The following is a 288,358-nucleotide window of genomic DNA, read 5'->3' on the forward strand; positions in this document are numbered from 1 at the left end:
TGCACTAACCACTAGGCTACTCCTCCACTCTGTTAAAGCTAGATCAGGTACGAGAAGATAAAGCTGGAAGAAAGAAAAGCTCCAGAGACAAGACAGATGAAAAAAAAAAAAAAAGCAAGAAAGCTGGAGGGAAAAAAAAGATAGCTTGGAAAAATCACAGAAACATGCACAATTATTCTTCAATTAACAAAACAAACAAAAGACTGAGTTCAGAACACACACAAACCAGAAAAGCAGTAATACCTACCTGATTGGTTCCTACAGGGACCGGAAAGAAAGACAAGTTTAAGAACTAAGAATTTTATAGTGGGAGGCGGGGCTGGAGGTTGGGAGGCGGGGATAGCGCTGGGCAGACTTATACGGTCTGTGCCAGAGCCGGTGGTGGGAGGTGGGGCTAGTGCTGGGCAGACTTATACAGTCTATGCCAGAGCCGGTGGTTGGGAGGCTGGGATAGTGCTGGGCAGACTTATACGGTCTGTGCCCTGAAGAGCACAGGTACAAATCAAAGTAGGGTATACACAAAAGTAGCACACATTAGTTGTCTTGTTGGGCAGACTGGATGGACCGTGCAGGTCTTTTTCTGCCGTCATCTACTATGTTACTATGTAACTAAGAATTTTAACTCTCAGATATACAAAGAAAGTTATAAGAATGGAAATTGATACTTAAATATCTGTGTTAGCTTTTCCTTCAAGGAAAGTTGAGTAGCAGATATGTAGTTGCTGATGTTAAGAAAGAGAATAGAAGTTGCTTTGGTGTAAACTGGATCCAGTACTAGATTTGCTAAGCCATCTTAAATTTCATTTTCACACTTGTGAACACTCTTACCCCCCTGTGCTAGTGGCTTTGAATGGGCTGTGTCGGCATTGCTGCACAGCTTAGTAAACAGGAGGGGTTAATGTTTTAACCTGTTCTCAAACTGTTCTAATTGTTTCTGGTTTTCACTGAGTTATCTGCATCATAGTTCTTCAAATTAAGCATTAAATACAAGTCTGCAATAAAAACATCATTTGCACTATTTAATCAGTGTCTTTACTATTGCATACACTATTCAAACCCAAATTGAGAATCTTGTATATCAGTATTGCCATACTGGGATAGACCAAAGGTCCATCAAGCCCAGTATCCTGTTTCCAACAGTGGCCAGTCCAGGTCACAAGTACCTGGCAAGATCCCAAAAATGTACATTTTATTCTGCTTATCCTAGAAATAAGCAGTGGATTTTCCCCAAGTCCATTTTAATAATGGTCTATGGACTTTTCCTTTAGGAAGCCATCAAAACCTTTTTTTAATACCCCGCTAAGGTAACTGCTTTTACATTCTCTGGCAATGAATTCCAGAGTTTAATTACATGTTGAGTGAAGAAAAATGTTCTCCGATTCGTTTTAAATGTACTACTTTGTAGCTTCATTGCGTGGCCCCTAGTCCTAGTATTTTTGGAAAACGTAAACAAGCGATTCATGTCTACCCATTCTTTTATAGACCTCTATCATATCTCCCCTCAGCCATCTTTTCACCAAGCTGAAAAGCCCTAGCTGCTTTAGCCTTTCCTCATAGGGAAGTCGTCCCATCCCCTTTAGTATTTTCATTGCCGTTCTCTGTACCTTTTCTAATTCCACTACAACTTTTTTGAGATGCGGTGACCAGAATTGAATACAATATTTGAGGTCCGGTCACACCATGGAGTGATACAAAAGCATTATAACGTCCTCATTTTTGTTTTGGAACATCTGTTGATTCTCCATATTATATATCTTTATCCCCAGGTTTTCTAGGAAGAACTGGTGTGTTCTCTGCTTGATCCCTCTGTTTACTGAAGCATCACCTGAGGTATGGGGGTGGGGGTGGTGGAGGAGGTTTGAACCAGTGAGTTTGAAGATGAGCCAGATCAGAATGAGGGTTCTAGGGGAAATTTCTAGGGACTGAAATCTGGTATTTTGGGTAAGCAGTAGGGGGTGCTCTCAGTGATAAGAAGGAGTGTGGGTTAGACAAAGATGCACCTAAACACTTTCACTGGCATTTCAAATTCATGGTTAAAACAATTCCCCCCCCCCCCCCCCCCCCCTATTCTTCACAAGCAAGGAATCAGTTTCCACATGGGGAAGTGTGGTAGCCGTGTTAGTCCACTCTTAAGGTTATCAATAGAAATCAAACAAAATAAAACATGGAAAAGAAAATAAGATGATACCTTTTTTATTGGACATAACTTAATACATTTCTTGATTAGCTTTCGAAGGTTGCCCTTCTTCCTCAGATCGGAAATAAGCAAATGTGCTAGCTGACAGTGTATATAAGTGAAAACATTCAAGCATTACTATGACAGGGTGGGAGGATGGGGGTATATATCATTCAGTGTAAAAAATGTAACAAAGGATGCTATATTGGAGATTCAATTTACATAGATATCATATGAACAATACTGGTGCCAGTAGGGTTCCCACACCTGTTGGTCAACATTTTACAGGACCAGGACACTGTACCAGTGACTTCATAGTGAGAATCCTAAAAGGTAACTTTAAAACCATACAAGAATGTAAGACCTTTGAAGTCAGAATGATTGAATATTTTAACATCCAACAGAAAGGACTTATCAAGGATCTGGGGTTCCTAGCCCATTATAAACCATAAAGCTGTATGTCTCTGTTGATCACCCCACCCCTCACCTATCCAAACCCATCCTGTTAGAATATCAATGATATGCTTTGATGTCCCCATGCATACCTCCTACCCACCCCCATCCTCCCACCCTGTCAGACTGTCATAGTAATGCTTGAATGTTTTCACTTATATACACTGTCAGCTAGCACATTTGCTTATTTCCGATCTGACGAAGAAGGGCAACCTTCGAAAGCTAATCAAGAAATGTATTAAGTTGTGTCCAATAAAAAAGGTATCATCTTATTTTCTTTTCCATGTTTTATTTTGTTTGATTTCTATTGATAACCACACGGGGAAGGAAAACACAGACTTCATCTGCAAATAGGCAAGCATCATTGATGCTCCAGAAAAACTGGAATTAGCTGGTGATGCTTGCTGTGATATTGGGCAGTGTGTCCAGGCATCAATAGTGATCTGAGCTTAGAGTGTTAGATCATGAGCAAGGGAGGGCTTCAAAACAGAGGCGAGATACATAATGTATACTACATAGGGAGGACAGTTAAATCTCTGCTCACAAGTGCCATCTTGTGGACAAAATTGATTTTTCAGCTATTTGCCTTTGCAACATATTTTGAATTTGTTGCTTATCATGTTTGAATTTTGGGGTTAGTATATAAACACAGTCCCACTTTTTGTGAGCTTTCTGAGCACTGCAGGAGATGTCCCTGGGAGCCCAAAATACAATCTGTTCATCTGTCAATATCCTGCGGCAACTAGATTAGTAAGTCTTCAATGCCTAAATTTGTACACCATGTTTAGGTTTTATTCTTCCCAATCCAATTGAATGTTAAAAAATGAAATGAAGGGGTTGAAATAATGTCTATACGACTTGGGTTAAAATAAGTCTCCAAACGTGAAATGGAACAGGACCAAATTTGGTATGGTTGGTTGGTATGGGGGGGACTCGGGAGGGGGTTTGAACCAATGAGTTTAGAATGAGGGTTCTAGGGAAATGAAGTACCCCCCTCCCCCCCAAAAAAAAACAAAAAACCTCAAAACCAAACAAAACTGGTCCAATGCATGGAAAGGAAGTTCCATGAGCTGCAGGAAAGAAATATTTTTACTTCTTTCTGTGGAGGAGGTTTGCCGTCTGGTGTGACAGCAAGGCCCTAGATCCTCGCTCTTGTCCTACACAGACCCTGCTTGAATACCTTCTGCACTTGTCTGAGTCTGGTCTCAAGACCAACTCTGTAAGGGTTCACCTTAGTGCAATCAGTGCATACCATTACCGTGTGGAAGGTAAGCCGATCTCAGGACAGCCTTTAGTTGTTCGCTTCATGAGAGGTTTGCTTTTGTCAAAGCCCCCTGTCAAGCCTCCTGCAGTGTCATGGGATCTCAATGTCGTTCTCACCCAGCTGATGAAGCCTCCTTTTGAGCCACTGAATTCCTGCCCTCTGAAGTACTTGACCTGGAAGATCATTTTCTTGGTGGCAGTTACTTCAGCTCGTAGAGTCAGTGAGCTTCAGGCCCTGGTAGCCCAGGCCCCTTACACCAAATTTCATCATAACAGAGTAGTCCTCCGCACTCACCCTAAGTTCTTGCCAAAGGTTGTGTCGGAGTTCCATCTGAACCAGTCAATTGTCTTGCCAACATTCTTTCCCCGTCCTCATTCCTGCCCTGCTGAACGTCAGCTGCACACATTGGACTGCAAGAGAGCATTGGCCTTCTACCTGGAGCGGACACAGCCCAACAGACAGTCCGCCCAATTGTTTGTTTCTTTTGATCCCAACAGGAGGGGAGTGGCTGTGGGAAAACGCACCATATCCAATTGGCTAGCAGATTGCATTTCCTTCACTTACGCCCAGGCTGGGCTGGCTCTTGAGGGTCATGTCACGGCTCATAATGTTAGAGCCATGGCAGCGTCGGTAGCCCACTTGAAGTCAGCCACTATTGAAGAGATTTGCAAAGCTGCGACGTGGTCATCTGTCCACACATTCACATCTCATTACTGCCTGCAGCAGGATACACCAAATGTCACTTGGCGTGTGTCCAAAATTATTTTTTGGACGCGCGTATTGGACATATGCCAAAAATGAAATTACTGCAAGAGCCATGCGGTAGCCATGCAGTAACTCCATTTTGGTAGGATGCATTTTACATTTAAACCACAAGGTGTCATTGTAAGAGAGAAGGGAGGCACAATTGGAAAGAAGCAAGTGCCTTGCATGCTATTTATTTATTTATTTTTATTAGGATTTATTTACCACCTTTTTGAAGGAATTCACTCAAGGCGCTGTACTGTAAGATGTTCTTAGTGTATCAATGTTTTTACTGCCATGCATATTGGACACATGCCAAGTGGCATTTTGGTACGTGTAGGTCATTACCGTCCAGTTACCGCGTAAGAGTTTACCGCTAGGTCAATGGCCGGCGGTAAGGTCTCAAACCGAAAATGGACGCACAGCAATTTTCATTTTGCCGCACGTCCATTTTCGGCAAAAATTTAAAAAGGCCTTTTTTACAGGTGCACTGAAAAATGATTCTGCGCGCGCCCAAAACCTACCGCAGGCCATTTTCAGCGCACCTTAGTAAAAGGATCAGCTGATGGTTAGATACATTGTTGAACTTGGTTTAATTTCACTTTCTTTCTAAGACAATAGAAGGCTTGAGTTCCACTACATTCAGACTGTCCAGCTCTTTTCTCCTCCAGATAAGTCACACAAAAACATCCTGCCTCAGAATAGAAAAAGGAGAAAAGGAACCAAAATCAGAGGTGGATGTGGTGTCTTACTACTTCACTATTGCTGAAATCTAAGCTGCAAGCCACATTGAACTCAAGCTTGTTTTGGGGATGTGGGATATAAATGTCATAAATAAATGAATTAAGGAATGTGAGAGTTCAGTTTCCAGATGTGTGGTTTTGTCTTTAGTGTAGCCTTGACTTGTGTATCATGAAATTTTGCCAGTAATGCCGCTACTCTGATTCCTAATAATGTCGTGGTCGATATTCTGTGTGGTTCAGGAGTGGCCCCTGCCTGCTTAAGCCACATGGAGTGGGACCAGCCACTGATATTCGGAGGCCTTTAACTGAGCAGTTCCACCGAGTATTGTTTCTACCTGCCCAGGTAGAATTTGGGCAGTGCCAGGGTGGTCTGACAGCAGTTGTGAGGAGCCGACACTTACGTGATCACTGGCCACATCTATTTGTACAGTGGTGTTAAAAAGTCCTGCATCACCTGTGCGATAATGATAACTCATCTCTGACCAGCTTTCTGCCCAAATCTAAGGTGGAAAATATTGCATATCATATGCCATTTTATCCAGAATTCAAGTTTGCATCAGTTGTATGTGTTTTTCTGATATTTTTCGGTGCCTGTCGTGGTTTTTATCCCACCCGTTGGTGTTCCATTAGGAGATTCTAAATTTGATGCATTTTCGGATCAAAATGAACCAATGGCGTTGAGAGTTTTCTGACCAATGAATATGCTTTAGATTTTAGCCACGGAGAAGGGCCAGTATGGATCAGGAAGCTGGGTGATCTGTAATCTCACATTTCAATCCTGCTTGTTTTGTCTGTGCCGTTGATCTACTTACATTCAAACAGACTGTGAGCACTTCTGGCAAGCAGGAGATGCAGGCGCTCTTTTATTAAGCAGCGTTTGGTACCAACATATGCCTCCTATTACTACTGTTTATCATTTCTATAGCGCTACTAGACGTACGCAGCGCTGTACACTTGAACATGAAGAGACAGTTCCTGCTCGACAGAGCTTACAATCTAATTAGGACAAACAGGACAAACAAGGGATAAGGACAAAGAGTAGCAAGGTTCTGGAATCCCAAAGAGTAGCAAGATTCTGGAATCCCAAAGAGTAGCAAAGATTCCAGAATCCCAAAGACTACTACTACTACTACTTATCATTTCTGTAGCACTACTAGACGTACACAGCGCTGTACACTTGAACATGAAGAGACAGTCCCTGCTCGACAGAGCTTACAATCTAATTAGGAGAGACAAACAGGACAAATAAGGGATAAGGACAAAGAGTAGCAAGATTCCGGAATCCCAAAGAGTAGCAAGATTCCGGAATCCCAAAGAGTAGCAACATTCTGTGCTGAATCCCAGAGAGTAGCAACATTCCGGAATCCCAAAGACTCCTATTACTACTTATCATTTCTGTAGCACTACTAGACGTACACAGCGCTGTACACTTGAACATAAAGAGACAGTCCCTGCTCGACAGAGCTTACAATCTAATTAGGACAGACAAACAAGAGATAAGGGAATATTTGCATATCCTCTTCTAAACTATAAACACATCATTCGTACATAGTAGGGGCAGAAATCTAGGAGAGATGGTATCAGCCCCGATTCGGGTGAAGCCTGGGGAAACAGGTCACTACAGATGTGGGAAATGTTTATGCTGTCATTATGTAAAAGAGGGCCATAAGATACCTATACCCCCATAGCAATCGATGGTTTTATTTAAAATCCAGGACAGACTGCAGTTCTAAAGGTGTGGTGTACTGTATTTGGTGTCCGTGCGGCTTGACGTATATAGGCCAAACGACACGCAAAATTAAGGTGCGAATAGGTGAACATGATTTCCCAGAGTTCCTACAGGATGGATTCAGCTGTTTTGGACAGAACCAGCAGTAGGTTCAAAGAGATATGCTCAAGGAATTATACAGCATCCATTTCTCCTATCACATTACATCCCTCAATGCTTTTATCCACCTCAGCCACACATGCAACAAATCAAGCTGAATTTTAAAGGATTATACATGTCACACAGAAATACCAAATTCATACCCGACACTAGACCTACAGAATTCGTTGCCAGAGAATGTGGTAAAGGCGGTTAGCTTAGTGGGGTTTTAAAAAAAGGTCTGGACAGCTTCCTAAAGGAAAAGTCCATAGACGATTATTAAATTTACTTGGGGAAAATCCACTGCTTATTTCTGGGATAAGCAGCATAAAATGTACTGAACTTTTTCGGGATCTTGCCAGGTATTTCTGACCTGGATTGGCCAGTGTTGGAAACAGGATGCTGGGCTTGATGGACCTTTGGTCTGTCCCAGTGTGCCAATACTTATGTAAGACATGATGACAGGATTGGTTTCTAGAAGCAGGTTGTCCCGAAGTGTGTTTAGGGTACTTGGCACATTGAGCACTTTTACGAGTGAAATGAACACTATGCGAATTGAGTCTTTGCTGAATAAGTTAACAGCTTTGTCAAAAGATGCTAATCAGTATTTTCACATAGGAAGGTATATGCTAAGACAACTTGCCACATTTTCCGAGATTGAAGTTGATGCGACTTCCACTATTCTTAGAGAAACTGGCAAGGAGTACCGATTTCTATATGAATACACCAGAGCAGGTCTTCTCAACCCAGTTCCCAGGGCACACCAAGTCCCATTAGGTTTTCAGACTATCTGCTATGAATATGCATGAGATAGATTGGGATGCACTTCCTCCTTAGCATGCCAATCTATCTCATGCATCTTTATTGTGGATATCCAGAAAACTCGATGGGACTTGGTGTGCCCCGAGGACTGGGTTGAGAAACATGATGCCACATAAGGGCCAAATGGCCCATCTAGTCTGCCTATCCTCAGTCAGCCCCTAACTCTTCCTTTTCCTAAGGATCCCACGTGCCTGTCCCATGTTTTCTTAAATTCTGACACAGTCCTCATCTCCACGACCGCCACCGAGAGGCCATTCCATGCACCCACCTTTCTGTGAAAGAAGGCCTGCACTAGAGGGCTGACAGATATTTGAATGCACTGTCTTTGACACAATTGAAGAGTGGCCTAGTGGTTAGAGCACCGGTCTTGCAATCCAGAGGTGGCCGGTTCAAATCCCACTGCTGCTCCTTGTGATCTTGGGCAAGTCACTTAATCCTCCATTGCCTCAGGTACAAACTTAGATTGTGAGCCCTCCTGGGACAGAGAAATATCCAGAGTACCTGAATGTAACTCACCTTGAGCTACTACTGAAAAAAGTGTGAGCAAAAATCTAAATAAATAAATACTTATTACTCTTCAAATTCTTAAAGTTATGACATTTTCTCCTTCTAATTACAATAATCTGTGGTATGCACAAATTGTGTCACGCACACAGTATCACACTTCTGTTTTTTTAGTGGGACCTAAGACTGCAGAAGAATTTCACTGTTATCCACTTCTTAATCATGAATGTACAATAGAGGGAGCTCTAACTTATCCAATTACTCCTCAAGAACTAATCATATGTAATTCCTCTTTGTACAAATTCAAACACATCACACTTAAGTCACCACGTATGGATTTCACATGGCACGATTCACTTTTGCTGACACCCATAATGTATCTGTTACTAATGAACATGTAATTTCCCATCACCTGTGAGAGTGCTTATTTCCTGGGATAAAACCGCTGTAGATTGGTAATCTCAATGTTTGTTGCATATTAATGGAACTTTTGAGAATAAAGGAGACAGAAATTATATTACTCAGCCTGGACTGTTACACTTAGTCCAGAAGTCCCAGATGTTCAAGTTTTGCTGACAGAATTTACATCTAATATGACAGACGTAGTCAACAGGGCCTGAAAGACTCACTTTCTGGATCACAATTCAATGCTACACTATTTTGAGAAATGTTTTGCATAAGGTAGAAGATCATATGAAAGGGGCAGTAGCCTTGAGTTGGTGGGAATTGCTTTTTGCATATTTTCCCCATCAACTAGGGCAGTGGTTCCCAAACACCCCAGCCAGTCAGGTTGTCAGGATATCCACAATGAATATTCATGAGATGTGGAGGCAGTGTATGCAAATCTCTCTAATGAATGTTCATTGTGAATATCCTGACAACCTGACTGGCTGGGGTGTCTCCAGGACCAGGTTTGGGAATCACTGAGCTAGGGGATATCCGCATTTCATGAGTCATCCAGTTATCTTGTTATGTATCCTACAATTAGTAGTGTTAGTATCATTATACTGTGATTGTGATCAGATATCTCTCAATGATATTAAACAGACAAATAGCACAAATACAGAGACAGGTTGATGCAGCCAAGTACTTGTACCCTATGAGCCATACGCTCAAATATTGCATAATATGATACCCCGATCACATCCAAAGTTTCTTCCTAAGGTGATGTCTTTATTTTATTTAAATCAATGCCTAATAATTTCATTGATCAGTTTCGATCGCTGAGCCATATACTCAAATACTGCATAATTTCTTCGAAAGGTGGTGTCTTTATTTTATTTAAATCAATCCCTAATAATTTCATTGATGAGTTTCAAGCGCTGGTACACTATGAGCCATATATGATACTCCGACCACATCCAAAGTTTCTTCCTAAGGTGGTGTCTTTATTTTATTTAAATCAATGCCTAATAATTTCATTGATCAGTTTTTCAAGCGCTGAGCCATATACTCAAATATTGCATAATTTCTTCCTAAGGTGGTGTCTTCCATTTAAATCGATGCCTAATAATTTCATTGATCAGTTTCGATCGCTGAGCCATATACTCGAATATTGCATCATTTCTTCCTAAGGTGGTGTCTTTCATTTAAATCAAAGCCTAATAATTTCATTGATCAGTTTCGATCGCTGAGCCATATACTCAAATATTGCATCATTTCTTCCTAAGGTGGTGTCTTTCATTTAAATCAAAGCCTAATAATGTCATTGATCAGTTTCGATCGCTGAGCCATATACTCGAATATTGCATAATTTCTTCCTAAGGTGGTGTCTTCCATTTAAATCAATGCCTAATAATTTCATTGATCAGTTTCGATCGCTGAGCCATATACTCGAATACTGCATAATTTCTTCCTAAGGTGGTGTCTTCCATTTAAATCGATGCCTAATAATTTCATTGATGAGTTTCAAGCGCTGAGCCATATACTCAAATATTGCATAATTTCTTCCTAAGGTGGTGTCTTCCATTTAAATCGATGCCTAATAATTTCATTGATGAATTTCAAGCGCTGGTACACTATGAGCCATATATGATTCTCCAACCACATCCAAAGTTTCTTCCTAAGGTGGTGTCTTTATTTTATTTAAATCAATGCCTAATAATTTCATTGATCAGTTTCAAGCGCTGGTACACTATGAGCCATATATGATTCTCCAACCACATCCAAAGTTTCTTCCTAAGGTGGTGTCTTTATTTAGATCAATCCCTAATAATTTCATTGATCAGTTTCGATCGCTGAGCCATATACTCAAATACTGCATAATTTCTTCCTAAGGTGGTGTCTTCCATTTAAATCAATGCCTAATAATTTCATTGATCAGTTTCGATCGCTGAGCCATATACTCAAATATTGCATAATTTCTTCCTAAGGTGGTGTCTTCCATTTAAATCAATGCCTAATAATTTCATTGATCAGTTTCGATCGCTGAGCCATATACTCGAATACTGCATAATTTCTTCCTAAGGTGGTGTCTTCCATTTAAATCGATGCCTAATAATTTCATTGATGAATTTCAAGCGCTGGTACACTATGAGCCATATATGATTCTCCAACCACATCCAAAGTTTCTTCCTAAGGTGGTGTCTTTATTTTATTTAAATCAATGCCTAATAATTTCATTGATCAGTTTCAAGCGCTGGTACACTATGAGCCATATATGATTCTCCAACCACATCCAAAGTTTCTTCCTAAGGTGGTGTCTTTATTTTATTTAAATCAATCCCTAATAATTTCATTGATGAGTTTCAAGCGCTGGTACACTATGAGCCATATATGATTCTCCAACCACATCCAAAGTTTCTTCCTAAGGTGGTGTCTTTATTTTATTTAAATCAATGCCTAATAATTTCATTGATCAGTTTCAAGCGCTGGTACACTATGAGCCATATATGATTCTCCAACCACATCCAAAGTTTCTTCCTAAGGTGGTGTCTTTATTTAGATCAATCCCTAATAATTTCATTGATCAGTTTCGATCGCTGAGCCATATACTCAAATACTGCATAATTTCTTCCTAAGGTGGTGTCTTCCATTTAAATCAATGCCTAATAATTTCATTGATCAGTTTCGATCGCTGAGCCATATACTCAAATATTGCATAATTTCTTCCTAAGGTGGTGTCTTCCATTTAAATCAATGCCTAATAATTTCATTGATCAGTTTCGATCGCTGAGCCATATACTCGAATACTGCATAATTTCTTCCTAAGGTGGTGTCTTCCATTTAAATCGATGCCTAATAATTTCATTGATGAATTTCAAGCGCTGGTACACTATGAGCCATATATGATTCTCCAACCACATCCAAAGTTTCTTCCTAAGGTGGTGTCTTTATTTTATTTAAATCAATGCCTAATAATTTCATTGATCAGTTTCAAGCGCTGGTACACTATGAGCCATATATGATTCTCCAACCACATCCAAAGTTTCTTCCTAAGGTGGTGTCTTTATTTAGATCAATCCCTAAAAATTTCATTGATGAGTTTCAAGCGCTGAGCCATATACTCAAATACTGCATAATTTCTTCCTAAGGTGGTGTCTTCCATTTAAATCAATCCCTAATAATTTCATTGATGAGTTTTTCAAGCGCTGAGCCATACGCTCAAATATTGCATAATGATACCCCGACTACTTCCAAAGTTTCTTCCTAAGGTGGTGTCTTTATTTTATTTAAATCAATGCCTAATAATTTCATTGATGAGTTTCAAGCTCTGAGCCATATACTCAAATACTGCATAATTTCTTTCCAAGGTGGTGTCTTCCATTTAAATCAATGCCTAATAATTTCATTGATCAGTTTCGATCGCTGAGCCATATACTCAAATACTGCATAATTTCTTTCCAAGGTGGTGTCTTCCATTTAAATCAATCCCTAATAATTTCATTGATGAGTTTTTCAAGCGCTGAGCCATACGCTCAAATATTGCATAATGATACCCCGACTACATCCAAAGTTTCTTCCTAAGGTGGTGTCTTCCATTTAAATCAATGCCTAATAATTTCATTGATCAGTTTCGATCGCTGAGCCATATACTCAAATACTGCATAATTTCTTCCCAAAGTGGTGTCTTCCATTTAAATCAATGCCTAATAATTTCATTGATCAGTTTCGATCGCTGAGCCATATATTCAAATATTGCATAATTTCTTCCTAAGGTGGTGTCTTCCATTTAAATCAATCCCTAATAATTTCATTGATGAGTTTCAAGCGCTGGTACACTATGAGCCATATATGATACTCCGACCACATCCAAAGTTTCTTCCTAAGGTGGTGTCTTTATTTTATTTAAATCAATGCCTAATAATTTCATTGATCAGTTTCAAGCGCTGGTACACTATGAGCCATATATGATTCTCCAACCACATCCAAAGTTTCTTCCTAAGGTGGTGTCTTTATTTAGATCAATCCCTAATAATTTCATTGATCAGTTTCGATCGCTGAGCCATATACTCAAATACTGCATAATTTCTTCCTAAGGTGGTGTCTTCCATTTAAATCAATGCCTAATAATTTCATTGATCAGTTTCGATCGCTGAGCCATATACTCAAATATTGCATAATTTCTTCCTAAGGTGGTGTCTTCCATTTAAATCAATGCCTAATAATTTCATTGATCAGTTTCGATCGCTGAGCCATATACTCGAATACTGCATAATTTCTTCCTAAGGTGGTGTCTTCCATTTAAATCGATGCCTAATAATTTCATTGATGAATTTCAAGCGCTGGTACACTATGAGCCATATATGATTCTCCAACCACATCCAAAGTTTCTTCCTAAGGTGGTGTCTTTATTTTATTTAAATCAATGCCTAATAATTTCATTGATCAGTTTCAAGCGCTGGTACACTATGAGCCATATATGATTCTCCAACCACATCCAAAGTTTCTTCCTAAGGTGGTGTCTTTATTTAGATCAATCCCTAAAAATTTCATTGATGAGTTTCAAGCGCTGAGCCATATACTCAAATACTGCATAATTTCTTCCTAAGGTGGTGTCTTCCATTTAAATCAATCCCTAATAATTTCATTGATGAGTTTTTCAAGCGCTGAGCCATACGCTCAAATATTGCATAATGATACCCCGACTACATCCAAAGTTTCTTCCTAAGGTGGTGTCTTTATTTTATTTAAATCAATGCCTAATAATTTCATTGATGAGTTTCAAGCTCTGAGCCATATACTCAAATACTGCATAATTTCTTTCCAAGGTGGTGTCTTCCATTTAAATCAATGCCTAATAATTTCATTGATCAGTTTCGATCGCTGAGCCATATACTCAAATACTGCATAATTTCTTTCCAAGGTGGTGTCTTCCATTTAAATCAATCCCTAATAATTTCATTGATGAGTTTTTCAAGCGCTGAGCCATACGCTCAAATATTGCATAATGATACCCCGACTACATCCAAAGTTTCTTCCTAAGGTGGTGTCTTCCATTTAAATCAATGCCTAATAATTTCATTGATCAGTTTCGATCGCTGAGCCATATACTCAAATACTGCATAATTTCTTCCCAAAGTGGTGTCTTCCATTTAAATCAATGCCTAATAATTTCATTGATCAGTTTCGATCGCTGAGCCATATATTCAAATATTGCATCATTTCTTCCTAAGGTGGTGTCTTCCATTTAAATCAATGCCTAATAATTTCATTGATCAGTTTCGATCGCTGAGCCATATATTCAAATATTGCATAATTTCTTCCTAAGGTGGTGTCTTCCATTTAAATCAATCCCTAATAATTTCATTGATGAGTTTCAAGCGCTGGTACACTATGAGCCATATATGATACTCCAACCACATCCAAAGTTTCTTCCTAAGGTGGTGTCTTTATTTTATTTAAATCAATGCCTAATAATTTCATTGATCAGTTTCGATCGCTGAGCCATATATTCAAATACTGCATCATTTCTTCCTAAGGTGGTGGCTCCCATTTCCTTTCAGTCCATGCATAATAGTTGCAGTATTCTGTCCACCTGCTCAGACTGATGCAAACCAACCTCGATCGCACAGCAACAAGCCCGGACCCCAAATCTCACTTCTTTCTTTCTTTCTCTGTCACAGAACAGACTTGGCCGCTCGTGTCTTTTTCTGCTCTGAAAAATGCAGCTTCTTCTTCACAAAAGGTTATCAATAGAAATCAAACAAAAAAAGCGCATCTTCTTCATCAAGGACATTTGCGTCCTTGACTCCTCCTCGCATCCTTTACTACGGAACAACACTAACTGCATCAATGATGCTTCTTCGCCTATTGGACTCCACTTTCCAGCCCCGCGGCCGCCGGCCGCGCTCTCTTATGACGCAACTTCCCGTTTCCGGCGAGGAGGCGGGACTGTAGAGGGAGAAGGAAGGTTGTTGTGTCGTGTGTGTAGTCAAAGAGGCTTAATAAAGCTTTTTTTGTGTGTGTCGTAGGGGACGGTCAAAGGGCACCGGACGAGGGACGCTGTATTGTCAATGGGCCACATCAGGTATGACTTTGATCGGGGGAGGGGAGGCCGGTTCCCTGATCCCCGCATGCGCGTGACTTGGTAGCCCTTTGCGCGTGCTGTTCGAATCTGCGCGCGTAGACGGCTGAAAAGGAAATGTTTGTAGGCCAGGGAGCCAGAATACCTAGAGCTAAAGAATCTCATATATTTTTCTCATCACTGTTGTAGTAAAGTCAAACTAAAAGTCTTATCAAGCCCAATATCCCGTTCCCCCAACAGTCAGCTCACCCAAGGCGTAGCAGCGTAAACAATAGTAAAATAACCAAGAATAAACTAAATACAACAAATGAAGTCAACTTGAAAACAGTAAATTGAAACCTAATAATAGAACTACTACTTAACATTTCTAGAGCGCTACTAGGGTTACGCAGCGCTGTACCGTTTAACAAAGAAGGACAGTCCCTGCTCAAAGGCGCTTACAATCTAAAGGATGAAATGTCAAGTTGGGGCAATCTAGATTTCCTGAATAGAGGTATAATGGTTAGGTGCCGAAGGCGACATTGAAGAGGTGGGTTTTGAGCAAGGATTTGAAGATGGGCAGGGAGGGGACTTGGCGAATGGGCTTAGGGAGGTTATTCCAAGCATGGGGTGAGGCGAGGCAGAAAGGGCGGAGCCTGGAGTTGGCGGTGGTGAAGGGTACTGAGAGGAGGGATTTGTCTTGAGAGCGGAGGTTACGTAGGGGGAGATGAGGGTAGAGAGGTAAGGAGGGGCTGCAGATCGAATGCAACTACCATGAAACAGTATAAAAAATATAGACATTTAACAGCACTGGAATTCATATACCAGAGATATAATACAATGTTAGCATAATACTAATGATAACCTAATAAGCATTAGAACATTCAAGTAACAATGATGCTAACCGTACAGCTGAGGGATCAAAGATGCATGGTACAGAGTCAATTGGGATAATTTGATGGTTAGCTAAACTTAACGTTACAGGCACGATCTTAAAGGTGACTAGATTCCATGCTATTTATGCCCAGGGATAAACACTGACTTCCGTCGTTTACCCAGTATTTAAACTTTGCAGTGTATTTACTAAATAATTACACACACATTTTGTAGCATGTACAATGGCAACATTATTCTACAAAAGTACATGTGTTAAAAAAAAAAAAAAGAGCAGCATCGTTTGCTAGGGTTCCACAACTGGATAAATGAGTTAATGTTCTTTTCCCCTTCTCCTTAGTCTGACAGTCTTTCCATGCAGAGTGGGTGGTATATTTGATTTCACCGTAACAATGAATGAACATGTCATAACAAAACTCTGTAAGCCACATTGAGCATGCAAATAGGTGGGAAAATGTGGGATACAAATGCAATAAATAATAATAACAACAAGATGGAGGGTTCAGATCGTATCCACTGTGTTAAAATGCACCATTTAGCAATTAAACATGTCTGCCTCACAAATAAGCAGGATTTAGCTTTGTCCAACTCTCATCTTTCAGATCCAGTAAGTATAACTTTGTACTCGGGAGAGGTGCCCACATGTCTCCATAAAGTATCCCAAAAAGTTGCAATACAGGGGCACTTCCACCAACAATGAAAATGTCCCCTTCATGTTCCCACATATATGACAGTTATGCAACCTTCCCTTCCAAACCCGAATCCATCTAGGGGGCATATAGTCTGTATAACATTACTACTACTAATAATAATTTCTGTAGCGCTACTAGACGTAGGCAGCACTGTACATATTATATGTAGGTACTTTGTCCCCAAGAGACTTACAATGTAAGCTTTTTGTACTTGGGGCAGTGGAGGGTTAAGTGACTTGCCCAAGGTCACACAAAGCTGCAGTGGGAATTGAACCTAGGTTGCCAGGATCAAAGCCCACTGCAGTAGCACAAGCTTTCTGCCAAATCCACTCCACCTTGCGTCTTCTCCAGAAAGTCCCTCAATGTATAGTCTTTAGCCAGGTCTGGAGCCCATTTTTGGATTGTATTTTGAAAGGCCACTTTCTGAAAATTTTTCCTGTCTTCCTTATAATATTTTTCTATAAGACCTTTGAGCTGTCCCTCCTGTGGCCAAAGTTGTAATGAAACCCTTTTGAATGAATGACCAATCTGGAGATTCTGCCGCTATGGTCACGTGCCGGTTGGCTAAGACTGCATCGAGCATACACTAGAGAGTTGCACGGGGACAGAAATCTAACCCGGACGTCCCTGCAAGAATTTAATGGTACCTAAAAAAAAAAAAAAAAAATTCCGGTTGGCTCTCTTGGTCTCTGGGTTCGAGTCACAGCACAGCAGGCAAGGAAGAAATGGAAGTTGGAACACTTATGTAAGGTTGGTCTCTGATTCACTGGCACTGTGTGCTGAGAGGTTACCAAATGCATGCATCATGCCTGTGTCAGAGCAGAGAAGGTAAATGGAAGGCTTTCTACATCTGCACTGTTAAAGGAGGAGGTGGTACTCAAAGAACTTGGTTGGTGAAAGGCTGGCACAGGTGCATTTTGCACTACCAGGAGAACCCCCGCAGGAACTGCTTCCGTCCCCACAGGAAACCCACAGAGCTGCTTCCATACCTGCGGGACCCTGCAGATTCCGTGGGATTCCTGCAAACCCCATTCTCGTGCAGGTCTCTAGCATACACCAGCTCCCTAGGTGGTTGCGATTACTACTACTACTACTTACATTTCTAAAGCGCTACTAGGGTTACGCAGCCCTGTACAATTTAACATGGAAGGACAGTCCCTGCTCAAGGAGCTTACAATCTAAAAGACAGGTGTACAATCTAAAGACAAGTGTACAATCTAAAAGACAGGTGTAGAGTCAATCTGATAGGGCATACTATATTTCTCGAAAGGTTAGGTATCGAACGCAGCATTGAAGAGGTGAGTTTTAAGCAGAGATTTGAAGATGGGTAGGGAGGGGGCTTGGCGTAGGGGTTGAGGAAGATTGTTCCAGGCATAGGGTGAGGCGAGGCAGAATGAGCGGAGCCTGGAGTTGGCAGTGGTGGAGAAGGGAACTGAAAGGAGGGATTTGTCCTGTGAGCGGAGGTTACGGGCGGGAACATAGAGGGAGATGAGGGTAGAGAGGTAGTGAGGAGCCGCAGACCGGGTGCATTTGTAGGTAAGGAGGAGAAGCTTGAATTGTATGCGGTATCTGATCGGTATCTGAGTGAAGTGACTTGAGGAGAGGGGTGATATGAGTACATCGGTTCTGGCGGAATATAAGACGTGCGGCAGCGTTCTGAATGGACTGAAGGGGGGGATAGGTGGCTAAGAGGCGTATTTTCAAAGCACTTAGCCTTACAAAGTTCCATAGGTTACTATGGAACTTTGTAAGGCTAAGTGCTTTGAAAATGAGCTCCTAAGTGGGAGGCCGATGAGGAGTAAGTTGCAGTAGTCCAGGCGAGAGGTAATGAGAGCGTGGACGAGAGTTCGGGTGGTGTGCTCAGAGAGGAAAGGGCGAATTTTGCTGATGTTGAGGAGGAAGAAGCGACAGGTCTTGGCAGTCTGTTGGATATGCGCAGAGAAGGAGAGGGAGGAGTCGAAGATGACTCCGAGGTTGCGGGCAGATGGGACGGGGAGGATGAGGGTGTTATCAGCTGAGATAAGGCTGAAAGGTACCTTAGTGTGCTGCCACGTCCCAGTTTAAATTGCTTTGTCCTGGTGTGGAGCTGAGGGAGACTTGGAACAAGTGCTGTTGGCAAGAACTGCTCAGAGGTTTCTTTCAGCCTGGATAAAAGGAGCCGTGGAATCCTATGTGTACCCCCCCCCCCCAGTTCCACCCAGCTCACTGTCTCTAAAAATAGGTTCCCAGTTGCTTGCCTTCGTCACGCAGAGAGCTGTGGTGTCAGCATATGCAAAACTTACTCGGAGGAAAGTGATATTTGCAACTGTATTTTCTAGCATGAGTTTGAAGGCAGATGACTTGCTGCACGTACTAAAAGAGGTCTGACGTGTTTCCAGGTACAGTCCCTGCTGCTCATCGGATCTGCATGCCTGCTTCCTATTGTATAGGAAGGAGTCTATTGCACAGAAACCCTTATAGCAGCTGAAGTTGTTAAGCCTAAATTTCCATTTTTCTGGGAGGGCAAGGAGAATGAGACCTTTTTAGTATTTCATATGGCTGGAACCATTAACCATAGTGCATGCTTTTCAGCTTGGAAAAGAGACGGGTGAGGGGAGATATGATTGAGGTCTACAAAATCCCGAGTGGTTTAGAACAAGTAGAAGTGAATCGATTTTATTTATTTTTTTAATTCATTCCAAAAGTACAAAGACTAGGGGACACCCAATGAACTTACATGGAAATACTTTTAAATTAAATAGGAGGAAATATTTTTTTCACTCAACGAATAGTTAAGCTGTGGAACTCTTTGCCGGAGGATGTAGTAACAGCGGTTAGCGTATCTGGGTTTAAAAGAGGTTTGGACAAGTTCCTGGAGGAAAAGTCCATAGTCTGCTATTGAGACTGACCTAGGGAAGCTACTGCTTGCCCTGAGATTGGTAGCATGGAATACTGCCATTGTGGGCCATTGAATATATGGCACCTAAAAAAGTTGCACGGAACTAAGCATATTCTATAATACTAGCCGTTAAGCCCGTTAAAACGGGCAAGTTTTTTGTTTTCCTATGTCCTCCCCCCATGTCCAGCAGCCCTCCTCTCTCCCCTGGCCTCCCCCCCCCTCGTCCACCAACCCTCCTCTCTCCCCTGCCCTCCCCCCATGTCCAGCAACCCTCCTCTTTCCTATGGCCTCCCCCCCCCGTCCACCAACCCTCCTCTCTCCCCTGCCCTCCCCCCATGTCCAGCAACCCTCCTCTTTCCTATGGCCTCCCCCCCCTCGTCCACCAACTCTGCTCTCTCCCTTGCCCTCCCCCCATGTCCAGCAACCCTGCTCTCTCCCCTGCCCTCTTCTCTCCCCTGGCCTCCCCCCCCCCCCCCGTCCACCAACCCTCCTCTCTCCCCTGCCCTCCCCCCATGTCCAGCAACCCTCCTCTTTCCTATGGCCTCCCCCCCCCGTCCACCAACCCTGCTCTCTCCCCTGCCCTCCCCCCATGTCCAGCAACCCTCCTCTTTCCTATGGCCTCCCCCCGTCCACCAACCCTGCTCTCTCCCTTGCCCTCCCCCCATGTCCAGCAACCCTGCTCTCTCCCCTGCCCTCCCCCCATGTCCAGCAACCCTCCTCTTTCCCTTCGCTTCCCCTGCCCTCCCCCCATGTCCACATACCCTCCTCGCCGCCGCTCCCACCCCCCTCCGTGCCGGGCCCCCTGCACTGACATGACAGCGCCTGTCACCTATGTGTGTAAGCGCTGCAGGCAGCAGAAGATCGATCTTCTGCTGCCTGCAGCGCTTTCACACAGAGGTGAGAGGCGCTGTCATGTTAGTACAGGGGGCCCGGCACAGGGGGGCGGGAGCAGCGGCGGCAACGTCAGGGAGGGGGGCCTTCAATTGTTCCTCCTTCCCCCTCTGATTCCCACGCCCTGTCCTTCTCTCCACGTACGTTCTGGCTGTGTTGTGTACTCTCCGCCTCTCTCCCCGCCTCTGACTCCTCCTCCTTTCTGGTTCTGGAGCTAGTGGAGGCGGGGCTTGGAATTTTGCCGTCTCAACATTCGGGCTCTACTGCGCCTTTTTGGGTGAGTCGGTCACGTCTCATTTATATAGATTGATTTAGGCGCGGTATATAGAATACGCTTAGTTGATACCGTAGCATCTAAATCTACGTGCATGCATTTACGCCAATAAATACCTGATGTAAATACGTTCACGTAGATTGTCACGTTGACCCATGTTCTGTAATTTCACGTAGAAAGTTTGGAACGCCCGTGAAAATTCCATAAATACACCCCCATAAACATGCTCCTTTTAAGCTAGGTGCGTTTATTTTGACCTGTGTGCTTTGCAATTTAGGCGCAGTTCTTTATAGAATACGCTTTACAATTTCTGTGCATAAATTGTAATTATTGCCGGTTAGTGCTTGCTATTGCTTGTTAAGTGCTGTTAAAAATGCTGATTATCTTGTTCCGCCAATTAAGTTACACGCGTATCTCTGTTTGTGGGGGGGGGGGGGGGGGGGGAGAGGCTAGGGGCTAATCTTGGAAAGTGGATTTTCTCTTTTCTGTAGCTTTCCTTCAAAATTTGGCCTGCTATTTCAGCTCTTTGATTTTGGCTGACCAGCACTGAAAATCAACAGTAGCTTCATAACGTTCCTCCCCTAACGTAATCTTGCTCCCATATATGCCCAGAACTTGCCCAGCTGACTTCAACCACCTAGTGAAATTTTAAGAGGCAGTCTAGCCAGTTGGTAAATAATTTTCACTGCTGCCTTTAGCTCCTAGCCACTGCTCAATTGCCCTCCCCTTGTCCCTTCCTTCCTTCTCACCCATTACTTCCCTCACCCGTAACTGTCTTGTCTGTCTGTATTATTTAGATTGTAAGCTCTTTTGAGCAGGGACTGTCTCTTTATGTCAGGTGTTCGGCGCTGCGTGCGTCTGGTAGCGCTATACGCTAATAATTATCAGAATTTTTTTTTTAATTTTGATATCGTATATTGACATGTTAGTGAATACCATGTTTAAAAAAACAAAAACAAAAAAACAGTTTTGCTGCATGCCTGATCTCCCTCCGGTTTCCAGAAGAGCTCTCCATAACCCAGTAAACCTTACCCCACCCCAGGTGAATAAAGGACCGGTGGTGGTCTAATAATCCTGTTCCTCCAGAAAATAAACAACCTGCTTGTACTCTCCCTCCCCCCCCCCCCCCCCCCCCCCAATTCAAAGAGCTGAGTTGAGGCTGGGACATAGAGACCCAATGTTCCCCTAGGTCCCCTCCCCTGCCCACCCCATCCGACTGCAAAGAAAGAATCTGAGGGCCAAGAACGATCTCCACTGCTGCTTCCTCACTTGTTCTGCTGATAACACCAGCTGACCCCTACACATGTAGTCAGAAGAGAGCATCACAGTAACACACAGTAAATGACGGCAGATAAAGACCCATGTGCTCCATCCAGTCTACTCAACAAAGACTAAGCTGCACCCGCCACTCTGTGCAGGTTATAGTCATACATGCTTAAACACCAGTTGGCAATCTGCCGTCATGCCAGCCATATATAGGTAATTAAATATGATGCAGTCTTGGGACAATATTTTATAGCCAAAAGTATTGATAACAGTATTGTTAATCTCAACATTAACATGTTCCCCCAGGAAGGCCGAACGTGTTTGATACTATTGGTCTCCCACGCCTTGAGACAGCTATTTACAGCGAAACTATGGCCAAAGTCAGTGTGATGGACCGACCACTTACACGTTGTTTACCACACTTGAAGTTTAAGTAATTTCTCACTCTTCTTTGTAGATCCATCCCGTCAGTTCTGTGAAGTTAGCATTTTATACCTAAAGAAACAAGGGGGTTTTTGGTGCCAGTGATGATAAACAGCATAAAGATGTCATCAGTATACCTCCACCATTTCAATATGACATCATGAAACGGGGACTGAGAAATCCATTCTTGTTCAAAGTTAGACATGTAACGATTAGCAATTGACGGTGCCAATGTTGCCCCCATCGCAACTCCACTAGTTTGTAAGTAAAATTTATCATTAAACATGAAATAATTTTCCTTCATAGCAATTCTTGCAAGGGTCAAAAGGAACTCGGTAGATATCTGATGTGGTTTCTCTCTCCCTTCAAGATTCTGTTGTATGGTGTACATAGCGTCTATCCAGCACTGGCCATAGTTCCCTAATCCACACCTGTGTTTTGTCATTTGCAGGACACAAACCGTAGAAGGCCGTCAGGCATGGGCCTTAGTTCCATAATCTACACCTGTCTTTTGCCATTTGCGGGATACAGACTATAGAAGTCTGGCACTGACTTTAGTTCCCAACTATTGTTGCCCAATATAACACCTCGAAACAAAAAGAAACAGGAGACAGCCCACTGCAGAATAGGAGCAAATGACACAACAGCAGCAGCGATCCAGGGAAAGAAGAGTGGGCAAGAGTTCATCCAAACAAGATTTTATTGGAAACAAGACCCGACCTTGCCAAGTTTCAGACGGATCTTCATCAGGGGTCACATAGGTTTCCAAACCAAATCAATGAGGCTTAAAGCAGGTGCTTCAATTCCTAGCTTCACCTGGGGATTTTTTGGGCATTTGCAGTGAAGAACTATTCACGCAGAAATCAAAGCACCTGCTTTAAGCTTCATTGATTTAGTTTGGAAACCTGTACGACCCCTGATGAAGGTCTGTCCGCAACTTGGCCAGGTCCAATATAATACCTCAACAGCCATAGTTTGATTCCATCCTCTTCCTATTTAAGCATCCCCTGTATTTATCCCACACATTTTTGAATTCCTTCACCGTATTTTGACTCTACTACCTCTAGCGTTCCAGGTATCCACTACCCTCTCAAGTTAGCTGGCGCCATTCTTGTTTACAGGGACTGCAGATCTGTTATGCTCAAGACTTCCTTTGCCATCCTGTAGGGTAAATCGAATGGGAGAGTTCCCGAGAGAAGAAAGGTGGAGGATATCAGGGCTTCAAGCCCCTTTCCTGCCATTTGGCAAAGGGGTACGGGAGGGCATCGTAGCATGGAACTCCTTTTTCAGATGGCAGGCTAAATTAGGTCCTTAATTCATTAAGAAGGGAATTGAGACACTGCTGGTTCTTTATGCTTACTAGAGGAGGGGGGGGGACCTTGGACTGTTGGCTTTTGGTGCAGTTAACGTTTTGGGGTTCTTACATATCTTAGCTTTATGATGAGTTAGTTTTAGGTGCCTTTCACTAAAGTGTTGGGGAGGGTCCGTCCGTCCATTTGTGCACATAGATACATTTGCACGTGCTTTATGTTTACTCATGATGAGAGTTGTGGTTTTGTCTCGAATAAGAACCAAACCTTCTCGAATGCCAGCAAAGACTGTTTGCAAAATTACTACACTTATTAGAGTTCCCCCACAAGATAAGGTTCCATACAATTCCTGGCTGCTTTGCACACATTTCCATTTTAAAATGTTGTCCTCTTTAGAAGGAGCAGATCATCAGCAAAACAATGGATGCATTAAGCAGACTGCTCCTACATATGAGAGGAATTGATGGGGTATTTTCTTTCAATCCATAGGAAGCCCATTTATAAAGGGAAGCCCATGGACATTACTTCGATGGCCATTATACCTCTTCTGCTTGGCAGCCTGGGGCTCTTTGGCCTCTACCGGTTGCTGCAGAGATTGCGAACAAGAGCTTATCTTCAGGATGCAGTGGTGGTGATAACGGGAGCTACCTCTGGATTGGGAAAAGGTGGGTGATGAGATACAGGGGCCTATTCTATCAAGGGTGCTAAAAGCACCAAAAATCTATAAGAGCCCAGATTCCGCTATAGAATAGAGTCTGTCGGCGTTTGAGCACCGACATTTAGGTGTCGTTGCTTAAGCCATGTAAAAAGCAGATGTAAAAGTTAGCACCTAAGCTAAGTGTACGAGCCACCCAGTTATGCACTAAAGCCCTTAGCGGTTAAGTGCAGTTATGTACATTTAGTCCCGTTTTGGTGCTTAGCTCCCATCCGAGTGCCAATTCAGTGCGTAACGTGGCATACTATATAGAATTAGGAAGACAGTGTCTGCTCTTGGGGGGATTCTGTGCAATGTCTTCATTGAGCAGTTGCACAGAGTTCCCCTGGGTGTAAATGGACACTGATGGATGTACAGAGAGCTCATTGCAAGCACTGAAGGAGGATAGGGGTGAAGAAGTTATGGGAGAAGAGAGCCACTAGTTTGTGAAAGAAAACATCTGAGCAGTACAATGAGGGATGGGGGGGACGGGACATATAAGGAGCTCGAAATACCAAAGCAGGACTTTTCAGCGTTGCCATTTTGGTGCAGAACTTAAGGCCGCTGGAATTTTGGACACAGTGCTGGCAATAGTCCTCTACTTCTTTTCCCTCCCCTTTCCCCCACTGACCTCCAGTATTCATCAGGAGCAGGGCTGAGCCTCCTCGCTGCGGCTGGGGGTCCTTGGGCAGAAGGGAGATGTGGGCTGTCCCAGGTGGTGCCTGTGAGGGAGGACAACAGGCTTTCTGAAGAACTGCCCTTCCTCACAGGCACCACCTGGGACAGCCCACATCTCCTTTCTGCCCAAGACCCCCAGTTGTGGCAAGCAGGCACAGCCATGCGACTGATGAATACTGGAGGGCAGTGCTCACGTGCTCTCAAATATTCTCCTTGCAGGAAAATTGTAACCCCCCTCCCGAGTTCTCATTGCAGAGAGAGAGAGAGGAGAGAGCACTGTGCTAGGCAGGACTCTTTGCTTGCTTCAAACAGGAGGGTTACAGGGAAGCAAATCATCAGAGCCCTTGGGGATAATGCAGTAAATTGAACCCGGACTCCAGTGAGACACCCACTGCAGGGACTGATGTTCAAACAAAAAGGTTCAGCTTCTTCAGTGGGCGTGACTTCACTTAAACCAACCAAAGGGAGCCAAAGAAATGTCTTAAGTGCCTCAGGTTTCCTAGTGAATAGTTTTAGGTGCTTCTCTGGGTGATGCCTCTTGTATGTGATCTCCTGTAATGCTATCTGTTTTGTCCTCCTTGCTGTCCTGTGATCGCCTTCTGGCAAGTACCAGATGGGCGTGTTCTCCTTTGGATCATTGCCTGGAAAGTACTGCTTCACGCTGGCTGAACGACCCAAGATGAATCTTCAGTTCCCTGTCTCCTCAACTGGCGACAAGAAGCCATTCATGTATTAATCATCTCTCTCTGACAGTAATAAAGCAAAGAACTTAGACATATAGCACAGCATAAAAATCCACAGTAAAGCAACAGTGGTAAAACACAAAATCAGAATAAAGCAGTACTAAACAAATGAGCCTTTCATTTCTTTCTAAATAAGAAACCTTTACTTTTGGAGTCCTAGATCTTAGGACAGTGACTCCAAAGCAAAGGGTGGAGTCGAGGCTAACAAGTTGCATAAGTACATAAGTGTTGCCATACTGGGACAGACCAAAGGTCCATCAAGCCCAGCATTCCGTTTCCAACAGTGGCCAATCCAGGTCACAAACACCTGGCAAGATCCCCCAAAAAGTACAAAACATTTTATGCTGCTTATCCCAGAAATATTTTCCCCAAGTCAAATGTAATAATGGTCTATGGACTTTTCCTCTAGGAAGCCGTGCAAACCTTTTATAAACTCTGCCAAGCTAACCACCTTTACCACATTTTCAGGCAATGAATTCCAGAGTTGAATTACACGTTGAGCGAAGAAAGCTTTTCTCTGATTCATTTTAATTCTTTTGATTCATTTGCTGTTGAAGGTAAAAAAGATGGAGGAGTTGCAGCTTAATAGACATCTGTGTCCTCCGCCCTTGTCCTCTGTATTAGACGATTAATCATTTACTAACTTTTAGAGCATTTATCATGAAATGAGCAGTTAAAATGTGTGGTTGAATTGGCCGCCTTCAAATTAAATAGAAAAAGTGCAAAAATAGGAGGAAAATACCTTAGAACATTTGCAAACTCAAACCAACCTTAATAGTGTCTAAGCAGACCACTTTCAATCATTGGCCATCTTAAGTAGAGAGGTGTGGTAGCCGTGTTAGCTATGCCAAAACATTTCACAAGACCCCACAGTCATTCACAAGGGAAAAATATTCAACATAAAGGACTATTTTACATGCTCATCTTCCAATGTGGTATATATCATTCAGTGTAAAAAATGTAATGAAGGATGCTATATATTGGAGAAACAGGCCAGATGCTTAAGACAAGATTCAATCTGCACAGACATCACATGAAAATAGCCGGTGCCAGTCAAGCCCCCACCCCTGAGGGCCAACACTTTACAAGACCAGAACACTGCACCAGTGATTTCACAGTAAGAATACTGAAAGGTAATTTTAAAACAATACAGGAACGTAAGACCTTTGAAATAAGAATGATTGAATATTTTGACACCCAACAAACAGGACTTAATAAGGATCTGGGTTTTCTAACCCATTATAAACCATAAAGTTGTTTTTCTCTGTTTATTACCCTCCTCTCACCTACCAACACCCATCCTGTTAGAATATCAATGAAATGCTTTGATGTCCCCATGCATACCCCCACCCTCCCACTCTGACTGTCAAAGTAATGCTTTGATGTTTCCCTTATATATACTATCTGCTACCACATTTGCTTATTTCCGATCTGAGGAAGAAGGGCGACCTTCGAAAGCTAATCAAGAAATGTATTAAGTTATGTCCAATAAAAAAGGTATCATTTTCTTTTCCATGTTTTATTTTGTTTGATCTCTATTGATAATCATTGGCCAAAAACCTCTTAAAATTGCACACACAAAAACGTTTTGGTTATTTTCATCAAAATAAATCCTTTTGTTGAAATAGCAATTCTTGTGTTCAATAAGCACCACTTATCTTCATAAATCCACTTCATCAAGGGAATGTCCCGTGGCATATGGCCGTTACCAGCGGACGAGTGAAAATGGTCTTCTTAGACACTATTAAACTTGGTTTGAGTTTGCAGACGATCCGCGGTCTTTTCCTCCTTTTTTTTTTTTTTTTTGCTCTTTTTATATTTGTTTCATCCACATAATTTTTGTAGTGTCACTTTTGTGAGTGGTCATGGATCCCCTGATTTTTTTTTTTCTTTTTCTTTAAACTGTTATGTTTTGATACCCGATGACTTTCAGTCCCTTCTTAAGCAATGGTCCTGAGCAGATTTGATTGTTTTAGCCCCCTATATTTGGACCTGCCAGCCAATCAACTTCGTGCTTTGCAGCTTATCCAAAATGCTACTGCATGAGTGTTCTTTGCACTGGCTGCCTGTAGTCTGGCTGGAAACATTCAACATTTGTTGGTTAATTTTCAAGGTGTTAATGGAATTCTCTTCAAAGGATTGTTGGGTTGATATCAACCCAAACGTCGTTGAATCTGATGACGGCTCCACTGGGACGTAAGCTTTCTAGACAAAACTTTCAATCGCTATCTATGCTGATGATATCACAGTGTTTATTCCTCTTGAGGGTGAGCTTTTGAGTATAGTTGCTTTCATCAAACAGGGTTTAGATATATTAGAGGAATGGGCTGCAACATTCAAATTAAAACTGAACAAAGAGAAAATTAAGTTTTTAGTATTCAGCGCTCCTTTTAATCCCATTAATGATAAAGATCTAGATGCTGAAGGAATGATTTTTCCTCCAGTTCAAAATGACAATTTTTGATAATCATCTTACTTTTGAATTTCAGTTTCAGGTGTTAGTGGGTGGAGTCCTTAAGGTACTTTGGAAGCTGAGGTGTATATCCCTGGATTCTATATAGCAGGATTTAAGTTGCATGCGTTAATCCAATCGTATTCTGGATTTGCACGCCAACTTGGTTAACAAGCCAGTCGGTGCTGATAATTGCCACTTAAGCAATTGACACTAATTGGCATTAATTAGAATTTACGTGCACAACAAAGTATATAACGTGATGCACATAAATTCTAAATCGCATAGTTGAAAAGGGGACATGGAATGAGTGTTCTTAAATCTATGCATGTTATTATAGAATACACCCGGGCCATGCCTAATTTTGGGTGTCCGCCTTTACACCAAGTTTTACTTGGCATAACTGCCCGCGACTAAATTTAGTCGAGCGGATGGGCGCTTGGCGTATTCTATAAACTATGCCTAGGTGTATTTTTGTTTCGGCGTTAATTTTGTAGGCGTGATACATAGAATCTAGTCCAAAAGGAGTCATTTTTCATTAGACATTTTTAGATTGATGGTAATGTCCCATGTGGAGTATTGTAATATAGTCTATATGGGCTGTAGAGAGAAGATAATCAAGAGAATTCTGACTTTACTGACTACAAAAACTCATCTGATTTTCAAAGTGCCAAAATTTGAGTGCGCTATCCATTGTTGGTACAGTTACATTGGTTACCAGTGAACGCGTGCGTTGTTTAAACTTTGTTCCTTGATCTTTTTAATTTTGCATGGGTTAGCTCCTCATTATTATTATTATTACTAGTAAAAAAGGCCCGTTTCCGAAACCAATGAAACGGGCGCTAGCATGTGGCTTTTTTTGTGTGTATGTGTGTGTATGTGTCACAGAGTTATTTTGTGTGTGAGTGTATGAGGGTGCGGTGTGTGTGCAGGTTGTTGATGTGTGTCTTTTTTTGTTTTGTTTTTTGCTTGGGGGTTGTGGGATGTGCTGTGCCGGTCTATTTTTGCACATACCCACACAGCAGGAATATTCTTCTCTCGTTCCAGCGGTGGTTCTGTGCTCTCCGTGCTGCACAGACAATGAGCCATTCTGCTGGGGAATGCTCCTCCCTTATTGTCACGTAGTTTCCTCTAACTGGTCCATCTTACGTTGCCTAGTGTTGCCTGGGAACGGTGTTGTGATGGTCCTTTGTGTTTCAGAATGTTCATGGTGTTTTTTCTGATTGGTCCGTCATGCGAGGGCGGGGCAGAGAGACATGGTCAGTGTTGTGGCTTCACCACCATGAATCCATGAACCCTTCAGGGAGTGACTGAATGACTTCAGAACGTTGTCTTCAGAACGTTGAGGGTGAGTTTTATTATAGTAGATTACATTTGTATCCCACATTCTACCTTTTTGCAGGCTCAATGTGGCTTACAATTCATCGTGGATACTGGAAATAGAAAAGAATGTACATTTGGTTTTACAGCAAGTTTTGGGTACATGATGGTGAAATACATAATATTGGGAATAGAAAAGAGTATACATTTGTTTTAGCAGAAGTTATGGTTACATGATGGTAAAATACATGATAGTGTTAGAGCCAAAGGCATTAGGTACAAGAAGGTGTGAAAGCAAAAGACATTAAAGAACATTCCTGGATGTCTTGAAGAAAGTAGAGTTACGCATGTTGTTCTTTATGATATATTTTGTCAAAGAGATAAGTTTTCAGGAGTTTGCGGAAAGTGGTCACTTAGTAGACCGATTTCAGGTTACGTGGCAGCGAGTTCCGGAGCTGTGTGCTTGTATAGGAAAAGGTTGATGCATGCATCGATCTGTATTTCAAGCCTTTGCATTTAGGAGGATGAAGATTGAGGAATGTGCGGGAGGATTTTTTTGCATTTCTGGGTGGTAGTTCTATTAGATCCGACATGTAGGCTGGGGCGTCCCCATGGATGATTTTATGGACCAAGGTACAGAGTTTGAACGTGATGCGTTCTTTAAGTGGGAGCCAGTGTAGTTTTTCGCGGAGGGGTGTTGCACTTTCGTATTTTGGTTTGCCGAATATAAGTCTGGCTGCCGTGTTCTGGGCTGTCTGGAGTTTTTTGAGTATTTGTTCTTTACAACCGGCGTAGAGTGAATTACATTAGTCCAGATGACTATGGTTTATTTTGTTTATTGGGATTTATTAATTGCCTTTATGAAGAGATTCACTTGAGGCGGTGTACAGTAGGTACAGTTTAACATCAAACTTGCAATTTTGTTAACAGCATAACAATAGTAAAATGAAGAAGTAAAGACATAGAATGAAAGAGGAAAACCTTGAAAGCAGCAAATTGAGATCTAGTAATAGGACTGTCATGAAACGGGATAAAAAATATACACATTTAGCAGCACTGAAATTCAAACAGAGATATAGTACAATTTAAGCATGCTAGTGATGGAATATCTAATAAGCACACAATTAGAACATTCAAATAACATTGCAATGATACTAATGCTTTTCTATAATACAGGGGCCAAATGCAGATATATAGATGGGGACAAGATATGTGGTACAGAGTCAGTTGGGATAAATAGACGGGTGGCTAAACTAACTTTTATGGGATCTTGCCAGATATTTGTGACCTGGATTGGCCACTGTTGGAAACGACTCTGGGCTTGATGGACCTTTTGGTCTGTCCCAGTGTGGCAATACTTATGTACAGTTAATCAAGATATAAGGAACTGGTCTAAGTTACAGTGTGTGTAGCAAGCTAGTCCAGGTGCAGAATGAGTGTATAGTCAGTCACCCTACATATTAAAGGCTTAGCAGAAGAGCCAGGCTTTTACCTTTGTCCTGCAGCCCTTTGCAGGGGAGAGGGAAGATGTTTCCTCTCCTTTCCAGGTCAAGCTCACTCTTTCTTTACTTCTTAGAACACTCTAGGGGGTCACTATACTTATTTCATGGAATGATCTATTGCCGCAGCTCTTATTTTAGCAAATGGATCATACCACAGTTCCTACATGTAACTACAAAATGTCCTTTCTACAGGAGAGACCTTCAGGGGAATTCTGTCGCCCAGCAAATTCTAGAAAGGCCATTCTGCATTGGTATACTAGCTTACTGTGTATTTTGTGCGCCTGCCAAACGTTCGCTTCCAGCTAATGGCAAGTAGGCGTGGAAATGCGGGTAGTCCCGAAGCACTCTGTCTGATTTGTCCTGCCCCCGCTGACTGAACTTCCTGTTTGGTGGGATGAATCGGAAAGAGCGCTCGGGGCAGGAAGCAAGCAGCCTAGGAGGATCGCAGCACTGCCGTGGCTCTACAGCAGCTACTTTTGAAGGTACACAGTGAGGGCGGAGGGGACTGACACGCTGAACCTGCGGCTGACGGAGAGAGGAGAGGGAGCAATTTTGGATCCGGAAGATGGAAGCGAGGGAGAGAGAGGTGCTGTTGACAGGATTGGGGGGGGGGGGGGGGGGGCTAAATTGTCGGCCTCCTAGATAGATGAACCTGTTTTTTAAGTGATATTTTTATTATTTTTATTTTTTGTTAAAATGTCTCTACTTATAGTTTGAGTATATACAGTACTTCCTCACCCCAAAAAAGCATGGGGAAAGGGGTGAACCGGTACAAAGTGGCAGTTACCCCCACTTTTTTTGTTTAGGGTTGTAAGTAACCTGCATGGAGTTCCAGTTAGTACCTTGCTGGGCAGACTGGATTGGCCATATCTCATTTGTAGAAGGTTTTAAAAATGTATATTGACTTTGAAGTAGGCCTGCTTATACTTTTGAAAAGAACTCTCGTTACTTTTAAGTACATGGTTTTCCTCCCTTTTGTTCCTGTTGTATTATCTCGTTCTGTTCACTGCTGCCCTGATTGCTCTTTCTGTGTAATTACCGCAGATAAGATTTGGTGTTCTGTACCCTGTATCCTTTTGATACAAACCAGCCATTGGAACCTGAAAAGCCTCACCCCCGTTGTGTATCAAAAGGCAAGAGCTTTGTATGACTTCATCATGGAGTGTAGACTCCATTAAATAGACAATTCAGGGACTTTGCCAGGAAAATCTTGCTTCCTGATCCATGAGCTCAGGTGTGCTTGAGACCAAACTTGCATCTTGCTGGTCAGCACCACGGGTGGCTTATTCAACTAGTTCTGTGTTATCGACTGAGGGGACAGAAGCTGCTTAGCGTCTAAGCCAAGTGGCCGAAGCATATAGTTTCTTGTGATTTTGAAAGGAAAACAAAACAGTGTAGACTGTTTTAGGTGCAATTGAGCCCCCTGAAAATCAAGGCGAGCAAAACTGCTCCATGCTCCCAAGTGTTTCTTTTTTTACTTTATCTTCTGAGAGTAGAAAGGGTATCCCAGGCTATTTTTCCCTCATGAAATTAAATCACCTTCCCATTTTGGCTTCACTCTGCAATATTCTTAGACAATGTCAACGCTGAGCTCTTGGCTTACTGTTATTGCTTGCAGCGATCTCTATATGGGTCTTCCTTACCCTTTTGACATCATGCTGAAATAGGATTTTTAACTTTCAGGGGCAGCGTTCAGACCCCTCCCTTATGTGCTCTTTCTGTCTCTCATGGAAGCTGCACTTTTACCTGTGGACCTGCAAACCCATTTTTCAATTCCCTGCTGCGTTTCTTTTAGAAAATCTGCCAGAGGTATAAAACACACGTTAAAATGAAGTTACTCAGTGGGAGGGAATTTTGGATAAGGGAGGAGTTAAAATAGTGTACCACTTCAGGGTTATTGATGATAGGAATATTAAACGGCTGTAGGTCTGCAGGTATTTGTGGGTCATATACAGCCTGCTGGCTGGTCCTGATGTGGAATCAACAGCAAGATAGTTGACTGTAAGAATGGTTTCAATTAAGGGTGACTACAAGAAACTAGAGCAAATCTCGGTGAATTGGGTTGTCATGGGTCAAATTGATATTCACCTAAAGGTATTAAAAATCCAACATGCGGTTGAAGCCATATTATTAGCACTTGGTAACCGCCATTAATTATGTACAAGGCAGAGATGCGATGTTCTAGGGAAGAGTTATGAGAAACAAGGCCCTTAGTCTTTGCCTCTTGTATTACGGTGTTATTGATCTTGCTGTCGAATTGTGCTTATAGTATGGGAATACCAACATTCAGGTTCGTTTATAACTGGGGGGAGGGAGGGTAAGGGGGAAAGGAGGGGGGTTCTCTTTGTAAAATGTTATCAACGTTGTTTGAATTGTCTTTTCCTTTTATCTGGATTAATAAAAAAATCTGACCTTCCTTGCCTTTTCAAAATCTGAGGCATGCCAGCATTTTCTTTTTCTGTATAAGTGAGCATGACTTGAGGGTGATCAAGGAGCATCTCCGGGAGAGTCAGAATATGAACCCTGACTTCCCTGATTCACAGCCCATTGCTCTAACCAGTAGGTTATGCTTTGTCTCGTGTTATCTTTTATCCACATTTTAAAAAAAAGATTTCTCTGAGTAAGCACTTGTTTCAACTACATTAAAAGAAAAAGAGTCTTCACGTGTATTGATGTTTTTGGTATAGTTAATCTCACAGTTTACATGAGCACATCGGAGAAACAAAATGCAGTGCAAAATCCAGAATATGACTCAGAAAAACGTGGTTGTCTCAGAAAGAGAATCAGAAAAAAAAAAAAACACCACCTCCATGAAGATACCATGCAAAAAGTGGTCACAAACCGATAAGCCAAACAAGCCATGAGAAATTAGAAATGTATTCAAAGCTCTTCGTGTGGAAAATGAATTTGTATCCCCGAGAGATCATTTCGGGAGGAAGATAGACCAACAGTTTTCAGTATTGTTTTTTTGCTGCTAAAATTTTTCTTTCCAGTTACTTCTACACTGTCCATTACCGTGTCTCTAGTCTCCACGTATCTTAGGACCATTGAGGATTGGATGTGATAACAGGCTGACCATCAGTGGGAAGAGATCTGAGGTGATTGTACTTGGGAAACTTAGTTTAAATAACTGCCTGATAAATTCAGGTAGATAACCATTCGATTAAGATTGCAGTCCAAGTACATTGTTTAGAAGTTATCCTAGATTTCTCCCTATCATTGAGGGCACACAATAAAGGGAAATGGGACTTGATATACCGCCTTTCTGAGGTTTTTGCAACTACATTCAAAGCGGTTTACATATATTCAGGTACTTATTTTGTACCAGGGGCAATGGAAGGTTAAGTGACTTGCCCAGAGTCACGAGGTGCTGCAGTGAGAATCGAACTCAGTTCCCCAGGATCAAAAGTTCCCCAGGATAAAAAGGCTATGCTCAGCATTTAACTTAAGTTGCCCATTTTGTGGAGCGTCAAATTGAAGATTATAACTTGAATTTACCAAGCCTTGGCTGATAATGCATCACAGTGCTTTAATTCTGTTTTAAAAATGTATAAGCCAACACAACCCATGAGGTCTGAGGATGGCAAGACTGCTTCGTATTCCGTTGATATAGACAAATTTATTTGGACGAATCTAAGAAGCAAATTTTTTTCTGTGGCTGGTCCTGTTGTGTGTTACAAGCTGATGACTTGCTATACTGCGTTTAGAAAGAAGTTGAAAGTATTTTTTTTAGCCAGGCATTGGATTAACGGGAAATAGCAGCTAGGAACCATGGCACAATCTTTTGTTGTCTGTCTAGATGTGTTTTAGTGGTCTGTTATTGTTGGATAGATTGTGATATTATGTACGTGCTTTGCAATCGGTTTAAAACTGTGGATGGGCGGAACAGAAGATGGATTCCACCATTTGTGTTTGAATTTTTACACCTGGAAGGGGAATGACAGGGCAGCAGACAAACCCCTGGTCAATGATAGCTCTGGAAAATGGTCTGACTTCTTTCTTTATGGAGTTCTTCCTGCCAGGGCTAGGTGTGGGCATCAGAGAGCAAAAGATTTAGGGGAAGTGAGAGAGCAAATGTTTATTTCTCCTTCTACAGTGCTCTCCTATTTTGGGGAGTGGTGCAGTGCAAAAATGTGTTTTCAGCAATACAAAACCTTTTTTTTTTTTTTTGTGATGGCAGGAAGGGGGCTGGAGTTCAGCAATACCTGCAGAAAGGAAATTCCAGGCTAAGAGAGCAAAAGGGACAGTATTAAGCACCAACCCAGTTCACTGACAGCGGAACGTCACTCCTGCAAACAATGTTGCTGCCTTTTCACCAACTATTACCGTGTTTCCCCGAAAATAAGACAGTGTCTTATATTAATTTTTGCTCCCAAAGATGTGCTAGGTCTTATTTTCAGGGGATGTCTTATTCGGGAGTAGTAGGGGGACTGTGGCGGTCGGGAACAGTATTGAAGTGGGGGGCGGTATCCTGCAGGAGTAGGCCGCGGCTCGCCTATCTGCCCACAGTGACCGCAGGACTCGAGCGGAGCAGAGTTGCCCTGGCCAGGCTGGGAATGGAGGAGGGGTATGGACTAGGGAAGGTAATGGAATGTGGGGCCGGGCTGCTCTGGCTGGGGGTCTCGGGAGGTTGTGAGAGGGCTTAGGGCGCAGGATCATCCCTACCGTATTACAAACGTAAAAAAAAAATTCTGTGGTAGCTCCTTTCCCCGTTGGTGGCGTTTTATGCACTCCTCCTGTACATTCGCAACACTTTCCATCCTTCTAGTCTGACTTAGCCCTTGGGCGATGGAGCAGCGCCGAAAGGGCTCGGTTACTCATTTTCTTTTCTTATTTCTGCAAGGGGGATGTTTCTTTTCTTTCCGGGCTCACTTACCGATAGTTGATCTTCACAAAAGCGTGAAGGAGGATGGTAGGAGTCCACTGGACGATAGATTTCCCACCTCAGTCTTGTTTCTTGCATTTCTTTTATGTTATTTCGTCTTTGGGTTGCAGCGAAAAAAATGAAGGTTTCTGTGTCCATGTCCCATCGGGACCAAACAAAAACTTTGCTAGGTCTTACTTTCGGGGGAGGCCTTATATTTAGCAATTCAGCAAAACCTCTACTAGGTCTTATTTTCAGGGGATGTCTTATTTTCGGGGAAACAGGGTAATATCGATTGTGATTCTTAAGAGGCTGTTTAAACATTCTGTAATTGTTCTACATATTTAATTCCAGCTGGAAAGAAACAAGTCTTTGCTGAGAATTGTTTTTGGAACGAGTTAACTGCGCTCTCCTCTCTTTATATTACTGTTTCAGTACCAACTTCATGTCCTTATGTACCAAGTTAAAATGTCATTTTCAGCGTTCTCTCGGGACTAGCAGCAATTAAAAAAAGTTGCATCTAAAGGGGATACATAATAAGAATTAGAGTATTTCCTGCATTGTCATACCATTTTTCTCTGTTTTCAGAATGCGCCAAGGTTTTTCATGCGGCTGGTTCCCGGCTGGTACTGTGTGGCCGGGACAAAGAGAGACTGCAGGATGTGGTGAGGGAGCTCGCCAGCATGGCTAAGAAAACCAATAAGGTAGGCCGGTGTTAAATGCCTTACTGCTAAAGGAGCAGGGCTTTTTTTGAGGGGGTACTTGGGGGTCCTGAGTACCGGCACCTTTTCCATTATCTGCTAAAATTGACCCATGGTCCCCAGGTTTTAATGAAAGAACTCAGGCTCTACACACCAGTTCTGCCTTGTCATAGATTCTGGGGGTCTTTTATGTAGGCGTGCAGGCATTTTTAGCGCACGTTAAATATAAGCGTGTGCTAAATGCTAAAGACACCCATAGGAATACATTGGCGTCTTTAGCGTTTAGCACGCACCTGTTTTTAACACGCACTATTATGCCTACGTAATAGACCCCCTCTGTGACTAGTTGCAGGGGGCCTGGCTATTGTGGGGTGGGTCCCTCAGTGATCACTCCTGAAGGGTGGCCTGGCGTTTGAGTAGCACCACCTTTTTCACTAGAAAAAAATGCACTGTAAAGGAGTGAATGGGATTAGCTGCTGCAAAGGGAGAATTGGGTCCCCTGCTTAAGTGCGTGGTGGAAAGGAATTAGCATCAGGACCATGTGGCTCATTTGCACACTGGGGGAACTGGCCACGCTCCAGCAGGGCTAAGAGTGTTTGGCACAGTTCAATTGAGTCCCTCTCAACCATGGCCTTTGCATGGCATTGTGTGGCTCTCTACTTTCTGTACGTATCTCTAACACGATGTAATACATTTAGTTAGGCCCTTCTCGTCCCTCTTCACTTGCTCACCTTTTTAATTAAATGACTAAATCTGGATACTATGGCTTGAGAAAGGGCCTTAGGGTGGGGTTGTTGGTGTTTGGGATCAGCCTCGGCCCGGAAGAATAACATTCCACTCATTAGAATGGGCCAGCAGTTGAAGTAGACGTAGCAGGACCTCGAAGGAGCTGGAAGAAAAAAGAAATAGCCTAAGATTTGCTGCAGCTGAAAGGAATATTCCTTCCCATGCTACAGATTTGATCAGTAAACGCCAGCTGTCCGTGTGCACTGTTCAGAGTTCGCTGATGAAGGGGTAATTCATAGCAGAGCTTGACATGGAAATCTTTTTACTGGTGCTAATTTTCCTTGAAAGTTCTCTTTCTCTCTTAGTTGGCCTCAAAAGGGAAACCTGTCGACACATCTGCTTATACAGGGGCTTCCAGTATCTTATACTGTATCTTTTTTGATAGAGCAGTACTGCTTACTTAACGTGAAGATTACAAGAGACTACAAACCAAATATGGGAAGCATTAGTCACTGGTTTGCTCAGGAGCAGAGTTATGACCACTAGTCTCCTTAGAGGCAGTGAACTCTGCTCTTATCCGGAAACCACCTCTGAGACTTCATTGACCTGCAATGCAGGAGTCTGTTGCTATTTGAGCTAGCCAATACTGCCCTCTCCTCAAGTATCTGTGCAGCAGACATGCTAGTCATATAGTCCAGCGCTGAGCATGACTTTTCCTGCTGCATCCACAGGATTTGGGAGAACAGGCATGAGGTCTGCAGTATCCAAGTGAAGACAGATACTATGTACAGAGTGTGGAAGCCCTTGGCGGGAATCGGTGCCAGAGCTGAGGACTGTTTATTATTTATAAGATCTGCTCAGGGGGATCCTAATCATTGCTAATGTTTCTTGTCCACAGTGAAACACTTAATCGGGAACTAGTGCAGACTGTTAATAGGAAGCGTGCTTGCACAGTAAATGACTCTAAAGGACTATAAATGTATTATGTAATTAGTTTATGATGTGATTTTATCAAATGCTGGATTATTATTATTCTGGCTTAGTATATGGATACTGCCACTTCATCTTTTCTCTGGTCCTGTAGCTTTAAGCAAAGGCAGGTCACACAAACACACCTTTACACTACTGGTCTCTCCCGGTCTGATTACAGACTCACAAACCCCATACTGTGACATTTGACCTCTCGGACACTGAAGCTGTGGCAAGTGCTGTAGGAGAAATCCTAAAGTGCGTCGGGCACGTGGACATCCTGATCAACAATGCAGGGATTAGTTACCGAGGCACAATATTGGACACTGAAGTGGATGTGGACAGAATGGTGATGGAAACCAACTACTTTGGACCTGTAGCTTTAACTAAAGGTACATAACTTTTTTTTTCCTTTTGTGTGCGTAAGTACCAGGATCAGGGCATCCCTTTTGCAGGCGTAGTCAGCACTGCATTCTAGTGATGGAGGCAAACACTAGGAAGTACCTCTGCTGCTTTTCTATTGGCTTCTGGTACAGTTGTCCCTAGAACCTCCTGGCTGAGAAATGGCTGATGGCTTCCTCCAGAGAGTGCTTGACTCTCCGGCATCCTTCAAGACATCTGCTCATCACTATATGGGTGTACTTCCATCCTTCCATATCTGGAACCAAGGTCATTGATTCCTTGTTGCAATGGAAACAGAGAATGTGACAGCAGATAGACCATGAGGTCTATGTCTTTCCTCAGTCCCATCTCAGCTTTATTGTCCCTTCCCCTCCCTTAGGGATCCTCTGTACTTGTCCCAAATTTTCTTGAATTCTAATACTGCTTTTGTCTCCTCCACCTCCACTGGAAGACTTTTCCATGCATCCATCACCCTTTCTGTGACAAGCATGTAGAAAACCCAAGGTTACTTCCAAACCCTAGGGATGAGTGTTAACCTCCAAGCGAATGATTTTTTTTTTTTACTTCCTAAAATTAAACATAAACAGGAAAACTGGGGGTTTCTTATTTTGAATTCCAAAAGCATAAGAACACTTCAGAATTGTTGGATAGAGGGAGATAGAAATTTTTTGAATAAATAAAAATAAAAAATGTGGGTATATTGAAATTTTGTAGTGTCTGCAAAGTTCCACTGAACTCTTACTTATTTTTCTCTAACTACATTTCTTGTCAGTTTTTCCTTCATTAAAATGACCTTTCCTATGCATCACTGGAGCACATCCTTTCTCTCTTTGCTATTTGAGTGTATATGATTATGGTACAGCTGAAGTGTCATGCATTCCTTTTCGGTGACTGCACAGCTATGTGTAGTGGTATACATGATCTGAACATCTCTTGTTTATCTCTCGTTAGCTCTTCTGCCTTCCATGATCAAGAAGCGAAGTGGCCACATAGTTGTCGTCAGCAGCGTGCAAGGCAGAATAAGCATTCCTTTCAGATCAGCATGTAAGTCTCTGCTGCATGATCAAGGCACCCTCCTGTCTGTTCTAGTCTCTGAAGCACTCAGTACAAGACTGCCAGATTGAGTAACACGCAGCTTCCTTTTCGTCTGCTAAAGACCATTCCCAACGAGCAGGTAGTATGCACTCCAACCAGCAGAGGGAGACAGAGACACTGAGGAGTGCGTGCACCTGCTCAGTATTTCTCAGTCTCCCAGGAAAGACAGGTGAATCCATGTAACCCTGCTCTGCTTTAGTGGGTGCGCCAGTGTTGGCCCTTTGTTAGATTTTTGGTCTGGGCCTCCTTTGCAGGGTCCTAGGGAGTTTTGGCTCTTGCTTCTCCTTTTGTTTAAAAAAAAGAACCAACGCTTAAACTTTGAGAAGAGCAATTATATAGTTCTTCAGGAGAGGGCAGCTGCTTCTGGTCTCGGTCTCGGTCTTCAGGCCCCTGCACCTTGGGGCTGTATACTCTAGTCTCCAGGTCCCTCCCCCCCCATACTCCCCTACCCTTCTTGTGTGCAGTATGCCTCTGCCTTCTCCCCCACTTGCTTGGGAGAAGTTCCTTAAGGCAGTACCGTGGGGGGGAACAGAGCACCGATTTAAAAAAAAAAAAGGCAGCATCGTGCAGATAGCTGTGGTTGCAGCAGCAGGTTTTTTTAGCGGTGGGAGGCTGGTAGCTGGACACCACGAGAGTGGCTCACTGCATGGTGACACAGTTGGAGAAGGTGTGCCGCTGTGTGGTTTGTTTCGCGTGCCACATGGTCTCGATGCACAGCAGCCTCTGCCGTGTGTGCGAGGATGCGGAGCCACAGCACGACACGGAGCCAGAATCGGGGTTGCCACTGGCACAGGGTACAGCAAATGCACCCTGCCAGAGTAAGGAGGTTGTTTCTGGGGAGCTTGCTCCTCCAGCCTGTGGTGTGCTTGATGCGGCTTTGGTGGGAGAGGTTTTTTTACTCCAAATGCTCCGTACTTGACCATGATGCCTCCGTGATCTCTCCTCATTTTCACCTGAATTTGTCATTTTGTTACATCAGGCTTATTGCCTGAAACGGGGGTTCCTGCTGGATGCTTCGGAGGGGGGACCGCCGGTGCCCCCGGCAGAGAAGGGCCCGGTGGGAGCTTCGTTAGGGGGCCTTGGGGCCAAGAAACCTGATATGCTCATGGTGGAGGGCCTCGAGGAAGTTCTTTCCCTCGGGTGGGAGCCTCAGTTTGGGGTGGACAGTGGGGAGCCCTAGGATGCAGGGCCCCTGGATGAGCCTTCTCAGGTTCCTCTGGGGGAAGACCCTTTGGTGGTGCGCATTTTTAGGCAAAAAGAGTTACCAACCTCGTTGCTGGAAGTCCTCCAGGCTCTGAAGCTGTCGGTGATGAGAAAAGGGGACCCACAGTTAAAGGGGGTCCGCTGGCAGCCCCAGACCTTTCCCTATCATGAGGATTTGAAGGAGCTGGTGGAGGCGGAGTGGCAAGCCCCAGGTTCTCCTTTACAAATTGGTCGGGCTATGGCTTGCCTTTATCAGCTCCCCCTGGCAGATCTGGAGTCCTTTCGGGTTGCTAAGGTGGAGGCGTTGGTAACGGCGATTACCAAGAGGACGGTGATCCCTGTTGAGGATGGGGCGGTCCTTAAGGATCTTCAGGACAGTCGGTTGGAGGTTCTGCTGAAGCGCTGCTTTGAAGTTTCCGCCTTGGCCTTACAGGTGGCCATTTGTAGTGGTTATGCAGCTCAGGTCTGTTTTCGGTGGGCTGAGCATCTCCTGGATGTGCTGGCTTTATCTTCCTCACAGTCTGCTTCTGATGTTGTTATTTTGGAGATGGGCACTGCCTTTCTCTCAGATGCCCTGTATGACTTGGTCCCCTTGCGAGCCGTCCGTCAGACCTTGGAAAGACTTTTGGTTCTGCGAGCGGTAGTTCCTGTTCCTCCGGCCAAGAGGGGTTCTCCGAGGACAAGCAGGCTGCTTGTTCTCACTGATGGGGTGACGTCCACGGCAGCCCCCTCCAATCGGAATCTTCACTAGCAAAGGCCTTTGCTAGTCCTCGCGCGCCCACGCGCACCGCGCATGCGCGGCCGTCTTCCCGCCCGAACTGGCTCGTGTTCGTCAGTCTTCTTTTGTCCACGCTCGGTACGGTCGTGTTGCGCCGTTCGTGCCCCGGAAAGTCGACCTTGCGCGTCCTTTTCGACGTGTTTTTCTTCGGAAAATTCTTCAACTGTTCGGGAAGTGTTCCGGAAGCCTCTTCGGCTTTTTTTTCCCCTTCCTGTATTTTCAGATTTTGCCCCGGTAAGTTTTCTTTCGTCGTCGGGGTAGGCCTCACTTAGGCCTCGGTCGAAATTTTCTCTCTAAATTTTTCTGGTGCCAATTTTCGTCATTTCGACTTTTGATCTCGCCGGCGTGATTTTTCCGCCCATGACATCGAAGCCTTCCAGCGGCTTCAAGAAGTGCACCCAGTGCGCCCAGGTAATCTCGCTCACTGACAGGCACTCGTCGTGTCTTCAGTGTCTGGGGGCCGAGCACCGCCCTCAGGCCTGTAGTCTGTGTTCCCTTTTACAAAAGCGGACTCAGGTAGCGAGATTGGCCCAGTGGAACGTTTTGTTCTCGGGCTCTTCGTCAGCATCGGCACCGGGGGTATCGAGTGCATCGACGTCGTCAGCGTCCAGAACTTCTTCCTCGGCCGCCAGTGCATCGTGTGCATCGAGGCATCGGACCTCTGCATCGGCGCTGAGGCATCGGGCGACTGTATCGACGTCGGTGGTACCGGGACCTCGTCTGCTGATGTCGTCGGACGGTGGTGCTTCGTCTGGAGTGCAGGTGAGGGCTGTCCACTCCCCTGCTGGTGGCGGTGAGCCTTCGGGTGGGTCTCCCCCCACCCTGAGGGCTCCTGTGGTACAGCCCCCTCCGAGACCGACCCCCTTCGGTCTCGGCCCCGAGGAAGAGACGGCTGGATTCTACGTCCTCCTCGTCGGTGCCGGGAAGCTCCGGTGACGTGCTTCGGAAAAAGTCGAAGAAGCATCGACACCGGTCCCCTTCCCGTGTCGGCACCGAGAGCTCTGGGTCGCCGAGGGAGTCGGCACCCAGCAGACATCGGCACCGAGAGGACCGCTCACCCTCTGTTCAAGCGGTGTCGATGCGCTCCACTCTGGACAGCCCGGAACAGCCTCCACGCCCGGAACAGGTTCTGACGTCGACGCCTGCATCGACCTCCATGCCTTTCTCTGCAGCCGCTCTAAACGAGAGCCTCCGGGCCGTTCTCCCAGAGATTCTGGGAGAGCTGTTGCGCCCTACCCCTCCGGTACCGGCGGTGCTTGCGCCACCGGTACTGTCGAGCGCGGCGCCGGCTGGTCCATCGCCCGAGGTGAGGTCCCCGGCGTCGGTGCCGCGTGCGGTACCGACTGCCGTCGCCTCCCAGGAAGGCTCCCCGACTATGTCGGCGGAGGGAGCTTCGCCGATGCGGGCGAGGGAGTCTACCTCTCGACGCCCCCATCGTGGACATGGCTCCACGGAGTCGAGTCGGGCACGGTTGCAGACACAGGTCCGTGAACTTGTGTCTGACACCGAGGGTGAGGCCTCGTGGGAAGACGAAGGAGACATCAGATATTTCTCTGATGAGGAGTCTGAGGGTCTGCCTTCCGATCCCACTCCCTCTCCTGAAAGACAACTCTCCCCTCCTGAGAGTCTGTCTTTCGCTTCCTTTGTCCGGGAGATGTCTACGGCCATCCCCTTCCCGGTGGTTGTGGAGGACGAGCCCAGGGCTGAAATGTTTGAGCTCCTGGACTATCCTTCTCCACCTAAGGAAGCGTCCACTGTACCCATGCACCATGTCCTCAAAAAGACATTGCTGGCGAACTGGACCAAGCCTTTAACTAATCCCCACATTCCCAAGAAGATCGAGTCCCAGTACCGGATCCATGGGGACCCAGAGCTGATGCGCACTCAGTTGCCTCATGACTCTGGAGTTGTGGATTTGGCCCTAAAGAAGGCTAAGAGTTCTAGAGAACATGCTTCGGCGCCCCCGGGCAAGGACTCTAGAACCTTAGACTCCTTTGGGAGGAAGGCCTACCATTCCTCTATGCTCGTGGCCAAAATTCAGTCTTACCAGCTCTACACGAGCATACACATGCGGAACAATGTGCGGCAGTTGGCGGGCTTGGTTGATGCTCTCCCCCCTGAGCAAGCCAAGCCTTTTCAGGAGGTGGTCAGGCAGCTGAAGGCGTGCAGAAAATTCCTGGCCAGAGGGGTGTATGACACCTTTGATGTTGCGTCCAGGGCCGCTGCTCAAGGTGTGGTGATGCGCAGGCTCTCATGGCTGCGTGCCTCCGACCTGGAGAATAGACTCCAGCAGCGGATTGCGGACTCGCCTTGCCGTGCGGATAACATTTTTGGAGAGAAGGTCGAACAGGTGGTAGAGCAGCTCCACCAGCGGGACACCGCATTCGACAAGTTCTCCCGCCGGCAGCCTTCAGCATCTACCTCTACAGGTAGAAGATTTTTCGGGGGAAGGAAGACTGTTCCCTACTCTTCTGGCAAGCGTAGGTACAATCCTCCTTCTCGACAGCCTGCGGCCCAGGCTAAGCCCCAGCGCGCTCGCTCTCGTCAGCAGCGTGCGCCTCAGCAAGGCCCCTCGGCTCCCCAGCAAAAGCAAGGGGCGAGCTTTTGACTGGCTCCAGCAGAGCATAGCCGACATCCCAGTGTCCGTGCCGGGCGACCTGCCAGTCGGAGGGAGGTTGAAAGCTTTTCACCAAAGGTGGCCTCTCATAACCTCCGATCAGTGGGTTCTTCAATTAGTCCGGCAAGGATACACCCTCAATTTGGCTTCAAAACCTCCAAATTGTCCACCGGGAGCTCAGTCTTACAGCTTCCAGCACAAGCAGGTACTTGCAGAGGAACTCTCCGCCCTTCTCAGCGCCAATGCGGTCGAGCCCGTGCCATCCGGGCAGGAAGGGCTGGGATTCTATTCCAGGTACTTTCTTGTGGAAAAGAAAACAGGGGGGATGTGTCCCATCCTAGACCTAAGGGCCCTGAACAAATATCTCGTAAAAGAAAAGTTCAGGATGCTTTCCCTGGGCACCCTTCTTCCCATGATTCAGGAAAAAGATTGGCTATGCTCTCTGGACTTGAAGGACGCCTACACGCATATCCCGATACTGCCAGCTCACAGACAGTATCTGCGATTTCAGCTGGGCACACGTCACTTCCAGTACTGTGTGCTACCCTTTGGGCTCGCCTCTGCGCCCAGGGTGTTCACAAAGTGCTTGGCTGTGGTAGCAGCGGCACTTCGCAGGCTGGGGGTACACGTGTTCCCATATCTCGACGATTGGCTGGTGAAGAATACATCCGAGGCAGGAGCCCTGCAGTCCATGCAGATGACTATCCGCCTCCTGGAGCTACTGGGGTTTGTGATAAATTATCCAAAGTCCCACCTTCTCCCAGTGCAGAAACTCGAATTCATCGGAGCTCTGCTGGATTCTCGGACGGCTCACGCCTATCTCCCAGAGACGAGAGCCAACAACTTGTTGTCCCTCGTCTCGCGGGTGCGAGCGTCCCAGCAGATCACAGCTCGGCAGATGTTGAGATTGCTGGGCCACATGGCCTCCACAGTTCATGTGACTCCCATGGCCCGCCTTCACATGAGATCTGCTCAATGGACCCTAGCCTCCCAGTGGTATCAGGCTGCTGGGGGTCTAGAAGACGTGATCCACCTGTCCACGAGTTTTCTCAAATCCCTGTATTGGTGGACAATTTGGTCCAATTTGACTGTGGGACGTCCTTTCCAAATTCCTCAGCCACAAAAAGTGCTGACCACGGATGCGTCTCTCCTGGGATGGGGAGCTCATGTCGATGGGCTTCACACCCAAGGAAGCTGGTCCCTCCAGGAACGCGATCTACAGATCAATCTTCTGGAGTTACGAGCGATCTGGAATGCTCTGAAGGCTTTCAGAGATCGGCTGTCCCACCAAATTATCCAAATTCAGACAGACAACCAGGTTGCCATGTACTATGTCAACAAGCAGGGGGGCACCGGATCTCGCCCCCTGTGTCAGGAAGCCGTCAGCATGTGGCTCTGGGCTCGCCGTTACGGCATGGTGCTCCAAGCCACATATCTGGCAGGCGTAAACAACAGTCTGGCCGACAGGTTGAGCAGGATTATGCAACCTCACGAGTGGTCGCTCAATTCCCGTGTAGTGCGACAGATCTTCCAGGTGTGGGGCACCCCCTTGGTGGATCTCTTCGCATCTCGAGCCAACCACAGAGTCCCTCAGTTCTGTTCCAGGCTTCAGGCCCACGGCAGACTGGCATCGGATGCCTTCCTCCTGGACTGGGGGGAGGGTCTGCTGTATGCTTATCCTCCCATACCTCTGGTGGGGAAGACTTTGTTGAAACTCAAGCAAGACCGAGGCACCATGATTCTGATTGCTCCTTTTTGGCCGCGTCAGATCTGGTTCCCTCTTCTTCTGGAGTTGTCCTCCGAAGAACCGTGGAGATTGGAGTGTTTTCCGACCCTCATCACACAGGACGAAGAGGCGCTTCTGCATCCCAACCTCCGGTCTCTGGCTCTCACGGCCTGTATGTTGAGAGCGTAGACTTTGCCTCTTTGGGTCTGTCAGAGGGTGTCTCCCGCATCTTGCTTGCTTCCAGGAAAGATTCCACTAAGAGGAGTTACTTCTTTCTGTGGAGGAGGTTTGTCGTCTGGTGTGACAGCAAGGCCCTAGATCCTCGCTCTTGTCCTACACAGACCCTGCTTGAATACCTTCTGCACTTGTCTGAGTCTGGTCTTAAGACCAACTCTGTAAGGGTTCACCTTAGTGCAATCAGTGCATACCATTACCGTGTGGAAGGTAAGCCGATCTCAGGACAGCCTTTAGTTGTTCGCTTCATGAGAGGTTTGCTTTTGTCAAAGCCTCCTACAGTGTCATGGGATCTCAATGTCGTTCTCACCCAGCTGATGAAACCTCCTTTTGAGCCACTGAATTCCTGCCATCTGAAGTACTTGACCTGGAAGGTCATTTTCTTGGTGGCAGTTACTTCAGCTCGTAGAGTCAGTGAGCTTCAGGCCCTGGTAGCCCAGGCCCCTTACACCAAATTTCATCATAACAGAGTAGTCCTCCGCACTCACCCTAAGTTTCTGCCAAAGGTTGTGTCGGAGTTCCATCTGAACCAGTCAATTGTCTTGCCAACATTCTTTCCCCGTCCTCATTCCTGCCCTGCTGAACGTCAGCTGCACACATTGGACTGCAAGAGAGCATTGGCCTTCTATCTGGAGTGGACACAGCCCAACAGACAGTCCGCCCAATTGTTTGTTTCTTTTGATCCCAATAGGAGGGGAGTGGCTGTGGGGAAACGCACCATATCCAATTGGCTAGCAGATTGCATTTCCTTCACTTACGCCCAGGCTGGGCTGGCTCTTGAGGGTCATGTCACGGCTCATAATGTTAGAGCCATGGCTGCGTCGGTAGCCCACTTGAAGTCAGCCACCATTGAAGAGATTTGCAAAGCTGCGACGTGGTCATCTGTCCACACATTCACATCTCATTACTGCCTGCAGCAGGATACCTGACGCGACAGTCGGTTCGGGCAGTCAGTTCTTCAGAACCTGTTTGGGCTTTAGGATCCAACTCCACCCCCCAAGGGCCCTGTTTGTTCTGTTCCAGGCTGCACTCTCAGTTAGTTGGTAAATTTTTTAGGTCAATCTCAGTTATGTCCTCGCCGTTGCGAGGCCCAATTGACCATGGTTGTTGTTTTGAGTGAGCCTGGGGGCTAGGGATACCCCATCAGTGAGAACAAGCAGCCTGCTTGTCCTCGGAGAAAGCGAATGCTACATACCTGTAGAAGGTATTCTCCGAGGACAGCAGGCTGATTGTTCTCACAAACCCGCCCGCCTCCCCTTTGGAGTTGTGTCTTCCCTTGTATTTGTCTTGCTACATACTGGACTGACGAACACGAGCCGGTTCGGGCGGGAAGACGGCCGCGCATGCCCCCCTGCTTGTTGACATAGTACATGGCAACCTGGTTGTCTGTCTGAATTTGGATAATTTGGTGGGACAGCCGATCTCTGAAAGCCTTCAGAGCGTTCCAGATCGCTCGTAACTCCAGAAGATTGATCTGTAGATCGCGTTCCTGGAGGGACCAGCTTCCTTGGGTGTGAAGCCCATCGACATGAGCTCCCCATCCCAGGAGAGACGCATCCGTGGTCAGCACTTTTTGTGGCTGAGGAATTTGGACTAGCAAAGGCCTTTGCTAGTGAAGATTCCGATTGGAGGGGGCTGCCGTGGACGTCACCCCATCAGTGAGAACAATCAGCCTGCTGTCCTCGGAGAATACCTTCTACAGGTATGTAGCATTCGCTTTCTGGGAGGTATTTCATTTACTTTGTTGTTCCCAAAAAGAAGGATTTCTGGTGTCCAATTCTGGATCTGAAGCTGGTGAATCGGACTTTGCGGGTATCCCCTTTTCGCATGGAGACCCTCCAGTTAGTTATTGTGGCGGTACAGCCGGGGGAGTTTCTAACGTCCTTGGATCTGTCTGAGGCACACCTTCATATTCCCATTCTCTGGGATCATCAGAAGTTTCTTCTTTTTGTGGTCTTGGAAGAACACTATCAGTTTTGGGCAATGCCATTCAGCCTGGCTACGGTGCCGTGGACCTTTTCCAAGTTAATGATAGTAGTGGCAGCCCAGCTACAGCAGGAGGGTATCCTAGTGCACCTCTACCTGGACGACTGGTTAGTCCAGGTGAAGTTGGTGGAGGAGAGCCGGAGAGCTACAGATCTGGTCGTTCATCTTTTCCAGCATTGAGGTTGGGTGGTCAATGTGCCCAAGAGTTCTCTTTCCCCCAAACAGTCCTTGGAGTACATGGTGATACGCTTCGACACCTGTGATGGCATGGTGCATCTTCTGGCAGCGGGATCCTGAAGGTTCAGTCCCAGATTCATCAGCTACTTGTGGCCAGGACTCTATCCATGTGGGAGATTTTTCAGGTTCTTGGCTCCATGGCAGCAACCATCGAAGTGGTGTGATGGGTGAGGGCTCACATGCCTCTCTATTCTGCCCTCTTGGCGTGCTGGTCTCAGGTGGAGGTGCTCTCTTTCAAGGTTTGGCTCCATCAGCCAGTGCACCTCAGCCTTCAGTGGTGGCTGAACCAGCATCATCTCACCTTCAGTGGTGGCTAAACCAGCATCATCTGAGTCAGGGCATGTCTCTGGACCCTCCAGCCTAGATTCTGGTGACAGCGGATGCCAGCCTGGCTGGGTGGGGCACCCATTGTTAGGGGCAAGTGTCCCAGGGAAGTTGGTTGGTGGAGGGGTCCCATTGGTCCATCAACCGGCTGGAGACTCGAGTAATCTGTCTCGCTTTCTTGGCATTTCAGCCGTTGCACTTCCGGGGTGTTCGCGTGCTCTCCAACAATGTGATGGTGGTTGCATACATCAATTCCCCGGGGGGGGGGGGGGGGGGGGTACCAAGAGTTCTTTTTTGGCACAGGATGCAGCACTGATCATGGTCTGGGCAGAGCAGAACATTCAGTTACTTTTGGCAGCACATGTACTGGGTTCCACCAATCTGGAGGCAGACTCTCTCCGTTGTCATTGTCTGGATCCAGTGGAGTAGAGCCTAGCCCCCTTCACATTCTAGCTCATCGTTGATGGCTGGGGTCCTTCGATTATGGATCTCATGGCCACGGCAGAGAATGCCAAGGCCCTAAGTTTTTTCAGTCACAGAAAGGAAACGCTGTCAAAGGGTCTCGATGGGTTGGCTCAGCCCTGGCCTTGTCAAGAACTGTTGTTTGTATTTCCTCCGTGGCCGCTTATTGGTCATGTTCAGCGCATTCAGGTTCACAACGGTCTCATGATTCTGGTGGCACTCGACTGGCCACGCCGGCTGTGGTATGCAGATCTCATGAGGTTGCAAGTAGGTGATTCACTTCGCCTTCCCTTGGAGAATGGTCTGTTGAGTCAGGGTCCCATCCTAATGCCCGACGTGGCTTGGTTGTTGCTTATGGCTTTGCTGTTGTGCGATTTCAATTGTTGAAGAGTTATTCTGCCAGAGTGGTTCATACTCTTGAGTTCCAGGAAAAGGTCCACTTCTTTGGCCTATGTGCGAATCTGGTGTATTTTTGAGGCCTGGTGTGAGGAGAGAGGTGCTTTGGTGGGTCACTTGTTGAACTTTCTTCAATGTGGATTGGAAAAGGGTTTGTCTCTGTCTTCCCTTCAGGTGCAGCTGGCAGCGCACACTTGTTTTTGGGGACCGCTTCAGGGGAAATTGTTGACCATTCATCCGGATGTCTCCCGGTTTTTCCATGGGGTTAAAAGGTTGAGACCTTCTATGCGCACCCAGTAGTCCTTCCTTGGCACCACCCTTAAAGTTCTCACTCTAATGTGGCTGTCACGTCGGTGCACCGTATTTCGGAGTTGCAAGCTTTGTCATGGCATGAGCCATTTCTCATCTTCTCTAAGGAAAACGTATCGTTGAGGCCAGCCCCTTCCTTTCTACCTAAGGTGATGTCCCCATTGCATGTCAATCGGTCTCTTTACCATCTTTTCCAAGGGATGTTTCCTTCTCAGTTGCATAGGCTTGATATTTGTAGAGCTCTAAGTGTTATGTGTGCTGGACGGCGGAGTTTTGGAAGTCGGACCAGCTTTTAGTTTTGTTTGGGGGTCCGTGGAAGGGAGAGGCGGCATCTAAGGCCTCCATCACTCACTGGATTAAAGAGATGATTTCCTATGCATATCTACTGTCTGGAAAGGAAGTGCCTGCTGTGCTGCAAGCACAATCCCCACGCACCCAGGCTTCTTTCTGGCCGGAACATTCTCTGATTCCTCCTCTGGGCGGCGACCTGGTCTCTCTGCATTCATTTGTCAGGCACTATCTGTTGGATGTTCAGTCCGGGCAGGATGCTTCATTTGGAGCTTCTGTGTTACTCTAGGGATTTTCCCAGCCTTGGTGAGTGCTGCTTTGGCACTTCCCGCTCATCGGGAATGGTCTGGAGCAGACAATAAGGAAGGAGAAGTTAGATCTTACCTGCTAATTTGCTTTCCTTGAGTCTCTCCAGACCATTCCTGAACCCCGCCTGACAGTGGGTGGGTGGCTGGGGTGCCTATTGTTTTTTGGAGCTACAAACAGCATCTGTTCATGTATTGGTAACTGGCATGGTGCTCTCTTCCTTCTGGGATTTCTTCCGGGAACTTGGTTTATAGGTGTAAGTTTGTAGTTAGGTGTATTGCCTTCTAGTTTGAAAGTTACTGCTTGGCTATTTGAAATACTGAGCAGGTCAGGGTTGTACAGTCCCTTATACAGGTGCACTATTCATTAGTTCTCAGTCTCCCTCTGCTGGTAAGAATGCATATTACCCGCTCGTCGGGAATGGTCTGGAGAGACTCAAGGAAAGCAAATTAGCAGGTAAGATCTAATTTCTCCATTCCTTATATACACTGTATACATTTGGGGAGGCGATTTTTACACTGCCCCATGTTAGTGCCAGATCCATTGGGTACTTTCATGGGTGGATTTCGCACTATTTCTCAGTGTGAAAATCGTGTGCATGTATTGGCTTTTGAACATTTTGAGCCTGCTTTTTTGCAGGAAGAATGTGTGTATAAATTTGGAAATGCAGTCTATTTGTTTTTTATTCAGGTAAAGGTGGGCAGTTTTCAGATCTTACCCAGACTGGCTTTGAAAATTGTTCTAAGCTCTCAAATGTCAAAAGGCTGCAAAGAAGATGGCCTGCTGTCTGTAACATAGTGCTCTAAAAATCCAAAATGAGGCAGCTCAACTTTATATGAAGAAGGCTTCTTTATAACTTGTATACCTGAATCAATCCTTGGGAAAATCTAAGTTACAAAGCTTTCCCGATTAGAGGTCACCCGATTATCATCAGGGTTTTCTTCGGTTGAGCACCTGGCTGACCTTTTGACCAGCCGGTTCAGAGTTAGTAGGTTGAACCAGTTTTGTTTTCATTAAAAAATGTGTGGTTCCCTTCTTATTTATTTATTTATTACATTTGTACCCCGCGCTTTCCCACACAATGCAGGCTCAATGCGGCTTACATAGTAATTTGAAATACAAAAGTCATATAATAGAAATTTCAAAACATTATAAGTTGATCTTGATAATGTACGCTGAGAATAAGAGAAGGTAGACGGATAGGATAGTATAAATTTGGGAGAAATGGGGTAAGGAGGGATAAAAAGGGGAGATGGAGAAGAGAAGGATGGGATGAGTAGAGGGGGAATGGGGGAGGAGAGGTAAGTAGAACCAATGATGGGGTCGTTATCTAAATCAGAACAGAATTGGGAGTGGAGGTTGGTGAGATTATGTTGGGACATTAGGGTAGGATTGCTTAAAGAGATGAGCTTTCAGCATTTTTCTAAAGGGCAAGAAGTCGTTAATTAATCGGATTGGTCTGGGTAAAGCATTCCATAACTGGCTGCCCAAAAAGGAAACACTGGATGCGTAGTAGGTCTTGTATTTAATTCCTCTACAATTGGGAAGGTGTAGGTTGAGATAAGTTCGTGAAGAAATAGATCTATTTCTGGAAGGGAGGTCGATCAAATCGCTCATGTAGCCGGGGGAATTCTCCGTGTATGATCTTATGGGTCATTGTGGTACGGGCGGTTAGCTTGACGGAGTTTAAAAAGGGGTTAGATAGATTCCTAAAGGACAAGTCCATAGACCGCTATTAAATGGACTGGAAAAATTCCTCATTTTTAGGTATAACTTGTCTGGAATGTTTTTACGTTTGGGGAGCGTGCCAGGTGCCCTTGACCTGGATTGGCCACTGTCGGTGACAGGATGCTGGGCTAGATGGACCTTTGGTCTTTCCCAGTATGGCACTACTTATGTACTTATCTTGAAATTTATGCTGTTATAGTGCAGTAATTTTACATTCTAAGGTAAACATGAACTGCACTATCAGATTTTACAGATGTTTTTATTCCAGTTGGTGTAGACTGAAGCTCAGCCAAAACACTGAGATGAAGACCTTGTATCATAAGAATCCCCCATGCAACATTTAATTGCAAAGCTCATGAGTGTGTGCAGCGTGAAAGTAAAAAAGCTTGAAGGGAAGCACCTGAACTGTAACTTAGAGAGATAAAGGGAAGGGTTTTTGGGGTCCTGTTCTCTCCAGATAGATTTTTCTTTCATAAGAAATGACAAAAGAGGTCGGGGATGCAGAATACCATTATTTATCTCTGGACGTTCTGCTGTGCGCTAATTTCTGATGTGTTTGTTTTGCAGATGCAGCATCTAAGCATGCCACCCAGGCATTTTTCGACTGTTTGCGAGCCGAGGTACAGCAGTATGAGATCGAGGTGACTGTAGTTTGTCCTGGATACATACAGACTAATCTCTCTCTTAATGCTGTTACCGCGAATGGATCTCGATATGGAGGTGAGGCACGCACCCTTCTGTTTTGGAAACATTTATATCTTTCAGTAGAATAGGTGGCAGTGATTGACCACTGATCCCTGCACTGATTGAGGAAAGACAGGCAGAGATGTGGTTTGTAACTAAGCAAGGAATCCCAGGGCCTGGACTGAAAACTCCCAAGAGGTGGCCAGACAGGTCTAATATGAAATATCTGCCAAGGACGGATAGCAAATGCAAACTACCGTATTTTTCGGACTATAAGACGCACTTTTTTCCCCCAAAATTTGGGAGGAAAATGGGGGGTGCGTCTTATAGTCCGAAGGTAGCGTTTTTTTTTACCTCCGTTCCGTACTTACAGGATTCCGTGTTCCCTGGTGGTCTAGTGACGTCGGGGCAGGAAAGAGCCCCCTCTTTCCTGCCCATCGCGCTGCTCTCCGTGCTTCTCAATGCTTTCCGACGGTCTCGGCGAGATTCAAAATGGCCGCCGAGATTCTCGACGTCACTAGACCACCAGGGAACACGGAATCCTGTAAGTACGGGACGGAGGTCCAAAACCCGGACAAGACGCACCGGAGCACCTAGGTTTTAGAGGAGGGAAAGAGGAAAATTTTTTTTTTCCTATTTCCCTCCTCTAAAACCTAGGTGCGTCTTATGGTCCGGTGCGTCTTATAGTCCGAAAAATACGGTACTTTCTGCTGCTATCGAAGAATTATTATGGATGGCTGGTTCAGAGCACAACTGAACTTATCCAACTTGCTAGAAATTGTTGGGTGCGTTGTCTGGTTGAGGGATAATTTGTTTTGCTCCAGTTAAGGTTTCATGAGAGGCAGTGGAATAACTTTTGGCTTGAGAGGCCAGATAAAGTCATCTCCAGCCCTGCCCCCAAGCTCTCTAATTGCCGATGCTGTGTTGGGCAAAATACTGGTGGGGCCATGGCCCCTCTGGCCTACTGCATTCTGCTGCTGATGAGTATCACGAAAGTATTTTGATTTAGGTCCCTGATGGCGAACCTATGACACGCGTGTCAGCACTGACACGCGTAGCCATTTTCGATGACAAGCGGCAGCACCGCAGTGTGGTCCGCCCTCCCTCTTCGCTCCCGGAAACTAACCTTAAAGCCTCCTTTCACGTCGCAGCAAGCAGCAGCAGGGCAGGCCACTCCTTCCTTCCGTGTCCTGACCTCGCCTGACGTAACGTCCGCGAGGGCGGAGCACAGAAGGAAGGAGGAGAGGTCTGCCCTGCTGCTGCTTGCTGCAACGTGAAAGGAGGCTTTAAGGTTAGTTCCGGGCCCGGTAGCGGGTGGAGGGGGGGCCCGGCGACCTCAGGTGGGCAGCGATCTCGGGTAGGGGGGGCCCGGGGGCGGTCCTAGTAGCAGTGATTTTTCTTGAAGTGACACACCACCCGAGTTATGCTTGGTTTTTTGGTGAATTTTGACACACCAAGCTCAAAAGGTTGCCCATCACTGATTTAGGTGGTTAAAAAAAAGGTAGCAGTGACGTACATTTTTGGAGTAATTTTAAGAGAATAAAGCATCTAGACCAATGTTTTATGCAGGCAAGTAGATACTTATAAATTGTCCCAGTATAAATCTTATACATGTAGTAATTCATTAATAAAAAGCACCAAAATTAATGCAATATATGCGTGGGCAGAGTGGGGAGGGGGAAGTCCAGCACCTATGCATGTACTTACGAAAATGCACAGATATTCACTGATTCCTGTTGGCACATGCAATGCACTGACTTGTACCTGCCTCGGAGCAGGTGTAACTTTGTGTAGACACTTCTGGGTCATCTGTTTTATAACACACAGGCACAGCATCACAGCCTCTGTGCCTTGATCCTCTGTTCTAAAATTACCTCCTCATTTATGGGGCCAGGTAGAGGCACCATGCTGTTCTTCCTGACCTGTTGGAGTCTTACCTTGTGACTGCTCTAAATTCCCTAGTAGTTAAATTATTCCTCTCCCTTGATTATACCTTTAGCCCTCTGGACTCCGGTACATCTCTATATATAAAAGGCACCACCAACGTTCTAAATGAAGCCTCCAGCTGGAAGTGTGAAGGGGGAGAGATATCCGGTTTCCCCATGAGTGTCTGCCCCGCCCTCGCTCTCTCTGTAACAAAAAGTGAAGGAAAACACAGCAAAGCACGAAATCAAATCACTCTCTCTGTAACATTGAAGGACTCAGAGGGGGGAGGGGAGAGAGGGCAGAAGCCCTCACTATCTCTGTAACACAAACATAGCAGGAAACTTAACACTGAAGGACTCGACTCCGAGGGGGGAGGGGACAGACAGCACAGGGGAAGGGAGAGAGGGTAGAGGGCAGGGACACACACACTCCCACATGCACACAGAAGAAAACCTTGCTAGCCCCCATTTCATTTGCATCAGAAACGGGGCTTTTTTACTAGTCTATTAATATTGTCACCCTCATTCTTTATTCTAGACCAGGCCTTCTCAACCCAGTCCTCAGGACACACTTAGCTACTCAGGTTTTGAGGATACCCACGTGAATATGCATGAGAAAGATCTGCATACAGTGGAGACGGTGCATGAAAATCTTTTTCATTGTGGATATTTGAAAACCTGACTGGGTGGGTCCCGAGGACTGGATTGAGAACCCCTGGTCTAGATTATGATCCGCGGAATTGTCAGCTATTGGCGGTTTCATAGGTCTGCTAAAGGCACACTTTGTCATAGTGGAACAGTTCATGAGGGATTCATGTTCCTAAACGGCAGTTTCACCATCTTTCTCCATTTGTCTAGTTATGGACAAGAACACAGCAGAAGGAAGGACCCCTGAAGATGTGGCCAAGGTTGTTCTTAAAGCAGTTGGTGAAAAGAAAAAGGAGGTGCTGATTGCTGGGTTAATGCCCACACTGGCTGTATACTTGCGGACACTAATACCTAAACTTTTCTTCACCCTTATGGCAGCCAGAGCTAAAAAGGAAAGAAAAATTAAGGACTCCTAAACCGTGTTCTAAATTTTCCAGTTCTTCACCCAGAATGTGTGCCGTCACCTGCAGGGAGAAGTTGTGTTTCAGGAACATGAGAAATTTATTTCCCTGCCTTGCCCCCTCCCCCCTCCAATCAGCCTGATTTTTGACGCAGTGAACCCTGCTTGTGAGCCAACACCCCAAGTACAGGTGTAGTTCCGGATCACAGTCATTCTGCCCCGCTCGAAGTCCTGAGGTCATGTGCAACCTTTGTACCACAGAAGCAAAGATGAACATTGAACCAAGAGACACGCAAAAGGATCAGCATAGCATTGCTGCTTTACCACCATTCCAAATAATTGTTAAAGTCTTTTTAAATTCCTGCTTTATCAGTCCTAAGAATGACCATTTAGCTTGAAATTGGTTTAGAAAGCCAGGGTGAAAAAAATTAGAGCAAAAACCGGTTAATGTTTTTGAGGGAGGAGTAGAAGGGCTGGACATGGGAGCCTTCGATATGATGTGCATAGCTTGTGAGATGAGAGTTAAAAAGAACATATAAATCTTGTCTGTTGCTCAGTGGTGTAACGGGGGGCTGCCACTTGGGGCGGGGCGGGTCACCGTTGCACCCCCCCCCCCCCCCCGGGTGCAGCACGATGACATCCCCCCCCCCCTCGGTGCATCGACACCCCCCTCTCCCCCACCCTACCTTTAAAAAGAATATGGGAATCCTAGGCGCAGCGCCTCGCGCCTGCCCTGCACGTAAAAGAAATGTGGACCATCGGGCCTTCTCTCGCTCTGTCTGTCCCGCCCTTGCGGAAATAGGAAGTTGCGTCAGCGGAGGGCGGGACAGATAGAGCGAGGGAAGGCCCGACGGTCCACATTTCTTTTACGTGCAGGGCAGGCGCTGCGCCTCGCCTGGGATTCCGATATTCTTTTTAAAGGTAGGGTGCGGGAGCTGGTCGGGGGGGGGGGTGTCGATGTGCCGAGGGGGGGGTGGCTGGGGGGCTGGCAGGGAGCATCCCCCCCCCCCCCCGAGCTGACACCCGGGGCGGATCTCCCCTCCTGCCCCTCCCTTGCTAGGCCACTGCTATCGCTGCACCACATGATTAAATGATGTGAATATTTTGGAAAGTGTAACGACTAGTTCTTATTTCCAACGTCAGCCATAACTGTTTGATAAAGATGTATTTAACCATATGTTGACTGTGTCTGGTGGCTCAGGTGTAGAAACTTCTCAAAGTTGTTGCCTCTTTCCGTGCATTTGCTTTGTCCTTTGCGCTTGATTTTCTTGTCAGGAGCTGTGAAGATTGCAACGAAAGAACACCAAAACAGGACATAGACTCATATTTGGGCTGCCCCGGTTTGATAATCGTGTAAAATCTCCTGGATTAGTCATGTATTGGTCACAGATCTACCATTAAGCCTCCTTTTATCCTGTTTCTCGTAAGCATTTGGTCCACCCCTCTCTTCCTTCCCACTTTCATCCTCTTATCAGCTCTACCCAAGCTGAAACACCATGTTACAAACTGTTCTTTTTCTCGAATACATTGTTTACAATCCTTTCTCTCCATACCTCTGACCATCCATGTCCAGAAAAGCAAATGGTTTGCTTGTACCCTGCTTAGCTTTTACAGAGAATGTGGGATAGAAATCCATTAAATATCAGTACAACCCTCAGCCCAGTCACACCTCCATATCACTTCAGCTGTTAAGACTACAGCTGTTTTTCAAAAGTACTCCATCGCATCCTATCAGACCAGTCCAGACCAATGGGTTCTGTCCCTCTAACAGCAGATGGAGACTCACCCTTTAAGGGTATTATGCAGCATAGAATGTTCAGTATTTCCTCAGTCTTCCAAGCGGATGGATGGTGTGCTAACAGCCCTGCTCCCGACCCAGTTTCTAACTAGTTTCAGTTGAGCTTTAACTACCCTTTTGGGGTTTTGTGCTCCTGTGCCAGTTTTATGCTGAGTCTCAGTTGACTTCGGGGTGCCTATTTGGCTTATCTCCTGAATCAATGTCTCAGCGGGGCTTGTTCTTCTGACCCAGTTTAATGCCTGGGATTCAGTTGAAGTTGGAGTGCCTTCTTTGGCATAGAATCCTATTTTAAAAAGGCAGCTGTTATATGAAGCCGAGGTAGCCGAGATCCCCTTGCCCTCGACAACTGGACCACCACCTCTCCTGTGGAAGTCAGTCTGCATTGGGTGAGACTGTCCTGATTTATTTCAGTGCTCTGGGGGTTGTGCCTCTCTTCCTTAATAAGCTCTCACTGGTATCGGGCTTGACTTTTTCCTCACATCAGGGATCACTGACAGAAACCTTTGTTATTCTGGTTTCTATAAGCAGTGACTATTTCTTTGACTCTTATGTAGCAGATTAGCTACTCCTGTTTGTGCGACATTAACTTTCTCTCCATATTCCAGATGGTTACAATTTTTCCCACCAAAATTCTTTGTTTGTCAGCTGGTGTGTTTGTTTTTTTTTTCAAGTGTTTTGTGGCTGTTTGATTCACAGTAAGCAAATCCTGACACTTTATTAGCCCTTCTCAAATAAAAAAAAAAAAAATTACCCCTTAGTAGGACATGTGCTCCTCAGGTTCATTGCTCTATGCTACAATCTGATTTAATTTTGTAATTTCTGGCGCAGTCATCTCAATGGTTACAGTAGCTGCCTGAAAAGTAGATACAGATTCTACTACGTTTCTCTCTGTTTAATTTGAATATCAGTTAGGCTAAGACTGTTCTTACATGCAGCAATCATTAATTGCAGTTATCATTCATGAAAGGATCAGTACAGACTAGAGAGTTGCACAGGGACAGAAATCTAACCCGTTCCCACCTGTCCTCGCAAGTAATCTTCTCCATCCCCACCTGTAACCTTCAGAAGTACTCTTTGTATTTTCATTAACACACAAAAAAAAAATTAAAAAAAAATGTGCCAAAAACAGGCATGAGATGATTAACTATTAGAGAATGACACGGGGACAAAATTTGGCCCCGTCCCCGCTCGGTCCCCATGGACTCTGTCCTCATCTACAGAAGCCTTGAACACATGATTTTTTATTAAAGTATAAAAAAGAACAATATGCTGTGCAACTGTTGTGTATAAATTACAAATAGAAAACAATAATAACAATGTGCAGCTATAATAACCCTCCTTCCCACCACCACCACCTTCTACCCTTCCAACTGTGGGCTCTGTCCCCGTCCCCATGTCATTCTCTACTAGCTATGCCAACTTAATAAATATGGTTTTTACACAGTCACCCTAATTTAATAAGCAAAATCAATTATCACAGCCTTATCAATTAACATAACCATCCTGCTAGCGCTAACAGGTACCGTTGTTATCACTCCCCTATTCCCTACGTATTAACCCGAGAACCCCCAAATCCAAAAATACATTAATTCAATAATTTCAGTCACCCCAGGATCACACACATGGGAAGCCAGCTACCAGTACCACCACTACCCACTGCTTCCCCAATCCCTATCTCCCTCCCCTCTGCATTGCAACGCTTGCAAACAAGATCAGAGACTAAGACAAGCAAAAAGAACAGTACCTATAAAATTTCCGGTTGGCTTTCTGGAACGGTTCGAGGAGGCGAGCTAGCACTAGCAGGCAAGGACTTTGGAATCGGCTGCTGCCAGTGCATACGCTGCATGTGGAAGACTCTTGAGTCTAGAAGATTCGCTCACATGTGGATGTGACGGTCGCCCACTTCTGTGACTGATGAAAGACTGAGCCTGCAGGAAGATTAGTTACAAAAGCAGGATCTGAAAACAGTTTTTTTTTTATTCCACTAACTCTGTCTATTGCCAAATCTCTTTACGAGTTGGAAGATGAAATGTCTGTCACGGGCCAGGTTCGCACAGAGCTGGACTTATAACGGAGGCATGTGCAGATGTTTTGATTAGTGCTGTGGCCAGTGGAGGTGGCTGATTCTCGGTGGTGGGCGGGCTTTGCTGGTGTGCAGAAACTCTCTGGCTAAATATGATTCGCTGGCATTGCTGCTCAATTTCCTACTGTGAGCCTGACAGGCTGATTAAAGCGAGGAGGAGGAGGCACGTGAACTTCGAAGAACTTGTTAGGCGAGAGTGAGGCTGGCACTTCCCTGCGAACCCCGCAGGAACTACTTCCGCCCCCCCCCCCCCACACTATTCCCGCAAATCCCGTTCCAGTGCAGGTCTCTAGTACAGACTGCCGCTGCAATTATTATGACGGAAATAGATGATATGGGAAAATCTCAGTAGTTACAGCCAATGCACTGCAACATAGAAAATGTATCTCCAAAATGAAAAAAAAACACTAATCTAGATGCAAAGTTATTCAAATATTCTTAACGTCACCTATTCCGAATAAACATTTTTATAGGCTTTCTAGGAGGAATGAAGCAAGGATACCAGGCAAACCTTTGACCTTAAGATCTGCCCACATTTCGTACTGGCAAACGCACACGCTGGTTCTTTCAGCTAGTTTCAGCTGCACCTTCTTTTTTGCCATCCCACTTGGGCAAGCACCTCGTTTACTTAATAATGAACTTTCATTTCTAGGCTTCCTGGGCTCTGCAATTAACTGAATAATGTTTTGTCCAGTGTATGTGAAAAGGAACATTACATTTAGGAACTTTCAACTTTCTTTCCGAGTTAGCATTCTGGTTATATTTTGCATATCTTAATGGTCAGACACTAGAGAAGGTGAACTCCACTTCAACTGGAGGCGCAGTAAAACGCACTGCGGCCATTATTCAGCCTTATTCTAAAGCCACCGAGAGCTGCAGGCTGAATTAAGCCTAGACATTCAGCGCCAATATCGAACATCCAGGTTAGTGCAGCTACCTAGAAGTTAGCAGAAAAAAAAAAGAGCAGACCCACGTGCTGAAATACAAGAACAAAATGTATTCAGTGCAAATGTATAAAAACAACCGATTACTTTCCTCTGACTCTCCAACATGGCCATGTTTTGACCTCTCAAGGGCTGCATCAGCAGGAATAATGTCGTGTTTTCCCTGTCTGGTGGATACAGTGTAGTATACAAAGTGAGAATCACTTACAGCAGGCTGTCTCTTTCCAAACAGCTACAGCCCGGTCCCCAGATTGCTTTCATATGCACATTCAATTTCTTGTTTTTATACATTTGCACTGAATAACTTTTGTTCTTATATTTCATCACGTGGGTTTGCTCTTTTTCCTACTGTTCTGGATCTTGTGGACCACTTGCTTGTGCATTTTGGGGTTTTTTTTTTGCTACCTGGAAGTTATCCACGCACCAGCCGGTATTCAAAGCGGTGCCCAGGAAACTTGGCAGATAAGTTTAGACAGCCTGGCTCTGCCCAGACACTGCCATGGTGATCAGAAGCAATATTGTGCAGTATTGCCTGCTTAAGGGCTGTTGCATATCCCCTTTCAGTTTGATCAGTGTGGTTCAACAGAGCGAAATCCTCCCCTGTCCAGATCAACCCTTTTGAATAGCAGGCTCATACAATATTTGAAGACTTAATACATTTTACACCTTTGTGGAAAGGCGATTCAAGATGGTTGCACTCTGCCACTCTCACCTTATCTCCCCCTTGACAATTTTATTCATTTTGAATTAAATATGGTGAAGAAGAAACTTTTTTATTTTGTTCACACACATCAGACTTTCTCTTACCTGGTGAAAAGCGCCCCAGTCTGACGGTACTGCAGCCCAAGTGTTCAAAAGCACGAATCTGAAAATAATTAGCTCCAAGTGACCGATATCATTGTCACCCACTCCAGCTAGTGGTAGGTTGAGAACATTTTTAATGGCAGATACAATAGAACAAAACTCAGTTGAATACAGAGGAGAGTTTGGTGTTATTGATAAGCCCATGTGGCAGTGTCGCTACTGAGTGGGGGCAGGTACGGTCTCAGCCTGGCAGAGGGGTTTCCTTTCTATGGGTAGTTTTTCTCTCTCTTCCTCAAGAGGCTATGAGGTTAACTGAATCCCCCCTTGTATCTTTTGATTAGAAATAGGAGTAATTCAACACTTGGCATTAATTCTCTTGAACATTTGAGTAGCAAACTACCAGAGAAAAAGGAGGTTCGACTGGAAATTCATGTAAATTCGTCTTTGCTAGAATTCCCTGAATGTTTTCAAGGTAACAATGGTAATAAGCAACTCCTGGCTTTGAATTTGCTTAAAAGCTGCAGTCTGATTTAATGAAAGCCTTTTTGCAGGCTTTTCCAATATTGGAATCGGCAGCCACTGGAAAAAAAACACAGATCAAGAAAGGAAACCAGATGCTGCCAGGAAGATGGTAGGTGAAATGTCTTCCTTAGAATAAAGAGTGGCTTCTGTTAAATATATTGTGAAGGCTGAATTTTAAATTTCATGTAAAATTAATAAGCAAAGTGACGATAGTCATAGTGGGTCAGACCAATAGTCCATCTAGCCCAGTATCCTGCTTCCAGCAGTGGCCAATCCAGGTCACGAGTACCTGGCAGAAACCCAATTAGTAGCACCATTCCATGCCCCCAATTCCAGAGCAAGATGAGGAGTGGCCTAGTGGTTAGGGTGGTGGACTCTGGTCCTGAGGAACTGAGTTCGATTCCTGGCACAGGCAACTCCTTGTGACTCTGGGCAACTCACTTAACCCTCCATTGCCCCAGGTACAAATAAGTACCTGTATATAATATGTAAGCCGCATTGAGCCTGCCATGAGTGGGAAAGCATGGGGTACAAATGTAACAATAAATAAATAAAATAACAGACTATGGACTTTTCCTCCAGATATGTTAACCACTGTTACCACATCCTCCACTAACTAGTAACATAGTAGATGATGGCAGAAAAAGACCTGCACGGTCCATCTAGTCTGCCCACGATAAACTCATATGTGTATACCTTACCTTGATTTGTACCTGTCTTTTTCAGGGCACAGACCGTATAAGTCTGTCCAGCAGTATTTCCCGCCTCCCAACCACCAGTCCCGCCTCCCAAAGCTAAACTATTCTTTGAGTGAAAAAATATTTCCATGCAATTTCATTGAATGTGCCCTGGTCTTTATACTTTTTGAATGAGTGAAAAAATTGATTTACCTCCACCGGTTCCATACCGCTCAAAATTTTGTAAACGAATCATATCCTCCGTCAGCCGTCTCTTTTCCAAGCTAAAGAGCCCTAACCTCTTTAGCCTTTCCTCATATGGGAGCAGCTCCAGCCTCTTATCATTTTTGATTGCTCTTCTTTGAGCCTTTTCTAATTCCGCTATATCTTTTTTTTAAGATATGGCAACCAGAATTGAACACAATACTCAAGGTGAGGTTGCACCAGGGCACGATACAGAGGCACTATAATATTCTTGGGCTTATTTTGGATCCCTCACCTAATTATTCCTAGCATCCGGTTTGCTTTTTTTGGCTACTGCCGCACACTGGGCAGAATATTTCAAGAGGAAAATTAGGAATCCATAATATTTCAGAGCTATATGAAGGGGGCCCAGGACAATCCAGTCTGCATTACCATCTTTAGTATCAGTGTATTTATTTAATGGTTGAACTGCCACCAGATAAGTCTAATTTAAGAAAAAAAATGGCCAAAGGGCAAAATAACTACAAGATTACTAAATCAGATTTGGCATCTTTTTACCAGAAAATATGAAGTTTACATAAGACTAAAAGAGTAGCCATACTGGGTCAGACCAATGGTCCATCTAGCCCAGTATCCTGTTTCCAACAGTGGCCAAGCCAGATCAAAAGTACCTGGCAGAAACCCAAATCATGGTAGTATTCCATATCCCCAATCCCAGCGCAAGCAGCAGCTCAATAGCAGACTATGGACTTTTCCTCCAGGAACTTGTACAAACCTTTTTTAAACCCAGATACACTAACCACTGTTACTACATCCTCCAGCAAAGAGTTCCAGAGCTTAACTATTCATTGAATGAAAAAATATTTCTCCTGTTTTCAAGTTTGCTATTTTGTTGTTTATGTCCTTTTAGAGTTTGACCTGGATTGGATATTGAAATCATTTCCCTAATCCTGATGAAAAAAAAAATAATTGTTCAAATGTATTTTATTGCATAAGAGACTCAATCACAGTTTTTGGCTTTAAAACCAAAAATTATACATCTTTGGGAGCTCTATCATGATAATTACCACTGTAAATGAAGGTTATATACTGTAATCACAAAAAAAAAAAGTTACCTAATTTTGTGTCTGCTCATTTACAAGAATCAGAAAAATAAGGTTCCAAAGGTCTTTGGAATATACCGCCATTGTTTGCAAATTTGTTGCGGCTATCTTGAAAAGCTAACTGGCAAGGGGGGTACTCCAGGACCAGCCTGGGAAACACTGGTATAGAGATTGTGCCTGTTTAATCTCGCTGTCTATAAAACACTGCTAGAGGTAAGCAACTTTGCATTTGCTTGTCAACAGAAAAAGCAGATAGGCTCCCAAGGTCCAGGCTGCTTAACTTCATAGATAAGTTGTCCGTTATTAAAGAGGAGCCTTCTCAAATGACGACACAAGGCTTACCCAGATCAGACAGGTTCATCAGTACTGTTCAGTGCTTCTGCTGGAGGGCTGGTATAATTAATAGCATGAAGGGAAAGCATAGAGAAGGAATGACTAGCAGTCTTGCAAATGCTGTTCTGCAATGCAGATTTCAAAAGAGCTACAATAATAGCAGTAGCTTATATTTGATGACGTTGACTGCTGGCTAGCGTGATAACAAAATTGGATATGGGAGTCTAGCCAATTAGCTCAGGTTCTCTTAGCTGCTGGAATGCAGTCTGTTGGATCAAAGGGGATGAACAGCTCAGTACATTTTCTGATCAGTCTGTTAACAGCCTCTCCTTGAAAGTAGAGCAAAATTTCAAGTTTTGCGAGCTTATCTAGATAACAACATTATCTTTAGAACAGCAAGTCAAGGCAGTACTTCATAAAAATTTTTAAGCTTCAGCACCTCACTATTTGCTGAGAAACCTTTTTCTATTTTAGTCCGTGCACTCGTCCTGTCCCATTTAGACTGCTGTAATGGATTACATTGTTCTATTTCTGTTCAGTTGATTTATGCTTCAACACATTGCTGCTAAAATGATTTTTCACCTTAAAAAATTTGATAGGGCAATGCTCTAATGAATTTACATTGGTCACCTTTACAGGTGTACATCATTTTTTAAGTTAGCTTGTTTGATATTCAAACTATTTGATGGCACTTTTCCAGAATATTTAATAGGTTTGCTCTCATTCTCATTTCACCCTCATATTTTGCAAGGTCAGCTTTCCCCGAGATACAGTATAAGAAAGATTGGAGATATCCTTTAGTTATCAGGCAGTTCAGATTTGGTGTGCTCTTCCACCTGTATTGAAAAAAAAAAAAAAACTTACCTTATTTGAACTTTCAAAAGGAGCTAGAGATATATTTATTTAGGAAACACTGGTTAGGATACATCTGACTTTTTTTCTGTTGTACTGTAGTATTTTATAATCCACTTTGAACCTTGTTTGGGAGTTGGTGGAATGTAAATACCCTATGTATATCATAAGGTAATAAGTAGAGGACTTCTTCCATGGATGCTTGGGTTAGATTAAGGTAAGATAGAGACAGCACTTTTTTCCATTCTCACAAGGGGTGCAATTACCTTTCACGGGAACTTAGAATCAGTATTGTGATAAACACAGGACTGCCTTAGCCTGAGGAGGCCGCTGTCCCAGGGAAAAATCTGGAAAATGCCCTGATCTGGTCACTAGAGGGAGCCAAAAGGGGTATGTCCAAGTAATGACCTGAAGGGACAGCTAGGGGGTGCTCATGGTATAGGACCTGCTCTTCCCTGAAGGGGCCATAAGGGGGAGCTCTCAGAGTAGGTGAGGGAAGGTGGAGAGAGTTCTGGGCTGGGACCTTTCTGGAACCAGGGGGAGGGGCCTAATGAGGTGGGGAGATTAGCCACCCTATAAAAAGCACCCTCAAAGAAGAGAGGAGGAGAGGGGCACCTGGAAAGCCTGAAGCCTGCTGGAGGAGATCCCTCTAAAAACCAAGAAGGTACTTACCTGGAAGTAATGGAACTGTGTATTATTGGAATTTGAATGATATGCTGGAAAGAAGTTGCTCCCCCACAAGACTGGAGCAGGGTGCTAATAAAGTGGATTTGCATCTGGTGTATCCAATTTGCATATTTGTGAAAGCTGAGAAACCAGGGTTCTATTCCCAAGGAAGTGTCAAGGGGCACCTCAGGTGTACCAGAAAGGTGATCTGTTCCCTGAGGATACATCCAAGAAGGATTCTAAGAAGGGATGATAAATGAGGAACAGTCACCCTGAGTGAAAGAGGAGCACCAAACATTGAGACTAGGATTACGGGCTTCCATAAAGGAGACTTGTCTCTAAGCCTTTTTCAGAAGCAGAGCTCTAGCTGAGAGCTTCTGATGCTGGACAGGAGCCACAAGAGGACTCTCAGCACATGAGAGTACCCCTGGGAGATTACAATATGTAATAAAACTATTATGACATAACCAAGGTTTACACATGACTAAGGCTTGGAGTTCACTAATTCTGCCAGCTGAAGTAACTTCTGCTAGAGAGAATGCTGCCCCAGTTAAGATTCTTGACAGATCAGGATTCATAGGTTTAAGTTGCTGTTTCACAACAGAGGTAAAGGGCCCAAGGGTCAGAAGGCTTCTGTATTAGTGGCTTGAGATAATGGCCTTTTATGAACCTTCAAATAATTGGACACCAACTATGAGAACATGGTAGACTGAAAGTGCAGAGACATGTACACTGCTAGAGGACAGCTGTAACTCTAGACAATAGAGATGATGAAGTAAGGTGTTCAGAGAAGACCTAAAGAGGTCCTGACCATTACTGAAACATTAGTCTGAAACACTAAAAGACATGCAGGCCTGCTGTAAGGCTGTCGGGAGCGGACTGACCTTTGGAATTGGGCAGTGCCCAAGGGCCCACAGCAGTAGGGGGGGTCCATCTAATTTAATCACTTTTGATAGGTGGTTAGGGGCCCATGACTCAGAACATTGCCAGTCTGCCCCTGGGACCTGTCATGGCAAGCAGATGTGTTTTGAATTGGAGATGGTGGACTCAATGAGACAACGAAGCAGTGGTGACTTTAGGTAAAAAGACGAAATGATCCTACACATCTCCTGCAGCCCACAACCAGTGGTTGAGTAGGCAGACTTGATGAAAAAAACCTCTTTCTGAAAAGCTGTGATCTAGAAGTATCGGGATGTGAGTGTAAGCATCTTTTAATTCCAGAGAGCATAGCCAATCATTTTCCTGGATCATGGGAATAAGAGTGCCAAGGGAAACCATCCTGAACTTTTCTTCGATCAGGAATTTGTTCAGGGCACTCAGGTCTAGAATAGGACGCATCCCCCATTTTCTCCGGCACAAGGAAGTACCTGTAATAGAATCCCTTCCCCTGGTGGAATGGGTTTGACCACATGGGCCTTAAGAAGGGCGGAGAGTTCCTCTGCAAGTACCTGCTTGTGCTGAGAGTTGAAGTGAGACACTCTCAGTGGGCAATTTGGTGGACTTTGACACCACTGCACGGCGTAACAGACGGACTATTTGAAGATCCCATTGGTCTGAGGTTACAAGGGGCCACCTTTCTTAGACAAAAATTCAGCCTCCCCTCAAGCAGTAGGTTGTCCGGGACGGTTACTGTTACTACAGCCATGTTCTGCTGGAGCCAGTCAAAAGCTTGCCCCCTGCTTTAAATGGGGAGCTGGCTGGGCCTTGGGTGCACGCTGTTGACGAGAACCAACACACTGGGACTGAGCCTGCTGAGGCTGGCAAGAAGGAGCATACCTACATCTGAGTATTATGGACCTCTCTTCCACTTGCCCAAAAACCTCCTAGATGAGGAAGAAGGTGTAGAAGACGTCTGGCAGGAGTGTGTCAGTGTGTTTCTTGATGAAATCAGCGACCTTCTCTACCTCATTTCTAAAAAGGACATCTCTCCAGCACATGGCATCTGCCAACCTCTGCTGAACTGCAGGGTCCAAGTCAGAGAGATGCAGCCATGAGAGTCTGCACATCGCTGTACTCTGGGCAGAGATCCTGGATGCCACATCAAAGGTGTCTTAGGTACCCCTGCCCAAGAACTTTCTACACACCTTCTGTTGCTTGATCAACTGGTGAAGAGATTCTGCCAATTCAGACATACTATGCACCAAGTTCCTAGGCTTGTGTGGAGCTGGTAAGATTGATTTTGGGAGATGGACATAGAGGCCCGATGTATCTTCTGCCCAAAATAATCCAGGGTTCTAGCTTCTCCACCAAGGGGCGCTGAAGCATAGGCACTAGAATTCCTGGCTGGGCTCATCCTCCGTCTCTACATGGATCACAATGGCAGCTACCACTTCCCTGACAAAAGATGGAAAGAAAAGGCGCTCGGGTGGAGATTTTCTTCTTTCCTCGGGAAGGGGGGTGGGGGGGGTCAGATGGGATATCATAGGACTCCAAGAAGTACCATGGATCTTCATCAGACTTTCATGAATGCTGCTGATCGATGTCAGCTAAGAACTCCCCATGGGAGGTTCGAGAATGAGCCTCCAGACACCTATGCACTGTTGTAAAAGCCTCACCAAGTGCTCATGGAGCCTGACCCAGATATGCTCAACGAGAGAGGCCATCAGGAAAGGCTAGGCCTACCGGGGTCAAAACAGGTGCTGGGTCCTGGCTGCATTGAGACCTGTGCATCAGTACCTTTTGTATGGAGGGGGAGTGGTCTTCCCGGTGCTGACGCTTCTCAGGGTCCAAGGGTTCCCTTGGTGCCCCATGTGTCAAGGGGGATCCATGTTGATGCTTGTTGGCCTTCGCCTGATGCTGATCTTCAACAGTTCTCAGTGTCGATGAGGAAGACCCTGAAATCCTCACATTGCCTCAGGGTCGGGTCCGATGCTAACTGGTCCCAGGGGCCCTGCACAGCAGTTGGCATTGAGGTAGGTGGAAACCCACTCAATGCACATCCACTCCCAGTGTCAGAGAAAGGCCTAACAGCCATATGGACCAATGCAACTCTTGACACCGATGCAGACATCAAGGATTCGGACTGGGCTCCAAAACATTTATCATGCTGAACCTCGCTGGCCAGCTGGGCTCTTTTCTTCATATGAAGACACAGAACACAGCTAAAAGGGGTATGTTCAGGCCCCAAACACTGAAGACACCAGGAATGAGTGTCCTTGCCAGAGATGGCCCTACTGCACCGGGTAAAGCGCTTAAAGCCACTGGGAGCCTTCCATGACATGGAAGGGAAAACAGGTGTAGCCAAATCAAATAGCTCAACGGTGTCAGAAAAAAAGAGGCAAAGCACCCCAAAAAAACTAGAGGAATGAGTCCCAACTGGAGCGGAAACCTAAGAGGGCCTAAATAGTACAAAAAAAAAAGAAAACTTAAAAGTGGGGGAAAGAAGAATATCTAAACCAGTAAGCGACCAAAAAAAGATAAAACACTGGAGAAAAGTCTCCTTAGGAAGACACTATATGCTCGGAAAAAAACACTCCCACACCAGACGGTATTAGAAGCCGCGAAAAGCACGTCCTCTCCTCACAATGGATGAGAAGAGACTGATGGTCCTGCGCTCTTGCAGTGGGTGGGAAGGCACTCGCGCATGTGTGGCGAGGATGCTGTGTGCTCTTAAAGTGATTATCAGCTTTCTCTGCATCAGGTAACGTGGATGACATCACCCACATGTGAGAATATGGCCCCGCTTGTCGTCTGTGAAAATGCAAAGTCTTGGGAGGAATTGGTTAGTCCCTGCACAGGAGTAACACCTATGAATTGTGAGATCTGAGCTACAGCTTAGTCTTGATTTTTGAGAAGGAAGATCTTTACATTAGCATTTGACAAAGTCAGAGAACATTTTTTGCAGAATCAAAATGTGATTATCCCAAAAATAAGGGCATCTGATAAAGCCATTGTGACTAAAATTTGAGTTAATATGAGTGACGCCACCTCTGCAAATGCATGTTATGCTGGGGAGGACATTTTAAAGGTCTGTACAACGATAGGTGGGCAAGGTGAGCAAGAAATATTGTCAGTGTAAAAAAAACCAAGCTGTGGGTAGTGCAGCACAGTCCAAATATTTAGTGAAATTGGATCTAAGCTGGAGAACTGATGCAGCAAGTGTGCCAAAGATGGTTGCCTAACGTCAGTGCTGTGCTTCTGCCATGGCTTTTTAGAAGCCCCAGACGAAAGCCTGCCGTTACTTGCACTTACAGGGTGCCTTCGATGCCCACTGATGGCTCTTTCCTGCCACTTTAACGTGCAGGTTAGACAGTGCATTATGCTCAGTCCATATGTCCATGCCTTAAATTGAGGCATCTCAGCAAAGACTCATACCCAAGTACAGGACTATTGGTGTCACTTTATGAATGGACTTTTAAAATCACTGCATAGGAAACTAGAGCCAATGTTGAGAGAAAGAGCTACTGGAATGCAGAGGCAGCCAACCTCTGTGCAGCAGACTACAGGATTGCTCCTTGTTCTGTGCTAGCAAGAGTCTTGTCTCAGCCTCATACTGATTACAAAGACAACATCAGGCCACCTTTTCGGGCTCAAATCCATTCTTCTAGTGTGTTGCAAGTAGCTTGGTTATGCTCAAAGCCCAGATCAGACATTTGGAATGGGTCTCAAAGTTCTAGATTTTTCTGCTACATTGCAGATCTAGGTGAAATCCCAACCTGATCAAAATGCTTTAAATTAAAGAAAGATTCTCTTATAGACAATACCGAACAGCAGAACATGTAAACACGCATTCAAACAAATGCTTTGATTTCACAACTGTTCAGAGTGGAAAACACAAACCCAAAAAGGACTGCGGAGACCAGCACATATGGGAAGGTTCACATTTGCTACAAATTTTACACTAGTTATGAATTCTGGGACAGCTGTTCTATCTTAATACTGTTTGATGACATCAGCCACTTATGTGCCTGATTAAATCCTACTTCTTGACACAAAACTCTGTAAGAGTACAGAGAGAGAAAAAAAAAAACGAGCAAACTTCTAGTCAGTTGCAAAGTTCAAATTAGGGGTTCCCAAAGGAAAAGATCCAGGAGCAGCTGCAAGTGGGCTCCCTGCACTGCAGGGGCTGCTTGGACAGAATGTAAACCACTGCCTCCCCTATTGAAAACAGCAGCCGCAGAAGCCTCAGTATAGGACCTTTGAAACAACAGTCAAACAAGGTGTAGGTGACATTCATTTTATTAGACTAACGTAGTACTTTTACGCCTAACTGCTAGAGCTACATATTTGTCATCAGGTCAGCGCAGACTGAGCAGAGAGTGGTGCCAGAATTTGTTAAACAGAGATAAAGGACAATCCTACAAATTAAAAGATATGCATAAATTACAACATTCCTATAAGTCAAAATTCACTTTGTCTATACTGTAACCAATGCTCCAAAAGAACAAGTCACAGTGGGGAGGTGCTGGTGTTGTTTTCAAAAAGGTTACAAGAAGATGGGGCAAGAAATGGCAAACTTTAAAGCTACAGAAAGACAAGGGATGTAAAAGGTCAATGATTTCCTCAGTGAGCACCAATCAACTAGACAGAATTAATAGCAACTTCTAGCTTATCGCCCCACTGCAATTCCAAGGTATGGACACGATTTAAGCCCCCAGGACCTGCACTTGTCCCAAACTAGTATACAATGTGGCTCTTAAATGACATGGATCCTACAATGGATTCACAGAACTCCTGTCCCCCGTCGTCATTTGTTCCCCCCCCCCCCCCCCCCCCCACTACCTTCTAGGTCTTGCCATCCTTCAAGTTCATCTATCCAAAGCAATGTGTTATCCTATTTTATAATTTATGTAACACATCTTGAACCTTAAGAGGAGGAAAAAGCAGGATATAAATGCCATGTTAAATTAAAATATGCTGGGGATTGCAGTGAGGAGGGGACTGGAAATGCTATTTGGCTGGTAAACATAGTAGATGACGGTACATAAAGACCCAAACAGTCCATCCAGTCTGAACAGGAGGTAGCTCCAACAGCATAACGGACGCAAGATAAGCAGCCTGTTCAGCCACTGAACAGATCTGACTAACTGAATATCTACACAGACCTTTTTGTATTTTAGATCCAGACTGGGCCCAATGTCCTCTCTTTCTTGTAGATTGGTAGAGTATATACCCAGGCTGGTAAAATCTGAATGATCTGCAATGGATTTCTTCCAGGCTGGGAAGCACTGCTGCAGCCTCCCTTGTACCTGTCCAACAGGCTGCAGGGATGAAGAATTAATATTGTCTCTCTCAATGTACCCCCAGCAACACCTTACTGCCTTTCACTTCTGGGTTCTATTGCTAATCTCCACTCCTCACGGACACCCTAAGGTACGTCTACACGTCATGTGACGGCAAATGACCCCAAATTTTATCTGCTCTTCCTAGTTCTCTCCTGTTGCACTACTGCAGACCTCTCAGCTGCAAGTAGCACCTTTCCACTTCATCATCCAAATCTTCAAAGCATCAAGCTGGCAGATCTAAAGGACGAACCACTTGGACTAGGATCAGCAGCACATGACTCCTGTGCTCCAAACACCAATGTCACGGCAGCAGCTTTAGACACAGAGTAAAGTAGCAAGTACTGGCATGATCACACCCAGGCTGCAGGGGGGCATCACCAGTACAGGCCACAGAGAAAGGAGTCCCTGGCTTGGCTGGAAGCACAGGGAAAGAGAAACTGGGGTGGGGAAGCAGCTTTAAGATTGACTTCTGATGGTGAGGGGGCAAATACCAGCATGACTGACTGCTGCGGGGTGAACGGCATTTGAGAAAGAATGAAGCCTGGGGATGAGGGGAGAGGAGACATCAATTCAAAATATTTTGCAGAACACACACAAAATGGCTCCTTGATTTTGAAAGGTTGCAGACCCCTGAACTAGGATTTACCTCTGAGATACTTGCCCGCTTCACCACTGCCGAGCCTTATGCATCATGTATCAAGCTGTGCGGCTGCACTGCTCCTAGTCGGCTGGCATTGGCACATGCGCTTGGGAGTCAGGTTTGGAAGCTCTCCTGGGTACTCTGTAGAAACACCTTCCACACACAGCATACAAACGCTGCTTCAGAAGCCTGACACCTGATCCCGTAACTATCACCGAGGGATTTCTTCTCACTGGTGACTTCAGCATGTGAAACAAAAGGTGCATCTCAGAAGCCCCCACTCCAGCATATTAAGTCTCAGGCAGCTCCTGTAATGTTATGTTGTGTGGACTTCACTCCCTTGGCAAAAAAAGGCTGCCCTTGTTAAGGTAAAATTAAGTACAGTCAGGCCCAAGGGGAAGACACACAGAGGGCCCCAGTCATATATATAATGTACAAACATTTCCTCTTTTCTCTAGAAAAGGTTGTTTCTCATAAATTTAGAAAACAAAGAACTTTATTCATAAAAGGATTCATGTGTTGAATGAGTCTATTTCAGTGCTCCGAGAGGAGGAGGAGGAGCCTAATGGCCAGTGCAGTAGCTGAGAACCTGGGAAACCAGGTTCGATTCCCACTGCAGCTCCTTGTCACTCTGGGAAAAGTCACTTAACCCTTCATTGCCCCAGGTACAAAATAAGTACCGGTATATAATATATAAATCGCTTTAATTTCCCTTTAATTTGCAGTTGGAAAAACCTGGTTCCTGGATAACATCCACACAGCCCCACAGAGATCTGCCTGTTACAATAATGGCAACAAGGCACCCTTCCTTCAGAACAAAGCACAATGGTGGCCTACCTGGGGCTTGGGGCAGTACTGTTCCCAGGTCATAAAGTTATAGCAGCACAGATTTTCCTCTCACTCCACAAAAGGTCTCCAGGCAGCACGCCACTGCAGTTCTCCCTACCCCCCCCTTCAGAGACCTGAAAAACAGTAAGCTGAAAAGATCACTGCAGGAGGAAGCAACAGGATAGGACCTGTTGTGATAAACATCCTATTTAGAGCTCACCAGCAGACAGATCTGTGGACACCACTGCTCAGTGTTTAAACAGCCGAATTAGCAAATTGCAGAAAACTTGGCCAGCCGTTCCAAGAAACACATTCAGAGACACTGAAACAGTGAGGAAATACACAAAGACTTAAAAGTTGGACACAGTCAACTTGAACTGGGAAAAAACTTAACCCAGAACATAATTTCTTTTTTTTTCTGCTCCAGGTGTGCATCAAGTCCAGTGATCTTATTCACAGTGGAGGAGTGGCCTAGTGGTTAGGGTGGTGGACTTTGGTCCTGGGGAACTGAGGAACTGAGTTCGATTCCCACTTCAGGCACAGGCAGCTCCTTGTGACTCTGGGCAAGTCACTTAACCCTCCATTGCCCCATGTAAGCCGCATTGAGCCTGCCATGAGTGGGAAAGCGCAGGGTACAAATGTAACAAAAATAAAATAGATACTATTGGAGATTCTACATGGAATGCTGCTACTATTGGAGATTCTACATGGAATGCTGCTACTATTGGAGATTCTACATGGAATGTTGCTACTTTTGGAGATTCTACATGGAATGTTGCTACTATTGGACATTCTACATGGAATGTTACTACTATTGGAGATTCTACATGGAATGTTGCTATTCCACTAGCAACATTCCATGTAGAAGGCTGCGCAGGCTTCTGTTTCTGTGAGTCTGACGTCCTGCACATACGTGCAGGACGTCAGACTCACAGAAACAGAAGCCTGCGTGGCCACATTGGTGATCTGCAAGGGCAGACTTCTACATGGAATGTTGCTAGTGGAATAGCAACATTCCATGTAGAATCTCAAATAGTAGCAACAGTGGAGGAGTGGCCTAGTGGTTAGGGTGGTGGACTTTGGTCCTGGGGAACTGAGTTCGATTCCCACTTCAGGCACAGGCAGCTCCTTGTGACTCTGGGCAAGTCACTTAACCCTCCATTGCCCCATGTAAGCCGCATTGAGCCTGCCATGAGTGGGAAAGCGCAGGGTACAAATGTAACAAAAATAAAATAGATACTATTGGAGATTCTACATGGAATGTTGCTACTATTGAGATTCTACATGGAATGTTGCTACTGTTGGAGATTCTACATGGAATGTTGCTAGTGGAATAGCAACATTCCATGTAGAATCTCAAATAGTAGCAACAGTGGAGGAGTGGCCTAGTGGTTAAGGTGGTGGACTTTGGTCCTGGGGAACTGAGGAACTGAGTTCGATTCCCACTTCAGGCACAGGCAGCTCCTTGTGACTCTGGGCAAGTCACTTAACCCTCCATTGCCCCATGTAAGCCGCATTGAGCCTGCCATGAGTGGGAAAGCGCAGGGTACAAATGTAACAAAAATAAAATAGATACTATTGGAGATTCTACATGGAATGCTGCTACTTTTGGAGATTCTACATGGAATGCTGCTATTCCACTAGCAACATTCCATGTAGAAGGCTGCGCAGGCTTCTGTTTCTGTGAGTCTGACGTCCTGCACATACGTGTAGGACGTCAGACTCACAGAAGCGGAAGCCTGCGCGGCCACATTGGTGATCTGCAAGGGCCGACTTCTACATGGAATGTTGCTAGTGGAATAGCAACATTCCATGTAGAATCTCAAATAGTAGCAACAGTGGAGGAGTGCCTAGTGGTTAGGGTGGTGGACTTTGCTCCTGGGGAACTAAGTTCGATTCCCACTTCAGGCACAGGCAGCTCCTTGTGACTCTGGGCAAGTCACTTAACCCTCCATTGCCCCATGTAAGCCGCATTGAGCCTGCCATGAGTGGGAAAGCGCAGGGTACAAATGTAACAAAAATAAAATAGATACTATTGGAGATTCTACATGGAATGCTGCTACTATTGGAGATTCTACATGGAATGCTGCTACTATTGGAGATTCTACATGGAATGTTGCTACTTTTGGAGATTCTACATGGAATGTTGCTATTCCACTAGCAACATTCCATGTATAAGGCTGCGCAGGCTTCTGTTTCTGTGAGTCTGACGTCCTGCACATCTGACGTCCTGCACGTACATGTAGGACGTCAGACTCACAGAAGCAGAAGCCTGCGCGGCCACATTGGTGATCTGCAAGGGCCGACTTCTAGTGGAATAGCAACATTCCATGTAGAATCTCAAATAGTAGCAACAGTGGAGGAGTGGCCTAGTGGTTAGGGTGGTGGACTTTGACCCTGGGGAACTGAGGAACTGAGTTCCATTCCTACTTCAGGCACAGGCAGCTCCTTGTGACTCTGGGCAAGTCACTTAACCCTCCATTGCCCCACGTAAGCCGCATTGAGCCTGCCATGAGTGGGAAAGCGCAGGGTACAAATGTAACAAAAATAAATAAAAACAGTAACAGGCTGTTCTAGTACTACTAAGTGAAGCCAGCACAAAGGCATGCAATGGACGATGTTTCTTACACACTGTTTGAACACTACGTTGTGATGAGAAGCAAAATAAAGACAATATTGTATCACAACAAAATGGGGGACTAGTAAAATATATTTACTGACATGTACTCGAATCAGATAACATTTACACTCCTTTTCCAAATGTATGAAACAGCACAATCAGTAATACTAAATCAAGTTCACGAAGGCTGTGCCATCTCTCCCACAATCTGGGATCATTTCTGGGCTCCAAACAGAAGAAATGAATCACGCAGGGTGCCTTGGATATACTAGAATCCCTTGCTTCATGCATAAGGCACGCTACATGGCCCAATATTTGCTCCAGATCAGACCCAAGGTGGAGGGGGGTCCCCCCAAAAAAGGGAAGAAACTGAGGAGCAGAAGCCATTGCTAAGCTCTTCATGAATCCTTCAGAGCTCCACTAAACTGGTGCTGGGCTAATGGGGCACAACCATGTGAACTTGCCACGGATGGCTCTATTCTGTCACAAGAGATCTAAACTGCCCAACCCCCCAGCCCTTACAACTTCAGCCATGTGACCCCCATATGATGGTTTGGATATTGTTTTCAAGCCTCACCAAGAAGAGAGAATTTACAAGTCAACAACTGGGTCTTTTCATCTCAGGTTCTCTACAGAGTACGTTAAAAAAAAAATATATATGCAAGGATGTTTGGAAATTTCCTCATTTTTAATGGTCATGATGACTTCTGGCTGGTTTTGTATAGTACAATGAATAATATAACGTTTTTAAAAAAAGTTTCAAAACACCATTTATCTTGTGCCAACATTCCATTTTGCAATAAAACTTCCACCATCTAATACAGGTCTCCGGTCACTGCAGAGCCAACCTCAAGTGTATGAAGAACTGAAAAAAACTCAGTGCAGCAGTAAGGTAAATTTTTTTTAAAATACCCAATATATATCTTAACCAAACTCTGCGTTCTCCACTGCTTTTCAAAGGAACAAAGTGTTACTGCTGCAAATCATCATACACGCGTCCTTTGCCTCCTACTGAAATCATACAGCGTAAAGTTCGTAAATCTTCTTGGCACAGTACGCCAGGGCAGCGAGCGCTAGTGTGTTATGGAGTCTCTTTCTGTGAACGTCATCCTTTCTCACCAGCACCACGGGTGTTGAAGAAGTAAGCGTGTGTAGAGGCAGCCGGGAAAGTTTATGGGCATCGTACTCCACTTGGTACTTACAGCAGGGATCAAACTGCCAGGATATACCATAGAGAGCAGAGCAGGCCACGCTTAGCATGCCAGCGGGCAAGGATACATAGTGAGAATACTCTGATGGAAGTGCCAGCGGGGTGAAGAGACAGGCAGTGCCAGATAGGACAGCGGTCTTATGCAGGCAGTTCCCTACAGTGATCCAGCGGGCCGTCTCATCACCAATGCGCGTGGGCTCGATAATTATGTATTTATACTGAGCTTCCAAAGCCTGCTCCAGCTCATATTCAAACTGGTCCTGTGCATTCTCACCGTTGTAGATCTCATGCACAATGTAACACTCGGTGGAGGACAAGGCCACCCTACAAAATGAAGAGAGAGAGTCAATTGTGTAGAAGATAAAACTGCAACTTACTCCTATTACACTTTGATAGCAGCTGACCTTCAACGTGTGAAAAGCCAAGGTTATAAGGTTTTATTACTGCCTTAGCCTAGCAAATGCATCACCTGTGAACACAAAAGGAAGACATTTTCATGTGCAGCACTGAACTGGAGCACCCACTTAGAACCTAAAGTGTCTGAAGTAGCCAAATACAAAGCATCACAGAAATCAGACAACATACACCAATATAGTAGCAGCAGTTGGCGTCCTCCAATCTCAGATCGAGGGTCCAGGACATCAGAACGATCGCTTTTGGTATCAGCAACCCAGAATCTTACAATCAAAGCAAGAAGGCCCCCCCATCCCCAAACAAATAGGTGGTGCTCCCAAGCTTCCTTTTCCTTTCTAATGCGAGCGTGTCGCTCTTGTACTTGCTGAATACAAGTTCCTGTGCTGAAACTGTGCATTACATGGCCAGACTGACTCATCCTATAAAATGTATTTATTTGTTGCATTTGCATCCCACATTTTCCCACCTATTTGCAGGCTCAATGTGACTTACATAGCACCGTGCTGGCGATCAGCTCTTGGAAAAAAACACACTGTCACTCTATGCTTCACATTTCTCTGCAACGACTGACCTTTGCATGCAGCAGAGATTTTCATCATGAAAACATTTCCATAGGCATAAATTACAGCAAAGCCAATTAAACCTGCAGTAGTGGCTTATGCTAATCAAATCTTTACTATTTCCCTTCCTTCTGCTCTTAAATTCCTTTATGTAATACTATTCACCTATTACCATCAGCACATACTTGCTCTGAATCATCCTCGGCCTCCTCAGTGGTTTACCTGCATTTCTATTACTGGAAAAGGCCAAACAAGAGAATTTTCAAAACATTTTACAGACTCGGCGTGTCCTCTGCATTAACATTATTCATCAGAGTGAAGAGAGAAAATTCTAAACTGTCAACCAAATTTTCTATAAATGTTTTTGCTCCTTTTCTGTTAACTAAAGGAAGGCCAGCTGGGTGGCTAGTGCTACTATGCTGAATTCCAAGCTTGCTGGGAGATAGAGAAATACTGAAGGCAGTTGGGGCTAGCCGTCCAAGAGGCACTATGGTTTTTCAGCGTTCTCTATCTCCACCTGCTGGTAGGCGGATACAACCCATCAGTTAACAGATTCATCTGCTGCTGACGACAAGGAATCCAAGCTTGGATCTTTTCCTCCTTGGACTGTAGCACTCAGTAAGGGGGGAGGGAGAGGGGGAACTACTACTACTTAACATTTCTAGAGCGCTACTAGGGTTACGCAGCGCTGTACAAATTAACAAGGAAGAACGGTCCCTGCTCAAAGGAGCTTACAATCTAAAGGACGAAATGTCAAGTTGGGGCAGTCTAGATTGCAGTGACACCCAGTGGCCACCTTGAGAGCTCACAATTGCAGTCTTCATTAGGAATGCTGATGTACCGTTCCTAGCTGAGGACTGGTACTACATGACTGTATTAAAGATGGGGGAGTGTATAAAATAAGCAAAGAAATCCCTAGGAAAGTTCAGGGCACTAAAATTCAGTCCCAATTTCAAGCAAACTGCAGAACCCCTCCTCTCAAAAAAGGTAATGGCTCAGATCAACAACTTCTTTGGAAAATGTGGTGGGGGGTGGAGGAGTGAGGGGGGGGGGGGCAGCAGCCTAAGCCTGCCTAGGCCAACTCTAATTCTACCAATCACTGCTGCTCAACAGATGCCTGTCTGCGCCTTACTCCATCCTATCATAAGTAAAGAGGTGTGAATGAAATGCTTTGCTGTCCCCATGCATACCCCCACCCTCCCACTCTGTCAGACTGTCAAAGTAATACTTTGATGTTTCTCTCATATATACTATCTGCTACCTCATTTGCTTATTTCCGATCTGACGAAGGGCAACCTTCGAAAGCTAATCAAGAAATGTATTAAGTTATGTCCAATAAAAAAGGTATCATCTTATTTTCTTTTCCATGTTTTATTTTGTTTGATTTCTATTGATATGCATTCTATCATAAAGCATATTAGAAGCCCATTTACAAAATGTTTTCTATGGTAATTTGCGACTGAAGAAAGGATGAGGAGACTAAAGGATAGAGCAGCGAGCTGAGAACCAGGGAACTTTGAGTTCAAATCTCACTGATACCCCTTATGACCTCAGGCACGTCACTTAACCTTCCCCCTCTCCCCATTGTCTCAGGTACAGACTAGACTGTAAGCTCTCTGGAGACAGGGGAATAATCTACTGTACCTGAACAGCACTTTGAGCTACTTCTGAAAAAGGGGCGAGATAAATCCAAATCTCCTTTACCCTCTGAAGAAAGTGATCCCTTTTTTTAGAATCATAGCTGTCAGTTTGGGATTAGCAGCTGTAATCTGACACTGGCCAGTTTCAAGCTCTCAAAACTGGAGCAATTATCTCTAGGGGACAAGGGAGAGCCTGCCTCCCCCCTCCAAAAAAAGTCATAACACCAAATACAAAACTGATACTGCATTACTATGGCACAAGATACAAGCCATTAATCAACTGGCAATCCTGCACTCTCACACAACTTCAGAATTTTAGACTGGCCTCAACGATTAAAAAACAAACTGGACATACAAGAAAAACTCCTCCAAGCACACAAGCTCCTTTATAAGAATCTGTGTATTTCAAGACAGTGAATTCCATGAGCTGAACAAAGAATGGGCCTCATAGAAATAGATTATACCTGTACATCGGTTCACTTAACAGCATCCTCAGACACAAATACGCAAAAAGGTGCTGAACTTAAAAGTAAACACCCAGAATCCATCTTCATCATTAAACCTGGGCAAGCAGTTCAATGAGTAGAAGGTATGCTGAAAATCCACCAGCAAGCACAGGGAAAGAAGCTTTAGTGTCATTTTCTTTTCTTGTGCCAGCACGAATTACCTGCAACTTTTTGGGTGTTTGCTTTTATTGAAAGAGATGGGTGGACAAATTGAAAAGAAGAAGAAAAAAAAAACCAAACGGCAGAGAACATGGTGAAGGCGGTTAGCTTGACAGAGTTTAAAAAGGGGTTAGACGGTTTCCTAAAGACACAAGTCCATAAACCGCTACTAAATGGACTTGGGAAAAATCCACAATTCCAGAAATAACATATATAGAATGTTTGTACGTTTGGGAAGCTCGCCAGGTGCCCTTGGCCTGGATTGGCCGCTGTCGTGGACAGGATGCTGGGCTCGATGGACCCTTGGTCTTTTCCCAGTGTGGCATTACTTATGTACTTGTTTACTCTTTCCAAAAATACTAGGACTAGGGGGCATGCGATGAAACTACAGTGTAGCAAATTTAAAACAAATCAGAGAAAATTTTTCTTCACCCAACGAATAATTAAACTCTGGAATTCGTTGCTGGAGAACGTGGTGAAGGCGGTTAGCCTGGCAGAGTTTAAAAAGGGGTTGGACGTTTCCTAAAGGCCAAGTCCATAAACTGCTACTAAATGGACTTGGGAAAAATCCACAATTCCAGGAATAACATGTATAGAATGTTTGTACGTTTGGGAAGCTTGCCAGGTGCCCTTGGCCTGGATTGGCCGCTGTCATGGACAGGATGCTGGGCTCGATGGACCCTTGGTCTTTTCCCAGTGTGGCATTACTTATGTACTTGTTTACTCTTTCCAAAAATACTAGGACTAGGGGGCATGCGATGAAACTACAGTGTAGCAAATTTAAAACAAATCAGAGAAAATTTTTCTTCACCCAACGCATAATTAAACTCTGGAATTCGTTGCTGGAGAACGTGGTGAAGGCGGTTAGCCTGGCAGAGTTTAAAAAGGGGTTGGACGTTTCCTAAAGGCCAAGTCCATAAACCGCTACTAAATGGACTTGGGAAAAATCCACAATTCCAGGAATAACATGTATAGAATGTTTGTACGTTTGGGAAGCTTGCCAGGTGCCCTTGGCCTGGATTGGCCGCTGTCATGGACAGGATGCTGGGCTCGATGGACCCTTGGTCTTTTCCCAGTGTGGCATTACTTATGTACTAGGAATAAGGATCTCAGGTTGTTGCATTGCCAAATAAGGATTACGGTGGAGACATGTGACTTTAAATTTCTGTAGTCAAGTGCTTTACCCATCATTTCAAATACCATACTAATAATAATTATTCCAGACATGCACATATAACATTTCTAAGTTCTAACATTTTTACACATGCAAATATGTGATTGTGTATGTATGTTTAAAGGCCGCGCGTGAAACCTGAAGTAGGTCAAGGAATAGGGAATCAATCCATACACCTGCGTCATCTTTTCTGAGTTGCTTTTTGGGTTCAGAGGAGCCTCTGTAAGGACAGGGTGCTCCTCAGGGGCGACACAGAGCTCATTGTAGAAGGTGTAGTGACCAGTCTGCTCCCCTGTGTTTGTGCACAAATTGTGTGTGTAAATTAATTGTATATGATGCTGTTCCAGAACTGGGCACAAATTTTGTTTTTACACTGCATTAGGAACTCATGTGCTTGGTGCAGTGCGTAACTAACACAGATTAGAGCAGTGGTCTTCATTCATTCTGAAGCTGGGGCCACGTTGGATTTTTTTTCTATGAGCTGAAGGAGAGCTGCCAAAAACCCTCCCGTGCGGGGCCACGACACTGATGACCAGTGTGTGTCACCTTCAAAGTTCATTAGGGGGTATCCTCGAGGTTATGAGAATTTCCAAATGCATTCTCTTTTGTCTCCTGAGAAATGTCCTTAAAGCATGTGGCTCTTCCCCCATCCACTTTCACCTGTCCTAAGCCTGGGTAGAGGTTGAGTAACAGGGGGGAAAACCCCAATAAGATAGTGGGAGCTACCCCTGGCTTGAAGGACATCAGCCTCTGCATGGAGCAGAAATTCACAAGAACAGTAAGTACAAAGTGGATGGACTTAGGTAATGCTAACTGGCATTTTATAATTCACTCCACCTTGGGTGACATGCTAATAACACAAAGTCTGCAGACACATGTTTTTCAAAATCCCTGTAAGATTCCTCTTCGGCCTGGTTAAATCTGTGTTCCTTTACTGAAGAGTGGAGGAGTGGCCTAGTGGTTAGAGTGGTGGACTTTGGTCCTGAGGAACTGAGTTCGATTCCCACTTCAGGCACAGGCAGCTCCTTGTGACTCTGGGCAAGTCACTTAACCCTCCATTGCCCCATGGAAGCCGCATTGAGCCTGCCATGAGTGGGAAAGCGCGGGGTACAAATGTAACAACAACAACAAAAAAACCAAAGCGACTGCCAACGTCCACTGAAGAAATGGTCTTAAAATATAACCCAAGTTACATACGTAAGCAGATTTTAGCTGGAGTCTGTTGGGATTTCACAATACAGCAAAGAAACCTGGAAAAATCCGGCCAATCCTAGCTGTGAAAACTGTCATTTCCTTGCTACCAAAGTTTGGCTGCACCAATGTGCCAAGTCAAACAAACTTCCTCCTGCTATAAAGCCTATTAAACCATTTTATTGAACCCTGGATTTAGGCACAAGGTTAAAGCTGCACCAAATCCTCATAGCCTTCCTCTGTACAGATCTGCCGCATGGTCTTGCCTAAGGGCAACCTTAAATTCAGCCCTAATTTTGTTGGGACATAAAGTAAAAATACCCCCCCACACACACACAAGCACTTCAATGTAGATCAAAATTCCTGCCACAATTCTGTATGTCATTTCTATTAAAATGAGGCAAAAATAAAATACAGCTCTTCTTACCCTATGAATGACAGTTCTGCCAAGCAAAAAGCACATAGCAAAAAACCTACAAATATCTATAAAACGTCAAAGGTATTTACAAAACTGTTTACATTTACTGCTCAAGATAATTCTGAGTCAGCTTGAAGAAATCTCGTTGAAAACCACAAAATCAGAACATGAAACTGGACAAAAATACAAAATTCATCCGGTCTGGCTAGTTTCACTCCTGGTGCTCTGGATACACAGAACTTATCAGAAGTTGTTTGGAATTCTGTTACTGGCTTTGCCTCCACCATCTTCCCTGCATTCAATGCAACCATCACACTTTCTGTGAAGAAATTATTTTCTGATGTTGCTCCCGTACACCTCTACTATTTTTACCAATTTTTATGCCGAAATTGGGTGGCGGAGCAGGTGGGGGAAGAGAGGCTGGTGGTTGGGAGGCAGGGATAGTGCTGGGCAGACTTATACGGTCTGTGCCAGAGCCGGTGGTGGGAGGCAGGGATAGTGCTGGGCAGACTTATACGGTCTGTGCCAGAGCCGGTGGTGGGAGGCAGGGATAGTGCTGGGCAGACTTATACGGTCTGTGCCAGAGCTGGTGGTGGGAGGCGGGACTGGTGGTTGGGAGGAGGGGATAGTGCTGGGCAGACTTATACGGTCTGTGCCAGAGCCGGTGGTGGGAGGCAGGGATAGTGCTGGGCAGACTTATACGGTCTGTGCCAGAGCCGGTGGTGGGAGGCAGGGATAGTGCTGGGCAGACTTATACGGTCTGTGCCAGAGCTGGTGGTGGGAGGCGGGACTGGTGGTTGGGAGGAGGGGATAGTGCTGGGCAGACTTATACGGTCTGTGCCAGAGCCAGTGATGGGAGGCGGGACTGGTGGTTGGGAGGCGGGGAGTACTGCTGGGCAGACTTATACGGTCTGTGCCCTGAAAAAGGCAGGTACAAATCAAGGTAAGGTATACACATATGAGTTTATCTTGTTGGGCAGACTGGGTGGACCATGCAGGTCTTTTTCTGCCGTCATCTACTATGTTACTAGGGTTCTTAGATCTTTACAGGATCAGAGATTCTGGTTATCAGCGAATTAAACTGAGACAACTTAAATCTGAGCACCCAATATTTTATTTAATAATTTATATCAAGAATATTATGATATATGAGCAGTTTCTCCATGCGTTGATATATAGAACCATTTTAATATTCAATACCCCAATTAATGTAGTATTTTGAGAGGACCATAGATTACCTTCTTTAAAAAACGCTGTGTGGAAATCGACCTAATCCAAAGCCTTTTTTGTATCTACATAGTAGATGACGGCAGAAAAAGACCTGCATGGTCCATCCAGTCTGCCCAACAAGGTAACTCATAACCAGCTCCATGACAGCAGTATGCAGGTCCCTGGAGCAGTTTTAGTGGGTGCAGTGCACTTCAGGCAGTATCTGGCACCTTTTCAACGGAATTATCTTCTAAATTATCTTTGCACAGAAGAGAATTTTAAGAAGTTTAAAATGTTGTTGAAGACTGTAAGGAGGCCTTTCATGTTGAACTAGATGGTGACAGCAATTATACACCAGCTTCTTTCAGAACACAGTTTGGAATGGATTTAAATGAATCGTGTTTTTAGGTCTTTCTATGAAAATAAAGGAGTTCCTTTTATTAGGTTTTTAATTTATTTGGTATTATGCTTGTTTTTCTTTTTATCTGTATTGTAAACCGCTTTGATATATATAAGTTAAGCGGTATATTACATTTTTAAACAAGCATTGGAGCCTTATTCCGTAACAGCTTGTTCTACAGCGTTTCCTAAACCTGTTCTGGAAGACAGTACTTGGGAACCACTGTTGTAGAACAGGCTTGTCCAGGTTCAGTCCTCGAGGGCTGCTAACAGGCCAGATTTTCAGGATATCTCTAATGCATGAGAAAGGTCTGCTTGCCCACTACATCCACTGTATAGGCATATTCCTTAGGGATTTATACTTTTAAATCCCCAGCATCGCTGGCTCTGTCCGCTGCCCTCTCACACAATGTTGTTACCTTGAGGGCAATCAATCACATCAAGCAGGGAAAGACATGACCCAAGAACTGGACTGCTATAATTTACAGAAACAATACATTTGTTGTGATGAATAACCCTGGTAGAAATGCAAGGCCAGAATTTGGTCTTGAATGAAACTTTATTTCAAGTAACGGGGCCTCCACAAACGGCATATAAATTAACACAATAGCATAAGGCAAAATAATGACCTTTTGCATATGCTAGTGGCAGAGTCAAGTCAAGAGGCCAAACGTCTAAGGCCTGTATAGGACAAAAAGATGATAATGTACAGACGTAAAGCCCCCAGGGTCAAAATATGCCCTGGGGCAACCCAAACAGGGGTTGGAAAACTACCAAGAAATCTTAGGAGCCTGGATTTTCTAAGATGGCGTTTTTCTTTTTTCTCTTTGTATTTTCAGGGGGGGGGTGTTGGGGGGGGGGGGGGGTTGCCTTTCTTTTTATTCCTCCTTCCAAATACTTTTCTCAGTTTCTCTCCCTTCTCAGCTTCTTCCCACACTCTCCGTTTCTGCCTCCAGTAACAGCATTTCTGACTTTCTTGGCTTCACTGGTAGCAGCCACCATAAAGCTCTCTCCCCAGTAGCAGCTGCCCCAACCCAGGCCACAGTAGCCACTGCAACTCCCTTTCACTGGCTCAGACACCATCAGCATTTATTCTCTCAGGTGCCAGTTCCAAATTTCCAGTAACCAAACTCTCTGATCTGTAAGAATATAAACAAATGAGAAAAGCAAGCAATTTACAAGGCCTTCATTTCTTTGAAGGTGTGAATAACCATGTGGATAAAGATGAGCTGGTTGATGTAGTAAAGCTAGATTTTCAGAAAGCTTGTGACAAAATTCCTTGTGAGATACTCCTGAGAAAATTTTTAAAAAGTCATTGGATAGGAGACAGTGCCCTTCAGTGGATTAGGAATTGGTTATTGGACAGAAAAGAGAGGGTAGGGTTAAATGGCCATTTCTCTCAATGGAGGAGGGTGAATAGTGGATGTGTACTGGGACCGGTTGTACTTCACATTCATAAATGAGATGGAAATCGGAACGACAAGGGAGGTGATTACATCTGCAGATGACACAAAACTATTCAAAGCTGTCAAAACATATGCGGACTGTGAACAATTGCAGAGAAGACCTTAGGAAACTGGAAGTCTGGGCATCCAAATGGCAGATGAAATTTAATGTGGATAAACGCAAAGTGATGCACATGGGTAAGAATGTGGTACTTGTCACCTGGCTGGATCCAGTTCAAGAGCAGATGGTGCCCTGCCTAGTCTGGAAAGGGAGGGGGAGGCATGGTCTCTCTAATTACACAACTTGCTACTTCTCTAAGAATGACATGGCACACGGTCCCTTCAGAGTCTTCCTCCCTTGTAGTGCTGGATTTTTACCCTGCTTCTGTGGATGTGAGGCTGCAGCATGATGTGACTGAAGGTTTATCTTGTCTAGCTCCTTCTGTTCTTGGGTGCAGCTTTGAAGTGGCAAGGCCTCCCAGACATTTTAAACAAGCGGCAGCAGACAGGAAAAAGTGGGGATCTTGCCTGTCCCGAAGAAGCCACTGGACCACCAGGGTGCCTTGAGGTACGTGCGGGCAAGGAAAGCAAGGCTCGGCTTGCCATATGGTTCCGTGGGAACCCCACCAGACCTGGGTCCATCCCCATGGACGTGGAGGGGATCTTTGCTTTCCCTGTTCCCGTGCAGCTATCTAGTCTAGACACTGGAACCACTGTGCAGGAGTCGTGCATCTGCAGACCTGCCAGTGGTGGGGGCTGTTTCACTAGTGAGGGACAGGGAAGCTGCCTGTACCTAGTGACTGAAAACACCGGCAGCAATGCAGCTGCAAGGGTCCTATATAGCTTACAGGGAACAACGACTGGGACCCAAACCCAGACTCTCTCATTCAGCAGTTGAGAACACAGTCATCATTGTGTCCCCAGGGACCAGAAGCTCCATCTTGGGGATCAATATAGGACCTTCCACCACTGAGCCGACCCCCAGTTTGCTTTTTTACTTTTAGCAACTGTCCAAAAAGGCCTGAAAACAGATGGTAAGTGTAGTTCTAAATGGGAAATCATTTTTCCTTCTGTTCACGATCACCTGCCAAATGCTAAAAAACACACAGCTTCTCACAAATTAGAGCAATGCTAACATTCATTAGTTATCTGCCAACAAATCACGGGAAATAACTTTAAACCCATGTGTCACTTGTGCCAGTTCATTGCTCTATGTATGTTTATATTTCCTGAACTACAAGTCTGCAGAGGTAGGATCAGCAGAACCTGGGCACGGAAAAGGACGATAATCGCCAGGAAAATTAATCCAGTTTCCTTTCCTGGAGGCCACTGGCATATTGGCCCAGGTCCAAAAAAAATGCCAATGTCCTTTCTGGGCAAGGAATATGTTCAAACAGTGCCACGATGTTCCTATGATCCAAATTTAGGAAAAGACAATTATTTAATGGATAATGGATGCCACTGCCTGTAATACATGACAAGCCCTGAAAACCACGGAGTATGTACAGTGCAAATACCAAGAGCAAATAGATAACCCAACAAACTTGTGTCCCTGCCTGTAACTTGCCCTGAGATTGGATTTGCAAAATGCAAGCGATTACATCTAAAATTCAAACCCACAATAAACCCAGTGTTATTGTTTTCTGCTGCCTTTTGTTCAGGGGAAATCTTTGTGGGCAAAAGCATTTTCTTTTATCAGATTCAAGATGTTTTAAAGGGGAACATCGGATAATTGAGGTGGAAATTTGCTGTGTCCCCAAAGCCCAATTTTCAGGATTTCCACAAATAATATGTATGAGATCTATTTGCGTGCAATGGAAACAGTGAATGCAAATAGTAACACAGTAACATAGTAGATGACGGCAGAAAAAGACCTGCACGGTCCATCCAGTCTGCCCAACAAGACAAACTCATATGTGCTACTTTTTGTGTATACCTTACCTTGATTTGATTTGTATCTGTCATTTTCAGGGCACAGACCATATAACTCTGCCCAGCACTATCCCTGCCTCCCAACCACCAGCCCCACTTCCCACCATCGGCTCTGGCACAGACCGTAAAAGTCTGCCCAGCACTATCCCTGCCTCCCAACCACCAGCCCCGCCTCCCAACACCGGCTATGCCACCCAAATAGATCTCATGCATATTCATTGTGGAAATCCTGAGAACCAGGCTGGGTTGTGGACCTCAAGGACTAGACTATACTACTGTTCTATACCAATGAAGGTCATTTACAAACACCTCTCCGGCACTATGTAAGCCACATTGAGCCTACAAATAGGTGGGAAAATATGGGATACAAATGTAACAAATAAATAAAAATACGTACATAAAAAAAGGGGGGGGGGGATTGAGAGATGGGTCAGAAAATCTATGGATAGGAATTTTCTTAGTAAACTTAATTTCATAAGTACATAAGTAATGCCATACTGGGAAAAAACCAAGGGTCCATCGAGCCCAGCATCCTGTCCATGACAGCGGCCAATCCAGGCCAAGGGCACCTGGCAAGCTTCCCAAACGTACAAACATTCTATACATGTTATTTCTCATTTTGCACAATAAGCAATCCAAGCTTTAACCATACTCCTCCATCAACCTGTACTCAAATGTTAATGCTACCATCTTGGCGTGTAAAAACACAAAGTAACAGTAGACTAGGTCTATGGAGCCACCATCCAAGACGTTCTAGGCGTCATCATGGACAGTATGTTGAAATCAATCTGCTCAGTGTGTACAGTGGTGGCCAGAAAAGCAGAGAGAAGTTAGGAATTATTCACTCCTACCCTAGCTGACATAATATTTAACCATCTCTCTGATCTCATGTGCAAGTTTCTTTAGTCACCTTACTTTCTAACGCTTCTTACTCTCTTACCTATCTATATGTTCCATCAATGCTTATACCTTACACTGTCAATTAAAATGTTCTATTACCTATTGTGTTGACGTTGTAAGTAGTATACTATGTATTATTTGAATATTTTTACTGCTGTAATTGCCTACTGCTCATGTTTGATCTATTCTTACTGTACACCTCCTTGAATGAATTCCTTCAGAAAGGCAGTAAACAAATCCTAATAAATAAAACAAAGAATATTATAATTTCTCCATATCGCTCCATGGTGTAACCTTATCTAGAGTATTGTGTGCACGTTTGGTCGCCACATCTCAAAAAATAAAATAAAAAAGTGGAATTAGAACAGGTTCCCAGAAGGGTGACCAAAATGATTAAGAGGACAGAACTCCAAAGGCTAAAGAGGTCAGGCCACTTCAGCTTGGAGAAGAGATGGTTAAGTGAGGATACTACACAGGTCTACAAAATCCCGAGTGGAGAAGGTAAGCCTGAATCATTCATTTCTTCTTCAAAAAGAGGACAGGCTAGGGGACACACCATAAAGTTACATGGTAATACTTTTCAAACAGGAGAAAAATATTTTTTCACTCAATGGTTAAGCTATGGGACTTCATCAGAGAATATAGTAAAAGTAATTAGCACACCTGGGTTTAAAAAAAAAAAAAAAGATTTGGACACATTCCTGGAGAAAAAGCCCATAATCTGCTAAGCCACTACTTATCTCTGGGATCGGTAGCATGGAATGTTGCTACTTTCTGGGATTCTGCCAGGTACTTGTGACCTGGATTGGCCACTGTTACAAGAAGGATACTGGGCTAGATGGACCCTTTGGTCCATCCTAATATTTAGTTATTTATTGCATTTGTACCCCACATTTTCCCACCTATTTGCATGCTCAATGTGGCTTACAGAGTGTTGTTATGACAAAAGTCATGACAGGAGGATACAATCGATGGTAAGCTGAAGATGGATGAGGAATTGGAGAATATGGTGTTAGATAGGATAGTTTAGGAGGTGAATTTGTGTCTTTAAGGGTTCTTTTTGTAGGCTCTATTGAAGAGATGTGTCTTCAGAGATTTGCGAAAGTTACTTAGATTATCCATGGTTTTTAGGGCTGGGGGTAACCCGTTCCATATCTGTGTACTTCTGTAGAAGGTAGAGGCGTATGCCTGCTTATATTTTAGTCTTTTACAACTGGGGAAATTCAGGTTGAGGAATTTGCGGGCTGATCTCTTGGCGTTTCTGGGCGGTAGGTCCACAAGGTTAAACATGTACAGTGGGGCATCTGCGTGAATGATCTTGTGTACGATCGTGCAGATCTTGAATTCGATACGTTCCTTGAGTGGAAGCCAGGGAAGTTTCTCTCTTAAGGGTTTCGCACTTTTGTATTTGGTCTTTCCAAATACGAGTCTGGCTATTCCTATGAGCCTACACACTTCATTCTCATTACAATACTCCAGGCTCTGCAGATCTTTGGTCACCCATTTACTCCTTTGCAAAGCATCCTCTGTGCTTATCTCATACTATCAAGATTGTCTTTTTTTGGTTTTTGCCTCCAAACCACTGTATCCATCACCCTCTCTCAAGGGATATTTCCTAATGCTATGTCCAAGTCTACCCCCTTTAAACTTCATTCTCTAAACTTCCTTTCTACTGAAAAAATATATATATTTTTGTTGTTGTTGCTATCAGTGTTTTTATACATTTGAATATTTCCATTGTATGCCCCCAAAATCTGAAGCACAAATATATATGTATTTTGGTCACTATTAAAAAAAGAGCAAATGTTTAATTCCTTTTTTAAATTTTAGTGCTGTTTTTCACACAGCTGTACAAAATGAAATGGTTAGTTTGTGCTTTCTTTTAACTTTTGCATCTTATCTGGCCCTGGCCAAAACTCATCTAAATCCTGTCCCTCAAGACTATCCTCTAACCTTTTTACTCCTTAATCGCAGTTTGATCCTTTCCTATCGCTCATTATTCTTTAATTCTGTTTTCTCCCTGCATAGGTCCCAAACCAGTGCTTCCCAAGCTTTTTTTTCCCCAATATGAACCCATGTTAACATTTAAAAACATACATGACTCGAGATCGGTGGTTCTGCAACGTTCAAGTAAGACACACCAAACACTAAAATTCACAGCTGAACAAAGCACACCTACATATTTCATTGCTTAACTAAGTTTAGAATGAATGTGCCTATTCCATATCAAAACGCTGTACACATCCAGTCCCAGATTTCTCACTTGTGATACTACAAAACAAACATAGAAACATGATGGCAGATAAGAGCCAAATGGCCCATCCTCCATAACCACCTCCTTTTCCTAAGGGATCCCACGTGTTTGTCCCACACTTTCTTAAATTGTGACACAGTCCTAGTCTCCACGACCTCTACTGGGAGGCCATTCCACGCTTCCACCACCCTTTCTGTGAATGAATACTTTCGTAGATTCCTCCTAAGCCTATTTCCTCTTAACTTCATCATATGCCCCCTTATTCCAGAATTTTCCTTCATTTGAAAAAGGTTCACTTCCTGTACATTAATGCCCCTGAGATATTTAAACGTCTCCATATCTACTCTCTCCGTCCTCTCTTCCAGCGTATACATGTTGAGGTTCCTGAGCCAATCCCTATATGTTTTATGTCCAAGACCAATTACCAATTTTGTAGAAGCCCTCTGGTCCGACTCTATCCTGTTTATATCTTTCTGTAGGTGTGGTCTCCAGAATTGCACACAGTACGCTAAATGGGGCACTATCACCTCTTCGTTCCTGTTTGTCATTCCTCTCCTTATGCATCCAAGCATCCTTCTGGCTATGACCATTACTTTTTCTACTTGTTTGGAAGCTTTAAGGTCATCAGACACAATCACCCCCAAGTCCCTCTCTTCCTTCGTACACACCTCAGTAACAGCAACACAAAATCCCTTCACTGCCAGATACTGTGATGCAACACAAAAACCTGCAAATATGACACTCAGAATCTATGGACAACAGGCCTGCAACATTTTTAATTGGGGTTGGAGGCAGCAATTAGTATTGGGGGTAGCGAGGAAGCAGAAATAGAGACCAGTTACTGGGATTTCAAGAACCTGACTCTTAAGATTGCTGGTCTTCCCAGCTTACAGGCACTGATGGCTGTAAAGGAAAACAAGGGCTTACTGTCCTCCCACCTCTTGGGAACACACTGAAGAAAATAAAAGACCTTCAGTCTGATTCCTTCCCCCACTTATCCAGCACAGGTCCCCTTTGTCAATCTGCATGATTTCCAGGAAGTCTACATAGATGGGGGACAGAGCCTATGAACATACCGACTGCCACTACAACACATATGTCACAATGGAAGTACAGAACGAAGGGGAGCAGCTCTCCTATGACCCCATTTTGGAAACCACAGCCCGAAAGCGCATGGACAAGTCTCGCTGTGCTATCTGAGAAGCTGAGTTTATCAGCTCAAAGAGATTTCTTCTAGATTCCACTATGGAAAACACCAACCATTCGCTGCAAGTCCACATATTCCCAAAACACAGTAGCCGGAACGTAAGAACAATGCCAAGCGGAATTCTATATCTGTCTCCTGTATAAGGCAGGACGGATCAAGATAGGCTGGAATGCACTTTGATGGCAACTCCAGTAGTTGAGACGTAAGGATAGTACTGGGCAGATTTATACAGTCTATGCCCTGAAAACGGCAGAGAGATCAGAAGCAAATATACGGATTTTATACCATATTCATTGTTGATTTAATCATGAACTGATAATGAGCGAGATTGTTGGGCAGACTGGATGGACGATTTAGGGCTTTATCTGCTGTCATCTACTATGTTACTATGTACGGTACATGTATAAGCTGGAAGAGAGGTGAGAGGGGATATGATGATAGAGACGTTTAAATACCTCAGTGGCATCAATGTACAGGAGGTGAGACTTTTTCAAATGAAGGAAAACTCTGGAATGAGGTGGCATATGGTGAAGTTAAGAGGAAATAGACTTAGGAAGAATCTAAGCAAATATTCTTTCACTGAAAGGGTGGCGGATGCGTGGAGTGGTCTCCCGGTGGAGATTGTGAAGACGAGGACTGTCAGAATTTAAGAAAGCGTGGGACAGGCATATGGGATCCTTTAGGAAAGGAAGAGTTAGTGGTTACTGAGGATGGACAAACTAAATGGGCCATTTTGCCCTTATCTGCCATCATGTTTCTAAGGGTCATGGACTTGATATATCGCCTTTCTGTGGTTATAATCAAGGCGGTTTACATATTATATACAGAGTCACAAGGAGCTGCAGTGGGAATTGAATCCAATTCTTAGGCCACTGCGCTAACCATTAGGCTACTCCTCCACTCCACTATACTATGTTATTTAAAATGGTACTTGTGTTCCACTTTTCTACATGAAGTTTGATGCAAATTACAATTAAGGATCAATAAATATTGTGCCTTACTTCAATTAAACTATGCATGACAAAATAAGCACATTTTTCAAAAGATGTCTGAATATTTAATCTCAAACATGCAAATTAATCATTCTCAGTAGTGATTTGAGAATCTAAGTTTCAACCTTTTGTCTCATGGTACACCATCAGTTTTTTAGGATATACATTTTTGTATTATTTAACAAAAGAATATTAAGATGTAGGTTAAAATTATTTCTTTTGTAGAAAATCTATTCTTCAATTAAGAGCCACATTATAATCTACAGCTCAGCTCTGAAATTGAAAATTCAGCAAATAAATGTTGGGAAAATGTAGATGCTCCGATGCAACTTCCTGTGAGCGGGATATGGCCGAGGAAAGGCCCCGCTGACCGGAAAGGCAGCTTGTAGCGCTGCTTCGGCCGTGACCCACTACAGCCTTTGGAAGACCTGGCGAGCAGGTGAGAACCTGGAGGGAAAGAGATGCTGGAACCTGATCCAACCGTAGGGAGAGAGATACTAAAGTGCTGTTCAAACTACGCTTTCCCCCAAAACACTTGCTGACCATCCGTAGCACAGTGAATGGGGGAAAAAAATCTATATAAAGAAACTAGCTCCCTAGTACTTTGGGTCCAGAGGGGGAAAAAAAAGGGGTCTAGAAGCTAGATAGGGCAAACAAAAAAGTGAAACTAAAAATACAACTATTTTTATTTTTCTGCTCGTCCTCCCCCGGCACTCTCCTAACTCTGCGCCCTATCAATAATACCTACCTCACCAGAGATAGGGGCAGTTTCCTCTCTCCCAGTCACTGTCTCTTTCACCACCATCTCTTCCTCCGAGTGCTAGAGCCTAACTTTAAGGGCGTCCAGGACTTTTCCAGCCTTGATCATGGCATGCGTCTTCATAAAATTAGTCAGGTTTACTTTAATCGATAATGTCAGCCAATAATCAGTCATTCAGAATTTCATTATCAATCCATTTTTAGTATTATTGTAAAATTGGAGGGAAGGCTTTTCCCTCATTTTCTTTATCACTGATTTTTGAAGTGAATGTAATTTAAAAAAAAACAAAAACAAACCAATGTTGCTGCTCAACTTGGTGACCATGCGAATACTAAAAATTACTACGTTGCCAGTTTCAGCATTAAGTTGGATCAGAAGATACTCTATCCCAAAATGGGAAAACTATTTGTGTACCTGGTGAAGTGATGGAGACGAAAACAGTATCTGAATTCAAGAGAGTGATAGGGAGAGTAGACGACATGGACGGGCCATATGGTCTTTATCTGCCTACGTTTTTCTCGGTTTCTAAGCTACAAGCTGTGTATGGGCAGCAGCAAATTTCAAGATCCCCTTATACCGGTAGTTTGCAATCTAGTCCTCCGTTTTTCAGGATATGCACAATGAATGTGCATGAGATACAAGTGAGCAGTGCAGGCAAATCTCTCTCATGCATATTCATTGTGGATATCCTGAAAAACCAAATGAGTGTCTCAAGGACTGGGTTGAGAATCTCTGCATTAGGCAAATGCTGAGTCTTAAATTGTACAGACGACCAGAGACCACTCAGAGCTCAAGAATGACACGGGGACCCGTGGTAACCGCAGGAATGGGGACAAACTTTGACCCTATGTCATTGTCTACTTTCAAGGCTGTTGACAAATTGGACAGTCATTTGGGGGGAAAAAAACAAGCAAAAGTGCTGGCCAAAATTTGCACTGGGAGCCCTGGGCATTCCTGCTACCAGCACATCTTCTGAGAAGACATTTGCTATTGCAGGAAACACTGTGGAAGACAGGAGAGCTAGACTGAATCCTGAGATTGTTGACGACGACTTATTCATCCACAGATTATTTAAAAAAATCATAATAGGGCTTCATAGGGCATATTTCTCCCCCGCTAGGCATACAGAACAGGTTGTATTTTGTACCTCTGGACACTTCAACAGGGTGGATTAGGGTTCCTTGGGGTGGCAGAAGTCAGCTGTTGTTGGGGTTGGAAGGGTAGAGGGCGTTGGTGGTGGTGGGTTATTATATTTGCTCATCGTTATTATTGCTTTCTATTTGTGATTTATAAGCAACGGTTGCACAGAAGATTGTTCCTTTTTATACTTTAATAAAAAGATTTAAATATAAAATCATAAGTGTTTGAAGTTTCTGTAGATAGGGACAGAGCCTGCGGGGATGGAGACAAACTTTGTCCCCATGCTATTCTCTACACAGAGCTGCAAGCACCAGACAGACTAATCTCTCTATATAAAAGGCAACCCCAACGTTCTGAAGCCTCCACGGAAGTTGAGGCGCCCGAGATATCCGGTGTGCACTGGAGTGTCTGCACCGCCCTCGCGTCAAAACGTCATGTCGAGGGCGGAGCTATGACACTCGATGAGGGCCGAAACGGAAACGCCACAGCGAACAAGGCAAGTAGCTCAGAGGGACGGAGGGAGGGGGCCCCTTGCTAGCGCCCGTTTCATTCCGCTCAGAAACGGGCATTTTTTCCTAGTATTTACTAAGGCACAAGCATCGAGGACAAGAGTCCATATCAGATGCAAGTGAACTGCCCTCCAAAAGCCTCTGACTCGGTAGGAGGCCGATGAAGAAAACTGTGCATTAGAGCTTATATGCTTATAGGCGACTACACCGCTTCTAATGCAAATGTAACAAGAAAGTTCTGCTGCAGTAAAGTTAATCATAAGCAAATTCGAAGCAAATAGAACTTGTGCGCTATTCAGAGTAGGCATACTGGATGCATCTCATCTCTCCCTACATTCCTCCCCGTAATCTCCGCTCGCTGGACAAATCTCTCTTGTCGTCCCCCTTCTCCTCCACTGCTAATTCCAGGCTTCGTTCCTTTTCCCTCGCGGCACCTTATGCCTGGAATGGACTTCCTGAGCCTGTACGTCTAGCTCCATCTCTACCTGTTTTCAAATCTATGATGAAAACCCACCTTTTCACCACTGCTTTTGGCTCCTAACCACTACTCAATTCCCCTATCCTTGTTCCTTCTCACCCAGTACTTTCCTCACCCTTGTCTTGTCTGTCTGTATTTTTAGATTGTAAGCTCTATCGAGCAGGGACTGTCTCTCTGTGTCAGGTGTTCAGCGCTGCGTGCATTTGGTAGCGCTATACAAATGTTAATAATAATCTATATATATAAAACTCACCCTCAACGTTCTGAAGACAGTGACGTTAGTGAAGCCAAGCCCTGACTTCCTTCAAAAAGGTTCGAAGGTTCGTGGTGGTGAAGCCACCAAAATCGCTCCGGGCCCCGCCCTCGAGGGCAGAGCAATGGCAGAACAACCAAGGGGTTGGCAGGGAGGCGGGGGGGTGGGAAATCGCTACGGGCCCCGCCCTCGTGTCAAACGTCATGACGTTGAGGGCGGAGCAATGCCAAAACAACGAAGGTTTTGGCGGGGGGGGGGGGGGTGTTGCCGACGAAAACCTTGCTAGCGCCCATTTCATTTGCTCAGAAACGGGCCTCTTTTACTAGTAAATAATAATGCACAAAAACTTCTGCACCAAGAGCAGCTAGTACAGTGCACATATCCAAGCAAAACATCAGCACACTTCTGCACGTGTGCAGAAATGTTATTCTGTGGATAAGTTCAACGTCCACAATTTCTTTGCATAATATTTTTTGTGAAGCCGTTATCTACACATAGAGCATCATTCCAGTACATGTGAAAATAGGTTTTGCACCTGTGCACTGAATCTAATCCTCCTGTTCTGTCTTAAAAAGTTGTGGGTAGTTATGCTCTCAACAAAAAGAAGAAACTGGCGTTAAATCCTCACGGACCCTACTGCAGAAGCATGAACTAACCCTTCTATACTTCTTCGGACCTGGTGTTCAAGTTTTAGCGCAACTCGCCTTAAAGTGTTCTACATACTTTTCTGCAAACAGATTATAGACTCATTAATCATTTTAATATGCGCTATATCGTATAATGTTATCGTCTGTGTGAAATACTTTGCAGTTAGGGGCCAATGCAGAAAGCTAGCACAGCATGCTACAGACATGCAAATTATTGTTTGAGTTAAAAATCGAAGAAGAAATCCACAGCTCAGTGCAAAAATGATTAATGATTGGGCTCAGGCACTAACCAGAAAGGCAACATTTAATATAATAAAACGCACCGTGAACAAGCCATCTGACGTCACTCCCAGGCCGTAGGGTTCGTGGCGTTCGTGGTGTGAAGCCACCCAGCCGTCTCTGCCCCGCCCTCGCGTCAAACGTCATGACGTCGAGGGCGGAAACAAAAACAAACAAATCCGGCAGCACAGCGTCAGGGAAGGAGGCGGCGCTCCCGACGTCTCCAGCCTTCCCTTCGCTGTGTTCCGCCTTCTTCTGACGTCATCCTTGACGTCAAAAGAAGGCGGAACACAGCGAAGGAAAGGCTGGAGACGTCGGGAGCGCCGCCTCCTTCCCTGACGCTGCGCTGCCGGAACTGCCACGGAGGTAAATTTAAAAAGAAGAAGAAAAAAAAAATAGAAATAGGGGAGAGAAGAGAATGGGCAGTAAAGTTGAACAATGGGAGCGGGAGGGCAGGGGAGAAACGACAGCATGGATGCGAAGGGGGGGAGCATGGATGCGAAGGGGGGGGAGAAGAGGGCGGGCCAGGCTGGGATATGGGAGAGAGAGGAGCATGGATGCGAGGGGGGGTCATGGAAGGGAGAGAGGGGACTTGCTGGAAAAGGATGAATGGAGGCGGCAGGGGACAGAGGAGAATGGATGGCCATGGATTGGGAGGGCAGGGCTCAGGGAGAGAGGGGAATTGCTGGAAAGGGATGAATGGAGGGGGCAGGGGACAGAGGAGCATGGATGGGCATGGATTGGGAGGGCAGGGCTCAGGGAGAGAGAGGAATTGCTGGATAGGGATGAATGGAGGGGACAGATAGGCATGGATGGATATGGATTGCAGGGCTCAGGGAGAGAGGGGAATTGCTGGATAGGGATGAATGGAGGGGATGGATGGATATGGATTGCAGGGCAGGGCTCAGGGAGAGAGGGGAATTGCTGGATAGGGATGAATGGAGGGGACAGGTGACAGATGGGCATGGATTGGGAGGGCAGGGCTCACACTCTCTCATATACAATGTCTTTCTGACTCTCACTCTCACACACTCTGTCTCACACTGTATCACATTCACACTCTATGTGCCACACAGTCACTCACACACTCGCTTGGTCTCATACACTCACTCTCACAGAGAATCTGTGTCTCACACACACTCTCTCTCTCTCGCCCACACACACACACTCTCTCTCTCACACTGTGTCTAACATACACACTTGCACACACTCACATTCTCACACACACACTCTCTCACAAACACTCACACCCAGACTCACTCTCTCTCTCTCTCTCACACACACACACACTCACACTTTCACTCTGACTCTCAGTCACTCTCACATACACTCTCCCAAACATACACACTCCGAGGAAAACCTTGCTAGCGCCCGTTTCATTTGTGTCAGAAACGGGCCTTTTTTACTAGTTTTATATAAGGTTTGTAGTGCCCCTCTACCAGATTTAAATACATCCCAGTGTCTACTGCATCCCCCCCCCCCCCCCCCCAAATGTGCAAAAACTCCACCCTTTCTTGGTATCTACTGCACCCCTCCATCCTGATCCCAACTGTATGAAAACTCCACTAGACTACCCAGGAAAAAGTTTTGAAACGTGGGTAGGAGGGGTCACTAGACTAGCAGAGAAAGGTTTTTAACTGTGGGTGAGGGAGGTATCTGGGACAAGGTGTTTGGGTTGGGGGAAGAAAGAGGGGTGCGGTAGACAACTCTTCTATGCTGCCCTGGAGCTGGCAAAAACTTTACCTGCATTAGCCATATAGCCAGAATTTTTACATTCTTTTTAATGCAGTGTGCAACCAGGGTTTCTGCATGAGTTAACACCTGTGCAGAAACCCTGTCTGCATTGCTAAATCCATGGTTTAAACAAAAAAAAAAAAACAATGTTAAACCTGAGGTAACCACGTGGAAAGTTTTCTGCATTGGCTTTTTAGTCCGTAAGTGTCTGCACCTTTGTGTCATTTTAGCTATCTCACTAGAACTGTAGAGAAACAAGCACATTTTATTCAGACACTAGTGGAACCATGCCCGAAACGGGCCCTAGGAAGACTGTCATGTAAACTTTTTTTTTTTTCTCTCTCCCCTGCCCTCCCCTCCATGTCCAGCAATTCTTCCTTCCCCTCCCCTCCATGTCCAGCAATTCTCTCCTCTACTGTCCTCCCATCCCATCTATATCCATCAATTCTCCTCTGCCTTGCCCTACCCTCCCCTCGATGTCCCGCGATTGTCTCCTCCCCTCAATTTGTACCTGAAAGTTCTCTGGCTGGCTGGTGCTGGCTTCCGTTAGTAACATCCCTCCTGACGTCAGCTCGCCTCCAGCGTTCCCTTCCCTCTCACTGTTCCGCCCTCTGACGTCATTATGTCTTGATGCGAGGGCAGGACAGTGAGGGGGAATGGAACGCTGGAGGCTGGCTGACGTCAGGAGATGTTACAAACCCAGGCAGCCAGACATGGAACATTGGAGGTGCAAATTATTATATAGGATGTCAAAATCCGAACTGAAAGAGAACCTGCAGCAAAACTATCATGACTATAGCTAACAGTCCACAACTGTTTCCAGAAAGTTGCACTTTATGAGCTGTCTCTCATTCTCTGCCCTTGTGGCTGTTGCTTCAATGGTGGAAGCTTGACACCCTAATAGACATATGTTCAAAACTCCGGCGCTGTTCTGCCGTAAAACAGTGCAGAAGTACAACTCCCTAATGCTCAACGCTAATGAGATGCAAATACAGGCACGCTCAGGCCCCAATTCTCAAAAATAAATGTAAGCGCTAGCGGCCATTAGCAATGGACTAGCTCCCGCATTTACCTACGCAGAATGTTCAGAGGCCCGGAGCGTGGGAACAAACAAGCATGCTGAACAGCGCAAGTATCATGCGAATGTAATCAAGCTCATGTAAATTAGATTATTTTGTACCCCTCTTCAATGCTCAGAAAAGAGCGCCCAAAACAAAGCTGCCTTACAGCTGCAAAAAATAGCGCCAGGTCAGAGCAGGCGTTAGGATATTGGAAGAAAGGATTTCTCATGATACTTTCTTCAAAATCTGCTGGTTTTGACTGCTTTTGGAGGTAGAAGACGTCCGTGCAAGCCCTTAAGCACTGGTTGTGAGAGTCACAGCAGACCTAAAAGTAAAAGCACACATTGGTGTCTGTTCCCTGCATTCAAATATAAGCCCCCAAGCTACAATAAATAAATAAAACCCCGAAAAATGCTTATAATTAGGCTGCGGAAACAGACATCAATGTGCACTTCACGACTGGGTTTTGCCAAGTGCATGCGCACAGGAGCTGAGCTTCCTGTGGAAGTTCTCTGCGCATGTGCCAAGCACAATTCTCCTACCGAACTCCTTAATGCTCAATGTATCTCATTACAGTTGAGCATTGGGGACTTGTTCTGCACTGTTCCGGTGGTTTTTTTACGACACTGTCCGAACAGTGCCCAAGGTTTGAGCATCTACTTACCACAGCATTGAGCATTAGGGAGTTCGGCAGGAGGATCGTGTTTGGCTGCTGTATGCATGTGCCTGGCAAAAGCCGAATGTGAAGTGCACACTGACATCTGTTTTCTGTGGCCTAAATATAAGTGACATTAGTTGGGGGTTTTTTCTAGCTCGGGGGCTTATATCTGAATGCAGGGAACGGACACTAATGAATGCTTTCACTTTTGGGTCTGCTGTGATTCACGCATACTCACTTCTCAAGACCAGTGCTTAAGGGCTTCCTTCTGCCTCCAAAAGAAATCAAAACTGGCAGATTTTAAAAAGAAATCCTCTCTTCCAAGCTGGCGTTATTTTTTTGCAGCAGTAAGGCAGCTTTGTTTTGGGTGCTCTTTTGTAAGCATTGGAGAGGAATACAAAATGACCTCATTTACATGAGTTTGATTACATTAGCATAATACTTGCACTGTTTGTCAGCATGCTTATTCCTTCCTACACTCCGGGGGCCGGGCCACTGAGCACTCTGTGTAGGTAGGGTTACAATATGGCTCCAGAAAAAAAAGGAGGACACGCTGATCCAGTCCGGGTTTTGCTTCCATTGAAAGCAATGGGAGTAAAACCCAGACTGGCTCAATCTGTCCTCCTTTTTCTGGAGCCATATAGTAACCCTATGTGTGGGTAAATGCGGGTGCAAGTCCAGCGCTCATGGCCTCTAGCACCTGTGTTTACTTTTGAGCATTGGGGCCTAAGGTTTTCAACACTTCAGCAATTACCTAAAGCAGGGGTAGGCAACTCCGGTCCTCGAGAGCCGGCAGGCAGGTCAGGTTTTCAGGATATCCACAATGAATATGCAGGACACAGATTTGCAAGCACTGCCTCCATGGTATGCAAATCCAATCTCCTGCATATTCATTGTGGATATCCTGAAAACCTGACCTGCCTGCCGGCTCTCGAGGACCGGAGTTGCCTACCCCTGACCTAAACCAAACAAATACAGTTAGAACATACATTTACAGTCATACAAACTGGCTCCTTGATACACACACTAAATCTTCTAAAACATTAAGCAGCCATGGGAGCCGACTCTGTGGGTGCTTGAGCACCCCCAATATTGAGAACATTCCTTATATGTGTCCAGGGAGGGGTTATTTCCACTGGGCTGAGCACCCCCCCCCCCCCAACAAACCATAAAATAGGAAACCACTCCATGGAGCCCTGGGGGGTCCTGGGGAACTTTGAGGGGGGGGGGTCCCATTCTGCTTACGCTGCAATCACGAGTCTCGCCACCACGCCCCTGCCCACGTCCTCTACAGGGTCACCTAGTCCTTCCAGGACCAGCCCCCATCCCCCACTTTCTTTGCTCCTAATCCCCCCCCCGGGGGGAACGAGCCCGGCTTCCTCCTATCCTAGTGGGGGAGGGGCGCTCGGAACCGGGTCTCCCAGCGGCGTCCGGATCCAGGCCGAGCTTCCGCTGCTGCAAATGGACCTTTCTCCGAGTCCAAGGGAACTGCAACTGGGAGCCACACTCGCCCCCCTCCCCCAGGACGTCCCACCCCCACCCGCAGGCCCCGAACAGCGGGCAACTAGGCCGCACACTAACCGCTCTCTGCGGGCCGGGCCAACGCGTCTCCTTCCCCAGGCGGCCATCTTGGAGCCTCCACTCGCTGCTGCCTTTCTCCACGGAGGCGAGCTCCTGAGCGGGGGCTGACGGGAAACGGAGTGCGCCCAGAGAGGCCGGGCGCCGGCTAGACTAGGGAGCGTCCTCCGCGCGCACTACCAATCCCGTCGGCCGCGAGCAGCGTCACGGGAAATGGCGTGCGCCGACAGAGGCCGGGAAGCAGAACGTCGCGCACGAGCATCACGGGAAGGGTAGTTTCAAGACGTGCTCGGCTTTCTTCAACGTTGCAAAATAAACATACATCGTAGATGACGGCAGAAAAAGACCTGCACGGTCCATAATACAAATTGCTCCGCAGTGGGGGTTCTCAGCATTCAATGACGCCCACGGAGCTCGCTCTTATTATTATTATTATTAACATTTGTATAGCGCTACGCAGGGCTGAACACTTGACACAGAGAGACAGTCCCTGCTCTGTAGAGCTTACAATCTAAAAAAATGCTCCTTTTTTTAAATCTTTTTCCTGAGAGCTAAAGTATCGAGGGGCTAAAACTTTTTCTTCATAATGCAGATGTAACCTCGTAGATGACAGCAGATAAAGAACAAAAGTGATGTCATTATTTAGTTCTTTTCTGTCTATTCTTTCGCTAAAAGTAAAGAAGATTAATACATCGGTGCAAGAGAGGGTTAGGATTCCTCAACTGTTACCTTGTGTTTTTGTTTGCTCGGTCAATACCCAGGCTGGCATCTGGTGCTTTGAATCTTCATTAGCATCTACCTGGAGATTTTCCACCTATTTTAATTGCTCTTACCTAGAGGCTAAAGCAGGGTTTTCTTGCATTACAGTTCTGCGCTGAAGTACAGCATACACAAGTGTAATGCACTCGTTTTGCTTTCAAATGGTATAAGCAAATAGCATGCACATAGGCAAAAAAATGTGCATGAAGATGAGCGAACACAACAGATGCATACACACAGTGGTCTGCTCTAGTGGCTACACAAAATACATTGTCAAATTGCATGCACGTTTATCTGCATGTATCCTGGAATACTATTCTGAAAAAAAAAATTTTAGTAGTTATGTGCCTAATGCCAATCCTGATATATAAGTACTGAACAGCCCCCCCCCCCAAAAAAAAAACAAGAACCCTTTTTATCTATATCTACAGAAGTATCGATTATGTGAATACAACTGGCCATAGGCTCCAGGCTCCCCCCACCCCCCTTTCCCAGCAAGTTGGTACTTACATATCAGTTTTTCTTTGGAATTCCATTCTATGAAAAAAAAATACCAATTTACTTATACGCAGAATAACATTCCAGCAAGTATGTGGATGTAGGTGCATGCAATCTAATGAGTGCTGATAGGCATTTATCAACTATCCAATACTTTACTCTTTCTTAAGCACACCTTCCCTCAGCTTTTTTTTTTAAACCCACGGCAGTCAGAAAAAATAGTAATGGGTTCTGCTGCCAAAAAAATCCTTACTATGGCTACCCTAGAACAAGATAACCTTTTCCCTCTCTTCAGACCACATGTTAAAGCCCTGTGAGGTGATAAGGTATGATAGATACTTTAGCAAAGAAAGATCCTGTATGTCAGGGATATGCCAGTAGGCACAATATTTGAAGGCAGAGTTCATTTTAGTTTGAGCAAACAGGCTCTTGAAGAAGTCTTTTGTCCCACTGCAGATATGAAATCATAGTTCTGATTACTTAAGTGAAACCGATGGGACAATCAGAATTTAAATGTCATGCATGTAACTGAGGAAAAACAGGGCTACCTCAGCCTGTTCTACTGAACCTTGGCTGCAACTCCAGCCAACGATATCTTTTTATTGCACTGAGGAAGTGAATATAATCTATTAAATTAGATCACAGTGCAAAAAAAAAAAAAAAGGACTGTATTGCCTATTTGTTCATTCTTATTTCTACATACCCTAGTAGAGCTACCAAGTTACCTATTCCAGGAGGGGAACGTGTTGGCTGGCCCTAGTTTTAAACTTATTACTGCTACTACTTACTCTTTAGGGGGGTACTAGAATTATGCAGCGCTGTATACTACTAAGTATGAGACAGGCCCTGCCCACTGGAGCTTACAATTTATTCAAGACAGACAAACATGAAAAACAGAAGGGCTCTGTGGCGCAATGGATAGCGCATTGGACTTCTAGGTAAATGAAGAGATTCAAAGGTTGTGGGTTCGAATCCCACCAGAGTCGTTTTTGGCATTGGATGAACACACAGGATCTGTAACTAGAAAACGAATAGTATATAAAAAAAAATAAAACTTAGAGGTTTGCATGTCAAGTGGTGCCTAGAGAGCAGTCCTGGGCTGGCTTGTACATTCTGTTGTAGGATGGGCTGGAGAGAGGTTCAACAAACACTAGTAGTTTAGCGCATGACAGCATCCCACAACTTGCTTACTCTTTCCAAACATACTAGCACAAGGGGGCACACAAAGAAGTTACAAAGTAGTAAATCAGAGCAAATATTTCTTCACGCAAGGGCTCTGTGGCGCAATGGATAGCGCATTGGACTTCTAGGCAATTGAAGAGATTCAAAGGTTGTGGGTTCGAATCCCACCAGAGTCGTTTTTGGCATTGGATGAACACAGACGATCTGTAATTAGACAACGAATAGTATAAACAAAACAAAACTTAGGGCTAGATGCACTAAACCTTAACGACCCTCTAACAACCCTTTAGAGGTTTGCATGTCAAGTGGTCCTTAGAGAGCAGTCCTGGGCTGGCTTGTACAGTCTGAGTCCCACATATATTCTGTTGTAGGATGGGCTGGAGAGAGGTTCAACAAACACTAGTAGTTTAGAGCATGACGGTATCCCACAACTTGCTTACGCTTTCCAAAAATACTAGGACAAGGGAGCACACAAAGAAGTTACTAAGTAGTAAACCAGAGCAAACATTCCTTCACTCAAGGGCTCTGTGGCGCAATGGATAGCGAATTGGACTTCTAGGTAATTGAAGAGATTCAAAGGTTGTGGGTTCGAGTCCCACCAGAGTCGTTTTTGGCATTGGATGAACACACAGGATCTGTAACTAGAAAACGAATAGTATAAAAAAAAAAAATAAAACTTAGAGGTTTGCATGTCAAGTGGTGCCTAGAGAGCAGTCCTGGGCTGGCTTGTACATTCTGTTGTAGGATGGGCTGGAGAGAGGTTCAACAAACACTAGTAGTTTAGAGCATGACAGCATCCCACAACTTGCTTACTCTTTCCAAAAATACTAGGACAAGGGAGCACACAAAGAAGTTACTAAGTAGTAAATTTTAAATGAATCAGAGCAAATATTTCTTCACTCAACAAGTAATTACTCTAGAATTCATTGCCAGAAAATGTGGGTAAAAGTGTTAAAAAAAAGTTTGGATAATTTCCTAAAACAAAAGTCCATAAGCCATTATTAAGATGGAATTGGGAAAATCCACTGCATATTCTAGGATAAGCTGTTCTGGAATCCTGCCAGGTACTTTTGACCTGGATTGGCTACCATTGGAAACAGGATACTGGGCTTGATGGATCTTCAGTCTGTCCCAGTATGACAATGCTTAAGGGAAAAGTAGAAAGAAAATAAATACAATTGTGGACTTGTATCCCAAAGCAATATAGTACACTAGGAAAAAAGGCTCGTTTCTGACACAAATGAAATGGGCGCTAGCAAGGTTTTCCTCGGAGTGTGTGTGTTTTACAGAGTGAGTGTGTGATAGAGTGAGTGTGTGTGAGTGTGAGTGTGTGTGTGTGTGTGACAGAGAGAGACTGTGTGATAGAGTGAGTGAGTGAGTGAGTGTGAGAGAGAGAGAGTGTGTGTGTGTGTGTGTCAGGGCCCCCCCCCCTCCATCACTCCCAGTTCAGGGTCCACCTGCCCCCCCCCTTCCTCCCAGTCACAGGGTCATTGCCCCCCTCTTTCCCCCCCCCCCCTCCAGCCACCCTGCAATGTTTAAGTGCAAAATTAGGGAGCTGGGTGGTTTAATAAAACACACCTGCAACGCTGTGAAGCTGACTCCGGGGCTTCGTCAGATTCGTCAGTCTGTCACTATCTCTCTCGAACCCGCCCTTGCGCCTCTGATAGGTCCGCTGCCCTCGATGTCATAACGTGATCACGTCGAGGGCGGCGGGCTTATCAGAGGCGCGAGGGCGAGGCCGAGAGAGATGGTGACAGACTGACGAATCTGAAGAACCTAACAAACCCTTCACTTCAGTGAAGCCACGAAGTCAGCTTCAGAACGTTGGAGGTGCTTTTTATTATAATAGAGATGAGTCTATCCATTGAAATCAGTGCTGAAGGTCCCATAATGCACCAGGACCAGCCAAACACTCTCCTTCCTGGAATGGGTAACTTGGCAGCTCTGTCCTAGTGAAGATACATGGCAGCCATAGCTTGGAAGCAAGCCTAGCCAGTCAGGATTACCACAATGAATATGCAGGAGATAAATTTGCACATAGCGGAGCCCCTCTGTATGCAAATCGCTCTCATGCATATTCACTTTTGTAATCCTAAAAAAGCAATGGGGCTACATCCAACTCCAGAAGAGAAAGTTGAGTAGTACCTGAATAGAAAAATCTACTTCTTAAAACAGAGGGGCAGTGAGGGCCACAACATGTTTAATCACATTTGGGAATCCTTTAAAGAAAACATTTCCTCAGGTTTCTACATTCATAATTTTAGATAAAAAAATATTCTCTTTGTAACTTTTTTTTTTTCCAGTCCAGTGCATTTTAACAGGGCTTTGTGACCTGAACTTCTACTGTGTGCCAATAATACTTTTCACATTCTGCCTCTAAGGGTGATGTGGCGCAAGCTGAAACAGGCTCAAGTTTGCCCCATTGCATTTAGGGATTTGTAGTTTCCTCTTCAAGGCACTAGGAGCTCACAGAAGCAAAGACCAGACCAGAGGGTTCCTCCACTGCATGCGATCACTGAAGATTAGTTCACTGAGCAGAACAGCATCAACTTGTTACACTAATTGTAATAGTTCAGCTGAAAGGCAGAAACCAAAACACAGAAGGAGGGAGTACGCATTGGCAGGCTTCTGTTTTACAAAATCCCCGAACACCTACAGCCCAGAGTATTTTCATTCATGATGCACAAATGGTATTTGGGCCGTCTCAAATGATAGTATACATGATTTCAGGAGGCCATGCTGAATACTTCTAGGCTTTTAAGCCACATTGATCCTACAGGACCTTAAATTGTTTGGTCTAGTGAAAACATCATTCTACAACACACAATGTCTCCAGGGCTGCCGCAGCTGAGCATTGGAAAACACAAACATCCCTCTTCTCAACATCTCATGTGTAACAAGCTAGTTCAGCTGCTGTTCAGTCTTCATAAAGATGCTTCAACTGCACACTTTCACAAAGAAGCAAATATTTCAAAGAAAAAACAATTCAAAAATATATAATGTATGCACCTTAATCGCAAGACCACTTGTAATTCTGTTACCCGGAAACGGCAACCGCCCTTACGGCAAATGTAAGCCACATTGAGCCTGCAAATTGGTGGGAAAATGTGGGATACAAATGCTACAAATAAAAAAATATATATATATAATTTACCTAAACTTCTGACCTTGTGTCCCTCTTGAGCAGAAAACAGCCTTCATTTCCAACTGGAAGGACACCCAATCAGCCAGGCTTTTTAGGATTTCCACAGTGAATGTTTAGAAGGAATGGATCCACTGAATCTTAGTGGAGATTGGGTGGCAACGCTGGTAATTGGGAAGCAAAACCGGTGCTGAGCAGACTTCAACAGTCTACACCCTGATTGTGACTGAACAGATAGAGATGGGCTTCAGTTTAAATTTTAAGGGGCTTCGACGTTAGCTTCAGAACTTTTAGTACAGGAACAGTGCTGGGCAGACTTCTAAGGTCTGTTCCCTGAGAAAGGCAGGGACAAATCAAACTCAGGTATACATATAAAGTATCACATACCATGTAAAATGAGTTTATCTCGTTGGACAGACTGGATGGACCGTTCACATCTTTATTTGCTGTCATTTACTATGTTACTATATGTTACTCTTTGGGGTTCTACATGGAACGTTGCTACTAATTGGGATTCCAGAATCTTCAGAACTTTTAGTACAAGAACAGTGCTGGGCAGACTTCTACGGTCTGTGCCCCGAGAAAGGCAAGGACAAATCAAACTCGGGTATATATATATATATAAAGTATCACATACCATGTAAAATGAGTTTATCTTGTTGGGTAGACTGGATGGACCGTACAGGTCTTTATCTGCCGTCATTTACTATGTTATTCTCTGGGGTTCTACATGGAATGTTGCTACTAATTGGGATTCCAGAATCTTAGGATTCCAGAATCTTCAGAACTTTTAATACAAGAACAGTGCTGGGCAGACTTCTACGGTCTGTGCCCTGAGAATGACAAGGACAAATCAAACTCGGGTATAAAGTATCACATACCATGTAAAATGAGTTTATCTTGTTGGGCAGACTGGATGGACCGTTCAGGTCTTTATCTGCCATCATTTACTATGTGCAGTGGACATCCAGAAAATCTGACTGGTTAGGTGGGGCCACAAAGCAATGGGAAACAAAAGTCTCTCACTTCCTCCCCCTAGAGTTCCGATCTAGGAATTTTAAAGGGCAACTGGTCACCTTTATCTCACAAGCACAATCATTACTGGCAAAAAAAAAAAAGAGGCAGGTTAACAAATCACAAATTTATTATACTGTACATCATGCAATGGGTCCATAAGTTCAACAATGACGTTGGGGGGGGGGGGGGGGGAGGGAGAGAATATTAGGTACATATCATAGCTAAAATGGAACTTATAACAGGTCCTGAGTAGGAAAGGCACATATTAACCACTTTAACTCTTTCATCAGTACCAAAAACATACAGAGGGGAGACACAACAGAGGTGGAACGACTAGAAAATCTACAACTTCAAGTTACTGGATTTGGAAGAAAGTTGAAGGTAATACCAGACTGAAGCCAGCACGGGTGACTCAATGACGCTGCAGCCACTCCACACTGGCTCAATTCTGGTGGTACGTAACATTAGGGAGATTCTTGGTGTATCTTTAGAAAACATGATGTTATCCTGTAAGGTTGACGGAGGACGGACAGTGCAGTTAAGAGTTCCAATGCGCTCGTGTTGCAGCCAGGTCTGGAGCACAGGGACACTATTCACCACCACCGAATCTTATTGCAGCGGAGGGAAGGTATTTTGAGAACACTTATGAGCATCCATGATCGCACTGCATGATACTGAAACTTAAATGTAAACAGCACCTCACGACCGAAGCGAGGAAACTTGTCTTGTACAACAACTGTTTAAGGCAGGGGTCAACCAGCTTATGCCTGTCTGAAAGGTTGTGCTTACCCTTGGCACGCTAACATCCAAGTGTTTCGGAGCATTTGAAAACGGGTAAATCTTCTGCCAAGTGAGAAGCTCTAGGTCCACTAGAGAGGCTCAAGCAGGACTGACCTCTTTACAGTCTAGGAAAAGGGTCAAACTGGGCTCTACTGTAAGGCCCTGGGGAGTTCTGCACTTCCACGAGATACTGTAACAACTGATCCAGACCTGTCTAATGTTAACATTGGTTTCCAAGGTGGACCTAAAAAAGACAGAGGAGAGATGGCGATCTAATACAAGTACTAGACTATGAACAGTGATGAAAGGGGGCTACCAGTAAGCAAAATGCAAAAAATTCAACTTTCCTGACACAGGTTCACCAGCCATGCAGACAGATCTTAAATGCAATAAATTTAAACTCCACGTGCACTAGCATGCCAGGTCAACGGAAATCCAAAAAGACAGTGCTTGTGCTGGAATTTCCTCTAACAAGGCTGACTTTTACCTCTGTCTTCCCTTTCTTTGAAGCCACTAATACCCCGCTTTGCACTATCCAAAGATCTGTCCCTCTGTCTGGCAGAGTTGCTCACAACAGGTCCGATTTTCAAGGCGAGTACAATATGCAACTTAACCTGGTCCCACACCGATAGTCACTGCAGAGATTCTGGAAAGCAAAAGACTCGGATACATTTGGGGGCCCACTGTGGATTGAAGCCAAGGTGAAACATTAGCTTCATTTATGCTGCAACGGTTTTTAAAAAATGCTGAGCAGTCATCTGTTTTTGCATAACGCACACAAAGGGATTAGCCTGGAACACAGAAGCAACCTGGCGTGCCTCGCTGGTGCCAGTCTCCAGGGGCTGCCTAGAGCAGCGAGGTGCCAGCTACATGGATCATTCACTACCACACCACAGAAGCTGCCTTTGGATACGCTTAGCCATTTCTTTCGTAACATTATCATTTACGGTCAGTCTGTCTGTGCTCCCAGGCTGGGTTTTTACATTTAAGTTCATTTTTCTGGTACGTTAGACCTCAGCTACGAAGGTATTAAGACAACGGGGATGGAACAGAGGAGATGCTTTCCTCATGCTTAAAGCAGCAGGCAAAACATCAGACCATCCTGTGTTCAGATCCAATTAAAGTTCTTTGTCACCTCACCCCCCCCCCCCCCACTGCTGCAGATACAAACTTGAATTGTAAGCCCTCTCGCAAAAAGAGAACACCTCCTGTAACTGAACATAACTTGCTTTAGGAAGGGCAAGAAATTCAAAATAATTTCCAATTCATCTATTACAGGTAAACAGATAGCAGCAAGGGGGGGGGGGCCTTCATTTTCCATGCATGTAATCCACAGCACTGATGAAACGCTGTGGCTTTCGTCCATGCAGTGGCATGCACCATTCATGCAGCTTTAAAAGAAAAAAAAAAAAAAGAAAGTCTTCAGGCAGGGCCCATGGCTACACCCTTAATGAATGGGGCAACAACTAGCCAAAAGGGCTTTCATGTAGATCACTAAAGTAAAGAGGTGTGTTAGTCCACTCTTAAAGGTAATCGATAGAAATTTTCTTTTCCATGTTTTAATTTTGGTTGATTTCTATTGATTACCGTGTAGATCACTGAAGTGGCAGCTGCATCAAGATCTCCAGTTTGCCTGACGGTAACTTAATTTCAAGGAATTAGCAAACTCTATTAAAATTTACACATCTCCGCCTCCTCCTTTGCCACTCTCACTCTGTGAATCATGGTGCAGCTGCGTTGACTCATCACAGGTCCATGAATGTATGCATAAACAGACAGAATACATAATATAATCCCCCCCCCTCAAAAAAAAAAAAAAAACACGATAAAAAAAAAATTTAGATGTGAATATTATTTCTGAGAAAAAAAGAAAGATAAAAGATAAGAAATCAACAAATCTGAATAGTAGGAGATATAGGAATAAGACAGAGAGAGGCTCCAGGATCAAGAACCAAGCAGGGTAGACTGCACTGTGGTTGTAGGGTTCTGTTTTGTAGCACCTGAAATTAACCAGCCACCCACTCCCGTGCTCAGTCCCCACTAACACTTCCCCTCCCGTGTAGTTACAGCTGCAGCGCGAAGTAACCCAGGGCCCTGGGAAAAGCACCTGCAACACCTGAATAAAGGCACAGCCGTCGGCCTCCTAAGGAAAATACTAGGTCAGAGATGACAACAGTCCAGCACCACATCCCCCCCGACTCATCGTACGAGAGGTAGGGAGAATATAACAGTCAGGCAGGTTAAAAACAAATCTACCTACACATTAATAGGAAACAGAACTTATAAAAGAGATTTTAAGTCAGTGAAGTTACTCGAGTGTTCCACAAACACACATCAGTATAAAACAGGCAAGGAGGAATTCTGCTTACAAATGCATTGGGGGGAGAAAGAACTGTAGGAAAAGGACTTGACTCACTGTAAAGAAACAAGAGGGGGCAGCGATGGGATACTGCTAATTGTTGCTTTTGCTTAGAAAGTCCACATCCAAAGGATGAGTGGGGAGGTGGCTTGAACCCCAAAGAGGCAAATGTTACCCCCCTCAAAGACGACAGTTCAGAGGTGGGATCGAAGTGCAGTAATAGTCAAAAGCAACCTGCTACTAAAAAGAGACCATAAAGGACGGCAAAGCGTCATCCGGAGGTCAGACTTTAAAAAGCAACTTTGCTGAGGAACAGGAGCAGAAGGCGCTAGCAGTGCTCAGAATTCACCTGCATTGAAACTGTGTCTGTCTCTGCTTTGCACATGGATGGACACAGTTTTGTGGAGTTTTTTTTTTCCTTCCTTTTAACAGCTTACACCAATATCACAAGGTGTTCATCCTACCAAACTGATTAAAAAAAAATAAACCACTTATAAAATGTATTAGTCGTTTCGAGGTTGAAGGTTAGCATGAGACCTTGATTTGAACTTACATCCAACCCTGAAAGGATGTTACTGTTATTGGTTTTATACAATTTGGGCACATCATTTCCCGTCTTTCTCTCAACAAGGAGCATCGCTGTGCTACACGGCCCAGTTCCGATTCAGCTTGACACGTTCAGACATTCGTCCTCTCTGGATATTTCCCAGTAGCCGGCATCTTCCACGCACCTAAAACAAAAAGGTGGACAGCCAACGGCTTCCTGCATCGAAGGGTGGGATCACGTTTCTCCAATATGCTTGCTGAATCTCTCAATTACATTTTCCCCTTAAGTTAGCAAGTCAAAATTTCTGTGGTGATGATAGAGGACTGTCTTGCTGAAATTTCCATCCTGTTAGTAGCAGGAAGCTTGGAGGGTGGGGACACACTGAATGACCTAGTTGAGGGCATCCCTGTCCCACAAGGAGATCTGAAGAAGTAGTGAGGCATTTCTCAAGCAGGAGTGAATCCTAGAAAGGAGAGTATCTACTCCATGAGTCCTGATGCAGGCTCTGCTACTGCTAATCACAGAGGGGCTACTGCGGTCCTGCCATCTCAGGGAGCCGGCAGAGAGCTGCACAGAAACCTAGACAAGCACAGTGTCCTAAATGAAGGCAGCAAGAGCACATAGAATTAAAAAATAAGTTTGACGCTTTCTTCCTGAGACCACACAGCAGCAAAGGCGTCACCAGTTCTGGGCTGGGTGCTGCTTGCTGGTGTCAGAGAGTTTGGCACTGAAGGGTCCAGTCACTAAGGTTGTAAGCGTTCCAGGTACCGGGGCAGGGGATTCTCCTTCACGTACTTCTGAATGTACCAGCACGTCAGGTGGGCTTTCAGATCCTCCTCGACCACAAAATCCATCGCTGCCTGAAAATGTAAAAAAAATTACGTGTTAAAGACTGATCTTGGGATAAAATATACCAGGCTGACACAAAGGATCAAAGGGTTCTTTTCCAGCAGTCTTACAGCATCAAAATATCACATGGGAAGAACACCCCAGTACACTCACCGTCATCTCTGAATTAAAATGCATTGACAAACAGCTGGTACCAGTTTTGCCTGCAGCACATCTGCCTTCAACCAACCTCAACTAGCCCTTCAGACTGCTGGCAATTAAATGAACAAAAAGGACCACATTTTCAATAAGCCCCTAACTCAGGGGCTCCCAAAGCTGATCCTGGAAGCACCCCAGCCAGTCAGGTTTTCAGGATACCCACCATGAATATCCATGAGACAGATTTGCATGCAGTGGAGGCAGAATATGCAAATCATGGGATTCTGGAATCTTGCTATTCTTCGGGGTTCTACATGGAATGTTGCTACTCTTTGAGATTGTTAATGGAATCTTGTTAATGGGACTTGATATACTGCCTTTCTGTGGTTTCTGCAACTACATTCAAAGTGGTTTACATAGTATATACAGGTACTTATTTGTACCTGGAGCAATGGAGGGTTAAGTGACTTGCTGATCTTCTCCGGCGCGGCCGCGTTGCTGATCTGCAAGGGCAGGCTTCTGTTTCTGTGAGTCCTGACATCCTGCTGCACGTGCCTGCCCTTGCAGATCAGCAACGTGGCCGCGCTGGAGAGGAGGACCGGCTGCCGGGGGTTGGGGACCCCCGCCAGCAAAGGTACCCGACGGCGGTGGCGGGTCGGCGGCGGCAGGAAGAGGGGGTCGAAAAGGGAAGGGAAATGGGACTTAATATACCGCCTTTCTGAGGTTTTTGCAACTACATTCAAAGTGGTTTACATATATTCAAGTACTTATTTTGTACCTGGGCAATGGAAGGTTAAGTGACTTGCCCAGAGTCACAAGGAGCTGCAGTGGGAATTGAACCCAGTTCCCCAGGATCAAAGTCCACTGCACTAACCACTAGGCTACTCCTCCACTCATTCCACCAATAAGAGCCAACCTCATCAGTGATGTCACAATGGCTTGATTGCCCAATACTTGGCTCACTTCTGATATTGTGATGTCATAAGGGAAAGGGGGAAAGGGAAATGGGACTTGATATACCGCCTTTCTGAGGTTTTTGCAACTACATTCAAAGCAGTTTACATATATTCAGGTACTTATTTTGTACCAGGGGCAATGGAGGGTTAAGTGACTTGCCCAGAGTCACAAGGAGCTGCAGTGGGAATCAAACTCAGTTCCCCAGGATCAAAGTCCACTGCACTAACCACTAGGCTACTCCTCCACTCTTGCTGCATTCAGCCAAATCACATGCTTTCTATGGGCACATCCTGACTCAGTTTTTGAAAATGTACTACTCAGACACTAGGGCAACTCTGCGCCGGGAATTTAACCCTCATCCCTGTGACCCTGGGCCAATATTCTATATTTCTTTGTCTCCTGGACACTAATGAAAACAAGTCTGTCTTAATCTGACTCTGAGACCCCGGGCGAGGGTTAAGGGGTGGCCTGGGAATAATTCAGCCAGACAAGGTGTATAAATGTGAAAATAAATGCTTTATTCAACTGAGCCTCACAGGACATGCACATAAGATGCACCAGTTTCTCTGGCTTAGTAACGGTCCTGAGTAGGCCTTTGGCTACCAGGCCAAGCAGTCTGTGTGGCTGGTGGGGCTGCCCAGCCCCAAAACACAGTCTGTCAGTTCTCCAGTCTTCTGAGACTCAAATCTGGCCCCAGCCAGACCTCGGCAAGGCTTAACAAGGCGCAAACGTTAGCCCACCTCAGCCACGTTCCAGCAGCTAAGCATATTCTGTAAAGGCGTATACTTGGGCTTCAGGACTTCCTTCCCTGGGCCTGTCTTTTAAACTTCCAGGTATTGACTCCGCCCCTTCCTGCTCACTTCCTCTCAGGGCGGGATCAGTGCTCTTAAGGTGGTCCAGGCTAGAGAGGGACTTTTCTTAAGGGTGAGGGGCAGTGTTCTATAAACCCCGACTTTTCTCAGCCAAATTCAATTCATTTCAAAACCCCTCTTCCACCCCACGTTCCATCAAATATAACCCAGCACTGTATCGCAGTATTCCTATTAAAAAAACGAAACAAGAGTGGAAAACCTCCCACGCTGCTATTCTACTCCACGGAAGAGGCAGATACACATTTCCTTTCTTTCTCTGACAAACACATCAAAACGTAAGGAATCTGGTCACCTCTCACGCAAGGCATTCTTTCAAGATTCCGTTCTCAATCCATATATCCCCAGATTCTATAAACGGCAACTAAAGTTACGCAAAGCAAATCAGCATGCGTAGCCGATTTGCACGCGTGCAACTTAATCGCTTAACAAGCTAATCAGCGCTGATACTGACCACTATCAAGCAATTATCGGCACTAATTAGAAGTCATGCGCGCAGATTTCTAAGTGTATTCTGTAATGTGGTGTGCACAAATTCTAATACGTGGATCTCAAAAGGGGGTGCGGCCATGGGAGTGTATATGCCTTCCTATGCTTGGCCTGTTACTAAGGGCTAGGCCTAAGGCCTGTACTGTCAGTTTGGTTCTCACATGTTAGCCTACTAACTCAGGACAGAAATACACAGGAGGTTCATGAGTGTTCCTAAAAATTACATGCACTGTTATGGAACATGCCCGATCTGTGCCTAAATTAGGTGTGGCATTTACACCATGGCTGCACCTAAACTTTAGTCGCGGGGATGGCCGCTATGCGTAATTTGTTTTCCTTACAAAATTTTTTGGCGCCTTATATAGAATTCACCCCATAGCGTATGATTAGTGCTGGAACAGGGAGCAAGGCAGGTATTTGCAATAGGCAGGCAACCAAAGATAGACCTGGATCTACTAGTGAAGAGCTCCAGCTTCCTGCCTCAGCCCACCAAGGAAAAACCGGGACTAGAACTCAACTGGAACTGAAATGTGTTAGTAGTAGTAGTAATGGGATTGTGAGGCTGTATTTATAACTACCTCGGGGCAGGGGGGGGCGGATTTCCTTCATTTTATATTCTCTCCCAGTTTACTTGAATCCAGTCTTTAGAGGCAGTCCTTGGCTGGGGGGCATGCACTAATATAACATAGTAACATAACAGATGACAGCAGAGAAAGACCTGCACGGTCCCATCCAGTCTGCCCAACAAGATAAACTCATATGTGCTACTTTTTGTGTATACCTTACCTTGATTTGTATCTGCCATTTTCAGGGCACAGACCGTGTAAGTCTGCCCAGCACTAGCCCCGCCTCCCCCCACCCGCTCTGTCTCCGAATCTCGGCTAAGCTTCTGAGGATCCATTCCTTCCGAACAGGATTCCTTTATGTTTATCCCACGCATGTTTGAATTCTGTTACCGTTTTCATCTCCACCACCTCCCGCGGGAGGGCATTCCAAGTATCCCCCACTCCATGAAAAAATACCATCACCTTAACTGAAGCACAGCAACCATAGTAACATAGTAGATGACGGCAGAGAAAGACCTGTAAGGTCCATCCAGTCTGCCCACAAGATAAACTCATATGTGCTACTTTTTGTGTATACCTGACCTTGATTTGTATCTGCCATTTTCAGGGCACAGACTGTAGAAGTCTGCCCAGCACTAGCCCCGCCTCCCAACCACCAGCCCCGCCTCCCCCCACCGGCTCTGCCACCCAATCTCGGCTAAGCTCCTTAGGATCCATTCCTTCTGAACAGGATTCCTTTATGTTTATCCCATGCATTTTTGAATTCCGTTACCGTTTTCATCTCCACCACCTCCCGCAGGAGGGCATTCCAAGTATCTACCACTCTCTCCGTGAAAAAATACTTCCTGACATTTTTCTTGAGTCTGCCCCCCTTTAATCTCATTTCATGTCCTCTAGTTCTACCACCTTCCCATCTACGGAAAAGGTTCGTTTGTGGATTAATACCTTTCAAATATTTGAACGTCTGTATCATATCACCCCTGTTTCTCCTTTCTTCCAGAGTATACATGTTCAGGTCAGCAAGTCTCTCCTCATACGTCTTGTTAAGCAAATCCCATACCATTTTTGTAGCTTTTCTTTGCACCGCTTCAATTCTTTTTACATCCTTAGCAAGATATGGCCTCCAAAACTGAACACAATAATCCAGGTGGGGCCTCACCAACATCTTATACAGGGGCATTAAAACCTCTTTTCTTCTGCTGGTCACACCTCTCTCTATACAGCCTAGCAACCTTCTAGCTAAGGCCACTGCCTTGTCACACTGTTTCGTCGCCTTCAGATCCTCAGATACTATCACCCCAAGATCTCTCTTCCCGTCCGTACATATCAGACTCTCACCGCCTAACACATACGTCTCCCGTGGATTTCTACTCCCTAAGTGCATCACTTTGCATTTCTTCGCATTGAATTTTAATTGCCAAATCTTAGACCATTCTTCTAGCTTCTGCAGATCCTTTTTCATGTTTTCTACTCCCTCCCGGGTGTCCACTCTGATACTAAGTTAGTATCATCCGCAAAAAGGCAAACGTTACCTTCTAACCCTTCGGCAATGTCACTCACAAATATATTGAACAGAATCGGCCCCAGCAGCGATCCCTGAGGCACTCCACTACTCACCTTTCCCTCATCCGAGTGAATTCCATTAACCACCACCCTCTGGCGTCTGTCCGTCAACCAGTTCCTAATCCAGTTCACCACGTCAGGTCCTATCTTCAGCCTGTCAAGTTTATTCAAGAGCCTCCTGTGGGGAACCGTGTCAAAAGCTTTGCTGAAATCTAAGTATATTACATCTATAGCACGTCCATGATTCAATTCTCCGGTCACCCAGTCAAAGAATTCAATGAGATTTGTTTGGCACAATTTACCTGGAATGGAATGGAAAAAGTGGTGATAGGGAAGAAGCTGGAAACTACAGGCCGGTAAGCCTCACTTCGGTTATTGGAAAAGTAATGGAAGCGATGCTGAAGGAAAGGAGAATGAATTTCCTGGAAGCAAATAAGTTGCAAGATCAGAGACAACATGCTTTTGCTTCCAGGAAATTCATTCTCCTTTCCTTCAGCATCGCTTCCATTACTTTTCCAATAACCGAAGTGAGGCTTACCGGCCTGTAGTTTCCAGCTTCTTCCCTATCACCACTTTTTCCATGTTTTATTTTGTTTGATTTCTATTGATAACCGTGAAGAAGGACCACATCCGCCATTCTCCAATCCCACGGAACCTCTCCAGTCTCCAAGGATTTAGTAAACAAATCTTTAAGAGGGCCCGCCAGAACCTCTCTGAGCTCCCTCAATATCCTGGGGTGGATCCCGTCCGGTCCCACGGCTTTGGCCACCTTTAGATTTTCAAGTTGTTCATACACATGTGACCGTATTCCCATAGGAAGGAAGTTCCATCTAGTACTGTCTCCTCAACATCCCCAGCCTTGATCAGCCCAGACAGCAGACTCTTGGCCAAAGAATCTAATTCAGAACCAGAAACCTGTGAATTTTTGGCACCTGGGGTCCCCCTTTGCCTTCGACCTGGGCCCCCCCCCCCATTGCTCTTAGAGGAGACAGATATAAATGCAAACGCTGAGATTAGTACTCAGAAATATTAAGAAGCTACAGCAGGAGAGATTTTGAGCTCTGACTGGGACACAGGTGATATTAACAGCAGTACCCTAGAGTAGCATTCAGGGCTGGATATGTCAACCTGCTTAAGCAAACTATGTATCTACCAAAATGCACCTAAATACCGGTTTCTCAGGCATTATCATTATCCTTTGCTGTAATTCTGAATCATGGATATTATGAAGTCCAAATTTTCTCTCAGAAGAGTTGTTCCCTGACAAAATTTCAGGGGGGGCGGGGCGCGAGGTTGAAGGTCTATACTTCAGGTTCTCAGATGCAATAAACTCACACTGAATCGGAGGGTGTTTCTTCCTTCCACACTATTTCATGGACTGTCTTGCTCTTTCTAGATTTTACTGAATAATGTTGGTTTGTTTGTTGCTTTATTAAATGAACAAGCAAGTAACAAAAGTTAAATGAAAATCCTATATGAAAAGAGAGCTCCATTATCTTCTGTTCTGAGCCAGGAGGGAAGGAAATGGATTCGCTCCCTCTTTCTCTGGCAGGTCAATAGCGGATTGCTGTGGGCTTTGCAAATGTTGCATGAAGTCTTTCTTTATTAAGAGAGGTGGTAACACCCTCCACCCCCTTGGACGCATTGCATTATACACACACAGTACCCTTATTCTGAACAGCAGTGTTAAAAGCATCAGCTGGGCCTGAACAAAGAAAAGCCTTCTCACATTCCTGTCCACTGCCGTACCACAGTACTTGGTCCCTGCAGCAGGCAGCCCCTTGCACACCCATAAACAGGATCAGCCCTCTCAATGAATCTTTCAAGGCTTTATTTATTTAGTTATTGCATTTGTACCCCACATTAGCCCACCTTTTTGCAGGCTCAATGTGGCTTACAGAGTGAGGTTATGTTAAAATCAATACATGTTTTAAATACAGTTGATCATAGGCTAATGTAAAAGGTTATGATAAAATCGATATGTGATTTAAATACAGTTGATCCTAAGCTGATGTAAAAGAGGTAGTAGATGGGCGGATGTTGGGTAGGTTGTGTGCGAGTATTTTAGGTGTGTTCAGGTGATTTGGGGAATGAATTGTATCATTGAGGGTGACTTTTGTAGGCTCTATTAAAGAGGTGCGTTTTCAGAGCTTTGCGGAAGCTGGTTAGGTTGTTCATGGTTTTCAGGGTTTTGGGTAGCGCATTCCAGAACTGTGTGCTTTTGTATGCAAAGGTCGTAGCATAAGCCTGTTTGTATTTCACTCCTTTGCAGCTGGGGAAATTCAGATTAAGGAATTTGCGGGCTGATCTTTTCAGAGTTTGACTGGAATCCAGCCTGTCTATCTGGGAAATGTCCAGTTCTGCCTCTCCATACCCCTCCATTACGGCTACCACTGGCTGCCTCCCCTCTCCTCTTAAGAGTAGTTACACCAGGTTTGATGGCTCCCGGGAACGGGCATTAGGGAAAGGCCCCCAAATCAGCAAAAAAAAAAAAAAAAACGTCTTCTCTACTCCAGGAGCAGGGCAGCATTCAGATCTAGGATGCTCCTGGGCCAGCATCTTCAAACACGCTCGACCCAGAATGATGAACGGTTCCTCACTTTTGTTAAACAAACCAGTTATAAGAGCAGAACAAAACAGGAGAGAATTCTTGGAATATAAACCAAGAGTTCTCAACTTAGGTGGTTCGTTTGAGTTAAAATTTCCTTGCAGGTGTCTTGTGTCTCTTGAAATGATTCATTGTGTTTTCTTTAATCCCCCAAAATTGCTAGAATATATTACCTCTAAAGAAAGGGCAAAGGTTCCCTTGGAAGCATCAACTAGTTAACTACGCTATATAATGGGTTGTGAGTTTTAGGCCCGGATGCATCAACCAAACGTAAAAAAATCTAAAACGTAAAAGTCCCTAACGAATTTGAAAAAATGAAGAATGCACCAAAAAAAAAGGCGCACATGTTTGGTGCGGTATTGTAAAGTACAATGCATTAAACTGGTGTAATCCCCGTCGGTAATCGTCCCCTAAAGCATGTGCAGAGCAGCCAAGCCTTATGCTGGCTGCTCTGCGCATGCCACAAATGTCAAAACAACAACAACAAAAAAACCCACAAACACGTTGCAGGAGCGTCCTGTATGGACGGCCTTGCCCCCCCCCCCCCCCCCCCCACCGCCCGAGGTCTCTGCTGCTCTCCGCTTCCCCCTGCATGAAAAAAATCAAAATTTTAGCAGCCCTGACCCCCCTCCCTTCCTCCTCTTTCTCCCACAGCTCCACCTCCCGCCATCCTCTGCCCCGTGCCCCGCCCCCGCTGCCCCCCCTGAGGTAATCGTCACCGCTCTCCCCCTCCACTGGGCCCCCCTCCGCCTTACCGGGCCTGCGCAGCGCCTCTCACCTCTGTGTGAAGGCGCTGCATGGGCAAGAAGAACATCTGATCGCCGCTGAGTCTTCAGGACGTCTCTCCTTTCCTGACCTGGGCCCGCCCTCGTCTGACGTAAGTAACCTACGTAGAGGGGCATAATCGAACGGGGGCGCCCAAGTTTTCCTGAGGGAGTTCTCGCAGGACGTCCCCACAAAGGAGTGGGGAAACCCGTATTATCGAAACAAGATGGGCGGCCATCTTTCGTTTCGATAATACGGTCAGGGACGCCCAAATCTCCACATTAGAGATGGTCGTCCCCAATTTTCGGCAATAATGGAACCCGAGGACGCCCATCTCAGAAACGACCAAATCCAAGCCATTTGGTCGTGGGAGGAGCCAGCATTCATAGTGCACTGGTCCCCCTGACATGCCAGGACACCAACCGGGCACCCTAGGGGGCAATGCAGTGGACTTCAGAAAAAGCTCCCAGGTACATCTGCTGAGCCCCCCAAATCCCCCTTTAGGGATGAAGGGGGGCACCTAGATGTGGGTACAGTGGGTTTCTGGTGGGTTTTGGAGGGCTCACATTTACCACCACTGCAGTACCCTCTAAAAGTGCTCCAGGGACCTGCATACTGCTGTCATGGAGCTGGGTATGATATTTGAGGCTGGCATAGAGGCTGCAAAAAATATTTTAACATTTATTTTTGGGTGGGAGGGGGTTAGTGACCACTGGGGTAGTAGGTGGAGGTCATCTGGTCATTTAGGGCACATTTTTGAGGCTTGGTCATATAAAAAAAGGACCAAGTAAAGTCGGTCAAGTGTTCGTCAGGGACACCCTTCTTTTTTCCATTATCGGCCAAGGATGCCCATGTGTTAAGCACGCCCCAGTCCTGCCTTCACTATACTTCCGACACGCCCCTGTGAGTTGAGTGCGCCCAAAATCGACTTTCGATTATGCCAATTTGGGCAACCCTGGGAGAAGGACCCCCATCTCCCGATTTGTGTCGAAAGATGGGCGCCCTTCTCTTTCGAAAATGAGCCCAAAAGCCTCTCTGTTCTGTTCGTCCCCGGGAATGCCTCAAGAAGTGTGCACATCAAATACCTGCATTATTCCTAGGATTGGAAAGAGGAACACGGCATGCAGGGTTTTGTTCATCAAAACCCAAGAGCATCGGTTGATGACCGAAAAATTGCCCGCACAGAAAGCAGGCGTTTGGCAAACCCCATGGGTGAAAGCACTCACAGAGTTTCCACCAACCTGAGCACCCTACTACTACTACTACTACTATTTAGCATTTCTATAGCGCTACAAGGCGTACGCAGCGCTGCACAAACATAGAAGAAAGACAGTCCCTGCTCAAAGAGCTTACAATCTAATAGACAAAAAATAAATAAAGTAAGCAAATCAAATCAATTAATGTGAACGGGAAGGAAGAGAGGAGGGTAGGTGGAGGCGAGTCGTTACGAGTCAAAAGCAATGTTAAAGAGGTGGGCTTTCAGTCTAGATTTAAAGGTGGCCAAGGATGGGTCAAGACGTAGGGGGCTCAGGAAGTTTATTCCAGGCGTAGGGTGCAGCGTGACAGAAGGCGCGAAGTCTGGAGTTGGCAGTAGTGGAGAAGGGAACAGATAAGAAGGATTTATCCATGGAGCGGAGTGCACGAGAAGGGGTGTAGGGAAGGACGAGTGTGGAGAGATACTGGGGAGCAGCATAGTGTGTAAATTTATAGGTTAGTAGAAGAAGTTTGAACAGGATGCGAAAATGGATAGGGAGCCAGTGAAGGGTCTTGAGGAGAGGGGTAGTATGATTAAAGCGACCCTGGCGGAAGATGAGACGGGCAGCAGAGTTTCGAACCGACTGGAGAGGGGAGAGGTGACTAAGTGGGAGGCCAGCAAGAAGCAGATTGCAGTAGTCTAAACGAGAGGTGACAAGGGTGTGGATGAGGGTTTTGGTAGAGTGCTCGGAAAGAAAGGGGCGGATTTTACGGATGTTGTAAAGAAAGAAACGACAGGTCTTGGCGATCTGCTGGATATGAGCAGAGAAGGAGAGAGAAGAGTCAAAGATGACCCCAAGGTTTCGAGCTGAGGAGACAGGGAGAATGAGAGAGCCATCAACAGAAATAGAAAACGGGGGGAGCAGGGAGGTGGGTTTGCCCTTTTACAGGAACCGGAGTCAGTTACCGAATTGTGCACCCATTCAGCCCAAGAGCGGCAGCACGTCCACCACAGCTAGAAATCAGCAAGCGCAGACTGGCTTGGCTCATCCTGGCTCCATTAAAGGCCATTTCATTTGAGGCTCTTGTGATATCCACTCTCCAGATAGCAAATTACCCAGTTCCAGACTGGAGAATGTTGGCCAATCCTGGTTTGGAACTCTACATTCCGAAGAAGTGTTGAATTTGCAGTTGCTGGCCCTGCAAGTCCCATAATGCACCAGAAGGTGGTCGGAGATCCAGGACTGTCCCAAAATCTCCAGCCTGAAACTGGGTAACAGTGGCGTAGCCAAGGGCGGGCCTGGGTGGGCCAGGCCCACCCACTTTGGACTCAGGCCCACCCAGTAGCAGCACACCTAAGCCGATTCCCTAGCCCCACCAGCTGAAAACTCCCAACTACTGTCCTTCCTGCAGACCTTGTAAACAGCAGATGGCATGCAGGTGAGACAAGGAGAGACCAAATCACCTGTGGCACAGGGAGGGGTTCTTCTGCCCACCCATCTTGAGTCCAAGCCCACCCAAAGTCGGGTGTCTGGCTACGCTCCTGCTGAGTAACTTGGCATCTCTGCTGTGGGTCTCTTGCAGAGTGCAAACCTCCTGTATCAAGGAACATCTTTATTAAGGACATTCCAGGTACCTTAACATCTTCTGTACACAGTGCTGTCTCATGGCCAGATGTATATTTAAGGCTTCCGATTTTCAGTTCTAACTGAAAAACCCTGATAAAATATCTCCAAAGGGGAATTGGGGGTTCTTGGTTACAACCAAAAATAATCACCTGTTTCCACATGCTCTGATGACATCACTCAGCAGCTGCTGTCACAGCCGGATAATGTCATCAGGCACTGTAGCAGAGTCTCATCATTGGTGACAGCTTGTGCTCTTATTCCTGCCACTCTCTGCTGCCAGCACTCGAAAGGCTTTGAAATACAGGACAGTCATATCCTCCTGTTCAGTGGCATAGCTACAGGGGGCCTTGGGGGCCCAGGCCCCTCCCCATTCCAGCCTCAGGCCCCCAACCCCGATGGCTAGTCAGGTGCCTGTGCTCCTGGCTGCCCTCCTGCTCCCTGCACCGCTGTACTTCAATTTTCCGGGCCGCCAGCAGCATCACTTAGGTAACCACGCTGCCTTCGGTGACCCAGAAGCTTTCCCTCTGCTACAACTTTCTGTCCCACATAAGCAGGATGCTGCAACAGAGGTGGCCTCTGGGGCCACCGAAGTCAATGTGTTTATCTCACTGATGCTGCCGGTGGCCCAGAAAATTGAAGGAGGACACTGGGGCAGGGAGCCAGAACAGAAGATGTCAAAAACTTGAAGCCAATTTGATTTACCAGGGTCACATCTTTATCACTATACTAGAATCTGGGACTATGTAAATAGGAGAGCTAAAAGGGAACTGACCATAGAGGATACTGCCTTAGAGATGGTTTTGGGAGGAGGATGTCAAAAAGGGTGTATATCTCGATTATATAGAACGTTAGGATCATATTATAATCCACTAGTATATTACAACCAAAGGTGGGAAAAAGCTTTAAAGATAAACTATGATACCAAAAAGTGGGATAAGGCACTGAGGTATATGCTAAGAGTCTCCATCTCTAGTTCCCTAGTAGAAAGTGGATATAAAATGTTGTATCAATGGTATCTAAAGAGAATCCACAAAAAGTGGAGAACTCGATAGATCCCACGAGGCGTGAAATGAAAAATAAAAAAGGTGGGAATATAAGCCAGGCTATCCAAAGAATGGAACCAAATTATCTTTAAAAAACCAAAATTTAATAATTTCCAAACAGATAATAATATAATAATCACACATTAAAAATGAGTCATTTTTAATGTGTGATTATTATAGACGTACACTTGTGTTATGACTGAATGTTTACACAGTGAGTGAATTTATTGGTTTATGTTTGACATGATGAATCATCAATAAAAATCGTTAACAATTAAAGTAATGGGAGGGGGAAGGGGGAGGGTCTGTTCATATATGTCACAAAGCTTATCAATGAGGTAAAAGTCAGCTCTTGTTTAGACTGCTTTTAAGGTTTTCGATCCATTGTATACTGAACTTGTGGGAAGCACTTTTTTTTTTGTTACATCACCAATAACACTTGTTGAAACGTAATTAGAGGGGGAGGGGTGGGTGGGGGGAGGGAGGGAGGGGGAGGGGGGATAAAATGGAAAATTTGTAAAGTGACCGGAGTTATGGCATTGATAATTTGTAATGGTCTCTTTTCAAAGCATACTCTGTATCAGCTCTGTTACTATTAATAAAAAGATTTCAACATAATGTGTGATTATTATATTATTACTAGTAAGGAAGGCCCGTTTCAAATCGCAATGAAACGGGCGCTAGCAAGGCTCCCCTCCGTCTCTTTGTGTCTCCGTGTGTCGCCGGCCCCCCTGAAGCCTCCGTGCGAATGTGTGACCCTGGCCCTTTTGGCACGTCCCCCATGTGCTCCGCCCTCGATGTCATCGCGTTTTGACGCAAGGGTGGAGCAGAGGTACAGTGCAGTACAACGTTGGAGCTGAGAATGTGCTCCGCCCTCAACGTCATAACATTTGACGCGAGGGCGGGGCCCACAGACTGTGATTTTCTGTGGCTTCAGAGCTTCAAACTTACGAACCTGGCTTCAGTGATGTCAGTGCAAATCAGGGGCATATCTGAACTGCGGCGGTAGGGGGGGCCAGGGCCAGAGAGGGGGGGCACATTATAGCCCCCCCCCCCCGCCGCCATTGCCGATCCCCCTCCCCCCAGCCGCTGCCATTGCTAACCCTCCCCCTCCGTTGCTCGCCTACCTTCGCTGGCGGGGGACCCCAACCCCCGCCAGTCGAGGTCCGCGTCCTCCTGCCGCTGCCGGCTGCCTTTGGTCCTTTCATTTTTTCACTGAAGCTGGCACCGACGAAAAAGTTTCTTTTGAATCTGACGTCGCTGCACGTTGCACGTTGTACGTGCAGGACGTCAGACTCAGAAACAATTTCTGAGTCCGACGTCCTGCACGTACAACGTGCAGCAACGTCAGACTCAAAAGAAACTTTCGTCGGCGCCAGCTTCAATGGAAGAATTAAAGGACCAAAGGCAGCCGGCAGCGGCAGGAGGACGCGGACCTCGGCTGGCGGGGGTTGGGGTCCCCCGCCAGCGAAGGTAGGCGAGCAACGGAGGGGGAGGGTTGGTAGCGGTAGGGGGGTCCAGGGCGAAATCTGCGGGGGCCCAGGCCCCTGAGGCCCCACGCAGATACGCCCCTGGTGCAAATAGAACGTTGAGGGTGAGTTTTATATATATAGATCTGTTTAGAAATTATTACATTTTGGTTTTTTAAAGATAATTTGGTTCCATTCTTTGGATAGCCTGGTTTATATTCCCATCTTTTTTATTTTTCGTATCAATGGTATCTGACTCCTCGTAAAATAGCAAAAATGTATAGGAAAGGCAACGGGTTGGTGCTGGAGGGGGTGCAGGGAAATAGGTGATACCGTGTTTCCCCGAAAATAGGACATCCTCCGAAAGTAAGACCTAGTAGAGGTCTTGCTGCAATTTGAAAATATAAGGCCTCCCCCGAAAATAAGACCTAGCAGGGGAGGCCTTATTTTTCGGGGAAACATCGGGGTCACCCCCCCACCCGAGATCGCCGGCTCCCCCCTCGATCTGCGGCTCCCCCCGCCCTCAGTCGCTCCCGGAACTAACCTCTTAACCGCTTCCTTTCACCTTCGCACTCGCCGCAAGCAGCAGGGCTGGCCACTCCTTCCTTCCGCGTCCCGCCCTCGCCTGACGTTACGTTACGTCAGGCGAGGGCGGGACACGGAAAGAAGGAGTGGCCTGCCCTGCTGCTTGCGGCGAGTGCGAAGATGAATGGTGAAAGGAAGCATTTAAGAGGTTAGTTCCGGGAGCGACTGAGGGCAGGGGGAGCCGCCGATCGAGGGGGGGAGCTGCCGATCGAGAGGGGGAGCCGGCGATCTCGGGTGGGGGGGTGACCCCGATGTTTCCCCGAAAAATAAGGCCTCCCCTGAAAATAAGACCTAGCAGGTCTTGGGGAGCAAAATTTAATATAAGACAGTGTCTTATTTTCGGGGAAACACGGTACGACCCATATATGGTGGACATGCCCCAAGGCGCAGGGGTATTGGTTGGAGCTAATTCAGACGCTAGAAAAAAATCATAGGGAAACCATATGACTTTAAGGCTGAGACGTGCCTATTGCATTTTCAACCGGCAGCCATTCCATCGACAACACATCGACTGGCCTCGGTGTGGCTGGTCGCAGGGAAGATTGCATTGGCCTCGGCGTGGAAACAACCCACGATGCCGCCAGTGATAAAGGCGGCACATAAGATGGATTATCTCTATCAAATGTCTAAAATAACTGTAATAAAGGCAGGATGGATTACACAATTGTATAAACAATGGGACAAGTATACAACATGGATTTGGATGCACCCAAACCTATAGTAACTCCTTAATATGGTACTAGGATAAAGCAGCACCATGTAGACATAACGGTCATTATCAATATTATGTGTTGGGGGGGGGGGGGGGTAGAGGATTGAACATTCAGGAAAATGGTTCAATTGTTGTTATTAGCATAATGTTCTATGTATGTTAAAAAAGTAATAAAAATATTTTAAAAAAACAAACAAACTTGAAGCCAATTAGGCTGGTCTCCCTTTCCCTCTTCTCCAAGCAGCTGTCTGTCAACCCCGTTCACACAAAACAAAGCAAGCAAACCTATGAGCTGCTCTATCCACGCTGTCATCCTTTATTGTCGGTAACATTTTTATTTGATCTCGCTTCTATTTTCAAACGTGCCGGCTTTGCAGCATGCAGATGTACACAGGGGAAGTATTGAGTAACTAGCCGTTGAGCCCGTAAAAACGGGCTAGTAAAGGAAGGAGGGGGGTTGAAATGCCCCCCCCCCCCCCGGATAGGTCGCCGCTGTCACCCCTCCCCCCCGGAGTCCCCTCCGCCCCCCCCCCCCTCCACCCGGGCCGGGTACGTGGCTTCACTATTCAAACCGCCGGAACGCAGCACACGGCTCATCTTGAGCTGCCTGCCGTCGGCCTTCCTTCTTCTCTGCGTGTGTTCCGCCCTCGTGTGACGTAATGTCAGCGAGGGCGGGACACAGGCAGGTGGCGGTAGCGGCAACCCTGAGGGGGGGAGCGGTGGCGACGGCGGTTCCCTCACTCGCAGGTGCGCAGGTTCCCTCTCTGTCACGCCCCCGTCATCACGTATTGACGCAGGGGCGGGACAGAGAGAGTCTCTACTGCGCATTTGCGAGTGAGTACGCCTCTTGCCATTTATATGTTTGATTAGTTCTAAATTGTAAATTCATTGTGTCATTTGGAGGGACTGGTTATAGGGCCACCAAAACAGACATCATGTTACGAGCATTAGGTGATTAACAATCAGACTTACTATTCATAAGTACAATGTGTGTTTTGGGTCCTTAAAATGGAATCCACCTGGAACTTAAAAGTGCTATTTACATTTTTTATTTTCATGACAAATACACTGATAATCCCCTATTTTTGTTAGCCTACGAAAGCACCCGGTTGTCTCAGAATAAAACCCCTAAAATTCCAAACTGAAAAACAAACAAAACGAAACAAAACAAACCAGGCAGAATCAGAATCCCCGTTATGTTGTATTACAGATGGTATCTGACCGTGTGATCCCACTGGTCTTCTTACCACACTGTCCGTACTAATTCAGTTTCCTTTGCTTTTGTATTGCATTCATTCCTAAAATTTCCTGCCTCTGTTTCTTTGAGAGTGATTGGGAGGGAGGGGGGAAACAGCGGAAGCCAGAGGCTTTAAGCCCTCTCCTCCCTCTGCCTGAACTAATGTCAATTATGAGTATACATTAGGGAACTGTATTTTTTGAGTTTAGATGTTAAATGTAAGATGTCCAAGTTATATTGGAGATTATATATGTGAATTTTGTAATCCGCAGAGAACGAAGGATTGTGCGGAATATATATTTCTTTAAAATTTAATAATTCCCTCTTTCCTTCCTTCCCGCTTCAGGGAAGACCCATGACTTGGCCCCCTCCCAGGGCCATAACGAGCTGTGTGCAGGGGGTGCTAACATTGTGCCCTGTCCATTGCCTTCCCTGCTTGGCTGCAATGCAGTGGGCAGGGCAGAAATGCTAGGCCCAGTATCAGGGCTGCCGAGAGACTAGGCCGGGCCTGGGGCAAGGCCGCCCCGCCTCCGCCCCCCCCCCCCCCCCCCGCCGCTGCAGTCCCTGGTCTCACCTGTCTGCCTCCACGGCTCCGGGCCCCCTTCATTCAAAGCAGCAGTCGCAGATCGCGTCTCTTCTGGCCTTCCCTCCCTGTGTCCCGCCCTTGTCTGATGTAACTTCTGGTTTCCATGACGGCGGAACACAGGGAGGGAAGGCCAGAAGAGAGGCGATCTGCGACTGCCGCTTTGAATGCAGGGGGCCTGGAGCCGAGGAGGCAGGCAGGTGAGACCAGGGACTACAGCGCCGGCGGCCTGACCCTGGCACCGGGTCCAGGGAATTTTGCCCCCCCCCCCCCCCCCCCCCCCCCCGCGGCCCTGGCCAGTATTGTACAGGGTGCATTTCCGGCTTTGGGTGGTTCTGCCCCTCTACCAGTCTTCCTCATCTCCTGCTGCAAGAAGACAGCCAAGTCACATCTTATGTCCGTTTAGGGAAGCCATGAATGGAGGGTGGAGACAGACCAGCGTTCACCTCAGCAGCACCGCTATGGGGGCCATGGGGCCCCCAAAATTGGCTCCAGAGCTCCCAACCCCCGCCAACTAAGGTGTTTGTCCCATGCTGGTCTTACGTTGCCTGGCGCCCTGTCCTATTTTCAGCGCCGTGCACACTCGTTTTAATGAAACTTTTCATTAAAACGAGTGTGCACAGCGCTGAAAAGAGGACAGGGCACCAGGCAATATGAGACCAGTGCGGGACAAATGCTTTAGCTGGCGGGGGTTGGGAACCCCCACCAGCCAAGGTACCTTCCAGCGGCAGGAGGGGGGAGCAGCGGCAGCAGGGAGGCAGAAGCGTCGGAGGGGGCAGCGGGAAAGAGGGCCAAAATGTGCCCCCCCCCACCTTAGCCTCTGGCTCCCCTCCCGTTGAGGTCTGGCTACACCCCTGGTTCACCTACCTTGGCCAGATGTTTGGCTATCCCTCTCCCTCTGTAGGCATCCGGGACCTCAGTGTGCTGAAGATCCACAGTCTTTTTCCCAACATATTCGTACAGCAAGACGGCTCTGTCGTGGCAACCTGCGAGAAACAGGCAAGAGAGGCCATGTGAGAAAAAGTCACTTTACCTACTGTCTTAAGTTAACAATTACTTGCAGCCAAAAGACTGAACTTTAATCATCTTCCTGATAATATTCAGATTTAGGTGAAGATTGCGATATGAGACGCACGGAATCCCATTTTACACAGAACGTAAAGACTGCAGTAGAGATGGGCTCCGTTCTGCTGGTCTTTAAGAAAGGAATATACCAACGCAGGACCTTTTTGAAAATACCTGCAGGAGCGCATGCATTTGCTGCATTTTACAAATATGCATGTGGGAAAATTCAGTGAAAAAAATTCTGCCATTTACACATGTAAATTGTGAGTTCACATTTTATACACGTTTCTCAGGTATTTTACAAACCTATAGGTGTGAATGTTGTTAACCAGAAAATAAAGATTGCAACCTTTGTATTTAATGTGAAGGGGAATTAAAACAGGGGGTTAAGGAGGGGGACCTTTCTTAGTCCTTCCTGTAGGAGAACAGGCAGAAATCAGCTAGTGAGAAGCTCAACATCCTCTACATGGAAATATCAGGGTCTAGACGCACATTCCCTTTACGAAATGATGGAACACATAGATAGATTTCTAACCCACTACAGCCATGCTCAAATCATGCCCAACATAGTAACATAGTAGATGACAGCAGAAAAAGACCTGCATGGTCCATCCAGTCTGCCCAAGACAAACTCATATGTGTATACCTTACCTTGAATTGAATTTGTACCTGTCCTTTTCAGGGCACAGACCATATAAGTCTGCCCAGCAGTATTTCCCGCCTCCCAACCACCAGTCCCGCCTCCCATCACCGGCTCTGGTACAGACCGTACAAGTCTGCCCTCCCCTATCCTCGCCTCCCAACCACCACCCCCTCTTCCCCCCAACTGCTCCGCCACCCAATTTCAGCTAAGCTTCTGAGGATCCATTCCTTCTGCACAGGATTCCTCTATGCATATCCCACGCATGTTTGAACTCCGTTACCGTTTTCATCTCCACCACCTCCCGCGGGTGGGCATTCCAAGCGTCCACCACCCTCTCCGTGAAAAAATACTTCCTGACATCTTTCCTGAGTCTGCCCCCCTTCAATCTCATTTCATGTCCTCTCGTTCTACCGCCTTCCCATCTCCGGAAAAGATTCGTTTGCGGATTAATACCTTTCAAATATTTGAACGTCTGTATCATATCACCCCTGTTCCTCCTTTCCTCCAGGGTGTACATGTTCAGGTCAGCAAGCCTCTCTTCATACGTCTTGGAACGTAAATCCCATACCATCCTCGTAGCTTTTCTTTGCACCGCTTCCATTTTTTTAACATCCTTCGCAAGATACGGCCTCCAAAACTGATCACAATACTCCAGGTGGGGCCTCACCAACGTCTTATACAGGGGCATTAAAACCTCCTTTCTTCTGCTGGTCACTCCTCTCTCTATACAGCCTAGCAATCTTCTAGCTACTGCCACCGCCTTGTCGCACTGTTTCGTCGCCTTCAAGTCCTCAGATACTATCACCCCAAGATCCCTCTCCCCGTCCGTGCCTATCAGACTCTCCCCGCCTAACACATACGTCTCCCTTGGATTTCTACTCCCTAAGTGCATCACTTTGCATTTCTTCGCATTGAATTTTAATTGCCAAACGTTAGACACTCCCTCTTGTGATTTCTACGTTATTATGGACATCCAGGTGTAAACTGAGCACCTTCTAAAATCACAATTACACGTGGATGTCTATTCAACATGGAAATTGCAGTGATCTATTTATTTATTACATATGTACCCTGCACTTTCCCACACACAGCAGGTTCAATGCGGCTTACATAGTAAATAGAATTACAAAGTCTTGAAAGGAGAATAATACAAACTGTTATAAACATAATAATAGCAAGGTTTTAAGAATATATGAATTGGAATGGGAAGGTAAACAAAGAAGGACTAGGCAAAAGGAAAGGTGATTGGGAGGGGGTATGGTGGAGGAAAGATGGAGAAGGAAAGACGAGAGGATGAGTATAAGGAGATTGGGAGACAGGTCAGAGGTAAGAGCGGTGTCAGAGTTAGTGTCAATGTCAGAGCAGGAGTTGTGTAGATGGGCTGATAGATTAAGTCGGCTCCTTAGGGTAAGCTTGCCTGAAGAGATCTACTTGTTCACAACTGCTTTCAGTCTGAATGACGAGACCTGATTATTACGTCGTCCTCTTACAATGGACATCTTATGAATTAAAAACTTGACCGTGCATTTGACTCTCCTGAAGTATTAAGGGTCAATGCATGAGAGTCTAGAACCTTGGGGGTAATGATTGACTTTGCTCCAGGTATGAAACTCCAATGTCAGAAACCGTTTTGAACAGCTGTGGACTGTACAGATTTTGCAACTCTAGCTATCTACTTGTGATCTTACAATAAGCCATGCTCTGGTTTCAGTTCGGCTGGATTACTGCGATTCACTTAATGCCGGTTTGCAGAAGAACCGAGCGAGCAGATGACAGTCCGTTCAGAAACCTACAGGTAACATATTCCATTTCAGTGCTTGTCTGTCTTCCAGCTAGTACAAGGACCGATTTTAAAATTCCTTGATCTACTTTTCACTACAATTTGTTTCGTGGCAGAAAGTTACTGGAAACACTTTGGTATGTCTCAGCTAGACGTTTATGTTCTTTTCAGGATGCCTTGTTTTGTATTAGCAGTCACTGTATCTAAGGTTTGGACAAGGTCCTGGAGGAAAAGTCCATAATCAGACTGACTCGGGGAAAGCCACTGCTGTCCCTGGGATTGGTAGCATGGAATCTTTGCCACTCTTTGGGGTTCCGGAATCTTTGCCACTCTTTGGGATTCCGGAATCTTTGCCACTCTTTGGGGTTCCGGAATCTTTGCCACTCTTTGGGGTTCCGGAATCTTTGCCACTCTTTGGGGTTCCGTCAGGTACTTGTGACCTGGATTGGCCACTGCCAGAAACAGAATACTAGGCTAGATGAACCATTGGTCTGACCCAATATGGCAGACTGGAAGGCCCGTACAGATTTTTATCTGCTATCATCTACTATGTTACTATATTTTGACCACAATGCAGGGACTTTGAGACGTTCTTCCCGTAGCCCTTCCCCAAGATGACAGTTCCAGCAGTGAGTCATAACACACACTTTCTTCTAACCACATTAGAAAGACGTGTTTCCCTGAGGAGGTAAATCACATTGTGTAATTAAATTTTCAAATCTATACCTGTAGACTTTCCCCAATTTGTCAGAAGCCCATAGAAACAACAGAGACAATGTACATGGGTGTTTCTGTACCCCTATGCTTGTAAATGAATTCTCAAGAAGAAACCAATTGGGTGTTTTCTGTGTGAAAGTTCCTTAAATTGGTGGTCCTTGCCACTAGGTAAAAACCATCTCCAATATGACCTATTTATGGTCAACGAACACGAGTGGAGAACACCACTTTAATCTGGGTTTCTGTGCTTTGACCGGAGTAACCAGTCCGTTAGTTTGGGACCCAACCAAGAGCAACCTTACCCGGAATGTCAGCTTAAGGCTGTAGCTTTACTACAGTTTCTGCATATACATGAAAATAAAGTTCAAAGATTTTTCCGTAGACACAGAATGGGGATGTCCGTACTGAACATGGCGCAAATGTTTCGCTGCAGGGCACTCACCAGCAATGTTTACCTAGTCCATAAGATGGGAGCATCTCTATTTATTTACTTATAATATATTTCTCTCTCACAATTTCCAATTAGTGTTGTTTCAATGTGGCTTACATGGAACTAGGAAAACACAGTAAGATGGGGGATCTGAATTACATAGAATCAAAGTGGCTGGAAGAGGGACAGGGGGAGAAGTGAGGCAAGAGGGGAAGGGCGGCAGGGTGGGGAGGTGGATCTATTAGCAGAAGATAATGCGAGGTCCTGACCAGGCACAATTCTCCCGCACTTGTTTGACAGGTCTGGGCTGTCAAAAGCCCAAACCTGTCAAACAGCCTGCCCCGAGGCCCGAACAACGAGGCCCCCCCCCAAACCCCCAGGAAACGTTGTGGCCGCCGCCAGCCAAACCCTCTCCCACCCTCCCACCCACCGACAGGGTGGGGGGGGGGCTGGAGGATCAGTGGGTCTCCAGCCCCCCAAAACCCCCAGAAATCGTTGATTGGCCGCCTCCGGCCAAAGGATCTTTTCCAACTGTGATCCATTGACGTTGTCCTTAGATTCCCTGGTGGTCCGTGGTGTGCTGTGGTGTCGTGCCGGCCCCCTCCCGGCCCCCCTACCTTTTCTTGGAGGAGGGACGCAGCCTGCCTGCCTCCCTCCTCTTCCTTTTATTTTTCTTGTGTAGTTTTTTTTTGTACCTGTCCAGAATTCGATGCAGAGATTATACAGCAGCTCTCAGAGACCTGTTCTGTGCACTTGGGAAGATAACTGTAATTTCATGGCGAAAGATACTTGTGTATCCAACCCCTAGGCTCACCCTCAGCCCTAATGCATCGGGGACCTGCTGCACAACACACCATCTTTGGGTTCTGTACAACTGCTAAAGGGTCCCTGAGCTCAGAACATACACCAGAAAGTTCCTCCCAAGTCTGACAACTAAACCTTATAAGTACATAAGCATTGCCATACTGGGACAGACTGAAGGTCCGTCAAGCCCAGCATCCTGTTTCCGCCAATCCAGGTCTCAAGTACCTGGCAAGATCCCAAAAAAGTACAAAACATTTTATGCTGCTTATCCCAGAAATAAGCAGTGGAGTTTCCCCAAGTCCATTTTAATAATGGTCTATGGACTTTTCCTTAATACCTTATAACCACTTTCCCTGCAGCACACAAATAAGCATAACTGTGTCCAGAATTTAGTCATTCCTGAAAATGACTGGTGAGCACAGCTCTGCTGCCAAAACTTTTCCTTCACTTCCTCCAGGTTTCAAATCTGCCTAGACAGGAAACGTCCAATTTCCCTGTCCATTTCCACGTTCTAGACTCTTGAAGGCTATGTTTATATTGGGCGTTACCTCTACCCTTTCCAAGACAGGTAGGGTCAGAACTGGAACGTTCAGTCATCACAACACATACCCAGTGTCCGCAGATAAGAAAAACAGGTCTGCAGAATTAAAGGATTAAGCTGTGCACGGCAGGTATTGCCAAGAAAGGAAAACACCGTACAATGAGCTGCAGCTCCTCTTCTGTCATCATCATACACGGACAAGACAGCCTATAATGCAAATAAGAGGACTTCACGCACCACACTGTCCTTCCGATGCTATAAGAAGTCCACAAAAACTGTGCGCGCAAATTTAGCAAGTCCCCAATTTGTGCATCCAATTTAATAGAATAACGAGCCGATTAGTGTCAATAATTGGCTTTTTAATTAACAATTATTGGAATTAATCAGATTTAATTAGGGCTTAACCAGTGTAAAGTTAGGTGCGGGATCTGTGCCTAAAGTTTACACACGGCCCAAAAAAGGGGGCACTGCAAACGAATTGCATAGATAAACATCTCACTACCTGGTACTTGCTAAATAATACAATTCCACTATCTACATGATAGTGTGTTTATGTAGATTGTTGTAAGCCACATTGGGCCTACCCATGGGTGGGAAATTGTGGGATATAAATGCTGTAAATAAATAAATAGCAAGTGAATCTCTCAAATACGTTTTTAAGTGGGAGGAAAAGACTTCAGATGCTCGGCATTCACATATAACACTCTTAATGTGCTGCACAGAGTTCACTTTTGAACATTTATATTTTCAGATGCGACCTTCTGGCAAGCTTCTTCATAAGTCAAAAAACTTCTCTGCACATAAAGCTTTTTTACAGAATTTTTAAAAAAGATTTTATATGATATATATTAAATATCCCTTAGCAAATTCTCTTGATCTACTTGGCTTGATCTACTGGGTACGCGTAAAAACTTCCTGAGATCCTTTTTGTGCAGTCCTCACTTTCTTATCCATTGCTTTTGTTGCAGGTGAGGGTTTTCCGCCTCCTTTTTGTTTTCCAGATGCAAAGTGATACACAGAGAAAAAAAAAAAAAAAATCCAAATCCTAGTTACCTGATGCTAGGGTCCACCTTGGGAGTCAGCACCCAAGAAAAAGATCTAGGTGTCATTGTAGATACGCTGAAATCTTCTTCTCAGTGTGTGGTGGCAGGCCAAAAAAAGCAAAACAGGATGCTAGGAACTATTAGGAGAGGGATGCTAAATAAGACCAAGAATACTATAATGACTTTGTACAGTGGCGATCCTAGCCGGCACGACACCCAGGGCGGATCGCCGATGTACCCCCCCCACCCCCGGGTGCACGCCGCTGGGGGGGGGGGGGTGCCACGGCGCGCGCCTGTCAGCTGAGTTTGCTGACTTCACTAACTTCGCTGCAGCTCCCTCTGCCCTGGCCGGAACAGGAAGTAACCTGTTCTGGGGCAGAGGGAGCTGCAGCGAAGTCAGCGAAGTCAGCTGACAGGCGCGCGCCGCGGCACCCCCCCCAGCGGCGTGCACCCGGGGCGGACCGCCCCCACCTCCTTGGTACGCCACTGCCTTTGTATCACTCCATGGTTCAACCTCACCTTGAGTACTTGTTCAATTCTGGTCACCACATCTCAAAAAAGATATAGCAGAATTAGAAAAGGTTCAAAAAAGAGCGACCAAAACAATAAAGGGGATGGAACGCCTCTCGTATGAGGAAAGGTTAAAGAGGTTAGGGCTCTTCAGCTTGGAAAAGAGACAGATGAGGGGAGATATGATCGAGGTCTACAAAATCCGGAGTGGTGCAGAACGAGTAGAAGTGAATCGATTTTTTACTCTTTCAAAAAGTGCAAAGACTAAGGGCCACTCACTGAAGTTAACGTGGAAATACTTTTAAAACAAATAGGAGGAAATATTTTTTCAGTCAATGAATAGTTAAGCTCTGGAGCTCATTGCGGGAGGATGTGGTAATAGCGGTTAGCGTACCTGGGTTTTAAAAAGACTTGGACAAGTTCCTGGAGGAAAAGTCTGTAGTCTCCTAATGAGATAGGCATGAGGAAGCCACTGCTTCCCTTGGGATTGGTAGCATGGAATGTTGATACTATTTGGGTTTCTGCCAGGTACTTGTGACCTAGATTGGCCACTGTTGGAAGCAGGATACCGGGCTAGATGGCCAATTGCTCTGACAAAGCATGGCCATTCTTATGTTATCCATGTGCAGGGGTACATCTAATCTTCTCTGTATCATCTGCCGTCATTTACTGTGTTATTATGTTACTTATCATTCCAATGTTAGTACAGTATAATATATGTGCTGCCAAAGCAAGCATAGACCCTTACAGCAGGAACCGAGTCATCATTCTCCTAACAAAAAAACTTGAACGGCTTCACAGCAGCTGTAAATTAAAGGATTTTCAGTTTCAAAAACTTGTATAAAACATGGAAAAGAAAATAAGATGATACCTTTTTTATTGGACATAACTTAATACATTTCTTGATTAGCTTTCGAAGGTTGCCCTTCTTCCTCAGATCGGAAATAAGCAAATGTGCTAGCTGACAGTGTATATAAGTGAAAACATTCAAGCATTACTATGACAGTCTGACAGGGTGGGAGGATGGGGGTGGGTCGGAGGTATGCATGGGGACATCAAAGCATATCATTGATATTCTAACAGGATGGGTGTGGATAGGTGAGGGGAGAAGGGCAACCTTCGAAAGCTAATCAAGAAATGTATTAAGTTACGTCCAATAAAAAAGGTATCATCTTATTTTCTTTTCCATGTTTTATTTTGTTTGATTTCTATAGATTCTACATGGAATGTTGCTATTCCACTAGCAACATTCCATGTAGAACTCGGCCCTTGCGGATCACCAATGTGGCCGCGCAGGCTTCTGCTTCTGTGAGTCTGACGTCCTGCACGTACAGAAACAGAAGCCTGCGCAGCCTTCTACATGGAATGTTGCTAGTGGAATAGCAACATTCCATGTAGAATGTCCAATAGTAGCAACATTCCATGTAGAATCTCCAATAGTAGCAACATTCCATGTAGAATCTCCAATGGTATCTATTTTACTGTCATAGTAATGCTTGAATGTTTTCACTTATATACACTGTCAGCTAGCACATTTGCTTATTTCCGATCTGAGGAAGAAGGGCAACCTTCGAAAGCTAATCAAGAAATGTATTAAGTTATGTCCAATAAAAAAGGTATCATCTTATTTTCTTTTCCGTGTTTTATTTTGTTTGATTTCTATTGATAACCTTAAGAGTGGACTAACACGGCTACCACACACACTCCTCTACTTAAAAACTTGCATAAAAGCAGCAATAGGTTTAAACAGAGACACACAGATCTGAGACAGGAAACAGAAAATAAGACTCTGGCTTCGCTCTACCAGTCTCACAATCAGCTTGTAAAACTGAGGGGGGGTTTTCTGCCTCTACAACAGCATTGTAAAACCTTGAAAAACTTCGCAGCTCAGCTCGTTCTGCACACGTGAGCGAGCAAAGGTTTGAAACCAGATCCTGGAGGAACCCCAAAACCGGGTAAACTTTGCTAAGAGTTCACCTATAAGGAAGTGACCTCCGAAATCCCGGTTCTAAATGAAAAGCTTCCAATAAAACAGGTGCTTATTATCTAGCAACAACCCCATAAAAGTCAAGAAGGCAGGACCGATCTCTTGATTTTGGGACCCCCCTCGCCCTGCTGAATAACCCTGAACCTCCCCAGAGGGGCAGAGCGAGGATCGGGCTCAGCAGCCCCGGAGGGCGCCCCCTTCCGCCCCAGCTTGCCTGCCCGACAAAGGCGCGAGGTGGAGGGGGGGAGCGCGGGGGGGGGGACACCCACCGTTCAGCCTGACCGTGAACTGCCGGCGCTTGCGATCGTGCTCCACGCGGATCGGGCAGGGCTGCTCCAGGGCACCGAGGGGGGCGGAGTGCGCCATGTCCAGCTCCTTAGCGCGCGCTCATGCCCGCGAGCCCGTCTCCGGTCCGCTCCGCGGCCACTGATGCTGAGTCTCGCGGCGGCAGCAACAACAACAAGGCGGGGGAGAACCCAGGAAATCAGCTGTGAGGTCACGTGGAGGCCGCCGGCCAATCGCCGCGCGGCCTCTTTTTTTCCCTTCGCTACACTGGCGTTCGATTCTTAAAGAGACAGCGCGGCACTACTAGGGCCTAGCGCTATCCCGGCTCTGCTTGCGCTTCTGCTGCATTGGTTCTTTTATTAGTATCATCACTAATCGTGTTTCTGCTTCGTGCAACCTTACATTTTTGGCCAAACTGACAAGGGGAGTTAAATCTAAATCACGTGTTATCCTCATTAATGGGGAGGGGGGGTCGCCCCCCACTAGACTGACACACGCTTTCAAGGATTTTGTGCACAACAGGTCTCGCCCCTCCCCCTTCCTTCCAAGTTATCACGGCAGAGGATCGGGCCTCTTGCACTTAGCGCAGCAACGGATGAGAAAGCAAAAGAGGGGCAGCCAGCCCTGAATCGCTGCCTGGCTTGGCCCTGAAAACTTTAGCCTGCTAATAAGGCCATTGACATAATGCCCCCCCCCCCCCCCCATTTGAAAGACTTTTGGTTGCAAAAAAAAAGTCAAGCGACCCTTCCTCCCTCTGATTGCAGCAGACCTCATATTGGAAGTGAAATGCTTTCCACTGAAAGTTAAACTGAATCCTCACGTAGTAAAACTAATAATCCGCTCAGTAGTACTGTGTAGGTCAGTGATTCCCAGAAAAGAAATGTGTTTTTATCCACACCTGTTTCAAAGTAAGAAAAAGGTGCCCTAACTGACCAGCTGAGTACTGGAGGGATTAAAGCATAACCCTCATTAATCCCCCAGTGGTCACTGATCCACTCCCCCCCCCCCCCCCCAAAGATGTGACAAAAACAGCAGATACCGGGATCTATGACAGCTCCAGAAAGCAGCAAGAATGTGGATGGAGTTCAATGTTGACAAGTGCAAAGTGATGCATGTGGGGAAGAGAAACCCGAATTACAGCTATGTCATGCAAGGTTCTGCGTTAGAAGTCACAGACCTAGAAAGGGATCTGGCAGTCATCGTGGATAAGACATTAAAAACTTCTGCTCAGTGTGCTGCGGCAGCTAAGAACGCGCACAGAATGTTGAGTATTATTAGGAAAGGGATGGAAAACAAACGAGGATGTTATAATGCCGTTGTATCGCTCCATGGTGCGACCGCACCTCGAGTATTGTGTCCAATTCTGGTCGCCGCATCTCAAAAAAGATATAAAGGAATTAGAGAAGGTGCAGAGAAGGGCGACGAAAATGATAAAGGAAATGGAATGACTTCCCTATGAGGAAAGTCTGAGAAGGTTAGGGCTCTTCAGCTTGGAGAAAAGGCGGCTGAGGGGTGATATGATAGAAGTCTACAAGATAATGAGCGGAGTAGAACGGACAGATGTGAAGCGTTTGTTTATACTTTCAAACAACAACAAAAGCAGGGGACACAAGATGAAGCTGGAATACGGTAGATTTAAAACAAATAGGAGAAAGTTTTTCTTTACTCAGCGCGTAGTTAGACTCTGGAACTCGTTACCGGAGAATGTAGTGACAGCAGCTGGCCTTACGGAATTTAAAGGGGGTTTGAAAAGTCCATTGAACATTATTAAAAAAATGTTGTTTTTTTTTGGGGGGGGGGGGTTGCCGGGTTCTTGAAGCCTGGATTGGCCGCTGTTGAAGACAGGATGCTGGGCTTGATGGACCTTTGGTCTTTTCCCAGTATGGTGGCACTTATGTACTTATGAGTAGCCTAGTGCAGCAGCGTAGCAAGGGCGGGGCGGTGGGGGCGGTCCACCCCAGGTGCACGCTGTTGGAGGGTGCAGAGAGCAGCCGTGCGCTTGTCGGCTCCGCTGGTTCCCTGCTCCCTCTGCCCCGGAACAGGTTACTTCCTGTTCTGGGGCAGAGGGAGCCAGTGGAGCCGACAGACGCTGCTCTCTGCACCCTACAGCAGCCAAGAATGCACCTGGGGGAGGGGGGCTTGATGCACCGGGGGGGTGTCGTGCTGCACCCTGGGGAGGATGGACGCCGCTGCACCGGGGGGGGGGGGGTGCGCAGCGGCGATCCACCCCAGGTGGCAGCCGACCTAGGATCGCCACTGGCCTAGTGGTTAGTGCAGTAGAAAGTGAACAATGGGACCCAGGTTCAAATCCCACTTTAACTCTTTAATTTCAGTACAAATATGTGAGCCCTTCTGTAACATAGCAATACCTCCTGTACCTAAATATATAAGTGACCTGCAAACCTGAGGACTATTGTAATGGTGGACCTTTAGGTACAGTAGGGTTTCTCAGTTCCTGGAGGGTTCACCATACAATATGAGGGGGTTTAGGTGGGATTTGTACCTGGAAGTCCACTGCACTAAACACCAGACTGCCCCTGTGCACTGCTGGGGTGTCTGTGTGGCTAATTTACTAGGAATGTTGATAGATAGTTCCCATCCACTGAAGTGGTGAATTGAAGCAAAGTTTATTAAAAAACATACTGACTGGACACACAACGTTGTGTTTCGGCCAGATGGCCTACATCAGGAGTACAATTCACGATCCAGCTACGCCTCACAACAAAGGTCTTTTTGAAGACCATTGCATAAGTAATGCCACACTGGGAAAAGACCAAAGGTCCATTGAGCCCAGCATCCTGTCCACGACAGCGGCCAATCCAGGCCAAGGGCACCTGGTGAGCTTCCCAAATGCACAGGCTCGGGAAGTCTATTCCAAGCGTGAGGTGCAGCAAGACAAAAGGAACGGAGTCTAGAATTAGCAGACGGATAAGAGAGATTTAGCTACAGAATGGCGTACCCGAGGGGGGGCATAGGGAGAGACGAGAGTGGAGAGGTACTGGGGAGCGGCAGAGCGAATGCACTTATAGGTCAATAAGAGAAGCTTGAACTGAATACAGAAACGGAGAGGGAGCCAGTGAAGTGACTTAAGGAGGGGGCTGATGCGACTTAGGAATACCAACCTCCTTTAACTTTCCCTTGTTAATTCTGACTAAAGGCGATTTTCTCTATTTTTCTAATACTAGCTCACAGATTAACCCTTGCCTTACTCATAGATACTGGGGCCTAAATTCACATTTACAAGTCAAAACACACATAGCAATGAAAAGTTTTGTATCTCCTGAACTGCCAACCACACAGCTCAGTTTTAAGAAAACTGGGAGTCCGTGGGAAGGCACTCAAGAAATTCAATGTATCATTGCTACAATTATTATAACAATGGAAACTTTTGTTGTGAATAACTGGTGTTCCTGTTCCTGAAAAGACAGGCCAATAGTTCATTTACTGGTAACTTAACACCATCTGTGGATAGTTCTTCATTGGTTTCAGGAAAAGTAGAGACGTCTCTCACCCACCCAGCTCTCCCCCTTTCTCACCTAACCTCAGTGGCGTACTAAGTGGGGGGCGGTGGGTGCTGCCCGCCCCGGGTGTACGCCGCTGGGAAGGTGCCGCGCGCCGGTCAGCTTCGTTGTTTCCATGCTCCCTCTGCCCCGGAACAGATTACTTCCTGTTCCGGGGCAGAAGGAGCATGGAAACAACGAAGCTGACCGGCGCGCGGCACCCCCCCCCCAGTGGCGCGCACCCGGTGGGAGGTTCTTTCGCCGGGGTGGGGGGTGACGAGGGGGTTCGCGCTGCACCGGGGGGGCGGGGCGCATCGGCAACCGCCCCGGGTGTCAGCGCCCCTAGGAACGCCACTGCCTAACCTACCCCACCTTCTTCCTGTGAGACTGTCATTGGAATACTTTTGTGTTTCACTTATATATTCTGATATTTGTCACCATTTGCTCATTTCTGATCTGAAGAAGAAGGTTTACCTTTGAAAGGTAATAAAAAAAATGTATTTAGTCCAATAAAAAAAGGTATCATCTTATTTTCTTTTCTGTGTTTTGTTTTATTTCTATTTATCACTAGGAAAAGAAGACAAACTCTCAACTAGAAATAGTGTGACAATAATGCGTCCTGCTCTCAGTGGTCTCAAACTTAAAATAGCTTGATATTTCTTAGTAGCCCATTTTCTACCATTCTGTATAACCCTGTGGAAACACTTAAATCTGAGCTTAGTGAATTTTTGCAGATGTTGCAGATGTTAATGTGCCCCGAGACAGATGGACAGATTGAATCAGTGCTGTAGTGCAGTGGTTCCCAAACCTGGTTCTCGAGGCACCCCAGCCAGTCAGGTACATAAGAACATAAGAGTAGCCATACTGGGTCCATCTAGCCCAGTATCCTGTTTTCCAAACAGTGGCCAAGCCAGGTCACAAGTACCTGGCAGAAACCCAAATCGTGGCAACATTCCACATAGAACCCCAAAGAATAGATAGATTCTGGAATCCTAAAGTATCAAGATTCAATGCAGAATCCTAAAGAGTAGCAACATTCCATGTAGAACCCCAAAGAATAGCACAATTCTGGAATCCTAAAGAGTGACAAGATTCCATGCAGAATCTCACAGCAGCAACATTCCATACTACAAATCCCAGGGCAAGCAGTTGCTTCCCATGTCTGTCTCTGTAGCAGACTATGGACTTTTCCTCCTGGAATTTGTCCAAACCTTTTTTAAGCCTAGATACACTAACCGCTGTTACCACATCCTCTGGCAAAGAGTTCCAGAGCTTAACTATTCGTTGAGTGACAAAATATTTCCTCCTATTTGTTTTAAAAGTATTTCCATGTATCTTTCTCGAGTGTCTCCTAGTCTTTGTACTTTTGGAACGAGTAAAAAAATCAATTTACTTCTACTCATTCTACACCACTCAGGATTTTGTAGACCTCAATCATATCTCCCTTCATCCGTCTCTTTTCCAAGCTGAAGAGCCCTAACCTCTTTAGCGTTTCCTCATACGAGAGGAGTTCCATCCCCCTTATCATTTTGGTCGCTCTTCTTTGAACCTTTTCTGATTCCGCTATATCTTTTTTGAAATACGGTGACCAGAACTGAATGCAATACTCATGATGCGGACGCACTATGGAGTGATATAAAAATATTATAGTATTTTCAGTCTTATTCACCATCCCTTTCCTAATAATTCCTAGCATTGTTTGCTTTTTTGGCCACTTCTGCACACTGAGAAGAAGATTTCAGCATATTCTCTATGACGACACCCAAATCTTTTTCATGAGCGCCAACTCCCAAGGTGGATCCTAGCATCATGTCACTATGAATTCTGAAATGCGTTGCCACGCAACCTAAAAGCGATCTATGAACTGACCAACTTTCGCACACTACTGAAGACCCATCTCTTTGACAAGATATACCACAAAGATCAACACGTGTAAAACTCCACACATATATCCAGAAATGTTTAATAATACCTTCTGTTATATTACTATCATGTATTCTATTACCATGTAACCCAAAATCCTTCTGTAAGACCAAATGTCTATTCTCTTCTTATTTCCACTATCCACGATGTATTGTAAGCCACATTGAGCCTGCAAAGAGGTGGGAAAATGTGGGGTACAAATGCAATAAATAATAATAATTTGGATTATGCAGTGAAGTGCAACTGCTCTCTTAAAGAAATTTTACTGATTCCCTGTGGAATGTAGAATTAATTTGCCTAATTTGTTTTCACGGAGAGAGTGGTAGATACTTGGAATGCCCTCCCGCGGGAGGTGGTGGAGATGAAAACGGTAGCGGAATTCAAGCATGCGTGGGATAAACATAAAGGAATCCTGTGCAGAAGGAATGGATCCTCAGAAGCTTAGCCGAGATTGGAAGGCGGGGCTGGTGTTTGGGTGGTGGGGCTAGTTCTGGGCAAGACTTCTATGGTCTGTGTCCTGAAAATGGCAGATACAAATCAAGGTAAGGTATACACAGGAAGTAGCACATATGAGTTTATCTTGTTGGGCAGACTAGATGGACCGTGCAGGTCGTTTTCTGCCATCATCTACTATGTTACTATGAATATTCATTGTGGATATCCTGAAATCCTGACTGGCTGGGGTGTTTCACCCTTGGAGACAGGAGTCAGGATTGGGCCGTGATCAGAATAGGATCATATAAGCTTCAGAACTCTGTCCTTGTCATCAAAGGACACTGCTAAGCCTTCTTAATTCATTGCAATGCTAATGTCCACCCTCCCCCCCCTCCCCCCCCCCCCCAACCCTACAGAGGTTTGCCTACAGCGGTGCTTATGGCTGGCTGACAGAAAAACAAGTAGTTTTATTAGGCAAATAAAATAATAGCTTGTGAATGGTCTCCTGCCAGCAGAGTTCATGCTTACGTTTTATGATAAAGTGTTCTGGAATGCCAAACATGAACATTAATATGCAAATGGTATTTTAATGAAAGTCAGCCCATCAAAGATAATGCCTGCTTTGGTACACGCCTGCACAAACACACATACCAGGATCATGATGCAGGACAATATGCAGTCGGAGGCTGAGCCTGCACAAGCTGGCCTGGTTCCAATACATGCTTCCAAAAGCATGTTTCAGTAATAGCAGACTTTTACTGGCTCAAAGCCAGAGGACACCTGACATTATTGCAGAGTCTACATCATGCCCTAAACTAAACACGCCTTTCCTTTTCAACCGGCAATCACTGGGGCAAATCTAATTAGAAAAGGGTAGGGAGTGAGAGGACCCTGAGGTCACTCCCACACTCTGGAATCTGCTTTGGTCACTTCATGGCGGTACTGCACACGCATTACATTACAGCGAATCTCTGAATGGCCAGCCATAGCCTTCTCCTCTGTCACAGATTCAGCAGGACACATTCCAGCCTAGGGTGAGGGAACTACAAAATAAGGGACTTGTACGCTTTTCAACAGGCTTTGATTTAGACATAACAGAGGGTACCGACATTTTGAAGGTACCTGCTTTCACTTGATTTACAGCTGTGTGTTGGTGCTCCACTCCATAGCTGCTGACGGGGGTGGGGGGGGGGGGGGGGGGCAAGGGGGGAATTCCCTGGGTCTTGGCCTCCAGGGTGGGGGGGCAGCGCAAGGGTGTCTCTCTCTCTCTCTCCTGCTCTTGATGGGACCCGGGTGATCACGTCATGACACGAGCAGGAGAGAGAAAACTCCGGCACCGGGCCCCCCCCCCTTACATTGCTTACCCCTGAGGCTGCTTTCCTCAGGTCGCACATGTTCAGTCTCGAAACTGGGCATGCGCGACCTGAGGAAAGCAGCCTCAGGGGCAGGCAATGCTGGGCAGTGGAAGGAGCCATGGCGCCTGGCAGGGCCAGCCAAGGTACTTCAGGTGGGCAGGCGGGCGGTGGCAACAGCAATGACGATTTTGCCCCGGGCCTGGCTCAGTCTCTCGGCGGCCCTTTTCCGGAGATGGGAAGGCGGTAGAACTAGAGGACATGAAATGAGATTGAAGGGGGGCAGACTCAAGAAAAATGTCAGGAAGTATTTTTTTTCACGGAGAGAGTGGTGGATACTTGGAATGCCCTCCCGCGGGAGGTGGTGGAGATGAAAACGGTAACTGAATTCAAACATGCGTGGGATAAACATAAAGGAATCCTGCTCGGAAGGAAGGGATCCCCAGAAGCTTTGCCGAGATTGGGAGGCGGAGCCGGTGGTGGGAGGCGGGGCTGGTGGTTGGGAGGCGGGGCTAGTGCTGGGCAGACTTATACGGTCTGTGCCCTGACAATGGCAGATACAAATCAAGGCAAGGTATAGACAAAAAGTAGCACACGTGAAATTATCTTGTTGGGCAGACTGGATGGACCGTGCAGGTCTTTTTCTGCCGTCATCTACTATGTTACTATGTATGTAATGGGGTTTTTCACCCATCCAAAATGTCCAATACTGGCTCTGTATGAGTATAAAAAAAGGATCACAGTAAAACTCCAATAGGGCTATCTCTAGGCACCTTCCGTGAAAAAATTAACTTATGCTTCCAAGTTTCCAAGTTTATTTAAATGTACTAATCTGCCAGCTGCATGTACCATCTAGGTGGCTTACAGTGTCATCAAAGACACAGTAGAATGTAACCCTCATCCCCCGTAATTCCACATCACTCATACATCTGCTCACAGGAATATGTACACCATATATCTCTGTGTCTTAACACTGCCCTTTAAGCTTCCCATTGTCTCTTTCCAACGTTTCAATGTTGATGTCCCATTGTCATATTCTTAATGATACTTCGATGGTTTCACAAAACTTGTACAATGTAACCTATAACCATGTTATAACAAATGTATTTCCATTATTCATATCTTATTGTAAGCCACACTGAGCCCGCAAAGAGGTGGGAAAATGTGGGATACAAATGCAATAAATAAATAAATTAATAAATAAATAATATATATATATATAAAACAAACAATCAGAAAGTGAGGGAAAGGGAGAGGAAATCCATATATTTAAGAAAAAGAAAGGAAGGAACAAACAAATGATAGGGATGTTTCGGTGGTGACTTCTCTGGCCCAATGACCTCACCGCTATTCCTTGTAGGTGACATAATTAGATAGTTCCTTCCTTGTACTGTGCAGCCAGCCAAAAATAGACTCAGCTCCACAGTGTACTTTTTCTAGCGAAAAAGGTGCCGGTACTCAAATGCCGGGCCAGCCTTCAGGGGTGGGGTGATCACTGAGGGACCCACCCCACAATAGCCAGACCCCCTGCAACCAGTCACAGAATCTATGACAAGGCATAATTGGTGTGTAGGGCCTGAGCTCTTTCATTAAAACTTGGGGAACGTGGGTCAATTTTAGCAGACAATGGAAAAGGTGCCGGTAGTCAGTACCCCTGAGTACCCCCTCAAAAAAAGCCCTGCAAATATTGCATAATAAGATACTCTGACCACATCCAAAGTTTCTTCCTAAGGTGGTGTCTTCCATTTAAATCAATCCCTAATAATTTAATTGATGAGTTTCAAGCGCTGGTACACTATGAGCCACATACTCAAATATTCAGTGCGTGTTTTCTATCAAAAAAGGTGCCGGTACTCAAATGCCAGACCACCCTTCAGGGGTGGGGTGATCACTGAGGGACCCACCCCATAATAGCCAGACCCCCTGCAACCAGTCACAGAATCTATGACAAGGCAGAATTGGTGTGTAGAGCCTGAGCTCTTTCATTAAAACTTGGGGACCATGGGTCAATTTTAGAAGACAATGGAAAAGGTGCCGATACTCAGTACCCCCAAGTACCCCCTCAAAAAAAGCCCTGGAGCTCCAAGAGCGTCAGTAGAACAGGTGGTAGCTACATTGTGAAGGTTGACCACAGTTAGTAGGAATGTCCTTCAACTCTTTTTTTATAAGCCCTTTATCACCATAGTCAGAGATGCCAATTTACCCAGTTCCAGGCTAGAGACTTGTTGGTCATTCCTGGGTTTGAACTTATCTCTCAAAGCAGTGTGGGATTTGTAGTGCCTGATCCTGCCCATTGAAATCAGTGCTGCCAGTCCCATAATGCAACAGGACGGGGTGGTCAGAAATCCAGGGTTGTCCCAAAATCTCCAGCCTGGAGCTCAGTAACTTGGCATCTCTGCAGTTTAAAGGGTTGATTTAATTAGCAGCAGAAAGGCAAGATGGGGGAAGATAATTGTTTTTTTTCTGGGTAACTGAATTTTCCAAAAACAATAGGGAAACTGGTGGGCACTTTCCAGACCAGGGGTGGGCAACCACAGTCTTCACTGAATCCAGACTGCCCCAATTTGACTGCCCCTATCGGACCGACCGTTCACTTGTCTATTAGATTGTAAGCTCTTTGAGCAGGGACTGTCCCTCTATGTTAAATTGTACAGCGCTGCGTAACCCTAGTAGCGCTCTAGAAATGTTAAGTAGTAGTAGTAGTATTACATATAGCAGTGATTTAACCAGAGCTGAGATTGTGATGTCATAATGCCTCATTCCACCAATGCCTAAGAGCCAACCTCATCAGTGATGTCACAATGGCTCGACTGTCCTATACTTGGCCCACTTCCCCCCTTAGTGTGAAGAGTTTCAGTCTCTGGTATCCAGAGCTGAGATTGTGATGTCATAATGCCTCATTCCACCAATGCCTAAGAGCCAGCCTCATCAGTGATGTCACAATGGCTTGATTGTCCTATATTTGTCTCACTCTTATCTATTAGATTGTAAGCTCTTTGAGCAGGGACTGTCTCTCTTTGTTAAATTGTACAGCGCTGCGTAACCCTAGTAGCGCTCTAGAAATGTTAAGTAGTAGTAGTAGTAGTCTTCGAGGGCCACAACTCAGTTGAGTTTTTCAAGATTCCCACAATGAAGATTCATGAGATCTATTTGCATACGATGGAAGTAGTACATGCAAATCAATCTCTTTGCATAGTTGCGGCAGTCCTGAAAAACCTGACTGGGTTGTGGACCTCGAGGTGCGTGGTTGCCCATCCCCTGTTCTAGACTGAGCGATTTGTTAAGGAAGAAACTTTGGAGATTTATAATTTGCAGATGCCAATTGCGTCTATCAACCAGTCCTGAAGCAATGTATAGTAATAAATCCAGAACATAAACATAATCTCCAGACAACTATCCCACAACATCAAATAAATGCAACGAAAATAAAGTTAAAATATAATCATTCACCTATTCCACTTCCCCAATAAACCCACAATAATTTCTAGTATAACCCAACAACTGTTTTCTTTCTAGTTATTTATTTATTTATTTCAGAATTGAAACCCAACCATACCCTGAGTCTCCCCGAACACGCTGGGAGAGAAAGCTGTCCAGCCCAGAGCATCGCTAGTCGCTGCCCTGCTAACCCAGTGGACTGGACGAGGCAGAGCCGCTGCTGGTCGCCGAGCGATGTAGTCCTGTTGACCAGAGGCTTCGTTGGGTGCACCAGCGGATGGGACATGGATTTCACACACCCTACAACCACCGAATCCCGCAGGAATTCCACCCTCATGACTAGCATCAAGTGGTGAGGCGAGCCCGGTGCCATCGACAAGTGCACGGAGGATAAGCACCGGAGGCACCAATGTCTTTAGCCCTACTGAAACTGCTGCCGGCAAAGATTCCCCGTTCACGACCGTCACCGTGACCACCAGCGAGTGTGTGGCAGACGAACCTTGAGAGCTGTGCCATGCAGGCAATTGAAGTGCCGACCTCCTCCACCCACCACCATCGCATTTAGGACAGAATAAAGCCTGTACACACACACACACACACACACACACACACACCATAAACAAACAAACAAACAACAAGAAACAGACCAAGCATTGCACTAATCCCCACCCACATGTACATTACAAAAATTCTAATAGGGTTATCAACCTTAATGCTACTAACATCTGCGGTTGTCCTAACTCAAGGCGAAAACAGCAACATACCAATACTATGCAACCTGCATCACCCAGCAGGAAAAGCCAACCTCTTCCCAGGCAAAACCCATTCAGCAGGATGGGGCATTCCAAAAAACGAAAACCACTCAACAGACACCCAAACACAACAAATGACCAGAAAGGAAACCACAAACACAGAGACCCAAGCAAACACCAATTAACAAAAATAACCACAGTCTCGCTACCAGAAGATAATTACCTACCAATACTAGTGGGTTACATCAATGCCAGATCAGTAGTAAACAAAACAGAAACAATAAAAGACTGGATAAAAGATGAAAACCTTGGCTTGGCCTTCCTAAATGAAAGTTGGCTCCATGACAAAGAAGACAAAGACCTCATTATTCTGGACCTATGTCCACCAGGCTACAAAATCTTACACTGAACCAGAAATGGGAAAACAGGTGGAATAATAGCACTGATCCATCCTTTCTAACAGTAGAAGCCATAACGGAATCTATTACACCGCAATTGGAAATCGCCTCAATTAAAATCAAGGACCAAACTCTACTTAATCAATTATGCTGCATTCTATTCTATAGACCCCCAGGAAATTGGAAAACAAAAACTTCAGTAGAGGAGTAGCCTAGTGGTTAGTGCAGTGGACTTTGATCCTGGGGAACTGGGTTCAATTCCCACTGCAGCTCCTTGTGACTCTGGGCAAGTCACTTAACCCTCCATTGCCCCAGGTACAAATAAGTACCTGTATATACCAAGTAAACTGCTTTGAATGTAGGTGCAAAAACCACAGAAAGGTGGTATATCAAGTCCCATTTCTCTTTCATGGATTTCATATCAAACATATGTGTAGCCAACCCCAACACCATATTAAAAGGAGACATTAATCATCACTTAAATGAGCAGAAAACAGAAAGCACCAAAGAATGTGACAAATTCCTCAAAGGATGGGACTTCCAGTGACCACTAATGATCACTACCCATGTCAAAGGCCATGCCATAGACATGCTAGCTTATAAATTCACACAGGAAAACAACTTCAAAATACAGAAACCCCATGGTCTGACCACTTCAAGCTAAACCTAACCCTTTACTGAAAAGAACACAAGTCTCCACCAACACAAACTTGGACATCATACAGAACCCAAGGAAAGATCAATACAACCAAAATTTGGACATCTTTATATAAAGATCAATGGTCATCAACGACTAACATGGAATAATTCCTAGCGGAATGGAACAAAAGAAGCAATAGAGTACTGGATGTAAGAGCCCCAGTGGCATACCAAGGGGTGGGGGGTGGGGGGGCGGTCCGCCCTGGGTGCATGCCACGGGGGGGGGGGGGGGGGGGGGGGGGGGTGCCGTGGTGCACGCCTGTTGCCTGCCCCTGTCTCCGAGTTCGCAATTCGCATGTGTTCACTGCTCCCTCTGAGTCTGCCCCAGAACAGGTTGTGAACACATGCGAATTGCGAACTCAGAGACAGGGTAACAGGGGCGCGCCATGGCACCCCCCCTAGCGGCGTGCACCCGGGGGGGGGTGTCATTTCGCTGGGGGGGGAAGAAGTGTCATTTCATCGGGGGGGGGGGGGGTTGCGCTGCACCCGGGGGGGCGCATCGGCAATCCGCCCCGGGTGTCAGCCAGCGTCGGAACACCACTGAACAGCCCCAATGAAAACAAAAACTGGATAGAGGCGCAAAGCAGCCCCACAGTATGACAAAAACTGAAAGTGGCAAAAACCCATTGCAGAAGACTAGAAAGAGCATGGATGAAAACTAAAAATGAACTAAACCAAACCACATGGATGGATACGTGAAATAGGTACAAGACCCAAATGAGAAACGCCAAAAAGAAATAACATAAAAAACACATAAGCTCAGACTATACTGACATGAAGAAACTTTATAAAATTATAAATAACCCAACAAACACCAAGCCTTTGATGACCACGAACGAGGACCCCCATCAGCAATCGAACTTGCCAGATTCTTCAAAGAGAAGATCCTTAAACTAAGGAACAGTATAATACAAGATGACACAAACCCCCAAACCCTCATACATGAACTTGACTACCCACCAGAAGAAGAGGAGTGGCCTAGTGGTTAGGGTGGTGGACTTTGGTCCTGGGGAACTGAGGAATTGAGTTCGATTCCCACCTCAGGCACAGGCAGCTCCTTGTGACTCTGGGCAAGTCACTTAACCCTCCATTGCCCCATGTAAGCCGCATTGAGCCTGCCATGAGCGGGAAAGCGCAGGGTACAAATGTAACAAAAATAAAATAGATACTATTGGAGATTCTACATGGAATGTTGCTACTGTTGGAGATTCTACATGGACTGTTGCTATTCCACTAGCAACATTCCATGTAGAAGGCTGCGCAGGCTTCTGTTTCTGTGAGTCTGACGTCCTGCAGGACGTCAGACTCACAGAAGCGGAAGCCTGCGCGGCCACATTGGTGATCTGCAAGGGCTGACTTCTACATGGAATGTTGCTAGTGGAATAGCAACATTCCATGTAGAATCTCAAATAGTAGCAACAGTGGAGGAGTGGCCTAGTGGTTAGGGTTAGGGTGGTGGACTTTGGTCCTGAGGAACTGAGTTCGATGATTCCCACTTCAGGCACAGGCAGCTCCTCGTGACTCTGGGCAAGTCACTTAAACCTCCATTGCACCATTGCCCCATGTAAGCCACATTGAGCCTGCCATGAGTGGGAAAGCGCAGGGTACAAATGTAACAAAACAAACAAAAAAAAAGAAGCACCAGCCCACAGTGGATCACCTTCACACAACCACAACTAACATAGTAACATAGTAGATGACGGCAGAAAAAGACCTGCACGGTCCATCCAGTCTGCCCAACAAGATAAACTCATATGTGTTAATTTTTGTGTATACCTTACCTTGATTTGTATCTGTCATTTTCAGGGCACAGACCGTATAACTCTGCCCAGCACTATCCCTGCCTCCCAACCACCAGCCCCGCCTCCCACCACCGGCTATGCCACCCAAATAGATCTCATGCATATTCATTGTGGAAATCCTGAGAACCAGGCTGGGTTGTGGACCTCAAGGACTAGACTATACTACTGTTCTATACCAATGAAGTAATTTACAAACACCTCTCCAGCACTATGTAAGCCACATTGAGCCTACAAATAGGTGGGAAAATATGGGATACAAATGTAACAAATAAATAAATAAATAAATAAATTGAGACAGTAGCATAAGTACATAAGTGTTGCCATACTGGGAAAGACCAAAGGTCCATCGAGCCCAGCATCCTGTTGCCAACAGTGGCCAATCCAGGTCACAAATACCCAGCAAGATCCCAAAAAAGTACAAGACATTTTATACTGCTTATCCCAGAAATAGTGGATTTTCCCCAAGTCCATTTAATAACAGTCTATGGACTTTTCCTTTAGGAAGCCGTCCAAACCTTTCTCCTCTGCCTACTGCATGTTAGATACATGTCTTAACCACATACTAAAAGTCACCCCTGAATGATTCATTGACCAACTTACATCCCATCCAGGGCCGTGCCAACACGGTAAGCGAGGCAAGCATGGCAGGGGGGCGCTTCCCTCTGGGGGGCGCCGCCGCACCATGCTCACCTCGCTCGCCCTCCCGCTCCCATTGTTCAACTGCCCGCCCTCTTCTCCCCCCTCCCCAACATCCCTTTTCTTTTTCCTTTTTAAATTTACCTTCGTGGCGGTTCCGGCAGCGCAGTGTCAGTGAAGGAGGCGGCGCTTCCAATGTCTCTAGCCTTCCCTTCGCTGTGTTCTGCCTTCTTCTGATGTCATTTCCTTGACGTCAGAAGAAGGCGGAACACAGCGAAGGGAAGGCTAGAGATGTCGGGAGCGCAGCGCCGCCTCCTTCACTGATGCTGCACTGCCAGAACCGCCACGGAGGTAAATTTAAAAAGAAAAAAAAAGAAAAGGGATGTTGGGGGGGAGAGAAGAGGGCGGGCAGTTGAACAATGGGAGCGGGAGGGCAGGGGAGAGACGAGAGCATGGATGCGAAGGGGGAGGGGAGAAGAGGCCAGGCCAGGCCAGGCCAACTGGGACATGATGGGACATGGGAGCGAGAGGGGAGAGAGGAGCATGGATGCGAGGGGGGGTCATGGAAGGAAGAGAGGGGAATTGCTGGATAGGGATTAATGGAGGGTGACAGAGGAGCATGGATGGGAGGGGCAGGGCTCAGGGAGAGAGGGGAATTGCTGGAAAAGGATGAATGGAGGGGGCAGGGGACAGAGGAGCATGGATGGGCATGGATTGGGAGGGCAGGGCTCAGGGAGAGAGGGGAATTGCTGGATAGGGATGAATGGAGGGGGCAGGGGACAGAGGAGCATGGATGGGAGGGCAGGGCTCAGGGAGAGAGGAGAAATTGCTGGACATAGAGGGGAGGGAAGAGAGATGAAGGAGATGAAATGAGGGAAAAGGAAGAGAGGAGAAAAACTGCACATGGATGAAGAAAATAGGCAGAAGCTGAGGACCAGAAATGAAGAAGAAAGGAGGAAAGGAAAGAAATAAATGGAAAGGAAGCCCTGGAAACGGAGTTAAGAGGACAGATAGCAGCAGAATCAGATACTGGGCCAGCATGATCAGAAAAAGAAAGTCACCAGACAACAAAGGTAGAAAAAAATCATTTTATTTTCATTTTAGTGTTTGGAATATGTCCACTTTGAGAATTTACATCTGCTATCTTATTTTGCAATGTATAGCAATTTGTTTCTAAGAATATTGCTGACAATTCCTGTCAGTGTGGCAAGTGGTGAGCGATCATTTTCACGGGGGGGGGGGGGGGGCGCCGCTGCCACTAACTGATAGTCTGCAGGGGGGGGCACCAACTGATAGTCTGCAGGGGGGGGGGGCGCCAACTGATAGTCTGCAGGGGGGCGCCAGAGACCCTAGGCACGGCCCTGATCCCATCTGAACTACATGTTCCAGGAAGGCCGATACCCACAGAAAAAAAGGCAGCATGCTACTCACACCAATCCCTACAAGAAAAACATCAATAATACCTCGAACTACAGGTCAGTAGCATCCATACCTCTAATGACCAAAATAATGAAAGGCATAGTGGCCAACCAGCTAACTGATTACATCAACAAATTCTCCATATTCCACAAATCTCAATCAGGCTTTAGACCTCAGCACAGCACCGAAACAGTACTGATCACACTACTGACCAATTACAAAAAGGAAAATACCTATGGAAAAAAAAACATTCTTCTACTACAATTTGACATGCCAAGTGCATTTGACATGGTCGACCACAATATCCTCAAAAGAATACGCGACCAAATATGCATAGGAGGAAAAGTGCTTAAATGGCTCCTAGGATTCCTAACTACCAGATCCTATCGAAGATAAATTCCTCTCTCTCTCTCTCTCTCTCTCTCTCCCCCCCCCAGTGGCGTAGCCAGACAGCCAGTTTTGGGTGGGCCTGAGCCCAAAGTGGGTGGGCACAAAATTTTCTCTGCTCCGCCCTACCTCCACCTCAAAATATAAATACTTTAGCTAATGAGGATCCTCAAGCTCAGTCAGCTGAAGACTTTCTCTGAAGGTGGCCAGAACTCTCTTTTACCAAGCTTGGCAGGCAGCAGCAATGACCCTAAGCCACTGATGCCAGCACCCCACACCTGCTTAGCTGTCGATGGCTCAAGGATGCTGTTGCCAGAGCTTGGTAGAAGGGAGTTCTGGCCGCCTTTGGAGGAGGTCCTTAGCTGGGGATGCCTGGGAATCCTCACCAGCTATACAGCAAGGGTTAGGACTGTTGTAAGACCTACTTGGCCCAGGCTCCCCTCCCCGATTCCCTCTCCTCTTTGCCTCCCTTCCAATTTTCCACCTGCCATTACTATCACACCAACAGACCCTCACCAAACACAGAACAAGGGATCACAAATTAGAAATAAAAATATTTAGACAAAAATTGAAAAGGAACCCCAAGAAGTTAAACATAGCATTACTGCAACACTGGAGACACAAAACATGCATTTCCTTTTCTACAGAACACAATACAAAGACATTTCCTATGCACATTTCCAAAAGCTAACATATTCCATTTAAAACATTTGAAATAAAATGCTTTGTTTCTACCTTTGTTGTCTGGACATTTTATTTTTCCATCTTGCTGGTTCCAATTTCTCTTTTCTGCTTTCCTCTCTGCCCTCTGCTAATTCTTCTTCAAGCGGCTGTAGTCCATTTGTCTTTTCTCCTCTATCCTGTCTGTTCCCTCAATATTCCTGCCTCTGACATGTTGGTCATTCCTTTGTAGCTCTTTTCTGCCTCTCTCTCACCCTTCTTTGTCTCCTTTTTACTTTTCAACTACCTATCAAATTTCCATCTTCTTCTTTCACCCACTAGCTCTCCCATTCCCCATCTTACTCCTCCCCATCCCTACTTTCTCTTTTATCTTTAATCTACTCCCCATTACCATATTTCTACCCTCTGTAATCACTATCTCTCATTCATTTCCTTGCCACCCCCTCCTCCCCCTCTTGCCCTTTCCCACAGGGTTCCACCATTCCCATCATCTTCTCCCTCCACCCTTCTAACCAGCATCTGATCCCCTCCCCACCCCACCATGGTAGCCTTATATTTTCCTGCCCCTTCTCTCTTCATTCCTGTTAAATAGTAATAGTAGTAGCCCTCTCCCCCATGGCCCAGCATTTCCCCCCTCACCACCTACTGTGTACCTCTCATCCACCCCCATGTCTATCTCCCCCTCTCATTCCCACTGTCCAACATCTCTCTCCCCTTCCCATACAGCATATCTACCTTCCTCCCCTCTACCAGCATGTCTAACATTTCTCCCTTCCCTCCACCCCTATGCCCACCATTTTGCCCTCCTCTCCACCCCTATGTTTAACATTTCTCCCCCTCTCACCACCTATCCCCTCTCTATGCAGCATGTCTACCTCTCCTCCACCTCATATGCAGCCAAGACTTCTCCCTTCCTGACCCCTCCACCCCTTTACTGGATCTCTCCCTTCTTCCCCATGCAGCTTCTCCCCACCCACCATGCCTCATCATTCCATCTTCCCTCCTCCCTGTGCAGCATCTTTCCTTCCATCTTCTTCCCTCCCTCCCCCCCCCCGTGCAGCTGCTGTCCCCGTCTTCCCTCCCCCATTCCAACATCTTTTCCCCATCATACCTTGCCCCGTTGCGTGCCACAACTTTCATCCCCATCTTCCCTCACCCTCACCCTCGCAGGCCCGCCCAGCAGCGATTTCGATCGCAGGCAGCTCCTTTGACTCGCACACGCTGCCTGCCGGCTGCCGCTCAAATCTCCTTGCAGCTACTAGCAGCGCTAACCCAGAAGCTCAGAGGAGAGGCTTCCGGGTTAGCGCTGCTAGTAGCTGTAAGGAGATTTGAGCGGCAGCCCAGCCGGCAGGCAGCGTGTGCGAGCCGAAGGAGCTGCCTGCGATCGAAATCGCTGCTGGGCGGGCCTGCGAGGGTGAGGGTGAGGGAAGATGGGGATGAAAGTTGCGGCACACCATGGGGGAATGGTATCGCTGTGCTGCTGGGCGGGCCTGACCCCAAATTGGGTGGGCCCAGGCCCACCCGGGCCCACCCGTGGCTACGCCCCTGCTCCCCCCCACCATGGAAAGCTGAATGCAGGGTCCCCCTTCGCCGCTCTTACAAATACTGTTCAACTTAATGATGGCTCCCTTTGCCCGAATCCTATCCAAACAAGGATTCAACCCCCTCATATACACCGACAATGTGTCAATCCACATACCTTTTAAAAAGAACCTGCACGAAATCATGACCAGGATTACAGACGGAATAAATATAACGGAATCCTGGGCATCAATGCTCAAGCGTAAACTGAACAAAGACAAAATACAATGCCTGATAATCACATCACCTCACAATACCGACCACTTCCCAAACATCTCCGCCATGGGTACATCCCTCCCAATATCTGACAATCTAAATATCCTAGGAGTCACCATAGACCGTAATTTGACCTTTGACAAACAAATCTCAAATGCTACGAAGAAAATGTTCCAAACCATGTTGAAACTGAAACGCATTAAAAACTTCTTCCCTAGAGATGTATTTCACACACTAGTTCAATCCATGGTCCTCACCCATGCTGACTACTGCAAACGAATTTACGTCGGATGCAAGGAACAAGCACTAAGGAGACTACAAACAGTAGCAGCAAGACTTATCTACGGGAAAAAACTGATTTGAAAGTGCTAGACCACTACTCAAAAACCTACACTGGCTACTAATTAAAGCATGAATATCCTTCAAGATATAGTACTGGTGTAGGCAAGATATCCTAGCATGCACTGGGCAGGGCGCCGCCATTTTCAAGATGGCGCTGGAAAAGGAGGGAGTGTACTATTCCCTCCTCTACCGTTAAGGTACCAGGGACGGGCCGCTTGACCTCGAGCCACTGTGTTGCTGGCTTGTGTCAGGGTGATTGGAGGTCCGCTGGACCTCCAGCCCCCGTGTTGTGTTGATGGCTTGGGGTGGGGATGTGGGGGTTCGGGGGGCACTAGGCCACCAGGGTCTTGTAATTGCAGGGGCTCTGGGGGTCCCGGACCTGTCAAACAAGTGCAGGAGGATGTGCTCAGGCACAATCCTCCCGCACTTTACCTTATGATCAGAAATAATAGCGTGCATAGGGGTGGTAAAGCTCCGTACTGTTCCAGTGCTATTTTGATCATCTGCCTGGTAGGGCCTAGATTTTGTAAATAGTGTCAGGCAGTAGTAATATGTTGTGTGCTAAGGTAGCACACATTTCAACATGCCTAAGTTTGGGCATGAATAAACTCCTATACGCACATCCAAAACTGCCTCTACTATGTCAACCTGCCAAAACACTACCATGTTTTTTCACTATCATGGTACCCAAGATCCTTTAGCTACTACTAAATGTATATTTTCTTATATAATTCTTAGATACTTCTTAATATGTTTGTTTGTTGAAACACTATCATGTTTTATCATTATCATGCTACCCCAAATCCTTCAGTTATCAGTAAATGTATACTTTTTCATGTATTTCTGTTACTCATGATGTATTGTAAGCCACATTGAGCCTGCAAAGAGGTGGGAAAATGTGGGATACAAATGCAACAAATAAATAAAGAAATAAATGCCTGCCAAAGGCTGGTGCCCAAATGACGGCAGTTAGGTGTACAAATGCAGGTATTCTATAACATCACGCCCAATTTCTGGGAACACCGTGACCTGCCTATGCCGCTCCCATGACCACGCCCTCTTTGGAGTTGAGTGTTATCAAATGTACATACACGTGTAGGGCAGGTCTGCGTATAATGCCTAATTACTTCCTATTACGTGATTGTTTATGCCAGTAATTGATCATTAATGCCCAATCAGCTAATTAGTTTGCACCTGTGACCCATGCCCAAAACTTGGCTCTCAACTTTGGACAACCTATACAGAGTCCAGGGGTATATTTACTGATGTGGAATTGTTTTCTTCAGACCTGTGATGGTGATTTGTAGTGGGATTTTGTTGTGTTTAACCCTATCACTGGTGTCTGTCTCTCCCCACATCGATGATATAAGTATTCACATCATTTTTGATCAGGTTGGGTTTTGTTTTTCCCTTTCTCTATTTCCTGAATTGTGAGGAGTATCAGGGAGTTAACCCCCACCTCCCCCATGAACCTTTGAAAGCTCCTCGCGCTCCTAACTACAATAAAGGCCAGATGTTCCCACTGTGGGGCCAGATGTGCTCAGCAATTTTCCCACAGACACAGACCGGGATCAAGCCTCGCCTCCGCCACATCTGGCCTTTTCTGTGTACGGGCAGTGAGCCCCGCCCCCGCCAGTCTAGGGACTCCACCCATGCTTGACGTCAGGCAGCCCGAGCCCCGCCCATGCAGGACGTCATCACGGGTGCTTTCCCCGGCAGAGAGAGGAAGCGTGCGCTGCGCTTCAGTCTTGCAGGCGCGAGGAGGGTTCCTGCGGTGCAGCGCGATCAGTAGCCCGGGAAAGCCTGCAGTGGAACTACCGTAGCCCCCCCAGGGTGTGAGCTTGCAGCTGCTGCAACATGTCACTTCCCAAAGGTAAGCGAAGAGACAGTGGCGTTGCCTTGCAATAAATTCCCGTGTGATCTCCGTGCATCCTTTCCCCTCCTGCTGCAAACTTGTTTTGCTCCTTGGGGTTCAAGTTAATGATATATTTTCATGCTGGGGGGGGACATTTTTCTTGATGTGTTTGAATGGTTTGCTGCAATCATCAGATCAGACTTTGCCTAACTGGACGTTTTGCTCGTGACCAGCCTAAGAGTGTCGAGGTAGCAGAAGTCGGTTCTTTGCATCTAATCACATAATCTGTTTAGAAAGAAAGCAACATTTTGAGATCAGCAAACCCAATCGACGCTCATCGTTGTGCATGGGCAAAATAATTAGTTCTGCCTGCACATTAGCAAAAAAAAAAGATCTGCCCGGACGGGAGCAGGAAGCTGGTGCAGAATTTCTTGCAAGACTTGTTCTGTTCCTGGAAACCGGTGGCCGACCGCTTCGTGATTTCCTCTCGAGCTGCTTGATTCATTCGCAGTTGGACCGAAGCGACTGCTTGAGGGCGGGGGGAGGGGCGAGGGCTGACTTCCCTGTGAACTTTCCAGGGCTGCTGCTGCTGCTTCCGTGTGGCGGGGCGGTTTCTCAGTCTAATTAAACTGGGATAGCCGTGCAGACCGCCGGGCTGTTGCAATGCATTGCTTCAGTCTCTGCACGATAGGCAAATTTGGGCCAGGAATGTACCGCCTGCCTTATGGATTGCATACCTTCACTATTCTAACGAATATATTCCGAGACACTGTTGCCACTGTGTTCATTATGTTCTTTTCACATGTCCTTTATAAGGCTTTTCATAATGTAAGTAGTTATGACCATCACAATTTATAATACTCTAACCTACATTTCCTTGTTTTACTGTATTCTCTACCATGTAAGATACTATATTTTACTATGTAAGCCGCAGTGGACCTGCTATATGTGGGAAAGAGTGGGGTACAAATGAAATAAATAAATCTCAATCACTGCCAGCATGCTTTGCACTTTTCTTGGAGGAGGGGAGTGATTTGTTGTTCTTGTCAGTTCTAAAGACCAGACAACTCTGGATCTGGTCCAGCAGAACCTTGCTGGCCTCCCACTTAGTCACCTCTCCAGTCGGTTCAAAACTCTGCTGCCCGTCTCGTCTTCCGCCAGGGTCGCTTTACTCATACTACCCCTCTCCTCAAGACCCTTCACTGGCTCCCTATCCGTTTTCGCATCCTGTTCAAACTTCTTCTACTAACCTATAAATGTACTCACTCTGCTGCCCCCCAGTATCTCTCCACACTCGTCCTTCCCTACACCCCAGTGGCGTGGCCCTCCCAACAGTAGTATACGTTTAGCGGTAGCTGGTGGGGATCCCAGTCTCTGCCAGCTGAAGACTTCCACCTGATGGTAATGAAAATGCTGCTCTCCACGATACTGGCACCTACGCATGCTCAGTTTTCAGCGCATGTCTGCTGTAGACTGCCAATGTGGAGATAAGTATTTTTCCACCAGCTGAGATATTTATTTGGTGTGGTGGAGAACACTTGGTGCCCACCCACTTCTTGCCTAGGCCCACCCCAAATCTGCTGTCTGGCTACGCCCCTGCTACACCCCTTCCCGTGCACTCCACTCCATGGATAAATCCTTCTTATCTGTTCCCTTCTCCACTACTGCCAACTTCAGACTTCGCGCCTTCTGTCTCGCTGCACCCTACGCCTGGAATAAACTTCCTGAGCCCCTACGTCTTGCCCCGTCCTTGGCCACCTTTAAATCTAGACTGAAAGCCCACCTCTTTAACATTGCTTTTGACTCGTAACCACTCGCCTCCACCTACCCTCCTCTCCTCCTTCCTGTTCACATTAATTGATTTGATTACTTTATTTTGTTGTCTATTAGATTGTAAGCTCTTTGAGCAGGGACTGTCTTTCTTCTATGTTTGTGCAGCGCTGCGTACGCCTTGTAGCGCTATAGAAATGCTAAATAGTAGTAGTAGTAGCAGAACCTAGGTGTTGTCAAGGCCAAATGTAAGATTTGGCCTCTGTAAGCAAGACAGACCAGACAGCAGATCCCAGGGAGAGGGAGGGGGAAGGGAGCAGTAGAAAAAGGCCATGGTGGTACATAGGCCAAAAAAGAGCCAACTCACACTCTGTGATACAGCGTGACAGAGGGGTGGACTCGGGGAAGGAGACTTGGTTGCACCTACTGTTTTGAAAGGCACACCTTCTTAATTTGGGATGCCTGAAGTGATACATGATACATTCATCTATAGTTGGAGTGGCATAAGCAGAAGAGAAACTGGAATGGCTTAGGATAACCTTTTTAAAGCCTTCAGATTATAGACTGAAGACCAAATCTGTGTCACTTGAGAAGAGGGGTGATTTGATCAGGGTAGTTAACACTAACAATGGGTTAGTTAGAAGATCTAACACTGGGGTGATTTGATCAGGGTAGTTAACACGAACAATGGGTTAGTTAGAAGATCTAACACTGGGGTGATTTTGATCAGGGTAGTTAACGCTAACAATGGGTTAGTTAGAAGATCTAACACTGGGGTGATTTTGATCAGGGTAGTTAACGCTAACAATGGGTTAGTTAGAAGATCTAACACTGGGGTGATTTGATCAGGGTAGTTAACGCTAACAATGGGTTAGTTAGAAGATCTAACACTGGGGTGATTTGATCAGGGTAGTTAACGCTAACAATGGGTTAGTTAGAAGATCTAACACTGGGGTGATTTGATCAGGGTAGTTAACGCTAACAATGGTTAGTTAGAAGATCTAACACTGGGGTGATTTGATCAGGGTAGTTAACGCTAACAATGGGTTAGTTAGAAGATCTAACACTGGGGTGATTTGATCAGGGTAGTTAACGCTAACAATGGGTTAGTTAGAAGATCTAACACTGGGGTGATTTGATCAGGGTAGTTAACGCTAACAATGGGTTAGTTAGAAGATCTAACACTGGGGTGATTTGATCAGGGTAGTTAACGCTAACAATGGGTTAGTTAGAAGATCTAACACTGGGTGATTTGATCAGGGTAGTTAACGCTAACAATGGGTTAGTTAGAAGATCTAACACTGGGGTGATTTGATCAGGGTAGTTAACGCTAACAATGGGTTAGTTAGAAGATCTAACACTGGGGTGATTTGATCAGGGTAGTTAACGCTAACAATGGGTTAGTTAGAAGATCTAACACTGGGGTGATTTGATCAGGGTAGTTAACGCTAACAATGGGTTAGTTAGAAGATCTAACACTGGGGTGATTTGATCAGGGTAGTTAACACGAACAATGGGTTAGTTAGAAGATCTAACACTGGGGTGATTTGATCAGGGTAGTTAACACGAACAATGGGTTAGTTAGAAGATCTAACACTGGGGTGATTTGATCAGGGTAGTTAACACGAACAATGGGTTAGTTAGAAGATCTAACACTGGGGTGATTTGATCAGGGTAGTTAACACGAACAATGGGTTAGTTAGAAGATCTAACACTGGGGTGATTGATCAGGGTAGTTAACGCTAACAATGGGTTAGTTAGAAGATCTAACACTGGGGTGATTTGATCAGGGTAGTTAACGCTAACAATGGTTAGTTAGAAGATCTAACACTGGGGTGATTTTGATCAGGGTAGTTAACGCTAACAATGGGTTAGTTAGAAGATCTAACACTGGGGTGATTTGATCAGGGTAGTTAACACGAACAATGGGTTAGTTAGAAGATCTAACACTGGGGTGATTTTGATCAGGGTAGTTAACGCTAACAATGGGTTAGTTAGAAGATCTAACACTGGGGTGATTTTGATCAGGGTAGTTAACGCTAACAATGGGTTAGTTAGAAGATCTAACACTGGGACGATTTGATCAGGGTAGTTAACGCTAACAATGGGTTAGTTAGAAGATCTAACACTGGGGTGATTTGATCAGGGTAGTTAACACTAACAATGGGTTAGTTAGAAGATCTAACACTGGGGTGATTTGATCAGGGTAGTTAACACTAACAATGGGTTAGTTAGAAGATCTAACACTGGGACACTTTGATCAGGGTAATTAATAGGTGATATGCTTGTCTTTTTTCCAGCTCCACCTGCTGAGCAGATTGAAACCCACGCTGGCAGGTTCTGATTTTAGGATTGCAGTTCAGAGTTTAGCACTCAGTGAGTTGAATTATTGCAATACATTGTACCTGGAGGGTTTCCGCTGCTCGCTGCAAAGCTTTGCAAGTCGTTCAGAATTCTGCAGTGCGTTTTGATTACTTCTACCTCTAGGTACATGCACATAAGTCCAATATTGAAGCGGCTTTGCTGGCTGCCAATTCCTAGTAGGATTTAATTAAAAGTGTTGGCTCTCATGTACTAGGCTATTAATGATACAGCTCCCTGGTATTTTTCACAGATTTTGAAGGTAGAGCAACCGGTGCACACATTGCGTTCAGTGGACATGAAATAACATAGTAACATAGTAGACGACGGCAGAAAAAGACCTGCATGGTCCATCCAGTCTGCCCAACAAGATAAACTCATATGTGCTACTTATTGTGTATACCTTACCTTGATTTGTATCTGTCATTTTCAGGGCACAGACCGTGTAAGTCTGCCCAGCACTATCCCCGCCTCCCACCACCGGTTCTGGCACAGACCGTATAAGTCTGCCCAGCACTATCACCGCCTCCCAACCACCAGCCCCGCCTCCCACCACCGGCTCTGGCACAGACCGTATAAGTCTGCCCAGCACTATCCCCGCCTCCCAACCACCAGCCCCGCCTCCCACCACCGGTTCTGGCACAGCCCGTATAAGTCTGCCCAGCACTATCACCGCCTCCCAACCACCAGTCCCGCCTCCCACCACCGGCTCTGGCACAGACCGTATAAGTCTGCCCAGCCACCATCCCCGCCTCCCGCCACCGGCTCTGCCACCCAATCTCGGCTAAGCTCCTTAGGATCCATTCCTTCTGAACAGGATTCCTTTTTGTTTATCCCACGCGTGCTTGAATTCTGTTACCGTTTTCATTTCCACCACCTCCCGTGGGAGGGCAGTCCAAGCATCCACTACTCTCTCCGTGAAAAAATACTTCCTGACATTAGTCCTGAGTTTTCCCCCCTTCAATCTCATTTCATGTCCTCTCGTTCTACCTCCTTCGCATCTCCGGAAAAGGTTCGTTTGCGGATTAATACTTGTTCAAATATTTGAATGTCTGTATCAGTTGTGAATCTGGGGAAAAGTGCATTGTGCAGAGACAAGGGCAGGGACCCCGTTTGTGGAATAGCTTGCCAGGGTATTTGCTTCTGGCCAATTTAAGAGGCTGTTTGTCTCTGTTAGCTTATCCTCTGGCGTGATGGGAGTACAGGTATAGTGTGGGACTGTTTAATTTTTCTTTCATGTTGAATTTTACTGTTGTAGATGTGTAAAGTTTTTATGCATGTTTTATTGTGATCTGCCTGGTATTTAGGCGGAATATAAATTAATAAATTAAAAAAACAAACAAACCCAGTGGGACACTTCGATCAGGGTATTTATTTATTTGAAATCTATTTTATTGACGATCATAATAATACAGCCAATACGAAGGCACATATACATTATCATCATAAACCCATAACAATCTTTAACTAGTTCCATAACGTCAATACCTTTTAATTTCCTCCCCCCCCCTCTCCGAGTATTAACAATTCCCTTCCTCTTGGCCCATTGAAAGTGACACTCATATATAGTTAACACGTATACATCAACACTTCAATATGAGGCTTGCCTCACCCATACAAATTGCCACCTTACACAAATCGTTTAACTTGGAGCGCTCTTCCCCCCTCCCCCCCTCCCATTCCTTATAGGCCTCCCCCACAGAATGATCTTATACCCCTTCCCCCCCTTCCCCAATCCCCAGACTACAACGTGAGAGTATTCGATCAGGGTATTTAATACTAACTGTGGGGCGACATGTTTGAATGGTGCCAGGCTCTCAGGAGGAGGAGGAGGAGGTGTAGCATCTTCATATAATTTACTTTCAGAACTTATAGCAAGGGCTGGTCCAACTCTTAGGCAAGATGAGGCAGTCACCTAGGGCTGCAGCTTCTGGGGGCAGAAAAGAGCAGGAGCAGTCCAAGCAAAACAGTAGATCCTGACAAGCACTCGACTCAAAGAACCATCAGCACATTCTTTAATCTGCATTTTCATAGGATGTTTGTGTGATGATCATGAATAATTATCAAAATCTTAGGGGGGGGGCCTGATGAAGTGGGGGCATTGAAAAAAAATTATTTGAAGCAGTTTTAGAGCAGCATCTCCAATCGCAGTACAGAGGTGCAGAGTGATAAGTACATAAGTATTGCCATACTGGGAAGACCAAAGATCCATCAAGCCCAGCATTCTGTTTCCAACAGTGGCCAATCCAGGTCACAGATACCTGGCAGAAACCCAAATAGTGGCAACATTCCATGTAGAACCTCAAAGAGTAGCAAGATTCTAGAATTCTAAAGAATAACAAGATTCCATGCAGAATTTCAAAGTGTAGCAACATTCCATGTAGAACCCCAAAGAGTAGCAAGATTCCATTTAGAATCCCAAGTACATAAGTGTTGCTATACTGGGACAGACCGAAGGTCCATCAAGCCCAGCATCCTGTTTCCAACAGTGGCCAGGCCAGGTCACAAATACCTGGCAGAAACCCAAAGAGTAGCAACATTCCAGATCCTCAAAGAGAACCAAGATTCCATGCAGAAACCCAAATAGTAGCAACATTCCATGTAGAACCCCAAAGAGTAAAGATTCTAGAATTCTAAAGAATAACAAGATTCCATGCAGAATTTCAAAGTGTAGCAACATTCCATTTAGAACCCCAAAGAGTAGCAAGATTCCATTCAGAATCCCAAGTACATAAGTGTTGCCATACTGGGACAGACCAAAGGTCCATCAAGCCCAGCATCCTGTTTCCAGCAGTGGCCAATCCATGTCACAAATACCTGGCAAGATCCCAAAAAAGTTCAATACATTTTATGCTGCTTGTCGGGTGGGCATTGATTTCGGAGATCTGATCAAGATTCTACAAGTGAAGCGCGAGGGATACATCAATTGTTAGATTGAAAGCAACACAGTAACCCGCAGCTCCTAAAGAAGATTGAGATAAGTTACATACATACTTGTCTTATTTACATTGTTCCGATTGACTACAGCAGCGTAAAAAGTTTTTTTTAAAATAAGACTCAGAACCCTATGAGTGCACATATAAAAATTATAAAAAAAGTGATATGATCACAATGAGATATTAAGGCACATATATTTAGAACTGAACACAAGGAATTTCACAGCAAGCAAATTTTGTGCACCATAGGTGGTTGGGGGCAGTCAATGATTATACATTGTCACAATTACATTGGCTCAATTAAAGCCAGACACATACAAGTGTCTATGTGACTGTATGAGACGTCCCATACATACATACATAAGTACATAAGTACATAAGTAATGCCACACTGGGAAAAGACCAAGGGTCCATCGAGCCCAGCATCCTGTCCACGACAGCGGCCAATCCAGGCCAAGGGCACCTGGCAAGCTTCCCAAACGTACAAACATTCCACACATGTTATTCCTGGAATCTTGGATCTTTCCAAGTCCGTTTAGTAGCGGTTTATGGACTTGTCCTTTAGGAAACCGTCCAACCCCTTTTTAAACTCTGCTAAGCTAACCGCCTTCACCACTTTCTCCGGCAACGAATTCCAGAGTTTAATTACACGTTGGGTGAAGAAAAATTTTCTCCGATTTGTTTTAAATTTACTACACTGTAGTTTCATCGCATGCCCCCTAGTCCTAGTATTTTTGGAAAGTGTGAACAGAAGCTTCACATCCACCTGTTCCACTCCACTCATTATTTTATATACCTCTATCATGTCTCCCCTCAGCCGTCTCTTCTCCAAGCTGAATAGCCCTAGCCTCCTTAGTCTTTCTTCATAGGGAAGTCGTCCCATCCCCGCTATCATTTTAGTCGCCCTTCGCTGCACCTTTTCCAATTCTACTATATCTTTCTTGAGATGCGGCGACCAGAATTGAACACAATACTCAAGGTGCGGTCGCACCATGGAGCGATACAACGGCATTATAACATCCTCACACCTGTTTTCCATACCTTTCCTAATAATACCCAACATTCTATTCGCTTTCTTAGCCGCAGCAGCACACTGAGCAGAAGGTTTCAGTGTGTTATCGACGACGACACCCAGATCCCTTTCTTGGTCCGTAACTCCTAACATGGAACCTTGCATGACGTAGCTATAATTCGGGTTCTTTTTTCCCACATGCATCACCTTGCACTTGCTCACATTAAACATCATCTGCCATTTAGCCGCCCAGTCTCGTAAGGTCCTCTTGTAATTTTTCACAATCCTGTCGTGATTTAACGACTTTGAATAACTTTGTGTCATCAGCAAATTTAATTACCTCGCTAGTTACTCCCATCTCTAAATCATTTATAAATATATTAAAAAGCAGCGGTCCTAGCACGGACCCCTGAGGAACCCCACTAACTACCCTTCTCCATTGTGAATACTGCCCATTTAACCCCACTCTCTGTTTCCTATCCTTCAACCAGTTTTTAATCCACAATAGGACATCTCTGTTGTATATCTCTGTTGTGTCAATCTGCTCTCCTTTTTCTAATTTGTGTATGCTACAATAATACTGAGGTAGAGCTTAGCCATTTTCTCTCTTTTTTTGTATATCCCAGAAATAAGCAGTGGATTTTCCCCCATCAAACCTTGTCCCAGGCCCGGCTCTCGGCGGCCCTGCCTACTGCACGTGGCTGTAACCCACCTTCAGCTGCAACTGAAAGAGGCATGAGTTATATCCAAAAATCCCCCTTCCTTTTGTTGCTTTTCTGATACATCCGCCTCCAGTTACTGCTAGACTCTTGTCCAGCTAATCTGTCTTTCTGGAAAGGCACATGGGTGTGTGTCACAGACATGGAATTAATGAGGTCTCCGCTTTGCTACCTAGTCCTATTTCAGGAGGTTCTACGCATGTTTGTGTGTTGCAATAGATTGAGTTCATATGAATGGATAAATCATGAGGAGGGGGGTGTGTGTAATGTATTTATTGCCTATTTTCTTGAGCCTAGAGCAGGTGAAGTTTAGTTTTCTCTAAGTGCTGCTGAGCAGGGTAGGGGAGTCGCTGGCTGCTGCTGACTCACTGTCAGAACAGACATGCAGGCTTGTTGCAACCGACTTCCTGGAAGGCCATGAGCTGGCCTGGCCTCTTAAAAGGGCAACACAGGCAGAGTCGGAAACTCATCTGCTCACAGTCCTGATGCAACGTGCCCAGTAGCTGTATTTTTTATTGATCTCTTCCCAAGAGTGACTGGCCCTCTCTTTATCCTGAATGCAGAGGATCCAGGTTCTTTGACAGGTCTGCATTTCCTTGCAAGAAGGAAAGAACTTGAAAAAAAAACCTCGCTGCACTCTCTTCTTTAGAAACATTTAGCATTTCTTGTACAACTTCCCTTCAGAATGAGACTAGCCAGCTTTATTTAATTCGCCTTCATTAGCAGGTTCAGTGGTCAGCTACTTAAAACCACCAGAAATGAAGTAGGAAGTAATTTTGAAGAGCGAAATGTGTTTTTTTTTTTGGTTTGTCCCTCAAGGGCAGCCAATAGTCAAGATTTTCACGATGCATGCAGTGGATTTGCATGCATACAAATCTCTCATGCATATTCATTAGGGGTACAAGAAGGCAGATGATCTGCAAAATCCAACGTGGAAGCAAACAAAAGAGCAGATCACTGGGTGGTATTAATAAGACTTTATTGGAGAAATAATCGCCCGACACAGACTGTGTTTCGCCCACAAGGGCTGCATCAGGGGCTCTAAAATAACAAACAGTAATAAAATAAATGAATCAACAACATATATAACACCACTCATAATATATAGAGAAAAATAAATAAAGAACTTAAGAAAGAAAGTTAAGAAAAAAATAATTAAAAAAAAAAGAAAGAAGTACAACATGTGCAATAACAAAATCTCAAATAAATACATCTAAATATTCACTACAAAAATACATAAATAAAAAATACAAATTATATAACCAAAGGAAGACTACTCAATATTAAAACAATAATCCTCCTAGTAAAATGATCACATATTCAAATTGTATATCCATAAATATAAAAGACAGCATAATGACCATATACAAGCGATCATATACTACAGCGTAGCGCAATAAAAGATATTGGACATTCTTCTAAACTAGTATAGAAGACAGTAACGTTATGTATATATAATATTGAGTAGTCTTCCTTTGGTTATTTAATTAATTTATTGTGTTTATTTTATTTATTTATTTAATTTAATGTGTTCACTGATCGCCGTGAAGACATGCCTGCATCAGGCTTCTATTAGCAAAATCAAATATTTTGCACACAAAATTTATACCAGTATCTGGAATATTGCATGTGTGTATGCAATGCACACACGCATGTCTGAAAACATTCCATGCGTATATTGGTATGGTATTCTAATTTCTGCAATTGAACGCTTTTATCCATGACTTCGCAGCCAGGGCACCTTCCCCTTTCCCCTGCCTCTAGGAACACAATCACATCAGCTCCTCATTCCCCCCCCCCCATTGACTCATATCCTACAGTAAAAAGGTTGGCTCGTTAGTGGTCCCACAGCCATGAAATGATTGGACAATCGGTGTTACAATGGACCGCAACTTAACACTAGAGAGCCAAGTGACATTCACAACAAAGAAAACGTTCCACTCAATGTGGAAACTCAGACGCGTGAAACAATTCTTCCCGAGGGGAACATTTCGCAACCTGATACAATCAATGGTACTAAGCCATGTAGACTACTGCAATGGAATTTATGCGGGATGCAAAGAAGAAACCTTAAAGAAAGTTCAGACCGCTCAAAACACGGCAGCTAGGCTTATCTTCGGAAAAACACGATTTGAAAGTGCAAAACCTCTTCGCGAAAAGCTACACTGGCTCCCAATCAAAGAGCGCATTGCTTTCAAAATCTGCACTCTGGTTCACAAAATTATCTACGGTGAAGCCCCGGGATGCACGACAGACTTAATCGACTTACCAACTAGAAACACATCAGAATCAACACGAACGTACCTAAATCTGCACTACCCAAGCTGCAAAAGACTCAAATACAAATCAACTTACGCGTCCAGCCTCTCCTACATAAGCACACAACTGTGGAACGTATTACCAGAAGCCTTGAAAACTACGTACGACTACCTAAACTTCCGGAAAACACTAAAAACCAACCTGTTTAAAAGGCATACCCTACCGATCCAACATAAATGCCTGATCTCTGCAACACAACCAAACTAAAGAACGTAATGGACATAACACAACTCTTCCGCTGTACGATTCCCTAGTGTGGCTGTGGCCACATGAACTTTATCTTACCACAACATCACTTTGTATTTGTTCACACCGGAGCCTGCAAAGGCCTCTCCGGTACTATGGAAACCACATTGACCCTACAAATAGGTGGGAAAATGTGGGATATAAATGTAGATTAGATTGTTCTGTGCACATGTAAATATCCTATATAATAATTCTCACCTCCAACGTTCTGTGCCTGGGACCGTGGATCCCTGGAGGTGGTCTGCTAGGCAGACATGCACTGACGTCATGACAGCTGATTCCAAGGCAAGGGGAGGAGTAGGGAATCGCGCAGCGCGGTTCCCTACTCCTCCCCCTGCCTCGGAATCATCTGTCACCCCCCGCCGCCGTTGTGGACTATCTGTGCTGACGGGGGACGTCAGACGCACGCAGAGGAACTTCCAGAGAAGATGATTGAGGGAGCAACGCGAAGGGCACAACAGCACTTCGGCTGTCGGGGGTTTGGGTCCCCCGTCAGCACAGGTAGTCCACAACGGTGGCGGGGGGGGGGGGTTCGCCAGCACGGGGGGGGGGGGGGTCGTCAGGGTCGCGGAAGGGGGGCGAGGGGGTCGTAGCGCGGGGGGGGAGAAATTGCCTGCCTAGGGCCCGTTTCCTTGTCTTCAGAAACGGGCCATTTTTACTAGTTATTAATATGTTCCAGATGCACACGTGGGTATAACGTGTACATACAACTATAGAATTATATTGCTAACGCATGCTCATGTACGCATGTTTCCCTAGCAATCGGCATGCGCTCCTGGGCTTTGTGTATCTTATTTGCATAAGATGTGATTACAGCATTTGGCATGTATGATTTTTTTTTTGTACTTGTGCTTGAGGGAACTGTGCACTGAACTTAATACCTGGCTTAAGATTTGCTCCCAAGCAGTTTGGGGGACCGATAGCCCTGAGCTAGTTTTTGTTTTTCATTTGAGTCAGCAGTTTTTCTGCTCTTTTGGGTAACTGGGTTCCTGAGCTTTCGTTCAAAACTACATCTAGGCTTCCAAGCTCCAAGTTTATTTAAAATCTGATATACCGCATAATTAGCAAACTAGGCGGTTTACGACAATAAAAGACACACAAAGAGCAAAAGTACGCAAATCGTATTAAATACGAAAAGAAGAAAACAAAAAGGACAAAAACAAAAGGAAAAAGCATTAGCAAACAGCAACAATAATGACAAAAAAAAAGCGTCTGCAGATTCCAGGGAGCCAACTCTACCGGAATGCACAATATTATTAGTTTTTTTTTTTTTTTTTGTTACATTTGTACCCCGCGCTTTCCCACTCATGACAGGCTCAATGCGGCTTACATGTAACAAAAATAAAATAGATACTATTGGAGATTCTACGTGGAATGTTGCTACTATTGGAGATTCTACATGGAATGTTGCTATTCCACTAGCAACATTCCATGTAGAATCTCCAATAGTAGCAACATTCCATGTAGAATCTCCAGTAGTATCTATTTTATTTTTGTTACATTTGTACCCTGCGCTTTCCCACTCATGGCAGGCTCAATGCGGCTTACATGGGGCAATGGAGGGTTAAGTGACTTGCCTGTGCCTGAAGTGGGAATCTAACTCAGTTCCTCAGGAGCAAAGTCCACCACCCTAACCACTAGGCCACTCCTCCACTGTTACTACTATTTGAGGTTCTACATGGAATGTTGCTATTCCACTAGCAACATTCCATGTAGAAGTCGGCCCTTGCAGATCACCAATGTGGCTGTGCAGGCTTCTGCTTCTGTGAGTCTGACGTCCTGCACGTCAGACTCACAGAAACAGAAGCCTGCGCAGCCTTCTAAATGGAATGTTGCTAGTGGAATAGCAACATTCCATGTAGAATCTCCAATAGTAGCAACATTCCATGTAGAATCTCCAATAGTATCTATTTTATTTTTGTTACATTTGTACCCTGCACTTTCCCACTCATGGCAGGCTCAATGCGGCTTACATGGGGCAATGGAGGGTTAAGTGACTTGGCCAGAGTCACAAGGAGCTGCCTGTGCCTGAAGTGGGAATCGAACTCAGTTCCTCAGTTCCCCAGGACCAAAGTCCACCACCCTAACCACTAGGCCACTCCTCCACATATTGATATATCCATCAATATATACAATTATTCTATAATTATTAAGCCACTATAGTATATTTCAATATTGTTGTACTCTGTAAGCCACATTGAACTTGAAACTGTTTTTAGGATAATGTGAGGAGGAAAGGCTAAAGCGGCTATTCAGCTTGGAGAAGAGATGGCTGAGGGTGTAGATATGATAGAGGTTTATATAATACTGAGTGGAGTGGGACAGGTAGTCGCTTGTTTACTCTTTCCAAAAATACTAGGACTAGGGAGCACGCAAAGAAGCTACTAAGTAGTACACTTTAAAACGAATTGGAGAAAATGCTTCTCCACTCGAGTAATTAAACTCTGGAATTTGAATGTGGTAAAAGCAGTTAGCTTAGCAGGGTCTAAAAAAGGTTTGGCTCATTTCCTAAAAGAAAAGTCCTTAATCCGCTGCTTGTTTCTAGGATAGGCAGCATAAAATATGTTTTACTGTTCTGGGATTTTGCCAGGTACTTGTGACCTGGATTGGCCGCTTTTGGAAACAGGATACTGGGCTTGATGGACCTTTGGTCTGTCTCAGTATGGCAGTACTTATGTTCTTAAATGTCATAATAATATCATCCCGGTTTTTAGTTTCTTATTCTTAGCAGAATGTTGTAAAGAAATTAAAGGCAGGGGCTCAGAACTGTCAGATATTCAAACACACGTGGTGAAGGGTTGGAAAGAATTCCTTGAGCCACGTGCTGCACGCTTCTCTGCTTGTCGAATGTTTCTATAATTGTTCTTTATATATATACTAGTAAAAGAAGCCCGTTTTCAGAGCAAATGAAACGGGCGCTAGCAAGGTTTTCGTCGCCAACACCCCCCTCCATCCCTGGGCAACCCCTTCATTGTTCTGGCATTGCTCCGCCCCCAACGTCATGACGTTTGACGCGAGGGCGGGGCCCGGAGCGATTTCCCACCCCCCCGCCTCCCTGCCTGCCAACCCCTTCGTTGTTCTGCTATTGCTCCGCCCTCGAGGGCGGGGCCCGGAGCGATTTCCCACCCCCCCGCCTCCCTGCCAACCCCTTCGTTGTTCTGCCATTGCTCCGCCCTCGAGGGCGGGGCCCGGACCACCACGAACCTTCGAACCTTTTTGAAGGAAGTCAGAGCTTGGCTTCACTGACGTCAGTGTCCTCAGAACATTGAGGGTGAGTTTTATTATAGTAGATAGGTGAAACTCTCTTACTATAATGCATTTTGAATTGTGTTTCTCTTTTCACCCTGTCAACTGAGCTCAGCCACTACAGTGACAGGCCACAGCTGGGGGCCACGGACTGCAGCTCTCTCTAGAACTATGCTAATGTGGCTCTTGACTCTGGCCACTAGGTGTCGCTACTAGCCTGAGATTCCCTCAACCCTCCGCTAGGGAATCGGACCTAGGTCTCCCGTAAGGCAGCGTGATGGGGTGAGCCCTGCTACGGGCTAAACTGTGCTGCGGAATAAGTCATCCGTGCAGGGTAGCAGCAGGTAGATTAACTCGCTACTAGATAGATTGCTTTGAGGAGAACGAGACCCAGGACTTAGTCCCTGAGAGTAAGCAGAAGGTTTTTAGCTGCAATTATAAGACGGTGGGCACGTTTAGTTTTTCGATTGATTTGTCTTGCTGACATTTAATAACCTGTGGTATTACGGTTATTATAACCTACAAATGCACTCAATCTGCAGCCCCTCACTACCTCTCTACCCTTATCTCCCCGTACGCTCCTACCCGAAACCTCCGCTCACAGGACAGATCCCTCCTCTCTGTTCCCTTCTCCACCATCGCCAACTCCAGGCTTTGCCCTTTCTGCCTTGCCTCTCCCTATGCTAGGAACAAACTTCCTGAGCCCATACGCCAAGCCCCCTCCCTGCCCATCTTTAAATCCTTGCTCAAAGCCCATCTCTTCAATGTCACCTTTGCCACCTAACCATTTCACCTCTATCCAGGAAATCTAGACTGCCCCAATTTGACAGACTGCACATGTTGTCCTTTAGATTGTAAGCTCTTTGAGCAGGGACTGTCTCTCTTTGTTAAATTGTACAGCGCTGCGTAACCCTAGTAGCGCTCTAGAAATGTTAAGTAGTAGTAGTAGTATTACATATAGCAGTGATTTAACCAGAGCTGAGATTGTGATGTCATAATGCCTCATTCCACCAATGCCTAAGAGCCAACCTCATCAGTGATGTCACAATGGCTTGATTGTCCTATATTTGTCTCACTCTTATCTATTAGATTGTAAGCTCTTTGAGCAGGGACTGTCTCTCTTTGTTAAATTGTACAGCGCTGCGTAACCCTAGTAGCACTCTAGAAATGTTAAGTAGTAGTAGTAGCATTACATATAGCAGTGATTTAACCAGAGCTGAGATTGTGATGTCATAATGCCTCATTCCACCAATGCCTAAGAGCCAACCTCATCAGTGATGTCACAATGGCTTGATTGTCCTATATTTGTCTCACTCTTATCTATTAGATTGTAAGCTCTTTGAGCAGGGACTGTCCTTCTTTGTTAAACTGTACAGCGCTGCGTAGCCCTAGTAGCGATTTAGAAATGTTAAGTAGTATTACGGGAGGGAGTAAGAGGCTGAAAAACCTGCCGTGAGCGATATGGAGAGAGTTTCTTGCTTAAATCTTTCCATGTGGTCCCTTTCTGTCTCCTGTTAATTCCCTAGTCCCCTGTAAGCTGTTATCACTGCTTTTGCCATGGAGTTGGTAAAGGGTGGGGTGAGGTGGAGATGGAAAATGTGGGAAAGCCCTGGCTTACTGAGGAGGCAGGTGCCAGAGTCCCTCGGGCTGCTCGCACAGTGGTAGTTAGGAAACACAGAGCTGTTTACCTTTCCTGGGTGTGGGCTTGTGATCCGGTGCCAGCGGCATTGCTCAGTTACGAGCCAGAGCCGGAAGCTGGCGTGGGAGCTGTTAGGGAGGCACCTCTGGAGGCTCCTTGCGTCGGACATACCTACGTACAACAGCTTCTTGCGCCCAAAATCCTGAGGCAGCTGGGACAGTTGCCTTCTTCCTAAGTGATAAGATTTACATGAGACCTTGTTCTGTAACTGATACAGACAGAGGGGTGTTTCTACTGCAGTTTTTTTTCCCCTCGGAAGTTCATGCAAAATGAAGTCGGGGGTTTTTGAATAAACTTCCACTCTTGCAGAACACTGCACGAAGACTCGTTTTTGGAAAGAAAAGGTTTGACATTTGTCCATTAGCTTCCAAGCAAAGCGTGTGATATTTAAACTGGCTTTTTTACGCATGGAGCGAATAACAGCTCGCAGTCTCCCTCAAATGGGGAAGCAGCAGTTTCAACACAGATGGCCCCCATTTTGGGAGTCCCTGACTCCGGCAGCAAAAAGTCAAATAATGAACTTATGAACATGGTAGAGACTAATATTGCTCTCAGGTCTAACAGGGAGGGGAAGGGGAGGGCGAAGGCATTTGGTTTGGGGTTAAGTAACATAAAAAGTAGTATGGAAGTTTAGGAATCCCGCAGTGAGAGTGGAAGGGATGTATAAGGTATTGGGGGGGGGGGGGAATTAGAAAATGTGAATTACTGTTACAGATACAGACTTTGTATTACGCAGAAGAAATGTAATATAGCTGTGGATGGTTGTCTGATCACTAATAAAAATTATTGAAATATAAACTGGCTTTTTTTTGTGTGTTCAAAATTTTTGAATGATTTTGCTCCAGAAAGTTTATGGGGTCCGTTTACCAAGGTGCACCGAAAAATGGCCTGCACTGGTGTAGACGCGTGTATTGGACGCGCGCAGGTTCATTTTTCAGAGCACCTGCCAAGAAGGCCTTTTTTGGGGGCAGGGGGGGGGGACCAAAAATGGTCGTGTGGCAAAATGAAAATTGGCGCGCGTCCATTTTGGCCCTGAGACCTTACCACCACCCATTGACCTAGCGGTAAGGTCTACGTGTGTACAATGCTGATTATCGCCCAGTTAGCACTGCGGGACGCGGATAAAAAAATGAAACTGCCCGGGCCACGCGGTAGTTCAAAATTGATGTGCGTAGACGCCTACACATCTCAGTAAAAGAGTCCCTGTGTCGGTGGCATTTTCTGTGTCCAGAGAAGCTTCCAGGTCTCGAGCTGATTTTTCCATCTTTTAAGGCAATTCATAACAAAATAGATGTTGGATTCGTCGTTTTATTTGTAAAGCAACTGAAACAGATAAGATGATTTGTCTCGTTATTATGCTTTTCGGAAATGTCTTTAAGACTCGGTTTGTTCCAGATGTTTTTGACTAAATGCAATTAGCTCTGTTTGGACCCAGTGGGTGAGAAAGCTGACTAACCTAGTAGTTACTTGTTTACCATCAGCGACAGGTGTGTGTATGGGGCAGGGGCTTAACCAGACCTCACGGTGGGAGGGGGCCAGAGCCCGAGGTTGGGGACACATTTTGAGTGCCGCCTCACCTCCTCACCCCACCCCCCCACTGCTTCGCCTCGCCTCTACTACTACTACTATTTAGCATTTCTATAGCGCTACAAGGCATACGCAGCGCCTCCTTGCAGCTTCCCCTCACAAACAAATACCTTTGCTGGTGGGAGTCCCCAATCCCCGCCAGCCGAAGCCTTTTTCAGCACCGGTCTCCGGTGCAGCCACGTTCGCTGCCTGCCCCCTGCTCTCTTTTTTTTTTGTTTTTGTTTTTTTTGTTACATTTGTACCCCGCGCTTTCCCACTCATGGCAGGCTCAATGCGGCTTACATGGGGCAATGGAGGGTAAGTGACTTACCCAGAGACTTGCCTGTGCCTGAAGTGGGAATCGAACTCAGTTCCTCAGTACCAAAGTCCACCACCCTAACCACTAGGCCACTCCTCCACTGTTGCTACTATTTGAGATTCTACATGGAATGTTGCTATTCCATGTAGAAGTCGGCCCTTGCAGGTCACCAATGTGGCCGCGCAGGCTTCTGCTTCTGTGAGTCTGACGTGCAGGACGTCAGACTCACAGAAACAGAAGCCTGCGCAGCCTTCTACATGGAATGTTGCTAGTGGAATAGCAACATTTCATGTAGAATCTCCAATAGTAGCAACATTCCATGTAGAATCTCCAATAGTATCTATTTTATTTTTGTTACATTTGTACCCCGCGCTTTCCCACTCATGGCAGGCTCAATGCAGCTTACATGGGGCAATGGAGGGTTAAGTGACTTGCCCAGAGTCACAAGAAGCTGCCTGTGCCTGAAGTGGGAATGGAACTCAGTTCCTCAGTTCCCCAGGACCAAAGCCCACCACCCTAACCACTAGGCCACTTTCTTCTTGCTCCTCCTGTGCACGCTGACGCAGGGGGTGGGCAGCGAACGTGGCTGCGCCGGAGACCTGTGCTGAAGGCTTCGACTGGCGGGGATTTGGGACCCTCGCCAGCCAAACCAGGGGCCCGGATGAATTTTGCAGGGGCCCAGGCCCTGTGGCCCCCCATAGCTACGCCCCTGGTGTGGGGGGAGGTGGGGGTGACCTTTTTCCACTGGTTCTTTCTAGCATGTTGCATGAGATGCCAAGTTACCCAGTTCCAGGCTGGAGATTGGGGGACAGTCCTGGTTTTGAACTTAAATCCCAAAGCAGTGTGGGACTTGTAGTGCCTGTTCTTGCCTATGGAAATCAGTGCTGTAAGTCTCGCAGTGCACCAGGACGGGGTGGTCAGAAATCCAGAACTGTCCCAAAATTTCCAGCCTGGAACTGGGTAACTTGGCATCTCTGATGTCATAGGGAGGGTGCCACCGAGAAGTAGGACAAGGCGGGATTTTTTTTTTTGGAACGGATTCAGCTGCCCAATGTATAAAACTATATGAAGAAGTGGTTTGACCCGGTAAAAAATGGGGGGAAGGAGGTTGGTCGCCCCATTCCCTTTGATCTCAGCCATTGAGTTACACAAGCTGGGGGGAGGGGGTCTGTGTGCAAAGACTGTTGGGCCTCATTCATAAGTCAGGAGGGGCCAAAAAGCGAGACCAGGTGCAAAAAAAATGTTACTCGTTGGTGGGAATAATCCTGACTTAAGCCAAGTAGTTGAGTGAGTAGTAACATGGTAATTGATGGCAGATAAAGACCTGAACAGTCCATCCAGTCTGCCCAACATGATAAATTAATTTTACAAGGTATGTGATACTTTATATGTATAACTGAGTTTGATTTGTCCTTGCCATTCTCAGGGCACAGACCGTAGAAGTCTGCCCAGCACTCTTGTACTAAAAGTTCTGAAGATTCTGGAATCCTAAAGAGTTACAAGATTCCGGAATCCCAATTAGTAGCAACATTCCATGTAGAACCCCAAAGAGTAACAAAGTAAATGATGGCAGATAAAGACCTGTACGGTCCATCTAGTGTGTTCAACAAGATAAACTCATTTTACATGGTATGTGATACTTTATATGTATAACTGAGTTTGATTTGCCCTTGCCTTTCTCAGGGCACAGACTGTAGAAGTCTCTTGTACTAAAAGTTCTAAAGATTCTGGAATCCTAAAGAGTTACAAGATTCTGGAATCCCAATTAGTAGCAACATTCCATGTAGAACCCCAAAGAGTAATGTGAGTAACATAGTAAATGACAGCAGATAAAGACCTGTACGGTCCATCCAGTGTGTTCAACAAGATAAACTCATTTTACATGGTATGTGATACTTTGTACCCGAGTTTGATTTGTCCTTGCCATTCTCAGGGCACAGACCGTAGAAGTCTGCCCAGCACCAGTTTTGCTTCCCAATTACTGGCGTCGCCACCTAATCTCCGCTAAGATTCCGTGGATCCATTCCTCCTAAACAGGATTCCTTTGTGTTTATCCCACGCATGTTTGAATTCCATTACGGTTTTCATCTCCACCACTTCCCGAGGGAGGGCATTCCTTGTATCCACCACCCTCTCCGTGAAAAAATACTTCCTGACATTACCCCCCCCCCCCCCTTCAACCTCAATTCATGTCCTCTGGTTCTACTTCCTTCCCGTCTCCGGAAAAGGTTCATTTGCGGATTAATTTCAAATATTTGAACGTCTGTATCATGTCACCCCTGTTTCTCCTTTCCTCCAAGGTATACATGTTCAGGTGAGTTGACTTTTAATACAGGGTTATACTGTGCAACCTCAGGGTGAAATCTATGAGACGGGAATTACACTAAAAAGAGGGGAGATGGGGTGACCCTAAATCTTCCTGTGCAGACTGGATGGGTTCCGACGGTCTCTATCCGTCATGATTTACTCGGTTACTGTATGTGTTAGACTGTGCCTGCCCTGTTTTCTTGGACCAACCTGTCCGCTCTGCTGCGGACCTGCAGTCTTCTGTCCTGCGTACTTTGTACAGCTTGCTTTGTATCTCCTGTCTCTTGCATGTTGTAGCACTGAAGTATTCTTGGGTCAGTGCAGAAAGCCGCATGTTAGATCCGCTGACCCCATGGCTTCTAACAAGAACTTTCCGCAAAAAAATTGCTTCTGGGAATCGGTATTCAGTAAGCATGCAAATTATTGCTGTGTTAAATTGTGGCTTGCAGCTCATTGCAAAATGTCCCCCTTTCTTGTCAGTGTGTGTGAGCTGTGATTGGGAGCATTTTTATTGCATGCACAGAAATGCCCTCTAAGGTGCCCCATTGCTCTCCTGAGACGTCCGGGGGACCAGTCTACTAAAAATACTGGCTCCTCCTACATCCCAATGGCATGAATCTCTATGGATTTTTTGTTTCCGAAAATGGACCAAAAAAACCCCAAAACGTCCAAAGCACAAAACCTTGTTCGAAACAGTATTTACAAAAAAAAAAAAAAAAATTGACATTTTTCTTTTTCGAAAGTGAACTTCTTTCCTATTTGGATTTTGGACGTTTTGCGCAGAACGTCCAAAGTTGCACTTACACGTCATATCAAAAATACCCTTCTTTATTTCTCTACACCCATTAAAAAAAAATAAAAGCAATTTTTCTCTTGCACTTGATCTTTCCAAAGAGAGGACGGGGAGGTGGGGCTAAATGGCATGAGAGATTGCACATCAACCCAGGGAAACGAGGGGATGACGAATGCTATCGCCACCCCCAAAGATTCAGACCGTCACCTTTCAGCGTGGTCTCTGGGATGCTTTGGACTGCCACTGACTGTCCACTCATTCCACGTCCAGGCCCTGTTGCTTCCTTTTCTTTTTCTTGGAGGTGAACGACCTCGTTGTGGCAGGAAATGGAATTGAGAACGATACAGAGCCGCTGAGGTCTCTTCCTCCTGCTAAGAGCCTTTGGCAGGACTCGTGTGAGTTCAGCTTCTGTTCAACCAGGGTGGGGAGCTCTCTGCTTTTCCAGGAAGCTGTATAAATAGAAGGTGGAAATGATTAGACCACATTTTGTGCCAGTTTTGTTTTACATATGCTTTGCTTTGAGGACATGTAAAGTGTTGCGTCCAAAACTGGTGTACACACTGAGCAGGGGAAGAGGAGTTGGGGTGGGGGATGGGGCAATACTCCTAGAAGGTCTGACCTCCTATGTGCCACTTAAAAAAAAATCATTAAAAAGCGTGTTTTGAGAGGAAACATGGTACAATGGAGATTGCTGAGTGTTTAGATAAATAATGATCAGACTTAAGCCATTTACGTTTACAAGTTGGGGAAATGAACGTTAGAGAAATGTCTTCTCATTTGTTATCTTGTCTTATGCTTCATGTTTGAAGTGTAATATTGTTGTGCTTTGGGAACTTAAAGATTGGGGTTTAAAGGAGGAATTGTAGGTTAGTGTTTAGGCAAAATAAAAATCTCCATAGTTTTTTCCACTTAGTTTTAAAAATTTGTACCACAGCATTAACAGATAGAATCTAGCAGGCACTGCAGGGTACAAATTATATCGTAGTAATAAGGTGGATCAAATTGGTGGAGGGGTAGCATTGTATTTTAATGAGAGTCTTGAATCAAATAGATTGAAAATTCTGCAGGAAACAAAACACTTCTTGGAATCACTGTGGATTGAAATTCCATGTGTAAAGGGGAAAAGGATAGTAGTTGGAAAGGCGTGGCTCCGGCGTGGAATGGGCAGTTTGTGGGGGGCGTTTCTAAAATCTATGCATGTGCTTATAGAATACGCCCGGTCTGCACATAATTTAGATGTCTGCATTAACACCAAGTTTTACTTTGCGTAACTGCCCACGACTAAATTTGGTCACACAGATGGGCGCTCAGCGCGTTCTGTAAACTGCACAGAAATGTAGGCTTATTCTATAAAGTACACCTAAATTTAGGCGTCCATTATAGAACACACCTGGGCGTATTTCATTTTGGCGTAATATATAGAATCTAGTCCTAAATGTGCAAAAGAACAGTGCGACTCTAACCTCGCACGGTTAATCAGCGTGAGTGTGTAGCGTCGGTAGCAGAACAGGGTGGGCCACCGGGGCTGTAGGTTGACCAGATTTTCAGCCGCACAGTGATGCCAACAAGAGAGCTGTTGGGGCAGGATGGGTTGGTTAGCCTTCCTCTCCACTGCCTCTGGCACAGGGCCGCCGAGAGACAAGGCCGGGCCCGGGGCAAGGCCGCCCCGCCTCTGCTCCCCCTGCCTCTGCAGTCCGCGGTCTCACCTGCCTGCCTCCACGGCTCCGGTCCCCCTGCATTCAAAGCGGCAGTCGCCGATCGCCTCTCTTCTGGCCTTCCTTCCCTGTGTCCCGCCCTCGTCTGATGTAACTTCCGGTTTCCGCGAGGGCAGGACACAGGGAGGGAAGGTCCGAAGGGAGGCGATCTGTGACTGCCGCTTCAAATGCAGGGGGCCCGGAGCCGAGGAGGCAGGCAGGTGAGACCGTGGACTGCAGCGCCAGCGGCCTGACCCCGGCGCCAGGCCCCCCTTGGAGGCCTGGGCCCGGGGAATTTTGCCCCCCCGCCCCCCCTCTCGGTGGCCCTGCTCTGGTACATCGCACATCTTTCAGGTCTAGTTACGCTGCAGTTTCTATGATTGAATACTTGAAATGATTAGATGCTGTTAGACATCTATAAGGAAAATTAACTATCTGTATGGCGAGGGCTGAAGCCTCTTAGTATAAAGAGATTTTTTTTCCTTCTGTCTTGCACAGATATAGAAACCTGGGAAACCCAGATTTCTTCCAGATAAAGGTAAAACTTTATGCGAAAAATTCTGCCCTCGTGCCCTTTGTGTTTGAACAGGATAAGAAATACTGCTTGATGCAGTAACTCATGCATATCCCGTCAACGCTGTAGCGCATCAGTAAGACGACCCCTTAGTTGCGGTGTTGGTCCTGGCAAGGATGTGTATAGTGAGGCTTGTCTCATCCAGTGCAGTCAGTCCTGAGCAGCTGCAGTAAAATCATCCAAGCAGGGGTGGAGCCATTTTGCTTCGGCCTTGATTTGCCTGTGCTGGATCCAGGAGCGTAGCCAGGCACCCAATTTTGGGTGGGCCTGGGTCTTTTCCCCACAAGTGATTTGGTCTTTCCCTCTTTCACCTGCATACCATATGGTCTGTCACCCTGCCCCCCCCCCCCTCCTAGGGTCTCTGGCGTCCCCCCTGCAGACGATGAGTTGGCGCGTGCGTGCCCCCCCTCCGGCACCCGTGCGCCCCCGCCCCCCCAGCATCTCCTTTCTCTCTTCTCCCACCCTGCCCCTGTCCAGTGATTCTCCTTCGCCCGAATCGCCCCCATCCCCCGCCGCCCTTGCTGCTTTAAATCTTTAATTTACCTCCGTTCCAGCAGCCGCGTCATTTGAAAGCCCTGCCCCGTCTCTAGCTTTCCCTCCCTTCGTGAGTTCATTCTGCAGTCCCGCCCTCGAGGAAATGACGTCAGAAGGCGGGACTGCGGAACGAACTCATGAAGGGAGGGAAGGCTAGAGACGGGGCAGGGCTTTCAAATGATGCGGCTGCTGGAATGGAGGTAAATTAAAGATTTAAAGCACCAAGGGTGGCGCGGTATGGTGGCGCAGCACCGCCTTAGAAGGCAGGCGCCCCCTGCAGCGCTTATCCCGCTTACTGGGTTTGACCGGCCCCCCCCCCCCCCCCCCAGCATACCTTTTAAATAGCAGATTTTCACAGGTAGCGAGCAGCGACTAATACACACTGCTCATGTTGGCCCCACACCCTTCCCTCTGATGCAACTTCCTGTTTCCGCATAGGCGGGAATACATCGGAGGAAAGGCTGCGGGGCCGGTGTGAACAGTATGTATCAGTCGCTGCTCACGGCAGGCGATGATCTGCTATTTCCAAGGTACGCAGGAGAGACAGTCGTTGGGAGTTTTTGGCTGGTGGGGCTTCTTGGGGAACCCTGCCAGCCACATCATGGGTGGGCCTGGGCCCACCCGGGCCCACCCTTGGTTATGCCACTGGCTGGATTTTACTTGGAGCACTTTTTATAACCTTCCAGCCAGGTGGTTGATGCTGTTGAGTAACTTGGTAGTCACGATCAGTAGCGTAGCCGATTTAGGGCAGGACTGAGATCAGAACGGCTGGGCCAAAACTTTCACGACCGCTGCTGCCCTGCCCAAAGCAAAACCCAAATTTAACGCCCTCCTCCTTCCCATCCTCCCAAAGTAAATGAAACACCTGTGCTGGCAGGAATCCCCAAGCCCCGCCAGCCGAAGACCTCCTTCCCAACAAACACGCTTACATACTTCTTGGGCGGCCGCCCGAACCTCTGCTGCCACACACTGGCCTCTGCCTCAGTTTCGCACATGTGTGAAAACTGAGCATGCGCATGGTGGAGGGGCCTGCGTCTGGCAGCAGCGGCTCGGGGATAATGCTGGTGGCCGCCCGAGAAGTAAGCTCATTTGGTGGGAAGGAGGTCTCTTGGGCTATGGGTGGGCCTCGGCCCACCCATGGCTATGCCGCTGTTCAATAGACATGACCCAGCCAGCGGAGGAGTCTTTTCTTCTAGTAGTCAAATGGCAAGGGGCTGAGATTCATTTGCAAGCGCATGTCATCTGGACCATGGCAGCTTGTGCAAGTTTGCACCTAGCAGTGTCCATGTTTCTGAGTACTACTGCTACTACTATTTAGCATTTCTATAGCGCTACAAGGCGTACGCAGCGCTGCACAAACTTAGAAGAAAGACAGTCCCTGCTCAAAGAGCTTACAATCTAATAGACAAAAAATAGATAAAGTAAGCAAATCAAATCAATTAATGTGAACGGGAAGGAAGAGAGGAGGGTAGGTGGAGGCGAGTGGTTACAAGTGGTTACGAGTCAAAAGCAATGTTAAAGAGGTGGGCTTTCAGTCTAGATTTAAAGGTGGCCAAGGATGGGGCAGGACGTAGGGGCTCAGGAAGTTTATTCCAGGCGTAGGGTGCAGCGAGACAAAAGGCGCAAAGTCTACTACTATTGGAGATTCTAGATGGAATGTTGCTACTATTTGAGATTCTACATGGAATGTTGCTACTACTACTACTATTTAGCATTTCTATAGCGCTACAAGGCGTACGCAGCGCTGCACAAACATAGAAGAAAGACAGTCCCTGCTCAAAGAGCTTACAGTCTAATAGACAAAAAATAAAGTAATCAAATCAATTAATGTGTACAGGAAGGAGGAGAGGAGGGTAGGTGGAGGCGACTGGTTATGAGTCAAAAGCAATGTTAAAGAGGTGGGCTTTCAGTCTAGATTTAAAGGTGGCCAAGGATGGGGCAAGACGTAGGGGCTCAGGAAGTTTATTCCAGGCGTAGGGTGCAGCGAGACAGAAGGTGACCCTCGGGGAGGAATGCTGGCTTCGGCCTAACCCCTCAGGCACACACAATGACCGACGTGACCTGTAGCAGTAAAATATTTCATCTTGGTCTTCAGAGTAACACTGCTGCTCATTTCTTAGGTGCCATTTTAGATTAGAAAAGGCTGCTTGGCTTGGGTGCTACCAGTTCTGGCTGCAACTTTTAGACCCTGAGCCAGCCTCCTGGTGTCTCTAGCGTCTGGGGTAGTGGCCACCTGGAAACGTGGTGTCTGTGGTCAGAGGCTGCCAGCTACACTGGTTGGCATGTGGCCAAGAAAATGGTTGGTGTCTGCTGAGCAGCGTAAAACTTATTGGCATGTATCCACATGGAGGCTCGTAGAAGAAGCAGTTGCTGCAGTGATGATATTTAGTCAAGATCGGGAGGCGGGGCTGGTGGATAGGGCTGGGCAGACTTATACGGTCTGTGCCAGAGCCGGTGGTTGGGAGGCGGGGCTGGTGGTTGGGAGGCGGAGATAGTGCTGGGCAGGCTTATATGGTCTGTGCCAGAGCCGGTGGTTGGGAGGCGGGACTGGTGGTTGGGAGGCGGGGATAGTGCTGGGCAGGCTTATACGGTCTGTGCCAGAGCCGGTGGTGGGAGGCGGGACTGGTGGTTGGGAGGCGGGGATAGAGCTGGGCAGACTTATACGGTCTGTGCCAGAGCCGGTGGTGGGAGGCGGACTGGTGGTTGGGAGGCGGGGCTAGTGCTGGGCAGACTTCTACGGTCTGTGCCCTGAAAATGGCAGATACAAATCAACGTAAGGTATACACAAAAAGTAGCACATATGAGTTATCTTGTTGGGCAGACTGGATGGACTGTGCAGGTCTTTTTCTGCCGTCATCTACTATGTTACTATCTAAATAAATAATATGGATTGTGGTGTGTGTGCTAAACCTGATCATTGACTGGGCCTCTCCTATTATCTCCTTCTTCCCGGGGAGAATCTGCTGCCTCAGAATGTGGAAGACCTGAGCTGGGCATTGAACCCAGAGCCCTCCATATTCTAGTGAGCAGCTGCCCCACTTCTCAGCTTATTTTATTTTCATGGATAATAAATCTCTAGATGCCTTTTACCCTCTAGTCAGCCCTTGGTACTTTGCATTGGTCCAGCTGCCCTGGCTTTCAGCTGGGGGAAGGAAGAGGCTCCTTTTTTTAGGCTGTGCCATAAATCAGTATTGGAGAAAATGGAATAGCAGAGATCACGTCAGCCCAGAGAAACAACCCTGGGCACCCCCCCCCCCCCCTTTAAAGTTGCTCAAGGACATTGCTTTTCAGGCCATATTTGCAGAATCCCGGTTGTGTGCAAGCTTATTGTGAAGTGTAATCTGTTTGGGGTGAGAGTCCAATCTGGCCACGTAATCGTAGTTCCCTGGTTACCTCACTGCAACATTTATAAGCCTCACATTCTCTCTGCATTAGATAATTCTAACCAGAAGAGAGAGCACTGTGTAAGCACCTATTTTCATTACATAGCAGCATTAACATCAGTTGGCTTATGCACGAAATCCCTTCAGGTGCTTCCAGACCAGTGACTGAGGTTTCTTTCTAACCCTTGAGAACTTGGCTTAGCTAAAGTAGTTTTTGATAACACGAAATTTCCTAGTATTTTCTGCCTGGATTCTTGCTGTCTAGCATTAATGGCTTTTCCAGCACAGTGCTGGTATGATTCATGTCTGTGCTCCTTCTGGAATTCTTCCCTGCTCATTGGAGGTCCAGCAGTGTTGGCAGATATATTTTATCATTTATTTTTATACATTGGTTAAAATGTATCATAATGTGCAATCAATAATTGCAAAAAAGTATGATGATTTTCTACTGCCTCTAGCTTGTTTCTGTAGGACTCTTTTTTTTTTTTTTTTTTTTTTTTTCTTGGTTGCAGCATAGTAAAATTGAGGAATTTAATGTAGTTTTGTAACTGAGGTCATTGGACTGGCCCACTGTGTTCCGCTTTGCAGGAGGATTCTAAAACCCAGGGTAAGTAGAGGATTGCCCTGAGCTGGTGCAACGGTAGTGAGTTCCCTAGGCCAATCTTTCAGCCCCCTCCCCCTCAGATTTTGATTACTGAACTCCATGATTGGTGAACATTTTCTGTAAGTGCATGTTACATCAGTGGTTCTCAACCCAGTCCTCAGGGCACACCCAGCCAGTTGGGTTTTCAGGATATCTACAATGAATATGCATCAGAGAGATTTGCATGCATAATCTGTCTCATGCATATTTATTGTAGATATCCTAAGTAGAGAGGTATGGTAGCAGTGTTAGTCCACTCTTAAAGGTTATCAATAGAAATCAATCAAAATAAAACATGGAAAAGAAAATAAGATGATACCTTTTTTATTGGACATAACTTAATAGATTTCTTGATTAGCTTTCGAAGGTTGCCCTTCTTCGTCAGATCGGAAATAAGCAAATGTGCTAGCTGACAGTGTATATAAGTGAAAACATTCAAGCATTACTATGACAGTAGAATAGATACCATTGGAGATTCTACATGGAATGTTGCTACTATTGGAGATTCTACATGGAATGTTGCTATTCCACTAGCAACATTCCATGTAGAAGGCTGCGCAGGCTTCTGTTTCTGTGAGTCTGACGTCCTGCACGTATGTGCAGGACGTCAGACTCACAGAAGCAGAAGCCTGCGCGGCCACATTGGTGATCTACAAGGGCCGACTTCTACATGGAATGTTGCTAGTGGAATAGCAACATTCCATGTAGAATCTATAGAAATCAAACAAAATAAAACATGGAAAAGAAAATAAGATGATACCTTTTTTATTGGACATAACTTAATAAAAAAGGTATCATCTTATTTTCTTTTCCATGTTTTATTTTGTTTGATTTCTATTGATAACCTTGTAGATATCCTGAAACTCAACTGGCTGGTTAAAGCATGTTCTGGGCTGTGGGATTTTTTTTTTTGTTTGAGTTTAAGTGGCTGTCAGCCCCTATTGTTTTCCTTTCTGCAGCTACTCTTTACTCCCCAACCCCTTCCCTAGGTGGCTACCTAGTCCACCCGCTTTGCAACTGGTGGTGGTGGGGGGGGGGGGGTGTGCACATCCAGGGCACTTGCTCTGGGTCTGCAGACCTGTTGGTGCAGGCATTGGGGCTTGCTTCTGATTTTCTGCCCCGGGCCGCAGCATATGTTGCAGCAGGGGCCCCCAACTCCAGTTTTGCGTACAGCTTAATTCCAGGCTTTTAGTTTCACCACCAGGGCCGAGGGGCGGGGCAGTGCGAGACTCCTCCTCCGGGGCTGGCCCCTCCCCGCTTTCATGTATGATGACGTTACGGGGAACTCGGGCCAGCGGCTGGTGCGTGGGGGTAAGGGGCGCGCGCTGCTCAGCCGGAGGGGGAGGGGAATAAAACCGGTGGACGGTCGGGCACCGCAATGTTTACCGACGGACGGACCGTCATGCATTCTCTTTAACGCAAGCTCCGCCAGCGGTCTACTCCTGCCTGATCCGTGCAACTTCCCCTTCGAGGCGTGCCGCTTCTGGGAAACCATGGACAAGAAGCAAGGTAGATGTTGCAATGTTAAAAGTATGCGTGCTTACCTTAGGCGCAGATTGCACAAAAAAAAAATATTTAAAAGGAGTCGAAATTCTGTTTCTCTTAGGCGCCGATTAGTCTGTAAACTTTGGCGAAGCTGGTAAAGTGCAAAGTGTTGTCAGTGATTTTTTTTTTTTTTTGCAGTCGCAGACCATGCACCTCCCTTTTTTTTGTAATCATCTTTTGTTTTTTTTTTGCATTTAATGAATTTTGCATGAATAGTAGTAAATTTGTGTCGTGCAGAAGGCGAGGGGTGGAAGTTTGCAGCAGTTTTTCTTTTGCGCATGCGTGTCATTAATTTCCAAGTTAAATGACATTTGGAAGGCTTATAGGTTGTAGGCAATAGCTTTACGATTTTCTTCACAGATTTTGCCAACAACGAAAAAAAAAAGGGGGGGGGGTGTTTGCAAGGAAAAAAAAAAAAGAGTACTGTGTGCACCCGAGTGTGCAGAATGAATTTGTGTAAAGCCTTGTGCCTCTAGCTGGCTCTGCTGAGTAAAGAAAGACACTTAACACCATCAGGTCAGCTGAGTTAGAGGGAAAGGAATGTTTTCATGCTGTACTATGAAACGGGCTTCCTGTGAAATTTAGCTTTTTTTTTTAATGCTGGCTGGGGCACCCTTTCTTACAGCTGTGTTGGATTTTAAGGAGATCCTCTGCTTCTGCTTGTAACTCTAAAATTAAGACTCCTAGTTGGCGGATTTTCTTTTTGCTATGGAAACCCTTGGGCAGGTGGGTTGGAAACAGTTTTCAGAGGGTGCTCTGGATTTATTTATAGACGTATCGGCCAAAGGGCAAAGACAAAAGACTAAGACTAGTGCAGGAGTAGCCAAATGGTTAGTGCAGCGGACCTTGCGCCTGGCGACTTGGGTTCATATAGTAACATAGTAAATGACAGCAGATACATCCAGTCTGCCCCCCAAAATAAACTCATTTTACATGGTATGTGATACTTTATATATATATATCACTAGCCGTTAAGCCCGGAACAACGGGCTAGTTTTTTGTTTTCCTATGGCCTCCCCCCGTCCACCAACCCTGCTCTCTCCCCTGCCCTCCCCCCATGTCCAGCAACCCTCCTCCCCCCTCCCATCTGCTCCATCCACCCGTGTCCATCAACTGTTCTCTCCCCTACCCTCCATCCTCGGGCTCCCATCCACCGCGATTGTGACCTTCTATGCTCTGCCGCCCCCGCCACCGCCATTTTGGCGTTGCCCCCCCTCTTTCCACCGTCCTCGTGTCGTCAGTTCTCCATCGCTGTGTCTGTTTCCCCTCAGTTCCGCCCCCTCCTTCCCTCCCTGCTCCCTCCTCCCTCCTCCTCTGATTTCCACGCCCATGTCCAAGCTCTCCTCCCTATTGGGCTGTACTGCTGGTGAAGGCGGGGCTTGGACTTCTACACACTCATTGTTCCGACTCTACTGCGCATTTGCAGATGAGTCGGTCACTTGCTGTTTATATGTTTGAGATATATATATCTGAGTTTGATTTGTACTTGCCTTTCTCGGGGCATGGACCGTAGAAGTCTGCCCAGCGGGTTCGATTCCCACTGCCGCTCCTTGTGACCTTGGGCAAGTCACTTAACCCTTCATTGCCCCAGGTACAAAAACAGAGGTCGTGAGCCCTCTAGGGACAGAGAAAGTACCAGCATATAATGTGTACAGTACTGCGTAGCGCTATGGAAATGAGTCAGGTACCAAAGACAATTCTGTATAATGTCTGAAATAGATTTTGTCCTTTTGTTCATTACTATTGTGAGGGATATCTTATTTCTAAGCAGTATAATCTCAGCAAAACTGGAATTTTGTCGGTATGTTTCACTGCAGTGATAGCAATTGTTGGAGGGCTCTTCGCTATGGTTGGCTCGACTATTCGCTAAGACTAGGCAGTTGCCTAAGGTGGCAGCCTTGCTAACTCAAGGAAGCAAAAGCAAAATTCTTTTTCCTGTAGGGAGAAAGATTATATGCATACATACAAAGCAAAGCTTAATATTAAAAATGTCAAATTGTGAATTTTTACAGGGTGGCTGTGGGAGGGGGTGGTATCAGGATGATCATAATAGTTTAATTATCAAAATCTCAGGGTTGGGGTGTAAGGCTTGAAGTTTCATCTAGGGTTTCTATACACTAGCCCAGGGTTTGTCTCCTATGCATTTGGAAATCTACTTAGGTAGGAGTCTGGAGCAGAAATCACCAGGGTGGTGATTGCACAAAAAGACAATAAGCCAGTATAGCTAGGATCCTGAATCCTGTGCCATGGCAAAAAAAAAAAAAAAAGTGAGTGAACTGTAGTAGTGTTGTCGTCAGTGGGGACCCAAGCCCTGCCGCTAGGAAAAAAAGCTGCTTTCAAAATATTTGCAGCCTATGATGAGACCCATGCAGCAGAGAGCTGCCTCAACTATCATGCAGATGAATGGGATTGCAGCCCTGCAGTCAGAGCAAAACAAGTGTCCTGACTGTCACACAAGCTGGAAGAACCACTAGAGTTTATTTTCACCTGCAAGGAGCGTGGGCAGTTTTCAATTGCTCCATTAACACAGGCTGCCTCAACTCAGGTTATCCACAGTGAATATGCGTGAGATTGGCATGCACTTCCTTCTTGGTATGCAAATCTATCTCATGTGTACTCATTGTGGATATCCTGAAAATCTGATGCAACTTGGTGTGCCCGAGGACAGGGTTGAGAAGCCCTGCATTAACATATGTACATAAGCCATTATTAAAATGGACTTGGGAAAATCCACTGCTTATTTCTGGGATAAGCAGCATAAAATGTATTGTTGTGTTTTGGGGTATTGCCATGTACTTGTGACCTGGATTGGCCACTGTTGGAAACAGGATACTGGGTTTGATGGACTTTTGGTCTGTCCCAGTATGACAATGCTTATGTGTTTGGGATTCTGAATGGAATCTTGCTACTCTTTGGGGTTCTACATGGAATGTTACTACACTTTGAAATTCTGCATGGAATCTTGTTGTTCTTTACAATTCTAGAATCTTGCTACGTTTTGGGGTTCTACATGGAATGTTGCTACTGTTTGGGTTTCTGCCAGGTCCTTGTGACCTGATTGGCCACTGTTGGAAACAGGATACTGGGATTGATGGACCTTCGGTCTGTCCCACTATGGCAATACTTATGTACTTATATACATTTGTTAATGCATGATATGTAACGTTCTCACATATAGCTAAATTAGTGGTTTTTAATATGAAAACCGAGGAGGAGGATCCAAGATGGCAGTGTAATATGAAGGCTGTGAGGACGCTCTTGTTTTTAGGTATAATTTTCTTCAGGATTATTTGCCGCTTATTGGGAAGAGCATGCCGAAGGGGAAGCCTAGGGGACCCTCTCCTCCCTAAGCTAGATGCCCCAGTATCTCGGCAGACACCGATGTCAGCCTTCTTGGTTTCAACCCCTAGTATCGTGCGCTTCCGGAGCGAGGAAGAGCTCCGGACTAGAGAGCGACTTGTCGCTTAGCCCGACAGGACCTTCTACTCCTCCACTCCCTGCAGCCAGACGAGGCATCGGTACCGAGGAAGTTAGCTGGTGAAACCTCGAAGGTGAGGCGTGCCATGATTGAGGGTGTGACTGCGGGGATTTTAGTGGAAGGAAGCCAGCGGTCTTCTAGTACGGCGAACGACGAGGCAAAGATGGCGGCTTCCTTGGCGGATTATATGCAAGAAGAAGTTATATTATGTGCTTCGGCGATTAAGCCGTTGGTAAGACCGGCAGAAATATCACTGCAAGCGATTTGGACGGCCCTGGAAACCTTACATAAGGTCTGTTCTTCTTTTGTATCTGTTTCTCTAAATGAGTCCAAGCAAGTAAGAGACGTTAAGGAATCTATGGAGACTATATTGACGAAACAAACTGAACGGGAAACGGATTTAAATAAAATTCAAGAAAATCAAGCGCAATTCTCAGGAGAGAGACTACTTATACATCGTAAAGTTGAAAATATTGAGAATAAAAGAAGGAATTTGAATCTCAGACTGTTAAATTTTCCTTAAACACAATTTATATCGCCGAGAGAAATGTTTCATAGATTTTTAAAAGCAAATCTTAAATATACTGAACAATCTCTCCCACCTCTTCAAAATTTATATTATTTACCTATTGCTCAGGATAAACAAAAGAAGCGAGAAGATCCGATTCAATTAGAAACTTCGGTAGAAACTATAAATATTTCATCTTTTTTTAGAGCAATTTAATGAAGAAATAAAAACGAGCAACATTACTTGTTTCGTTTGTTCTACAAGATAAGGAAGCTGTACTGAGGTTACATTTTCAACAGACTCAAATGGAATTTTGGGGGTGGAAAAAATATTTCGATTCTTTTTCCTGATATTTCAAAATGGACCCAGCAAAGGAGAGAGAAATTTCTAGCGATGAAACAAGAAGCAATAGAGTCATTTCGTGTCAAGTGGACCAATTTTAAAGGTCGTCCCCACCTCACCATCTCAGATTTTGATGAAATTTGGTACATAGTTTCTTTATGATAAAAAACTAAGCTGTGCAAAACTTTAGTTCAAAAGACTAAAAATTGGAGGTTCTAGGGGACCTCAAGTAAAGGTTTGCAAAATGTCGCCTGAGCAAAAATGACATTTTGGGCCAACTTCCAGAAGCTGTAAAACTGGACGTTTTAGTAGTACAAGGGGGATATTTGGAGAACCTGCACTACTTTTAGGGCTTAATGAACTGGCAAAACCCCATGTTCCTAGTCCTCTTACTGTTTGAATGATTTAGGCTCAAACTTTGCCAAAAAAAACGGCAAAAATCAATTTACAGCGATGTTGAGGCTGCTGTAGTTTCTAAACTAGTTGGCCTTTCAGGTTGATTTTTGGTAGGTGTACTAAATGCACGGCTGTAATGAGGCATTCCAATTTGCAGCACTTTCCTTCAAGTGGTTGAAAAATTATAAGTGTTCAAAGTTGGTATAAAAAGCATTTTTGCCCATTTTGGGCTATCTTTGATGCCTGTTTTCAGTTACGATTTCCTTGTAAATGTTTATTACTGTTTAAAGACAAGAAGTATGTATTCTACGGTTCTCTTCAGTCGCTGGGTTTTTTTTGGATCTTCAGGGTGATATAGGGGAAGAGCCAAACGTTTTAGAAGGACATTAGAATAAAGGGGTAGACCTACTATTACTTTTCTTATGAACTTAATTACCAACTTCCTTTGGATATGTATAAGATCTAGGATCCTCTATTATGTGGACTAATATCCTGGTATACCTAGTTTAGAAGGTTTTTTTTCCCTTTAAGCTTTTTCATTTATATTGTATGTTTTTTTTGTTTTGTTTTTTTGTTACATTTGTACCCCGCACTTTCCCACTCATGGCAGGCTCAATGCGGCTTACATGGGGCAATAGAGGGTTAAGTGACTTGGCCAGATTCACAAGGAGCTGCCTGTGCCTGAAGTGGGAATCAAACTCAGTTCCTCAGTTCCCCAGGACTAAAGTCCACCACCCTAACCACTAGGGACCTCCTCCACTATTGCTACTATTTGAGATTCTACATGGAATGTTGCTATTCCACTTGCAACATTCCATGTAGAAGTCGGCCCTTGCAGATCACCAATGTGGCCGCGCAGGCTTCTGCTTCTGTGAGTCTGACGTCCTGCCGAAGGGTTAGAGGATCCTTTTTCATGTTTTCCACTCCCTCCCGGGCGTCCGCTCTGTTACAGATCTTAGTATCATCCGCAAAAAGGCAAACTTTACCCTCTAACCCTTCGGCAATGTCACTCACAAACATATTGAACGGATAGATGAAGGGGGAGGGGTGGGGTCCTGCCCTTGATCCGACTTTAATTTCCTTATCTTTTTTTGGATCTCTTTTTATTTATTTAAAACATTTCATACCTTTTTTTTTCCATTTCCACAAAAAGTGTCTAAAACCCCCCCCCCCCCCAGTATAAAATCCTTATGTAACAAATTTGAAGTCCAAACTAAAACCCATAAAAAGCTGAAACTTGCAGCCTCCCTCCATTAACCTTAAGAGTGAAAGCAGCATCCGTCAGCAAATGATCCCCTCCCCCCTTCCTAGCTGCAATTTTATTTAAAAACTGTTTCCCAATTTTCTCCGAAATATTACTGTAATCCTGCTAGAGGCATAGTTTTGGAGCGGGGGGAAGAGCAGTTCTAATGTTGAACTGAAGGACCCCCCCCCGCCCCCCCGGTAAGCAGGTGAACAAATCCCACTCTAGCCTTAGCTTCTCTGGGAATAAATAACCACTGTAAAACGCCGGGTTTGTTTCACCCTTGTCAACAGGAAACTGTGCTCACTTTGGGAGAGATGTAGAAAGCGTTTTTCCCATAGATGTAACATGAGAAAAATCCCCTTCAGTTTATCTGGCCTTGCGGCAGTCGCTCCTTCTCATCCTTTTCACATCAGAAAGACTGAAAACAGATTGCGTTCTGTGAGAACTAGTGACCATTAACTCCCACGCTCATCGGGGATCTGGGTTGAGTAGACGTCTGGTCTGCAGAGCATGGGCCGGTCCTGATTATGTCCAGATGAGGCTTTGCTACGCTTTCTCTGGGTCCACCTGAGATTTAGGGGTCTAGTCATAAAATCCTCTCTTGGTGTACTTTGATATTTCTTTCTTTCTTTTTTTTTAATTCAGCAAGCTTTATTGAGCAAAAACAGAACAATACAAAGGACCCCAGTGCTTTTGAATGGGATTAAAAACTCCAGACTGAGACCCAGTCTTATAATGACCTGGGAATGAGATTAGCATATTTGCCTGTTTCCATGAAGCTTTAGTTCATTTCGTTTTGTTCAGTTATGTAATTGGGGTTGGGCTGTCCACCAGGTGGGACTTGGTGTCTGTCCTCCAGCGTGGCACAATTTGGCGTTTGCATCAATGCTGCAATCATGGCTTCTATAAAAGATCCGTCATGGCCAATGCAGGACCTTGAGCATCCATCTATGCTTAAGGCCTGCTAGGTCCCGCCCACACTGAAACAGGAAGGTTGGGAGGGGGCATACAGACCTTGAGCTCAAGGTCCTGTGCCCGCTATAATGAATCTCCTATAGATACCATGACTGTGGTACTGCCACTGAACACCTTGTGGAGGGAAGTAGGTAAAAGGAGAGTTGCTGGGTACTGGCGGGGCAGGGCAGAAGGAGGGAGCTTGGGAAGAAAAGAAGTCTCGACACCACACCACGGGGAGGGGAGGTGGAGGGGGCAGTGCTGAACTAGGGAAGGGGAGATGCTGGACGTGAGGTGTGGAATGAGGGCCTTGAGCTGCCCCTTTAATGGGTGGGGGCGTCACACAGCTATAAGCTCATTTATCATGTCAACCATCACAAGTCAATGTCCAACGTTCTGTGACCAGAAAACTATGATGCAATATCATACATAGATTCATACATGTAGGGAGTGATTTAATGTGGTTAGGATGTCCAAGTATTTTATAGGCCCCTGTGTATATTTACATGAGCTTGGGAGTAACGCCTCTATTCTATAAAATACGCATGTGCTTCGTGGCTCTTCCTGAGCTCCACCCAGACTCCTCCCCTGAACACGTTCACATTCTGGCCATGAATGTTTTCCAGTTCAACTTTTAAACGCTTATAACTTTCCTTTTCTGTGGATAAAATGGGTTTATAAGATTACACCCTTTTATTTTACGCATGACGTCGCTTGCTGCCGAACAGTAGCGCTGTTTCTTGTTCTCGGTCTGAATAAGGCTTTCTATATGATGCCTCCTTGTCCCCTAGTGAGTGTCGAATGTTGAAATAGTTCTGTCGGGGCAAAATTGGAGCGGAGCTCTTACGGCGCTTCATGTTTCCAGTTGGACGCTGAGGCTCAGTCCTTGGAACCCACTGGTCAGTCTGGTCTTCAGGATGTGTGTGATATAAACATATGAAATATTAAATACTAAGTAAGGTCTTAACTGCTTATTAGCTGAGTAAAAACCACACTGCTTTTTTTTTTGTTTGTTTGTTTAAGAAGCATCTTGGTTTTTAGCCCTTTTAGGGGGTTTTCTGCCATGTTTAGATACTTGGGGAGGGGGCGTGGATTATTTTTTGGGAAACCTTGGAGACAGCGGGGGAGTCTTGAGTGGCAGACGCATTCCCATATTATGTGGACTGCAGTGGTGTCCAGGCTGAGTCCCAAATCCTGTGCCTAAGTGGAGGTGGGCTTCAGAAGGAACCCCCTCCCTGGACCTTAATACCTCTTGGCAGGCCTAGGGGCAACTTCTTCGATCTGTAGAGCTCTTGGCGGGGAACAGCTCCCAGCTCCTCTTCCCGGTATTGTTCTTTCTATCTGATGTTTTTACCAATTAATATTTTATTTCTAGTATGAATTACACTATTTGTATATGACTGAGGCACAGCGGGTTAGAAATAAATTTTATTATTCTGGTCATTGTGAATATTCTGTCCCAAAGAATATTCGAAATCACTGCTAGAAGTCAGTCTGACAAATAAAACGTCACTAGGGATGAAGTCGCTCATCCCTTCAGAAGCAGGTTGGGGGGGTGGTGAGGGTTGGAGGTCAGGGTATTAGAGGCGTGTTCAGTGGAAGGATGTCCAAGGGAGAGAAGTGGTGGTTGAAAGGGGTCCATTTGGCTCGCAGGCCTGGCATTAAGAATAGTGGTTTAAACCATCTGATCAGTGGTGTCCGAGATGATGTAGTGTTGACCTCTTGTTTCCACTGCCTGCCGTCTGGCCCCGTGCCTGTGGTTGAATTTGTCCTTGATAAATTTTTCTTGGCATGTCTGTGTTTTTTAGGAGCAGAGACGTACTTTTCTGTGCTGTCTGGCTGAGAGGCCCCGTGCATTAATGGAGCTTTTCTGAATTAGAGTTAATCAATAGAAATAAAACATGGAAAAGAAAAGAAGATGATACCTTTTTTTATTGGACATAACAATACATTTCTTGATTAGCTTTCGAAGGTTGCCCTTCTTCGTCAGATCGGAAATAAGCAAATGTTGGTAGATGACAGTATATAAAAGTGAAACATCAAAGCATTTCAGTGACAGTCTAACAGGATGGGGGTGGAAAGGTGAGAGAGAGGGAGATATGCATGGAGACAGGAGGGTGACAAACAAAGCAGTACATTTCTTTGGTTTATAATGGGCTAGAAAACCCAGATCTTTGTTTAAGTCCTGTCTGATGGGTGTCAAAATATTTAATCATTCTGACTTCAAAGGCCTTACGTTCCTGTATTGTTTTAAAGTTACCTTTCAGGAATCTTACTATGAAATCACTGGTACAGTGTTCTGGTTTTGTAAAATGTTGCTCTATTGCTTAGTTATTCCTGATTAATTAACTTAACTGTATGGTACTTGCAAATTAATTAATTAATTTCACTTCGTCGATAAGCAAGTACAGTGATACCTCGGTTTTCGTTGATAATCCGTCCGAGAACAATCAATGAAAACCGAAACAGACGAAAATCGAGGCAATTATTTCCATATGAATCAATGTAAATCCAATTAATTCGTTCTAGACACTCCAAAATACATACCAAAAACACATTTTATAGAGAATAAATATAGTCCCATGATGGAGCTAAAGGGAAAGGGTTAACTTGTTAGCAAGGGAAACACTTAACAGGGAAAATGAGATTTGAGCATATGTGATTTTATCTTGCGTGTGTTGCGTTAGACGCGCGGTGTGATGCTCACACAATGAGAAACAATGCCACAATGAGCAGGAGACTGCGTGGGTCGCCCTTTGTTTTCACAAAATTAGCAGCGAAGTCATGTGGGCACACCAACGAAATCCAAGGCAACCGATGAAATCCGAGACAAAAAGTTCACTGAAAAAATCAACGAAAACCGACGATAACCGAAGTCAACGAAAACCAAGGTTTCACAGTATAGTTTACTCTTGAAATGCCTTATATTTTAGATTATTGGAGGAAAAACCTTCAGATGCTGAGCATCTGAAGTCTTTTCCTCCAATAATCTAAAATATAAGGAGTTTCGAGAGGAAACTATACTTGCTTATCGACGAAGTGGAATGAGTTATTCCTGAACATTACCGCCTCCTACAGGGCTGTTCCCTACTCTGGATCTCAGAAAATTTGGAGGGGAGAGTGGGGAGGGATAGGCAGGTGAGCAGAAGTATCCAAAATGTGTGACATTTATAGGAATGGGAATGTATATTTGAACAAAGACAGAGCCAAGACCTAGGTACATGGGGAGTAGAAGATCACCTGGTACTGCTGCTGTGAAAGGTGAAGGGTCATGGACTTGATATACCAAAGTGTTTACGTATTTCATGCAGGCATTTTCTCTGTCCCTACTGGGCTCACAATCTGTTTTTATACCTGGGGTAATGGAGGGTTAATTGACTTGCCCAAGGTCACAGGGAGTTGCCCTGGGAATTGAGCCCAGTTGCCCAGGATCTCAGCTCACTGCACTAACCATTAGGCTATTCCTTCACCTAGGGTTACCATATGTCCGGATTTACCCGGACATGTCCTCTTTTTGAGGGCATGTCCGGGCAACTGGGCAGGTTTTGCCAATCTGCCCGTTTGTCCGGATTTCTGGACAAATGGGCAGGCTGGTGGGCAGGCCGAACGGGCAGATTGCTAGCTTCCCCTCCCTTTACTACTGCCCTGGTGGTCTAGTGACCCCTTCCGCCTTCGGGGCATGCATCCTTCCTGTTCCTGATCCTTGGCGCCGATTCAAAATGGCCGCCGAGAGTTGAAGTGACCTCGCGAGACTTCAACTGTTGGTGGCCATTTTGAATCGGCGCCGAGGTTCAGCAACAGGAAGGATGCATGCCCCGAAGGCGGAAGGGGTCACTAGACCACCAGGGCAGTAGTAAGGGGAGGGGGGGCGACGGGGTATGTGACAGGGGGAAGGGGAAAATGACGGGGCGGAGTGAGGGTGTGTCGGGGTGGGGCGGGTGTGAAAGGGGGCGGTGTGTGTGGTGGTGGCGGGGCATGTGTCCTTTTTGGGGGACAAAATATGGTAACCCTACCTTCACCCCAACGGTTCATTTAATCACTCTGGGCAGAGGCTTTAGACCCGCTGCGCTACAGAACTCACCATGAGCCAGCTCAAAACTCTGCACCGTCTGCCTAATCTTCATGTTTTTATTTCTTGCAGGGAAAAAGAAAAAGAAAGTAATAAGAATAGAGGTTCCCATGAAACCTCCAGTCTCCGACCCAGCGTAAGTTATTACACGGGTAGTTTTCTCATTCGTGGTTTAAAGCTGTTTAAATCTTTTTGGTTTGAGAGGCCTTGTTGGCTGCCATCTTGTGCTGCTTGGACAGGAAGGTTTGTCCCTTCCTCTTACCCAAGAGAGGGAAATTGTGATCCCATGTGGTGGCGCTTTCCCCGTCTGCCACTACCGCTATCCCAGAGCTGCCATGGGAAGCATCCGCTGCACCCCCGGCCCAGAGGGCTAAAAGCTTCCATCGGCCGTAGTGTGCTCGCCTCTGCTATAAACGCACAGAATACAGCCTAACTCTCTTCTTCCTTCACAGACCTCCGAGGAACCTGGACTCGAGAGCCTTTATCACAATAGGAGAGAAGGTAAGCTGAGGAACTGTACTTCAATGCGTTTTCCAGGCCCGTTCTCCCTCAACGGTTTGGTTCCCAGGACACCATCTTGTATCCCTGTGCCAGCTTTCTTCTAGGCCTCAGTTTAAAAAAAAAAAAAAAAAAACCAGTTGAAAACCTGGTTGTTTTGTAAGGCGTTTTCTTGAGGGGAGGGTTCTCAGGTTTTGCAGGATATTGGGTAACTATTTGATTGCTGTGTTTTATGTGTTATTTTATGAGCGTTTTATTGTACTTTGCTTACTTGTTTGGATAGGCAGATTATAAATGTATTAAGTAAATCGGAAAGAGTGCGCACGACCAGCTCTGTTAATGTGAAATTTCTCTTTCAGCGTTTCTGCACCTTCCTCGGGGTGGGGGTGGGGGGGTCAATGCTGATATGAACTGTTGATTTCACATACGCAAAATGTTAAAAGAAGCAAACGTATTCGCAGTCCCAAGTATGAAATGTTACCTCAAATCAAGAATTCATATCGACATCGATCCATGAGGCAGTTGTAACGATGCCGAAACATGGCCCGTGTCGGGTCTGTTGCAGGGGCGTAGCCAGACACCCAAGTTTGGGTGGGCCTGGACCCAAGGTGGGTGGGCAGCACTCCGCCTTGTCCTACAAGTAATTTGGTTTCTCCCCCTCTCGCCTGCATGCCGTATGGTCTTTCAAACATCCCCTCTCCCCCGTATTCCTTTTAAATAGCAGATTTTCACCGGCAGCAAACAGTTGTTGGGAGTTTTGGGCTGGTGGGGCTTGGGGTCCCTGCCAGCCACATTATAGGTGTGCTGCTACTGGGTGGGCCTGAACCTAAAGTGGGTGGGCCTGGGCCCACCCCAGCCCACCCTTGGCTACGCCACTGGTCTGTTGACCAATGAACTCTTGGTCGTTCCAGTCTTGAAAACTCCTTTGTGCTTCTTTCTTGTTGCTGCTATTTCTGTACTTCTCACTCTCTCTTTTGTGGCCAAATTTCTCTCTCGCACATTCACTGTGGATATCCTGGAAATACGACAGGCTGTGGCCATCCCTAGGACAGGTTTGGGAAGGCTTGAACTGTGGGTACAGCGGAAGAGTGGCTTTGTCCTGCTGTTTAGGGAGTGAACCATATAGGGGGTCAGCTGCTGTGTATGAAAGAAGAGCGGGATTTGGGGGTGATTTGTGTCTGATGACCTTACGGTCTCCAAACAGGTAGAAGAAGCGACGGTCAGAGCCTGAAGGATGCTTGGGTGCATAAGGAGAGGAAAAAAGAGGTGATAGTGCTCTTGTATAAGTCTCTGTTGAGGCCCCATTTCGAGTACTGTGCAATTCTGGAGACTGCACCTACGGAAAGGTATAAACAGGATGGCGTCTGTCCAGAGGGCGGTCGCGGTCATAAAACATATAGGGACAGGCTTAGGAACCTCAACATATATACGCTGGAAGCAGGGGCGTAGCCAAACCTCACGGTGGGAGGGGGCCAGAGCCCGAGGTTGGGGGCACATTTTGAGTGCCACACCCCCCTCCCACCTTGCCTCCTCGCCCACCCCCCACCGCCTCGCCTCCTTGCCGTTTCCCCTCCCAAACAAATTCCTTTGCTTGCAGGGGTCCCCAACCCCCGCCAGCCGAAGCCTTCTTCAGCGCCGGTCTCCTGCGCAGCTGCGTTCGCTGCCCTGCTCTTCTTTCCTCTTGCTCCTCCTGTGCATGCTCCGCATCAGCGTGCACAGGAGGAGCAAGAGGAAAGAAGAGCAGGGCAGCGAACGCGGCTGCGCCAGAGACCGGTGCTGAAGAAGGCTTCGGCTGGGGGGGGGGGGGTTAGGGACCCCCAGCCAGCCAAACCAGGGGCCCGGTCGAAAATTTGCGGGGCCATAGCCCCCCGTAGCTACACCCCTGGCTGGAAGACAGGACGGAGAGAGGAGATATGATAGAGACGTTTAAATATCTCAGGGGCATTAATGTACAGGAAGTGAACCTTTTTCAAACGAGGGGAATCTTATGAAAAGGGTGGTGGATGTGTGGAAGGGCTTCCTGGCGGGGGTCATGGAGATGAGGCGTGTGTCAGGATTTAAGAAACCGTGGGATGCCTTAGGAAAGGAAGAGTTAGTGGTTACCGAGGATGGGTAGACTGGATGGGCCATTTGGCTCTTATCTGCCGTCGTATTTCTGTGTTTCTATGTAGAGTTTATTTCCTCTTCTTGCATTCATGTTTCCAGCCTTCCTGATGCCGCCTTCCAAGCTCTTAACTCTTAAGGATTTGAACTGGCTGTTTTAGACTGAGTGTAAACGCAACTGTTTTTTTTTTTTTTGTGCCCCCCCTCCCCCCTTGGGAAAAGTACTGTCCTGCTTCTTCCATAGATGATTGAAGTGTGGCGAAGAGCGGATGGCGTTGATTTGAGTAATGGTTTCCTCAGTTTTATTTATTATGGGATTGCCTAGTGACCTGATGAAAAACAGACTAGAAATGGCTTGCCAAGTCCGTCCTCTGGCTTCGAAATCTTCTGGCAGCAGTGCAAAGGAATGTGTGCAGCAGGCCTAAGTATAGCTCCTGTCCTGTCTGGGATCTGGCACTGCATTCGGCCATTTACCGTCTAATCAAGGCAGGCTGACTTGAAGGTATCGTGAACAGGCCCGGCCCCTCTCCGGTCATGTGTTGCTTGGGGATAGGATGGTACTTGACTCGCACGCAGTCAATAGTTAACCTCAATGCTTGAATCCAGCAGACGGTGAAGGAGAGGGAAGTTCTCCTGCATTTCACATAAGGGAACTCTCACGCACCAGAAAGAGCACAGTAACGTGACGGCCGTGAAGATGGCGAGACTTGTCCTGTGTGCCAAGTTCTCTAAAGATCGGGGAGCCTGGTTTGTGGCCATCTGATGCTGTCACTGCATAATCTATAACTGAGCTCATAACCGTCGCACAGAACAGGTGCCGGGCTGTGATTCAGCCCCCACTGCGGGATCAGCAGCTCTGCAGTCTATAGTTCACATTGCTGATAGGATGAGGCGACATCCCAGGTATAAGGGAAAAAATAGGAGGTGTGTAATGGGAGGATGAGGGCTGCCGCAGATTTTTAGAACTGGATTTTATCTTCTCTGACCACCTCTTCCTATATTCTCAGCCTTTCCTTTCCGAGGCAGGATTGCATTTAAAGCAGGAGTAAAAAAAAAGTGTCCTAATTTGTGTTTTCTTGAATGTACTTGTAAAAAATCAAAACAGTAATGCAGTAATCTAATGATTACCAATGCATCTGCTGTTAAATGCATGGCAAGATCAGAATAAAATTATGTGCTGAGCCTTCTTGTTTTACAAATGGTAGCAAAATTTTAAAAACCTTACTGTCATTTTTAAATGCAAAAGAATGAGACGAGAGTGCTGTGGTCCAGGTAGGGACACCCGAGCCAGCCCTACTTACCTCTTCCCCCTTTGAATTCAAAAGTGTTTAAAAATAAATGGTCAAACACCCCCCTCCCCCCAATTGCAAAATTAAGATGATGGGGTCCAGCATTCCGTCAGCACCCTAACTCATCCTAAGGTCTAATTCTTGGAAGAGGGGACTGGAGCAGTCCCCTTTCCCTCCTACTGCAGCCCCCATCTAGTTAAGTTTCCTAATCCATAACGGTATTTTGTGATAGCAAAGACTGGACGACACGGGACGAAACGCAATTTTCTTGTCTGTCTTGCTTCTTTGCACATGTGATGCAAGGAGAGAGCGAACGTAAGAATAGCCATATTGGGTCAGACCAATGGTCCATCTATCCCAGTGTCCTGCTTCCAGCAGTGGCCAATCCAGGTCGCAAGTACCTGGCAGAATCCCAAAGAGTGGCAAAGACTCGGGAATCCCGAAGAGTGGCAAAGACTCCATGCTTCTGATCCCAGGGAGAGGTAGTGGCTTTTCCCAGGTCTACTTTAACGGTATATGGATTCTTCCTCCAGGACAGGCCCAGTATGTCATGTTTTCCAGAGCTTAACTACAGTAATACCTCGTTTTTTTGTTGACTTTGTTTTCGGTTTTCATCGATTTCCCCCCCCCCCCCCCCCGCGAAAAATTGTCTCGGATTTCGTCTGCGTGCCCACGTGACCTCGCTGCTAATTTTGCGAAAACAAAGGGCGACCCACGCGTTCTCCTGCTCATTGATTCATATGGAAATAATTGCCTCGGTTTTCGTCGGTTTCAGATTTCGCCGATTGTTTTCGGACGGATTATTGACGAAAACCGAGGCATCGCTGTATTTTTTTGAGCGAAAAAAAAAATATTTTCTCCTATTTTCTTTCAAATGTGATACTACGTAACTTCATGGAGCGTCCCCTCATCTTTGTATTTTTTGAAAGAGTAAATGATAGTCATGCTTACCTGTTCCACTGTACTCTGGATTTTGTAGATTAGGCTCTGTTCCCCTCCAGATAGTCCTTGATGCCAGCTAAGCTCTTGGGGTCAGGCACTCGAACCAGGGCTTACAAAAAGTAGTGTCTTTCTGAGCTGGGCGTGGGCCCAGGCCTGGACTAAAGCTTGGCACTGATTTAGCTAGTTAGCCAATTAAATTACACTCATTGTTATAGAATACACTTTGATTTCCACATGGAAATTAAGGCATGATATATAGAATTTGGAGGAATGTATATATTTATTACATTTGTACCCCGTGTTTTCCCACTCAAAGCAGGTTCAATGCGGCTTACATAGTAACAGGGATTACAGAGTATTGATGAAGAAATATACCGTATTTTTCGGACTATAAGACGCACCGGACCATAAGACGCACCTTTTTCCCTCCTCTAAAACCTAGGTGCTCCGGTGCGTCTTGTCCGAATCCCTCCCCCCGAGTTCGGGATCGCCCTCCCCCCGGCCCTGTCACCACTTCTCCCTACTCACGTCACGCGATCTTCCCTGGTGGTCTAGTGACGTCGGGGCAGGAAAGAGCCCCCTCTTTCCTGCCCAGCGCGCTGCTCTCCGTCCTTCTGTATGCTGCCTGACGGTCTCGGCGAGATTCAAAATGGCCGCCAAGAATTGTGAGTAGGGAGAAGTGGTGACAGGGCCGGGGGGAGGGCGGGCGGGCGATCCCGAACTCGGAGGGAGGGAAATCTCTACCTTCGGACTATAAGACGCACCCCCCATTTTCCTCCCAAATTTGGGGGGAAAAAAAGTGCGTCTTATAGTCCGAAAAATACGGCAAGTTAAGTATATCAGAATAATAAAAGAAATAATTAGGTAGAGATGGGTAAGAGTGAAGGCAGTAGAAGAGGTATGATCAAGGGTAAGTGAGCATCAGAGGAGGGGTAGAGGAGGCGGAGGGTGATGGGACAAGGGATAAGCATAGGGAAATTTGGTGGGAGAAGTAGTCTAGGTCAATGTCGTTTTCTCCTGGATATGTGATGGGTAGACGGGTTCTTTGGGTAGGCTTGCTTGAACAGATGGGTTTTTAGTGATTTCCGGAAGGGTTTCCCCGAAAATAAGACACTGCCTTATATTTATTTTTCCTCCCCAAAACGCACTAGGTCTTATTTTCGGGGGGATGTCTTATTTTCTGGGAAACATCGGTCGCCCCCACCCGAGGTCGCCGGGCCCCCCCTCCGTCGCTCCCGGCACTAACCTGAAGCTCCTTTCACCTTCGCAAGTTCAGATTCGGATTCAAAGCAATAGCGCAGCAGGGCAGACCTCTCCTTCCTTCCGTGTCCCGCCCTCGCCTGACGTAACGTAACGTCAGGTGAGGGCGGGACACGGAAGGAAGGAGAGGTCTGCCCTGCTGCGCTGCTGCTTCGAATCCGAACTTGCGAAGGTGAAAGGAGCTTCAAGTTAGTTCCGGGAGCGACGGAGGGGGGGCCGGCGACCTCGGGTGGGGGGGGGGGGCGACCTCGGGTGGCTCTCGGCGGCCCTGCTTAAAAAAAAAGTTTGGTAGGTCTTACTTTTGGGGGGATGTCTTATATTTTAAATTTGCAGGAAAACCCCGGAAGGTCTTATTTTCGGGGAAACACGGTAGTCACTGATTGATCGGATAGTTTGAATAGTGATCCTAATTTCATTGTAGCATAGTGATTATTGTCCGCATTGTTTAGGAATAGTACACAACTTTTTGTTATCACATTTCTTCAGCAGATTCCGTGCCTCCTTCAGAATGCGCGTCTCGCCCCTGGCGCTCTCTAGTTACCTGTGTCCTCTGCTTTTCTCTTTTTAAATAATTTTATTTATGCATTTTCAATATTACCTTCATGTTTATACAAAAGCAAGAATATCGAAATACATTGAGTAACAAAATTATTCTTTTCCGTAAGGTTAGAGAAAAAAAAGAATTAATATATTGACCACAATGTGGCCTCTGCTCTTCTTCACTAACTTTTCTGTTACTCTGGAACAGTTTTTACGTTGTCTTACTTTCTTCTCTTTTGTTGCTCCGTCTCCTCTCCAGAACTTTGAAGTGGAGGCAGATGACCTCGTGACCATTTCGGAGCTGGGCCGCGGAGCCTACGGGGTGGTGGAGAAAGTGCGGCATGCCCAGAGCGGGACCATCATGGCGGTGAAGGTAATTGACAAGGGAAACAATGTGGCTCGTTGTGGAGCTCTGACCGGACGTGATTTCTGGTCAGAGGAACCTGGAAGCTCTTCACACCAGGGGGCAGAGAACACTTGACAGAATGATGAGGCTTTGATGATTGATTGAAGGTGGAATTTCATCTTCATAAAACAATCTGATCCCATTTCAGTGTGTTTTTTTTTTTTCAAAGATGTAATAAACTTTGCATACATAAGAAATGCCAAAGAAAGACAATGTTCAAATATTTTATATCACATTAGTTGTTCGTCTAATCATGAATTGATAATGAGTGTGACTGTTGGGCAGACTGGATGGACCATTCAGGTCTTTATCTGCCGTCATTTACTATGTTATTAGCATTATAAACAGAAAACTCCAGCCTCCCCCCCACCATCCCTTCCTCTCCCCACGAATACAGTGGCACGTATAGAGCATATCTCACTATCAGCCTTAGTAAACAAGGGTGCTACCTCTCATGAAGAGGGGGTTCCAGATCTCGTTTTCCGTTGTTCATAAAGTTTCCAAGTGTCATAAAATCGTCCTTCGAGACAGAGGAGGTTGGGTAGCTTGTTTCCACGCTTGTGCCCATTTCAGTGATTTTTTTTTTTTTTCATGTTGCTGCTTTTCTTGTCTGGGCTTTGTGTCAGGACCGCACATGGATACGTAAGTGGGGGATGAGGTGAAGAACAGTTAAGAGATGACATTACAAGATGATTCAGCATGTCCAGCTGTGAACAAAAATCAGCCTTTCATACAAACCCCTGACCTGGCCACTAGGTCAGGGGTTTGTATGATCGAGCAAAATATTTTCTAATTGTGTGAATACCGCCAGACTTCCACTGGCTTCCCTCCCCTCCCCCACCTTTCTAGGATCTGCGGCAGAAGCGGGCAGAGTGCCAAGACTTGCGTAAGTTAATACGGACACTGTTATTCCAGACCACTGCATCAATGGAAATGACGCTGGGTTAACCTTACAGTCCTTAACTTCAGCATCTAGGAAATGTGCCGGAGCATCTTAGCACTTCCGTTAAGCCGTGCTCTGATATTGCACCAGGATGTAGCTGCTTAAGCAGAGCTGCTGCCAGCGATGGAGAGAGAGCACCCTCGTTGCTTTTTCAATCTTTAGGAGCAATTTTACTCTTCAAAAAGCTTTGACTTTGTATACGTTTTTGGTGGGATTGTAGTGAAGTTCCCAGCAGTAAGCTTTTAAACGCTCTGGAGAACATTTTTCTTCACCCAACGCATAATTAAACTCTGGAATTCGTTGCCGGAGAACGTGGTGAAGGAGGTTAGCTTGGCAGAGTTTAAAAAGGGGTTAGACGGTTTCCTAAAGGACAATTCCATAAACCGCTACTAAATGGACTTGGGGAAAAATCCACAATTCCAGGAATAACATGTATAGAATGTTTGTATGTTTGGGAAGCTTGCCAGGTGCCCTTGGCCTGGATTGGCCGCTGTCGTGGACAGGATGCTGGGCTCGATGGACCCTTGGTCTTTTCCCAGTGTGGCATTACTTATGTACTTATGTCCTCTACTTGGCTCACTTTTATTACATAGTGATTTAACCTATTGTGATGTCATAGTGGCTCATTCCACCAATAAGAGCCAACCTCATTAGTGATGTCACAATGGCTTGATTGTATAGAATGTTTGTATGTTTGGGAAGCTTGCCAGGTTCCCTTGGCCTGGATTGGCCGCTGTCGTGGACAGGATGATGCTGGGCTCGATGGACCCTTGGTCTTTTCCCAGTGTGGCATTACTTATGTACTTATGTCCTCTACTTGGCTCACTTTTATTACATAGAGCAGTGATTTAACCTATTGTGATGTCATAGTGGCTCATTCCACCAATAAGAGCCAACCTCATTAGTGATGTCACAATGGCTTGATTGTATAGAATGTTTGTACGTTTGGGAAGCTTGCCAGGTGCCCTTGGCCTGGATTGGCCGCTGTCGTGGACAGGATGCTGGGCTCGATGGACCCTTGGTCTTTTCCCAGTGTGGCATTACTTATGTACTTATGTCCTCTACTTGGCTCACTTTTATTACATAGAGCAGTGATTTAACCTATTGTGATGTCATAGTGGCTCATTCCACCAATAAGAGCCAACCTCATTAGTGATGTCACAATGGCTTGATTGTATAGAATGTTTGTACGTTTGGGAAGCTCGCCAGGTGCCCTTGGCCTGGATTGGCCGCTGTCGTGGACAGGATGCTGGGCTCGATGGACCCTTGGTCTTTTCCCAGTGTGGCATTACTTATGTACTTATGTCCTCTACTTGGCTCACTTTTATTACATAGAGCAGTGATTTAACCTATTGTGATGTCATAGTGGCTCATTCCACCAATAAGAGCCAACCTCATTAGTGATGTCACAATGGCTTGATTGTATAGAATGTTTGTACGTTTGGGAAGCTTGCCAGGTGCCCTTGGCCTGGATTGGCCGCTGTCGTGGACAGGATGCTGGGCTCGATGGACCCTTGGTCTTTTCCCAGTGTGGCATTACTTATGTACTTATGTCCTCTACTTGGCTCACTTTTATTACATAGAGCAGTGATTTAACCTATTGTGATGTCATAGTGGCTCATTCCACCAATAAGAGCCAACCTCATTAGTGATGTCACAATGGCTTGATTGTATAGAATGTTTGTACGTTTGGGAAGCTTGCCAGGTGCCCTTGGCCTGGATTGGCCGCTGTCGTGGACAGGATGCTGGGCTCGATGGACCCTTGGTTCTTTTCCCAGTGTGGCATTACTTATGTACTTATGGCACGCAATCCTATCCAAAAAAAGCAATTTATAACATTTCTATTAAATTTCTGGCGTTATTTATTTTATTTATTAGGATTTATTTTCCGCTTTTTGAAGGAATTCACTCCAAGGGCGCAGCCAGGCAGCAGATTTTGGGTGGGCCTAGGCAAGAAGTGGGTGGGCACCAAATGTTCTTCCCCCCCCCCCCCCCCCCCCCCCCACGCCAAAAAAAATATCTCAGCTGGTGGGAAAATGCTTCTCTCCACCTTGGTGGTCTGCAGCAGGCATGGGCTGAAAACTGAGCATGCGCAGGTGCCGGTATCTTGGAGAGTAGCGTTTTCGTTACCATCAGGTAGAAGTCTTCAGCTGGCAGAGCTTGGGATCCCTACCAGCTACCACTAAACATGTGCTACTTGTTGGGTGGGCCTGAACCCTAAGTGGGTGGGCCCTGGTCCACCCAGGCCCACCTGTGGCTACGCCACTGATTCACTCAAGGGGGGTGTACAGCAAGGAGTGGCCTAGTGGTTAGGGTGGTGGACTTTGGTCCTGGGGAACTGAGGAACTGAGTTTGATTCCCACTTCAGGCACAGGCAGCTCCTTGTGACTCTGGGCAAGTCACTTAACCCTCCATTGCCCCATGTAAGCCGCATTGAGCCTGCTATGAGTGGGAAAGCGCAGGGTACAAATGTAACAAAAATAAAATAGATACTATTGGAGATTCTACATGGAATGTTGCTACTATTGGAGATTCTACATGGAATGTTGTGGTTCTGCATGGAATGTTGCTATTCCACTAGCAACATTCCATGTACAAGGCTGCGCAGGCTTCTGTTTCTGTGAGTCTGACGTCCTGCACGTATGTGCAGGACGTCAGACTCACAGAAGCAGAAGCCTGCGCGGCCACATTGGTGATCTGCAAGGGCCGACTTCTACATGGAATGTTGCTAGTGGAATAGCAACATTCCTTGTAGAATCTCAAATAGTAGCAACAGTGGAGGAGTGGCCTAGTGGTTAGGGTGGTGGACTTTGGTCCTGGGGAACTGAGGAACTGAGTTCGATTCCCACTTCAGGCACAGGCAGCTCCTTGTGACTCTGGGCAAGTCACTTAACCCTCCATTGCCCCATGTAAGCCACACTGAGCCTCCCATGAGTGGGAAAGCGCGGGGTACAAATGTAACTAAAACATAAGCAATAGACAGTTACAGCGTTAAAAATATTCAAACAATACAAAATATGGCATAATATGCTACATTACATTAGTAATACATAGATATTAATGTTACATTTCCATTCCCCTCAACACCTTGAAATAGGTTCAGAGTGGATTACGATACAAAATATTAACCAGTCTACAATACTGGGAGCTCACAATTTTAAAATATTACAAATTCGCATAAGATCACAACCATAGCATTAATATCTAACTGGAAAACACATTTTCTAAATAGATTAGCGTTTAAAAATTTATGAAAAGTTTAAATATTATGTGTGAGATTTCACCAAAATTGGTAAAGAAGTCCAAGTTTGAGAAGAAAGCTGTAAAATATTTTTTTACATAAGAACATAAGAGTAGCCATACTGGGTCAGACCAATGGTCTGTCTTGCCCGGTATCCTGTTTTTCAAAATGTGGCCAAGCCAGGTCACAAGTACCTGTCAGAAATCCAAATCGTGGCAACATTCCATGTAGAACCCCAAAGAATAGCAAGATTCTGGAATCCTAAAGAGTGACAAGATTCCATTCAGAATCTCAAAGAGCAGCGACATTCCATGTAGAATCCCAAAGAATAGCAAGATTCTGGAATCCTAAAGCGTGGCAACATTCCATGTAGAATCTCAAATAGCAGCAGACAGAAATTTGTGTTAAAATCCGTGTTACCTTCTCTTTTCATAATGGTTTGTATCCAAAACATTTCAAATATATCTCTAATCTCACTAGAGAAATGATGAACTGCTTCACACAGCAAGTCTCGGTGGTAAAACTACAACTACCCGCCTGGTAAATTTCACAATTCAAGTACCTGAATATATAGTAAATGTAAACCGCTTTGGTTACATAAGTATTGCCATACTGGGAAAGACCAAAGGTCCATCAAGCCCAGCATCCTGTTTCCAGCAGTGGCCAATCCAGGTCACAAACACCTGGCAAGATCCCAAAAAAGTACAAAACATTCTATACCGCTTACCCCAGAAATAGTGGGTTTTCCCCAAGTCCATTAACTGTATATGGACTTTTCCTTTAGGAAGCCGTCCAAACCTTTTTAAAACCCCGCTAAGCTAACTGCCTTTACCACATTCTCTGGCAACGAATTCCAGAGTTTTAGAAAGCGTAAACAGACGCTTCACATCTACCCGTTCAACTCCACTCCTTATTATGTCACAGAAAGGTGGGCTTCACTCTTTTTATCCCAGTACTGATTGTAACTGGTAAATGAGGCTGCCACATAGCAACCCAAAGTGAAAAATGAGACTGGTAAACATCACTGAGGCTCCTTGACCTGCAAGAAGGAAACATCAATACTGTGCAGCGAAGATTACTCGGAAAATTACAGACAAAGCTGCCGCTGCCTCTGTTCTAGCCTTTCTCGGCCTCGACCCCGCCGTAATGCCTCTTCTTTCTTTCTTGTGCAGAGAATCCGAGCCACGGTGAATTCTCAGGAGCAGAAACGGTTGCTGATGGACCTGGACATCTCCATGAGAACGGTTGACTGTTTCTACACCGTGACGTTCTATGGGGCCTTGTTCAGAGAGGTGAGATCAGGAAACGGGTCTGCACAGATGATGCTTGGTTGAATTCCTTTGCATTTGGCATAGGCAGTGTTGGGGGTGGGGGTTGGTTATACAACTTGGATATATTTATTTATTGCATTTGTAGCCCACATTTTCCCACCTATTTGCAGGCTCAGTGTGGCTTACATTACACCGACTGGCAATCGCCATTATCAGAATGAGAAATACAGAGTGGTATTGCATTAAAGTTCATATGTGACAGAGTACTTTAAGCAGTCAGGTCTAGAGAGTTCATTTCCGGAATGAGAAATAAAGTGGTATTGCGTTAAAGTTCAATGGTGACAGAGTAAATTAAGCAATCAAGTATCGAGGGTTCAGTTTTGTCCAGCTCTGGTATAAGTTTCGTTATCTGTAATTTAGGAACGATCATTGTGGTATGCCTTTTTGAACAGGTTGGTTTTTAGTGATCAGACTGTTATGACTGTTGGAAGGGGTTGGGGGAACAGGCAGGGGATAGGGAAGCCTTGTGGGGCCCTTATCCAGGTATGGGCAGCTCCTTGAAGTCACCTAGGTGCGCTATAATTCAGTGGCAGTATCCAAATAACTAAGCAGACATAGTTAAAACTACATTTTATGTGGTCCTCCTTGCCCAGCTGGTTATCTGGGTACCAGCATTAAAAATTGGCAGCACCCAGAACTGAGCTGAACTGAGTGTCCCCTTCCCTGCCCAGTACCAGTATCCTCTTGGGGATTGCAGTGGGGGAAACACCAGTATGGTGATTGAGATATGTGGTCAATGGTTGGGTTACCAACTTTCAAAAAACAGTCCTCCTGCTGTCCACATCAACCTCCTCGACCTCATAGACCGTTTCCATTTATAGCAAAGGTGTGTCCAGAACCTGATCACCTTATTAAAGCACGCAAGACTGATACCAACTGACAAGTGCTCTGTTCGGGTCCTGCATCTCGGACACAAGCCTGGGGTGGGAAGAGCTAGTGGTGGCTTGGTGTCTGACTTGGTACAGCTGCTGCCACGATCGGGCCTTGGACAGGTTTTTACATTTGGGGAAGGGCATTGCCCCTCACCCTTCCTCTCCCGAGCTCCACCTATAGCAATCGGCTGAGGTTTTAATTTTCCTGTGTAAGCAGGGGTTCTGGTTTCAGACCTGAAAGGAGTTTGGCGCTCAGTCCCCAGGAGGAGGTCCTGTAGATCTTGTTGCCTTCCTTCCAGTGACCCGGCGCTCTTTCACTCAGCTGCTGATGTATCGATTTGGACTTTGGCCTTTTCAGTAGCCTAGAGCATATTACATCAGCATTTCTAAGATTAGTCCTGACTTTTCAGAGGTCTTAGTGCAAAAGCACCACTAGCGCCTCCGAGAAGTGGTGGGAAGGTGTTCTGACCTGGTTTTACAGCCTGCCTCACTGACACAGACTACTCAGTAATTACTGTGGATTCTTTTGGATTCGTATTAGGTAAATGAGACTTTTATTAGAGGTTCTAAGCTGAAAAGAAACAATACCTATAAACAATCATTACATCACTGGTCCCTACATCCAAGCAATGCTAGGAGTTTCTAGACCAGGAAAAGAAGGAATAATAAACTATACATACATACATCACTGGTTCTTACATCACCCAGGCTCTTATCAGCTGGGGGGGGGGGGCATGTTCACAGTGAAAGCCAGGAGTTTCCTAGTACATACGTGACTCACGGACGAGCTCCCAACTTCACTGACAGAAACTCCCTTTTTTTATTAGGCTTAGAACTCATATTCAGAGCTAAGGAAAATTACAGAATGCTTGAGAATTTCTCTGTTTAGGTAAACAAGCCATTCTGTGGGAATGTGGTCACATGTTTCTCAGTCCAGATGGCCAGTCTGAACTCGAAACAGGCTCCACCTCTCCCTTCACTTACCAAATTAATTAGAGCTGTGTCTTATGTTTCACACAAACAGAATTACTTCTAATCAGAAATACAGACCCCGAGTGCACTGTCGGTTAAGGCAGAGTTGAAAAACAATCTTTAAAATTCACTTCTTTTACAGAAGGGCGGATCTCTGTGTGTGCCATCCCAGCCTTTAGAGGTCTTTGGTGGTTTTTTTTTCTGCTGTTTCGCAAAATTGCCTTTGTGTAATGGGGGCTTCTCCCAGATGAGATGTGAACTGCTAGTTGCATCTAATTTGAAAGCTATTTCTGCTTCTCCCCCCCCCCCCCCCACCCCACCCACCAAACTTCCATTAGGGTGATGTTTGGATCTGTATGGAGCTGATGGACACCTCTCTGGATAAGTTCTACAAGAAGGTGCTGGAGAAGGGCAAAACGATTCCCGAGGACATACTGGGCAAGATAGCAGTCTGTGTAAGTGGCGATGATGGTGCTTTCGGGGGGGGGGGGGGGGGGGGGGGGGGGGAGGGAGGGAGATCTCCTGCCTTTCTGCAACGAGGGTGCTAGTGCATTTCAGGGCCTGCTGGGATTGTTTTCTAGGGGAGCGAAGGGCTGTGCATTTTTAAGAGAGAGAGAGAGTGGGATTTTATGCATTGTAAACAGGTTGTGTTCCTAGTGGGCTCACAATTTAAATTAAATTAAATTATTTTTTTTTTTGGTACCTGGGCAATGGAGGGTTGGTTAAGTGACTTGCCCGGAGTCATGAGGAGCCGCACAGTGAATTGAACTCTGTTCCCCTGGTTCTCTGCCCATTGTACTAACCATTAGGCTATTCCTCCAGTTTTCTGAAGATAATGAAAGAAAACTGAAAAACTTCCTGCAATGAGATTCCCCCCCCCCCCCCCCCCCCCCCCGGACGGCTTCCTAAAGGAAAAGTCCATAGACCATTATTAAATGGACTTGGGGAAAATCCGCTATTTCTGGGATAAGCAGTATAAAATGTTTTGTACATTTTTGGGATCTTTCCGGGTATTTGTGACCTGGATTGGCCACTGTTGGAAACAGGATGCTGGGCTCGATGGACCTTTGGTCTGTCCCAGTGTGGCAATAAATATGTACTTTATGTACCAAAGCGTGACAAGTCACAGTGTACTCTGTATAAAGAGAAAAGCTGTACTTTTTCACCGTAATGTAGAAGTTTGTTGGTTAAGCTGTATCCCTCTATACAGACAGCAAAGAGCAATAGGTGGGATTCTTGCAGTGTATAACCCCCTCCCCCCCCCTTTCCTGCCATAGGCTTCCATCTGGGATCACATACGCCTGGATTATCTTCTGATAAAAAATGCACAGGCAGACAGGAAAAGCTAAGTCCTTGGGCCTTTGTGAATAGGGCACAGTGACCGAGCTGCTTTGCTGAAATCGTGTCTCAAGCTGTCTTTTAAATATTGCGGCGCTCACCGGTTCTGTGTTTTCTCCCTTCTCCAGATTGTTAAAGCTTTGGAGCACTTGCACAGCAAACTCTCGGTGATACACAGAGGTAAGCGTTGCCCTCTGCTGGTCGAAGGAATGACTGGCAAGGTGACAGGAAGATCAGTTGTGTAAAACGTGCACTTTTATGCTATCCAGGGGCATAGCCAGAGCTTGCGGTGGGAGGGGGCCAGAGCCCGAGGTGGGGGGGGGGCACATTTTAGTCTGCTGCCTCGCCGCCCTTCCGCACCCCACAGCAGCAAATACCTGGTTTCACTTAAAGGAGCGTGCAGGACATGAAAGGGCAGGGAACACGGTGGCGCCCAAGACCGGCACTGAAGAATGCTTCACCTGGCGGGGGTTATGGGACCCCCGCCAGCAAAACCAGGGGCCCAGACGAAATGTTTTTTTTTTTGGGGGGGGGGGGGGGCAGGCCCCTGTGGTCCCCTGTGGTCCCACCTAGTTACTCCACTGATGCTATCTAGTCTCAGATTTGTGGCTGGTGGTTGCTAACATCCGTAATAAATCCTGAACGTCAGTTTATGAAACAGCGTGAGCTTTTTCAAATGTTTTTATCTTAAGATGCATTTCACCTTCTGAGTTTGTGCCTCCGTGGTCTCGTTTGCTTGGGGTAACGTCTCCAAGCAGGTTAAATTTTGAGCATATTATGACCAGAGTAAACCTGTTTCCTAAGCCAGGTTATGTTGGAGATGTCAGTCTCACAGGTTTGCCGCTATCGGTGCCACAGAGTCTTCTGTTGACTTTATAAAGTATAAGATATACAAGTCACTGAACTGAGGTTCACTTGGAAATTCTTTTTAATTAGTCCAGTGGCAGCCAGTATCTGTATCTTTCCACCACACTCCTTGGTGTCTTGATTTTATTGGTACTTCTTTTTTGATAACCAGTCGTTCCGTGGTGCTTTTCCCAAGCCTTGTTTTTTCACACACCGCTCTGAATGACTAACGGACTGGAAGAGCAGTTTATAAATTGCACCTTGTTGTGCAGTTCAGGGGTCTGCTGGTAGCAAGAGAGGCCTTCTCTCCATCACACAGCTGCAGTGATCTTGGAAGCTCCTGCCATGCTGTCAAAGTATTTCTCGGCTGAAGCAGCAGCAAATTCACCTGGATTTTTTTCCCCTTTTTTAACCCTGTCTAGATGTGAAGCCCTCAAACGTGTTGATCAACAAAGAGGGTCATGTGAAGATGTGTGACTTCGGTATCAGTGGCTACTTGGTGAACTCCGTTGCTAAGACACTGGACGCTGGATGCAAACCCTACATGGCTGTAAGTGGAGGTGGTCCGGGGTAGAGCCCGAACGAACCCGGGATCTTCTGTTTCTGCCAAAACCAAGTCTGTGGCCAAATTTGGCTGCTTGGTTTTGGAAGAAACCAAAAAAAAAAAAACCCCACCCACCCCAGGGCCTATCGTAGAAATCCCTGGTATTCTAGTGGCCGCTTCAGGGGCAGGAATGAACCCCATTTGTTCCTGTCCCAAGCCACTGCTCCATCATAATGGCTTCCAAGGCTCCCAGCAGCTATTGCAATGGAGCAGTGGCACGGAGCAGGAATGGGGGGAGGGGGAGGGGTTTGTTCTGCCCCTGATGAGGTCATTGGAACACTAGGGATTCCTAAGGTAGGTCCAGGGAGGGCCTACAGATGGTTGGACGGGATGGGGGGTGGTGGTGGGTTGTGCAGAGTTATCAGAGGAGGGGAGGAAGAGGTTTTTTTTTTTTTTTTATTTCTGCCGAAAATGCCGGTTTTGGTGCTGGAACCGAAATTCAGTTGGTCTGTAGCCCGGTACTGGTTCCACTAGGTGGTACCCTTTATGGTGGTGAAGAGGTTTGCACCAGGGGCGTAGCCAGACTTCAGCGGGAGGGGATTCCAGAGCCCGAGGTGAGGGGGCACATTTTAGCGCCCCCCCCTCCAGTGCTGCCGACACCACCTCCGCCATTGCTGACACCCCCCCCGCCGCCGCCGCCACTACCACCACCAACTTTGACCCCCGCCCCTCCCACCGTCAACCCTCCCCCACTGTCACCAACCTTTGCTGACGGGGGGACCCCAACCCCCGCCAGCCGAAGTCCTCTTCTTCCTTCGTTCTGTTTCTGAGTCTGATGTGCATGACGTCATACTCAGAAACAGAACGAAGGAAGAAGACCTCAGCTGACGGGGGTAGAGGTCCCCCGCCAGCAAAGGTTGACGGCGGGAGGCAGGGTCAAGAGGGTCATTGTCGGGGGGCTCCAGGGGCAAATCTACGGGGGCCCAGGCCCCCGTGGCCCCACGTAGCTACGCCCCTGGTTTGCACTGGTTTGGCTGTGCTGGAAGAATTTGTGATGGTTATAATTGGGATTGGGAGGCCTCAAGACTTTTCAGGGTGGTTTCGGGAGTGAGCTCAGTGGGTATCTGTAAAACAGTGGACCTGTGGAATGAACAACTCCAGGAAAGATGTAGACATTTCTTTTTTTTTTTTTTTCACTATGTTCAGATAGATGTGGCATCATTACCAGGGTAGATGAGGGCCCAACGTATTTAGAAAAGAGGATGCTCCTCCACTATTTAGCAGGGCCAGTAATTCAACGAGCTGTGTGTTTAAATTCTTACAGCCTGAGAGGATAAACCCAGAGCTAAACCAGAAGGGATACAATGTGAAATCCGACGTGTGGAGTCTCGGGATTACTATGGTATGTGAACGCCAAGCTGCCTGAGCGAGAGGTGGAGAGGTGTTTGCTCAGTCTCTGAGCTCTTCTGCATGTGCCTTTAAAGATTTTAGCAAGGGGGAGTCTTCTCGGGGCTGTTGCTGTGGGGTCCAGTGAGCACCTCTTGACAGATGCTTGTTCTGCTTTCACATGCCCATGAACCTGCTGTGTACTGCCGTGAGTGTAGGAAATGCATTTATTACAGCTGTAAGCGCTGGCAGAATTTGCCTGTGTGTGTATGTTCCTTGCTAAGAAGTGTGAAGACTTTTAACATCTTGCCCCTGGGGGGAGAGGGAGGGGGGGGAGGGAAGAGGAGGGGGGACGATGCTGAGACATGCACCGCCGACATTTGACCATATGGGAATGGCTTTAGTCTGCTAAGGATATTGATATGAACAATAAAGCTGTATGATTCGTGGTAAAGATGGAGATGGTAGATGAAGGGCTATGAGAAACAAAGCCCTGGGCAGTAGGTCGTGCATATAAGCTACTGCCTCAGGAGGAAGAATGTTCTTAATCCCAATGTCTTGAACGAATGCCCTATGGATGGTAGCACTGTTTGAAACTGGCTTGAACATAGCGGGAAGGGAAGGGGGGGAAGGGGGGGGGACGAGTGGATGGGAGGGGGACGGGGGGAGGGAGGGGGGGGAAAATAAAGAAAATGTTCACAAGCTGATTTGAACTAGCATATTGTTACTTGGTTGAATATCTCTCAGTGTATAACATGTTTAACTGTTGTTGCTCTTAATAAAAAAGATTTAAATATAACATCTTGCCCCTCACCTCCTTCTCCCCAGCTTGAGATGGCCATCCTGAAGTTCCCTTACGAGTCCTGGGGAACCCCCTTCCAGCAGCTAAAGCAGGTGGTGGAGGAGCCGTCACCCCAGCTCCCAGCTGACCGATTTTCCAAAGACTTTATGGATTTCATAGCACAGTGGTGAGCACTGGACTGACTTTTTTTTTTTCTCTTCCTCTAGTCATAATGGAATGAGGACCAGAAAAGCTGCGGCGATTGGATCTCCAAAGGATCTTTTCGCTCAGCAAATTAATCTGATATTGGCTGTGATTTGACTATGGAAGTTCTGAGACCCACCTTATTGTGCACTAGCAGAGCAAATCCAGACTATGACTCAGATGGGATTAATAAAAGTATTTAAAAAAAATTTACAATAAAATTGTATTATTTCTGTTCCAGCTTACACAAGAATTCAGCAGAGAGATTGAGTTACCTGGAGCTCATGGTAAGTTGTCGTTCTTGGTCAGTCTTTTATAGAAGGGTTTTCCTCTGAACGGGCAACAATATGGCCGTCCCGTCTAAGACAAGACAGAAAAGCAGCAGTGTGACAGGAGTAACCTGGTTATGGTCGCTTAGACTGGTGGTTTGATATCAAGAGATCACCAGCTTCCGATAACTAGGCCGAGGCACTTCAGAGCATACGTTGATGAGGAAGCGTTACACCTGGGGCCTAGGCTTATCCTTTGGCAGTGGTTTCGGCCCAGTCATTGGGGCGTACCCAGACATTTGGGTTCTCAGGATATCCACAGTGAATATTCATAAGACAGATTTGCATACCAAGAAGGCATTCAGATCTGTCTCCTGCATGTTCTGGAATTCGTTCCAGAGAATGTGGTAAAGGCGGTTAGCTTAGCAGAGTTTTAAAAAAATGGAAAAGTCCATAGACCGTTATTAAATGGACTTGGGCGAAATCCGCTATTTCTGGGATAAGCAGTATAAAATGTTTTGTACTTTTTTGGGGGGGGTCTTGCCAGGTATTTGTGACCTGGATTGGCCACTGTTGGAAACAGGATGCTGGGCTTGATGGACCTTTGGTCTGTCCCAGTATGGCAGTACTTATGTACTTATATGTTCGTTGTGGATATCCTGAGAACCTGACTGAGTTGAGAAGTGCTGCTCTAAGGTATGAATGACCCCTCCAGGGACAGCCCATGGCTGGCACTGGGGGAGGGGGGGTCCACTTTTTCAGACCTTGCTATCAAACATATAAATGGCGAGTGACCGACTCACTCGCAAATGCGCAGTAGAGACTTCCCTCTCTGTCCCGCCCCCGCGTCAATACGTGATGACGGGGGGGGGGGGGGGGGACAGAGAGGGAAACTGCGCCGCCGAGGTTGCTGCCGCCACCCCTCCACCCGGCCCGGGCCCTCTCTTCCCTTCTGAACTTACACATCCATTCGCCGAACGCAGCAACGCACATCAGCTGAGCTGCACTGAGCCCTTCCTTCTTTGCCTGTGGCCCCGCCCTCCTGTGACGTAACGTCAGCGAGGGCGGGACACACACAGGCAGAGAAGGAAGGGGCAGCTCAGCTGATGTGCGTTGCTGCGTTCGGCGAATGGATGTGTAAGTTCAAAAGTAAAGAGAGGGCCCGGGCCAGGTGGAGGGGTGGCGGCGGCGACTTCGAGGGGGGGGGAGCGGTGGCGACTTTGCGGGGGGGGAGGGGAGCGGTGGTGACCGCGGGGGTAGGAAAACCTCAATACCAGCCCGTTTTTACGGGCTCAACGGCTAGTAAATAATATTTTAAGACATACCACAAGTTAATACACATTTTAAAAATGGATCTGGCCTTTGTATAGCTGGTCTCCTGTTCCTGTTCATTATGGATTTGGATGGAGCTATGGAACTTCTAAAACCCAACTCCAGTTGGCACAAAGTAATAGCCTGGCTGCCAGCTGGGGGAGGCCATATACTGAATTCCTCCTAGATCTGAGAGCTGACATGTGGCTTTACTGTACTGACAAATCTGCAGACTCCAGTGTCCGATGGTGTCATCTGCTCGATGTCTTCATTCCATGATTTAAAAAGGTTTCTGACCTTGTTTTTTTTGTTTTTTTTTTCAATCGCAGGAGCATCCGTTCTTCAAGTTACACAACACCAAAGACACTGATGTCGCCTCCTTCGTGAAGGAGATTCTTGGGGATGACGCGAAGGAGATTCTTGGGGATGACGCGAAGGAGATTCTTGACGCGAAGGAGATTCTTGGGGATGACTGTAATTGATGCTCTTCTCAGCACCCTCCCTCCATATCACTGTATTGTAGAGTTCCCTTTGCTTGGATTCTCGATTCTCTGGTTTCTGTGCAGTGCAATGAAAGGCAAAGGAACATATCTGAAAGATCCAAGTTTTTTTTTTTTGTTTTTCCTGTGGTTTTCATAAGTCTGTTCCCCTCCCTCAGAGCCTTTAGTAATTCAGCTGCAGAGCCAGGGGTATAAGGTGCACCAGGTGGAATGAGAGAACCTTAAAATCTGGACCAGTATCATCTCTATAAGGTTCTATGCCAAGCCTAGTGAGGCTTCCTTGTGAAACGGTTGCTTGTGCGTAGCACCATTGGGACGTCACCATTGGGTTCATTCGGCCGTGGAACTTGGCTCTCCACAGATCTTGGCAATTGCTGTGTTGACGGTGGTCAGTGTAATGACCCCTGTAGGCAAGTTTCACACATTCTTTGTTGATGTGGAAGAAATAGCAAATGTTATTTTAAACATGTATATATTTATAATGAACTATTTTAATTGTTCAGGGTTTTTTTTTTTTTTGGGGGGGGGGGAAGTCTCGCGTTTTATTTTTGTTGACTTTGTAATCTGATGATATAAGAGCTTCTATGCAGGAGCCCTCCGTGAATGAACTGGTTTAATGGTGAAATATCAATAATTTTTTTTTTTTTTTTTGTGTGTGTGTGTTTCTGCATTTCTAGTTCTGTAACTTCATAACCGATGAATTTTGTATCTGGATAGAGATTCAGTTCTTCTGTAATTTGTGTGAAGTGTTCCAGCTGGTGACTAGCAAAATGAATTTTGAAGCCAGTTCTGATTTTTGTAGCTGAATATTAAGAGTGGAACTGTGGTGAGGATCAGGAGAGGTGCAGGGGACAATTGATTAGCCCTCATTCACTGTTACCCCCTCCGTTCTGCCTGCCATGGCGATTTTTTTTTTATTTGAAGCTTGTTCTGGGGACGGAAATGCTGCAGACAGACGTGAAAAGCTCAGTTGCAGCCTGGATGGGATTTAGCCTCTTGGCACGTCAAATGCCAGCTGTACGATGCGATGACGTTGCAGTGGATCAGGTTGTCCAAGGCTACTGGCAACCTGTTTTCTTGTGTCTCGTAGAACAAGACACTGCGCCAGTGTTGGGTCCTGGATTTGACTTCCCTTGCAGACGTTTGGTTTCTCTGGTTAGCCAGGCGTGGGATACAGTGGTAGCAGTGGTGAGGGACTTGGTCATGTTCCAACACAGACATTTAGGGCCAGGATGAACCACGCTAAGCGAGTATTCTACAAATGGCGCTGTGGGTGGAGCATCTTTTATTGAATACGAGCTTAGCGTACATTTTCCCCAGATCCTGTAAAAGTCGTCAAAAATTGCAGGCACAGTTTAATAGAAAAATGAGCCAATTAGTGCCCATGAAAGGCTATTTAACAAGCGGTTATTGGGACTAATTAGACTTAATTGGGGACTAACGCGCGTAAATTTAGGCATGGCGTAGAAACGGGAGGGTGTTTGGCGGAGCAAGGGTGTAGTTTTGCCTTATGCATGTAATTAGAGAATACAGGTGCTTTGTGCGTAAATTTAGGCGTGGGCATTCGCCCCATGTTTCCATCAGTAAAAATGGCGACGCCAAAATTTAGGCACGACCTCTCCGCTTATGTGTTATTCTATAAACCCTTATAGAATACCGCTTAAGTGTGGGGGTTTTTTTTTAGTGCTGACTTTTTTTTTTTTAATACACCGTTTATAGAATCTAACCCTTTGCGCCTAACTTTTCGTGAGAGCACTTGTACCCGACCGGTGGGAGGCGCAGAAATGTGGGTATCTATACCATCGCGTCTAAATTCTGGAAAGGCCCATGCCCCTCCCATAGCCATGCCTCCTTTTGAGTCAAACACTATGAAATTCAGGCGCGTATGTTTTAGAATAAGGCGTAGGGCACGTCCGTACATAGCTCCTAATTACTGCCAAATTAATTATACGTCGATCTGGGAGACCTGTTATAGAATTTGGGGGTCACCAGCTGCATTTTGGGGCACATGATTTCAGAGCTTTGGAAGGAGCCTTGGTCCATGGCTCCTTCCCCACGCCCCCCCTCCCTGCCTATTCAGATTTTAGGGGGTGCAAAACACCAGGGGATAGTTGGAAGACTGATGGCACCAGATCTCAGTCTGGTTCTGATTTGAGGCTGGAAGGGGAAATAAACTGTTTTGTTTAGGTACCTTTGCCATTGAGACCCATCGCTGCCATGAAGCATCTGCTGGAGTGCATTGCTGCCACCTCAAAATACTGGAGAAAACTTAAGGCTGGAGTAGATTTTTAATCTGTATTTTAAAATTTTCATAGGTCTTATTAGCCTAAGTAAATATGGTGTCTTACTGTTGGGCTCTCCGATGTGAGGGGGAGGTGAGGAGTGGGCCGGTGCTGTTTGCGGGTGTCCCAGGGACACTCCTAGCTCAGGTTTTCTTCCCCCACCCTCCTGGATAGCCAAAACAATGAGAAAATCACCATCCTTAACCGTTCTTTCTAGGTACTGGAACCAGGGAGGGGGAGAAGCAGGACATTTGGCTGAAGCCTCCTCCCCCCATAACATCTTAGCAAAGCAGAGTCATGTCACCTGAAGTTGAGCTTCAGGGCATCTGAAGCTGGTTAGGTCCCCTCCTTAGTTTCTGCTTTGGGTGTCACCCATACTAGCCCTGGCCGTGAAACCCCTGGTCCCCTCCCACAATAAATTATTTGTGTTCTTTTCTTTGTATTGGTGGTTGGTTTGTTTTCCTTATGTTTTACGAATGACGTTTTCTCTGGGATTGAAACACTCACTCTCACACTCACACACTCTCACTCTCACACACACTCTCACACTCTCTCACACACACACACACTCCTGAAGAGCCCTTGAAACTTGGGATGCTTCTCTCCTCAATGACTGTGCCTTGGAAATGTGGAGATCTGCAATGCTCGGGTGAGAGGGCTGAAGGTTGCTGTGCTTGGTTTAGCTGCATATCCGTTTTTTGTCAGATTAAAATGGAAAAAGGGACCCTCGTGGTGCACTTCTGAATCCAGCTGTCTGTGACTCCCGCTTGCTGATGATGCCAGCATGGACGTGTGCATACCCGACGTGAACAGCAGCGCTGCTTCGGGCTCCTGAGACGTGCACCTGTTGTAACGCTGTGAGGGGGAGGGTTCAGAAAGCTGCCGCAGTGTGGAAGCAGTGACGGAATGGGTCTCTCTCTTCCTCCGCATTCAAAGAGCGAAATGAAATTGTGTGAACTAAGTTTTCCGCCTGTTGTTTTTCAATAAAAACGAGAAACATTTTTGTAAAATTTTGAAATGGTTTTTGTAGTTTGCTTTTTTTTTTTTGTTTTGTTTTTTCTTCCAACCAAGGTTGACATGTTTCAGAAATCCCAACTGTTGGTACTTGTTCTCCATCACCATTGCTGTTGCCAGGAAGGAGGGGGGGGGGGGGGGCATTTGTGATGGAGTTGAGGAGTAGCCTAGTGGTTAGGGTGGTGGACTTTGGTCCTGGGGAACTGAGTTCAATTCCCACCTCAGGCACAGGCAGCTCCTTGTGACTCTGGGCAAGTCACTTAACCCTCCATTGCCCCATGTAAGCCGCATTGAGCCTGCCATGAGTGGGGAAAGCGCGGGGTACAAATGTAACAAAAATAAAATAGATACTATTGGAGATTCTACATGGAATGTTGCTATTCCATGTAGAAGGCTGCGCAGGCTTCTGTTTCTGTAGTCTGACGTCCTGCACGTACGTACTCAGAAGCAGAAGCCTGCGCGGCCACATTGCTGATCTGCAAGGGCCGACTTCTAGATGGAATGTTGCTAGTGGAATAGCAACATTCCATGTAGAATCTCCAATAGTAGCAACAGTGGAGGAGTGGCCTAGTGGTTAGGGTGGTGGACTTTGGTCCTGGGGAACTGAGTTCAATTCCCACCTCAGGCAAGTCACTTAACCCTCCATTGCCCATGTAAGCCGCATTGAGCCTGCCATGAATGGGAAAGCGCAGGGTACAAATGTAACAAAAATAAAATAAAAATTAAAAACCCAGATATCAAAGAAGAATCCTTTTATCAGGGTAGGTGCTGTGTGAGAAAACTGAACCCCAGCATGTGCACCTCGGGTTTTTCTTATGCACAGCACAACTGACCCAAATGGCCGAAGAATCAAGCCAGCCACCCTTTCAATAGCAATAGAAATCCTGTAGCAATTAACTAATTTTAATACATTTTAAAGGGTCCTCGAAGACCCTGACTCTTGAATAGGAGTGATCACGTGCACTCAAATCATTGGACCTCCTAGAAGGTGGATCTTGAGTGTGAATTAAGAATTCCATTGTCTTTACATTTTTTTAAGTGCTATTAAAATCCACAATATTTCTTTTGTTACATTTGTACTCTGCGCTTTCCCACTCATGGCAGGCTCAATGTGGCTTACATGGGGCAATGGAGGGTTAAGTGACTTGCCCAGAGTCACAAGGAGCTGCCTGTGCCTGAAGTGGGAATCGAACTCAGTTCCTCAGGACCAAAGTCCACCACCCTAACCACTAGGCCACTCCTCCACTCCATTTTTCATGTAAGTATTAAAACTGTCACTCTAAATGGCTGATAAACTTGCCTGATACAGTAAGTCACTACCCACCCATATATTGCTGACAGTGGTAATCAAATCTCAATTTTATATAACGTGTAGAGGAAAAGAGTTCAGCTATAGTCATTCTTTTGACAATTTGAAGACATTGGATTTTTATGTCCATCGCCAGTCTAAAAACCTCCACCTGCTTTTATTTATTGAAATCTTTTCAAACTTTCTTTTTCTCAATTTTATAAAATATCAGTTGTTTTTTTTTTCTCATTTTTGTTCAGTAAACTTAAAAGTTAATTCAAATTTTAGTAAACGTCAAAATTTAACCGGAACAGTGAAACTTAACTTTCCAGACGGCTTTTCTAGCTGCCATTTGTGTTCAGTGAGTTCATGTAAATATCACAATGTTATACTGCTGTCAATGTATCTGCAAATACATAACGCGCCTGACACAGCTCAGTGTTTCATCAAGCGACTTCCCCGGGTGCGCTGCACAGCTTGCCTTCTTGAATATTCCACAACCGATATTAAGTATCCATTTCTGACAAAGCGTGATCTATGTTCAAGTGAAACAGAACAATGAACCAATCAACTAACATAAGCTTTCTCCCATCAGCCAATCAAGCTTATGAATATTATGTGATTGTTACATGTGTTTAGCACTTGTTCCATATCCATGGCGTGGAGGAGTAGCCTAGTGGTTGGAGCAAGGGTCTCAACGTGCAAAGGTGGCCGGTTCAAATCCCACTGCTGCTCCTTGTGACCTTAGCCAAGTCTGTCAGGGGCTCTTAGGGGTCCAGGCAGTCAATTCATTTTCTACGCGCAGGTAATTAGCATTGTACGTGTGCTGACGATTTCCGCCTAGTTAACGTGCGAAACCTTACCGTTAAGTGAATGGGTGGTGGTAAGGTTTCGGGCCCAAAATGGACACGTGCCAATTTTCATTTTGCTGCATGTCCATTTTCGGCCCCCCCAAAAAAAAGAGGCCTTTTTTCAGGCGCGCTGAAAAATGGACCTGAACGCGTCCAATACACGCATCTACAACAGCACAAGCCATTTTTCGGTTCGCCTTAGCAAAACGACCCCTTAACCCTCCATTGCCTCAGGTACAAACTTGGATTGTGAGCCCTCCTGGGATAGGGAAATACCCAGGGTACCTGAATGTAACTCGCCTTGAGCTACTACTGAAAAAGCTGTGAGCAAAATCCAATTTTATTTGAGATTCTGTTGCTATTATTGGTGATTCTACATGGAATGTTGCTGAGTGGAGGAGTGGCCTAGTGGTTAGAGCACCGGTCTTGCAATCCAGAGGTGGCTGGTTCAAATCCCACTGCTGCTTCTTGTGATCTTGGGCAAAGTCACTTAACCCTCCGTTGCCTCAGGTACAAACTTGGAATGTGAGCTCTCCTGGGATAGGGAAATACCCAGTGTACCTGAATGTAACTCGCCTTGAGCTACTACTGAAAAAGGTGTCAGCAAAATCCAAATAAATTAATATCATACCATTCTCTTTAATGCATTCATGATCACAATATAGGTCACTCAGGAAAACCGTGATTAAACAGGAAGAGTACTTTTGACTTTAACCCATTGAAAGCATAATCAACTTCAAGAAGGGGTAGAGGAAGTAAAATTTATTGAAGACTCGACATGGCTTGTCTTTGAAACCGTATGTGCTGTTGTTATTATGCCACTGGAATAGTGGATTTTGTCAATAGCGCACTACAGTCTGTAATATCGGATCAGTCCAGTAGTGAAATAGAATTGTTGATCACTGAATGACTCCAGACGCATTTTTGCTAAAACACAGGCCAGTAAATTTTGTTCCTTTCTTGAGGCTCCCTGGGCTTTTTTTGGTGCTGTGTTGTTGGTTCCCCCTGTTACGTGACGGTGATTATCCATTGCAGACTCTCAAAAACATGTTGAACTGTAGTGCAGTGTCCAGTCAGAGGGGCATTTGGTGTCTTTCCCCCTACTCTGTTGATACAGCTAATGGTGTTCAATCAACTGCAATCGAGGATGTGTTGTCCAGTCCACATACAGCTTAGGGGGATCTGTTTTGAATGGCAGTTGTTTCAAAGCAAACCGCCCCCCACCCCCAGAACTCCAGCTCACAAAACTCGCAGTCCATCTCTTTCACACTGATAACGTCCAAACTTGCTCTTCCACGTAAGTAATTCTGATTGTTTAACCAAATCCCCTAGATTGACTTCACCAGTTGCCAATACAAGGGTTTTCTCCAAACACTTCATGCAGAGGTTTAGAATGGATCAGAGCACTCGTCAATGTATCTTAGCCTTTTGGCGTTGTTCAAGCCTCTCTGTTTGTCCTTCTTAGCGACATGAAAATCTACAACTTTGATTCATCTCCAATATGGATCTTCAGAAGCTTAGCCGAAATTGGGTGGCAGAGCAGGTGGGGGGCAGGAGGGGTTGGTGGTTGGGAGGCGAGGATAGTGGAGGGCAGACTTATACGGTCTGTGCCAGAGCCGGTGATGGGAAGCGGGACTGGTGGTTGGGAGGCACTGCTGGGCAGACTTGTACGGTCTGTGCCCTGAATAAGGCAGGTACAACTCAAGGTAAGGTATACACATACGTTTGTCTTGTTGGGCAGACTGGATGGACCATGCAGGCCTTTTTCTGCCGTCATCTACTATGTTACTATGTAATATCTGGAAGTCTTTTAAGCACCGTCTACGTAAATACAGAAATACGGATCCATCAGCCTGGCACGATCCATCTCGATGTGACCTAGAGACATACTGGAAGAATTACAGTGATGATTAGAATGAAAACAATTTCATCTGTACTCCTTATTTTATCTATATCCAAAGAAGGAATTGTATTTTGGAGTAGGTATAAAAGAATAACCCCCATGATAAACTAGAGATCTCATTCTCTGATAATAGTTTATTTAACAAATATACGAGAAGCTGCTCTGAGAAATGGATCTGTCTGACTGATCCCCATTCCCCTGGGGATACCCCAGGCCTTGACCATTTTTCCATAAACATCACCGTAGGTTGCCTTGATCTAAAAAGAAAAAAAAAATGTGATACGCAATAAGTCAAGTTGGATATCATTGGGGCTGATGGATCTGTGTATTCCTGTAAGTCAGTCCATTCTGCCCAAAGATTTTCAAACACTGGAGATGAATCGAGGTTGTAGATTTGGTTTTATGTTACTAAAATTGATGAGGGCTCTGATGTACAAGTTGGTTCTTGGGATTCTCTTTAAAATTAGTTTCCTGCCACAGGATTCTTACTGATGATGCTGAAAGGGGTAGCTGGCATACTCGGTGTGTTTCATCTATTGGGTTGCTGAGCTTCTAGCATAGGTTGGGATCCTTTTAGATTTTGCTCACACCTTTTTTTCAGTAGTAGCTCAAGGTGAGTTACATTCAGGTACGCTGGATATTTCTCTGTCCCAGGAGGGCTCACAGTCTAAGTTTGTACCTGAGGCAATGGAGGGTTAAGTGACTTGTCCAAGATCACAAGGAGCAGCAGTGGGATTTGAACCGGCCACCTCTGGATTGCAAGACCAGTGCTCTAACCACTGGGCCACTCCTCCACCCCAAAGAATCTTGTTACTCTTTGGAGTTCTACATGGAATGTTGCTACACTTTGAAATTCTGCATGGAATCTTGTTATTCTTTAGAATTCTAGAATCTTTATTTATTTAGATTTTGCTCACACCTTTTTCAGTAGTAGCTCAAGGTGAGTTACATTCAGGTACGCTGGATATTTCTCTGTCCCAGGAGGGCTCACAATCTAAGTTTGGACCTGAGGCAATGGAGGGTTAAGTGAGTTGCCCAAGATCACAAGGAGCAGCAGTGGGATTTGAACTGGCCACCCCTGGATTGCAAGACCAGTGCTCTAACCACTGGGCCACTCCTCCACCCCAAAGAATCTTGTTACTCTTTGGAGTTCTACATGGAATGTTGCTACACTTTGAAATTCTGCATGGAATCTTGTTATTCTTTAGCATTCTAGAATCTTTATTGATTTAGATTTTGCTCACACCTTTTTCAGTAGTAGGTTCAGGTATTCTGGGTATTTCTCTGTCCCAGGAGGGCTCACAATCTAATTTTGTACCTGAGGCAATGGAGGGTTAAGTGACTTCCCAGGATCACAAGGAGCAGCAGTGGGATTTGAACCGGCCACCTCTGGATTGCAAGAGTGGTGCTCTAACCACTAGGGCCACTCTTCCACTCCTTTAATTTCAAGTCAAGTTTTGTGCTTCATTCAATACGCAGAATCAATAGCCCATCTGGCAAAATCCCAGATTTTTGTTAATGGGGAATGAAGTGTTGTCAGTTGTGAAACTGTTGTAGTTGTTTTGGTCAAATAGGTTGGTAATGACCATGAATTTAGTTTTTTTTTTTCTTTAGCTTTAATTTGGATTCTGAGGCCCAGATTTCCATCAAATGTAAGCCAGGTTTCACCGTAAGATGTCTTGAATGTTCTTTTTGAATGTTATGGATTATTACACATATTAAGTGCTGTTATCAATTTTGATTAGCTTGTTAAGCCAATTAAGTTGTGTGCATTGTTATAGAATACTCATGATTTCGGCACAAATCTATAGTGCCCTATACAGAATCTGGCAGTTAATAGCTTTGAGTCATCCTCTTTCTGAATCCATATGGATCTACATTAGGTAGGTTGCTAGCATGTTATGGTACTTGTCAAGTCAGGGCTTTGGATATTAAAGGTTTCTGTATTGTCTACAATGCAAAGTATTGCTCAGGGTATGTGATAACATTTGAGCCATGGCATCCTGTGTATTCCCCAGTATGTGATGCAGTGTTACAGATTACCACAAGGGGGAAGCAGAGTACCACCATGCAGGATTCTCCTGTGCCCTGTTTTCACCTCACGTCTCTCTTTATTTATAACCAGTTTGATCTGGAAAATCATATCTGTATTTACCTTATTTTTAAACTAAGCTTTTGTTTCATAACAGAACATAAATGGGGTCTAATGAAGGAACATGTCTCCTAATTGTGTTATTCAATGTTTATGTTTTCTTGTAGGGCTTTTGAGTGTTTAAGTCATTTTGATGACCTGAGATTACTTTTCAGCCTTCTAAAAATAGCTTGTGATAAACATGAATCGCTCTGGGGGGGGGGGGGGGGGGGGGGAAGACACAAAGCAGAAGGAAGTTAAACTAGCTGCAGCCTTGAAATTGTATTCACATAAAAATATATACAGGCAAAAAGGCGACAGCATAGACAAGTCCAATCTTGTGGTGTACAGACAGTTCACTAAGCCACTTCATCACTGAGCTAGAAAAACACCCAACAATTCAGCAAGTGATGCTTCATCACTGCAGACATTTCATCATCAAGCTCAATAAACACCCAACAAATTAATCACATGACACCATCACCGTAGATGTTTCATCACTCATCTAGATAAACATTCAACACTTCATTACATTATAGTTCACCACCAGACATTTTATTACCAAGCTACATAACTACCCAATAATTCATCACGTGATGCTTCATTAGTGCAGACACTTCATCCTAGAGCCATTTCATCATTGAGCTTGAAAAACACCCAACAATTCATCATGTAATGCTTCACCACTGAGCTAAACATGCAACAATTCATCACACGATGCTTCATCACTGCAGATATTTCATCACTGAGCTAGATAAACACCCAACAATTCATCAGACGCTTGAAAGTCACCCAACAATTCATCATGCGATGCTTCATCACTGCAGACATTTCATCATCAAGCTCAATAAACGCCCAACAAATTAATCACATGACACCATCACCGTAGATGTTTCATCACTCATCTAGATAAACATCCAACACTTCATTACATTATAGTTCACCACCAGACATTTCATTACCAAGCTACATAACTACCCAATAATTCATCACGTGATGCTTCATTAGTGCAGACACTTCATCCTAGAGCCATTTCATCATTGAGCTTGAAAAACACCCAACAATTCATCATGTAATGCTTCACCACTGAGCTAAACATGCAACAATTCATCACACGATGCTTCATCACTGCAGATATTTCATCACTGAGCTAGATAAACACCCAACAATTCATCAGACGCTTGAAAGTCACCCAACAATTCATCATGCGATGCTTCATCACAGCAGACATTTCATCATCAAGCTCAATAAACGCCCAACAAATTAATCACATGACACCATCACCGTAGATGTTTCATCACTCATCTAGATAAACATCCAACACTTCAATACATTATAGTTCACCACCAGACATTTCATTACCAAGCTACATAACTACCCAATAATTCATCACGTGATGCTTCATTAGTGCAGACACTTCATCCTAGAGCCATTTCATCATTGAGCTAGATAAACACCCAACAATTCATCATGTGCTCGAAAAACACCCAACAATTCATCACGTGATGCTTCATCTCTGCAGGTATTTTATCATCGAGCTCGAAAAACACCCAACAATTCATTGTGTGAAGCTTCATCACTGAGCTACATAAACACCCAAGAATTCATCATGTGATGCTTCACCACTGAGCTAAACACGCAACAATTCATCACGCGATGCTTCATCAGTGCAGATATTTCATCACTGAGCTAGATAAACACCCAACAATTCATCATGTGCTCGAAAAACACCCAACAATTCATCACGTGATGCTTCATCTCTGCAGGTATTTTATCATCGAGCTCAAAAAACACCCAACAATTCATCACGCGATGCTTCAGCACCGAGCTAAACACCCAACAATTCATTGTGTGAAGCTTCATCACTGAGCTACATAAACACCCAAGAATTCATCATGTGATGCATCACCACTGAGCTAAACACCCAACAATTCATCACGTGATGCTTCAGCACCGAGCTAAACATGCAACAATTCATCACGTGATGCTTCATCAGTGCAGATATTTCATCACTGCCCAAACCGTTCTGGCAGACCCAATTATATTCATTAAACACCCAACAATTTATCATGTGATGCGTCATCTCTGCAGGTATTTTATTATCGAGCTCGAAAAACACCCAACAATTCATTGTGTGACGCTTCATCACTGAGCTACATAAACACCCAAGAATTCATCATGTGATGCTTCATTAGTGCAGACACTTCATCCTAGAGCCATTTCATCATTGAGCTTGAAAAACACCCAACAATTCATCATGTAATGCTTCACCACCGAGCTAAACACTCAACAATTCATGATGTGCTCGAAAATCACCCAACAATTCATCATGTAATGCTTCACCACTGAGCTAAACATGCAACAATTCATCACACGATGCTTCATCACTGCAGATATTTCATCACTGAGCTAGATAAACACCCAACAATTCATCAGACGCTCGAAAGTCACCCAACAATTCATCATGCGATGCTTCATCACTGCAGACATTTCATCATCAAGCTCAATAAACGCCCAACAAATTAATCACATGACACCATCACCGTAGATGTTTCATCACTCATCTAGATAAACATCCAACACTTCATTACATTATAGTTCACCACCAGACATTTCATTACCAAGCTACATAACTACCCAATAATTCATCACGTGATGCTTCATTAGTGCAGACACTTCATCCTAGAGCCATTTCATCATTGAGCTTGAAAAACACCCAACAATTCATCATGTAATGCTTCACCACTGAGCTAAACATGCAACAATTCATCACACGATGCTTCATCACTGCAGATATTTCATCACTGAGCTAGATAAACACCCAACAATTCATCAGACGCTTGAAAGTCACCCAACAATTCATCATGCGATGCTTCATCACTGCAGACATTTCATCATCAAGCTCAATAAACGCCCAACAAATTAATCACATGACACCATCACCGTAGATGTTTCATCACTCATCTAGATAAACATCCAACACTTCATTACATTATAGTTCACCACCAGACATTTCATTACCAAGCTACATAACTACCCAATAATTCATCACGTGATGCTTCATTAGTGCAGACACTTCATCCTAGAGCCATTTCATCATTGAGCTTGAAAAACACCCAACAATTCATCATGTAATGCTTCACCACTGAGCTAAACATGCAACAATTCATCACACGATGCTTCATCACTGCAGATATTTCATCACTGAGCTAGATAAACACCCAACAATTCATCAGACGCTTGAAAGTCACCCAACAATTCATCATGCGATGCTTCATCACAGCAGACATTTCATCATCAAGCTCAATAAACGCCCAACAAATTAATCACATGACACCATCACCGTAGATGTTTCATCACTCATCTAGATAAACATCCAACACTTCATTACATTATAGTTCACCACCAGACATTTCATTACCAAGCTACATAACTACCCAATAATTCATCACGTGATGCTTCATTAGTGCAGACACTTCATCCTAGAGCCATTTCATCATTGAGCTAGATAAACACCCAACAATTCATCATGTGCTCGAAAAACACCCAACAATTCATCACGTGATGCTTCATCTCTGCAGGTATTTTATCATCGAGCTCGAAAAACACCCAACAATTCATTGTGTGAAGCTTCATCACTGAGCTACATAAACACCCAAGAATTCATCATGTGATGCTTCACCACTGAGCTAAACACGCAACAATTCATCACGCGATGCTTCATCAGTGCAGATATTTCATCACTGAGCTAGATAAACACCCAACAATTCATCATGTGCTCGAAAAACACCCAACAATTCATCACGTGATGCTTCATCTCTGCAGGTATTTTATCATCGAGCTCAAAAAACACCCAACAATTCATCACGCGATGCTTCAGCACCGAGCTAAACACCCAACAATTCATTGTGTGAAGCTTCATCACTGAGCTACATAAACACCCAAGAATTCATCATGTGATGCATCACCACTGAGCTAAACACCCAACAATTCATCACGTGATGCTTCAGCACCGAGCTAAACATGCAACAATTCATCACGTGATGCTTCATCAGTGCAGATATTTCATCACTGCCCAAACCGTTCTGGCAGACCCAATTATATTCATTAAACACCCAACAATTTATCATGTGATGCGTCATCTCTGCAGGTATTTTATTATCGAGCTCGAAAAACACCCAACAATTCATTGTGTGACGCTTCATCACTGAGCTCCATAAACACCCAACAATTCATCATGGTATGCTTCACCAGCAAGCCTCTTCATCACTGAGCCAGAAAACCACCCAACAATTCATCACATATTTAAGTTAAATTGCACTCAAGATACATGCAGAACATTTGCAGCAAATGTGAGGAGTCTGCTGATAATTGTGGCTTCTTTGTGCACACGTCCAATGCAAGTCGGAAATGCCAACACAAACGGATGCCTGTTCTTTTGCACCGAAATAGGAGCCGTTAAACATTTCATGTACATACATTTTTTGTGAGGGTCATACTTAGGCACAGAAGAATAGCATTCTTGCCACCTGAATTACCCTCAGAGTAATTTTAGAAAAGATTTCTCACACAAACTTTGTTTTACCTCAAACAATTACCCCAATGATGGTCACATGAATAAATCGGAGCTTGGTGTCAAGAAGGGTGTGCATTGTTGTAGCCATATTCAGTATTGGCAGAATGCTAACAGGTCCACAAAATATGTGTGTAGTTTATAAATGATGAACCTAAGTGCATACTTTGCTTACATACATGTACAGCTGGGGCCTGAGCAGCAGTCAAGTCTGTGGGTACATTTTGCCTGTGACCTGCAGGTTTTGTGAGGTCCTTTTATAAATACACTTATGTGCCTGCTGTGCCTTTCCTCACCCTTGGGCAGGGGTATAGCCAGCCCTCTGTTTTTTTGGGACAGGGCAATGCATCCCCCCTCCCCTCCTGTGCACTAAAAATATTAGCTTTGCTGGTGGGGATGCTGAAGCGCTGCTAGCCAAAGAAATTTGGTGCCTGAGCCGCTCCCCTCCTGCTGCAGGAATTTAGAAGTCATCACAAGGAGTCCTGGCATCTGCGGCTGGAGCCACACCTCTGACTTTTTATTTATTTATTTGTTGCATTTGTATCTCACATTTTCCCACCTCTTTGCAGGCTCAATGTGGCTTACAATACATCATGGATGGTGGAAATATACAAGAAAATAAACATTTAGTATTTCAGAAGGATCTTGGGTACATGATAATGATAAAGCATGATAACAGTATAACAAGCAAGTATTATAAGACAATTCTGGATATATGTGGAGGAGTTCACATTTGTTGATCTTTGTTGTATGCCTTGTTAAAGAGATGGGTCTCCAGTAGTTTGCGGAAGTTAGTTCATGGATCGTTCTTAAGTTGCAGGACAGCGCGTTCCAGAATTGTGTGCTCAGGTAGTAAAAGGTTGAAGCATGCATTAGTTTGTATTTTAGACCTTTACAGTTGGGGAAGTTAAGATTGAGGAACGTGCGGGATGATGTTTTAGCATTCCTGGGTGGTAAGTGTATCAGGTCTGACACGTAGGCTGGAGCGTCTCCGTGAATGATTTTGTGAACTAAGGTGCATATTTTGAACGTGATGCGTTCTTTAGGTGGGAGCCAGTGTAGCTTTTCTCGCAGGGGTTTAGCACTTTCATATTTTGTTTTACCGAATATGAGTCTTGCTGCTCTGTGTTCTGAGCTGTCTGAAGTTTTTTTTAATTATTTGCTCTTTGCAGCCTGGCCTTGTCTTTTAAACTCCCAGGTATTGACTCCGCCCCACCCTCCCAGCTCCCTTCCTTCCGGGGCGGGATCAGTGCTCTAAGGTGGCCCAGGCTAGTTAGAGAGGGACTTTTCTTAGGGGTGAGGGACAGTGTTCTATAAACCCCCTCACGTGGTAATACAAAAACGGGGAATACAAAAACGCGGGAGGTGGTGGCGATGAAAACAGTAACGGAATTCAAACATGCATGGGATGTGCATAAAGGAATCCTATGCAGAAGGAATGGATCCTCAGAAGCTTAGCTACAATTGGGGGGCAGAGCAGGTGGGGGGAAGAGGGGTTGGTGGTTGGGAGGCGAGGATAGGGGAGGGCAGACTTTTTTTTATATGGTCTGTGCCAGAGCCGGTGATGGAAGGCAGGACAGGTGGTTGGGAGGCAGGAAAAACTGCTGGGCAGACTTATTCGGTCTGTGCCCTGAGAAAGACAGGTACAAATCAAGGTAAGGTATACACATGAGTTTATCTTGGGCAGACTGGATGGACCGTGCAGGTCTTTTTCTGCCGTCATCTACTGTGTTACTATGTTACTATGTAATAGTGGTACATGAGCAAATGTTGTACCATATTAATAACAACAAAGGAATGGATATTAACAATCAGTTGGGTATATGTACAATTATTGGTTAAGGCACTGCATTGAACAACATATCTAAGAACAGTAAAGGAGACTAGGAATATATATTAACAACTATTTGACAAATGATCTGATCTCCACAGGATAATGTAGCATAATAAGAAAAACGTTGCTAGGTCAAATGATAAGAATAAAAATAGAAATAAAAAACAACACTTAAATTTTTAACAATAACTTTTCAAACAAAAAGGGTGAAAACTGAAAGTCTTCTATATAGGTGCCCACACCTCTCGCTTGTAACATTATTACATTACCTGTATTGTAAATAAACCTTTTAAAAGTTGAATATATGATCTTTTATGTTCCGAACACATGTTCTTAAACCTTGCAGTGCAGGTTAATGTAATTTCACAAATATAATATTTAATTCCCCCCCCTTTTTTTTTTTACAAATGTAAATCTTATTACCTTATAGGTAATTGGTGGAGAATAGAATATAGAATCAATATATATATATATATATATATATATATATATATATATATTTCAACACAAATAACATTTAATGTAACTGTCCTGTTTCGGTTATTGGTGAGCCCTTAGGTTCCCTGAGGCCCCGCAAGACCTCCGAGGACAGCCGCGCACCCCGAATCTTCACCCGCAGCGGCCGCCGTTCACCAAGGGTTGAGCCCCCAGCTGCAGGCGGTCAGCAGGACTGCTGGAACCGCGGGGTGACGGCCGGCCTGGCTGGTAGTCAGCAACACAGTCTCTGAAGGGCAGCTAGCAAGGACGGCTAGCACTGAAGGGGAATACAGTCTCTGAAGGTGGCTAGCGGACGGCTAGCTCGAAGCGGAACACAGTCTCTGGAGGTGGCTAGCAAGGACAGCTAGCGTGACGAGGAACACAGTCTCTGGAGGTGGCTAGCAAGGACGGCTAGCCTGAAGAGGAACACAATCCCTTGGAGGTGGCTAGCAAGGACGGCTAGCCCGAAGAGGAACACAGTCTCCGAGGGCTGCTGGCAGGGACGGCCAGCACGGCAAAGGAACACAGTCTCTGAAGGCTGCTGGCAAGGACGGCCAGCAAGTCAAAGGAACACAATCTCTGAAGAATCAAGCTTCCCAGATCCGTGGCGTCGGCTTCGGACAAAAGAACCGGAAGCCCTGGACTCTTCCAGTCTGTCCATTTAAATTTAGCGCCAATCCGCCCCTCCCACGGAGAGAGAACCAATCCCCGAGTCCTGGCAGACAATAGGGGGCCCGATTGGCCGAACTGCCCTGCAGGTGGAGTCCCAGCGCCGGTGCTCCAATCCGGCGCGAGGGGCGGAGCTTCTGCGCTGATCCGCCCCTAGCCAGGGTGATGCCGATGCCGGAGCCGCCATTTTGGCCGGCGTGCTTCCTCCTCCGAGGCCGGCGTTCGGTCCAGCGGACCGCCGGCCTCGGTTTGACCCGTGGCAGCATCGGCTGCCGTGGAGGTCCGTCTCCACCCCCCTGGACGCTGCGCCGCCCGAGGGCCATCGCCTGCCCCAACGGGGGCACAGGTAGGAGCGGGAGACATGACAGTAACAAAGGCAGAGCTGAAAAACAATCTTTAAAATTCACTTTTATTACAGAGGGGATTAGCACATTGTTGTAGACGTTTGAAGGGTACCTGAAAGGTGCTTAAGTGTGTAATAGAAATTTGCTCAGGCAGTAGACATTTTTTTTTTCTAATTTAGCTCACACCTTTTCAATAGTTGCTCATGCTGTGTTGGTCAGGTACAGCCGGTATTTTCCTGTCCCCAGGGGACTTACAGTCCGAGGCCTAAATTTACAAAAAAGTCTGTAATGTGTTATTTACCATAGACCTCATTGTATGCAATGGTACTTATTTACTAACATAGTAACATAGTAGATGATGGCAGAAAAAGACCTGCACGGTCCATCCAGTCCGCCCAACAAGACAAACCCACATGTGCCACTCTCCGTGCACACCCCACCCTGATCCGTACCAGTCCTCCCCAGGCCACAGACCGTACAAGTCTGCCCAGCACTATCCCCGCCTCCCAACCACCAGCCCCGCCTCCCACCACCAGCTCTGGCACAGACCGTATAAGTCTGCCCAGCACTATCCCCGCCTCCCAACCACCAGCCCCGCCTCCCACCACCAGCTCTGGCACAGACCGTATAAGTCTGCCCAGCACTATCCCCGCCTCCCAACCACCAGCCCCGCCTCCCACCACCAGCTCTGGCACAGACCGTATAAGTCTGCCCAGCACTATCCCCGCCTCCCCCCACCGGCTCTGCCACCCAATCCCAGCTAAGCTCCTCACTTGTCTTAATAGCTTAAACACACAGTGACACTTTTTAGTAAATCTAGCACGGTTTGCACGTAAGGGCAATGCAAGGTGAAGTGATTTGCCCTGATTGTCAGCCGTCTGCTGCACAAAATCAAACCTATGCACTTGTGTCTTGGTTTTTGCCATTCTTAGTTTGGATTGAATCAGCTGATACTTCTCCTCTTGCAAATTTTTGGCTTCTCAGGTCCTCATCAGTGTCAGGCTACAGAATCTCTTTTCCAAGAACCTCGTCACCCAAAGACTGCTGACACAGCTTTCCCTAGCTTGTGTTGACTGTTATTGATTGCCACTAGATTTTTTTCCATAATAAAATTATCCATTAACAGGTTTTTGGATGTTTAGAGGGGTAACATGTCAGTTACAATTTCTTTAATTATGGTGATTCCATTGAGTGAAGAGACACTAAGAGAAACCAGTCAAGGACAAGGGGAAGGGGAGATGAGGAACTCGGTCTTCACTGACGAACCAACTAGACGTGTTCTCGATGTGAATTTCAAGCACGGCCATGACCTCTCTTGCACCTGTTCGCCAGGTAGGTGCTACAGTACCTTAAAGCTGTTGATAAATTGACACACGGATTTGGTGATTCTCATTTCTGTTCCGATGTTTAACTTCTTGGATAAAGTAGTGCATAATTTGACATTTATATTCTGCCTCAATCATAAGTTCTAAGCAGATGACAAGTGGCATACCAAACTACAATAAATAATATAGAAAGAAACATGCTTATGATAAATGTAAGCATAGTGATGACTACTGAAACAAAACCTGAATAGTTATACTTTCATCGAAAGATACAAGTAAGAAATAAAATGAAAGGAAAATAAGATGATATCTTTTTATTGACTAACATCTAATTTTCCTTTTTGTTTTCTTTTGTTTTATTTCTATGTATGATGTAGAGAATGACATGGGGACAAAGTTTGTCCCCGTCCCCGTGAGTTCTCTGTCCCCACCCCATTCCTGCAGGTTCTGTCGCCGTCCCCATCCCATCCCTGCAGGTCCTGTCTCCGTCCCCGCCCCGTTCCCACAGGTTCTGCCCCCATCATCGCCCTGTCCCCATGGGCTCTGTCCTCAGCTGCAGAAGCCTCAAGCAATTATGATTTTATATTTAAATCTTTTTATTAAAGTATAAAAAGGAACAATAAACTGTGCAACTATTGTGTATAAATTACAAAATAGAAAACAATAATAACAGCGAGCAGCTATAATAACCCTCCTTCCCACCACCCTCTACCCTTCCAACCCCAACAATAGCTGATTTCTACTACCCTAAGGAATCCTAATGCGCCCTATTAAAATGTCCAGGGGTACAAAATACAACCCGTTCTGTATGCCCTAGCGGGGGAGAAATATGACTTATGAAGCACTGCTATGACTTTTAATCTGTGGATGAATAAGAAGTCATCAACAATCTCATCTTCGAAGATGTGCTGGTAGCAGGATATACAGGATCCCCCCATGCAAATTTTGCTAGTTGTGGCCAAAATGTTTGCTTGTTTTTCCAAAAAAATCAAAGGGAAAGGGAAGGGAAATGGGACTTGATATACCGCCTTTCTGAGGTTTTTGCAACTACATTCAAAGCGGTTTACATATATTCAGGTACTTTTTTTGTACCTGGGGCAATGGAGGGTTAAGTGACTTGCCCAGAGTCACAAAGAGCTGCAGTGGGAATCGAACTCAGTTCCCCCGGGATCAGAGTCTGCTGCACTAACCACTAGGCTATGCCTCCACTCATTCCACCAATAAGAGCCAACCTCATCAGTGATGTCACAATGGCTCACTTCTGATATTGTGATGTCATAAGGGAAAGGGAAATGGGACTTGATATACCGCCTTTCTGAGGTTTTTGCAACTATATTCAAAGCGGTTTACATATATTCAGGTACTTATTTGTACCTGGGGCAATGGAGGGTTTAGTGACTTGCCCAGAGTCACAAGGAGCTGCAGTGGGAATTGAACTCAGTTCCCCAGGATCAAAGTCCACTGCACTAACCACTAAGCTACTTCTCCAAAGTATTGTTGTCTGCTTCACAAACATAAATAACAGTCCAGTTCGTTAACAGGCTTCAAAGTAGAAAATGACACGGGGACAAAGTTTGTCCCTGTCCCCATGGGTCTTCCCTGCCCCTTCACTGTGGGCTCTGCCCCCCTCTCCATCCTTTCGGTTACTGCAGGTCCCCGTCCCATTCTCTAGTGCGATGTTCTCTTTGATTTCTCTTAGAAGCATGGGGCAGAGATGGTTGGTGTCTGATCACCAGCAAATAAAAACTAAAAAAAAGTTTGCCAAGGCTCCTCTAATGGTGAACCCAGTGGGTTACTGAACGCTCTTCATAAGCATGAGTGAAAAATGAAATGGAGTGGAGGAGTGGCCTAGTGGTTAGGGTGGTGGACTCTGGTCCTGGGGAACTGGGAAACTGAGTTCAATTCCCACTTCAGGCACAGGCAGCTCCTTGTGACTCTGGGCAAGTCACTTAACCCTCCATTGCCCCATGTAAGCCACATTGAGCCTGCCATGAGTGGGAAAGCGCAGGGTACAAATGTAACAAAAATAAAATATAGATACTATTGGAGATTCTACATGGAATGTTGCTATTCCACTAGCAACATTCCATGTAGAAGGCTGCGCAGGCTTCTGTTTCTGTGAGTCTGACGTCCTGCACGTAGGTGCAGGACGTCAGACTCACAGAAGCAGAAGCCTGCGCGGCCACATTGGTGATCTGCAAGGGCCGACTTCTACATGGAATGTTGGAATAGCAACAGTGGAGGAGGAGTGGCCTAGTGGTTAGGGTGGTGGACTTTGCTCCTGAGGAACTGAGTTCAATTCCCACTTCAGGCACAGGCAGCTCCTTGTGACTCTGGGCAACTCACTTAACCCTCCATTGCCCTCATTGCCCCAGGTACAAATACGTACCTGTATATGTAAGCCGAGCCTGCCATGAGTGGGAAAGTGCGGGGTACAAATGTAACCAAAAAAAAGGAAAACTAGAACCGTGTCTTCTGTCATTTTTGCTGCAGTCCGAGGGCAACCTCTGGCTGGGGGACTTCGTGCCGTGCTAAGTGCACTTCTGTCTCCTGGCTAATGTTCCTCTTGCAACAATTAGATCATAGTAGCCGGGCTCCAGCATAAAGCACTTATGTTTCATTGCCCAGTTCTCTTTCTAGTAAGGAAATACATGATCTACAATGCTCTCTCTTGTGAGCACAAGCTATGTCACTCAAGCGGGGGGAGTCCATGTATTTTGTTAGTACAAAAGGTCAGTGTTCATTTTGGGCTCCTATTGTTTCAGTCGATATGGAACCCCCCCCCCCCTCCTCCTGCCTTCAAATCCAGTTATACAAAAGTACATTGTGCAATCTATCGGAGACTCTGGGGAAGGGACAACGGATCAATGTACATTGTCACCTCTATTGAGAAGAGCCCTGTCCATGAAAATAGATTTCCATCAATCTTTGTTTTTTCTGTTTTTTTGGGGAGCTTGTCCTATGTGCAGTCCAGGGGCGTAGCCAGACCTCGGCGGGAGGGGGGTCCAGAGCCCAAGGTGTGGGGGGGGGGCATATTTTAGCCCACCTCCCCCAGCTGCCGACCCCCCCCTGCCGCTGACCCTGACCCGCCACTTTCGCCCCCTTGCCGCCGCAAGGTACCTTTGCTGGTGGGGATCCCCAACCCCTGTCAGCTTTAGTCTTCTTCATCGCCGTTCTCCAACGTGTTCGCTGATCTGTGCTGCGAGTCCTGACGTTCTGCATGAAGAAGACTTAAGGCTGGAGGGGTTGGGAACCCCCGCCAGCAAAGGTACCTTGCGGCGGCAGGACGAAAGTGGCAGGGGAGGGTCAGCAGGGGCGTTCGAAAGTAGAGGGGGCCAGGACTAAAGCTGCGGGGGGGGTCCCATGCCCCCATGGCCCCACCTAGCTATGCCCCTGGTGCAGTCATTTTGATATGAGTGGAGCCAGCCCTGTCTGTCACCAGACATTAGATGTCTGTCTAGGGTGACAAGTTGCTGGGGATGGGTGTGTGCCATAGCCAGCAGAGACAGCACCAGGGAAGCTCCGTAAAGCTGCCGTCAGGAGTGGACCATGGAGCATTAGCACGCGTGGATGGGACATTCTTCTGTGTTTTATGTTTAGTCTTATATTGAATGCCAAAAATTGAGGAAATATCTAACTAATTAACTTATACCCCTAGTTTCAAATCACTTATACTAAGGTATATAAATCATAAAAAGAAAAACTGTATATTAAATGATTTTGCTTTCAAAAATGTATACATTTAAATTTAAATGCAATGTGCTCATGAGGTTCACACATCAGTCATTATAAAAATGACTGGCTGAGTAGAGAACTATTATCAGACTCCTGGCGCTCTCAAAGACCCCCATACGTGGACCCACATTGTGTTATCATTCAAAACCCAAAGCACATGAACAACGTAAGGTTTCAACAATAATGCAGAACAAAAATATAATATAAGTATGTACGTGTAAAGAATAATGCTCAAATGATTTTGCATTCAAATAAATCCTAACATCCCATCGTCTCAATAATGAGTACCACACTACAGTTTTATCTAGAACATTGTATCGTCTGCATTATTCATTGTTCATTGGCTGCGTTATGCGAAGTCCATCCTGCAATGATCTTATAATCGACACTGTATCAGTACTTATCTGTGTGATCTTAAAGTGTTGTTGAGGACGCCGGTAAGTGGAAGCCTGGGACAAAACTCAGTCCAGATGGTGTTCCCCCCCCCGAATTCATGATAAATAAAAGAAGGAAATATTATCATGATTAAACAGTCCCAAAATGTATATCCTCAACTCAAAACCAAAGTATGAAAGGGCAACACCACTACGAGAAAAGCTACACTGGCTTCCACTTAAGGAACGCATCACTTTTAAGGTATGCACACTAGTCCACAAGATCATTCACGGCGAAGCCCCAGCCTACATGTCCGAGTTGATTGACCTACCACCCAGAAATGCTAGGAGATCTTCCCGAACGTACCTCAACCTCCATTTCCCTACTTGCAAGGGCGTGAAATACAAGACGCTACACGCGTCAACCTTTTCTCACACGAGCATGCAGCTTTGGAACACACTGCTGCGCAACTTAAGAGCGATCCACGAACAAGCATCCTTCCGCAGATTACTGAAGACCCATCTATTTGAAACAATTTACGGAAAGAACCAAAACACATAGAGTCCACACTCACTGTTCATCAATGCATCATACATCCACTTATGATCTGCCATCCCCCATAATTCCACATTACTCATACAATTACTCACAGAAATATGTACACCATGTGCCTTTGTGTCTTAACACTGCCCTTAAGCTTCCCATTGTCTCCTCCCAATGTCTCAATGTTGATGTCCCATTGTGATATTCCTAATGATAATTCGATTATCTCGCATACCTTGTACAATATAACCCATAACCAAGTTGTAACAAATGTATTTTCATTATTCTTATTGTAAGCCACACTGAGCCCTCAAAGAGGTGGGAAAATGTGGGATACAAATGCAAACAATAAATAAATAAAATAAATAAGTTGAGTTTCAATATATTCCTTGGCACCAGCTGAGTTTCAATAATCTTCTTCACTACTACCACTACTCAACATTTCTAAAGCGCTACCAGACTTACGCAGCACTGTACAGTCAAATATGAAGAGAGACAGTCCCTGCTCAAAAGAGCTTTCTTCAGGAGGAGATATTCAAATGGGAACTCTAAACTGTTCATACAGACATTATACAAAGTATTATATCCTACGTTCGTAAGGCAGAATTATCAAATAAAATGAACCTTGAACCTTCGAGGCCCTATCCTATGGGCTCGCTCGATGCAAAGAGGGCCCCCGCTTGTTGAGGGTTTGGGAGAGCCTTGTTTCAAGGAATCCTCTAAGCTCAGCATCTGCGATAGATTCCGGTAATCCACCTCGAAGCAGATTTTGAAATTTTTGTTTTATCCAGAAATGCTTCAACCACTGCCACCACTTCTGCCGTAATTTCAGTGGTCCGTACAGCACCTGTGGTTGGCGAATCGGGCCTCGCAGTCCACCATCTTGGGTTCTGCAGCCTGGCCATGGTCTTTGTCTTTTTGCAATGGTTTTGACGACATAGAAACCCAATTTTGCAGGACGTCAGACTCACAGAAACAGAAGCCTGCGTGGCCGCGTTACTAATCTGCAAGGGCAGACTTCTACTTGGAATGTTGCTAGTGGAATAGCAACATTAACATTCCATGTAGAATCTCAAATAGTAGCAACAGAATCTCAATAGTAGCAACTTTCCATGTAGAATCTCAATAGTAGCAACTTTCAATGTAGAATCTCCAATAGTAGCAACTTTCAATGTAGAATCTCCAATAGTAGCAACATTCCATCTAGAATCTCCAATAGTAGCAACATTCCAGAATCTCAAATAGTAGCAACATTAACATTCCATGTAGAATCTCAAATAGTAGCAACAGAATCTCAATAGTAGCAACTTTCCATGTAGAATCTCCAATAGTAGCAACATTCCAGAATCTCAAATAGTAGCAACATTCCATCTAGAATCTCCAATAGTAGCAACAGAATCTCAACATTCCATGTAGAATCTCAAACAGGGAAATGGAAATGGGACTTGATATTTTGCCTTTCTGAGGTTTTTTGCAACTACATTCAAAGCAGTCTACATATATTCAGGTACTTTATTTTGTACCAGGGGCAATGGATGGTTAAGTGACTTGCCCCAGGGTCACAAGGAGCTGCAGTGGGATTTGAACCTGATTCTCCGCACCTGAACCTGCTCAGTCTGTCTCACTTATACTTTCCATTTCTTCCAGTCTCGCAGCTCGCCACCTCCCTTCAGCCTTGTGACTCTCTACTTCCTTCCAGTCCCACGGCGTTCCCCTCCCCCCCCATGTCCTTCCCTCTGCTGGAGTGTTTGCAGTAGGGTGCACATGCATGTTGATTTGCACACGTGTGCTGCTGCTTGCCCACAAAGAGATAAATGTATTTTAAAGACAGATGGGTGTTGCTAAGTTTGGAGTAATTCCAGCAAGGAAAAGTTCTCTTACCATGTGCTAAGTCCCAAATTGCAGAAACAATGATGATGAATGTTCACCTCAGAAGGGGAACAGGGACAGATATGCTAAAGACATTAAAATAGGTCAGACATTATAAATAATGTAGAGGATGCCTTTCCCAGTTGAAAAAAAGTTTTCGAGGGTCATGGTGTAAGGTTGCCAGGGGACAGACCTAGAATTAACAGAAGGATATATTTCTTAAAGAAGATAGTTCCATAAATCTATCTCCAAGGGGAGGTGGTGGAGGTTGAGACTGTAACTAGATTTAATTCTGGAAAAGCCTGAGATAGAAGTTTTAGGTGCAAGGAAAGGGATGCGGAGTTAAGCCTGAGAACTTGTAGGCTTTGTGCTGTTATATTAGGCAAGGTGGGTCTCGCAGTCTTAACCTGCTGCTGTGTTCTTTGTTTCTATGAACATTATTATTTAGCTTATGCCTTTCTAGTGGTAGCTCAAGGTCAGCTATATTCAGGTATTTTCCTGTAGATTTACAATCTGAGGGGGGGGGGGTCTTTTATTAAGCCTCATGGTAGAAATCAGCTGGCAGTAATCGCCGAGATGCCCATTATATTCCTATGGGTGCCTCGGTAGGGTTACCATATTTGGTCCCCCCCAAAACAGGACACATGCCCTGCCCCACCACACCCGTCCCCTTTTGCACCTTGCTCCGCCCCTTTCACACCCTCACACCACCCCCTGTCACATATTCCCCTCCCCCCTGTCACATACGCTGTCACCTCCCCTCCACTCCCTTCCCCGTCACCCCCCTTCCCTTACCTTACTCTACTGCCCTGGTGGTCTAGTGACCTCTTTGGGGCAGGAAAGAGCCCCCTCTTTGCTGCCCGGAGTGCTGCCCTGCATCCTGTTGCTGATCTCGGCGCCGATTCAAAATGGCGGAAGAGGTGACTAGACCCAGGGCAGTAGAGTAGTAAGTAAAGGGAGGGGAGAGCCGGGAGGCTAGCACAGGATGGCCCACCCGCCCGCCAGCCTGCCCGTTTGTCCAGAAATCCGGACAAATGGGCAGATTGGCAAAACCTGCCTGGTTGCCCAGACATGTCCTCAAAAAGAGGACATGTCCGGGCAAATCCGGACATATGGTCACCCTGTGCCTTGGCCTTTACTGCAGCTTAGTAAAAGACCCCCTAAGTTTGTACTTGAGGTACAGTGATTTGTTCAAGGTCACAAGGAACAGCAGTGGGATTTGAACCCTGGACTGGTTCAGAGCTACTGCTCTAGGCTAATCCTCTGGAGGCTTAGCCATATTAGGGTTACCATTCGTCCGGATTTCCCCGGACATGTCCTCTTTATGAGGTCATGTCCGGGGCGTCTGGCGGATTTTGCCCTCATGCACGTTTGTCCGGATTTCTGGACAAACGTGGGCGCGGGCTGACGTGCGTACGTGCATGCATGCAGGCAGGCGGGTGGGCGATCGGCGCCGTGGGTCTGATCTCATCTCCCCTTCCCTTCCGTACCATGTTCCCTGGTGGTCTAGTGACGTCTTTGGGGCAGGAAAGAGCCCCCTCTTTCCTGCCTGGAGCGCTGCCTCCCTTGTCCATCATCCTTCTCGGTCTGGGCTGGGGATTCAAAATGGCAGCTGAGAGTTGAAGTCTCGCGAGGCCGCTTCAACTCTCGGCGGCCATTTTGAATCCCCAGCCGAGACCGAGGAGGATGCAGGCAAGGGCAGGCAGCACTTCGGGCAGGAAAGATGGGGCTCTTTCCTGCCCCGAAGACGTCACTAGACCACCAGGGCTAGATAGTAAGTGAGGGGAGGGTATGTGATGGAGGGGTGCAGGGGGGGGTATGTGACGGGGGGGCGGGGAGGGGACTATGTGACGGGGGAGGGGAATAGGGGGCGGAACAAGGACCTGAAAGGGGTGTAGTGGGGCGGGGTATGGGTGTGATGGGGCGGGGCAGGGGCCGTGACATGTGTCCTCTTTTTCAGAGGACAGAAAATGGTAACCCTAAGCCATATGCTTGAACTGAATCGGCTTAAGCCAGGACATGTCTCAATCTATCCCACTAGCTACTACTACTACTACTCAACATTTCTAAAGCGCTACCAGACTTACGCAACGCTGTACAGTCAAACATGAAGAGAGACAGTCCCTGCTCAAAAGAGCTTACAATCTAAAGGACATAACAACAGAGACAATCAAATTAGGACAGCATAGTAGGGACAGACTAATAGATCTAAACAGCTAAAGACAATTAAGGTATGCAAATGCATAATACAGACAGATTGGTAGTGGTATTGAATAGAAGAGTAATGGTTAGGTTAAGTGCCAAAAGCAGAGTCGAAAAGATGGGCTTTGAGCAAGGATTTGAAGATGGGTAAGGATGGGGCCTGCAGAGCCGGTGGTTGGGAGGCGGGGCTAGTGCTGGGCAGACTTATACGGTCTGTGCCCTGAAAATGACAGGTACAAATCAAGGTAAGGTATACACAAAAAGTAGCACATATGAGTTTATCTTGTTGGGCAGACTGGATGGATTGTGCAGGTCTTTTTCTGCCGTCATCTACTATGTTACTATGTTTCTGATACAGGCAGAACAGCAGGTAACACACTTCGTGCCACTGAAGCTTGTTCTCACTTTGTTCCTACAGAAATACATTTGCTGCATGCAGCGTCTTCATGTAAATTAGCAGGTCTCCTGGTAGCTTCCACGCTGTGGCTAATGGAGGACTCTCGTCCCCGGGCAGATGGGCTCCATAGCTGCTCAAGACCCTTAAAGGTCAGAATCTTTTCTGACACTAGAACAAGCGATAATTGAGCCTCGCTGTAATCATTGCTTAGCTATACAACCTTCCACTTTCTCACTTATACACTTAGGCCTGGAAAGGTTGGCACCCGCTAATTAAATCCCTTGGGAAACGTTCTGAATTTACTGTTCAAACTTTTATGAGAAATACAAGAGAATACAAACAGAAGAGAGGAACACCGTGTTTCATGGGCCAGGAATAATTAAAGCGGTTGTGTATTCCCACGCTGGCTTGCTCTGCCCTCAGTCTGTTTTCCTCTCTTTCGTTCGGTAGGATTCTGCGGATGCTAATTCTGAACTCTCTCATCTTGAATTTTGGAATGCCTTTCGTTAGGCTGAAACCTATAGGGTCGAAGGCAATGAAAGGTTAAAGCTCTGCTTCCCACCAGGGGGCGTAGCCAGACACCCAATTTTGGGTGGGCCTGGGCCCAAGATGGGTGGGCAGAAGAACTCCGCTTCGTCCCACAAGTGATTCGGTCTCTCCCTCTCTCGCCTGAATGCCATATGGTCGCTGAAACATCCCCCCTCCCCCACACACCCTTTAAGTAGTAGATTTTCACTGGCAGGGAGTAGCAACTAATACACACTGCTCATGTTGGCCCCACAGCCTTCCCTCTGATGCAACTTCCTGTTTCCTTATAGGCGGGAATACATCAGAAGGAAGGCTGTGGGGCCGGTGCGAGTAGTATGTATCAGTTGCTGCTCGCTACAGGCGAAGGTCTGCTATTTATAAGGTATATAGGAGGGACAGTTGTTGGGAGTTTTCAGCTGGTGGGGTGTGGGGATCCTTGCCAGCAGCATCATAGGTGTGCTGCTACTGGGTGGCCCTGAGCCCAAAGTGGGTGGGCCTGGGCCCACCCGGGCCCACCCTTGGCTACGCCACTGCTTCCCATGATGAATATGCATGAGATAAGACGGGCAGTAGAATGGGCTGGACCAGTGGGGCCGAGGACCAAGCACTGTTTAGTTCAACACAGTTCAAGGAGCCAAACTAACCAGCCCAACCCTGCCCCTAGTGGTGACTAGGGGGCAGGGTTGGGCTGGTTTGTTTGGCTCCTTCGGCCAAGAAGCTGTTCCACTCTCCCTGGTCCATGGTACGCAAACCTAAGTCATGCATATTCATTGTGGTAATCCTGAAAGGCCGATTGGTTAGGTGTGTCTGAAGGAGAGTGTTGGGAAAGAGTGAGTTAAATGAAACCAGGGGGAGAAGTTCAATGTGGTGGAATGCGTTTGCAGGACGACTATCTGTGACTGAAATGGGATCACTTTCGCTCATTCTGCGCTTAGATTTCTAGTCATTCTCTGAGGTCCTTGGGATCTGCTAAGTATTAACAAGTGATACTTGAGTTAATAGTGAAGTGAGACCAACTCTTAAATATTTAATTATAAATCTGCTATTCTGGTAACTATTATCCCATGTGAGAATAGAAAACAGGATCATAGACCGCACCTATGGAAAAATATAAACAGGATGGAGTCAGTCCAGAGGGCGGTTACAAAATTAGTAAGCGGTCTTGAACACAAAAATTATAGGGACAGGCTTATGAACCTCAACATGTATACGCTGGAAGAGAGGAGGGAGAGAGGAGACATGATAGAAACGTTTAAATATCTCAAGGGCATTTATGTACAGGAAGTGAGACTTTTTCAAGTGAAGCAAAGCTCTGGAACAAGGGGGCATGTGATGAAGTTAAGAGGGAAGAGGGTTAGGAGTGATCTATGAAAGTAATATTTCACGGAAAGGGTGGTGGAGGTGTGGAATGGCCTCCCGGTGGAGGTTGTGGAGTCTAGAACTGTGTCAGAACTTAAAAAGGCATGGGATAAGCACGTGGGATCACTTAGGAAAAGGAAGAGTTAGGGGTTACAGAGGATGGGCAGACTGGATGGGCCATTTGGCCTTTATCTGCTGTCATGTTTCTAATTGGTGTGGATTCTGGGACAGAATAGAAACTGTTCTCGCTAGAATTTGGGGGTGGGGGGGGGGGGTCCTAGATCAACATAATTTTGATTTTTATTTCTTTATTCAGATCCGAGGTACTTTAACAAAGAAAGACAACAAACAACACAGTGTAATTACTGTAATAGATGATAAAATCCAGCAAATGGAAAGTAACTGAAACTATGGCCATATCCACCTAGACATATATATTTAATCTTCTTTTTTGAAACTGAAGAATACTTTTTTTTTTTTCTTTTCATTTCCTTCCACCCCACATCGTCGTGTCCAAGCAGGAGGACCTTCACTGGCCCAAGAGTGGTAGAAGCAGTCATCTTCCAGCTGTGCTTGGGTCTAAGTACAACCCAATACAACCCTACGCATGCCGCGTGCAATCCTAACTTGGATGTCTTCAAGGCAATACCATAGTCTGGGCCACAGGACTGGCCTTTGGCTGGTGAATTTAGTGCTGGATACCTACCAGAACCTTCCTTTTAAATCACAGCACAGTTACTGCATTGGCAGTGGGCCCAGACACTTTTGCTTTTCGTTTAATTTTTCATTTTGTTTTTTTCTGGTTGTGGCTCATTTTTTGTACAGTATTTTTATTTCATTTTTGTTACATTTGTACCCCGCTCTTTCCCACTCATGGCAGGCTCAGTGCGGCGGGCAGTGGAGGGTTAAGTGACTTGCCCAGAGTCACGAGGAGCTGCCTGTGCCGGGAATCGAACTCAGTTCCTCAGTTCCCCAGGACCAAAGTCCACCATCCTAACCACTAGGCCACTCCTCCACTTGAAATTAACAGTGGCGCTGGCCTTGGCCTGCTGGGTTTGAGCAGTTGCTGATTGCACCTACCTTGAATCAGCATTAATAGAGAGAGAGAGAGAGAGAGGGAGAAATTGGGAGAACCTGGGAGGGGTTTTTATTTGTAATAACCTAATTTTTTAAGCAAAACAAAAATGAACAATTTAATTCATTTTTGGTTTGTTTTGTTTTAAAAATGGAAGAAACTAATCTGGAGATTTTGTTAACATTTTCCATTTTGTATCAAAGCCATCCCTACACAGCATGGACAGTGGACAGTGGAAGTTCCTCAGGGGGCAGCTTATGGCCAAAAATCCTCCTCCTCTCCAGTTAACCTTGATGCTGCAGCCTCTACTGTAGTTGCTCCACCCCTTGGCCTCCGGTGGCGTAGCAAGGAGACAATTTTTGGGTGGGCCAACAGGTAGGTTGGGCGACCACTAGGGGTGCCAACATTTTGAAAGAGAACAACCTGCCACCTGGCGCATCTCCACCCGCATTGGGGGCAGGGTTGCCAGGTGGAAAATTTTTTTCCAGCCCAAAGGAGCCCAAAATCCAGCCCAAAACCCGCCCAAACTCAAACCCCGCCCCTGACACCCCCGCCCCCGCGTCATCACCCCGCCCCCGCCGTCATCAACCCCGCCCCCGCCGTCATCGGCCCCGCCTCCCCCGTCATCAGCCCCGCCTCCCCCATCATCGGCCCCGCCTCCCCGTCACTAACCCCGCCTCCCACGTCACTAACCCCGCCTCCCACGTCACTAACCCCGCCCAGAAACATCATTAACCCCGCCCACCGCGGCTGAAAAAGCCTGCGAAAAAACCGCCCCGAAGCCAAAAAGGAGCCCAAAAAACCGCAACCCGCCGCGGGCAAAAATTTCCCGCGGCGGGTCGCGGAAAACCGCCCAATTGGGCGGTAAAACCGCCCACCTGGCAACACTGATTGGGGGTAGCAGTAGGCCACATTGAGGGCTGGGGGCAGTAGGACAGCTTGTGCTCCTCAGCCCCCATTGAGACACAGTCCCTCATATGATATTAAAGTCAAATAAATTCTGCAGCCATAGAACCCCCGGGATGCAGCGTTAGAACATTAGCCCATAAAATTCATCATAGAAAGACATTTTCTGATTCTAGTGTAATCTCGGTAACCGCAATGTAAACCCCTCTCTGTACCAGGCATTTTGGGCTCGAGTCTATATATGGTGCCTAAATATTGGCACAGAAAAAAGCGCTATTCTATAAGTCGCGCTTAAAACTAGGCATGGTTTATAGAACAGCGCATATGCCTGGGAATCACATCTAAGTTTCGACACGACCATTTGCACCAACTGAAATGTAGACGCCTAAATTAGGTGCATATCACCGTATTCTATAACAACACGCGTAAATGCTAGGAAACCCCCATTCCACCCATGACCCTCCCATTTCTGTGCCCCTTTTAATTTTATTTTTTACTCATGCATAAAATTTAAGCATGGATCCCTTTGCCTACATTTATGCACCTAAGTTTCAATTACAGCTCGTGTGGAAAAGCTCTGGTGTGTCGTGTTTCTCCCCTTCTCCTACTTGGGACAGTGAAGAACTGTCAGGACCGACAGCTTCAGACCTCCTGTTGAATTTTCTACGGTAAAGGTAGGGGCTGCTTGTGTGCATCGCTCGGAGAACGGCTGTACATCACTTTGCATGTACATTTGTATGGTAATTAGCTCATTATATTGACTTTGCATACAATTTTCGTTAGCTGCTACCGTGACAGGAGGTTGGGAGGCAGGGCTAGTGGTTGGGAGGCGAGGCTAGTTATGGGCAGACTTCTACGGTCTGTGCCCTGAAAAAGGTAGATGCAAATCAAGGTCAGGTATACCTATAAAGAAGCACATATGAGTTTATGTTGTTGGGCAGACTGGATGGACCGTACAGATCTTTTTCTGCCGTCACCTACTATGTTACTATGTAGTACCACTAATTGCTTGTTAAAATGCCAATTAATGGCACTAGTTAGTTTGTTATTCAATTAAATTGTGCCTGCAAATTTGCACACACAATTTTTGACGAGCTTCAATGAATTAGGGGAATTGTGAAGTAATACAAATATATATTTCAAGTCACTCAGAACCTAGAGCACATCCATCATGCCAACTCTGACTTGTAAAACAAGGATCCCACCTGTGAAAGGGCAGTGCCCTAAATATTATGCTGGGGCCCTCAAATATTTATTTATTTATTTATTTATTACATTTGTACCCCGCGCTTTCCAACACATAGCAGGTTCAATGCGGCTTACATAGTAAATAGAATTACAAAGTCTTGAAGGAGAATATTACAAATTGTAGTAAACATAGTAATAGTGGGGTTTTAAGGATATGTAAATTGAACATGGAAAGGTAAACAAAGATAGGATGAGCAAAAGGAAAAGAGATTGGGAGGGGTAAGGAGTAGGGAGGATGGAGAAGAAAATGATTGGGGGATGAGCATAAGGAGATTGGGAGACATGGTCTAAGGTATAATAATCGTTGGGACAGGAGTCATGTGGGTGGGCTTAAAAAGTTAAGTTGGGTCGTTGGGGTAAGCTTTCTTGAAGAGATGGGTCTTCAACATTTTTCTGAAGGGTAGATAGTCGTTGATTGTTCGGATGGATCTTGGTAGAGCGTTCCAAAGCTGGCTGCCCAAAAAGGAGAAACTGGATGCATAGGAGGTCTTGTATTTAATTCCTTTGCAGTTGGGAAGGTGTAAATTGAGGTAAGTACGTGAAGACCCTGATCTGTTTCTGGTTGGGAGGTCGATCAGGTTATTCATTTAGTTAGGGGATTCTCCATATATGATCTTATGAACCAGGTGTGAGAAAATGGAACAAAACAAATTATTACAGAACGCTAGAAAATGAATACTAATGTAATACCTGGCCTCAGTCACACACACAGAACACAAAAGCCAAATAAAGAATAAGTGACCATATACTAGAAACGAAAATTAAGCTGAAACTCCCCAAAGCCAGACCTTGCATGTAATACAACACAGAATAGAAAGATTTGCATTTCCTGTAGTACTGTGCAAAATACAAAGATAACACATGTTAAGGACAGGTGACCAGGCACTGAAGCAGGCATAGCCTAGAAGGGGGCTTTGGGGGACCCCTCCCAAATTTCTGCTCTGGGCCCCAGTCATGTCTAACACCAGCCCTGACAGATGCACATTCCAGAATCTGTAATATTCTAATCAAGAAAATCCATTGGTCATTTTATTTTTCTAATTATGTTGGTCCCTGTCTCAGGTTTCTTCTTTCCTCTGTCTTCTCTTAACTCTCTTGCCAGGGTCTCCTGCCCATTTGACATTTCTTTTCTCTCCATGTCCACCATCCATCTCTCCTCTCTGTGACTGCACGTAAGGATAACTGTAATGCCTGAGCGTGATAGAGATTCTAGTAACATGGACATATGTATATTGACACTGATGTAAGGCCATTAACTTATTTCACCAACCCAAGCCAAACTAAACCAGGTATTTGTAAATCTGTATCAGTCTTCCCACCTGGCCCTCTGTTTCCAGTTGCCACTACTGGCTGTCATCCTGGCATCTTGATCCCTCCCTTCCCCCACCTCTTGTAGGACCAGTAAAGGGGTTACTCTACTGAACAAACATGTCAGTGGTACAAACAGCCAGGTGATTACCCCTCCCCTTTTTTAAGTTTAGGATATGAATCTGATATCTCCTTTCATAGCCTTGATAAAATGGACTTGGGTGAATTCACCGCTTATTTCTAGGATGAGCAGCATAAAATCTGTTTTACTTGGGATCTTGCCGGGTGCTTGGACCTGGATTGACTACTGTTGAAAATGGGATACTGGGCTTCAGTCTGTCCCAGTATGGCAAAGCTCATGGTCTTACATTCTTATAATAAGATTGCTTGATCCTGAAGGGATTTGGTACTGTGTATTTCTGAGGTCACTAATGTACTGGGGATCAATTCTTTTAGTCCTAATGGAGCTGCCAGAACTTAGGTACTTAGACCTCATGTAACAGTGGGTCTGGGACCCCCTGAAGGGAAATACAGAGATGTGGTTCCCGTCTGACTCCTAGACAAAGATTGAATGGGGAATTTTTTTTCCCAATTGTAACGTTAATGGCTATTGAAAAGCATTAACAGTATATCATCACCTTGAAGAATGAAAGCAAAGCAAAGGATTCTGCTCTCTGAAGGCCCAATTTATGGTTGAATGTACTAGGATTTTTCCCCATAGACACAAGGTAGGAAAAGCCCTTGACCTCTTTGATAGAAATGGGCTTCCAATGTAGCAAGTTGACAAGGCTGCCACTAATGTCATCTGTAAGGCCGTTCTTAAATATGTCTGTCCTGTTGGCTACTTAGCAGGCAATGATTTGAAGTTCATCTTGAGGGAAATGTCTCCAAATGGGTATGTTGGGTATGTTCTCAAACTCCTATGGCTGGTGGTAAGGTTTCAGACCCAAAATGGAAGCGCGGCAATTTGGATTTTGCCGCATGTCCATTTTCAGGGGGAAAAAAAGAGGCCTCTTTTACAGGCGCGCTGAAAAATGGATTGGCGCGCACCTAAAACCCGCGCCTACACTACCGCAAGCCATTTTTCAGCATGCCTTTGTAAAAGGGACCCCTATGTGAGTAGGTGTGTTGGTCATAGGCACAGAAAGATATAGTAGAATTGGAAAAGGTGCAGCGAAGGGCGACTAAACTGATAGCGTGGATGGGACGACTTCCCTATGAAGAAAGACTAAGGAGGCTAGGGCTTTTCAGCTTGGCGAAGAGACAGCTGAGGGGAGACATGATAGAGGTATATAAAATAATGAGTGGAGTGGAACAGGTGGATGTGAAGCGTCTGTTCACGCTTTCCAAAAATACTAGGACTAGGGGGCATGCGATGAAACTACAATGTAGTAAATTAAAAACAATTCAGAGAAAATCTTTCTTCACCCAACGCATAATTAAACTCTGGAATTCGTTGCTGGAGAACGTGGTGAAGGCGGTTAGCTTGGCAGAGTTTAAAAGGGGGTTAGACGGTTTCCTAAAGGGCAAGTCCATAAACCGCTACTAAACGGACTTGGGAAAAATCCACAATTCCGGGAATAACATGCATAGAATGTTTGTACGTTTGGGAAGCTTGCCAGGTGCCCTTGGCCTGGATTGGCCGCTGTCGTGGACAGGATGCTGGGCTCGATGGACCCTTGGTCTTTTCCCAGTGTGGCATTACTTATGTACTTAAGTACTTATGTACATAAAAGAAAAAGAGGACATTTCCCTAAAAATTAAAAATCCTGGCGGACATTTGGAGAAAGTCAAAAAAGAGGACATGTCCTAACCCTACATGACCCCGGCTGATGAATGCAAATTAGCAGACTTTCAATCCCCTCTCCTCCATCATCCACTCCCTGCTCCCTTCCCCTATGCTTCCATGCCCTGTGCAACAGCGGCAGCAGTCAGCACAGGATTCCCTTGGTCTTTGTGTGTTCATAGACCACAGTACTTTGCAAGAGTTTCCACTCTAACAGGAAGCTCACACAAGAGGAGGGGGCAGGGCCTGTGAACATTCACTGACTCTCAAGCTCCAAGCTGACTGTCACCACTGGGCAAAGGTTACAGGAGAGGTCAAAAGGAAGGGGAAATATCCCTGTCTCTTTGACCCCCATCCATTGATCAAGTGACTCCATTTGGGGACCCCGACCCACATTTTGGAAGCCGTTGGTTTAAGGCAAGACAAATCAACATAGTACCGTACTTCAGCCCAACCACGTCCTTCCCTGAAATCATGATCTACTTCCACTCAACATGTTCTGGTTGAATTCACTAAATCCATGACTCTGTGATGAAGAACATCACTGAACCCAGTAAACCCAGTTCCAGATTTAGTGTGTTAATTAAGTGTACTAGATATTTAAGCTCAGGGAGATGGAAAACTCATTAGGAGGGTTTGGATGAATAATTAAGAGGCAGCTGCTGTAAAGAGCTCAACTTGCACCTCTGACAAGTACAACTGATTAATCCTCTAGGGACAGCAAAGCACTAACCAGGCCTGAGTGCCACTGGCCCCAAGCCAAGTACCATGTGTGACACCAAGTGGAGAGAGATCCTGCTAGTCTCATTAATTAAAAATGGGAAAAGGGGGAAAATAAGCCTATTGTGTATTTGGCCCAGGATCAACTTCCAATGTTTTCTCCTCTGCTGAACGACTATGAGTTTGACTCTTCCTACGGGATTCCAAATCAGTGAATGTGCTGTTGGTTGACATCAGTGTATTAGATAGAAACATAGAAACATGACGGCAGATAAAGGCCATATGACCCATCCAGTCTGCCCATCCTCTGTAACCCCTAATTCTTCCTGTTCCTAAGCGATGCTTATCCCATGCTTTTTTCAATTCTGGAACAGTCCTCGACTCCACCACCTCCACCGGGAGACCATTCCACGCCTCCACAACCCTTTCTGTGAAATAATACTTCCTTAGGTTACTCCTAAGCCTATTTCCTCTTAACTTTGTCATATGCCCCCTCATTCCAGAGCTCTCCTTCATTTGAAAAAGGCTCTCTTCCTCTACATAAATGCCCTTGAGATATTTAAAAGTTTCTATCATGTCTCCTCTCTTCCAGCATATACATGTTGAGGTTCATAAGCCTGTCCCTATAATTTTTGCATTCAAGACCGCTTACTAATTTCGTAGCCGCCCTCTGGACCGACTCCATCCTGTTTATATCTTTCCATAGGTGCGGTCTCCAGAACTGCACACAGTACTCCAAATGAGGCCTCACCAGAGACTTATACAACGGCACTATCACCTCCTTTTTCCTGCTGGTCATGCCTCTCTTTATGCACCCAAGCATCCTTCTGGCTTTGGCCATCGCTTTTTCTACCTGTTTGAAAGCTTTAAGGTCGTCAGACACAATCACCCCCAAGTCCCGCTCTTCCTTCGCACACTGAAGCACTACACCCCCTAAACTGTACTGGCACCTCGGATGTTTGTGACATAAGTACATAAGTACATAAGTACATAAGTACATAAGTAGTGCCATACTGGGAAAGACCAAAGGTCCATCTAGCCCAGCATCCTGTCACCGACAGTGGCCAATCCAGGTCAAGGGCACCTGGCACGCTCCCCAAACGTAAAAACATTCCAGACAAGTTATACCTAAAAATGCGGAATTTTTCCAAGTCCATTTAATAGCGGTCTATGGACTTGTCCTTTAGGAATCTATCTAACCCCTTTTTAAACTCCGTCAAGCTAACCGCCCGTACCACGTTCTCCGGCAACGAATTCCAGAGTCTAATTACACGTTGGGTGAAGAAAAATTTTCTCCGATTCGTTTTAAATTTACCACACTGTAGCTTCAACTCATGCCCTCTAGTCCTAGTATTTTTGGATAGCGTGAACAGTCGCTTCACATCCACCCGATCCATTCCACTCATTATTTTATACACTTCTATCATATCTCCCCTCAGCCGTCTCTTCTCCAAGCTGAAAAGCCCTAGCCTTCTCAGCCTCTCTTCATAGGAAAGTCGTCCCATCCCCACTATCATTTTCGTCGCCCTTCGCTGTACCTTTTCCAATTCTACTATATCTTTTTTGAGATACGGAGACCAGTACTGAACACAATACTCCAGGTGCGGTCGCACCATGGAGCGATACAACGGCATTATAACATCCGCACACCTGGACTCCATACCCTTCCTAATAACACCCAACACCCAAATGCATGACCCTGCGTTTTTGGGGATTAAACCTTATCTTTCTACCTTTGTCATTCACTCTTTGCCATTCTCTCCCTTCACATTTCTGTTGACTTGTAGCCTACCACAGACTAAAGAAAAACACTGTTGTAAAGAATCCAATCAACTTTGGTACTTTCAAACGCATGCCGTTTTTAGCACTTACAAATACCATCAATACTGCCTGCATCCATTCAATATACATCTGATGATCTTCAACCTTCTGATAGTTGTAGACCTAGAGTTCCAATTTTCCTACGAAAACCAAGACCACAAGTCTATAGACATTGTCAGGCAAGAACCCAACGTATCGCTTAGCCTGTCCAAATGAACTGGGATCTCCTTGTAACTCTACCTCCTTGATCCCTGATTCAGAAAAAAATTTCCATTCTGTTATTAGTGGAAAAGTAAACCTCTCATACCAAGGAAAAACCTCTTCAATCAGTCAAAGAAATCAATAGAAATATGCCTCTCATTTGTTCCTTTCACATTCAGTGAGTATCACCGTCGGTCCATGGTTAATTTTAAAAAAGTAACTGTCCTATGTATTTAGAGCTGTCTCCCTGTTCTCACAGTACTCGTGATAAATAATTCACTGCCCCATTCTTCCCTGCTACTGTTCCTTTATGTTCCATCCACGTCTCACAGTCTCTGGAAGACGCAAAGAATGTAACTAGCTGCATTGTTACCTGGTTGCTCCTTGTTCTCTGCTCCTCCTTTCTACCATAAATCAAATAGATAGAACAAAAGTCTTTGAGGTGCAGGGACCTTAAATTATGCCCAAAATTATTCCCAGCATCATACACAACTCATATATCTTTAACTGCATTGCAAAACGTATAATTTTGATAATATGGATCTTCAAATATAACACAGGTACTGCAGAATCAAATTATCTAAAGCAACTGAGTGTGAATCGTCATTGATCCAAAATAATTTTTCAAGAATTTGTTTGTTTAAATAACATTGCAGGAAACAATAAAGCTATTTAGCTTCAAGTTTCAAAAACAGTCAGAACCTCTGTTGACATGGCCAGGTTTAGTGTTTCTTCTTCAGGGAAGAGTGCTTAGTATGGAGTGAGAAGAATTGCCCTGAAGAAGAAAAACAAAACCTGGCCATGTCGGCAGAGGTTCTGACTGTTTCCGGAGGCAGGCAGAAGGTTCTGCTCCTTCGGTCTGTCTCTCTCCTGCTCCTGTGTGTTGGGACCTGAGTGATTGCATTAAGGCGATAATCCAGGTCCCAGTACAAAGGAGCAGGAGAGTGACAGAATGAGGGAGGAGCAGATGCAGAAGAAGGAAAGGGGGTGGCAGACTGGATGGACCATACAGGTCTTTATCTGTCTCATTTTACTATGTTACTATGCTTGGTAAAAGGATCCCTTAGTGACCATCCTGGACTGGGAGCTATGTAGCCTACATCCCTCTGGAGATATACAACCGTAGGCCCTGATTCTGACCATCTAGGCATTGCTCCCGTAAAATGACTGCACTCCCATCCCCAGCCTGACCTGACCTGGGATGTAGAAACCCCTGCCTGGGAACTGTAAACTAATCTATGTACAAGGTGTCTGTACAGGGACATGTATATGACTTCAGTACTGTTGATGACAATTACTTATACACTACTACTACTACTATTTAGCATTTCTATAGCGCTACAAGGCGTACGCAGCGCTGCACAAACATAGAAGAAAGACAGTCCCTGCTCAAAGAGCTTACAATCTAATAGACAAAAAATAAATAAAGTAAGCAAATCAAATCAATTAATGTGAACGGGAAGGAAGAGAGGAGGGTAGGTGGAGGCGAGTGTTTACGAGTCAAAAGCAATGTTAAAGAGGTGGGCTTTCAGTCTAGATTTAAAGGTGGCCAAGGATGGGGCTCAGGAAGTTTATTCCAGGCGTAGGGTGCAGCGAGACAGAAGGCGCAAAGTCTACTACTATTGGAGATTCTAGCTGGAATGTTGCTACTACTACTACTATTTAGCATTTCTATAGCGCTACAAGGCGTACGCAGCGCTGCATAAACATAGAAGAAAGACAGTCCCTGCTCAAAGAGCTTACAATCTAATAGACAAAAAATAAATAAAGTAAGCAAATCAAATCAATTAATGTGAACGGGAAGGAAGAGAGGAGGGTAGGTGGAGGCGAGTGTTTACGAGTCAAAAGCAATGTTAAAGAGGTGGGCTTTCAGTCTAGATTTAAAGGTGGCCAAGGATGGGGCAAGACGTAGGGGCTCAGGAAGTTTATTCCAGGCGTAGGGTGCAGCGAGACAGAAGGCGCGAAGTCTGGAGTTGGCAGTAGTGGAGAAGGGAACAGATAAGAAGGATTTATCCATGGAGCGGAGTGCACGGGAAGGGGTGTAGGGAAGGACGAGTGTGGAGAGATACTGGGGAGCAGCAGAGTGAGTACATTTATAGGTTAGTAGAAGAAGTTTGAACAGGATGCGAAAACGGATAGGGAGCCAGTGAAGGGTCTTGAGGGTCTTGTTCGCCATGCTATGGAAATACTTGTAACTCTTGCTACTCTACATGTTGATGATTTTATACCTATTCTTGCTATTGCTGCCTCTTCCTAGTGCTCTTATCACTTCCTTGTGATGTAAGGAGTGGAGGAGTGGCCTAGTGGTTAGTGCAGTGGAACATGGAATGTTGCTACTATTTGAGATTCTAGATGGAATGTTGCTAGTGGAGGAGTGGCCTAGTGGTTAGAGCACTGGTCTTGCAATCCAGAGGTGGCCGGTTCAAATCCCACTGCTGCTCCTTGTGACCTTGGGCAAGTCACTTAACCCTCCATTGCCTCAGGTACAAACTTAGATTGTGAGCCCTCCTGGGACAGAGAAATATCCAGAGTACCTGAATGTAACTCACCTTGAGCTACTACCTGAAAAAGGTGTGAGCAGAATCTAAATAAATATTCTTTGGGGTTCTACATGGAATGTTGCTACTCTTTGAGATTCTGAATGGAATCTTGGGAGTGGCTAGAGCACCGGTCTTGCAATCCAGTTAGATGACCAGTTCAAATCCCACTGCTGCTCCTTGTGATCTTGGGCAAGTCACTTAACCCTCCATTGCCTCAGGACTTAGATTGTGAGCCCTCCAGTGTACCTGAATGTAACTCACCTTGAGCTACTACTGAAAAAAAGGTGTGAGCAAAATCTAAATAAATAAAAAAGGAATTAATTCAGAAATAAAAATTACAGGGCCCTCTGCACAGTTGTGTGCAATTTACCAATACTGTTTGAGACAGTTGGACTGGACCCCCCCCCCCCCCCCCCCGGCTTGTTCCTTGCAATGTGCCATTATGGAGAACCTCTTTGTCCCATCGACCACCAAAAGGTAAGGTTAAAGCATTTGATATACTGCCTTTCTGTGAACCAACCAAAGTGGTTTACATATTTTATATAGCAGAAGCGTAGCCAGGTTATGATGCCAGGGGGAGCAGAGCGCTCGGGGAGGGCCTACTCCCGGCGGAAGAGCGAGTGGGTAAGCCCGCGTTGGCCTTACTGCTGCTCTGTAAATATTAGTGTAAGAATAGAAAATCAGGGCTAGGCGAAGACCTCAGTCTGCCTCATTCTTGCTCTACGATGTGTTTAGCAGCTGATCTTGTAATCGATAGAAACTCCAGCAAACTAATTATAAATAATTAAAAATAATGAACTCTCTCCTTCCTCCCCTGCTGTACACTGTCACTTTGCCTTCAACAAAGTCTGCAGCAAGAGATTCGTTAAGAAAATTACTTCTCTCCAGAGTCTGACATGGGCTCGTCCCCCTCCGTGTTTCCAGTTTTACCCAAGTAACATTTTTGGTGGCAGGAAGAGGCGTGAGACAGCAAAAAGGGAACATGTTCCGTTTTAATTAGTCCTTTGGAAACTCTGCCCTCTTCTCAATTAAAAGTGTTAATGTGTTGGAACAGAGGAGAATGCGCTCTCCGAGGGCCACAGATGTTGTTGTTTTGGGCCAATGGGTCACAATTAAGCACATTCTTAAAATACAGTAAGTTGCGGAGGGGAAGGGGGGAATTACTGTTGGTTTTGTGGCAAGTAAAACCCGCCCCAAAACAGCAAAAGGGCCAAGAGAGATTAACATATGCCAAATTCAAACTCATTTGCCTTGTTTTGGTTTCTAATGGGACCAGACTTCCTTCTCATAAGAACAGGAGTGTTGCCATACTGGGACAGACTAAAGGGCCATCCAGCCCAGTATCCTGTTTCCAACAGTGGCCAATCCAGATCACAAGTACCTGGCAAGATCCCAAAACAGTACAATACATTTTATGCTGCTTCTCCTAGAAATAAGCAGTGGATTTTCCCAAGTCCATCTTAATAATGGCTTATGGACTTTTCTTTTAGGAAGCTATCCAAACCTTGTTTAAACCCCGCTAAGCTAACTGCTTTTACTACATTCCTCTGGCAGAGTTTAATTACACCTTGAGTGAAGAAATATCTGTCTCTGTCCCCCGCCCATCCCCGCAGGTTCTGACCCTGCCCCTGCCCCACCCCACCCCCATGGGCTCTGTCCTCTTCTGCAGATGCCTCGATCACTTATAATTTTACATTTAAATCTTTTTATTAAAGTATAAAAAGGAGCAATATGCTGTGCTGTTGTTTATAAATTGCAAATAGAAAACAATAATGAGAACAAGCAACTTGTCTTCTTAGAAGATGTGCTGGTAGCAGGATTGTACAGGATACCCCATGTATATTTTGGTAGTGTGGCCAGCATGTTTGCTTGTTTCTCCCAAAAAAATCTAAATATTGTTGTTATGTTATACGGGATTTGTAACCCGCCAAATCTTCGAATACAGAATTGAAGGCAAGGTGACACATAAAAGATGCTGATGTATTTCATCAGGATATCCGCAGAAACAGATGAGGTTCACAGTTTCCACAAAAAATTCAACAACACCAAAGGAAGTGGAAAACACACAGAACCAAAGTCTCGGATTGATCTCTTGAAGTTGTGTTTTCCACTTCCTTTGGTGTTGTTTCATCAGGATATAACAACAAATTAAAAAAAAAAATAAAACTAATACAGGTGCAAAACTAACGAGTTAGAAAATAAGTATATTTTACAAACTTTTCTAAAAACAAATACATTTTGATAGAGAACGCAGATCAGAAGGGAGACCATTCCACAGATGAGCTGCAGCAAAAATAACAGATCTGGAGAATAAAGACTCACTCAAACATAAATAACAGTCCAATTCATTAACAGGCTTCAAAGTAGACAATGACACAGAGACAAAGTTTGTCTCCGTTCCCATGGGCTCTGTCGCCATTCCCGCCCTGTCCCCATGGGATCTGTCCCTGTCCCTGCCCTGTCCCCACAGGCTCTGTCCCCATCCCCGTGGTTACCGTGGCTCTCTGTCCCTGCCTGTCCCCACAGGCTCTGTTCCCGTCCCATCCCTGCGGGCTCTGTCCCTGTCCCCATCCCCGTGGTTACCGTGGGTCCCTGCCCTGTCCCCATAGGCTCTGTTCTCACCCCATCCCTGCAGGCTCTGTCCCCATCCCCATGGTTACTGCGGGTCCCTGTCCCTGCCCTGTCCCCACAGGCTCTGTTCCCGCCCTGTCCCCACGGGCTCTGTCCCCGTCCCCATCCCCGTGGTTACCGTGGGTCCCTGCCCTGTCCCCACAGGCTCTGTTCCCACCCTGTCCCCGCGAGCTCCATCCCCATCCCCATGGTTACCGTGGGTCCCTGTCCCTGCCCTGTCCCCACAGGCTCTGTTCCCGTCCCGTCCCTGCGGGCTCTGTCCCCGTCCTCATCCCTGTGGTTACCACAGGTCCCTGTCCCTTTCCCTGTGTCTTTCTCCGTGTAGGGCACTTTGTCATCTCTTGAGTGTGATAATGTTACAGCCCAAATGGAGCCACATATCAGGACTGGAAAACATGAAAACAGGAAGGATAAAAGGTACCTAATGCAGTTTTATCTGCAATAAGATTTTCATTTCACAGAGTAAATACATCACAGAAGAGAGGAAAAATTGTTTTTATCTTTGACCTAGGTCTATCCATTTTCCAAAATGTGAATGGCTGAGGCAGCTCCTCCCCCCAGACTCGTATGGATTTTTCACTGTTTCACTCTTCCAGTTCTGTTTGTTGCTGATCTTGATATATCTCTTTGACGTGTAAAATCAATCAATTTCAATGTCAAGAGCAAAATGTGATGGATCATTTGCAGCCACAGATAGAATTATACACACAAGAGGCCAAGAAGACGAATCCATTGGGGAGCTGATCTGGTAACTCAGCAGTGGCACTGAGCGTTAGCACATGGAGGTTGATTCCTGGGCCAGGTCTCTGGCTTTAGGGCGAGTCTGGACAGGTGATGCTACAAAATCAGCATTTAGTGCCCTGCAGGGAGAGCCTGGAAATCAGTCTCGCTCGTTGCACAACAGTGACACCTACTGGCTACATTTAGGGCCCCTGATCCATGGAGTTCTGTTACTCCAGTGAGGAGGCTAAGGGGCCCTTTTATCAAGCGGCGGTAAAAAGGGCACTGTGGTAGTGGTGGTGGTGGGGGGGGGGGGCTGTTTTTACCGTGCGCTGAGGCCCACTGGTAAAAAGGTTCAAAAAATACATGGCCATGCGGTAAGATTGCTCTTGCCGCATGGCCGTGCAGGAGGGGAGCACTTTTAAGGCCACCCATTGAGGTGGAAGTAAGGGCTTCCGCGCTAACCCAGCAGTAACTGAGCACTGCCCGATTACTGCCAGGTAACCCCCACGCTAGAAAACCAGGTCAGATTTTCTGTAGAATGCGAAATGCCATTGTAGAAGACTCTGGTGAGGCCCCATTTGGAGTACTGCGTGTAGTTCTGGAGACCGCACCTATGGAAAGATATAAACAGGATGGAGTCGGTCCAGAGGGCACCTACGAAATTAGTAAGTGGTCTTGGACATAAAACATACAAGGGCAGGCTTAAGAACCTCAACATGTATACGCTGGAAGAGAGGAGACATGATAGAAACGTTTAAATATCTCAAGGGCATTTATGTAGAGGAAGAGAGCCTTTTTCAAATGAAGGAGAGCTCTGGAATGAGGGGGCATACGACAAAGTTAAGAGGGAATAGGCTTAGGAGTAACCTAAGGAAGTATTATTTCACAGAAAGGGTTGTGGAGGCGTGGAATGGCCTCCTGGTGGAGGTGGTGGAGTCGAGGACTGTTCCAAAATTGAAAAAGGCATGGGCTAAGCATATGGGATCGCTTAGGAACAGGAAGAATTAGGGGTTACAGAGGATGGGCAGACTGGATGGGTCATATGGCCTTTATCTGCCGTCATGTTTCTATGTTTCTACACTGGGGCTAGAAATACTACCAGCGCCCACGTTGGGCCAGAAGTAGCTACTTTTTGGATAACTGGCAATCCCAGTGTTTATTTATTTATTAGGATTTATTTACCGCCTTTTGAAGGAATTCGCTCAAGGTGGTGTACAGTAAGAATAAATCAAACATGAGCAATAGGCAATTACGGCAGTAAAAATATTCAAACAACAAAACAAAGTATGGTGTAGTATATACTACTTACAATGTCAACACAATACACAATAAATCATTTTAATAGACAGCATAGGATGTAAGCAAAGATGGAACATATAGCTAGATAAGATAGAGTAACAGGAGTAAGAAAAAAAGGTACTAATTTAAATACAGTTGCAATGAGGTCAGAAAGGTGCTTTAACATTATCTTAGCTAGGGTAGGAGTGGATAAACATGTCCTGCTATATCATGTGCAGCCAGTGTCACTCCTTTTGTGTGCGTGTGTGTGTGACTAGCAGGTTAGTTAGTTTTTCCATTAAAGGCCTAGTTGAAGTGTGTGTATGTTCGTTACTTCTTCCCGTAAAGGCCTGGTTGAAGTGTGTGTGTGTGTGTGAGATGTATATTATGGGTATTATTCAGGCCTGACAACCTGGTTCAGGCTCTGAAATGACAGTATAACTGACAAGGCCCAATTCTATGTGACTTACAGTTGAACTCCAGGGTGAGTCAAGAACTCGTGATCTGTTGAGACACAATGTCACAAGCCATATGAGGAAGGGCAGAGGTGCAAAATAACTGACCACAAAGGTTTAGTAATGTGACAGTTAACAGACTTTTGGGAGAAAGAAGGAACAATGTAGTTCCTCGGGAAGATCAAAACACACAAGGGTGGAAGAACGCCATTTGCGTGTTTACATTTCCATTGCACATTGTGGACTGCACCACACTGCTCAAGTATTCTTCATTTTGAGAAACCAAGAAGCCCCTTTGTACACGTCAAGCTGTTGACCCCTGATGAAGGCTTTGTAGCCGAAACACGGACCGTGTAGGGTCCCAATAAACTTTTATTTTGGTGCTCTTACTACCGTGTCTTCAGGACTGGTCTTTCCTTGGATTTGGCGTTCTTCCACCCTTGTGTGTTTTGATATTCTTGTTTCGTTTGTGGAAGTATTGGACCCCCTCCTTTCTTCTGGTGTTCTTCGGGAAGATGACAGGGCTTCCAAGAAATGTCAGCCACTTCATTATCATACAATCAATTATCTGTAACTAATTTATTACCATACAACCTATCATAAGTAACCAACCAATTATCATATAGCCAATTACCTGTAAGCACGATATTATCACATGCTACTGAAATAACCTGTATAAAAGTGATTATACCAGGAAACTAGAGTCAGAGTGTCAGATACAGCCAATACTTGTGTATAGCAGTTCTGCACTCTCATGAGAAATTACTATTTGTTATCTATGCTTGGTAAGTAATAAACAATTGCATTTCTCATACCTACGTAGCCTTGGTTTATTTATTACACCTATTAGAGGGTGGCTGGTCCATACAACTTTAGTAAGGAATAAATAAACCTAAATAATTCAGTGTGTGTGTGACTAGCAGGTTAGTTACTTCTTCCATTAAAGGCCTGGTTGAAGAGCCAAGCTTTCAACTGCTTCCTGAAGTAGAGATAGTCTTGGGTTAAGCGAAGCCTTTCAGGGAATAGACGGACATTACATTAATTAAGCAAAGAAAGAATCATTGCCTGGATGTTCTATTATAAATGATGCTTATCCAAAAACTATTTCAATCTTTTCAATATAAATTATATATATATGGCTATCCAGAGGCAGATGAGAATCCAGCCATAGCCCCAACGACTTGATTTCCTTTTTTTATAGTAACCTCTACACCCTTTAATATCATGGTCTCCAGAGGTTCTTCTTGTTTACATAGAGAACGTTTGGTTTGATTAATTTTAAGAAAGCGTTGCAACATCCAATCGTAAATCTCATAGAAAACAGTGTCCATTAATTTTAAAGTAATCTTCAAATCCAGTTGGACAGGAAACAGCAGCACGATATCATCTGCATAAGAGAAACAAATGAATTTTTCTATCCTGTAAAATAACTCCCATTCCACTAATATAGAAATTCAAAAGGAGAGGGGATAAAGGTGAACCTTGCAGTACTCCTTGTTTCATACTCCAAGTATCTGATGTTATTCCCTGCCAATAAACCTGGATATGCATCATCCCTAAAAAAAATCCTCAAACCCTTTAAAAATGGTGCCCTCAATACCTATCTCACTTATATAATTTCTCTAATAAAACTTGATGATTAGCCAAGTCAAAGGCAGCAGAGTAATCAAGCTGCGTAACCAAAAATTGAATTCCCTGATCTAAGTATTCTCGTATCTTTGACTGAAGGACAGCTGTGACCATTTCAGTACTACTGAGGGTTTCAAAACCAGACTGTTGTGGATGCAAAATGTCCTAATAAGTCGAATCAGTGGCGTCGCGAGGGCAGCTGACACCCGGGGCGGGTCGCAGCTGTGCACCCCCCCCGGGTGCAGCATGGCGCACCCTCCCCCCTCCGGAGCGCAACCCCCCCGAGAACATACCTGGAAGGCGGTGAGGGGCGGGCGGGAGAGCCAATCCGCCGAGTGCACGCCGCTGGAGGGTGTCGGTGCCTCGCTGGTTCCCTGCTCTCTCTGCCCCGGAACAGGAAATAACCTGTTCCGGGGCAGAGAGAGCAAGGAACCAGCGAGGCGCTGACACCCCCCAGTGGTGTGCACCCGGGGCGGACCGCCCCCCCGCCCCCTTCCTATGCCACTGAGTCAAATACTCCTGAAATTATCAGATTGCGCCAGTGGCGTAGCCAGTATGGGGCCACGGGGGCCTGGGCCCCCGTAGATTTGCCCCTGGACCCCCTGCCCCCAACCCGCCTGACCCCCTCTCCCACTGCCAACTTGCCATCGCCAACCAGCTGTTGCCTACCTTTGCTGGTGGGGTACCCCAATCCCCGCCAGCCGAACCGAGGTCCTCTTCTTCCCAATCCTGCGCAAGGCTTCGTTCTAGTCTGACGTCCTGCACGTTGTACGTGCAGGACGTCAGACTCACAGAAACAGAACGAAGCCTTGCCGATCAGCCAGCGAGGTCCTCTTCTTCCGGCGCAAGGCTATCAGCCAGCAAGGTCCTCTTCTTCCGGAGCAAGGCTTCGTTCTGTTTCTGTGAGTCTGACGTCCTGCACGTCCTTCACTTAATAAAAACCTGTGCTGCCCGAAAGGAAGACGCCATGCCGCTCACCTCCTCCACGGCTTGCTGCAGGAAGGCTCCGATGCGGCTCGATTGTAGCAGGAGAGTGAAGTTGAGGACTTCCATCCAAAAAAGACGTCCTTTTTGGACGTCCTCCCCCCCACCTGCGGTGGCAGTGGCTGTGGTTTCTTGGGATTTGGGCGGCTCGGAGGCAGCGCCAGTTCCAGTAGTGGTGGGAAATGCCGCCATTTTATCACAGGCTGTGTCGGCAGACAGACCTTCTGCTCTGCAGCCCTCATTGTTAGAACAGGCAGATTTGGCTTTATCTGTGCCCTCGGGGGGGGGGGAGGGGGCTGTACAAGGCCTTTATGTTTTTGGATGGACGTCCTCAACTGCACTCTCCTGCTACGATCGAGCCGCATCGGAGCCTTCCTGCTGCAGGCCGTGGAGGGGGTGAGCGGCGCGGCGTCTTCCTTTCAGGCGGCACAGAGGCGTATTTGGCATGCGCAGAGCAGCCAGCATAACGCTTGGCTGCTCTGCGCTTGCTCGACCGGCCGACTGGCCGACTGTTTACCGATGGAATAGAGAATGCAAGTGAGCTACAATGAGCAGCTCATTTGCATTCCTTTTCCTTGATGCATGCCCGTTCCTTACCGATTCGCTAAGGGAATCGGTAAGGGAAGGGCTTTAACGAGTCTTTAGTGCATCTACCCCCTAGTCCTGGAATCAAGTCAGCCCCTATCTGAGAGGAGGGTCTACGATTACAAATGAACCAATTAACAGAAGCTCAATTATCTCAGCACAGAATGAAAGAAAGCCCAAGGTCATAAGATGATGTAAAAGTATTTCATTCCATTAGCGGAGGAGAGGGGTCATCCTGCAGGTTAAAGCTGGATATGGAGCCTCAGATGATATTTCACGGCTAGAAGCCCATGTGTAGCCCACTAGACCGATGGAATATTCCATTATTTTCCGGCAAGTACAAGAGTAAAGTCCATCTACTGTGAAATGTCCTTCCAGGGACCAGATAGCTCTGGATTATAAAAGATGGTGCAGTCCTGCATTTATGTACTTCTTGCTCCTTAAAATCTGGAGAAACAGTACCGACGAACCCTGGACTGGGTCTGCCCTTCTCTCTCTTCCTCGGCTGTTGCATTTTGCACTGTTCATGCTATTCCTTTCTTGCTCTGCTCCTTGCATTTAATTGCAGAGTTCGGATTAATTACAGAGAAGAGAATCCAGGACAGCCGGGTTCACTTAGTGGTTCATACACAGAAGGTCTAGTCAGTATGTCTACATGTGAATAGGAATTGCAGCTGCTCAAGAGGGGAAACAGAAAAAGTCAGTGTTACATCTGAAAAACCCAGAGCAGGCGGACATCAAAAGTGAAATATTTTCCTCATTTTACTTTACAAGTTTCTAGCTCACCTATTACCTAGGCGTGTTACGGTAAAACACAGATAATTAAAATAATGAGCAACAACAGAAACACAATTTTTTTCTCTTTTTAGTAAAACCTTTGACACGGTTCCGCATCGATGACTAATAAATAAAGTAAGTACCCTTGATATGGGCCTTTAAGTGACTGACTGGGTTGAGAGCTGGTTGAGTGGAAGGTGACAGACGGGAGTGGCAAATGGAGCTCATTCTGAGGAAAAGGATGTTACCAGTGGTGTGCCACAAGGTTCGGTTCCTGGGCCGGTTCTTTTTAACATTTTTGTAAGCGATATTGCTGAAGGGCTGTTTGGTAAGGTTTGCCTCTTTGCGGATGATTCCAAAATCTGAAATAGGATAGACAGCTCTGATAGTGTGGATAGCATAGGACAGAGAATGACTCGTCAACAAAGATTGTCCCCGCCCCATCCCGCATGTTGTACGTCAGAAACAGAACGAAGGAAGAAGAGGACCTCGGCTGGCGGGGGTTGGGGTCCCCCGGGGGAAGGGGGGGCAAGAGGGTCATCGGCAGGGCGGTCCAGGGTCAAATCTACGGGGGCCCAGGCCCCCATGGCCCCACGTAGCTATGCCCCTGGACAGCGCTCACAGGGATGGGGCGGGGACAATCTGCTGGAAGCTGAAGAAGGCATGGCCTGGTAATGGGCTTTAGAATCACCTCTGAAATTTCTGCCCTGGGCCCTATCTAACACCAGCTCTGGCAGGATACACATTTCAAATCTGACATATTCTAATCACAAAATACAAAATAATAATTTTTCTCTACCTTTTAGATGTCTGGTCATTTTATTTTTCAAATCATGTTGGCCCCAGGCTCTGGTTTCAGGGATAGGCAACCTTGGTCCTCGAGCGTTGCAATCCAGGCAGGTTTTCAGGATTTTCCCAATGAATATGCATGAGATCTATTTTGTACAATGGAGGTAATGCGAGCTTTACACCTAAAAAATAAATACATTCTCCAGTGATTTTATACTTCTCCACTGAGCTTAGAGCACAATCACAACCTTCCCCAAGTAGAATAATAGTACCAGGAACCATTAGCTGGGTATAGGGGACGGTTCCTGCACATAGAAACATAATGGAGGCCCCCAGTTCTAAAATTGCCCCCCCCAAAGTGTATTGTGCCAATGGACTAGGGATAGTTTGGTAAGAAGAAATGTGCTAATTCTGCCAGTAGGTGGCAGGGCTGTGAATGGAAAAGGAGTGTTAGATTAGGAGAGAAGGAAGTAGGAGCCTGGAGGAGCAGAGGCTCAGCAGACGCAGGTCCCTTGTGGCCTATCTGTGTCGGGAGGGATGTTCTATAACAGACTGCAGCCAGGGAGCTTAATCAGTTTGGGCCTGTCTTTCTCAGCAGTGGGAGTGGAGGAGAACAGAGCTGTTCCAGAAGGCCTGGGAGGCTGGAAGGACACACTGACTAGAAAATGACATGGAGATGGTGGAACCGCAGTAATTGCGGGGATGGGGACGGAGACAGAACCTGCAGGAACGGGGTGGGGATGGAGACAGAACCCACGGGGCGGGGACGGGGACGGAGACAAACTTTGTCCCCGTGTCATTCTCTACCACTGACGTTAGATGGCAGGTGTAGACCTAGAGGTACCCATCAGGGTTAATAACCCTTAGCCTCCTGAACTCCATTAAGCTTATTCCAAGGAGTCCGCCTCCTACTGATTGCTGAGGCTATGATATGAAGACAGCAATGCAATGCGCTTGCTGGATTCTTTGTAGTTTATTGCTACCTGTGTTTTGAATCTGCAACTGGAACCACAACCATGGTGTCCTGAGTTATTGCAGCGAGTCAGAGTGGTCACTGGAAAGCTCAAAAGAATTTTCTGTCCACGCAGGGAGAACCCTGCATGAAAACAATCCATATTTTGTGTGACTGTGTGGCCAGGGGCTTATATCAGTATCTTGAACAGAGAACATAATGGCTGAAAAAGCCTATAAGACCCAGCTAGTCTACATAATTAGTGATGGCCTTTATAAGGAACCGTGGGATCCTCATGCATTGCCTTTGCAACAAGGTTCCTGCCTGGTTGTGCATGCCTGATATGGCGTATCTCCTGTTTGGATTTGACATGCTTTCCCTATATCCAGCTCCAGTTCCAGCCTTGCTTGTCTCCAGTTCCAGTTCTGCTTGTCTCCAGCTCCAGTTCCAGCCTTGCTTGACTCCAGCTCCAGTTCTGCTTTTCTCCAGCTCCACTTCCAGCCTTGCTTGTCTCCAGTTCCAGTTTTGCTTGTCTCCAGCTCCAGTTCCAGCCTTGCTTGTCTCCAGTTCCAGCCTTGCTTGTCTCCAGTTCCAGTTCTGCTTGTCTCTAGCTCCACTTCCAGCCTTGCTTGTCTCCAGTTCCAGCCTTGCTTGTCTCCAGTTCCAGTTCTGCTTGTCTCCAGCTCCACTTCCAGCCTTGCTTGTCTCCAGTTCCATTTCTGCTTTTCTCCAGCTCCAGTTCCAGCCTTGCTTGTCTCCAGTTGCAGCCCTGCCTGCCTCCAGCTCCAGCTTTCCCTGTCTCCAGCCTCAGTTCTTGCTTATCTCCAGCTCCAGCCCTTACTTGCCTGGTTTCTGCCTTAGTGCTCTGTCCTGCTCGGGTGGTTTGCCTGGCACTGGCCGATATCCAGTGGCAGCCCAAGGGCTCACCTTCCCTGACATCGTGACAATAGGTATAACATCAGTGGCTGAATATCGGGCCCTCGATGTCAAGTTTCTCTTCATCCTCTCCGACGATGTCCCTTAAAGGCAAACTGAGCTACGAGATTCAGTGCCCACAAAGTGTACTGTGCAGTACCACCAACTCAGTTTGGATAACTTATCAGCTAATTAGTTGCTATAGTGAGCCAATGTGAGAATTATAGGTAATTCTGTTCTGCTGTGGCCCCGTTACCATAGTGACCCGGGTTGTCCATGACTACCAGTTTGTTTCCATGGATATCACCATTACATTAGTTTGAGGTTATTAATGCCTTAGAGAAGACGGTGCAGTATTTAGAGCCCGAAAGGACCTCTTTGTACGTCTTCATTAGCTGCTCTACTGTAGCTGGAATGTCGAAGGTTAGCTGGGGAAATGGAACATCGCATTTAGGACCGGACTTTGCACACTTTCCACCTCAGGCCCCAGAAGGCTTCAGAAGACTTTTTTTTTCCCTGCAATTTTTTTTGTTTGTTTTTGTTACATTTGTATCCCGCACTTTCCAACTCATAGCTTAGCCAAAATTGGGTGGCGGAGCAGGTGGGGGAAGCGAGGTTGATGGTTGGAAGGCGAGGATAGTGGAGGGCAGACTTATACGGTCTGTGCCAGAGCCGGTGATGGGAGGCGGGACTGGTGGTTAGGAGGCGGGGAGTACTGCTGGGCAGACTTATACGGTCTGTGCCCTGAAAAAGGCAGGTACAAATCAAGGTAAGGTATACACATATGAGTTTATCTTGTTGGGCAGACTGGATGGACCATGCAGGTCTTTTTCTGCATCATCTACTATATGTTACTATATGTCATAGCAGGTTCAATGCAGCTTACATATTATATACAGGTACTTATTTGTACCTGGGGCAATGGAGGGTTAAGTGACTTGCCCAGAGTCACAAGGAGCTGCCTGTGCCAGGAATCGAACTCAGTTCCCCAGGACCAAAGTCCACCACACTAACCACTAGGCCACTCCTCCACTTTCAAAAAGGAAGGACAAGATAGAACTTGCATTAAGAAATACAGCAAAATCCATAATGCCATTATAGAATTAAAGAGGTAACCTCCCCCCCTTAAAGAAAGAAACATTATAGATACCTACATATGGCCTAACAAGCCCCAGAGGAGGGGAAACCAAGACCAAAAAAGGTGTTAACCAAGGTAATAACTTGACTATACTAATTACATTGCTTAGCTGTGATTCTGGGATAAGTAAACAATTTTTGTTTGAAATATAGTTCACTTAGCAAACTTCTAGCTCATAAACAAAACAAAAAAAGAAAAAAAAAAATACACAGGCAAATTCTGGGCCCATCTATTACCCAAGAAGTGTTTCAGCTGAACTGGGTCATGGAATATGCTTATGGTTTTCGCCATTTTGGCACACATAAGCAGCCTTCGCATCCTTTGAACAACTGAATCCCTCATAACCGGGAAGGCCTTAGGCCTTTCTTGTGAGGGTCGAGAAATGTCAGGAAAAACAGAAATGGTAAATCCCAGAAAATTATCAGCTGGATGCCAGAAAACCAGGTATTTATTTTATTTATTTATTTATTTATTGAATTTGTATCCCACATTTTCCCACCCATTTACAGGCTCAATGTGTATAGTTGTAAAAGAGAAAAACACCAGAACGGCATTGATTATAGAGGTGTCGGTCCCAAGCGATTACTCGGTGAATCCGCGTGGAGAGAGGGAAGATCCTTAAGTACTAAGAAATGCAGTCCGAGACCAAGAAAATGTGGAAGAAAGATACAGAAATATTTCCCATAATTTTGGATACCATAGGCTTGATCAAAGAGAACTTCTAGTAGACTAGGACTGCTGGAATTGCTTTGAGTTTATTGAATTTTTTTAAAGATAAGTACAAAAACATTTTCTCTGAGACTATTTAAGAGTTTTGAGATAATACATTTGTTACGATGTGAGAACTATTTAAAGCTGATGATGAGATAATTGAGTCATCGGGAAGCGGTTCCGACGTGAAACGAGTCACTGCCGAGGCTTTTCTCACATTAGTTATTTCATGTACCATATATAGTAACATAGTAGATGATGGCAGAGAAAGACCAGCACGGTCCATCGAGTCTGCCCAACAAGATAAACTCATATGTGCTACTTTTTGTGTATACCTGACCTTGATTTGTATCTGCCATTTTTAGGCCACAGACCGTAGAAGTCTGCCCAGCACTAGCCCCGCCTCCCAACCACTAGTCCCGCCTCCCACCACCGGCTCTGCCACCCAATCTCCGCTAAACTTCTGAGGATCCATTCCTCCTGAACAGGATTCCTTTATGTTTATCCCACGCACGTTTGAATTCCGTTACCATTTTCATCTCCACCACTTCCCGTGGGAGGGCATTCCAAGTATCCACCACTCTCTCCGTGAAAAAATACTTCCTGACATTTTTCTTGAGTCTGCCCCCCCCCCCTTCAATCTCATTTCATGTCCTCTAGTTCTACCGCCTTCCCGTCTCCGGAAAAGGTTCGTTTGCGGATTAATGCCTTTCAAATATTTAAACGTCTGTATCATATCACCCCTGTTTCTCCTTATGGGTTAAAACCATGTTTTAAAATTCTTTTTACGTTGGGTTGAGTAGTGGACCACCCTCCGCATGATAAGTGTTTAGGGATATTTAATTATTGATTCACCCTGTAGCTTAAACCAATTCCTCATATCTTATTCAACTGTACAAAGAACTTGTCGTGAGTTTAGCCAGCCATCTCTTTATCCTAGCTTGTCCCCGTCTATATATCTGCGCTCGGTTCTCCTTGGCTCCTCAGTAACATGTTTCATTGTAATTTGGGAACAGCATTACCATCATATCCAATGCTCTTTGAATATCGTTTCTTGCTGTCTATTATGGTATCACTAGTAAAAAAGGCCCGTTTCTGGAGCAAATGAAACGGGCGCTAGCAAGGTTTTCCTCCCCAACACCCCCCCTCCCTCCCTCCCTACCTACCTACCAATCCGTTCGTCGTGGATGTGAAGCGACTGTTCACGCTATCCAAAAATACTAGGACTAGAGGGCATGAGTTGAAGCTACAGTGTGGTAAATTTAAAACGAATCGGAGAAAATTTTTCTTCACCCAACGTGTAATTAGACTCTGGAATTCGTTGCCGGAGAACGTGGTACGGGCGGTTAGCTTGACGGAGTTTAAAAAGGGGTTAGATAGATTCCTAAAGGACAAGTCCATAGACCGCTATTAAATGGACTTGGAAAAATTCCGCATTTTTAGGTATAACTTGTCTGGAATGTTTTTACGTTTGGGGAGCGTGCCAGGTGCCCTTGACCTGGATTGGCCACTGTCGGTGACAGGATGCTGGGCTAGATGGACCTTTGGTCTTTCCCAGTATGGCACTACTTATGTACTTATGTTATGTACACTGACGCCATTGCTCCCGCACCTCCTGAACGCACCTTCATCAGCTTCTTGGTTCTGAAGCCACTGACGCCATTGCTCCGCCCTCGACGTCACCACGTTTGACGCGAGGGCGGGGCCCAGAGACTCGGTGCTTTCGGTGGCTTCACCACCACGAACCCTTCATGAAGGAAGTGACGTCAGTGGCTTGGCTGCAGTGACGTCAGTGTCCTCAGAACGTTGAGGGTGAGTTTTATTATATAGGATCTGTATTCTATGTCATTTATCATATTCGGTTAAATGATTGTTCTGAAGTGCTGTTACATCTATATAATTCTGATACTGTATCGTTTAGTCCTATTATACTAGGTTTCAATTTGCCACCTCCAAGTTTATCTCATTGATTGTATTTATGCTTTATATGTGGTCATGCTGTTAACAAGGGTACAGCTGGGACAAGGCGTCTGCCTCCTACATTAATGAATATAAATATCTATGCAGGGCCGCCGAGAGCCGGGGCCAGGCCCGGGACAAGGCCGCTCCCGGCCCCCCCCGAGGTCAAGTCGCGTTGCACCCCCCCAACCGAGGTCGCCGGGCCCCCCTCCACCTGCTGCCAGTGCCGGGCCCTCTGAACTAACCTGAAGCGCCTTGATCTTCAACGCAAGCAGCAGCAGCAGGGTAGGCCTCTCCTTCCTTTCCTGCCCCGCCCTCGCGGATATTACGTCAGGCGAGGGCGGGACACGAAAGGAAGGAGTGGCCTGCCCTGCTGCTGCTTGCGTCGAAGATGAAGGCGCTTCAGGTTAGTTGTGGGAGCGACGGAGAGCGGGTGGGCCGGACTGGCGGTGCCGGGCCCCCCCCCCAGAGGCCCGGGGACTTTTGTCCCCCCTGTCCCCCCCTCTCGGCGGCCCTGTATCTATGCACTAGAAATTCCATGTTTCCAGTGGCCCAATATTTTAGGCTGTAAGTACTTTCTCCTCCTTTAGCAGCTCTTGTGAAAGCAGCTTCCATTGAAGCATAGGCGCCGACTCCGTGGGTGCTGTGGGTGCTCGAGCACCCCCAATATTTCACCCACCAGAAGTTCGTTCCCTCCAAATTTTAAAAGTCATCTACTTACCTCGTCGGGGTTAGGGCGGCAGGCCGGCAGCAGCGGTAAAAAGCATGCAGGCTCGGCTCGGTGCTTAGTTCAGTTTTCCCTTTGCTCGCTCTCAGCTCTGGTCCCGCCCTCATTTCTGCAAGGGCGGGCCAGAGCTGAGAGCTGGTTATGTACCTCTCAGACTGTGAAAGCTTCCTTCGGTTTCTAAGATCTGGCCTCATGTCTAAAATGTTTTCAGTAGCAGCTGCGAAGATGTGAAACTACTTGTTCTGCGACCTTCACCTTGAAAATGATGATTAATATTTTAGGAAGAAATTGAAATCTCATTCTTTTACTGTTTCCTTCTCTGAAATGATTGTTTAGGAAGCACTATACATTGTATTAATTGATTGCTTTTATAAGAGAATAGTTGTGATTTGGATTAGGGTTAGGGTTAGGGTTAGGGTTAGGGTTAGGGTTGGAGTGGCCTAGTGGTTAGGGTGGTGGACTTTGGTCCTGAGGAACTGAGTTCAATTCCCGGCACAGTCAGCTCCTTGTGACTCTGGGTAAGTCACTTAACCCTCCATTGCCCCATGTAAGCCGCATTGAGCCTGCCATGAGTGGGAAAGTGCAGGGTACAAATGTAACAAAAATAAAATAGATACTATTGGAGATTCTACATGGAATGTTGCTATTCCACTAGCAACATTCCATGTAGAAGCCTGCATGGCCACATTGGTGATCTGCAAGGGCCGACTTCTACATGGAATGTTGCTAGTGGAATAGCAACATTCCATGTAGAATCTCAAATAGTAGCAATAGTGGAGGAGTGGCCTAGTGGTTAGGGTGGTGGACTTTGGTCCTGAGGAACTGAGTTCAATTCCCACTTCAGGCACAGGCAGCTCCTTTTGACTCTGGGCAAGTCACTTAACCCTCCATTGCCTACCATGTAACAAAAAAAAAAATAATGTTTTAAAGAGCAGTTTGTTATCCTATTTTAATCTGTTCTAATGTTATTTTGATCGCTATATAGTTTGTTTCATTTGTAACTTGTTTGCTTTGTAAACCATGTTGAGTACTTTTGTATAATCTGCAATATATAAGAATGTTCAGTCCCGGAGCTCAAGAAGGCACTGGATATGGATTCTTAGTTACCAAATGTGAAAAGCGCCAAATGCATCAAATTTACCGAGCCGGGAGTGATCATTTTGAGCCAGTTTGAACTGGCTTAGCGATCAGGTTATCTAGCAATGAGTGCAGCGACCTGTTTACCGCACTCACAAACACGCAACGAAAACGCTATGTAATGATGTGATTCTCGTTTAAATGAAGACAAAGCGTGATAAACAGCCGTTTACGGGCAATGCACAGAAAGGTCCGCACACCTTTAACGTGTGCCGGTAACTCCAGAGATCTGTCATCTGCCGTCAACATAAGCACGTCCATAAAGTGCATGCATAAGCGCTGTCATCAACATGTTATTTATGCAGGTTTGGGGAAGAGGGGTTGGTGGTTGGGAGGCGAGGATAGTGGAGGGCAGACTTATACGGTCCGTGCCAGAGCCGGTGATGGGAGGCGGGACTGGTGGTTGGGAGGCGGGAAGTACTGCTGGGCAGACTTTTACGGTCTGTGCCCTGAATAAGGCAGGTACAAATCAAGGTAAGGTTTACACATATGTTTGTCTTGTTGGGCAGACTGGATGGACCGTGCAGGTCTTTTTCTGCCGTCATCTACTATGTTACTATGCGTGCATGTGCGCATTCCCACGTGCACATCCATGTTGGAGAAGCTATGGCTGCACATGGTCCCCACTGGAGAAAGCCCAACTTCTCCGACATGGATGTGCTCTGGCTTTGAGCCACTGTTTCCTCCTCCTTCTCCCCCTGTCGGGGCACATCAAGACCCTCCGTGGCTTCCTGAAAAAAAAATATCGATCCTGGAGATTACAAAATGGGATAGACTTAGATGCGCCTAAATTGATTATCCCAAGACTATGACTGCTATTACACAGACTTCACACTATGACACTCCACTAGTAACAAGGGGGGAGGGGGGGTTTGCTGCAAGGGATAGGGGGGGTGGGGATGAAGGGGGGATACGCTGTGCTCTGTTTTTGATGTTCAAACGTTATGTACGTGATACATGACTGTTATGAGGATGTTGTCAATATGCTATTGTTTAAAAACGTCAATAAATACAATTTAAAAAAAAACATGAGGGAAAATGCAAGAACAACCACACTTACCCCCCCCCCCCCCCGCCCATAGCCTCATCTCTACGCATCCCCCTGCATATCCAGCATTCCCATCTGAAACTGGAAAAAAATGTGTGCAGCCCACAGAAAAGACAACAGCCACCTTCTTACCCCTCTACCAATGCAAAAAAATGACCAAAATAGGAGAAACTGAGAAATGTCTCACACTCACCTATGAAAAATGTGAACGCACCGCCAAAAAAACCAGGATGCAAGCAATGTGGCGCAGCACACGGTAACCGTCTGCAGAGCGATTAAAAAAAATCGCGCATGGATTGGGGTCTATAAGGCAGGGGCGTAGCCAGACTTCAGTGGGAGGGGGGTCCAGAGCCCGAGGTGAGGGGGCACATTTTAGCCCCTCCCGGCACCGCCGACCCCCCCTGCCGCCATTGCTGACATCCCCCGCCGCCAGCACCACCAACAACAAATTTGACCCCCCCTGCTGACGACACCCCCCCTCTCGCCGTCGCCTACCTTTGCTGGCGGGGGAACCCCCCCCCCCCACCAGCCGAGGTCCTCTTCTTCCTTCGTTCTGTTTCTGAGTCTGACATCCTGCACGTACAGCCAGGTAGTTCCGGAGGACTGGTTAAGAACCACTAAACTGGAAGATTACCAAATAAATAGAAAAAGAAATCAAGTTGTCTGTCAGGGTTGGGAGGGACTCTGGTTTGGGACATTTCTTTGCGTGGTGGCTGTAGGTTATTTTGGATAGTTAAAAGCACATGGAAACATGAGCTAATGTAGTTGTTCAGTACCTGTAGTTGGAGGCGAAGTGATGACAGAATAAGTGCTGTACTTACGGTCTCACCCTCATAGCTTCATACGGCTCTCCTAATCTTAGCTGCTGACATTCAAGTACGTGACCTGTAAAATGTGTATAAATATTTCTTTTAAAAAAAAGTCCTCTGTCTGGGGGGTAGAAGCAGGGCCTCATTTATTTCTGGTGTATCCCTAGGTGCAGAGGGTGGGGAGTCAGAAGGTGCAGCAAAGGCATGCAGTCCCTTTACACTCTGGATTAAAGCTAACTAATGGGGAATGTACATGGACAAGAAGTATGCATGAGGAGTGCGCTGCCCCGTCTCAATATGTGTATATTTGAGATGAGGGCCATGTGTGACCTCCTGGTTTTGTATTCACAGTACATAACTGTCAAAGGGAGACAGGATGCAGCAGGAATCTGAAACAGAACATAAGTACATAAGTATTGCCAGACTGGGACAGACCAGAGGTCCATCAAGCCCAGCATCCTGTTTCCAACAGTGGGCAATGCAGGTCACAAATACCCGGCAAGATCCCGACAAAGTTAAATACATATTATGCTGCTTATCCTAGAAATAAGCAGTGGATTTTCCCCAAGTCAGTTTAATAATGGTCTATGGACTTTTCCTTTAGGAAGCTGTCCAGACTTTTTTAAAACCCTGCTAAGCTAACTGCCTTTACCATATTCTCTGGCAACGAATTCCAGAGTTTAATTACATGTTGAGTGAAGAAACATTTTCTCCGATTCATATTAAATTTACTACTTTGTAGCTTCATCGCATGCCCCCTAGTCCTAGTATTTTTGGAAAGAGTAAACAAACGATTCACCATTAGTTTCCATTATCGGTGAAAACCAATGGCGGCGATCTCTAACGCCGGCGATCTCTAAGGGCGGCCCAAATGTTGAGATTTGGCTGGCCCTGACCGTATTATCGAAACGAAAGATGGCCGGCCATCTTGTTTCGATAATACAGTCAGGTACACCGCTTAACGGGGCCGTCATTAGAGATGGCCGCCCTTATAGATGGCCGGCCCCGTTCGATTATGTCCCTCCATGTAACATACAGTATTTCAACCTCTAAAATAGAACAGTGCCATCTAGTGGCCTTACATTGCAGTCTCTTGTAAGCTTTAACTTATGGTTGTATATTTCAACAACTAGCGTCTTTCTGAAATAGTGCCGACCTCATCATCAGGCAAGACTTATATGGGGTGCCTATGTATTTCCTCAGGTCACTTCTGAGTCGATCCCTTTTTACCTTCATCCTATGCCCCCTCGTTCCAGAGCTTCCTTGCAATTGAAAGAGATTCACCTCCTTTGCCTTTATACCACAGAGATATTTAAATGTCTCTATCATATCTCCGCTCTCTTCACTTTCTTCTAAAGTATACATATTGAGATTTTTAAGTCTGTCTCCATATCAGTGGCGTAGCCACAGGTGGGCTTGGGTGGGCCAGGGCCCACCCATCTTTGGCTCAGGCCCACCCAACAGTAGCACATGTTTAGTGGTAACTGGTGGGAATCCCAAGCTCCGCCAGCTGAAGATTTCCTCCTGATGATAACGAAAACGCTACTCTCCACGACACCGGCACCTGCGCATACTCAGTTTTCAGTGCATTCCTGCTGCCAAGGTGGAAAGAAGCGTTTTCCCACCAGCTGAGATTTTTTTTTTTTTTGAGAGGGGGAGAACACTTGGTGCCCACCCAGTTCTTGCCCAGGCCCACCCAAAATCTGTTGTCTGGCTACGCCCCTGCCCCATATGCTTTATGATGAAAACCACTGACCAGTTTTGTAGCCGTCCTCTGAGCCGACTCCATCCTGTTTACATCTTTTTGAAGGTGCGGGTCTCCAGAATTGTACGCAGTATTCTAAACGAGGTCTCACCAGAGTCCGAGCTGCATAATCAATAAAGCTTATTTTTGCTAAAATGGAATTATCTGGTTTCTCTGTGGTATCAACAACATGGTTTAAGCAACTGTGCACCATTAAGACAACCTGAATTTCATCCGCTATCATTCGAACTGGCTGTACTGACCGGGCTTCTATTCCAAGGGCAGACAAACAGGACCAGACCAGAGCTTGTGACATTGACAAGATGCAGGACTTTCTCCAACCCATCCTTTCCTCTCTGTTTTTCCATCCATGATTCAGAATTTGTCTCGGGTTTCATTTCCTGCTATTTATGACTCGGTATGAAGTGCTACATGAGCCCCTGCCGCTCACAGAGGCCTGGGGAAGCCAGGCAGAAGCAAATGTTCCTCCTTCAGGCTGGGGCAGCACCGGATTTAAAAGTCCCTGTCATCTGAGACAGTTATGTACTGTGAATACAAAACCAGGAGGTCACACATGGCCCTCATCTCAAATATACACATATTGAGACTCCTCATGCATACTTCTTGTCCATGTGCATTCCCCATTAGTTAGCTTTAATCCAGAGTGTAAAGGGACTGCATGCCTTTGCTGCACCTCCTGACCCCTCCACCCTGCCTCCTTTCCCCCCTCCAAATGAGGTTAATAGTTTGCCATATTTTTAAAATCTCCAGATACAACGTGGGACACTGAATAGTGGCGAGGTCCAGCCGTTCTGCTTATTCTCCATCTCTACTTCAGCTCTGTTCCCTTGTGCTCAGCAGGGTATAAAAAAACATTATTTTAATTGAAAAGGGGAACGGAGGAGCGGGCGAGCTGCAGAATAGCTTTAAAAAAAAAGACAATGAACCCAAAGTCTATCTTTCCTGAGTCTGAAGGCAATTTCCCAGCAGGTAAGATGCTCACCAGTGAAATTTTCGTCCCCTCTCAGCCAGGGGCGTAGCCAGATAACAGATTTTGGGTGGGCCTAGGCAAGAAGTGGGTGGGCAACAAGTGTTCTCGCCCCCCCCCCCCAACCACCAAAAAAAAAAAAGTAGCTCAGTTGGCAGGAAAACGCTTCTTTCCACCTTGGTAGTCTGAAGCAGGCGTGCACTGAAAACTGAGCATGCGCAGGTGCCAGTATCGTGGAGAGTAGCGTTTTCATTACCATCAGGGGGAAGTCTTCAGCTGGCGGAGCTTGGGATTCCCACCAGCTACCACTAAACGTGTGCTATGTTTGGGTGGGCCTGAGCCTTAAGTAGGCTCTCAGCATCTCTTCAGCTGCCTTCATTCCCAATCCGAACTCACCTTCATTGATTGGGAGTAAAGTATTCTGGGAATTGAAGTAGGAGTTGGGGGATGGGGGACATGGATGGTTTAGTTAGGGGTCCTTTTACTAAGCTGCGGTGGGAAACAGCACGCACCAACTTTGAAATTACTGCCGGGTGACTGCGCTGTCGATTTGGCATATGCTACCTGCGCGTTAACTCTACCATGGCTTAGTAAAAGGTTCCCTTAGTGTCTTGGCAAAGGAGAGTGATAGATACCCCAGCTCAGGCCACCAACCTGAATCTCAGTTGAGGGCAGTGGCATACCAAGGGGTTTGGGGCGGTGGGGGCGGACCGCCCCGGGGGCACGCCGCTGGGGGAGTGCCGCGGCGCGCGCCTGTTGCCCTGTCTCAGTCCGATTTCGCAATTCGCATGTGTTCACTGCTCCCTCTGAGTCTGCCCCGGAACAGGTTACTTCCTGTTCCGGGGCAGACTCAGAGGGAGCAGTGAACACATGCGAATTGCAAACTCGGAGACAGGGCAACAGGCGCGCGCCGCGGCACCCCCCCCCAGTGGCGTGCACCGGGGGGGTGTCATTTCGCCGGGGGGGGGGGGGGTAGAAGTGTCATTTCGCCGGGAGGGGTCGCACTGCACCCGGGGGGGGGGGGGCGCATCG

At 45.7% G+C, this 288,358-nt stretch overlaps 4 protein-coding genes, 2 long non-coding RNA genes and 3 other non-coding genes across 12 annotated transcripts; 6 read left to right on the forward strand and 3 right to left on the reverse strand.

Moving 5' to 3' along the window:
• The first annotated feature begins 9,804 nt into the window (after positions 1–9,804).
• Positions 9,805–14,362, forward strand: LOC115475383. Of its 2 annotated transcripts, none has more exons than XR_003943018.1 (3): positions 9,805–10,148; positions 12,541–13,242; positions 13,999–14,362. It is a non-coding gene; the product is annotated as an uncharacterized LOC115475383 (long non-coding RNA). The 2 variants fall into 2 exon arrangements; XR_003943019.1 differs by having other exon boundaries at positions 12,541–13,147.
• Positions 14,363–14,891: 529 nt separating this feature from the next.
• On the forward strand, positions 14,892–56,062 carry DHRS7B (dehydrogenase/reductase 7B). 2 transcript variants are annotated; one of them, XM_030211032.1, is made up of 7 exons: positions 14,892–15,042; positions 24,136–24,311; positions 36,488–36,603; positions 38,477–38,687; positions 39,649–39,741; positions 52,954–53,106; positions 55,854–56,062. In XM_030211032.1, exons 1-7 carry the CDS (start codon positions 15,029–15,031, stop codon positions 56,057–56,059), a joined length of 969 nt encoding a protein of 322 aa, XP_030066892.1. In that variant the 5' UTR covers positions 14,892–15,028; the 3' UTR covers positions 56,060–56,062. The 2 variants fall into 2 exon arrangements, with proteins under 2 accessions (XP_030066892.1, XP_030066893.1); XM_030211033.1 differs by lacking the exon at positions 14,892–15,042 and adding an exon at positions 18,912–18,982.
• A 20,221-nt stretch (positions 56,063–76,283) lies between these two features.
• TMEM11 (transmembrane protein 11) lies at positions 76,284–103,177 on the reverse strand. The gene is made up of 2 exons (XM_030211037.1): positions 103,052–103,177; positions 76,284–77,875 (listed from the first exon to the last, which is right to left on the reverse strand). Exons 1-2 carry the CDS (start codon positions 103,096–103,098, stop codon positions 77,359–77,361), a joined length of 564 nt encoding a protein of 187 aa, XP_030066897.1. The 5' UTR covers positions 103,099–103,177; the 3' UTR covers positions 76,284–77,358.
• Positions 103,178–105,205: 2,028 nt separating this feature from the next.
• On the forward strand, positions 105,206–105,291 carry TRNAR-UCU. The gene is given in 2 exon segments: positions 105,206–105,242; positions 105,256–105,291. It is a non-coding gene; the product is annotated as a tRNA-Arg (tRNA).
• A 286-nt stretch (positions 105,292–105,577) lies between these two features.
• Positions 105,578–105,663, forward strand: TRNAR-UCU. The gene is given in 2 exon segments: positions 105,578–105,614; positions 105,628–105,663. It is a non-coding gene; the product is annotated as a tRNA-Arg (tRNA).
• A 345-nt stretch (positions 105,664–106,008) lies between these two features.
• On the forward strand, positions 106,009–106,094 carry TRNAR-UCU. The gene is given in 2 exon segments: positions 106,009–106,045; positions 106,059–106,094. It is a non-coding gene; the product is annotated as a tRNA-Arg (tRNA).
• A 3,734-nt stretch (positions 106,095–109,828) lies between these two features.
• On the reverse strand, positions 109,829–140,545 carry NATD1 (N-acetyltransferase domain containing 1). The gene is made up of 3 exons (XM_030211042.1): positions 140,377–140,545; positions 131,455–131,573; positions 109,829–114,192 (listed from the first exon to the last, which is right to left on the reverse strand). The coding sequence occupies exons 1-3, from the start codon at positions 140,471–140,473 to the stop codon at positions 114,076–114,078; spliced, it is 333 nt and encodes a 110-aa protein (XP_030066902.1). The 5' UTR covers positions 140,474–140,545; the 3' UTR covers positions 109,829–114,075.
• A 20,361-nt stretch (positions 140,546–160,906) lies between these two features.
• Positions 160,907–180,114, reverse strand: LOC115475384. Its single transcript, XR_003943020.1, has 3 exons — positions 180,103–180,114; positions 162,990–162,993; positions 160,907–161,010 (listed from the first exon to the last, which is right to left on the reverse strand). It is a non-coding gene; the product is annotated as an uncharacterized LOC115475384 (long non-coding RNA).
• MAP2K3 (mitogen-activated protein kinase kinase 3) lies at positions 161,675–227,437 on the forward strand. Of its 2 annotated transcripts, none has more exons than XM_030211031.1 (12): positions 161,675–161,826; positions 202,540–202,603; positions 202,920–202,968; positions 209,359–209,472; positions 214,862–214,981; positions 217,203–217,319; positions 218,331–218,382; positions 219,471–219,598; positions 220,917–220,994; positions 221,807–221,946; positions 222,205–222,250; positions 223,873–227,437. In XM_030211031.1, the coding sequence occupies exons 1-12, from the start codon at positions 161,811–161,813 to the stop codon at positions 224,023–224,025; spliced, it is 1,077 nt and encodes a 358-aa protein (XP_030066891.1). In that variant the 5' UTR covers positions 161,675–161,810; the 3' UTR covers positions 224,026–227,437. The 2 variants fall into 2 exon arrangements, with proteins under 2 accessions (XP_030066891.1, XP_030066890.1); XM_030211030.1 differs by lacking the exon at positions 161,675–161,826 and adding an exon at positions 191,258–191,438.
• The last annotated feature ends 60,921 nt before the right edge of the window (positions 227,438–288,358 follow it).

This window comes from Microcaecilia unicolor, chromosome 8, assembly GCF_901765095.1.
Source record: "Microcaecilia unicolor chromosome 8, aMicUni1.1, whole genome shotgun sequence".
Taxonomy (NCBI): domain Eukaryota; kingdom Metazoa; phylum Chordata; class Amphibia; order Gymnophiona; family Siphonopidae; genus Microcaecilia; species Microcaecilia unicolor.

What these genes read in the sequence shown, in the direction of transcription:
- DHRS7B (XM_030211032.1), top strand. An exon ending in TGGCTAAGAAAACCAATAAG is followed by an intron (nt 36,604 to 38,476) that starts GTAGGCCGGTGT and finishes GTCTGATTACAG; the next exon opens with ACTCACAAACCCCATACTGT. An exon ending in ACCTGTAGCTTTAACTAAAG is followed by an intron (nt 38,688 to 39,648) that starts GTACATAACTTT and finishes ATCTCTCGTTAG; the next exon opens with CTCTTCTGCCTTCCATGATC.
- TMEM11 (XM_030211037.1), bottom strand. Translation starts at nt 103,098, where the DNA reads ATGGCCGCCTGGGGAAGGAGACGCGTTGGCCCGGCCCGCAGAGAGCG. An exon ending in GGCCCGGCCCGCAGAGAGCG is followed by an intron (nt 77,876 to 103,051) that starts GTTAGTGTGCGG and finishes TTCATTTTGTAG; the next exon opens with GGTGGCCTTGTCCTCCACCG.
- NATD1 (XM_030211042.1), bottom strand. Translation starts at nt 140,473, where the DNA reads ATGGCGCACTCCGCCCCCCTCGGTGCCCTGGAGCAGCCCTGCCCGATC. An exon ending in GTTCACGGTCAGGCTGAACG is followed by an intron (nt 131,574 to 140,376) that starts GTGGGTGTCCCC and finishes TGTTTCTCGCAG; the next exon opens with GTTGCCACGACAGAGCCGTC. An exon ending in TAGCCAAACATCTGGCCAAG is followed by an intron (nt 114,193 to 131,454) that starts GTAGGTGAACCA and finishes TTACATTTTCAG; the next exon opens with GCAGCGATGGATTTTGTGGT.
- MAP2K3 (XM_030211031.1), top strand. An exon ending in ACTCTCGGTGATACACAGAG is followed by an intron (nt 218,383 to 219,470) that starts GTAAGCGTTGCC and finishes AACCCTGTCTAG; the next exon opens with ATGTGAAGCCCTCAAACGTG. An exon ending in GATGCAAACCCTACATGGCT is followed by an intron (nt 219,599 to 220,916) that starts GTAAGTGGAGGT and finishes AAATTCTTACAG; the next exon opens with CCTGAGAGGATAAACCCAGA.